Here is a 288358-nt window from a genome sequence, read left to right as displayed (position 1 = left end):
ATAAGGTTTTTTACGTAATCGTCGTATGTTAAAACTTCGTCCAGGGGTGGGAACTCTGAGGGCATACGGGCGTTGCGTCCGTAAACGATTTGAAATGGGGTGTGGTTAGTTCCTTCGTGTTTACTTGTATTGTAAGAAAATGTCGCGTGAGACAGCCATTCATCCCAGTCTTTCTTTGTTAAATAATGTTTTAGGTAATCTACGAGTACTTGATGGCTTCGTTCTAATGATCCGTTGGATTGAGGATGAAATGCTTTTGTTTTGAATTGCGTAATTTTGAATGCTTTTGCGACACGTCTCATTACTTGTCCAATAAAAGCTGCTCCTTGATCTGTCAAAATAGTTTTTGGACATCCGTATTTTCCAAATAAAGTTTTTAACGAATGCATCTGCGATATCTTCGGCGGTTGCATGGACTAATGGTATTGCTAAACTGAATTTAGAAAGGTTGTCTTGCATGGTTAACACGTATTTATAACCATTTTGGGAAGTTTCGAAGGGTCCTACTATATCTAGAGCTATTTTATCGAATGCATCTGCACATGTATCTGTTATGACCATCGGCTGTTTAGTTTTAATACGCGTGAGTTTCTTCTTTTGACAACTGATGCATTTCTTTATAAAATCTTCTGACTGTTTTTTCATATTATCCCAAAAATATTTCTGTCGAATTCTATTGTACGTTTTTGTGATACCTTTGTGTCCTGCGATCGGGGATTCGTGATTTTCTTGTATTATTCTGAGTCTAATATCAGGAGGTGGTGTGATGATTTTGTCTTTACAAATCGTTATTATTATTTGTGTTCCGGAAAATACTTGTCTAATTATATTCTTTATTTTAATCCATCCAAGGTCGTTTATACCACTTTTACCTTGCGATATACTTGCTGTTTTAATATTCAACCATTCCATATTTTGTTTTAAGTTTTTAAATGCATCGTAAAAGTTCTTTTCCAGAAGTAAATCTTGTTCATGTTTTTGAGTGACTAATGCAATTATTCTTTTCTTTGGTGTTCCTAATATTACTATGTGTCCTATCCGATACTCTTTTGCTGGCTCGATATTTTTTAAATATCCGTTTTCAGATAAAAATTTACCTACTGCGCCTAATGCTGTTCCGTTGGCGGAAATAAAGCATAGATAATTGTATTTTCTCATTTCTAAATTATCTCGTGTCTCTATCAAATTGGTAGGCTCTTGTCTTGATAATTTTATTAAGGCTTGTGAGTCATCAGATACCGTGGTATCTGATACACTGTCTAAACTGCTAATTTCTGCTGATTTATCTTGTAAATTCTGTGAATCACTCAGTTCTACTATTGCATCTAGATCTGGTGAGACATTGAAATTGTTTATTAATATTGCATTTTATTGACTCTGAGATTCGGTAGTTAGATTTATTTTTGGAGATTCTTTGTTAATATTATTGAGTTGAATCGGAGTTTTGAGTGTCGGTAATATTTCTATTGCCTGCTTTCTAATTTTCTGACTGCTAACTTTTTCTCTCATGGGTTTCGATTGTGAAGGTTTACTCGTTTTGCTACCTTGATGGCCTCCAATACCTTAGTAACATGCATACTTATGTGTCGGTTTATGTTGTCTCGTCGTTCGTCGGGGTTCTGGCATGTGTTTCACAGTACTGTTAGGTATCATTTTTTCTGTAACTTCGATATTTCGTTTCGACGTTATTGTTCTCGGTTTTACGGTCTCGGTCCATTTTTTCTGTTCGTCTGGCAAATGTCGTGCTGGCAATTGTTCTGTCCCCTGTGTAACTTCAGCGTCACTCTCACTTGAGGGTGAATTTATTGTTCGACTTGTGAGATCTTGGAGCATTTCGTCTATTTCCATTTCTTCTAAAGTCCTAAAGGAATGGGCGTAGATAAAGAGGGTACTTGAGTTGGTATTGGGGATGAGTCAAGGGCTTGCCTGTTACCCACAGTGACTGTGACTGGATTTTGTCTGGGCGTATGTATACTCGATTCTGTATTATTTGCTCTAGCTCGATACCTTACTAGATTTGATTAGCAAGAATCATCACTATCCGGTGATGAGGATTAAGTGTCTATATAATCTGGAAGTATCGTAGTGTTACGTGCCATCTGGTATTCACGGGGGCACCCTCTCTGTATCCTACATTACCGATGTGCAGTTACCATAGGAGAGCTTTCGGAGCTCTTACCCGTAGTTCTTAGACTAATAGCGACATGCACAATTATAATCATAACGTGCAATATTCTTATATCGATAGTTCTCTACGCTATATTAACCGTTATTTCATCAGCTAAACTTATATACATATATGGTACATACATTTTTCTCACATTTGACCGTTATATTTTTCAACATTAGCTTTCAAATAAATCCCTTAATTTACGATCGCAGCTGCAATGCTTCAAAGTAATAAACACTTGCAATAATTCAGGGCAATAAACACTTGCAATAATTCAAAGTAATAAACACCTGCAACAATTCAAGTCAATAATCACTTGCAATTATCACTCAATAAAGATAGTCGAGTAGACTAAACAGAGGAAACGTGGGAAGAGAAATCATGAATAACTCTCAGATGAAGAAGCCTTTATTCTCAGAATTAGGAATAGCGCCCTTATTTAATGATCACGCGGTCAATTAGCGTATCGCCGCTTGCTTTCTAAACCAACCACTTCACGCTAATTCCCCGCCAAGATCCTACGCACTAATCAGAAACCTTACCCCCACATTAATTAATATCCTCATCCAATCATCCTAGACCCGCAAGAAACTGCAACCCTTTCGAACTCCTCCTACCTTTTCCACCTCTTTTCTCAACCTTAATTCAAATTAAAGCAGAACAACTCTGAAACAAAGTTGATCCGGAGATCATAGAAAAGTTTCGACTCAGTGAATAAAATCAAACTCAGAACCTCGAAGATTTGATAACAGTTGTGATAGTGATAAGCAAAACACAGTTTATAAACCATAGTAAATTCGACAACTGATAAGTTGAAGGAGATTGTTCATAATTAATAAATGTGCATTCTAAATTGAAGTGTTGTGTGGAGAGAATTATTTCAATCACGCATAGTGATGGTTGGCACGAGCCTAATTACCTTACGAACTCTGAGAATTAATTGAGCCGAACGAGAAGAGCTGAGGAGCTGATCAGCAGATATCCGAACATCAACTACGTGAGTCACGACATGGACCAAAATCACGCAGTGAATCATAATCGACTCGTGGCGTTCCTCTCAGAAAGTAACAGCTGGGTTAATAAATAAAATGGTGGCAGCGTGTGCGAGAGCCAACTGGAAATAATTCAAAACTCATCGATTTATCAACGTACTGAAATCACACGAAAATTCGAACATTTTTCAACATTGGGAATAAACATCAACGACATAATTAATAAGTGATTGTGACCAAATCATCGTTGAACTGAACTCCTGCAATCCGTCGTCAACGTATATTGTTGATTAAATATACAAAACAATCATCAACAACATATTACCGCAGAGGACATCACAGAATTGTGCATCGGAGAAAATATCATCGTAGAATTTCACATCATTGAAGGTGGCACCGTAGAACATCGCATCGTAGAACGTCTCATCGCAGAACTTCGCATTGGAGATCCTCGCATCACAAAACATCAATTTCAACGGAAGCTTCGCCCTCCCGCCGAACCCTTGAGAATCATCATTCATTGCTAAGTCTCTGTTACGTCAGTCGAATGACTATTTCAAAATGCCTGATAACGATACCCAAATTCCCATGGATGTTAGCACCCAACAAAATTCAAGTACCGCAAATGCCAATGCATCAATTAGAGTGGACAGTTCGGGATATATCCATAAATTCGATGACCAAGGTGTTTTCAAAATAATACCAGAATTCGATGGTACACCCGCTGGTTGTTCAATTTAAACATTTATAGACAAATTTGAAAGTGTAAAACAATTCATACCACAATGCGGAGAAGATTTTGAAGTAAAAATGTTACGTTCGAAATGTAAGGGAGAACCACTGAAACGAGTGACGAACGCTAAGGTAAAGACGATTGACGAACTGGCAAACTTTCTAAGAACGCACTTCAAGCCAGACAAAGACATAGACACTTGGATAAAAGAATTTAGCAACTTCGAACAAGGACCAAACGAACGAATCATGAACTTCAAATACAGAATAGGCACTTATTATCAGTTGACAATGGCAGAAATTGATTTAGCAGGAACCACAAATGCTCAGTTGTTAAAACCATGTGCGACTAAAGCCGCAGTAAAAGCGTTTATAGCTGGAATTTTTCCAAGATATTCTCTTTTCTTGACTAAAACGACGTACAACTCATTGCAAGAAGGAGTCATGAAAGCTTGAGAATTGGAAAAGCTTCAGAAAAATGTCAAAATCATAGAAAATATTTACAAAACAACAGTATCTGACGAAAAACACTGTTATACCATTCAAACAGACAATTCAAACACAACAAATCGAATTAAAAATGCGAAATTTCAAAACAATGGCAATTGAAAAACTAGGGTAGATTAAACATTACAAGCAAATTGAAATCAAAGAACAGATAAATACTGTAATTATTGTAAAAGGAACAATCACACAGTAGACGAATGTCGTGCATTAAAAAACAAAAACAGCGAAACTACAAATCGATACACAAATCAATATGCTAATTTACAATGCAACTATTGCAAAAAATCAGGACACATTATCCGCGATTGTAGAAAACGCGTCTATAATAATAGTAAACGTGAAAATGGTTCAACACAGACAAACAACGTCACTATTACACAAGCGGGAAACGCTCAAGTTTCCCCTCGAACAGGCGCGACGACGGGAAATTCCGAGACCCAGCGTCAGGTAACACAACAATAAAATCCAAGACAGAACGTAAAAATGCACGAGAAATCCGTAGCGCTGGATGTAACATAGGTTCAATATCTCCAAATCATAGATCACCATCAAAAATTCTAGAATCAATAGATCTCAAACGCAAAAGTGGAAAATTTCAAGTAGATACAGGTTCTCAATTAAATTTGATAAAAATAAATGAATTGAAAAATCCGAAATTAATTGACACCTCAATGACTTACAAACTTAATGGAGTTTCAAAACTCGATACACCTATAACATTGGGAAAAATCAAAATCAGAATTAATAATATTCTTGGAGAATTCAATGTCGTACCGCAAGATTTTCCGTTACACTATGCAGGTATCATAGGATCAGAATTCATCGATGACAATGAAGGCAAGATTGATTATCGAACAAGGTTTGTTACCCTAAATAACACCAATATACCGTTCTCAGAAACTGAAAGTTTTTTGCTCCTGGCCAGACAGAAAACCGCCATGTTTTTTAGAGTCAAGAATACGGAAATTTCAGAGGGTTACGTACCGCGTTTGGATACGCAGGATGGTATATACATAGGCGAAACCGTTGTTTCAAATGATAATGGAATAGCTCATTTGTACGCGATTAACACAGTGGATAAAGATGTTGAAGTGGAAGTTCCCGTAATTCCCTTGTACCCTTTCGATACAAGCGTAGACGAGGACACTGACGACGTAAAAAGTGAAACTTTAGAGCACACAATTACTCGGACGCGAGGAAATCGTGCTAATGAAGTACTCAACTTATTGCGCCTAGACCACTTGAACTCAGAAGAGCGTAAAGCAGTCGTTCATTTGATAGATGAATATGCTGACCTTTTCCACATCCCCGGAGAACGCCTGCGAATGACTAACACATGCATGCATCATATAAGCACAACAGACGAGATACCCGTTAACACCAGACAGTACAGACATCCTCCTTTTCAAAAACCAGAAATTGAAAAACAGATTACAGATTTATTAAAAATGAACATCATAGAACCGTCAAATTCACCATATAACTCACCGCTATGGATTGTACCAAAGAAAGCGGATTCACAAGGCAATAAAAGATGGAGATTAGTTATTGATTACAGAAAATTAAACTAAAAAACGATTGGAGATGCATATCCATTACTTTCAATATCAGACATTTTAGATCAATTAGGTGAAGCTCAATATTTTTCAATATTTGACTTAGCCTCAGGATTCCATCAAATTGCTATGCATCCAGACGATAAACATAAAACAGCATTTACAACTCCTCACGGTCATTATGAGTTTAACGGAATGCCTTTTGGACTGAAAAACGCACCAACCACCTTTCAACGGCTTATGGACTTAGTTTTACGAGGTCTACAAGGAATAGATTTATTTGTATACCTAGACGACATCGTAATTTATGCACGATCGCTCGAAGAGCATGCAACTGAATTTATCAAGCTTGCTGAACGTTTAAGAAAAGCTAACTTGACATTACAATCAGACAAGTGCGAATTTCTTAGAACAGAAGTTAAATATTCAGGTCATATTATATCATCTGACGGAGTTAAACTAGATCCACAGAAAATCGAAGCTGTTGAGAAATTTCCTGTTCCGAAAACACCGAAGAATGTTAAGGAATTTTTAGGATTAGCCGGATACTATCCTCGATTCGTTAAAAACTTTGCTAAAATCGCTAAGCCTTTGTCAGAACTAACTAGCAAGAACAAAAAATTTGAATGGGATTCTGAAACACAATTAGCTTTTGAAACGTTACGCGATAGACTTTGTGAAGCACCTATACTACAATACCCTGATTTTTCGTCACGGTTTAGAGTTACAACAGACGCATCTGGTTTCGCGGTAGGCGCCATCTTGTCGCAAGGGAAACCAGGCGAAGATACGCCCATCGCGTATGCTTCTACAGTTTTGAACAAGCATGAGAGAAATTATTCAACAACTGAAAAGGAAATGGTAGCAATCGTTTATGCAATCAAAACTTTTAGACCGTATCTCTATGGTAGACAATTTACATTGTTAACCGATCACAGACCGTTAGTATGTGTAAATTCTACAAATGACCCTACGTCACGTGTAATGCGATGGAGAGAACGTTTAAAAGAATTCGAGTTTAAAATTCTATATAAAGCAGGTAAAATCAATACAAATGCAGACGCGTTGTCTAGAAACCCTGTTGATATAGAAAAGAGAGAAGTTTATCCCATAAAATTCAAGTGGAGACGGTCAACTGACCCTGCACTTAACGTAGCACGGGGTATAGCAAGGCTTCGATCGTCATCTGACTCTGCTCAAAAATCCACACGAAAAAACGCGAAGATTAGGCGACGAAATTTAAGCAGTTTTTCTGAGGAAGGAAAAATTATAGAAATATCCAACAAAACTCATCAAAATCCAATGAGTACGGACGAGGAAGACTTTCTAGGTTTCCCTAATCCGAATGGTAATAAACATGTCGAGAAAGTAAATTCTAAAAACGTGACAAACCCGAGAGGATCACGATTAGGTTCGAACTCCGACTACGACAAAAAACAAGCGATGGATAACATTAAGCCTGATGAACCTATTGCCAGTCGTCATGAATCTCAATTCGTAGACAAAAACACAGACTCTCAAGAAACCGGTAATCAAAGAAAGTTAAAATTCGTTACAAAACGGAAATCAAGCGCTTGACGCTACACTCCGTTCAGACATCGTTCTGAATACGAGGATTCATCATCATCAGATGAATTATCAGACTCTCCAGTAAATCATAGAAATACTACTCGTAATAAATCGAATGGAAAACAACAATCAGTAATCATAGAAATAGAATCAGACTCTCAGACTTCATCTTCAGTAGATGGAAAATCAAAGAAAAATCAATCTACGATACTTCCAGATTATGTAGATACTCAATCCTCATCACCGGATAGTGATGATTCTTACAAATTAAATCCAGTTAGGTATCGAGCTAAAGCAAATAATACAGAATCGAGTACACATACGCCCAGACAAAATCCAGTCACAGTCACTGTGGGAAACAGAAAACCCCTTGACTCACCCCCAACACCAACTCAAGTACCCTCTTTAGCTACGCCTATTCACACTTTCAAGACTGTATCCGTGCCGAGTGTTACTAACACACACTCATCTTCAAATACACCCTCGACTAATAGAGAAAATAATTTTCAAAGAAGCTTAGCTAGAGATTTATTAAATAAGCGTTTATCTAGAGCAGTTGAATTTACACCCTCGCCATTACTCAGGAGAAGACGAAAAAATATTATTGATAAGACAAACGATGTAATCTCTGGACAAATGGGGTCGCATAATGACATAGAGTTAGATAAAGAATGTACGGGAAGACGAATGATAACTGCAGTCTCTGCATCAGCTTCGGAATGCGACACACCCAATACAATTACAGTTCAGGCTGACGTACACCCTTTTCTAGAATCCATGTGTGTAGACAAGTCCTTCAAGACTGTAGAAGACATGGACATAGACGACACGCTCAGAGATCTCACAAGTCGAACAATAAATTTACCCTCAAGTGAGAGTGACGCTCAAGCTACACAAGGGACAGAACCATTGCCAGAACGACATTTGCCAGAGGAACAGAAAAACTGGACCGAGACCATAAAACCGAGAACAATAACGACGAAACGAAATATCGAAGTTACAGAAAAAATTATACCTAACAGTATTGTGAAACACATGCCAGAACCCCGACGAACGACGAGACAGCATAAACCAACACACAAGTACGCATGTTACAAAGGTATTGGAGGCCATCAAGCTAGCCAAACGAGTAAACCTTCAAAATCGAAACTCATGAAAGAAAAAATTTGCAGTCAGAAAATCAGAAAGCAGGCAATAGAAATATTGCCGACACCCAAAACTCCGATTTCACTCGACAATATTGTAAAGGTTGTATGGGTATGCAAGAACAACCATCACGCTTCAGCGTCAGGCAAAGACTGTTTTATTCGTCCCCCTCCTCTAACCTTCTCTATGGCGCACATTACAAACCGTCGTGTGCTGCCATCTCCTTACATCTCCTCTTTTTAATTTTACAATCAGTCTTTATAGATAACTTATTCTAAAGATGCTTACAGGTTTAACTCATAGGTTTAACTTATCTGGTGGTTTGACTATTCTACCAAACATGGTTCTTCTGAGTGCTATTTCTGTCAAGTCAGATTCTGTACTTTCACTTCGCGATTCTGCATCTACAAATGTACTGTCGGAAACAGAAGTGTCTGACTCGTCTGTTACACTTTCCTGATCTGTCTGACCATTCTCATTTTGTTCATGTATTACCTCATTATTTCCATCTTCAACTTCTATGTAAATTGTTAGACCAGGATGGGAGAACGAGTTTGGAGGTGGAAGAATGATTTGGTTTGTGAAATAAACTATTAGATTTATTGAAATAACGTGACAATATAAATGTTTCTTAAAATGAATCTTTTCTTTCACAAGCGTGCTTCTAGACTAACGGACAAAGAATTGAAACAGAGACTGACTGATACATAGACCAGCCACATCACTCGCGACCGCAGCGCTCCGTGCGGTGCGTATCACAAATGCACGCCTGTACAGCCATGAACGGAAACATGCTGAACTTAACTAACTTTAACACTACCGCCGTTCGAATGTTTCTCGTTCGCCATTATCATGTTTAACTTGTAACATAGATTTTTGAAACGGTCTCGCGGCAGCGCTTTTGTAAATATGTCTGCTTTCTGGTTTTCGGATGGAATGTATTCGACTACGATTTCCCTTTCATTCACTTTTTCACGAATGAAATGAAAATGAACGTCTATATGTTTCGTCCTTTTATGAAAGACTGGATTTCTGACTAGTTGTATTGCGCTTTGATTATCAACGTAAAGTGTTGTCTCCTTGTCACAAGGACATCCTATATCTAGCAATAACTTTCTGATCCAGATTACTTCACGAGCAGCTGTTGATGCAGCTATGTATTCGGCCTCCGTTGTGCTTAGTGTTACGAGTCTTTGCCGCTGTGATGACCACGTTATAGCTCCGTTTGCAAGGCAGAAGACGTACCCCGTTGTCGACCGTCGCGTTTCTACGTCCCCGGCGTAGTCGGCGTCTGAAAAACCTGTCAACTTTGCTTCGCTACCGCCGCTTCGATACTCGATGCCATAATCAACCGTGCCTTTTAAGTATGCGAATATTCTTTTTACCGCTTGCCAATGAGATGAATTATGTTCGTTTAGGAATTTGCTAACCGCGTTTACCGCGTACGCGATGTCTGGTCTCGAAACGGTTGCTAAAAAGACTAGAGAGCCTACGGCTTCGCGATATGGCACGTTGCTTATTTTTCCTTCGTTTTCTCCAACTGGAACTAATGCTGCATGCGGATCTGCTGGCACGCTCACTGTTTTTGCGTCTGTCATACCGAATTTCTCGATTATTTTCTTTGTGTACGCGCTTTGATGAATCATCATTTTACCTCTTTCTCTATCACGTTCGATCTGTAACCCGACAAAAATATTTGAATCTCCGATCGTTATTTTAAAGGTTTCGCTTAATCGTCTAATGATTGTCTTAAGGGTCTCTACATTGTCTGAGGCTACTAGCCCGTCATCGACGAACAGTGCCAGATACACTTCGTGGGTTTTAACCTTTCCCGTAAACACACACTTATCTGCTTCGCACTCTTTGAGATTAAATTCACTTAAAAACTTTTTAAATCTTTGATTCCAGCAACGTGGAGCTTGCTTGAGTCCATAGAGGGGCTTCTCCAGCTTGCACACGACGTTCCCAGGGTCTTCTTCCAGCTTCAGTCTTTCCGGAATTTTCATGAATATTGTTTCTTCCAGCTTTCCATACAAGAAGGCAGTTTGCACGTCGAACTGCATTACTTTAATTAAGATTTTTAGCTGCTATTGTAGCTATCAGGATCCCAAGCGAGTCATACCTGACGACCGGAGAGAATGTTTCCTTGGAATCAATTCCTTCTCGTTGTTGGAAACCTCTCGCGCACAATCGAGCTTTGAAGCGGTGTGACTTCCCGTCGACGTCCGTCTTCAGTCGAAACACCCATTTTGAATCAATTAGTTTCATGTCTGGTGTTTTTGTTACGATTTCCCACGTACAATTGTTTTCATGAGCCTTAAACTCTTCTTGAATCGCACTTGCCCACTGCGTGGCTTCAGTGCTCTTCGTCGCTTCTTCGTATGTCAACGGGACCATATATTCGGCCGCGTTTGCATCGTGTCTGTACGTTCTCGGAGTTTGAATCGTATTTCGATCTCGCAGGATTCTTCGATTTTCGCGTTCTTGCTCGTTCTCTCGTGCATTTCCTTCGTTGCGGTCTTCTTCTCGTTCTCTTATGTTGACGTTATTTTCTTCGTCGTTGATCTCGTGCTCTTCTTCGTCGTTTCGTTGTACCTCGTTCATTGGAAGAATTATTTCGTGTTTGTCTTCCTTCTCGCCCGCTTCCACCGTCGGCGGCTCAATGTTCTCATTGAATATGACGTTTCGAACAATGCCGACCTTCTTCTTTTCAGGATCGTATACTCTGTAGTTTGTTGTGTCTTCCGTGTATCCGACAAAAATCTTCTTGGTTGCTCGAGCGTCAAATTTTTGGGTGAATTGTGTTGGAACGTGTACATATGCATCTGTTCCAAACATTCGAAGATGTTTTAAGTTTGGTACCTTCCCAGTCCAAGCTTCGTAGGGCGTAACAGCTTCGCTCGTCCACACGGTTCGATTCAACACATATACCGCACAGTTTATTGCTTCCGCCCATAAAGTCAGTGACAGATTCTTCGCAATAATCATTGTACGGGCACTTTCAACGATCGTTCTGTTATCACGTTCCGCTTTACCGTTTTGTTCCGGATTATACGGTGCCGTTGTTTCGTGTTTAATACCGCACTTTTCAAGGTATTTATTCATCTGCTCGTTACAGAATTCTCGACCATTATCGGTGCGAAGTGTCTTCATTTTTCTTCCGAATTTGTTCTTGATCATTCTTTCGAATATTTTAAACTTTTCGTATACTTCGGATTTGCGTTTCATAAAGTAGATGTGCCTGTAGCCGGTTGCTTCGTCTTTAAAAGTGAGGAAATACCTTGATCCACCGACCGAGTCGGTCGACATCGGTCCACACACGTCGGAATGCATCTTTTCCTCCGGCTTTATTGTCTTGTCGCGCTCCAGTTTCTTGTTAAACGGCAGCCTGTGCGTTTTTCCGAAACGACACGGCTCGCAGAAAACGTCACTTTTGTCTGTGAGTGTCACACCACTCACAAGTCCCTTTTCTGCCATTTCGCAAATTGCGCGCTTTCCGACGTGTCCTAGTCGCTCGTGCCACAAGGTTAGGTTTTCCGCGGCTATATTGGCTTCTTCATTGCTCCCTCGTACCGCGACCTTGAAAAGCATCCGATATATGCCATTGTTTTGCTTTATACCCGTCGCGAGTATTTCGCCGTCGCGGGTTACAAGAGCTTGATTATTTTTGAAACTCACGCCGAATCCTTTTTGAGTGCACACTCCGACCGAGAATAAATTCTTTCGTAGTTTAGGCACGTATAACACGTTTTCGATTCTCGCGTCCTGCCACACTCCGTCGATTAGCTTTTTGATTTCAACCGTGCCTTCACCGGCAACGTTGCAGTTTTGGTTATCGCCGAGCGATACTGTAGAACCCGTGTTATCCGACTTGTAATCAGACAGCCAGTCGCGTCGGTAAGTCAGATGGCGCGATGCGCCACTGTCGATTAGCCAGACTTCACTCTGATCGGCATTCATAATGTTCGTCTTTGTGCACATTCGCCGCATTCGCGTTTCCCGCGCTTTTCGAGCCCGACGTCACCGAACCGCCCGTTTCCCCCACGAACGCACAATCACGTGTTTTACCGGCATCTTCGCGTGGCTTTCGCTTGTTTCGGCAGCGACTTGCGAAGTGTCCCATGCCTTGGCATTTGTAACACTGCACTTCTTTCATATCCAATTTATTTTCAGTCTTTTTATTTTTAGCACTAGTCGATCCTTTTCCAGCACGATTTTTGGCTGTCGCAGCCAACGCTTCCGATGCTTCTTCTTCACCGTTGAGCCTTGTGTCTTCTCTTATGAGCCGTTCCTGGAGGTTGTCCAATGTTTGCCGTGCAGGATCCACGCTGTCCCAAGCTACTTGAAGCGTGCTAAACCGTGCGGTGAGGCTTGCCAGTATCTTGGCCATTATCGTGCCATCCGACACATCTTCACCGATGTCCTTGAGTTGACTGGCCATGTTTGTTACTTTCGCCACATGTTGAACTGCCGTGTCCGATTCACTCATTCGATATGCGTGGAACTTTTGTAGTAGTCCAAGCTTATTGGACGCGGTTTTCTGTTCATGAATTGAGCACAGTTTGTCCCACATTTCTTTCGCAGAAATACATGATAATACACACATTTGTTGCGTCTCGTCGAGATTTGACAGTATTGTTACGTGCCAGCCAGTATCCACGGGGGCACCCTCTCTGTATCCTACATTACCGATGTGCAGTTACCATAGGAGAGCTTTAGGAGCTCTTACCCGTAGTTCTTAAACTAATACCGACATGCACAGTTATAATCATAACGTGCAATATTCTTATATCGGCAGTTCTCTACGCTATATTAACCGTTATTTCATCAGCTAAACTTATATACATATATGGTACTTATATTTTTCTCACATTTGACCGTTATATTTTTCAACATTAGCTTTTAAATAAATCCCTTAATTTACGATCGCAGCTGCAGTGCTTCAAAGTAATAAACACTTGCAATAATTCAGGGCAATAAACACTTGCAATAACTCAGAGTAATAAACACCTGCGATAATTCAAGTCAATAATCACTTGCAATTATCACTCAATAAAGATAGTCGAGTAGACTAAACAGAGGAAACGTGGGAAGAGAAGTCATGAATAGCTCTCAGATAAAGAAGCCTTATTCTCAGAATTAGGAATAGCGCCCTTATTTAATGATCACGCGGCCAATTAGCGTATCGCCGCTTGCTTTCTAAACCAACCACCTCACGCTAATTCCCCGCCAAGATCCTACGCACTAATCAGAAACTCTACCCCCATACTAATTAATATCCTCATCCAATCATCCTAGACCCGCGAGAAACTGTAACCCTTTCGAACTCCTCCTATTTTTTCCACCTCTTTTCTCAACCTTAATTCAAATCTGGGAGAACAGTCTTAGATATCAGAGAGATCAGAGCAGAATAAATCCAGACATCAGAGAGAACAGTTTTAGACGCCATAGAAAACAGAACAACTTTAGAACAGAGTTTAATCCACAAATCATAGAAAAGTTTAGACTCAGTGAATAAAGTCAAACTCAGAACCTCGAAGATTTAATAACAGTTGCGATTGTAATAAGCAAAACAGCAGTTTATAAACCATTGTAAATTCGACAATTGAGAATGTAAAGAACATTGTTGATTATTAATAAATGTTTATTCTAAATTAAAGTGTTGTGTAAAGAGAATTATTTCAATCACGCATAGTGATGGTTAGCACGAGCCTAATTACCTTACAAACTCTCAGAATTAATTGAGCCGAACGAGAAGAGTTGAGGAGCTGATCAGCAGATTTTCGAACATCAACTACGTAAGTCAAGAGATTAACCAAAATCACGCAGTGAATCATAATCAACTCGTGGCGTTCCTCTCAGAACGTAACAGCTCAGTAATAAATAAAATAGTGGCAGCGTGTGCGAGAGCCAACTGGAAGTAATTCAAAAACTCATCGATTAATCATCGTACTGAAATAACACAAAAATTCGAAAAATTTTTTTTCAACATTGAGAATAAACATCAACGACATAATTAATAAGTGATTGTGACCAAATCATCGTTGAAGTGAACTTCTTCAATTCGTCGTCAACGTATATTGTTGATTAAACATATAAAACAATCATCAACAACATATTGCCGCAGAGGACATCGCAGAAAATATCATCGTAGAATTTCACATCATTGAACGTGGCACCGTAGAACATCGCATCGTAGAACGTCTCATCGCAGGACGTCGCATCGCAGAACTTCGCATCGCAGATCCTCACATCACAGAACATCAATTTCAACGGAAGCTTCGCCCTCCCGCCCAACCCTTGAGAATCATCATTCATTGTTAGTAGTCTCCGTTACGTAAGTCAAATTACTATTTCAAAATGCCTAATAACGATACCCAAATTCCCATGGATGTTAGCACCCAACAAAATTCAAGTACCGCAAATCCCAATGCATCGATTAGAGTAGACAGTTCGGGATATATCCATAAATTCGATTACAAAGATGTTTTCAAAATAATACCAGAATTCGATGGTACACCCGCTGGTTGTTCAATTCAAACATTTATAGACGAATTTGAAAGTGTAAAACAATTCATACCACAATGCGGAGAAGATTTTATAGTAAAAATGTTACGTTCGAAATGTAAGGGAGAACCACTGAAACGCGTGACGAACGCTAAGATAAAGACGATTGACGAACTAGCAAACTTTCTAAGAACGCACTTCAAGCCAGACAAAGACATAGACACTTGGATAAAAGAATTTAGTAACTTCGAACAAGGACCAAACGAACGAATCATTGACTTCAATTACAGAATAGGCACCCATTATCAGTTGACAATGGCAGAAATTGATTTAGCAGGAACTACAGATGCTCAGTCGTTAAAACCATGGGCAACTAAAGCCGCAGTAAAAGCATTTATAGCTGGAATCTTTCCAAGATACTCCCTTTTCTTGACTGAAACGACGTACAACTCATTACAAGAAGTAGTCATCGAAGCTTTTGAATTAGAAAAGCGCCAGAAAAATGTCAAAAACATAGAAAATATTTATAAAACAACAGTATCTGACGAAAAACCGTGCTATACCATTCAAACAGACAATTCAAACACAGCAAATCGAATTAGAAATGCGAAATTTCAAAACAATGGCAATCGACAAATTAGGGTAGATCCAACATCACAACCAAATTCAAGTCAAAGAACAGATAAATACTGTAATTATTGTAAAAGGAACAATCACACAGTAGATGAATGTCGTGCATTGAAAAACAAAAACAGCGGAACGACAAATCAATATACAAATCAATATGCGAATAACAGTGGCACAACAAATCGAAACACAAATCAATATGCTAATTTACAATGCAACTATTGCAAAAAATTAGGACACATTATCCGCGATTGCAGAAAACGCGTCTATACTAATAGTAAACGTGAAAATGGTTCAACACAGACAAATAACGTCACTAATACACAAGCGGGAAACGCTCAAGTTTCCCCTCGAACAGACGCGACGACGGGAAATTCCGAGACCCAGCGTCAGGTAACACAGCAATGAAATCCGAGACAGAACGTAAAAATGCACCAGAAATCCGTAGCGCTGAATGTAATATAGGTTCAATATCTCCAAATCATAGATCACCATCAATAATTATAGAATCAATAGATCTCAAACACAAAATTGGAAAATTTTTAGTAGATACAGGTTCTCAATTAAATTTGATAAGAATAAACGAATTGAAGAATCCGAGATTAATTGACACCTCAATTACTTACGAACTTAATGGAGTTTCAAAACTCGATAAACCTATAACATTAGGAAAAATTAAAATCAGAATTAATAATATTCTTGGAGAATTCAATGTCGTACCGCAAGATTTTCCATTACACTATGCAGGTATCATAGGATCAGAATTTATGCATGACAATGAAGGCAAGATCGATTATCGAACAAGGTTTGTTACCCTAAATAACATCAATATTCCGTTCTCAGAAACTGAAAGTTTTTTGCTCCTGGCCAGACAGAAAACTGCCATGTTTATTGGAGTCAAGAATACGGAAATTTCAGAGGGTTACGTACCGCGTTTAGATACGCAGGATGGTATATACATAGGCGAAACCGTTGTTTCAAATAATAATGGAATAGCTTATTTGTACGCGATCAACACACTGGATGAAGATGTTGAAGTGGAAGTTCCCGTAATTCCCTTGTACCCTTTCGATACAAGCGTAGACGAAGATACTAACGACGTAAAAAGTGAAACTTTAGAGCACACAATTACTCGGACGCGAGGAAATCGTGCTAATGAAGTAATTAACTTATTGCGCTTAGACCACTTGAACTCAGAAGAGCGTAAAGCAGTCGTTTACTTGATAGACGAATATGCTGACCTTTTCCACATCCCCGGAGAACCCCTGCGAATGACTAACACATGCATGCACCGTATAATAACAACAGACGAGATACCTGTTAACACCAGACAGTACAGACACCCTCCTTTTCAAAAACCAGAAATTGAAAAACAGATTACAGATTTATTAAAAATGAACATCATAGAACCGTCAAATTCACCATATAACTCACCGCTATGGATTGTACCAAAGAAAGCAGATTCACAAGGTAATAAAAGATGGAGATTAGTTATTGATTATAGAAAATTAAACGAAAAAACGATTGGAGATGCATATCCATTACCTTTAATATCAGACATTTTAGACCAATTAGGTGGAGCTAAATATTTTTTAATATTTGACTTTGCCTCAGGATTCCATCAAATTGCTACGCATCCAGACGATAAACATAAGACAGCATTTACAACCCCTCACGGTCATTATGAGTTTAACCGAATGCCTTTTGGACTGAAAAACGCACCAGCAACCTTTCAGCGGCTTATGGACTTAGTTTGACGAGGTCTACAGGGAATAGATTCATTTGTATACCTAGATGACATCGTAATTTATGCAAGATCGCTTGAAGAGCATGCAACTAAATTTATCAAGCTTGCTGAACGTTTAAGAAAAGCTAACTTGACATTACAATCAGACAAGTGCGAATTTCTTAGAACAGAAGTTAAATATTTAGGTCATATCATATCATCTGACGGAGTTAAACCAGACCCACAGAAAATCGAAGCTGTTAAGAAATTTCCAGTTCCGAAAACATCAAAGAATGTTTAGGAATTTTTAGGATTAGCCGGATACTATCGTCGATTCATTAAAAACTTTGCTAAAATCGCTAAGCCTTTGTCAGAACTAACTAGCAAGAACAAAAAATTTGAATGGGATTTCCAAACACAATCAGCTTTCGGAACGTTACGCGATAGACTTTGTGAAGCACCTTTACTACAATACCCTGATTTTTCGTCACGGTTTATAGTTACAACAGACGCATCTGGTTTCGCGGTAGGAGCCATCTTGTCGCAAGGGAAACCAGGCGAAGATACGCCCATCGCGTATGCTTCTAGAGTTTTGAACAAGCATGAGAGAAATTATTCAACAACTGAAAAGGAAATGGTAGCAATCGTTTACGCAATCAAAACTTTCAGACCGTACCTCTATGGTAGACAATTTACATTGTTAACCGATCACAGACCGTTAGTATGGGTAAACTCTACGAATGACCCTACGTCACGTGTAATGCGATGGAGAGAACGTTTAAAAGAATTCGAGTTTAAAATTCTATATAAAGCAGGTAAAATCAATACAAATGCAGACGCGTTGTCTAGAAACCCTGTTGATATAGAAAAAAGGGAAGTCTATCCCATAAAATTCAAGTGGAGACGGTCAACAGACCCTGCACTTAACGTAGCACCGGGTATAGCCAGGCTACGATCGTCATCTGACTCTGCTCAAAAATCCACACGGAAAAACGCGAAGATTAGGCGACGAAATTTAAGCAGTTCTTCTGAGGAAGGAAAAATTATAGAAATATCCAACAAAACTCATAAAAATCCAATGAGTACGGACGAGGAAGACTTTCTAGGTTTCCCTAATCCGGATGGTAATAAACATGTCGAGAAAGTAAATTCTAAAAACGTGACAAACCCGAGAGGATCACGATTAGGTTCGAACTCCGACTACGACAAAAAACAAGCGATGGATAACGGTAGGCCTGATCAACCTATTGCCAGTCGTCATAAATCTAAATTCGTAGACAAAAACAAAGAATCTCAAGAAACCGGTGATCAAAGAAAATTAAAATTCATTACAAAGCGAAAATCAAGTGCTAAACGCTACACTCCGTTCAGACATCGTTCTGAATACGAGGATTCATCATCATCAGATGAATTATCAGACTCTCCAGTAAATCATAGAAATACTACTCGTAATAAATCAAATGAAAAACAACAATCAGTAATCATAGAAATAGAATCAGACTCTCAGACTTCGTCTTCAGTAAATGGAAAATCAAAGAAAAATCAATCTACGATACTTCCAGATTATGTAGATACTCAATCATCATCACCGGATAGTCATGATTCTTACAAATTAAATCCAGTTAGGTATCGAGCTGAAACAAACAATACAGAATCGAATACACGTACGCCCAGACAAAATCCAGTCACAGTCACTGTGGAAAACAGACAACCCCTTGACTCACCCCCAACACCAACTCAAGTACCCTCTTTAGCTACGCCTATTCACACTTCCAAGACTGTATCCATGCCGAGTGTTACTAACACACCGTCATCTTCGAATACACCTTCGACTAATAGAGAAAATAATTTTCAAAGAAGCTTAGCTAGAGATTTATTAAACAAGCGTTCGTCTAGAGCAGCTGAATTTACACCTTCGCCATTACTCAGGACAAGACGAAAAAATATTACAGATAAGACAAACGATGTAATCTCTGAACAAATGAGATCGCATAATGACATAGAGTTAGATAAAGAATGTACGGAAAGACGAATCATAACTGCAGTCTCTGCATCAGCTTCGGAATGCGACACACCAAATACAATTACAGTTCAGGCTGACGTACACCGTTTTCTAGAATCTATGTGTGTAGACGAGTCCTTCAAGACTGTAGAAGACATGGACATAGACGAAACGCTCAGAGATCTCACAAGTCGAACAATAAATTCACCTTCAAGTGAGAGTGACGCTAAAGCTACACAAGGGACAGAACCATTGCCAGAACGACATTTGCCAGACCAACAGAAAAACTGGACCGAGACCATAAAACCGACAACAATAACGACGAAACGAAATATCGCAGTTACAGAAAAAATTATACCTAACAGTATTGTGAAACATATGCCAGAACCCTGACGAACAACGAGACAACATAAACCAACACATAGATACGCATGTTACAAAGGTATTGGAGACCACCAAGGTAACCAAACGAGTAAACCTTCAAAATCAAAACCCATGAAAGAGAAAATTTGCAGTCAGAAAATTAGAAAACAAGCAATAGAAATATTACCGACACCCAAAACTCCGATTTCACTCGACAATATTAACAAAGAATCTTCGAAATTAAATCTAACTTCAGAATCTCAGAGTCAAGAAAATGCAATATCAATAAACAATTCGAATGTCTTACCAGATCTAGACGCAATAGTAGAACTTGATGATTCACAGAATTTACAAGATAAATCTGTAGAAATTAGCAGTTTAGACAGTGTATCAGACACCACGGTATCTGATGATTCACAAACCTCAATAAAATTATCAAAACAAGAACCTACCAATTTGATAGAAACCCGAGACAATTTAGAAATGAGGAAAGACAATTATCTATGCTTTATTTCCACCAATGGAACAGCATTAGGCGAAGTAGGTAAATTTTTATCTGAAAACGGATATTTAAAAAATATCGAGCCAGCAAAAGAGTATCGGATAGGACACATAGTAATATTAGGAACACCAAAGAAAAGAATCATTGCATTAGTCACTCAAAAACATGAACAAGATTTACTTCTGGAAAAGAACTTTTACGATGCATTTAAAAACTTAAAACAAAATATGAAATGGCTAAAGATTAAAACAGCAAACATATCGCAAGGTAAAAGTTGTATAAACGACCTTGGATGGGTTAAAATGAAGAATATAATCAGACAAGTATTTTCCGGAACGCAAATAATAATAACGATTTGTAAAGACAAAATTATCATTCCACCTCCTGATATTAGACTCAGAATAATACAAAAGAATCACGAATCCCCGATCGCAGGACACAAAGGTTTCACAAAAACATACAATAGAATTCGACAGACATATTTTTGGGATAATATGAAAAAACAAATAGAAGACTTTATAAAGAAATGCATCAGTTGTCTAAAGAAAAAACAGATACATGTGCAGACGTATTCGACAAAATAGCGCTAGATATAGTAGGACCCTTCGAAACTTCCCAAAATAGTGATAAATACGTGTTAACCATGCAAGACAATCTTTCTAAATTCAGTTTAGCAATACCATGAGTCCATGCAACTGCCGAAGATATCGCAGATGCATTCGTTAAAAACTTTATTTGTCAATACAGATGTCCAAAAACAATTTTGACTGATCAAGGAGCAGCATTTATTGGACAAGTAATGAGACGTGTCGCAAAAGCACTAAAATTACGCAATTCAAAACAACAGCATTTTATCCTCAATCCAATGGATCATTAGAACGAAGCCATCAAGTACTCGTAGATTACACAAAGCATTATTCAAGAAAGAAAGACTGGGATCAATGGCTGTCTCATGCGACATTTTCTTACAATACAAGCAAACACGAAGGAACTAACTACATCCCATTTCAGGTAGTTTACGGATGCAACGTCCGTATGCCCTTAGAGTTCCTACCCCTAGACGAAGTTTCAACCTACGGCGATTACGTAAAAAATCTTATGCTTCAAACTATAGAAATTCGCAACACAGCACGCGAGAATTCAGAAAAAGCCAAAGCTAGATCGAAACAATATTACGACAGAAAATTAAATCTAGTCAATTTCAAAGTAGGACAAAACATTCATCTAGTAAAAAAATCAAAAGGCAGGAAAATTAGACGACAATTACAGAGGACCATACAGAATCACAGAAATATTTCCAGAAAAGAATGACATAGAAATAGAATTGAAGAAAAATGAAAGTAAAATTGGTCACTGCGATAGAGCCAAGATAGCTTATTAATCAAGTTCAATATTTCAATCATTCAGATCGCTGATGAAGCATCCACCCACGGCACGACTGAAAACACAGATATTTTAGAACGAAACAAACTATACAAATCTTCAGAAATCCGTATAATAATACTGAATCGATAAATCTTAGAAATGAACAACTTTAGAATATGAAAACATCGAAATTATGGAATATAGTATACATAAGTTCATGATGCTATATAAGGTATATTTTGAAAACTGTAATAACTCATAGAATAAATCATAGAATAACTCATAGAATAACTCATAGAATTACACAAAGAATAACTGATAGAATGACTCATAGAATTACTCGAAGAATAACTAATAGAATGACTCGCAGAATAATTCATAAAATTAAGGAATTATATCGAATAATCTTAAGTATATTCACTAAATATTTCGATCCTGATATATTTCATAGCGTAATCGTAAAACAATAATTGGCATTTATATGAATATTACTGACCTTAATCGTATATACTCATAGAATAATTGTAATGATAGATATCAAGCACTTTTATATTCACTCTAAGCATATTCACTAATACTTCGTTAATCAATATTTTTGTTCATCATACTTTACTATTATTCAAGTAATCACATAATTCATTATTAATTTCATGTAATTCTTAAGTAACTCACAATTTCTATGAAAAACGTTATAACATATATGATTCATCATGTTCACTTTTAGATCTAGTAAATCGAATTATGGAAGCACCACGTCGGTATTATAGCACTTGCTTATTTCGAGCGAAGACGCTCGAGTTTTGACGGGGGAGATGTTACGTGCCAGCCGGTATCCACGGGGGCACCCTTTCTGTATCCTACATTACCGATCTGCAGTTACCATAGCAGAGCTTTAGGAGCTCTTACTCCTAGTTCTTAGACTAATACCGACATGTACAATCATAATCATAACGTGCAATATTCTTGAATCGGTAGTTCTCTACACTATATTAACCGTTATTTCATCAGCTAAACTTATATACATATATGGTACATTGGTACATATAATTTTTCTCACATTTGACCGTTATATCTTTCAACATTAGCTTTCAAATAAATCCCTTAATTTACGATCGCAGCTGCAATGCTTCAAAGTAATTAACACTTGCAATAATTTGGGGCAATAAACACTTGCAATAATTCAAAGTAATAAACACCTGCAATAATTTAAGTCAATCATCACTTGCAATTATCACTCAATAAAGATAGTCGAGTAGACTAAACAGAGGAAACGTGGGAAGAGAAATCACGAATAGCTCTGAGATAAAGAAGCCCTTATTCTCAGAACTAGGGATAGCGCTTTTATTCTAATGACAATAATAGCAATCAGCGCTTTACCGCTTATAGTCCGAGAGCTGAGGGACCAAAAATGCATCAGTTTTATAAAGGCTGATATTTTAATGTTAGGTCATAAATAGATCGAATATCAATAGCCTGCCGTCAGTCAGCTAGTTTTTGGGACAACTGGCGCGGGGGTGGTTCCGAACTTGTTAAAAAAAACACATACGTCGCAACTGTTTTATAAAATCTGAAAATTAGTTTGTGGACAGTAAGACAACTAACAAACTATGCGGACATGGTCAGTCTGCAAAATATTGGAACAGTGCGCGTCAGCAGCCCGCTAAAACCGTCAAAAAATTTGTTCGGTAAAGTGTTTTATAAATTCTAAAAAATTGCGTGCAAGTAGTTCGTAGTACCTAAAACAAGACTAACATAGTCAGCCCAAGGTTTTATGGAACATACGCCGTCAGCAGTCAATAGAACGACGCCCCGCGCGCTTAATTTATATCGCGCGCTCAGCCGCAAAATGGTTTTATATTCAGAAATATTTGCAAATCAATACTCTATTTAAGATATTAAACAGTTTGCTATATTTTTTACACAGAGAGAAAAATCTGTTAAAAATTACCGTGCTGTTACTATAATCGTAATGTACAAAATTCCAAAGTTGAAAAACCAAATTGTAAAATCATACCTATGTTCAAGACATGATTATAAGGAAACTGTTTATCTGACGAATAATCTTAATTCGACCTTTTTTGTAGAGCATACAATTTCCTTTAACAAATGTATTTGGGTCAATTTCGTTTATTTCAATGGTTTGGGAGTCATGAGATAAAAACTCGTCAGTAAAAGAAAAAATAATCAAAAATTGCGCTCGTAGACCTCTCAATATTAATATTAAGGGTTCAGATTCTGACGATACTTTTTTTTGTCATGAAAAACAGTTGATTTTTTGGCCCAGTCAACTACATCTCTTATGGTGGATCACACAAAGTGACCACATGCCTTTCGTTGGAAGCTCTTGATGTTGAGCAAGGAAAATCCATTGTATCCTAACCTTACTATGACGATTAGGTTAGTGGAATGGGAATAAGAAACTGGATCAAATCTTGTAAATGATATTAAGGATCATTTATTAGATGTAGGAAGAAAAGAATAACAAATAATCTATAAATAAGAAAAGGGTCGCGGCGGGGTCCTGTGTTCATGCCACGACGACAGGTGGATCTAGACTACCCAACTTCATTCGGTGTCTCTCATATAAGTCGGATTAGGACACACACACATAAACAGCTATATATACAAAACAAAGCACACACTCATACGAAATATACATATAATACATTATTCTAACACTTACTCATAATATCTATGTGTAAAACAAATGCTGGTGGATCGTACAAATAATCTTGAACTGAAATTAAAAGGTTATTCCCTATGCTTTAGACACTCAGATTTCAACTTCAGTCGCAAACACTTATTCCGAATAAACTGATAACGTTTCTCATAGGTGAATGCAAACTCAAATAAATTCACTCGGAACTTTTTTGGTACAAGCTAGTCGATGAGGTGTAAAAATTAATGCTGTACAATTTAATTTGGTTAAACAAATTGGCCGGTTAATCGGGTTACAAAATGCAATTTGTTTAATCAGCTAATTGTCGATAAATTTCCCCATTCAGATCAAAAAAATGAGCTGTAAATAATTGTTAACTGCTTAATAAAAATTGCCTGGTTTAAATACGCGTGTAACTGTGCATTGATATTCAACCAGGTCATTAGATATCATATACTTGTATCCGACAATTCGAAATTCACGTATACAATACCTATAATGTTATTGGGTTTTAAATAAATTACGATGTTGGTTGAATCTTGATCTAATTCTAACAGAGAGAAAATACAAGCGATTCAGGAGAACTTTCTTCAGCTGACTCGGAATTCTGACATTTACACGAATCACCGAAATTGTTCAACTAAATGATTGATGTAGCACATTGTGTAAAAATGCATGCCAATATTTGAGAGGATATGCGAAGTGAAGAGTGAAAAAATGTTATCTAAGTTGCATACGACGCGAGTTACTCTTTCGGAAAAAACAAAACTGCGATTGTCGAAAAATACTAAATTTCGTGTTAATTGCGTGTCGAAGCAAACTTGAGATAGATACTTTGCTAAATATAAACAAAACGTGCAAGCAAATTAGGTCTGTCCATTTAGAATTCGAGCTCAATAGTTTACTATGAAATCGACTCGTTTTTTCAATCTCTCTCTCTTTCTCTCTTGGCCCTCGTTACCAAACATACAATAAATTTACCTATCTTCGATATTTCGTCATAATGTTACCACTCAATCACCAAAATTAATATCAGAGATTCAGGCTATTGTACCAATGGTTGTACAATAACTCGTCTTTATTGACAGTCATATCATCTGCAAGGTGAGATGTTGTCAACGTATATAAACCGAAGTGAAGTAAATTCATCCCAGATCAGGGAGGATTAAAACTACTTATTGTGGCAATATTCAGGTATGTGTAAAAACGAAAGTAATATCTATCAATTGGACTCTCACTCACCTCTAATTGATGCTCAAATACCTGACAGTGTTGATTCATTGCACGATGAGCACCTTTCTGTCCCTCGCGAAATTTTGTGCAAGCGAAAACGTCATTCATAGAGTCACTGTCATTTTCCGGTTTCGTAAAAATTGTGTTCTTACAGTAATCCCCGGTGAAAATGATTTTTGTACAATTTGTTTTTGTACAAAATTGAAAGTATGCATATTTACTCATAAAAACTTGTAGATTTTCATGAAAATTTATATAATTTCAGTGAAAAATCTACAAGATACTGCAATTTTTAACTATAACTAACGATTCTTCACGAAAAACTGTGCATATTTACAATTTAGTACGAAATAATACAAAATGTTCCAATTTTTGTAAAAAGTTGTAGGAATAGAAATTTTCAGCAGGGATTGCTGTCTGATTTTATTTATAAGTATCTAAATTATTCACTATAAAAAAATCTAAGTTATCACTATTTCACTGTAGTACTGGCGTCACTTATTTGAAATGTAAGAAGTGGAATTCGCGTTCTAATTTACACTCTGAGTCTATCGAGAATATCATCAGGAACAATAATTATTGCACTCAGTTAATTTACAAAGTTTATTTTTTGCGTAAAGCATTCATGGTTGTTGTAAAAAGAATATGTAATACATACGAACTGTGATTGAAGTTAACTTTTTACAATGACATATTCGCATAATTATTCCTGACGTCAAGTTGAACAAGAGAAAACAACTACTCAAACTTAAGATCTTCAATAAATCACAACGTCGAATAAAGAGCGCAATTTTGCTTGTCTCCAAGCGACGAAGAGTGGACAACTGAATTTTCAAACCAGTTCTGAAAGTAAACCAACCGCTGATCGAGACCGAAATTCGCAGGGTGGGAGCAAGGCCACAGTTTGAGTCAGGTAGAGATGTGGGAGGCTCAAAAATAAGCCGCGTCATTGGTGAGGCCCAATGCCGGCTTGACCAATAGGAAGCGGACTAGAAGATCGGTTATGGGCCCCCAACCCAGAATAATTAATAAAAGAAGCAAGTGTTCTTTGATTACACCGGTTTGAAAAAATATTATTTTTCTTGTGCCTGGGTTTTGTTGGTTATTATTATTATTTTTTTTTAATTGTCACGCATTGAAATAACGGTAAAATACCTGAATCTTCGTCAAAGTTTACTTTTTCAGTCTCTGGAGGAATAATAACGGTTTTATAGATTTGATAACAAATCTGCACGGGTTTTGTGACTGCGATTTGTGTACGTGTGACGGGTTGAGTTTGGTTATATATTGATTGTTCATAAAAAAACTAGCTAGCTACGTAATTTATTGTTCGTTTCAAGGCTAAAGTTTTCTACAACACGATTACCTGAAGTGTATCATGCTTTTTGAAATCAGTAAATTTCAGTGGGTTTTAACAGAAACCGAGCTTTTCGGAATGAAAGAAAAGATTATTACTCACCTTTCTTTCATCTCGTTGAACCGTTTAATAATTTTTTTTTTGTTTTGATAGATCTCTTTGGGATGTGGAATTATAATAAAGAAAACTGTTGAACTCAACTGGAAGTTCAGCTTAGACACAATAGCAAGTGGCTTATCCACAAAAACTTGATACAATAAAAAAAGAAAAAATTTAAAATAAGTTTTTATAAAAAGACAAAGTTATGACCGTTGACATTGGTTCGTTTATATTCTTTGAACTTGAATTCACCTTTAATTTTCAAACAAGCATTGCCCCTTTAAGAGGTCCAGATTCAGGAGTTTTAGTACAAAAGATTTTAGAGTTATTTAAGAATTTAAAAGAAAATTTTTCCACACAGATTTGCACACGAACTGTGCTGTTTGAATGCAAGGTTTTAAGTGAACGAAACTAGTCGGGCCAAATACCTCTGAGAGTTCGTTTCAAGTGTTTTTGAATCTAACAAGCTCCCTGATTTGATCTTCCCAATTGAGAAATTTACACCAATGGCATAATAAAAAGGAAATGTTTCGAGCCATATTATTTGTCCGTTTTATTCTTGCCCTCTGGGCCCAGCTTAGCAGGACAGCAATGCCCACTTTAGTTCTTTCAAAGGGCGCAGGGTGCAGGTAAGGTAAGGCAAAGTCGGCACCTTAAAATTATTGATATCTCAAGGCATAAAATTAACCATCTGAACTTTTTATTCAATATGAATGAAACGTTTCAAGTTGTGCTTTACTCTCCACTCGTCAAAGTCAAATAATTTTCTGAACTTGAATTTACGATTACTTTTTCCCGAGAAAGCTAGTCAATAATTTAACATAATTGTTCATATGAAACTCAACATTTTATTCTGATTTTAGGCATTATTTTCTTAAGGGGCAAATTTTACCCCACCCTTCCTTACGTAAACTATTCTATTTATTGTTGCAGCTACCCTAAATGTATACCGTTTATTGTACGATTTCATAGCGTTGAGAGTGCGCGAAATATCCTGCACCCTCGAAAATATCACCAAATATTTTCTGGCATTTGTTTATTTTACAAAAATACTTTTGAAGATTACTCATTGTTAGACTAAGGCTATCACAAAAATTATTCTATTCAGAGCAAAATTTCATTTATTCATTGTTTCTTTAAATAGAATTAGGTTCTTTTAAACATTTGTGTATCATATTTTACACTATTAATTACAAGAGCTTATGTAAATTGGTTTCCAATTCAAAAGCCCTTCTCGTACTCATGTCTGGGCGCCGGCGCCCACTATTGATTCCGTCGTCGGCAAAGTCCTTCCTTCTCTCGTTTCATCCTTATTCCCCTTTCAAAACGTTGTAGCCAGTTGGATGGTGCCAGAGTAGTAAACTGCCTACCGAGCCCTTGGCAGTCCGCGTCCTCGTGCATTGTTTCGTTCATTTTTTAAGGTCAGTGTTAGACAACTAATTATTTTCATTTACTTATACGTGCAATATAATGAAATAGAAAATCTATCCGAATTTTTTGTCATGGGATTGCATTGTCATGTGAAAGAAAATACCATGAAGTATATTTTATTTTATTCAAAATTCATTTCAAAAACTAATTATAGCTTCTCAGGAAGGTACAGTAGATGGTAACAGAAAATATCCATATTGTGAAGTTTTAAATCTTAATTTTAAAACAGTATTCTTTCGATGGATCAGATAGATAGTTTTAAAACGTTTTCAGAAGAAGCTGTTGTATCGGATTATATGTAAATGATATAGTAAGTCATTTTCAGTGTGTTTAAACAGAAACGAGACTTAGAATGGTTGTTTTCTCACATTACTTAGCATTGTGGTGTCGAAGATGAGATTTTCTCGTTTTCAATTCAAGGGAATTGAAAATCTGCACTAAGGAACTGCAAAAAAATTTGCAGTGACATTTTGTTTTTGTATCGATCTTAAGCTTTGACGATGAATTATCAATGTTTCTTTCCACGAGTCACTTGAAAATCCGTTATACTATAACGACAAATAATGGCAAATAATTGGAAAAAAATTACATTATAGTGCTTTGTAAGTCGAATTGTGAATCGTACGAACGTGTATGGATCAAAATTGTAAAAAGAACGATAATGATCTAATTGCTTCGCGTGGGACAAATAGCAGAATCGAATTCACTGAGCTGTACTTTCTACAGAATGGAGGTTTCTCAAAAACAAAAAATTTTATCGAATGTACGACAGCAAAACGAATAAATGAAAATCCAAATGCTCTCATAAAGACAGATACACACATACACTCGAAACCTGAGAGAGATGTGCAAAAAACTTGAAAAAGAAAAGATAACAAGTAAGTAGTTTAGCTGACCTTGATTGTCCAATCTGAGAACTTCTCGCTTAAATACAATTCAAGCCTGGATTCAAAAATATATTATTCTTAGCTGTGCGAGTCATCAGAAGACTTCATAATTCGAAAAGTACTACACTGATAAAATACAAAATCCAATCAGTTCTAATCTAAAATAAGCCGTGTCAAGTGAACCCAAAATCATAAAAAATCTGATGATCCTCCCGCGAAATATTATCATTCTTCCTTCGATTGTGATTTTTTCTCTCGAGTAACTCGAAAACTGTTGGATCAATAAAATACGAAATTAAGATCGTTTCAAGCCAAGAAGAGCTGCGCTGATTGAAAACAAGAATCGTGAAAATCCCTTAATCCGTCCGTTAAAAAGAGATTAATATTTAGACCAATTCTTCAATGAATTCATTCTAATAACTCAGGAACTGCTAGATAGATCAGGCTGAAAATCTAATTCGTTCTATAAGTGACACAGGACCCCATCGATTTAAAGCAAAATCGTTCCATTCTGATTATTCGTTCTTAAGATATCGTTGGACATCTGCACGCGCACGCATACGTACACAGATCAGTGTATAGAGTTCCGATGAGAGTTGATCACCTGCATGGGTGCCTAACTCAAACTAACCTGCAACGTACATCTGATATATTTACATGTGTAGCAATGCCCACGCTTGTAATAATCCAAACTCAAGTGAACTTCTCTTCTAGCCCAGTCGGAATGAACAAAAAAAACACCTAACGGTGTCAAAATTAAATACAACACTTCTTGTTCTATTTCGCGAAGGGAGGGGGCGTAATTAGTAGTTTAAGTCCTGATTCTTTACATTTTTTTGTACTTTAGCCCCCATCTTGAACCCAAGGGAATATTTGCTTTCGTCAAATAACTCACTTTTTCCTTACCTCCAACCGAAAAATAGCAGGGACCACATTTGTGGATAATTGAATTTTCGACAAGTTTACTAATTACTACTATTTTTCGACAGAAGATTTTTTCACGGAAAGGAATTGGAGATTGACATCAGAAATAATCTTGCATGAATTATTCTACACGAGAGCTGTTTGACAGAATATGTTTTACAGAACATTTGTGCACTGTCTACAATTCATCATTTTGAATTATACTTTTATATCAAACTCAATTTAGTGAGTCATCATCGGTAATTTAGCGTAATTTTTTTTTTTCAAATTATAATATAATGATACATTAATCGTCATTCACACTTATAAATCTATTAAAATCTTACATACGATTATTACAAAACGATGTAGTCATGACCGGGAACGATTAGATTTATAACAAGAGAGGAAGCCGCTGAAGGTGTTGATATTTTCTTACATCATTTCTATTACATGTACCTTTAATTTTCTTCAAAACTTGTGGATCAGATAATGCAAAACAAATGTATTCCGTCCAATTAATTTTATTATTTTATATGGTGCTTCATGAATATGGAAAAATTTATGAGTGACCCTATCTAGTACATTAGAAGGTGTTGGAACTTTTGCTAATACCAAATAACTTACCCTTAATTCAATTACTCGTTTGATCTTTTGATTATTTTTACGCTTTTGAAAGCTTCGTTTCGAATTTTTCCTTGCTTGTTGGATTTTGGTTTGATGGTCAATGGGTATTGAATCAGGATAACTTTTTTTTCTTATCTGAACCGTAGACGTTTCACCAAAATGTAACTTGTGTGGAGAATATCCCGTACTGATATGTGTCGTCAGGTTCAAAAGAGTTTCTATTTCAGGTATGAATTTAGCCCATTTGGTATGTTCGTCTACGCAAAATGTTCGAAAAAACCTACCTAATTCCCGCATGACACGCTCTGTCGGGTTCGATTGTGGATGACGAATACTCGAACAACAATGTTTGAAATCTTTTTGTTACCTTGTCATATTCCCCTTTTATATTTACAGATATATATTTAACTTTTTGACAAAAATCACAATTAATTATACATTTTTTAACATCTTTAACCATTCCTTTCCAATAATCATTATTCTTTGAATACTGTAACGTTTTGTATTGTCCTGGATGACCCAGTTTTTAATGCACAACTTGTACTACAGATTCTTTCAAACATATAGGTACTACAACTTGCCTTAGTTGTCGTTATGCCATTGTTGCCGTTGTAGTCTGATTTATTTCTGCTGCTATTAAACATCTGCTCACAATTGAAATTAAGTAATTATCTTCGTGATCATCGGTTTGATAGAGAATTCCACAAATCCCTTTGTTACTTGCATCAGTTCTCAGTTTAAATTGGCAATTTGGTATAATGTGACTCAACGTTACACTTTCATAAAATTTTCTTTCAAGTGACTTATATAATTCACGTTACACGTTCATAAAATTTTCTATCAAGTGATTTGTATAATTCAGAATGTTCTTTGGTCCAATTCCAAAGTGCATCTTTTTATAACAGTTCTCTGAATAAATCTAGGTATTGTAAATGTTGAATACTAAATTGTCCTTGAAAATTACAAATTCCATCAAGTTTTTCTAAATCAGGGATGTTTCCCTGCGGTGTTAATAAAAATCCCCAAAACATAACTGATTTTCTCCAAATTTCACATTTCTCCAACCGTAATGTAAAATTGTATACAAGCACTCTTTTGAATACAAGTTCTCAACTGACAAGGTGTGTCTTGAAATCTGGTGAAGTTATCGACAAATCATCTACGTAAGAAGTTGAAAATGACGAATACTCATTTCCAAATGCCATGTTCAAAGCTCTAACAAAGGCACTACCTGCTGTCTTCAATCTAAAAAGGACTCTATAAAATTCGTACAAACTTGATCCCTGTAAAAATGCTGTTAATGGGCGTAACAGTGATATTTGTCTGTACTCATGAGTCAAGTCAATTATAGACATAAATTTCGTACCGTGAGTTTTTGGAATAAATCCGGAATGTTTGGTGGCCATTCATTGTCACTCTCGACGACGTCATTTGAAAATCTGGCATCTAGGCAAACACATATCTGGTTTATATTTTTCTCTACGATTCTCAAAGGATTACAATATGGATTTATCGATCGTTCAGTTATACCTAAATTTAGCATGTATTCAATTTATTTATAAACTTTTTGTTTTAGTGCAAGTGGTACAGGATAAGATTTTCTGATACATGGATTTTGTTTTGCCAACCTTATTTCATGCTCATATACATCGGCACACCCTGGATTGTCAGATGATATTGCTTTATATTTATCGAGTAACTCTAACAGTATTTGAGCCTGCAAATCATCTAGCGTCGTTAGGTTGGCAGCGACCAATGGAAGTTCCTTCAAAAAATTATGATCCTCCCGTGGATCATTCACTCCCTAATTTTGATTGGATGTTACATTTAGATTATCATTGTAACCATCTTGAGTTTCAGTTATGTTATCTACTTTTGACAAATTAACAAGTAATTCTGAGTTCCAGTACATTCTTCTATATCTACTAACTCCTCTGTTACTAATTCGGAAATTTGTTGTGTATTCAAATTGATTGCATAATCTTTATCATAATCAATATTCTTAACATTTGATACTATTTGATCATAAAGAATTTTTTTATCGATTATGTTTTCACAAATCATATCATTTGTCCTTTCCAAGTAATTTGTTTCGTTATTATCAATTTCGAAATTTTCTTAGAATACTTTCAAATTTTCAAACGCCTCCTTTTCGAAAAATAAATCATGAAAGTTTGATTTAATTATCTGTATAACCTTCACATTATTGTTGGTTGAAGATAACAACTGATTCAAAGTTTGCCATCCGAACGATACTGTTGAACTACAAACTCTCCTGCGATTAACTTCGATCGTACGATTTTCATAATTAATTCTTGCTTTATTGTGTAACAATCAATTGTTACTTAGTATGGTTTGATTTGCCAAACGAAGTGAGACTAAACAAGGATAATCCAACTTCTGATCATCTATGACCATTTCCAAAAGAACTTGCTTTTGACCGTAGCTGCTTTCTTACTTACAGCTAGAATGAGTATCATATTACTAACTAGTAGAACACGTAATTTGTTTTTTTGCTTCTAATTGAATGATTAGTTGTTTGAATGATTAGATAAGTTTCACAGATAGTTCTTCTGAGATTGCTGTAACTTGACTTCCAGTGTCAATTAGTGCCTGAAAATGATTTCGAATAACGCGTACTATAAGATGTAGACATACAGAAGTCATCGACTCTAAATCTGACCTATTTGCAGTTTTGTCTGAATTTAAATCAAAAGCTCTTTTTCTGCAAAATCAGATGATTCGCGATGCGGTGTCAGACCTGTTTTCGTCGCATCAATTTTGAGTTAAAACGACTATTTCGTTAATTGCTTTATTGTTGAGAGCTACTATTTGACGCTTATGCATTCCAATTGCTATTAGTTTGTGGATATTTGTTGCTTCTATTATTGTAATTATACGAAAGCGGTGGAACACTCGTGTTAGGCAGACTAAAATTAGAAAAACTACTTCGAATAGTTTTGTTTCTTTAGTTATCCTGTTTTAGCATTCGAATCATCATCTTTATTATTAGAAAAATTCCTTCTTCTTTAATCGTTGTCTTTTTCCTCTTGTATTGCATCTAATTGTGATAAAGCAGCTTCAGGGTGTAAACACACCGGAAAAACCTCGAATTCCGGCAAAAAACCGGGAATTTTTTTTACCGGGAGAAAACCGGAAAAACACGGGAATTTTTTGGTACTCCGGGATAATAGAACAAATTTTGCAGAATTAATGCCTAATTCAGTTTCTATAAAACATTTATTTCACATTTTGTGTAGTTGACATTGTATAATATTATAGTATAATTTTGCGGCTGGCTAACATTGTATGCAGCCGCTTGCGCCTGTGCGCGCTTATGATGGCAACCTCGGCCGATCCAGGGGGGGGGGGGGGGGTCGCGCTTCCTAGCGAGTGGAACTAGGCTAGTAAAAACAAACGTTATTTTTGGTCGGCTTCGCACTAAATTACCGATCAAATTTTTTTTTCTAAGGCTTAGGATCACTTACTGAGTATAAAATCACAAAATGCTGACAGATATCGATAGAGCTTCACGCGCTATCTTGAAAAAATGTTTTTAATCGATATCTCGGAAGTTATGCACTTCAGGGCAAAAGTTATGTAGACCATTATTGTAGGAAATAAAATTTCGCATCTTTTGTTTTGCATAAACTTTCTTTTAAAACAAACCGTTTACGGTTTATGGCTCATTTATAATATTGTATTAATCAATTAAATGTATCTATCCATTTTTAAAAGTCAATCGGGAGCGGACTGTTTCTACAAGTTAGTCTGAAAGGTTCGCTTCTACAGGTTGCGTTCTTACAATCATGCGGTTCGTTTCTACAAGTTCGTTTTTACTAGTGGCGGTCAAATAATTTAAATTAAATTAAATTAGATTAAATTAAATGAAATCAAAATGCACGAAATCTACAATTAAATATATCAGAAATGGACTTGTAGAAACGAACCTGTCAGTTTTAGGATCGCCACTTGTAGAAACGAACTCTTCGGGAGAAACAAACTTGTAGGATCGCAACTTGTAGAAACGAACTTGTAGACACGATACCCTCTTGGTCAATCTATTCCCCACAACTTTCACTTTAAACTTTTTTTTCTAATGTCCATACTTCTTGAGCTATAGGACGTTTAATGTAAAAATGCCGACGCTGCGCCGCGCCAGCCCATCGGTTTCTTCCATATAAGGGAACCGTTTTCTTTATATCTCTACACAAAAAAAAAGGTGAATATAATTAGATTTTTGCCGCTTCCAAACGCACGAAAATTTGATACAATTTTTAATTTTTTTTTGTACTTTGTTTTTTCAAACAATAAATTTCGAATATATTTTCAATGAATATTCCCCTTTCCTTTTCTTTCATTTTATTATAACATCTGAACATAACATAATTAATAATAATTACTCAATAATCCAGAATCAAATCAAAGCACTAAATATTTTTTAATTGTAAGAAATATAATAAAATGAAAGAAAAAAAAATTCGTTACCATTTCAGGTAAGGAGATGAACTTTTGATTGTTAAGTACATTAACATTCGGGATATTTTTTCGAATTTATCTGTTGAATTTTTATGACTATACTCTATGTATACTTTGAAATTTTAGACCTTGCACCCCGGTAGTCCAACATTAAACATCCTATAGCTCAAAAGTGTGGACATCAAAAGAAAAAGTTTCAAATAAACGTTGTGGAGAATATCTTGACCTTTAAAAATAAACAACTTGTAATATTTAAACTTAAAATTAAAAAATTAAAATTACGCTAACTTACATATTCTCAATTTATCGTTCGCATGTCTCTATTTGTCATACATAGAAATCCATATATTCGTGAAGTTTTTGAGGATTCGAATTAGGTGGTATTTCAACTAATTATTGATACTCCCTGATGAGGTAGCTGGTGTTATGCTGGTGATACGGGATGGATCTCGATTGGATGTTGGATTAAGCTTCGTTACTGCCACATTTTGGGATCGTCTTCCAACATTGTTAACGTTTGTTCCACTGCTGAACTTGAGACTTTACTTTTAGTTAATTGTGATAATTGAATCCTCCACGATACACTTGTTAACTTTTAGATACGACTAGGTATATAATGTTGTTTTATAATGTGCACCTTTTCATGCCAATTTATTTTTTCTTGAATAACAAGCAGAATTTGTTTCTCTGTAATAACGAAGTTATTTTATTGTTTTGTACGAAATACACAAAAATACTTATATGTTACTTATCCTAATTATAGATCGTACCTGTAATAACGAAGAAACAACATTCAAAGTTATTACTCAATGGAGATTGCTTCTGATTACTCGATTACTTTATGATTTTATATTCCGAATGCCACGTGTCACCTCATTGTCGGGTGACCGTTGCTGGTACAATAGGAGGTCTGACTTGTCGACCCGGTTTGTGCGCCAAGTTCAATTATATGAAGGATACTTTCCTTACATTCAATAATAGTTAAATAATCAATGAGACATTAGATGAAAAAAAGTAGAATGCTTGTGCGATGCTTGTGACCGGTCGGTCTCTCGTCTTCTCGCAGAGTCTTTCTTCCTCGATCCTCGATCCTCGATCCTCGATCCGATTCCAGGTGGCTGTGACGCAATCAGTCAACCGTGCGCACCGCGCCACACAATTCAGACACCACTAAGAGCGCGCACTATTTAAATCATGCTATGTCGTCACAAACTGCATTTTATCGATTAATCCAATATTATAAGAGTAATCGGCCGAGATAGAAAAACCTGTTCATTAAATGAGCCATAAGCCGTAAACGGTAAGTTTCACAGAAAAGTTTATAAGAAACAAAAAATGCTAAATTTTATTCTCTACAATAATAGTTTGTATAACTTTTGCCCTAAAGTGCATAGTTTTCGAGATATCGGTCAAACATGTTTTTTCAAGACGGCGTCTGAAGCTCCACCTGAATCTGTTAGCATTTTATGATTTTATACTCAGTGAGTGATCCTAAACCGTATAAAAAAACAAAATCGGATCGGTCATTTAGCGCGAAGTCAAGTTCTATTTTTACTGGCCTAAACCGTCATGGCGAGGCGATGTGACGGACAGAATGAGGGCTAGCCCCGCTCATTGTTAGTCCTGTTTGTTTATACCGTTTCAGCAGCCGTGAGATACTGTCATCCCGATAAAAATACACTATTGCATGGAAAACAGTTCTGTTTTTTTTTAGCTTAATTCTTCGGTAAGGGATATTCTTCTCCGGTAGGTATTCAACTCCCTCGATTCTCATAAAACAAATACAGAGAAAAATGTAAAAATAGGAATAAAAAAGTTATATTCTAGGAATATAAATATTTTTTGGTAATTATAGGATCAAGTGCTCTTCACTTACAGTAGAACTTGTAACGGTTATTATTTACATGAAAATTTTAAATCAATGAAAAGGAATTTTAGCTGATAATATAGAAAATCCAAATTGATAGATAATCATGGACATTCGGGTTAATTAACATTAAAATAATTTAAATGTGTATCTGTAAACGGACAATCCGTTGAATTCGATATTTTATTTTTCAGTGACTTTTCACTCATCGATATCTATTATCATATTTTTTTTTATTGTTTAAATATTTTAATTTAATAATTCGGTTGCAAAATGTGTATAAATAAAATTGTAAATGTAATTTTCAGGTATTCATTCATTCATGCATACATTCATTCATTTAACACGATAAAATACGCCTTTCCGATTTATATATGTATATAGAAATGAATGTATTCATCGATAGAGGCCAATTAGAATTTATTTTAAAAAGGTGTCCGACGTTTCGGTTGGGCTCCCCGCCAACCATCTTCAGGGCTGTTTAAAAAAAAAACAAAACATTTTACAAATTTAATGTATTCCCCAATATATGTATAATTCTATAGTTTATGTTGATATACTAAGACTTTTCCCCTTTGGGTTTAGGTTATGTGTGACAGTGACACATTATATGAAGGTACAAATAATATATGATTTGGTACTTAAAAAATATTAGAATTTAATCTAAGAAGGAAAAGGGGTAAGTTTATGACTAAGGGATTACATTGTAATTGACAGAATACTCACTTAAAATACGACATCCTAACGGAACCGGTGTTTATGATTGCGCCATTTAGAAGGAAGTGATATTTTGAGCAGTGACAATTGACATTTCAGGTAGATACAAACGGACTAATCGATATGTGTACGTGGGAAAGTTACGAATATATGATGCCTTGGTAGAAGTGACTAAGATTTTGAATGTCAGTTCTGTGGTTACAGACCTTATTGTTGTTTTTTGTAATGTGTATCATTTCTTTCATATTCCGTTTGTAGTAATTGTTTTCTGTAACAATAACTGAGGGATTATCAAAATCGAATTTGTGACCTGTTAGTAAGGAATGTGATGCGAGAGCGCAGCTGTCTACGTCATGTCTTTTTATGTTGCATTTGTGCCCTGCTATACGGTTTTTTAAGTGTTGCGAGGTCTGTCCAATGTAGTGTTTGTCACAATCTGCGCATTTTATACAATAAACCGTGTTGACTAAATCTAATGTAGGAGTTATGGATTTTAGTTTTGTGAAGAGATGTTGGGTGTCATTTATAATTTTGTAGGTAATGTTAACATTAACTGTTTTTAGTATTTGTTTGATGTTTTCCGGCAACCCTTCTACATAGGGTATGGCAGTAGTTATTTTTGCTTTTTCTTTGTTTGTGTTGTTCCAGTCAATGGTATTATACAGTTTTTCGATTCTAGATTGTTTAATGTTTGAGATGAGTTTTTTGGGTAACTATTCTTTAACAATGTGTTGTCCGCTAGTTTTAGATTTGTTTTAATGACACCCAACATCTCTTCACAAAACTAAAATCCATAACTCCTGCATTAGATTTAGTCAACACGGTTTATTGTATAAAATGCGCAGATTGTGACAAACACTACATTGGACAGACCTCGCAACACTTAAAAAACCGTATAGCAGGGCACAAATGCAACATAAAAAGACATGACGTAGACAGCTGCGCTCTCGCATCACATTCCTTACTAACAGGTCACAAATTCGATTTTGATAATCGCTCAGTTATTGTTACAGAAAACAATTACTACAAACGGAATATGAAAGAAATGATACACATTACAAAAAACAACAATAAGGTCTGTAACCACAGAACTGACATTCAAAATCTTAGTCACTTCTACCAAGACATCATACATTCGTCACTTTCCCACGTACACATATCGATAGTCCGTTTGTATCTACCTGAAATGTCAATTGTCACTGATCAAAATATCACTTCCTTCTAAATGGCGCAATCATAAACACCGGTTCCGTTAAGATGTCGTATTTTAAGTGAGTATTCTGTCAATTACAATGTAATCCCTTAGTCATAAACTTACCCCTTTTCCTTCTTAGATTAAATTCTAATATTTTTTAAGTACCAAATCATGTATTATTTGTACATTCATATAATGTGTCACTGTCACACATAACCTAAACCCAAAGGGGAAAAATCTTAGCATATCAACATAAACTATAGAATTATACATATATTGGGGAATACATTAAATTTGTAAAATGCTTTTTTTTTTTTTAAACAGCCCTGAAGATGGTTGGCGGGGAGCCCAACCGAAACGTCGGAAACCTTTTTAAAATAAATTCTAATTGGCCTCTATCGACGAATACATTCATTTCTACAAAACAAAGGCCACGAAATCTACAACAATATATGTATACATATATATTTTGAATATATATTATATGTAAATATTCACATGTGAAAATTAATGGATAACTTATTTGTTGTATCAAGTTTCTCTTTTAAACAATAACATTTTATCTTGTGTACTCAGCTTTTGCTATCATTTGTTGTCCCACAGGATCCGTCGTGTCTTGTGAGAAGTAATGTTAGAATTATTCACGGATTTCGTGAAGCCGATGTCTCAGGAATCCCATATAATGAGCCTGTGTCCGTTGATAATTTATCACTTGATTGATCAAACGTTAAGTTTTGAAACGTGAGTTTTAAACGTTGATATATTTTGAATATAGAAAAGAAAAGCAGAATTTATGGAGGTAAAATTGAAACGAAGATAGCAAAAGAAGATAGCAATGTGTAATAAATTGGTGAATCGATTGTAAAGTTCAAACTACGAGGAATTTATCAAGTATTACCGATACGGCGTCTTCTCGCAGAGTGAGAACGAGGTTTAGCGAAGACGGAACTCATCAACGCGACCACAAACGTCAAGCCTTTACCTACGAAATAGTCAAATTCTGTGCTTTGTATTAGGCAGGCTTATTCAAACTATTACAAACCTTGATTATCCGAACCTCACTCATCCGAACCTTCAATTATCGAAACCGTAACTGGATTTATCCAAATCCGCAATTATCCGAACGTTGGTTTAAAAAATGCGTTTTGGCATAAAATATGCATTGCTGCTCCTTGTAGTTTGCGAAACTCGTGCGTGTTTAAGCAAGCTCAAGCATGTTGTCCGTCTTTTCCACACGGAGGAAAGAACGTCGTTAAATCTACCGAATCGATTTAGTTGATTGAAAAATTTTTGCTTCGTTCATTATTTTGTGAAAATGATGAAACCGTAGATAACGTGATAAATTTTATCGGGTCGAATTAACCAAATGAGTTATTCGAACTCTACAAATGATTTGATTGAAAATTTGATGAGTCCAAAAAATATTCAGTTGTGTCAACTGAATGATATCTGGTTGAAGAAGGGGCGCGTTTCTCGTGTTTTCTATATAAGCACGCTTCCAATCAAGATATGACTGGGGGGTTATTCCCAAGCAAATGTGAGTCTCGGTGAAAATATTGAACACATTGCGATGATATAACAATTTGAAAAAATCAACCATAACCAAGTTGAAAAGATGATTAGTTTTGAATATTAATAATGCCGCAATGTTGTTCATAAATTCTTTAAACAAAAATTTGTTTAACGAATATCCAGTGAATTTTTTTTCGTTTCATATAAAATGAATTCACTAGTTTTTTTGAATACCAACCAATTTTTTGTGATTTTTTGCAACTTTGAAAAAACAGATTTCGAGCATTTTTCCAATTGCGAAAAATCTATCAAAAGTTAAAAATTTTCCGAAAGGTTTTTGCTAATGGTTATACATTACACTCAAAAAGATTCGCAGGCATGGGACGAACAGTTTCATAAATCGAGCGTTACGAAATTTTCGAAAACGAAATTTTTCAAAATCTCGCAAAACTCCAAAAAAATCTTTGGTATTCAGCAAAATCAATGACTTCATTTCATATGAATTGAAATAAATTATGCAACACACAAATTTTTGTTTAAACAATTTGTCAACAACTTTTTGGCATTATTGTGATTCAAAATAAACGGTTCTACTATGTTGAAAACTGAGCGATTCCCAAGCGGAAAATATATTCCGAAATTGTTTCAGTTTTTTTTTTTCAAAAACGAAAACGATTGATCGAATTGAGGAGATCTGTATAGTCTTAACATATTACACTGCTATAGAGATCAGAGGTTGACCACATAGCAATATCATAGTTTTTCTCATAATCCAGGTTGTTTTGTGTCTTCTGATGGACCATGTCGATATCATTTCAAGACTAGTGGCTTTCGGAACCACAATTCAAGGATTGGTTATTACGAGTCCCAGGAAAAGACCGTCATCGTGCTAAATGTGCCTTGTGCCCTGGAACTCTCTTAAATGTACGCACAATGGGAAGAACGAGTCTTGTTAGTCACATGACGAAATGCAAAAGGCATATACAGAAAGCTGCTGCTATGAAAAAACAATAGATCTGCAAGCTTTTTTCAATCCCCGCGGGCGAAATACGTACACCGCACCACGATATCTCCATTTACTACACTTAACCGCCAAGATGCAGTTGCAGAAGGACGAAATTGGTTACATTGTGCAATAGGGTCTAGCACCTCACTTCAAACGCGAGTTAGATGATGATCTTGCCAAGGCTTCGCGTATTGTTGTTAGTTTTAATGAATCATTAAATAAAGTGTCTAAGAAAAATCAAATGGACTTCAAATCAAGTTCGGTACTGGGACGTTAATTTGGATCAATTATGCACAAGATACTACGCGTCTACGTTTTTGGGTAGAGCTACGGCTGTTCATTTACTGAATGCTTTCAAGGGTCATCTTCCACCTGTTGATTTGAAAAAGCTGCTTCATGTGTCAATGGATGGTCTGAATGTGAATTATTCATCCGTGAAAGAGTTGAAGGTCTTCCTAAAGGACAATGCAGCTGATTCCGAACTTTTGGATATTAGTTCATGTGATCTTTACGTTGTTCACAGTGCATTCAAAGCTGCCACGGTTGAAACTTCATGGGAGACAGTTCCATTCTTGCGTGCTTTGTACGATCTGCTCAAAGAAGTTCCGACCAGACGGACACTGTACACGTCTATCACCAATTCGAACCAGTTTCCCTTGAAGTTTTGTGCTGTGGAGTGGCTCAAAAATAAAGAAGGTACACAAAGAGCTCTTGACATGCTTCCCTTCCCGAAGAAATTTTTCAGAACTATGGATGAGACAAAAACTAAGCCCACAAGTGCAAGTTACAAGAATGTTGAAGAGCACCTGAAGGATAACTTGTTTAGTCCCAAGATCGCTTTTTCAAGACCATTGCTGCAGACTTGGAACCATTTTTGAGACAATTCCAATCGGATTGGCTACTCGCACCTTTTCTTCATTCAACTCTGACGTCTGCAGTACAAACCGTGTTGAGACGCTTCGTCAAGCCCGAACTTATTTCGTCGTTTGTCGATCTTCAGAAGGATTCCAATCTCCTGAACAGAAGTAATATTAAGATTGGCTTCACCACGGAGAGTGAATTTAAAAAGTGCGACTCGCCTACAGAGCTCCAAACCCAATTCTTCCGTGATAATTGTGAGAAGGCTCTGATCAAGTTCGTGTTGAAGATAATGGAAAGATCTCCTCTTAAGCACAAGTTGACGAAAGCTATCAGCTGGGTTGATCCGACAATCGCGTGTCTAAGGACAGAAATCGAGCGGTTCACTCTTTTGTTGAAAATCCTGGTTGAGCATAATTTGATTAATGGTGAGTGTGCCAACGGAGCAGAAGTTTAATTAAATTCAGTTTGCTCAAGCCTGGCAGCCAAGCATAATTTCTCTCAGTTTAAGATGAACGAAAAACGCCTAGATGATTTCTGGGTAAAGTGTTCATTTCCAACTTCCAGTTGTGATGATTTGAAAAAAGTGATAGCAATCGCCCTTGCATTGTCTCATGGCCAGGTTGCAGTAGAACGAGGATTTTCGGTGAATGGTGAGTGTCTCTTTGAAAACATGAGAGAGGAAATAGTAATCAGTAGGAGGATCGATTTTTGGCGGAGTGGAACTTATTCCCATTTCTAAGTCGTTGATTCACTCAGTATGCAATGCTCATGAACGTTACCATAAGGATCTTAAAAACGCAAGGCAGCTGAATCGCAAGAAAGTGATGCTACGACAGAACGAAAAATTAGATAAAAGTCAAGTTGAACAGTGCAATCCAAGATTCCCAAGGAGAAAAAGATATAATTGAGGGACAGATCATGGCTCTCTCTGAAACGTAGTATTACGTACTAATTTCTCAGTATACTGTGATATACTGAATATCGAATCTGGTCATTTTTTTAGTCCTACAGACTGCAAGTTCTTATCTGTTCATAATATGTACCTGATGCCTAATAACGGTTCTAATATATTTTAGATATTCAAATTACTTATTAATGTATTCTGAAATCCTTAATATGGCGATGAAAAAATCTCGCACACATTGCTGTGATCTCAGATTTCATGGACAGACTTGTTATATTACGCAAGCTATAAATAACATTTATGAAGCCTAAAGTACGGTATTATAAAAATATATGGCAGGTGCATTTACTATTCTTTTGATATGGAAAGTAATCCCCATAACCTATGTCAATTTAAGATACCCGGGAATTTTTTTTTCTGGTTTCCGTATACACCCTGAGCTTAAATCAGGACTATTTTTGAAAAATCTATTGCAATCATTGATTCTTTAACATAATATGACATTTACTGTACAGCACGAATTAATTTCGGTTTAAAGTACTGTGCCTTTTTTACTTGTTTTGAATAATAATTTCGTAAGTTACCATCACTTGGTTTGGATCTGTGCTATGGTCGCCTGTTTTTCTCTCTAATTTTAATTGCAATTGAATGAAACTTTTGAACAAACGCTACTTTGAAACCATCATAATTGTTAATTCTATCTCTTTGACCATCAATTCAAACCTTTGCTCTACCCTCTAACGCATTATACACAACCCATTTTTTTGTTCTTCGGGCATATTCGTTACTGCAAAGTGTTTTTCCAAGTCATTTTAAAATCACGCTGATTTATACTATCTTCTCTACAAAATTTAGGCATTTTAATATTGATATTGAAAACTTGTAAACGATTTGTCAACCCAATAACAATTCCAACCTCTACGTTACCTTGTTGCTGTGCAGTTTGCCCAGCTCGAGTACGATCAACTAAACCTTTTTGTTTGTCATTTTCAATTCGCAATCTATTTACTTCTGCGTTCAGCTCGTCATAATCCTGTACATCGCGTATGATTCGCTCTAGCTCTGCACGCTGCTCGTTTATTTTCTTTTGCTCCTCCTGTAATCGTTTTCGCTCCTACTCCATCTTTTGACCGTTATCACGAACAGGTTTCAAATTTTTAGGGGTCTTTGGAATTGCTTCTTGTGATTTTTGTTACTTTTTACCTTGATCCGCCGTATCTTTGGACCTGGTTCGAATTGGCGAATGAATAGTTTTACCCACCATTTTCAATTCGCGAATTTTATCCCAGAAAATATCAGCATCAGCAGTATGGTTTATATTGCTAGGTAAGGCATGGAATGGTAGCTGCTGCCATTCGTCGTCAATGATTTGATACGAATCTCCAGTCACTACTCGTGGTAATGCTAGCATTACTGGAAGTAAGGACGGCATATGCTTACGATAATCTTGACTCAAGGCTTTGATTGGACTGACAGCTTCCAGGAGTGGGAGAACCGGGTCTGCAAAATTGAACCGCTTTTCAATTTCAGTACTGCCAATGGTGAAAAATTTGCGACATCCTTCAAAGAAATGATTTTTGAGGTCAGCTTTGTCTCCTAATTTTGGTGAATTTAAGTACGTCATCACTTTTACTCCTAGGTACATTAACTGCGCGTTTAAAAACTTATCTTCTTTCGTTGGATCAATGTCATCTAGACTCGTTTGCAGAACGTAATCTCGGTTCATATAACAGCACAAAAGATCAGTGTATTCTACTTTCATCAAGTTGTATAGATTGACTATTACAACTTTATCCCACTGAAAGTATTTATTTAATACTGCAAATTTCGGCAATACCCATTCAAGGAACAAGTAGAATAAATAAATCAAGGGGTCGTTTAAGGGGTTACACCTAGTCATCGACCGAAAAAAAGACGTATTTTTGTGATTTTTTTGGGGGAAAATGGTTGCAGCTTTCGATTTTTTTTTCACAGCAAGGGGAATATCTTTGCGCATGTTTCAGAATTTTTTTATTGGAAAAAATTAATAAATGTAAATTATACAGTGTATCCGCCAGGACGCTGTTCAAAAAATGCCTTCAGCGGTGACCACTTCAACTGCCGAACCAATCATTTGAAATCAAAAAACTAAACAAATTTAGTTTTTATATAGTATTATCCAGTCTTTGATCTAAGGATTTGAGAAAATATTAATTTTTGAAAAAATGGTCGCCGATCGAAAGTGATGCTCCAAATTTCGGTCGAAAAATCACTCCATTTTCCTCGATATTAAAAAAAATATGCATCGAAAAAAAAAATCCTTCGATTAAAGACTGCCTTTAGATACAGCAAAAATGTATGCAAAATTCCAAACAAATCGGTTCACTCGTTTTTGAGATATTGTCGTGACCGATTCTTAAAAAGTCGTTTCGAGAAAAATGCGTTTAAAGTTTGAAGTCAGGTATACACTGCCGGCCAAAAGTTTGAGTACACAAAGTTAGATAGCGAACTCAAAAATTGAGATAATCGAATTTACCAAGCGCCATTTCAAAAAGGACAAATCAGGCTTCATTTTGCTTTTTGAAAAAAAAATTTGCATTTTTTTTTTAGCCCGGCGCACCTGTTTGAAAATGGTCGTTTTTTGACTTTTTATTTGCTGTTTTCAATCGGTTGCATAGCTTGTAAAAATTTTTTCGTCAATTTTCTTTGCAACATCATTGAAACAGCAACGATTTCGTCCTTTTCAAAACCGCAGTGTACATAGGTAAAGTGTAATTTATTACCTCTAAATTGAATCATCGATGCCCGGCCCGTACAACAACACTCACACACAACAATCCTTCTGCAGACGTAGCAGCCTCTAAAAGTCCAATCTGGTGTTGTCTTCGTGATAACCTTGCTTCGCGAGTATTAGATTGAGTTAACTACCACCACCCTAAATTTGGGTTCTCTATATATACGTATATACATAGTCTCAACAGAACAGCCGCATGCTGTAGAATAATGGTCCTCTTTTTATTCCGCTGTTCGAGGCGCGACCTGCGTCGTGCGGCTCGCGGAACCTAATTGTAAACACGGCCGTAACTTGCTCAATTTTGGACGGATCGATTTGAAATTTTGAGATAATATTCTCGAAATGTTACAGTATGAGAATCCGTTGAAAACGAAAAATCGAATTTTTTAAAAATTATGACTAGATGTAACCCCTTAATGGATAATGGATTTGCTCGACAGATAATAACTTTTCAGTGAGAAGTTTGCTACTGAAATACAATTTCAAAGCTTTCCACTGTTCCACATCTCTGGCTACAACTGCATAAAGAGACAGCCATCGCGTTTGTGAGGGATGAAGAAGTCGATGAATTTTTAAATCCATAAAGCTCGGAAATTCTGTGAATTTACTCTGACACTTCGACTTGCCTTAAAATAGTTATAAATATTACGAGCTAAGTCCTCACACGTACGCGGCAAAGCATTACATGCTTCAGAAGCGCACAAATGCAGAGAATGGCATATGCATTGGTAAATCATGATGCCTGGACATAGCTGCCGAAGTCGACTGGCGACAGAATTATAGCGTCCCATCATTGTATTGCACCCATCTGATCCAAACCCAACAATGTTTGCGAAGGGTACCTGTCGTTTTTCAAAAGAGGATATTATAGCCGTGAACAAACGTTCAGCCGTTGCTCCAGTAACTGCCGATTGATTGTCTTTGAATACAGATGCCAATTCCCAGAATCGGCTTACAATCTAACCAGACTCTTCGTCATAAAATCTAGAAACCAGTAGGATATATTACAATAAAATTCTATTGCGATTGACAGTTCTGCTAAGATAACAACCAAACTGCAAGATTATATTACCTTACAACAATGCATGCAGTCTTCGTTGACGATATATCTGTACTTTCATCGGTAAGTATACTGAATCGTGCAGCCTTCAATTTTTCTGTAAAAATTTCCTTCTCAGTAGCTCCAATTACATACTTAATTATATTAGTTGCTTTCGTCCGTTTCAGTTGCATTTCTTTAGCGATAGTAGAGTCGGGAAAACATTCTTTAAATAAATCTGTGAGGTATGGATATATTGTGTTCGGCTAGAAATCCAGAAAACTTTATTTCGGCAATTTGTGTTTGTTGTGATATTCGTTGAACTTTTGCAGCACGTTCCACGAAGGCTTGCATCGTTTTCTGACATTTCGGCAATTTTTTTTTCATCTCAATGTGAGATTTCCGTTTTTCGTGATTTCGAATAACACTTGGTTCTGCTGTAAATTGCATATTATTGCAAATCGTGCATCGGGCTTTAAACGAATTCGTGGGAACTGGAGCCAGCCAATTATTGTAATCAGCACGCAGCAGCCACTCCTTCCTGAATTTTTGTGCCCTGTGCTGTGATTTACGTTTGATTGTTCCGGTACTTTTGGGATTCGTTATCTTACGACCCCGGGAGTCTCTTGGTGGAGTGTTCTCACAGTCAGATTCTCATATCAATTCTTTGACAATAGATTCCCTCAATACAGAAGGTGTGCTTCACATTGATGATGCTAGAAAATTTGTGACAATGATTATCGGTGTAAAATTCGAAGGAGCCGGATAGGTTAGATCGAATAATACAATATACGCAAAAAATAATACATGTGAGATGATTCGGGCTAGCGGACTTACCTCACGGCCTGAGATTATCATGTATCGATATCATCACACTCAAGGCGACAAGCACTTAGGGGGGAATCACAGACCAGAGTTCACCTGATTCACCGAATACCGATTTACGGATATTAACGGATATGGGGTGTGTTCCGCCAGGCAACTGTGGCAGTCAAGTAACAGTATATTTTGAATTTTGTAACTAGCGGTTGGTAGTAAAAGACCAATCACCGATGCCAAACGCTAGATAGAATTTCAAATATACTATTACTGGACTGCCACAGTTCCCTGGGGGGCTATACCGGTTTTTTACTTTTCACATTTCCAACCATGAAAGCATTCTGATTGGTTTGCAAAGTTCAATTAACAAATCAAAATGTTTGGATGACGGGAAATGTGAAAAAGTGAGAAACCGTAATAGGCCCTCTGGCGGAACACATTCATTACCAACACCATTACCGAAAACAAGAATCAAGATTCGAGATTCTCCGCCAGATGGACCTTCAACCATGATGCGATCTTTGCCGTTCGGCCAATGCGAAAAGAATAAAATACAATAAAAAAAAAAAAAAAAAAAAAACATTATCGTACCATTTCTATTTTATCGTAAAATTATCGTATATCGTACACACGTTATCGTAAATCGTATCCAACTTCAAATTATCGTATTTGTACGATAATTATCGTACGGTTGGCCACACTGACTGTCGACAACTGAGGTTTACAGAGACGAGAGAATACGTACATGATACACAGACATGATTTTGAAATAGTAGACAGTAGATGAAATACACAGCAGATCTGTATTGAGTCGTGACACGGACAAGCGGCGAGATTTGAGGGAGAGTATAGTATATAGTATATGGTCTAAGCTTGAATGCGTAGGCACAGATTATTTAGGCGCGTATCTCAAGTTGCTGCATTCTCCCTTTTTTATTTAATTGGTCAGTATGACTATAACTAATTATAGTACGTGGCCGAAATTTACATTTCAATAGTTTTGATATACTCAATCTATACCCCCTATTGTTAGTACTTTACGTAAGTATAGTCTATTACTTTACGTAGATTAGATACGTCATCATTACATCAATAATTTGTTTTTAAGTCTTTCCGACGGTCGCAATACAATTTGGTTGTTGCCAGTCATCACAGTCTTTCTAACATTATTGTTTGAAACTGATGGATCAACTACAATCCCATTAAACTCACGCATTTGATCACTATGTTTCTTCTATACCGTGTTCGAGTCAATTTCAACTAAGTACGTTGCCCGCTCCATTACTATTTTAATAATTTTTGGTTGAATACATGTCATCTAACCACCCACATAACATGACTCTTTCTAAGAAACTTTCAGTAAAATATTTTATAGAAAGAATATGAGAACCTTTTTCACACTTTTATGAAGTCTTATAAAAATATTTTACAGTAATATTGAATGAAATAATTTAAAAAAATTTCAAACACATTATATTTAAATGTTATTTTGAATGGTAAAAACTAATTTAATAAAACACGACAGAATGTTCACAGATATATTTCACAAAATATTTCGAAAAAGCTTTTAAAAATCTTTCAAGCATTATTTACGGCAAGATATCAGAAAGTCTGATGAAATAATTTACGAAACACTTCATTAAAATGTTTAAAACGTATTTGTTTTACTTATCAACAAATATTTTCATGAAACTTTTTTTAAAACACATCTTAATATATTTCATCGAAATGTTTCAAAATTCTGATCGCAAAATTGGAAGAAAAAATTCCTTTGAAAAATTCTAGAGAAAATACGGCAACAAGTTTGCAAATACCTTTTTAAAAAGCTTTCGTGAAAGTTTTTAAAAAGTTTTTATAACATATATTTCAAAAGAATTCCGAAACACTTTTGAAACAATTTACGATTTATTTAATTAAAACGTTACGAGGATAGGTAAATAAACTTTAAAATATTATTTTTATGAATGTTTTTTAAAACGTATCGTAATATATTTCACTGAAATGTTCCAGAATTCTTGTCGCAATATTTTAGAGAAAGGATTACTTTGACAATTTCACCTCTAAAGCGAGTACAGCGAAAAAAGTTTACGAATACATTCTAAGAATTTTTTATGAATGTTTTCAAACAGCTTTCGAACCTTATTGTTAAAAAGATTTTCAAAACACTCTTTTGAAATAATTTACAATGTTATTACATTAGAATGTTCCAAATATATTTAATTAAACTTTCGAAAATATTTCATGTAAATTTTTAAAAATATGTATCTCAATTATTTCATTGATATGTTTTACATATTTTATTTAAATATTTTAATCGTCGAATGATTTTCAAAATTTTGATAGGAGATTTTTTTCATTTTTTATTCCTCTGGCCCAAAATTCTTTTTGCTCCAGTTTATGTCCAAGGAAATAACAACGTAATTCCAATAGGATTTTCCCGCTGATTACGTAAAAATAATATCGATATTCGTAATCAGTGGGAAAAATCCTATTGTAATTACATACTTTGTTCTTTCCTTGGACAAAAACTCGGAGCAAAAAGGGTTGCGGGCCAGGACTATTCAACGTGATTTATGTATAAAGAAAATACGGCAAAGAGTTTACAAAAATATTTCAAAAATTTTAACATAGTTTTTGTAAGATTCTATATCAAGATTTGAAATAATATTTTAATAACATTTCAAGGAATCTTTTGCAAGTTTCTCGCGTGGACATTTTCAACAGGCAGCAATTTTGCTTTAAAATATATCTAAAATGTTTCATAAACTATTTAATAAAAATATTTCTGAAGTATTTCAAACAGAGTAAACTACATTTCAAAAGTCACTCTATAACTCTTGTGACAATATTTTTAGAACATTTCTTGAAAGTATTTGTGAAACGTTATATTAAGTTTAAGAAACATATTTTATTAACATTTCAAGAAATTTGGTGCAAGTTTCTGGCGCGGACATTTTCAACGTGCAGCAATATTTTTTTTTAAATATTTTTGAAAGGTTTCTTTCCTTTCATGAAAGATTTCAGAAAGTTTTCTGAAATACTCTTTGTTATGTGGGCACTTCTGTGATCGGTATCACCTACTTTGAATCCTACTTGTCTAGCCCCTTTATTTATTTGTCTCTTTTGATTATTAAATACAAATTCTCTGGTCTCTCTCGGTCTTAATGATGAAAAACTTGTATGTAATTTACATCCAGGCATAAGTTTGGCTGGTGATTGATTTGTAGAATTGTGGGGTGTGCATAGATAATCAAATAAAAATTGCTTTACAGCGTGAATTACCCTTTACCCCAGTTTTCATCATGCATGGCTACGCGCGATATCATCAATGAATACAGCGACTGCTGGGATTCCCTGTAATAAAGCAGTCAATTTTCGTTGAAATGAATCTGACTGTGAGCCTGTCGATACGCCATAAAATAAACGAGTGTTTTTATACAACCCTAAATCAGTGCTGCTTACTACCAACTTTTGCGATTCTTGGTCTAGCACGTAAAAAAATGAAAACATGTAGAACTTTAAAAAAGATTTACTTTTGAGGGCTTTATTATTCATAGTTTCAAACACATTTCAGAATTTTTCTATTGTAATCAATAACAACATGGTGGTATGGCACATGTACGTAGCGAACGCTCACGTTTTCAATCCGGTGGCGCAGATTCTTCGGTCAATTTTCATCCGATCGACTTGAAATTTTGACACAATCTTTGAAACTAGTTTATCGATTCAACCTCGTAGCTGGATTTTTGAATTCCAATCCCAACATTTTTTTTCATGAAATTTTTTTTAGCAATTTTATGGTCGAAAAATAACATTTTTCGTTTTATACGGGGTGGATCGTGTAAACTTTGATGAGCGGCTACCAAAACTTACTCTACGCCCACTCAAGGTTTTATTTGATTATTTTACGGTTCGTACAGGTCGATTATGGACTTAGGTGTCCAATGCGGGAAATGATAGAAAAAGAAAGGGATTATTTTCAAGGAAACAATTTTAAGGAAGTAATTGTATTATAACAGTAGTCAGTGTAAGGGAGTCGACTGGGGGGAGGGTTTATATTGACGCAAAGAGGTATAGTTATGTGACTAGGATGGAAATGAAGCGTTTAGCGAAGGTAGAACACTAGCTAGTTGTAGTTAAGCGATGTACCTGCTGACTCGGCGAAGATAAGAAAAGGATTCAGGGTGTAAAGTGACTATGAGATTGTGGGAAAGGAATATGAGGTCTGGAGAACCTCATGGAGGACATGTTCATAATTGTAGATATATAAAAAAAAATTTCTAACATTTGGGCTACGAAGTCGAATCCGAAAAGGTGTTTTTAAGTTCAAAAAATTCTTCTATTATATTACAATTTGGACAGTGCTATCAGGAGATGCGCCACTGCAATAGAGTGTTTCGGTTGATTTACTTCGCGAGAGCGGCACATTAGGTACTTATGGTTTGTTCTGATGAATTCATGATGTCATTATTCTAGTCGATTACGGTTGTGACAAAAACAACCTGTCCGTGGTTGTGAAAACTATACACGATCTGCGTCCAGGGGCACAAGCGGGTCGGTTAATACGTGCCGGGAAACTCGGTTCGCTGACACAAGACCTAACTTTTCTCTGCCATCGAATTCATTGGGTGCTAGGTCGAATATAATTTGACTTACCTAGCCTCGAACCAAACTAGATGATTTTCCCATCTAGCTAGCTCCGAGTGGTCGAGCAACCCCCCGTCATCAAACTGGATTCTCATATAGCAGGTTGTCCTTATATCGTCCCCCGCCACTACATGGCGCTGGTAGTCACCTGCTTGCAACGCCGGGTTCCTATTGGTTATGTGAAGATTAGAAACAAAGCAGAGAGCAATTTTACGGGGGCTGGTGGGCAAAGGGGGTTAAGCAGGCAACTATCAGCGCCACGTATTCACGTAGTGGCGGGCGACGTTAAGGCGGACACGATATACCAGCACTGTCAGCCCCTTGGGCCCGAGGGTCGTGTGTCCCACCACAACGAGGTGTTGGCGATAGTTTCAAGGGATGTGTGGAGGAAGAGCATGTAAAGAACAATTTAGACTTGACGCAAGATGACATATGCGTGATTATTAGGTACTTTATTACCTATTAAGTTGTCGGTAAATTCACAGTAAAGATCACAGTTATGTCAAAAAATTATTTTTTAGCCGACAAACTGGCACACGAACACAGATCACAACAGCACTTGATTCAGGTGTTCATTATTTTGAACACGTCGCCTATACGACTCAGTGTTGCCAGATTGAAATGAGCTATCACTTATACGGAGGAGCGGGAATTGTCGTGCAAGGACAGAAAACTATCGTACCAAGTATCGGCACATTAATTGATACAGCAGGATACATTTTCGGCACTTAAAAATAAGATGGAGAAACAATAAATAAAGAACGTTTTGTCAACTCATTAGTAATACTTTTATTTATCACAGTATAACTTTGTACTTTTCCATTAAAATTGAATAGCACTTATGGTACTGTGATAGGTATACCTAATAATTATATGCTCGGATACGAGTCCAACTGTTACTTATCAAATCCCAATGAAAAGCTATCACACATCATTCTAGAAATGTCGCAGTTTAACAAAATACATTTCTAGAATTTTACTGTTGATAACTTAGAATATATGTACGTAAAAAACTTTTTAGCTGAGACCTCACTAAATCTTACGCAATTCTCTTCTGAATACACAGTGCTTTCATTATTTTTAGGATCCAGCGCCGCATGAGTCATCCTTGTCATCATCGTAATTGTAGGCTTGAATTTCTTGCAATCTTTTTGTAGATGTAGAGTAGCAGAGTAGAGTGACCCTTCAACGGTTTCACTCATTAATTTATTTTGGATTTCGGTTTCACATAAATTCGAGAAAAAGTTCACCTCACCGTTTTTCAATTTACGAATTTTATCCCAGAAATCATCGGCATCAGCAGTATGGCTTATATTGTTAGGTAAGGCATGGAATGGCAGCTGCCGCCATTCGTCGTCAATTATTTGATACGAATTTTCAGTCACTACTCGTGGTATTGTTTACATTACTGGAAGTAAGATAAGTTCTTAAACGCGCAGTCCATGTACCTAGGAGTGAAAGTGATGACGTACTTAAATTCCACAAAATTAGGAGACAGACCTGACCTCAAAAATCATTTCTTTGAAGGATGTTGCAAATTTTTCATCATTAGCAGTACTGGAATTAAAAAGCATTTCAATTTTGCAGACCCAGTTCTCCCACTCTTGGAAGCTTTCAGTCCAATCAAAGTCTTGAGTCAAGATTATCGTAAGCATATACCGTCCTTACTTCCAGTAATGATAGCATTACCACGAGTAGTGACTGAAGATTCGTATCAAATCATTGACGACGAATGTCGGCAGCTACCATTCCATGCCTTACCTAGCAATATAAACCATACTGCTGATGCTGATATTTTCTGGGATAAAATTCGCGAATTGAAAATGGTGGGTAAAACTATTCATTCGCCAATTCAAACCAGGTCCAAAGATACGGCGGATCAAGGCAAAAAGTAACAAAAATGACTCCTAGGTACGTGGACTGCGCGTTTAAAAACTTATCTCAGTTCGTTGGATCAATCTCATCTAGACTCGCTTGTAGAACGTAATCTTTGTTCATAGAAAAGCACAAAAGATCAGTGTTTCCTACTGTAACGTCCCGTTTCAGCGTTAACTGCCGTTTAGTCGGACGTACGTATAGTCTCCATTTTGCAGAGCGATTTATCTAATTTCGATGCTGGGATGTTCACTCGTAGTGACGTGGTTGTCTGTCGTGTGCTTATATGTTTCGGCAACCCGGGTGCACTGTATTAGTACGCAGTCGTCGCTGGTTCTCGTACGTGAATCAGTAGGCTGCCCCTGCACTGCAATAGCGCGCGTTCGTCACTGGTGCTTATGTGTGTGTCAGTAAGCTGGCTGTGCACTGCAATCACGCGCAGTCGTCACCGGCGTGTGCTTGTGTGACTCAGTGAGTCGCCTGTGCACTGCAATAGCGCGCAGTCGTCCCTGGTGTGTGTACGCGGTAGGCCTCGTGTGCACGGCAATAGTGCGCAGTCGTCGCCGTTGGATGCGTCATGGTAAACCGCCTGTGCACTGCAATAGCGCGCAGTCGTCACTAGTGTATGTGTGTTTCCGTCGATGTGAAAAATGTGTTGGGTGCTTCGATAGCCTGCAAACACAGCCGGGTGTATATGTAAGTGTGTGTATGTGTGCGTTTGAAATGACTGCTCGCGTAGATTTAGAAACTATGTCGAATGGCTTTTATTGCCCGCTATGTGGCAGTGGACAACAATAAATGTAAATGCAGATTAAAGTAATAACAAAATAGTACAGAAATAATCATTAAGAAAACAGTAAAGTAATAAAGTGTAATTAAAAATAAAGGTGGCCTAATATCGGCGCCAACTACCAAGATCAATAATTTTATAAATTAATACAAATGAATTACAAATGCGTATGGCCTAATATCGGCGCTGACTACTGAAATAATTAGTCACTGGGATTATGAAAATAAATATTTACTTAATAAGCTTAATCAGGTACCTGGTAAGCAATAAATTATAGATTGATATTTGCAAGAGAAGCAGTCGAAATATATGTCAGTCTTTGACGAGAAGAATTTAATATGTGACCGAATCAGTTGCGTAGCCTCAGCTGATTGTTTGGCACAGAGGATTAACGCTTCCGAAGAAGAGCGTAGATAAAACTGTCGGCGAATCTGCACTTCCAAAGGAGAGTGCCAGAACAAAGCCTGCTACCGTGCTGCCAGCGTTTGTTTATATGTATACTCTCTCCAGACGTTCCCCCTCTTTGCCGGCAGTCTAAATTTAGCTCGAGATGTGCTATAGCTACTATTTTTTCGACTTTGTTTGCTCCGATTTGACTGAATCTACATTGTCGCGATTGCAGTCGTATTCTCGGCTTCACATGCTTACCTCATTTTAATATTTGGCCTATGCGCTTATGCGGGAGGTGTCTTATTGCACTCGAATGCACTTAAAGCCTTGTATCTGTTGGTTTTGACTAGAGTGTATCATTAGGGCGATTTTTTTTTGAACAACTATTTTTTTTTTTCAGTCCCCATCGAAAATTTTATTCTACATGTCGGACGAAAAATGCCCTTAAAGTTATAACCCTTAATATTAATATTAAGTACTCGCCCAGGGCGTGAAAAGATTTCCCATGTAAAATACACGTGAATCGAAGCGTTTTTTTTTCAAATCTCTATAACTCAGCGGAATTTTATGATATCACATTGGTCTTGGTCGCAATTTACGCAGAATTGAACGATCTTCGAAAGTGTCGATATCTCAAGAAATATCAATCTGAGCATTTTGGTCTATAGGACCTGTGTTGTAGGAAACCAAATTTCCAACAAAGTTATCCTCTACATTTTTTTGGTAAAGTTGATCATTTCGGAGATAACAGCGAAAAATGGAGAATTTTGGGTAAAAATCAACTATAGTGATCTGTACCATCTCACCAGTGTAAGTTGGACTCACGACGTTTTAGACACTTTCGAAGATCGTTCAATTCTGCGTAAATTGCGACCAAGACCAATGTGATATCATAAAATTCTGCTGAGTTGTAGAGATTTGAAAAAAAACGCTTCGATTCACGTGTATTTTATATGGGAAATCTTTTCACGCCCTGGGCGAGTACTTAATATTAATATGAAGGGCTATAACTTTAAGGGCATTTTTCGTTCGACACATAGAACAAAATTTTCGATGGGGACTGAAAAAAAAAATAGTCGTTCAAAAAAAAATCGCCCTAGTGTATCATATATGTACAGAGAAGAATATGCAGGTGTAGTAACGCCTGATGCGGTTTGGGCGTTACACTACTTTCATCAAGTTGTATAGATTGACGATCACAACTTTATCCAACTGAAGTTAGTTATTTAATGTTACGAATTTTGGCAACACGCATTCAAATAACAAGTAGAACAAACGAATCAAAGGGTCGTTTACTGCATGTTGGGTTTGTTCAACAGATAATAACTTTTCAGTGAGAAGGTTGGTACTGAAATACAGTTTCAAAACTTCCCACTGTTTGAAAACTCTAGCTACAACTGCATGGAGAGACAGGCATCGCGCTTGTGAGGGATAAACAAGTCGATGAATTTTCGAATCCATAAAGCTCTGGAATTCAGTGAATTCACTCTGACGCTTTGAACTTGCCTTAAAATAGTTATGAATATTGTATTGCACCCATCTGATCCAAACCCGACGATGGGCTGCTTTCGTCCATTTCAGTTGCATCTCTTTAGCGATAGTAGAGTCTGCAAAACATTCTTTCCATAAATCTGTGAGGTGATCAATAGCCCGGATGAATATACTGTGTTCAGCTACAAATACAGACGATTTGATTTCAGCAATTTGTATTTCTTGTGATATTCGTTGAAATTTTTCAGTGCATTTCACAGAGGCTTGCATTTTTTGTCGACACTTTGGCAATTTTTTTTTCATTTCAATGTCAGATTTACGTTTGTCATGATTTCGAATAACACTTAGTTCTGCTGTGAATTCCATATTATTGCAAATCGTGCATTGCGCTTTAAACGAATTCGTGGGAACTGGAGCCAGCCGATTCTTGTAATCGGCATGCAGTAGCCACGCATTCCTGAAATTTTGTGCCTCGTGCTGTGATCTACGTTTGATAGTTCCAGTACTTTTGGGATTCGTTATCTTACGACCACAAAAGTCTCTTGGTGGACTATTTTCACAATCAGACTCGATATCTATTCCTTCGTTGTCATCCATTTTGTGTCAGATACTCAGATCACCAATGGATTTCGTCGATATAGAAGGTTATGTTTTGCATTGATACTGCTAGAAAATTTGTGACAATCATTATCAGTGAGATTTTCTGAAGTGCTGGAGAGGTGAGAATAATACCATATACGCAAAAAATAATATGCGTGAGATGGTTCAGGTTAAGGGGACATATACGCCTTAAACTAATAAATTCGATGTCATATTCAAAGGAACACAGTTGATAGAAGAATGTTGCGACGTATACATTTTACAGTAAAATATGTAGAGTCATTAGATTATAAGTACGGACATGCTGAACCCGGTATATAGCCTTAGCCAGGTCAGTCCGTGCAGCGCCGTCCGGCAGCTGTAACCATCACACATCTGGCAAAACAATATACTTATTCGGGACCTTCAAATCAAGCAATAAATACCTTTTTTCGAGTCAAATCACAGCACAAATTTCACCCACACGGGTTTTTCCCATTTTACGACACTCAGTCGGTCAACAGATGTGTACGGGAACCAGCCTGGACAACGCGGCCGCGACACGGTCGCCTATTGTTTAACTTTTACACATATACCTGGTCCTCTTCCCACTTTCTACGCCATTTCTTTTCATTTTTTCAACCAATCTAAAAATTTGTTACATTCCCACCAATCAAGAATCAGAACCACGAATTTTTCTAACTTCCGTCTCCTACCCTTAAGGTGCTTATAAAGACCCGTTGTACATCTCGAAAACACGGGGATGCAAAACTCCTATACCGCTCAAGCGATCAGAGTGAAACTTGGGCAGTTAATGCCTTATTTTGGCAGAAGGTGGAGCGTCTTTTCACTTTTTCAAAATTTTGAAAAAAAATTTACAGTTTGGTTGCCACCCACAGAAATTGGCCAAATTTTTGCAGTTGCACTGAATGGATCGAACTATCCGGTATGATGCCACTCAGCGGTGATAAAACACACATTTTGAGCCCAGTCCCATGAGATTTGATGCTGAAATGACGAAATGGCAGCTGATCTGGTTTTCGGATACAAAGTACACCGAAATCTCATTTTGGCGACATTTGTTACCGACATTACGCGCATGCCGGTAGTGAATGCGTGTAATGTCGGTAAGAAATTACCGACAAATGGCGCCAAAATAAGATTTCGGTGTACTTCGTAATCGAAAACCAGATCAGCTGCCATTTCGTCACTTTACTATCAAATCTCATGGGACTGGGCTCAAAATGTGTGTTTTATTACCGCCGAGTGGCATCATACCGGACAGTTTGATACATTCAGTACAACTGTGAAAATTTGGCCAATTTCTGTGGGTGGTAACCAGTCTGTAAAATTTTTTTCCAAATCTTAAAAAAGTAAAAAGTCGCTCCACTTTTTGCCAAAATAAGGCATTAATTGACCAAGTTTCACTCTGATCGCTGGAGCGGTATAGGAGTTTTGTATCCCCGCGTTTTCGAGGTGTATGCACTACAACGGGTCTTTATAAGCACCTTAAAACAAAACTCCCGCTCCTATTATCATCTACCTCCGAAATATTTCGAAACTCAAACTTCAGTCTAAAAAACGATCTTCTCCGTGGTACATACTAGTACCATCGTCCTGAAACTGAACTAAAGATCTTCAGCTCCGGGAATATCCAACTTATATTCTCGTCATCAAACTATCGAAACCAAGCCTCAACTCATTCAACAACTAACTTCTAACCAATTTGTAACTGCAACTGTAAACTTCTAACTATATTGATTCACTTTTGAATATATTTAAATATAAATAATATACTCCGAGTGAATCAATATCTTATCCGTAAGTACCTATAATCCTTTAATTAGAATTGTAGGAGTTCACGTCGTGCGAGACGCAATTTCAATAATTGTGCCGCGAACGCGTGAACAAAGAACAAATTTTATTTATTGTAGTTTCACCCTAGTTTAGGTTCATATTTGGAGATTATTTACCTGGCTAAACAAAGAGCGGCTTAGCCCTGGAGAGGTGCTGTCGCGTTTTTGTTTCTACATCACATTGTGCATGACTGTGAAGCCATCTTTCATCTGGAATGATTGAGGTTTTGCATGAATATAGTAAACAGCTATGCGCATAAATTCTACATATTTAAAATAGATAAATACAAGTAATGGAGTGACTGACGAGCGTCACTGGTCAGAGGTGGCTCGGGGGCCGTTCCTCCCTTCAGTCCTCTCTTTCGGGAGTACGCGGTCTTGCATATTTTCAAATTTCGCGCTTTCGTGTTACACAGCATTCTGAATTCTGTGGAACCAGCAAATATTTGAACAGCTGAGTGCCGGAAGATGTGGTATATCATTATTCTAACGATTTCTCAGTCTAAGCTGTCTAGTACACAGCCCCATTTTGGAATTGAGAGCGTCTAGTTGTTTTCTAAGTTTGATTTTAGTAATGAAGTTTATAGAGTTCTATACATGTCGGGGTACGTAGGTCTTTGAAAACATCGCTGTTTGATATCATATTGAATATCTTGACATCGTTGTACTGTTTTACTATGACGTCACCGATGTTAGGAGAATATGACTCGATTGTATCACGATTTATGATGTTGCGCCGTATCATTTCTTGAGCAATTCAGCGTCCTATCAAGCAGTCAGCTGATATGCAATGCGCCATTTTGTCATTCCGTACAAGTATCTCTTCTTTTGTTTCGGTAATATTTTTCGGTTTGAGTATAACAGTAGTGTCACGGTCGATTACAAATTGCTTGAATGACGGGATACCTTTTGATAGGGGGTGGTGTGGTTATGGTCGGTTCTCTGAGTTGAGATTTTTTCTTTTGAGCGTTGCTGAGGTTAAATTGTCGTTGAAATTATGTGTTGGAGATTTGTTTTGTTGGGGGTAACTTTTGGAGCCTCCAGGTAGTAAATTTGCCGGATGGCCGGATCCCAGATATCCGGTTCTGGATCATTTCCGGATACCAGACACCCCACCGGATATTCGGGCATCGAGCATCGAGCTATTCGGCAGCAAAAATTTCATCACAGCCATCTTAAGAGCCATCAAGTGAGAGCATACGAAGTGCTCAGTGGCCAATGAACGAACTAACAGATTCAACCCACGGTGCTTTGGCAACGTAGCAATAATGTAACAGTTCAAATGAAAGTCTTGTATCGCTTTCATTTCAGTCTCATTTTACTCGCTATTTAAAATCGTCCTCACACATGCAATCACACTCGCGGGCAATGTGTATCTGTCCGTCTCTACCTCAAATCTCGCCGCTTGCTCGTGTCGCGACTCGAAATAGATCAGCTCTGTATTTCATTTACTGTCTACTTTTGCAAAATCATATATGGGTATCATCTATGTGTTCTCTCGTCTCTGTAAACCTCAGTTGTCTAACCGTTCTCTTGCGTCACCGTTCGTATCGTGCATCATTTCAACAAGGTATCTCGTTTATTTTTCAATCAACATCCTCTGTCGATAATCCTCATCCCACTTCCTCACTATAGTCAATTACCACTAATTTGCGGATTATATGTTGATGATCTAGTCTCTTCCGCTATCTCTCCAGACACACGGATTTTGCCGAAAATACAATAGTCTTGTACAATTAAGAATAATATATTATTAATCAAATTCGTTCGACTTGTAAGAATTACTGATTAGTACTCTACTCCGTGGATTTTTTTTTTCATTCATAATCAATTATAGAAAATTCGAGGCGGCAGTCATTCTCCACGTCACGTTTCTCGTCAACCAACAAAATTTTATTATAAATTTCACATCCATCTGCTACTCTTTACTGGACTACTCAGCAGGGTTTAAAACTTCACGGCACGTTTTAAAAATAATTCACTCTCGTTTAGTTGAAAAATAAATCAATACTCCACCAAAAAAAATCGTAGACGTTAAACCTGTATTCGCGGCCTTATTGCACACTATACTGTTTAGATCTTAGTTCCAGCTTCTGACGTTAGGTTCGCTAGTCGCGATTATCGGTAAGAGCGGATAAGCGGCAGTGACGGCGTAAGCGTAAAACGTCACGTGAGATTCGACTGTCGATCGGGAGTATTCATATGAAAAATATTAAAATTATGAATTTTGTGTATTGAACGACTGAGTCAATCATACCAAAAAGTAAAAACAAGGGTTTTTATTTCCTATTGGAATACTTGTTCAATTTTATTTTATTTCTTTAACCTCGACTAGGAGTCTAATTGTTCTACCGTAATTTGGTAGTAGCCAGCAATCCGGCTGGATATTGGTGGAATCCGATAGACCTGCCGGATAGTGAAAAACAGGCTGGATATGCCATATACCGGATAGTAACCGGATATTTGGCATATCACTGATGGAGATATGTGTAATTGAGTCGGGGCTGAGGTCAGGATTTATGGTACAGACTGATATTTTTGAGTTCAAAGCAGGGTTTCTGGCGTTTGGTAGGTTCGGGGTTTGATGATTCGTCAGTTGTCTGTCATTGACGTTGGTGGAATTCGTGGGTTTCTTTCTTTCGTTTCGAAAATTGTTAGTCCCTTGTACCTCAGCCGAGGACTTGGCGTCCTAGACTACCTTTCGCCTCTGTAAGCCCTCTGCCTAAGTTGCTAAACTAATCTGGTGATTCGCACCGACCCGAGAACCACCCACTTCAAAGTCACTCGCATTCGCTCCACTGTTAAAGAAAATAGTATGTGAACCTTGAGATAAAACGGGCGTTTGCACTGCGTATAAAGTTGAATACCCCCGGGCTTCGCATCGGGGATCTTGGGTTTATACGCAGCGTATAATCGCCCGTTTTTGCTCTGAATGTACAACATACTATTGTTAAATATGTGTACTACCATAATCTTAGAATGTATATACCTTACCTAATTCAACCTAAACTATGGGAATTTTCAATTTCATATTGAAATGCAATATTGTAAGGCGTAAAGGTAGGGACTAGGGATACTCATAGGCTACGGCCGAGTCTTCTGAGCGCCACGCTCCGCAACCTCCGGCTGCGTGCCGTTTTGTCCAGAGGCTTGCATCTCTCTAGAAAACAGTGGAAAAACCGAACGATGGACGCACGTGTGTAGGGCGCCCGATAAGTGTATATTATATAATAAGTACTTTCGAATCCTCAAATGTAAATGTGATCGCTCTTTAAAAAAAAAAAACTATCCTCTACAGTCTCAGAAATGGGATCGGGTCAAAAAACGTGGATGTCGTTCGGAAAAGACAGGAAAATTTCAAGTTATAATTTTTCGGTAGCGTAGCATGGGTACGCCATCTTGGACCATAGCAGACCGCTGCGCGAAAAAAAAAATTTCGCTGTGCATAAATACTCGTCACTTTGAGCGTTGCGTAAGAAACAAAATTCCAGTTGATGATTAAGAACTGGTAGATTATCTAATCGACGACATTACAAATACTGCCGTCCAGAATCAGGTAAGGATGAAGTGTTTCTCGATAACAGTCTCGTTGTTAGAAGCTTTCCAAAAGGTCAGCCTACGGCCCGAAACCAGAGTCCAACCCAGATACGAGACACGCCCTAACACCAAGGTAAAAGAGAGGACGAGTGTGACGAAGCCAACCAAGTCAAGGGCCAATGCGACGAAGCCTTCAGGAACAAAAATAACGACACCTACAGAAAATCAAAAAGATTTTAGCTGAGATAAACTACACTGCTACAATTGCAACAGGAACGGGCAGCCGGATGCTCAAAGTCGACCAGGGTCAGTTTAGCAGGGAATAGAGTAATTCAAATAATCGGACACTTGATTATGATAATAAATATAGTTTATTTACTGCGTCTTGTGGATCGCTATGAGAAACAGAAATACCAGAGCGTATGCTGCAATGAACTTGGTTTTCGAATATACCTTGTAACGCTAACTTTCTGTTACCCTGAGCTGGGGACTTACCGTTAACACTTTTGCGTGATTCTTTAATTAACCGGAATTCTAATAAACGACTGTAAAAGATTTTCGTTGGGCACTAGACGCTTTAGCGTCAATTTTTAGATAAAGAAAAAAGATAAGATACGATAATAATAATTAGGAAACCCGTTGTATGGCTGGCTAGGCTCAGTTTCCCACACGAACTGGTAGAGTGGCGGTATCCAAGGTGGTTGACGAGAATTGAAGAAATAAAAAAATAAAGAAACAAGCTCGAGTTAAAGAAATTAACAGGTCAATCAGTCAAATATTGTCGATTAAATTGACAAGCGTTAGATCATTCAAGGTGGTTAATAAATAATTAGTCAACAAGAATAGTTCACAAGATTTTCGACAGAATAAAGTTAAACGGTAGCTTGAATGAATGTGATAGTTAACAGAGAGAATTAGACGTAGGTCAGAATAAGCGATACAATGCAAAGTCTACTTAAAACTATAGTTCACTGGGCGACGTGATTTTACCCAAGTTTTCGAAAAACGACGCTACGAGAATTATTAGTTAGCTCATTTGAAGCGTGAGTGAAACTTTAGTGAAAAACGGTAGTTGACAAAATTAACGATAGCTCGGAACAGCAGTGACAAAAGAATAATATAGAAGTTACGACAGACGATAACTAATAAGAGAGATTGACGTCGATTAATAATTTACAAAGATCGGTAGCTTAAGAGAGAGAATATCATTTACAGTAATCGAATTGATAATGTACGACAGTCAAAAATACGAGGTGAAACTAACAAAGAAATTCTGATTACATAATTAACGAGAGAATGTAAAAATGTGAGAGTGAGAGATTTAAATGTAAGAGAGAGAAGGGTTGCGAAATCAAGAAATACACTAAATACTACGGATTATAATAATCAAACATGAGAAATATAATAGTTGATAAGCACTAGGTACAGAATTAGCAGTAAGTGATGGAAAAGTACAGTAGTAGTATTTAGTGGCCTAATCTATGCTCGGCTATATTCCAAAGAACTCGATTTACGATACAAAATCATGATCAAAAGCAAATAAAATAGAATAGGCAATATGATACAAAAAAGCAGGAAAATACAATAAGTAATACTTGCACAAAAAATTAAGAGAAAAGAAAAGATAGCAATAGCAAAAGACGATAGAAATTACAGAAGCAATTCTAGCATAAAATTACAAGGTAATCAGAGAAAATCAGAAATACGAAAATATTTATTCGGTAGCTATGAGGTCACACAACAATAATTTTTACGGGATTAATTATTCAACGAAATCGTGCAGTCATATGACGGCTTACAGCAACGCAGAGCCGTGGACCATGACTCACAAAGCAACTGGCATCACACGATGCAACCAAGAAAGAGATAAATAATATACGAGAGAAAATTGAAATTATGAGCAACTTCGTAACAATACGATACAAAAGCAGAAGCCTTACCTTGGCTGGCCACTGTAGGCCACCAAGCACTGATTTTAAATTACAGAGATTAAACTTAACGAGATTATGCAGTCACACGACGCCTTACAGCAACTCAATGTTCGTGGACCATGACTCACAATGATTATAGTCCTTACTAATAGGAAGGCTGCGTTGATACTCGGAACGAGGGCTTTATCAAACTGAACGTAGAATTCTAGAGGTCGGTTCGGCACCTGACCAGTACGTCGGAGGACGGCAGGCTGCGGTAGCTATGTCGTCTTTACGGCATCCGAGAAAGCTGGCAATTGAAGTAGAACGAGAGATTAGTCATTCAGACCGTTGATAGATGAATTCGTCGGGAACTGGAAACGGTAGTTGTCGGTAGCTGTGAATCCCTCGGTAATCAAGATTGCAGTTGTCCTGATGCATTGTTAGCTTGCGCTGAGACGTGAAATCACAAAATTCAAAAAGAAAAGCATTGTTCACTAGTTATTGCTTATTTGTATCGAGTTCTCTTAGAGTACCCCGCCAGGTTTGCGTTTTACCAGAGTTTCCTTTTGCATTCTGCCCTTGTGACGGGACATTCTAAAATGCCATGCTACAATCTGCAAGGAATGAAGTTCAAAATATTAACAGACTGTAATTCTCTTCTTTAAACACTCACCAAAAAAGATTTTGATCCGAGAATAGCCAGGTGGGCGCTTGAATTACGAAATTATGATCAGTGCCTTGAGTACAGGGCAGGTGAAAAGATGAGACACGTTGAAGCTTTTAGTCGCGCAACAAACGCGATAGTCATAGAGAGCAGTTCGTTAGGGTTGAACTTATCGCTAAGTCAAAACCGTGATCCCGAAGTCAAAAAAATCAGTGACAAACTTCAAGTGTCAGAGGATAAGTTTTATGAGATGCGTAACAGTCTAGTTTATCGAAAAAAGGGTGTAAGTCGACTGTTTTGTGTGACAGAAGCTATGGAAAACAATGTAATTTGAAAATACCATGACGAAATGGGCTACTTACGTGTTGAAAAGACGAGTAAAACGACATCGAGAAACTGTACGGAGCAAGGTCAAAACACATATATATAGCGAATTGTCTCAACTGTATCCCGTTCTCGCCATCGTCCGGTAAAGGGGAAGGTAGCGAACCTATATCCCAAGAGGTAAACCGTAAAGAGGCCGTTTTTAACATATTACATAGATCATTACTGACCTATAGATAAGCAGCATGCTTGTAAACAGTACATACTACTAGTAATTGATGGATTCACAAAATTTACCAGACTCTACGCTACAAAAACTAGAAAAACAGTCTCTTAACGAGCATTTTCGAAACTATAGCAGGCCAGCTGTTATCGCCTCGGTATAAAGTGTTACCGGAAGCTGAACTAGCACTACAGGCCAAACATCAAGTCGAATACTGTTTGGTACGCGTCAACAAGGAGTTGTCGTTGATGCATTAAGATAATATTTAGAACAGGAACGCCATGAAGAAAATACAAACCTAGACGACCTCAAAGCCAAAGCTGAGAAAAGAATTATTCATTTACGCGAAAACTTACACGAGGTTACAATGTTCTCCGTAACATTATGCAAATGCGCGAAAGTGTGTGCGCTACGACATTATTCCCGCACGAGATCTTCATACCCATGACGGTAGATAATTTTTACTTTAATGTATTGCAAGAGATAAGATGACAGCTATTCCTGTACAGTCTGTGGGAAATATTTGCATTTACATGAATATCGAAAATCAAATACATAACGGAGCGCCTGTAAATAAAAGAGAACTCAAATAAAATACGTTCTATTCTATTATTTTGTGGACAGCGTATAATGTTGTGACGAGGGGTGAACCTCGCACCTAGTTGGGGAGAGCGGAGGGAGACGAGAGACGAGGGAGAAAGAGTGTACGCGTCTGAGTCGTGTAGAACAATTATCGGGCGTATATTTGCTTGTCCCCGAGGGGCCTTAAAAACTAAATTACAGAGGACGGTCCCACGTGGCGGCCGGTCACGCCCCGGCCGATTAGCGTATACTTAAGTCCAATTCCTTAAAACTAATGATTAGGTATAAATGATGGTGTGAGTGAGAGGGTGTGTGTGAGTGAGTGGGTATGTGTGGGTGTGTGTGGCGGAGGGGGAGAAGATCGGATGAGGATGCAGTGGTGTGAGGTGGCGGCGGGAGGAGAAAGCGATTGGCGTGGTAGATGCACTGAGGAGGCAAATGTGGGTCAGCTAACCTTTTCTGCCGCGTGAACGTGGTGTCGAGGGGGCTTCCTTCCAATTCAGAAGTTGGCACAAGAGTGACTTCTCCGGTCGACCCGGCGCGTCTTTGGGTGCGCCCGGGCCGGTTCGGCTTTGTTTGGCCCCGCTCCGCGGGTTTGGGGCTTATTGTGACGTGCACGCGGGGTGCAACGTCACAATGTAATTACGAGAAAATGTTTACCAAGCTTCCCAATCATTATCTTAGGCGTAGTATTAATCACCTCATATGAGGGAGTTAGTGCAAGAATAGAATGAGTGACTTTGGAAAAAAAATTCTCTCGTGATTGTTCAAACGGGTTAAAGTGTACAGAAAGATATTTTGTGGAAAATTTGAACCCTTAAACACTTACGCTCATTGTACCGTGTACTTTTAAAAGATCTCAAGGCCCTAAATATGCTGTCACGTAGGAGGATTCGAACATGTACAGCCAAAATAGGTTATAGTGAGACATCGAGGTTCATGTTACCCGAGTCGAAACTTGGCGCTCACATTTGACCCTGCTAAGGTTCATATAAACATACTTTAAAGGAAACTAAACCGAGGAATCCTACATTGAACCTCCAACTCCTAAAAATTAAAGTACCAAACCCTACTCTGACGCTCTCAGTAGATGACTGAACCTATTTTCACGCTATTCAATCTTTATCTCCTCCATTGGACCGGACTCCACCTGTATGTATTCTTACAGCTCCTGTCAAGTGATCATAATGAATAATCCAAGAGATATTTCGACACAATTTTGATGAGTTTCAATAACATTTCAAAATTAAGTATTTATTTTTAACCGTACTCATGCAACGTTCCTACGAATACTAAAACCCTTTTAACTAATGGAATATGCAGGAAACACGATTAAATAGATGTGTAAACCAATTCTTATTTATTGGAATTTTGATTTGATTTCATACATTTAAATCATATCTTTTGTATTCTAATCATAATCCATCAGAATCAGTGGACATTTATCAACGGGATAGGATTTCGAGCAATAGAGGGGGATTTCGAACAAACAAGATCAGTCCTACAGCTGGAGGGTTAAAGAAGGTTCTAAGCAAACCTTATTTTGAACCTCAACTTGGTAAATCGCGAAATATTTGACATTTTCAGCGTCAAAGTAGGGTCTGATATTGTATTGAAATAGAACCCACTTTACTATTTTTGAAGCTTACGTAGGAGCTGCGACGTAGGTTTTAAAGTACGCGCTAAATTCCGAATCGGGTAGATACAACTATCGAACAAGTACGTCTCTTACGGTTCTAAATAGGACGTGAGGCTCAAAAAGAATATAGTAAGGTCGGTAATAATTTTGTAAAGGGGAATTCTGAATTCACATCAACGGAATCAATACAGCAGGTCGAAATTTCGTTAAATTATCGAATTTTTGTTAGAATGTTTCTCTGTGAATCGCTGAGGTTACCGAAACCAAATATAATATGTGAGTTCGCAAATTCGTACTTGTGCTCAGCGACATCTAAAAACTGTGAATTATAAATTTTCATACATACCCGATATTTTTTCTTAACTTCCACTGCGAAAATTTAGATCCACCGTGTCAAATTTTGAAATTCTGCTGCCATAGTTAGACTCAGTGACATCGAAAACCTCAATCGCGGAAGCAGCCAATTAATCAAATAACTTGTTTTCATGCACTGGTTGCATAAAAATCTCATATTCACCACACAGGAAATAGGTTAAAACGTAAAGCGTTGGAGTCAAAAAAATTTGGATTCTTGTTTCAGAGCAAGAGGAATAATATTAGATTTTATACGGTTTCGTATAAGAATGTGCTAAAATTGTGGTCGGTAATTCTTGTTAAGCTAAATCCAGCTGAAAAATGTTTACCGATTCAATGAAAATCGAGAAAGAAGATCCAACTTTCTCTTGGACGATAATCTCTTAAGTTCTTGTATTCTCTAGGGTCTGCAAGCACTTGGTGTTCCATGATCTGATATCGTGAGGAGCCTCACTCACTCGGTGGAGACGAACCATAAACGTAATTGGACCGCGTCAAACGAGGTACAACTACGAGATGGCAAACACGGCTCACCTCGTATGTCGACAGAGTTCACGTGATCTGAAGCCACAAAAGAGCTTTGACAGGTTGGAGATGAAGGAGATGCGGGGCCGACTTGTCGTCGAGAATCACAAAAGCAGCTCTACCGTGAGTTACGGAGCTACAAACGCGGGATTTGACGACTCCAGCCCAAACACGAAGGTAAGACAAACTGCCACTAGGTTTAAAACACTATTTCTAGTCTTTGTGTTTATCTCATAACGTTTCCAGATTAAGTTGAGTGACGAAGGTGGGGGCAGTAAACTGGGCAGCACTGAAGGTAAAGCCATCTTCCGACCGGAAGCTGGGGAAGATGAGCGAGAAAATTGGGACAGCAAACTCACGTTTTTACTTGCAACTGTCGGCTACGCTGTGGGGCTTGGAAATGTTTGGCGGTTTCCATATCTTGCCCAAAAAAATGGAGGAGGTACGTATTTGAAGTGACGAGATCAAGTAATTTGTGTGATTGGAAGCGAGACCTATGTGGTGGAAAATTTTCTCGGAAAGCTTAGTTTTCTTTAGAATTCTGATGTCAAGCATTAAATAACTTTAGAATTTGAAGAAGCTGAAAGACATTCCACAGAATTTAAGGGAGTTTTTTGTAGTTCAAAGATATCAGAAATCTCCCTTACGGATGTTGAAAACGTTGGAAAAACGGTTCTCATCGACCAGCAACATATTTCAGCAAAATAGTCATTTGTTTAATTCTTTCAAGCATACATTTTTTGGATATTCGGATGCTTGTGAACATTCTTACCCGTGGGTCTTTGGTGTCGCTGATTATGATTCCGATGTCGGATTCACGTAATTCAATACAGTGGATCCAATAGCGCCGACACCAACACGTAAATTTTTGAAAATAAAATAATAGTGTAAAAAAAAAACAAAAAATGGAGTTAGAACTCTATACGTCCTCGTTGTTAGCTCTAAGTCGTGCCAAGAAAAAGTGCATTTTCAAAACCTCATTGATATTTTCAAAGATTTACGTGTTGGTGTCGGCGCTATTGGATCTACTGTCTTGAATTAGGTGTCAGATGCACATCGGATTCGTAATCAGTGACACCAGAAACCCATCCACATCAAATTTCAAGTTATTATCTTAAACGGATCCTTCAAAAATGAATTTTTACGAAAATAACATGATTTTTTCACGTTTGTTTATTTATTTATCTAATATTATAAACAATTGTGTCATTCATACTGTTTTTTTTATGTTCTCTCATGACAAAAGTGATTGAGAAGTGCGGAAAACCGGATCTGAATACGTCAACAACTAATTAAATATCCGAAATCCAAATAAATCGAGGTGGTAACGCGGGTTACCACCATGCTTCAAAGGGTTAAAAGAAACAAATAGAAATCAGAAAAAATATACTAGTTGCGGAAATTTTTTCGTAGAATATATTTATTTTCAAATAAGATCCACTTTTTTCATAACACTTTCTAAATGGACTCTAGTACATAGTTCTTAGCTAGAGTTCTCAATAGTGATTTTGTCCATTTTCGAGAAATTCCTTGACGGTCTTTCTCTCGTCAGGATTTTTTTGAGAGTTATATATGGTCATTAGAAGAAAAATTTCCACTTCAAAATTTTTTGCACTATTTCGGATTGTTGTGCTGATGCCGCATTTAAAATATTGTCAAACGGATGTTTCTGATACAGGGGCCTTTCTAATCCCCTACTTTGTGATGCTTGCGATTGAGGGCATTCCGATATTCTATCTAGAGCTGGCGATTGGGCAGCGTCTGCGGAAAGGAGCCATCGGAGTGTGGAATCAGGTTGATCGACTTTTCCCTATCACATATCCTGCACGATTTGCTTTTTGTGTATTTTAATTGTGAAGACTAATGCGTGATCATTGAACGTGAAAACAGTAAATAGTTATCATATTAAAAAATATTATTAGTGAATTGACGGCTCATAACCTACGTGAAGTGGTATTAGCCGATAGTGAGTTCTGGATTTCATAACACTTCTTCAATCATAATTTGACAGTCTGGAAAAGGTTAATTCACATACACAAGATTGTGCTAATTTATTGGTAATAAGTTGATGCAATTCAAGGTGGATATATGCTTGAGAAATAAAATTCGATTGCACAAGAAAGCCAAACTAATTCGTGGATAATCATACAAGATACTTGAAATACATAATTTATGCTGCAATTCTTCGGGTTGCCAATTTCCTTAGCAGTATACAATTGCAAATTTTAATGCCATTACAATATATTTTTTGACTCTTTGAACAATTCTAAGTGACAACTGGATGTTTTAGGTATCTCCATACTTGGCTGGTATCGGCTTAAGCAGTGCGGTGGTTTCGTTCCACGTTGCGCTTTACTACAATACTATAATTGCCTGGTGCCTGTTCTACTTAGCACAGGTAATGCCAAGATTCTTAATTCTACACATAAAAAATTTACATGAAATGTTAATGTTTATCATTGATTTACATCGACTAATATGTACTTATATTCTCGAATCTGAATTTTGTTGCCCATTGTGATGTAAGTCTAGGTAGTTTCTTGAAATAAGGTCGGATATTGAATTTTTGTAACGTGTTGGTTCAGGTAAGGGATGACTTTGGGCTTAATCACTTATGAATTGAATTATATAACATTGTAGGAAAAGACAAATAAAAATAAAACCATGTGATATGAGCCACTCAAAGTAGGATGGAATTCTATTCAAACATTTATAACAAAAGTTTGATGTGTTGATTAAAAGGGAGCTGGAAAAACTAAAATAGTTACATCGAAATTATATAAGTAATTGAAAAATTCAGATCCACCGTAAGGTTGAGAATGAAATTTGAGCGATGTGAAAAACTGCGTGTTGACCTTGACAGTATAGCCATGTTGTCGATCTGAAATGAAGTAAAGCATTCCACAGTACAATTTTTAACATAAATTTTGAGTTGATAGAATACGATAAATAAAACTCACATGAAAACCTGAGGATATGTTATTCGTGATGTTTCTCAGATCAAATCGTAGGAATGTTGTAATTTGGCAAAATGAAGCAGAGAGTAATAGGTGTCGTGCAAGTGTCAATTAGGACTTGCATGAAATTACAGATATTCAACATAAGTGAATAAAAAGGAAAATTTCTGATCAAAAGAGAACGAGGTGCTTATCGTACAACTAATAGTCAGGGAATGGAAGAGAAATCATTCAAGCCTGCTTGATTATCGTAAAGGTTGATGGCGCAATATTTGGAAGGAATCCGAATTGAACAAACGCGATACATCTACTATCAGAAGCGAGCATAGTGCCAAAATCCCTTCTACTCGATTCATCTCGTTCGTAAGCAGCGCCTGTTGACCTTACTGTGACGTCAAAATTGAGAAATGGTGAGCTTGCGCATCAAATATTAATTTTTGTAGGCGGCTGACAAAGTTCCGACCCAAGTTGAATTAGTTCAGAGCCGTAGGAGAGGACCGATAAATGGCTCGATAGTGGTATATTAATGAATGAGTTGAGCGACAAAAGAAGTATGTGATCGTTCCTGCATCCGGGGCTTCGTATTATGCGCCAATTAAACACCTCTTTTATTTTGAACAGAATCCGTGATCTGGAAATATTATACTCTCCTTGTCAGTATCATACCTATAATGTCCGAAATTGGTGTCGAGCACCAAAGGACCACGCTCTGTAAGAGGACTATTAAGTGAAATAATATGAAAATTGCGGTCTCGTTGTATCTCGAATAAATTCATTCCTCCTTCATATTTTCTGCTGTCGTTTGTATTAATCAAACAGAATAACAAAACCACAATTTAAATTTTATAAGTCCGAACTCACTGGTAACCTTGCAGCGACTGACGCTCTTATTTTGGATCCAACAAATTTGCAATCAAAATACCGCATAGTTCAAATAACTGGTTTGGTTGATTTGACCTTTCAGAATTTTCATATGTTAACTACGGTATATTGACTATCACAAAATAATGATTGAAGCAAAAATTTTTCATCCAACTAAATCGATTCGGTTGATTTAACGACTTTTTTTCTCTCCGTGTAATTATTCACAAGATTAACTTATTATTTTTCAAATGAAGCACCTAATATAAAAATTACATTGATTCATTTTTCTTAAACATTCACAAAATAATTTCTGCACACGAGCAAACTAATTGGTTGTACTTGTCTTTCCGTTTAACAAAATACCATCAGCCATCAAATTCTACGCAAGCTATTCCTGAATTCAAATTCTACGCACATTTTTCTCGAGTGCTAACACAATACAGCTAGCATAAGGAGGGTATGGATGAACGCAATCTTACTAGACCACGCGAGTTCTGGGTTGGTATCCTTAGCGTTTACCATCCACGAAGAGTCACGGTATGAATATACTTTGGCATCAGTACAGTTGGGAGCTAAACATGTTTTATAATATGGAATGTTATATTTTGTGACTCTTGGTATGTTTGATTTTCATTTACTTGGATTTATTATTATTTATTTGAAACGTATCACTCTACCACGACCGCGTTGTAGGTTTGCCATTGTTACTCCAATGCTAAACATTTGCAATTTTTCAGTTAATTTCAATAGATTTCTTAAAAAAACAACACCCGTACATTTACCTTTTTTTGCCAGTCTGTGATGTCCAGTTACCATATCTACTCTTTTCCTATATACAATTGCTGTCATAGCGGTTAACTTCATATTCACGGAATCAATCACTCTTATAGAAGACCTTCTACAATTGCATAGTAACGTTAACGACTACTATAATTGAAACATTTTTCGCAGAAGAATATTTTTTATACATTATGACGCAAAATACTCACTAAACGTAGCAATTAGGTAGCATAATACTGCAATATTAAATACATCATTATGTGATACTAGTGTTTCGAAAAACTTAGCATTTTCGAATATCTGTCAACGATTCCATAGGTATGAGGTCAAGGCAGTCATATTCTGTGAGTCAGTAAACTTTGTTCTATAAATTATAGTTTAGCTAAAAGATCAAATACTCAGCCAAACCTATACTGCGAGGAAACTCCTGGATTGATCACACTAAAGTCTAGGCAATTGGATATCATATCAGTGAATGCAATTTAAACGCGTTGTCAACGCTAGGTTAAATATTACAGAAACGTTTTTTTAATTAGATTTGAAAGATAAATTCTACTGCAGATACTTTTTCTCGTGGCTTTCACATCAATAAGTGAGTTTGCATCGTTTTCGTTTCAGGTGTTGGCATGAGAACAATTTGTCTATCAAAAGACACTCAAGTATCTCGCGCCAACTAACATAAAGCGTTGAACACGTGAAATCAGCAATCAGAATTTAATAACAAAGGCTATTGCCGGTGAAAAATGGTGATTTGGCCCACTCAACCTTCTGTGCTGATTATGGTTTTATTTTGTTCTACAGTCAAAAAAAAGTGCTCGACACGAATTGGGGCCCACTCTCTCCTTTTGTTAGCCTTACCACCCCAAAAAACCCGGTTTTCAACTTTTTTTCTTAACTTATCGCCAAATCAACCAATACTTACGAACAAAATACAGTGTGTATAAGAGGTCAACCTGATTTTATTCATTTTTTTTCACCCCTTTTCCCTTTCATAAAAATTCCTAAATTGTTTAGAAATTTTTTTCTCGACAAATAAGGTAGATGTGGATGTCAAACTTCTACTCTGAGTGTATTTTGACTCTGAAAACACACTCTATTTTTTTTATTCTTCACAAATTGATGAAACACACTGAAAATTACGAAAAACCGTTATTTTGGTCATTTTCGGCTGTTTCTACACTTCGTTTCATTTTGAATGATGAAAAATGATTTTTTTAACTGAAAAAAACGTTGAACCAAATATTTTTTACCTAATACAATACTCACGCGATGAATCGCACACATATGTATATTTTTAATTACATGACAAGGAATTATTGCACACAGGAATTTTTTCATGCGAATTCACAATGTTTTCCCCGATATCACATACGCATACGTGCGGACACTTGAATTCACTCAATAATCCTCGACACACACGCATACACACTACATAAATATGCGCACACACACTAATGACACACTACAAAAAGAGAGGGAAAACTAGAAAATGAAGAAAAATACGTAATGACATTCAATTTCAAGAGACGTACTTGTGTATGGGGCAGTTCAGCTCATTTCGACCTACGTACACTCCTTGACCTCTCGGGTTTGACCAGTCATTTTTTAAATGATTGTTCTCACTTTGAAAAGCACTTTTTTCAAATTTTTTTGAACGGTCTGAAGCTTCTACAATCTTTTAAAACCATCTTATCGATCGAGTCGATTAAAAAATCTGAAAGAATTCTCAACAATCTGATGTGAAATCTTAAAATGTTTCAATCATCCATACTAAAACGACTCCCACTTCTATTTTTTTTTAATTTTCTCTTGGGAACACTTGAAAACAGCAAGAAGGAAAACTCCCCCCACTTCAGCTCTAAATTGAAAATTTTGATATCTGACACATGATTTCTCAGATTTTTAAATTGTGTCGATAAATAAAATGGTTTTGCAAAGTTGCATAAAATTCGAACAGTGTCGGAAAAATCTAAAAAAAAAAACCAGTGCTTGACAAAGTAAGAACAATTATAACAAAAATTTCGGACCAAATCCGAAAAGTCAAGGAGTGTACGTAGGTCGAAATGAGCCGGACTGCCCCATTTTTGAAGACATATTTTGTACAATAGCAGTATTTTAAAATACTCAAAATGATACGTATATTACAAACATCAATCAGCAGAATAAAACTGTTCTTAGACCTGATCTTCTTCCGAGTTAAGGCCTCACAGAGGTGTGGACAGGTGCCGGGAAAGAAGTTTCACTTGAAAAAAAAAAATTAATATGCAATAATCCTTTGTCAGGTATTTCAACATATACTTGTGTGTGCGATTCATTGCAAAAGTATTATATTGAGTAGAAAATATTTGATTCGATGTTTTTTCAGTTAAAAAAATCGTTTCTCATCATTCAAAGCAAAATGAATTGTAGAAACAGCTGAAAATGACGAAAGTAACGGTTTTCTGCGATTTTCAGTGTGTTCCACCAATTTGTAAAAATTCCAAAAAATAGAGTGTGTTTTTCGAGTCAAAATACACTCAGAGTAGAAATTTGACATCCGCGTCTACCTAAGTTGTCGAGAAAAAAATGTCTCAGCCATTTAGGATATTTCATGAAAGGAGAGGGGTGTGAAAGAAAATTAAAAATATTAAGTTGAAAAAACTACCTCTTATATACACTGTATTTTGTTCGTAAGGATTCGGTGACTTGGCGATGAGTTAAGAAATAAAATCGAAAACCAGGGTTTTTGGGGTAATAAGGCCAACAAAAGGGGAGAGTGGGCCACAAGTTGTGTCCAGCACTTTTTTTTTTACTGTAGAACATAATGAAACCATAATCAGCCAAAAATCTTGAGTGGGCCAAATCGCTATTTTATCCGGAATTTGCGTTTCATGAAACGAACTGTCTTTATAATACAAAACACTGCCCACTTTACCCACTCCAGTTACCGAACGGGCCTCGCAGCTGGCCAGACCCGGTCACAGCCGACAATGGTATCTAGCTACTCGAACCGAACGGTTAATTTCAAACCTAACCGTTGACTTTGAACTGCCGAACTTCAGTCGTCACCAAGTAGGAAATGAGTTCGGATTTGTGAAATGTCAAGTAACTTATAATGAGACCGTGATGTTCATATTATTTCACCCATTAGTCCTGTTACAAAGTGTGGACTTTTGGAACAGGACAAAAATATATTGTAACGTGTCCAAATTTCGGTCGGAGCTGTTATAGCTCGTGCGAAGATTTGGAAGTTATTATGGGATTTTTACCGCTATTGAATATTATTTTTTTAAAAACTGGTTTTAAGATGGATTTTCGGCTTTTCTTTATTTTAGGGAAGAGTGTGGACCGAACTTGCCGACCCTGAGTCTTGACTGTGCCTATTCCCTGCTCAAACTCGGGTTTTTGACGCCAGATATGCGATCGTGGAGACTCGGACGTCTGATCTAGAGGCGGTTAACGTAGAGCTGTGGTTGTTATCCCAAAGCCTCGCGTACGACTCAGTTTGTCTGACAGAGCTACTAGAGGGAGATGCGGGTGTTTTACGCCAGCACTTCCTTCTAACCTATTCCGTGCACTAGAGGTTTTTAAGCTAACGGCACGTCCCTCACTTGATTTACCAATCAAGTTCCTAATCTTGCCGAGTACGAAATTCTAACGGACCAGGGTTTTTGAAGCCGTGGCTGTTTACCAGATTTGGGATCCCCAGATCAAATAGCAGACTTGCAATTTTAGTTCAGAGCTGATACTACTGCTCGTGGTTCACCGAAACTGTATCTATCCTGATCGCATAAGCTATAATGCTGGATAGAGAAACAGAATACTTTCTCTGATAACTGATATTTTAAAACAAGATAGGTTGATCGGTAAATTATAAACAAAACAATACAATGATAAACATAGCTTTACAAGCAAAAAGGTAAGCTAATGCTAATGCTAGGATTCACGGATCCTGCTCCTATTTCTGTTTAATCTAGGCTCTTTGCCTAGACGGTTACGTTTGATTCTACAATCGTCTCACGTTTTATGAAATTCCGATTCTTATAGATCGTTGAGTTGTTTGGTTGACTCAGCGAGTACTGTACCCATGAATGGTCGCTTTGAAGCTGTACTGCACAGATTTGCTCTATCGCCTACTGATTATTAGTTAATTCGCCGTAGTGGAGTTCTTTAGTTCCGACCCGGACTTCTAAACTGTATTTAACAGAAATGTTCTATCATCTCCTGACTGTACTCTTTAATGCTGCTGCAGTGGAGTGCTATACTTCCTACTCGGACTTCCTAACCCCATGCGTGACGCAGACAAGGCTCTATGCTTCTACTGGGTCGTGCTCGCATGTGACGCATTGGACTTCTGTTCTCCGACTGGGTACCGGTGCTCTGCGAGGCACCCCTATCTATACCATAGACTTATAAGATCTATGATCTATACCGAACTGAGCTGGTCAGGCGTCGGCCATATTGCTTGTCAGTCCTTAAGTTGGGTTGGGTGTTCGTCGTCGTTCATATCGCGTCGTCCGTCTTTGTTTCGTCGAGCGTCCAGTCTCCTTCACCCATCGTCCGTCTTCGGGTTGTGCCGGTCGTGTTCGTCGATGTGAGGTATCAGCAGTCTCGCTGATCAGCTGGTCCTTACAATATATACGAAATTATAGGTACGATACTGAAGTGAGTGGCGAGCTTCGCTATCCCCACTCGACTCCCACTGCGCCTAAATCTGCGCGACGCTGTGTCGATCAGAGTATAAGTAGTGCTGCGAAGCCTAAGTTTATGCTTAACGCGACTTAGCAATCCTATCTTCACCGACCGAGCAAACTCATCCGTTTTCGTCCTATATTGAATAAAAAGATGAACGAAATGGGTTGAAATGTCGACGGTGTGTAGCGCTTTTGTAGAGGAATCGAGGAAGACTACTCATATCCCGAAAATCGACAAAAAGTGTGTGGTTTTTTGACACCTGCCACCATTCCCACATTTCCCGCAATTCAGAGGTAAAAAAGTGCATATACGAGTGCATCTTTTATTCACGAAATTATTGTTATCACTAGTTTTTATCTAGCAACCTCAATATTGCATGAAAACAGTCTTATGATGGCTCATTTTACTGCTCATTCTTTTTGCTCTAGGGGAAAGTCCCTCTAATATGCACTTTTTTGCCCCTGAAATGCAGGTCATGTGAAAAGAGTGACACGTGTCAAAAAACCACACATTTTTTGGACGATTTTCAGAATATAAGTAACTTTCCTCAATTCCGCTACAAAAGAGCTATGTATGGTTAAAATTTCAACCCATTCCGTTCGTTTGTTTATTCAATATAGGAAGAAAATGGATGAGTTCGCTCGGTTGGTAAGAGTGAGACTGATACTTCGCGGTGATCGGTTGAACTTGGTTTGAAAATCTATAGGACCTTCGAACAAACTGAATGCTGAAAATGCTGATGATAAAATTACAAAAATAACCATGATTTTGTTCGAAAGTAATTTTTTGCATATCGGAGTTATCCATGTCTACAAAGAGTAGTAAAATCCCTCGTCCCTCTGGTGCGAAAACCTTATACTAAGTACATCAAAGTGGAAACTACCAACAAAAATTCACTCTGCCACTTAGAAACCACCAAAGTGACAATGTACTGTGACGTAGCGGGTCTACCAGCCCGTTACCGACCCGCACCTCCACTTCCAGGCGGCCGCGTGAAGTTCTCCTCGGGAGCAGGGGAGAGTCCTGCCGTGCCGCACCAATAAACAACCAAAGTTAGCTTTAAGGCGCCGCTGAACTGACATGAAAATATCAAATCGTGACGTCATAAGTACGTGCAGCGCGTCTGAATATTAAACGGTGAAATAACACCGCTGATTTCATTGGCTTGTTCTGTTAGATCCAACCAATGATATCAGTTACAGATAGAGACATACTTCTTGTGGGCCGTGAACGGGCTGCTGTCACATGAAAATCGCCGTTACGAATCGTGCCATATTTACAAAAAAAATAACTGAAAGTATAAGTTTTCCCGAGTAAAGTGAGTGCTTTTGTACGTGGGTAACTGTCTGGCAAGAGTGAAAGAAATTGTGAAACAGTGCAATCAGTGAATATTCAACATGCGGTAGCTCCGATCGGCCACGTTTGTTGTGGTGTGATTTTATTCACTTCATTATTCTTTATTATAAACATTATCAACGATTTGCATGACCAGTGACTCAGTTAGCCACGTACACTTTTATTCAAGCTTCAATTTAAAAATTTTCCGAGTAAGATTCGTGCTTCCGTTCTCGCAGAATTTGTAATGGCGGTTCACCCAATTACCTCGCTTCTGATGGCTAGAAATATATATATGACATGCCAGGTCAGCGGGGCCTTAAGATTTCTGTATTATTGCTAATGCCTTTTGTTGTCCCCCGCAATATTCTCTGAGGTGACCGCCACTGCCGCCGCCGCTGCCGACGCCGTTCACCAACCACCCTGCGCTGCCGTTGCGGGAAACCGAAGGGACGACTGGACGACCGGCGCGGAGTTCGAAGCCCCGGACCCAGTAGTCGCGCTGTTGCTTGCGTGATCATCGATGGCGCCAAAGACATCTCGCTGCTGCCGCCCAGGGGCCGAGTTGCCTCCACCTGAGTCCACAATAAGCCCGGCCTTGCCACCCGGCACCAAAAACCACCGGACTCAGCCTCCCCCTGGGTACTCCGATGCCAAGTAGACGTCTCCGCCTTCGAGCCGGCCGCCCTCGCAACCCGCAGCACAGCGCGGCGAACAGACCGGCTGCCTAGGCTCCGGCCGCGCCGGTCTCACTCCAAAACTTGGAGCGGACCGCGTTCATCACGAGCGGGCGGCCACCTCACTCTCCCTTGCGTTGTCAGACATATCATTACGATTGTTAACCCGGAAAGTTTTTGTACTTGTGCTTTGCTGTGCGTTGTTCCTTTCGACTTGTTTGTTCCTTCAGAATTGTTGCCGTATATTTCGGAGGAATACCGCTGCAGTTTTCAAAGAAAGGCGTGCTTCTGTCTAAAGGTAGGCTGACGTTATCCCGAATCTCGCTGGCCATAGGTTGTCGGTCGGCTTCGGCTGGCCATTTTGTGAGTGTGAGAGCCCGCGAGCTTCGTGGTAGCTAAGCTTTTCTATTGATTGCAATCTTGATCTTATTTGCTATTTTGTTTTATTATTAATGTAAGATACTCTGGTTGTTCATTCGGTGATTTTCTGCCGCTTAATTATAACGAATAATTTGTAATGACTGAGTGTGTGCGCCCGTGCTGTTGTTGCCGAGCGTAACTACCACCGCTAAGCAGCGACAGGCGACCCTTCTGATACCTTGTAGTCGAGCGAAAGAGGATTATCTAGTATTTGTGTGAAACGTAGAACCGTTAACGAATTTGTTTCTGAATTATTTTGTAATGATATGAGACCCTGAACTGCTAACGAATTTGCTTTGCTAATAATTTGCAATGGTATGAGATGCTGAGCTGTAAATAAATTTATCCTGCTTACTATTCGCTTAACTTGGTCGCTTGCCGCTCACTGATACTTGCTTATATTGCCTGATTTTGCGGTGTTATATTTAATTGTTCAATTTTGTTGCGATGTTAGGTTTTATTTTTATTTGAGTTGTATCGAAGAGTACCGCCCCCGATAAGACCGCTTGCCGTGTGAATCTTTTATTTTGTGCCTTCTGCCTTGCCGTAACGGCTTTTGTTGTTAGTAAATGATGGTAATTACATCTAAAATCATTTGATTGTCATCTATACTATCTCACCTCCGCGCCTACGTTCGCCTCACCGCTAGCTAGTCGGCTGTTTTTGCTTGCGTACCCTGGTTATAGATTTTGCTTTTGGATTTGGCTGTTGTGTGGATTTGGTTTGCCGTTCGAGTCAGCGAACGATTACTATAGTCGAGGTATTGGATACTGGTAAGAGTATAGTCTCTTACGGCTCTCTCGAGCCTGGCGCCCAACACCCGTTCTTGCAGTGCCGTTAAACCATATTCCACCTTTTTACTGCCGAGTTGGAGACCGCCACTTTTGTAAACCTGCCCCTGTGTCGATCCCGCTTTCCCCCGGGTGAAGAAAAAAGCACGTTACAAATTTGGCGCCCAACGTGGGGCCCACGAGGTGAAATAGGTGAATTTGGGGAAAAACCAGCTTGCCGATTGAATTGTCCTCGGTAGTATAGTGGTAAGTATCCCCGCCTGTCACGCGGGAGACCGGGGTTCGATTTCCCGGGATTCCCCGTTCGATTCCCCGCGAAGCGCATGGGTAATCTAACCTCAATTCAAGACAAAGTGCCGCATACTAGCAAAATACAGTTAAATCTATATAAACACCGGAGAATTCAGTGCTAAAGTGACATTGGACACATACATATCATTTATTTGATTTATTTTCAACGAAAAGTGACAAGAAATTCTATAACGGCTGAGAGCAAAGCTAGAGCCGAGGACTAAGGCCCCGGCATGGCCGAGAGCGCCAACGGAAAATCGGATGCCCCGAGCATCTCAGACTCGACGAGGAAAATGTCGAAATCGAATACTGGTAGAAAAACGCCAAACACAGCAATAACTACAGAAAATAACTTACTAATAACTACTAAAAGACTACGGAGGGTCGCAAGCCAAGGCAAAAGTGGCGAGAAGCAGCGCGAAACCTAACCTCGCACCCGTCAGAAAATATCAGGGCGCTTCAACGAGCACGCAACCCTCTCAAACACCCGGTGACAACGAGGAAACAGAACAATGGCAAATGCCGAAAAACCCTGTAAGATGAAGAGAGCGCGCGGAAGCATTAGGAGGCATCACCCACGCGAACAGTTACGACTCGCTGGCCGATGCGACAAACGAGATGGAATTCGACAACGACGACACGGGCCCCAGAGCGAACAACAACAACGACAACGAACACAATAACCAGTCAAAAAACGTAAAATCTCCACCGATACACGTCACAAGTACAACAATTTCAGGTATAATATCTCAATTCACGAAACATAACCTCAAAAAAGGATAATTCAAACTAAAGCAAGTAAGTGACACAGACAAAACCTCGATCACAGTGTACACAAACACTCTAGACACTCACGGAAGGATAGTCGAAATACTTACTAACTAACGAGAACTGTCCATTCTACACGTATACACTGTAACGTGTCCAAATTTTGACCAGAGCTGCTGTAGCTCGTGCGAATATTTGGCCAGCTAGTGTGGGATTTTTACCGCTCTCAGAGTGTTAGCAAAAATCTAGAATGAATATAAAATTGCGGCTTTCCTTTATGTTAGGGAAGAGTATGGACCGAACTTGCCGACCTTTGTGCCCTAGTCTTGACTGTTCTCTAATCCCTACGCAAACTCGGGTTTTTGAAGTCAGAGTTGCGCCTGCAGAGACTCGGACGTCTGATCTAGAGGCGGTTAGCGCAGAGCTGTGGTTGTTCCTCCAAAGCCTCGCATACGACTCAGTTCGTCTGTCAGAGCTCTTAAGAAAGATGCGGGTGTTTTAAGCAGTCACTTTCTTCCAATCTATCACGTGCACTTGAGGTTTTTAATCTGAAGGCACGTCAACCATTTACCAATCGAGTCCTAATCTGGCCTAACACACTTTTCTACAGACCAGGTTTTAAAATGAACGTTACAAAATAAAACAAAAAGTGAAAAAGATAAACAATACATCGATTTAGAATTTGTTATGCAAGGAATCTCAGGTCCTGCTCCTGACTTGAATTTAGTGCTAGGTTACTTCCTAGTCTTCTATGTTTTCTATAACCGAGTCCCGTGGCTCGCCAAATTTTATATTCTCCCCTTTCTATTACTATTCTCTCTCTAATTTCTTGCCGCAGCTGAGTGCTGTACTCTAGCTCGGATTTAATACTTGAGTATATAAATTTAATTGAGTAATATTCTGCCCAACTCTATTCTACCTAATTTTGCCGCAGTACAGCCACTCGGTCTTATCTAACGAACCTCGCGTGACGCAGAGGAGACGCTGTGCTCCTAAACTGGGTCGTCCTTACGAGTGACGCAGCGGATTGTTGGTTTCCGACTGAGTGCCGATGCCCTGTGAGGCACCTCTATTTATACTCGGCTGAGCCAATCAGGCGTCGTCGATTTTGCTCGTCCATTGTCCGTCTCGTTTCGTTGCACGTCCCGTCTCACTCGCCGGTCGTTCGTCTTCGGTTTGAGTCGGTCGCGCTCGCCGATGTAACGGATCAGCCGTCTAGCTGACCGGCTGGTCGTTACAACACCAAAATGTAAAAAACCAAAGTCAATCATTTTGAAAGGCGTAAGCGGAGGATTTACCGCGAAGAACGTTAAGGGCGAAATAAACTCTCTCAACCTTCATGTATGGACTAGAACAGCAGGGAAGACTACTGGCACGCAGTGTTGCCACCCTATCTTCCTCCTAACTAGTCCCTCTTCCGCTTGCGGCGTCAAGGTACGATTCGCAGACGGTTCCACCTCAGCTTCGGCGCCTGTCCGGCAGGCGTCGCAAGTACCGCAGCGCTTGAGAAGCAGATGAAGCCGGAGCTGAGAGTTCAGTTTAGCTTCGACTTTCTTAGGAGTCGCTTGGAGAGAGCAGTTTTCGCTTCTTCCCGGTAACCGTCGAAGAGAATCTGATCGCCCTTCAGGCATTGATTATATCACTATTTCTTGTATTTGCGCATATTAAAAGTTGAATTCACCCCTTCGCTCATAGGTTCGTCATTGGATGTCACGACTTTCCCTGTTCCCAACCAGCGTCTCTTTTTTATCTTGATATAACACTTCAAGATGTGAAAATCGAGAAAGTAACAGAGATTAGCTTCAGTAGGGCAAATCCAGAAAAAAAAGAAGCATATTTTCTTGTACAAGTCTGTCACGACAGCGTTATAGCAGAACTAACGAAAATTAAGCTTTTACTACACAAAATAGTCAAATGGGAGCAACTACGGAAAGGAAAAGTCTTCCATTGTAAGAGATGCCAAAGATTAGGGAACGCCGGCTCAAACTACTAGCTAGCTTACAGGTGCGTAAAATGCGGAGGGGACCACGGGCCGCAAAAATGCACCCTGACCATCGAGCAGCCCAGAAGCAGCCTGAAATGCTGCAACTACGGTGAGGACGGACATCCGGCGAACTACAGAGGCTGTCGATATTACAAACACGCCTTGAGTCTTTTCAAAGAGAACAACACAAGGAAAAATCAGGAGTGACGAGCGAAATCCCATCTCATCAGCAGAACGTATATCTCGGGCATCTCTTACGCGACAATGGCAAACCAGCAGCCAACCCAAGACAGACACACAACACTCACCCGCACAGTCCAGACAGCACACAGATAACCACGCGACGTCCGCGCAAAATAACGGTGCGAACTCCACCCCAGCCTGGGTAAGCGAGCTAAAAAATTAATTAAAACGCTATCGAACAGACTGCTAATACTAGAAACCGCCATAACCAATAACTTGAGTAGAATTGACCAGTTATTCGAAATAATTGGTAGCCAATTCAAATATGAATAATGTACACACAAAACCAGCAAACAAGAAACAACAGAAACATAGCTGGTCAGACGCCAATTATGCTAAATAGCCTCAAAATAGCAGCAATAAATGTAAATTCAATTGTAACTCACCAACGCAGACTAGACTTAGAGCAGTTAATCAGCAATAGCTCTAGTGTCAGAAACTAAATTGAACGAGATACACAAAATCATAATCGAGAATTATGACATAATGCGCACAGATAGACCTAACACCAAAAAAGGAGGAGGCACGGCAGTAATTATAAGAGATAATTTACCATATAAAAAAATTATCTACCCAAGCTCGGGAAGCAATAAGATAATTGAATACTCTATAGTACAGCTCACAGTTCATCAAAACCAAAAACTCACAATAGTCAGCCTATATGCTACAAATAAGATAGAAACAAAAATAGAGTTTATTGACGAAATAAATGAATTATTTAGAAAACTCAAGCTAGAAAATAACGAAACATCCTACATAATAGCAGGAGACTTTAACGCAAGACACAAAGAATTTGGCGACAGGGCAAGTAACAAGCGAGGGCGCTATCTCGTTAAATGGGAGAGAGTCAACACGCAGAGATACAAAACAAAACTTTACACCCCCACCGAACCAACATACATCCCAGCCCAAACCACACTAGACATAGCAATCACAGACGCCAGACTGAATCTTATTAACCTCATAGACGGAAAACTAGACACTATCTCTTACGACAGTGACCACAAGACCATTCTTCTAGAAATTCAAATGCAAATCACCCCGGCGCTTAGGACGTCAATCCCGTGGCCATAATATAAACTAACAAAATGGAAAGTTTTCACAAAATACCTTACCGAAAAATATCAATTAGAAATTCCTGACGATAGAAACCTATCACCAACAGAAGTTAACAATTATATTGAGCAAATCAATGTGCAAATAAGGGAGGCAATTGATGCAAAAGTTCCAAAAGCAGAACAAAAACCATACACAAACCCATACATAACCAACAGAATCAGAAACATGCACAGAGAAAAATCACAGCTCTTAACCCTTCTACACGCCCTACAAAAACCCAGACTGGTGAGGAACAGACCAGCGATTAATCTTATTAAACGAAGCATCTCAGCGATAAAAGAAAGAATACGTTACGAAATAAAAATAAATATAGAATCTCATTGTACAAAAATCCTCAATAACATAGACTTCAGAAACCCGGAGAAATTTTTTCCCATTCTGAATAAAGTCTTCAGACGAAAACCCAGACAGGACACACCGAGCATGATCATAAAAAAACAGACAGAAATATTATACGTAGAAGTCAGTGCAATCTAGGCTTAGCAATAGATAATGGAGACGAATATATTATCGAAGACCAAATTGACAAGCTAAACGCAATAGGAGCCTATTTCGAGTCTATAAACTCACCGCGATACCTAAACACGAATACCAGAATTAAAGAAATTGTAGACCAAACAGCTGGAAATTTCATCGCTCAATATAACAATGGAAGAATTAGTAACACAACAAAAATCACTTTCTCCGAAAACAACAGAGCCTACTCGCCGATCATCGAACCAGGAAGCACCAAATACTTCTGTTCGGTAGCTGAAATACAGACAATAGCGAGCAACTTGCCAAACAAGACCTCGTCAGGCACGGACGAAATACCATCTATAGTCCTGAAACATCTACCGCCCAGAATAATGAAAGACTACACTGTACTTTTTAACAACGCGCTAAATATGCAATATTTCCCCACCGCGTGGAAACGTGCAAAAGTAATACCCATACATAAGAAGGGGAAACCACTACACGATCCATCCAGTTACAGGCCGATCAGCTTGACGCCGAATATCGGCAAAATTTACGAAGTTGTCATTAACAATGCAATAGAAGACCACTACAAAAAATAAAAAATAATGCCGAGAAACCAATTTGGATTTCGACAGAAGCACTCGACAGTACATGCGATACACAAGCTGCTCTCGGATGTTAACAGACACCTGCTGAATAATGAGATGGTCGGAGCAACACTCGTCGACCTAAAAAAAGCGTTCGACTCCGTATGGTTGTATGGCCTTATATACGTCTTAATAAAAAAAATTTCCGAAGGAGCTCACAGGAATCATATGGCATATGATGAGCAACAGATCATTCTTCACCTGGAATGGAATAAATTCGACAACCATCACTTTCAATATACTGGAAGGATTAGCCCAAGGCCTGATCAACCAACCGAAATTATTTAACATTTACACATGCATCGTACTAAACCTATTCATGATGAATACACAGAACGGAACCTACTCCATAGCGTACGCTGACGATACAATATTTTACGTCGCAGGCGACACCCCGAACGAAATCAAACCGAAACTTGAAGAGATAATAAATAAAATCAATAACTATTAGTCGACCTGGCACCTACGAATCAACCCGTCTAAATGTGAAACCATACTATTCAGGAAACCTTCAAATCAAATTGCTCCAAAAAAAGAACAGAAGCGAAAGAATTCAACGTTACAACTTTCAAACCAGACTCCAGAGAACCAGCCATCATCCCAACCAAAAAAATAGTCAAGTACCTCGGCATGCAGATAGACTACCTCGTAAGATGCGCCAAACATGCAGACATGCAGCTAGGGAAAGTAAGAAACAGTTATAGAGCACTCGCCAGACTTTTCCACGTCAAAAGAATCAGCAGCAGAGCCAGAGTAATTTGCTATCTCCTACTCATCCGTCCAATCATCACATATGCCATACCTGTGTGGTGATACCTAGCAGCAGCACAGGTTAAGGAAATGAGACGATTCGAGAGAGCGTGCTTGAGAACAGCCTTGGGCCTATACAGGAAAGCAGTAGACGACTTAGAAAGGCAAAGCAACAAATTGTTAAACGACACAGCCAGGATACCGAGAATTGACAATTTCATGCTCAAGCTCACCCGAGATTATTACAGCGAACTGCCAAACATCGATAATGAGACGTTACAAACTTTAAAAAAGGCTGACACCGATCTCCGGACGGCCACAGAAAAGGGTATATGAGGGATTCTCCACAAAACCGGCCACTTTTTTTTCGACCATCTCAGATCTTTCCCATAATTAGGTATATGAAAGTACTACTAAAAGGCACTCTGCGTGATTTTTTTCAGATTTTTAAATTCATTATTTTGGAAAATGCCATTTTTTTCAAATTAATATATCTCGGAAACTTGAAGTAACTGAAAAAAAATGTCTCTACATAAAAGTTGTATTTTTGTGTAAGTTTTCGAGCAGATGACTTGAAATAATTTTCACGTTCCGGTAACGCTGATTTTTTACCAAAAAAAAATGGAAATTATTTTTTTATTCAAAAAAGGCTACTTTTTTTTGCTGAAAAAATTACAGTAACTTTCAGTATGTCTGACAATATCATAAAAAAATCGCCAGAGTGGCACCGCTAGAGGTTCCGGTATAAAAAAATTAATTTGTGTGGTTTCATTTTTTTTACCCTAGAACCTCGATCCGAAAACCACACAAATTGATTTTTTTATACCAGAACCTCTGGTGGTGCCACTCTGGCGATTTTTTGTGATATCGTCAGACATACTGATGGACCCTGTAATTTTTTCAGCAAAAAAAAGTGGCCTTTTTTGAATAAGAAAATAATTTCCAATTTTTTTGGTAAAAAATCAGCATTACCGGAGCGTGAAAATTATTTAAAGTCGCCTGCTCGAAAGCTTACACAAAAATACAACTTTTGTGATGAGACATTTTTTTTCAGTTACTTCAAGTTTCCGAGATATATTAATTTGAAAAAAAGATGGCATTTTCCAAAATAATGAATTTAAAAATCTGAAAAAAATCACGCATAGTGCCTTTTAGTAGTACTTTCATATACCCAATTATGGGGAAGATCTGAGATGGTCGGAAAAAAAGTGGCCGGTTTCGTGGAGAATCCCTCATATCCAGTCAGAAATGTTCACCCAACTCGACAAAATGGGCATCATCCAAAACGGAAGAAACGTGCCAACAATCTACCATCGCAGCAGACACAAAGCGAATGAAAAAATACCAATCGACGAGTACCTCAGACACGAGCGCAATTTGGTATACTCGACAGCGATACCGAATAGAGACTTGGAAGCTCTTCACCGCCTCCGCCCCATATATTGGTGGCTGCAGGAGAACGAAAACGTAGCAGTTATAGCCGAGCTCAGAAACAGCTGAGCGAAGAAAAACGCCGCCGAGCGCTAAGAAACTGGCGCTGATATACGCTCATGATAAGAATATAAAAAAAAGAGAGAACCGCAACTCTCGAACGTACAGTGTACACCTGTAAATATATGTTAATTATATGTATATACACCCTAGTCCTAAGTTAGGTTTAAGTTCGCCTCAAGAGACAGATGTAGTGGTTTTTTGTTTAAAAATTTTTTCTTTTTCCACGCGCAAAGTTTAGAGACAGCCAGGACAAAACTAATATTGCAGTCCTCACCAACTAGACGGTAATTAATAAGAAGTAAAACGATCATACAATTTTTTTACAGAAAAACAAGAAATGCGAGCTGCTGCTAACAACAGCCATACATTTCCTCAAAAATAGCCTTATATCTATTATTATTTGAAGGATTTATGTTATTTTTCGTGTATTTATACATATGTGTACAAGACGGACAAAAGCAAATGAATAAACATTAAACTAAATAAATAAAACAAAAAAAAAAGGTTCGATTCCCCGTCGGGGAGCCACAAATTTGTAACGTGCGTTTTGCTTCACCCGGGGGAAAGCGGGGTCGGCATAGAGGCAGGTTTACAAAGATGGCGGTCTCCAACACGGCGGTAAAAAGATGGAATATTGTTCAACGGCACTGCAAGAACGGGTGTTGGGCGCCAGGCTCGAGAGAGCCGTAAGAGACTACACTCTTACCAGTTTCAAATACCTCGACTATAGTAATTGTTCGCCGACTCGAACGGCGAACCAAATCGACAACAGCTAAATTCAAAAGCAAAATCTGTAACCAGGCAAGCAAAAACAGCCGACTAGCTAGCGGTGAGGGGAACGTGGGCGAGGAGGTGAGATAGTACGTGTGACAATCGATTGATTGTAGATGTAATTACCAGCATTTATTAACAAAGAAAGCCGTTACGGCAAGGCAGAAGGCACAAAATACAAGATTTACAAGGCAAGCGGTCTTATCAGTGGCGGTACGCTTCGATACAATGCAATGAAATAAAACCTAACATCGCAACAAAATTAAACAATTAAATCTAACACGGCAAAATCAGGCAATATAATCCAGTATCGGTGAGTCAACACCGTTTCTACAGAGCACCGTTTTTACTGAGTTCTTTTCTACAGAGTTCGTTTCTACACAAGATATTATCTAGAAGGTTTGATTCTACAGAATCATTTTAGGTCTGTATCTACGGAGATCCTTTTAAAAAGTCGTTTCTGCAGACGAAATCTTGTAGATTGTTTGATTCTACAAAATAAATGAAAAGAGCTCGCTTCTACAGAATTGCGACCTGCAGTTCGTTTCTACAGAATTTAGATGTGGAAGTTCGATTCTATAGAATTCGGTCGTGGAAGTTCGTTTCTCATACATTTAATTGTAAATTTCTTACATTTCGATTTGATTTAGTTTAATCTAATTTAATTTAATTTAAAGTATTTGACCGCCACTTTTAGAAACGAAACGGACTTGCAGACCTGAATTCTGTAGAATCGACCTTCCGGACCTAAATTCTGTAGAAACAAACTTCCGGACCGCAATTCTGTAGAAACGAACCATTGAAAATAATATCTATGCAAAAACGGACCAGTAGTAATTGAAGGCCAAAAATGATTATGTAGAAACGAAATTTGTATCAAAATTTCCTCTGTAGAAGCGAACTCTGTAGAAAAGAACTCTGTAGAAACGATATCTGTAAAAACAAATTCTGTAGAAACGACCCTGCCCCGTATCGGTGAGCGGCAAGCGACCAAGCTAAGCGAATAATACGCAGAATAAATTCATTTACAGCTCAGCATCTTATACAATTGAAAATTAATAGCAAAGCAAATTCGCTAGCAGTTCAGGGTCTCATATCATTACAAAATAATTCAGAAACAAATTCGTTAAGGGTTGTCCGTTTCACACAAATACTAGATAATCGGCAACAACGGCACAGGCGCACACACTCACTCACATATTCGCTCTCTCTCTCTCGCACTCACGTACTCGGTACGCGGCCGGGAGGCGGCACGGTACTTAGTTCGATTACAAATTATTCGTTGAATTAAGACAGCAGCAAATCACCGAAAGAACAACCAGAGTATCTTACATTAATAATAAAACAAAATAGCAAATAAGATCAAGATTACGATTAATAGAAAAGCTTAGCTACCACGAGGCTCGCGGGCTTTCACACTCAAAAAATGGCCGACCGAAGCCGGCCGGCAACCTGTTGCGAAGGAAAAATGGCCTGAGGCCAGTGATAAGCTATAGACAGCGAGGTTCGGGATAACGTCAGTCTAACTTTAGACAGGAGCACGCCTTTCTTTGGAAATGGCAGCGGTATTCCTCCGAAATATACGGCAACAATTCTGAAGGAGCAAACAAGTCGAAAGGAACAAAGCACAGCGAAGCACAAGTACAAAAACTTTCCGAATAAACAATCGTGACGATATATCTGACAGCGCAAGGGAGAGTGAGGTGGCCGCGGTCCCGCGGTGGCGTTACGGGGGGGGGAGGGGGGGGGGGGGGCTGATAAGCAAAGTTTGTGGTGAGACCGGCGGGGGCCTAGGCAGCCGGTCTGTTCGCCGCGCTGTGCTGCGGGTTGCAAGGGCGGTCTGCTCGAAGGCGGAGACGTCTTCTCGGCATCGGAGTACCCAGGGGGAGGCTGATTCCGGTGGTTTTTGGTGCCGGGTGGCAAGGCCGGGCTTATTGGGGACTCAGGTGAAGGCAACTCGACTCCTGGGTGGCAGCAGCGAGATGTCTTTGGCGGCATCGATGATCACGCAAGCAACAGCGCGACTACTGGGTCCGGGGCTTCGAACTCCGCGCTGGTCGTCCAGTCGTCCCTTCAGTTTCCCGCTACGGCAGCGCAGGGTGGTTGGTGAACGGCGTCTGCAGCGGCGGCGGCAGTGGCGGTCGCCTCAGAGAATATTGCGGCGGACAACAAAAGGCATTAACAATAATACAGAAATCTTGAAGCTAACTTTGGTCGTTTGTTGGTGTGGCACGGCAGGACTCTCCCCTGCTCCTGAGGAGCACTTCGCGCGGCCGCCTCGAAGTGGAGGTGCGGGTCGGTGACGGGCTGGTAGACCTGCCAATTCACAACAATTACACATTATACAGTAACATTAAAATAAGTATCAGCAACCATACCTATGCCATAAAGAAAAATAGTGAGATTAGCGTACTTACTGCGAAGTACATAACTTCTTTGTAAAAATAAAAAATGATCACTGAAAATATAGAATTAGGTAAGAAATTGAGAATTCGTGGTCAGAAAAATCACTATATCAAGGAGAAGTTATTTTTGCCTTTAATGTTTAAATGCCATTTACATAGGACAGACATACTTTTTTCAAGCCTTAAGAGGTACTGTGGACAAGTTTATTTTAATGTGGTTAGGAATTGAAATGAAAATTCTGAAATCACAACACATGTACAATTACCTGCCATTCTGAAGTCGCAAAATGTGTACAATTCACCTGCCAATATTTTGTCCTTACTTGCTAGCTCAGAAAATATTTTAATTTTCACCATCCATATTCGAAATTGTTTATAATAACGTAGTGTATGAAGGGCAATCTAAAAATTACATCAAAAGGAATTAATGGGTCCTCTGTGCGCAATGAGCACACGTCCAGTCGATGAAATATCACAGCAAAGAATATGTGTGAATAAACGGATATATTTGGAATCGAAGAGCTTCTACTGGGGTCTAGTGGTTAACTATTAGTATAGTAATATTCGCTGACGCCATCACGCAGCAACCTCATGCATTTGTAGACAAATGATTACGCATTAGATGACTGAATATTATAGACAACAGCCGTGTCAGGGTGTATAAGGAGTGTCAAGATGACTTCGTTACGATAAGTATACATTTTATCAAAATCGTTGCGGTGAGTGTACATGAGGTCTGGGGTGCGGGTGCCTTCAGACATCGGCACCTGCGCGTCAGCACTCCCGTACACTTGCAAGCAAAGATTTGTGGACTGCAATCAGCAACAAATGATTTCAAATTAAAGAATGAAACGCACATGTGCACCCCAAAATTGAAAATATACGATAATATTACTGTTTGAAGGTAACTGATCAATAGACTGAATCCCGAGAAGTCCCATTCAATAAAATATACAATCAAACTGCAAGTGGCAAAAAAAGTAACAAATCCTATACGTTCGTAATACTGAACAATCTACCATCAACCAGTCATGCTTCATTTGAAAAAAAAATTCAGTCATGTCAGTCATTCAAAATGTCATCAAAATGTACGAAGTTTCTACAAATTACCAATAATGATATAATCTGCTATTCCGTCGTTCACGACAAAAATTGAAAGTTTACTAAATTTTGTAGTGTTGAGAAGGTGAAATTTATAACCAATTGTTAAGAATGAAATTAGAATTGTACACTCAAGAGTTCAGCAGGAGGAAGAGGGGGTGATTAAAACAATTAAAAAAAATTAACGCTAGAGTGCCGACAAAATTAGTGATAGATATACTAAGAAAATATCAATATTTGAATTATAACATTAACAAATGTTGCCAAAATAAACAAGGAAACACACTAACCCTGTTACGATTCAAGATTATAACATTAATCGCACTCGCTAATAAATATTCGCTTTTATGAATTATAGACGTCTTACTCGGTCTGCGTTTATGTACGTACTACTTCTTCGCTTTACTCTCATAACTTTTGTTTTCCTTCACACTTTTCTTAATCCCATTTTCTATCGTTCGGTCATCCGCACCTCCCGCATATTAACACGCACGCTATGCATAGAAACATAATACCTACATACTACAAACGCACTTAAACTCGTAGTATAGATATAGTGATCTTCAACAATCGGCCATCCTCTCGGAGTGTTCGACCTCGCGCACGTCACTACTCATATAGTCCGCGAATCTTCGGGGAGGTTGACACTTTCTACGGGGTCACTGGGTGGCGGCTGTATACGGATTAGGAGTTGCGGTATCTCGAAGCGTCATGTTATGATTTCCGAGATTTTTCGATCCAGACTCATACTCGTTCGGTTTCCCATTCTCTTCAATGTTCTCAAATGGATCTAGATCGTCTGTTGGTGGCAGGAACGCTATATCTTCAACTGAGTGGCGTGTGTTGTCGCAGTATAAGAGCCTCCGAGTCGCTCATTGTGTAGGTCAGCGATCGCGTAAGTGTGGCTAGTAAACATTTCGTAATTACCAAGGGACCTCGGCATATAGATTGCAGCTTCGTAGATTCACCAGTTGCCGCAGGTGCTACTTTTATGAATACATATCTCCGGTATTGAAAATAGCATCCTCCGTCTGATGGCAGTCGTAACGAAGTTTATATTTTGCTCGTTCCGTCGCGGTTCTCTCTCTTGCATCGTTTTGGAGCATCGTAGGTGGAGTTTACCGAGGGTGTTAATAAGTTATAGTCAATAATCGTAGGTCTCCTTCATCGAGACGAGGTGTATATCCGTAAAGTGGCTCAAACGATCTTTTACCTGTCGTGGCTTGCGCGTTCCGTTGAGTTCACGTTGGATGACCTTCAACTTTAAATCCCAATCGCGTCCTTCATCATCTTATAGGCTCGTTTGAATGGCGCTTAGGTGGGTACTATTCATTCATTTCACCATTCTCTTAGCTTGGAGTTATCGGGGCAAGTTAAGCGTATGTCTAAGCCAATGTTTTTGGCAGAACGTATCGAACTGTTTAGACTTCAGACTGGTTCTGCGATCGGAAATAACGTGTACTGGAGCTCCATGATTCAGTAAAAATTCTCCTAGCATTCTTACCCGGTTCGATTCCTTAGTATCTCGCACAGCCTTTATTTAGTATGATGAATCACGTTAGATTGTCGATTACGTCGAAGACGTATTTTTTCGTTGACGGGTTGTAACCAAAGGTCCTAGACGATCGACATGAATCACTGCAACCGGTTGATTACCGGGAGGTATTGGGTGCAATTGCCCTGTTTGTCTCCCAGTTTTGGCTTTTGATAAGATACACTGAACGCAGGAGCGTATATGAAACTTGATGTAGCGCATTGCGGGGAAAAAATAATAGCCTGATGGCTTGGTTATCGTTCTTTTGAGTCCTGGGTGACCGCGTAAATCGTGAACGCGAATAGTTACATTCGCGCATCACTTTCGGCGCAACGTACTTTTTTAGCTGACCGTTTTCGCACTTGTATAAAATTCCGTCACGACACTTATACTCTCGCACTTCATTCTTTTCATGGATTGATCGCGTACTTACAGGTTTAGCTAGAATTTCACGTTTTCGTTTGAGATCCTTGTCGTCATACTGGTACATACATTAGTACTTCATCACTTTCATTCATTATTACAGAGATTCTATTCATTATTTCCGGACTGCTCTCACACGTAGTTGTTTCTACAGGGGCTCTACTTAAAGCATCCACATGAGCCAGTTTAGTTCCTGGTCGGTGGATAACATCGCTCGTCTGTTAATCGCGTACACAAGATGCATGTTCTTGTCTTGGCCGCGCTGCAATAACATTGCGCCTAATCCTTTAGAAGTTGCATCCGTATGTGATTCCGTAGGATTCTTCGAATTGAAAGGCTACAAACTCGGTTTGTTTGCCAACGCGATTTTTAAATTCTGTACCGCATTAGTTTCTACCTATCCCCATTTGAAGGGCTAAAATCTTTTCAGAGGACAGCATGGAGTGGTTCTGCCAATCCCGCGAATTTAAGCAGAAATCGACGAAAGATACTCGTTAGCGCTAAGAATATTCTTTTGTGAACATCGGTCGAAGTCGGGAAATCGGTTATCGCTAGTACTTCACGCGCGCCTACTTCGATTCCATCTTTCGAAATCTCGAACCCCAGGTAACTCACTCTTTCTTTCAAAAATTGGCATTTTAACAGTTTTACAGTCAGGCCAGCTTTCTGTATCGCTCCCAACACAGCCAAGTCTTTCTTTCAAGTCCGACCAATTTTTCCCTGGAATAAATATACCGTCTATAAAGAATAGTACCACTTAATCGCGCAGCGCTCCTAAAGCTTTATGCATCGCCTTTGAAAAATAAAAAGGACTATTCATCAAGCCAAACATCATTTGCGTAAGCTCGCCGGTTTCATCCGGTGAAAAAAATGTTGTTTTTGCCTTCGCTTCTTCTCAAAGCGGTATTTGTAAATACCCGTATGCGAGATGTATTTTTATGGCCGGATCCATACAGGAAAGGGCTTTTGTTAAAGGACATTTAGGAGTAGAGCGAACCATGATTTTTTCGACAATGATTTGTAGACATTTGCGCGCTTGATCTTCGAATAATAATATTTCGAGATTCCACAGGCCTCTTACGTGCTACATAGACCGGAAGATGGTGCCCGTAGGGAGCATCTCATTTTTTACAAGTATGGCACCCCTTGAGGGGTCGAATTACATAATTAATGGAAGGAAAATGATGGTCATAGCGCTGGTCGTCGGGGCGTTATCGCATGACGATTAATCAAACATGTCGGATGAATTGGGGATTTTGAATGATTTTTTACACAAAAAATCTTGCATTTTCCGGTAGTTTATAAAAAAAAATCCGGCGGAAGCAATATGCCATATTCATGCGGCGGGGCTTAAAGTCCGCCATACTGATCGAAACAGGTAAGTTTTTTTTTTTTTTTTAAACAATTTTTTACAGGTTCGTTATTTTTCAACTTGTTATTTTCAAACTGACATTCACGAAAATCGCCACGCCATACCGTTTTGACGGCTCTGAATAGTCGCCATACTGCCGTAAAAGAGAAGGTTTTTTTAAAGTTGTTAAACGATTTTTTTCAGTATAGCACTTGGATTGTTGAATGTTCATGATACAATATTACCGTAAATATACAAACCATACTTCACGTCGAGTGCAAAAGTAGTGCCATACTTAAAAAACTGTTTTTTCGAAACATTATTTAAAAAACGATTGGGTAAGACGTAAAATTATTTATTACAGTATGGCATCATTGTTTTCAGTTGATTTCGATATGACACTATCGAACAAAAAATACCCCATACTTGTGACAATGGGACTGAAGACTACCGCATTGTCGTTAAGATGTGGGAAAAAAAAAATTCGAAACGTATTTTTACAGTATGGCATTTTGATTGTTCGAAAATTGAGATAAAAGTACACCTCAGAAAAATTGTGCCAAACTTATGGCGAAGTGCAAAAGTGGTGCCATACTCGATAAACTGATTTTCCGAAATGTCTGAAATGTACAAGCGGTTAAAAAAACGTACAATTACTCATTGCTGAACAAATATTTTATTATTAGTTTTGCTTCCTTATAGAGGAATCTTGAGCATGCAGGTGAAGCAGTACGACGCCTTTATTTACTGTAACCCGTAGAATATTAACTGGGACCTGCTATAAATCACGATTGCCCCTACATATCAGTTTGCACATTTATATTTAAGGTTTTTACACGTTAAACTTCCAGAAAAAATTTGTGCCATACTGTAAAAAATCATTTAAATTCCGCATAAAATGTTACAATTTTATAATAATATTATACGCATTGGCCCTTCCCACGGGTATGGCGGTATCGGATTTCTGTTTCTAGTCATTAAAATAACTGGTAAAAAAATTTTTAGGCTGTAAAAAATCGTTTAACAACTTTAAAAAAACCTTCTCCTTTACGGCAGTATGGCGACTATTTAGACCCGTCAAAACGGTATGGCGTGGCGATTTTCGTGAATGTCAGTTTGAAAATAACAATTTGAAAAAAAGAACCTGTAAAAAATCGTTAAAAAAAAAAACTTACCTGTTCCGATCAGTATGACGGACTGTAAGCCCCGCCGCATGAGTATGGCATATTGCTTCCGCCGGATTTTTTTTTTTACATAAACTACCGGAAAATGCAAGATTTTTTGTGTAAAAAATCATTCAAAAACCCCAATTTATCCGACATGTTCGATTAATCGTCATGCGATAACGCCCCGACGACCAGCGCTATGACAATCATTTTCCTTTCATTAATTATGTAATTCGACCCCTCAAGGGGTGCCATACTTGTAAAAAATGAAATGCTCCCTACGTGCACCATCTCCCGGTCTAACAGGGCAGCTTCAGTTGCATATTCAACTTTGGTGAATTTCGTAGTTATCAAACTATCTTTTTCAATAACGTCAATGTTGGAAATATTGGTTTCTTTAAGAACATCTTCTTTCACAAATCTCCTCATAACTGACCCTATGAGTGCATAAATTGCGTGGTAAAGAAACGGCGTCAATGGATAATCTGGTTTAAATTTGGTTAAAAATGGCTGTGCATCACTTGCGAGGGACTGAAAAGAAGTCAACTTCGGAACAAGCAATTTGTCATCTAATGCTTTCAAAACCTTCGCGAAACTAACACACTTCGTAATTTTTTTTCTTCCGGAATTTCGCTACGTATTTACAGACATTTGGTAGAACAGCACGAGCTCGTTCCATAACAGCAATGTTTTCCAACCATCGAATTCCACAAAATTTCAAAGGGTGGTCTGTGCAACCGCATGCGCTAACGTAATCTGCTTTCCGAGCTGGTACTTTTTCGAACAGGTTGTAAAGAGCTTAAAGAAATTCTGTTACGTTCCATTTTATTGCATTTATGCCTGCTAACGAACAGTGCATAGTGTAGCACGTGTAGTCCACAACTGCCCAAATCGAGTTTCAGATCTCTTAAAAACTTGAAATTAATGTTTGGCCAATCCATTGACATTTGTATCATCTTCTTGAGCATGTCTGCTGGCACACAGCCTTTAAATGCGTCGAGCATATCAATCGCTGACGTGTGTCCGAGAAACGTCGAGGATAAATATCCCGTCACAGTTTCATTTTCCTCGCTATCCCGAATCCAAACCACAGTGTCCATCTGTTCCTTTTGTCATGTTTTATTGAAGCTTTCATCGAACGATATGACTAGATCATTACAGTATTGGAGTAATAGATGAAGTTCTTTTTCAAAATGTTTCTTTATCCCATACGTAATTGTATACGATGCTTCATCTGTACTCAACTTCATTTTCCGATTTCACTATCGGTGAAAACAATTTTCATTAGCGAGACACTACTTTGGATGTCTCGTAAGAGTGAACCATGCGCAAATAGGTTAATTGCAACATTTTTGTTGGTTAAGCTCTACATATTGAGAATTTAGTGCGCGAATTTCAAGAACGTCGATAAGCTAGACTGCTTGGATCGGTTTGAAAGTGGCAGAATGCTATGTTTTTTTTCTTTTAAGGATTGTAAGAATTCTAGAAAAGTTACAAAATCTTAGAACTATTCCATGACTTTTTCAGAGATCGAAAATTCCCTGACATTTCCAGGTTTTCCAGGCTTCCATGACCACTAGACACCCTGGAAGTCATGGTTGTCGAAGCATACATGGGGCTCGTCAAGCTAATGGATGATGCGTACAATTTGCGGTGCGGGCTGTCTGCTGAAGAAGAGGATGATGCCATCGTCAAAGATTGCATAAGCATGGAATGGCCAATATGCAATTTCTCAGCTATATTCCCCAGCATCGGAAAACCAGTATGGGAGAGAAATGGCGAATTCAGCATAACATCGCGCTCCCACAATCATGGATGGCCAAGATCCAAAAGATGCAACAGCAGCATGCCTCGACGACAGGCGGAAATATCGGCGCTCCTATTGAAGTACCGTGGGACGATGCAGATAGTGCTTTTGCCAATCGATTTCGCACTGGCATTGTTACAAATCTTGGGCATGGGAATTTGAAGGCCTTTCTGAGCGATCCGCAGCGGGTCAGCATTGAGATATCGAAGAAGATATTGAGGCTGGTACTGCGCAAGGAGGGAAATCTAAAAGTTAACCTCACATTATCGCGCAAATTTAAAAAGACAAAGCACGATGGAATTGCGGAAGAAGTTAAAAGCTTCAATACCCGCAACATAGCGATCCTCCTCCCCTCGATTGATATGGACAGCTGATTCACGAACGCAAGGAACGATCTGCATGTGAAGGTAGAAGATTTCAAACAATGCGATTCCGGTTGGAGCATGATTGAGATCCACAGTATGATTGTGAACATCAACCGGTACCAGTCTTTCGTCCGGTGGGCTTCAACAATCGTAATGCTACCCGTGAACATTCAGAGTAAGAAGGTAGCGGTTAACGTAAGAAACGACGACGAAAGATGCCTTTTCTGGGCCACTGCTGTAGCTCTTCACCCAGTCAGAACCAATATCGACAGGATGCATAGTTATTGCCAGTATATTTTCGAGTTGAACTGTAGAGGTACCAAATTTACCGCTACTCTACATGACGTGAAAAAGTTTGAGACATTAAATAATTTGCGAATCAATGTATATGGATTTGAATCTGAAACTTTTTCACACTATGCTAAATCAGAAAAAAATGTCATCGTGCCAATATAGTTGAGTCAACACTTGAATACTGCAAACATGGACACGATTCATCTTCTAATACTTCAGAGTAATAATTATCCCAAAAATGATATGACTCGTGAGTTCACACTAAGATTCCACTTTGCTTAGATCAGAGATCTTTCGCGATAATTGAGTAACCGATTGTCAAACTATGATGGCAAACTGTTCTTATGCGATAGATGCCTATGCCACTTCACCGCGAAACAAGCCTACGACCGTCATCGGCAAGACTATATTCTGATGGATAAAACGTGCATGGATTTTCCAAAATCCGAAAATTGACAATTAGTTTTCCCAATTTCAAAAACAAAGGCACTGTGTCATTTGTTGTTTACGCTGATCTCGAATGTATATTAAAGCCCGAACCTCTAGATGAATTTTGAAACCGTAAAACATGTGGAATTCAAATACATGTCCCACATAGTGTGGCATATCGGAATTATGTTTTTCATACGCGACTCTACTGGAACTGTCTCATCTCATCATACGAGCACTGTACCAAGTATGCGGCATACTACGTGCATTACTCGTATGATGAGACTTCATCGGAGTTGCACGGTAAAAGCGGTGCCAATTGCATAGATTAGTTTGTACAACGGCTTGAAGATCTAACAGTTCAAGTAGAGTCGCGTATGAAAAATATAATTCCGATGGAGTCTCTCACCCAAGCGCAATACGATCGTCATATATGTGCACAAAATTACTATGTTTATGAAATTATACTGCTGCGCGTAATCAGGAGCAATATACATTGCTTACAAAGCGAGTTGATGGAATGATGATGAGCTTGAGATTTATTGATTCGTTTCGATTTATGGCCAGCAGTATCGATAAACTTTTATCGTATGTGGATGGTAATAAATACGTAACACGCAAATTTTACAATATCCCTACACAGGTGATGACCCACAAAGGCCTTTTTCCCTGTGAATGCGTCGATTGTTGGGAAAAACTTGAAGAAACATAAATACCTGCAAAGAATAATTTCTAGTCACACCTCAGCAATTCAAATATACCACCCTGAAATGGCATTATTCATTGGAAGAGAGATTTCAGGTGGCAAGGCGCGATGCCATAATCAACATGCTCGGGCTAACAACAGATTTATGGGCAAAGATTTTGATCCGAATCAAGTGGAATCATATCTTATGTGTTTTGATGTAAATAACCTGTACGGGGTGACTATGAGCGCGCATTTACCGATCGGCTTGTTCCAGTGGGAGAATGAACCCTGTTATGGGCTGGGTTGGCTGATGACCAAACCACTCCCAAAAATATAACGCTTGGCTCGGACTAGTTCTCCCGGATGGTGAATTATTTGAATTTTGATGTCGTTTTCCCTCTTGGTTGAACCGACTTTGATAATAAAATGGTCACTTACCTTTTGCTGGTGACCGTTGGTTCGGGCTATGTGGGCGGCTCTGCGTGTTCGGCCGGTGGCGAGATTGGTTAAAGTTACTGATCGCTTAATTTATATTAGGCGTTAAAGGTGATTAATTGTTCAACTCGCGATGTAAGTTTAACACACGAATATTTGTTTATTCAATTAAGGTTTAAAGAAAATTCTTATAATGATTTTAATTATAAAAGATGGAAGGTTTAAATGTAAAGTCACGGAATTCCCTTTTAGCGTTTTAGTTTGTTAAATTAAATAAAATAAAAGACCTTTTGAATTCCTAACAGATTCTCTGGTCTGATTGATCTGCCTAAAACTGAAAGAACGATTTCTGGTCGAAAACTGTCAATAACTGAGAAGATAAATTAGAAAATGAAGCCTGAGAATGAGACTTGAGAAAATGAGAATTGCGAATAAACAATGAGCAATGAATGTCTTGAAAAAACTGAGAGCTGCTTCTTCTTGATGAAGACTGGCTGACAACTATGTAACGACTGTTTGACGAAACATGTAACAACTACTTGACGAAACGGTAAGAACTGCTTGACGACTATCCCACAACTATGTCACGACTGCTTGAAGACTATCCCACAACTGACTGATTGTCCAGAAAAAACTGAGAATTGAGAATTGAGAGAAACTACTTCTTGATTGGTTGCCAGCATCTTTGAGAGAGCTGCCCAATAAGGAAGTATTGATAAGATTTTGAGTTTCCCATTCGCCATTAACTACCCCCGCCCTTTGGGTACGGTGTAACATGCAAAACTATCTTAACTAATCCCGCCTCTTCCATGAGTGCGGGTGGGAATTGCCGTGCTTGTTTTGGTACATGATAAAAAATATTCTACTGTATGTTCGGGATGACCCTGTCCAAACAGACACTCCAAAGACGGCTGTATGGATTTTAATCCGTTGCACGTGCGTGCCAGATTCTGCATACCTGGAAATACCGAGAAGCGATTTTCGGTCATCTGGTTACTTTTAGAGAGTTTGTATATTCTAGTCTGTTTAGGTAAGGATTATCCCGTAACATTATTTAATGAGTAAGATTATTATAAGCTGGGGGTGGTTATTTCCCAGAGCCGTAAAAAGTGATAAAGAAAGCCGTATGCATACAATGCATACGGAGACTCAAAAATATAAGATGTAAATAAATTTAATCAAAAACTGAAATAAAACTAATGAGTAGGGGCAGAGGGCATCGAGGATGTGACAACCCATCGATATACCAACTCACCCAGACGATTCGCCAATCGGTTACTTCCTGGAGGTTGATCTTGTAACGGTGTTACCGGTCCTGGTCGGTCGGATTACCCTTCGGTGGTGGTTGCACCCCCCTCCAGCCGGATGCTCGGAGTCGACCAGGGTCAGTTTTTAGGAGGGAGTAGGATAAGTTAAATAATTGGACACGTTATTAAAGTAATATTTGTAGTTTTATTTAAGCGTCACTTCGGATCGCTAGGAGAAACAGAAATACAAAAGCGTATGCTGCAATCAACTTGGTTTTTAACAAATAATTATAACTAACATATATATATGTACAACAGGTCAAGAAATATCCTTATGTACTAGACAGGGTATGACAGGTAATAGATCGGCGGTGCCGGTACAATGGATATATATGTTTATTTATATATTTTCAATCTTTATAGATATATATACCGGGTGTCCCATTTTAAAGTACCACCTGATTTATCTCGAAAAAGACTGCTCTGATCGAAAATTAACTCGAGTGAAACTTCTAGGGTTTGAAGGGGGACGTTTGAAAAAAAAATTGTTTTCAGTCTCAAATTCAAAATGGCGGCGCTACGATGGCAGACATGTTTTTTTTAAACGGAAACATGACTTTTTTCTTCTACTAAAAAATTCATTACATCAAAACTAACAACTTTTGTATGACCGTTTTTCGGATTAAGTCCGTAATTTTTGAGTTACAACGCAATTTTTGACTACTTCAGCTCTATCCAGGATGCACGAGGAGGTAAAGCCTTAACATCCCATGTGTAACATCCCAAACTGAGAGACTTTCGGTGTAGCTGCTACTCCTCAAGTTTACGTGGCGCCCTGAATCGTGGTAGTAGGCGCTGCACTTGCAATCGGAGTAGCAGCTACTAAAGGATTGCGCGTCAGCTTGGCGCAGCCCGTGTACCGAAAATGAGCTAACCCTACTCATATTGCACGCGCTGTCGTCCCGATTTTACAGACAGCTGGTATACCGACGGGGTAGCGCTGCTGGAACACCGTTTTGGCGCACGGGCTACGCTGATCGGAGTAGCTGCTACTCCGATTGCAAGTGCAGCGCCTACTACAGAAGCTGTGAACATTTACCACCATGGATGAAGATAAGAAAAAATATGTCAATGGCACTAAAGTGGGCCAACGCACCAAGGATCTCAAAAGTTCAACATCGAAAACCATCACGTATAACGATTATATGCGCTGTCTGTTGGCTTACAAAGGGTTGACCCTACCACAATGTCTGATACGTAGCAAGAAACACCAAGTTAGCACAATCGTACAGAAAAAATTGGCTTCAAGTTGGCAAGATGACAAGCGGCAATTGATATCTGGCCAGACCAATACAGTACCTTGGGGGTTTACTACTGATCTCCATAAAGCAGTTACAGGATTATAAGTATAGAGAACCATTGTAAATATTCACGTTTGGCACCTTGGATGATCATTCTTCAGGCTGAGGCGTTTCTTTATCAATATGCTATTGAACGGTGTTTGGAGAGATATAACGAAAGATTCTGAATTATTGACGTGGGATCCGCGAATTAGTGATACAAGACAGAAGTGAGTAACTCGGGATGATGATTAACGATAGAGATTTTGATTAATGATAACGAGAAATTTTATTGAGAATAATACGCGAGTCGATCTGTATCGCAAAAGAACGGTCAGACAACTGAAGTTTACGGAGACCAGCGAATACATACATTATACACAGATATGATTTTGAGACAGTAGACAGTACATAAAATACACAGCTGATCTATACCGAATCGCTATACGGGCAAGTGGCGAGATTCGAAGTAGAGAAGGTCAGGTAGACATTGCATGCAAGTGTGAGTGCATGTTTGAGGACGATTTAAAATAGCGAGTGAAATGAGACAGAAATGATCACAATACAATACTTCATTTGAACTGTTACATCGCTACTTTGCCGAAACAAACGGATCAAAATTTTGATTATGAATATTATATATAGAAAAAAAATGTACATTTACCAATTATTTACTAATTTATATCATTTATTAATGTATTCGAAAATTATGCATTTAATATTGTCAATTCTCTTACAAATCAATACATTTGACAAATATTTATTCATGGTTTGTTGGAAAAAAGTTTACCGAAAATGAAATAAAGATTTACAATTTTTCTTTTTTCATTTGAAAATACTAAAACAGTTTACCAACAATGAAAAAAAGTCCACCAAAAATGAACCAAAGTAGCCTGAAAATGAAAAACAACTTACTGAAAATGAAATGAGTATGAACCGCATGAAAAACAATCATATTATTGTTATTATTATTATTTATTCATTTATTTATTTATTTGTTGTTCCGAGGAGTAGCCGAATCCAAGTGACGGATTTACGCCAGTCACACGGGCTAGCGCATATGTGGGACTCCCGACCGGCTTACCCGCTAAACCACCTCCTCCTATGCAACCACCCCCAGCCAGGAACTATGATGATATTACTTCTAGCTGGGGGCTCTGGATGTGTGCGTCTTGTCGTTCTGTCAGTCCATTCTGTTTAAACTGTCCTTCAGTTACGTTACGTCAGGCAACCGTCCGCGTTATTTCGTCGTAAGATGATCTCTGTGTAGATGCCACCAATCTGTTTCGTGGAGCATCACTTGGACAATGTTGTCGGGGTTGATCCCTCCCACAGCCGTCACCAGTCTCTTTCTGAGTTCTGTCGAGCGTTCACATTCAAGGAAAGTGTGTCCCGCGTCGTCTCGTTCGTGGGCACAGTACTTACAGTTGGGCGTCCGGACTCGGTTCATGTGGTAAAGGTATCGTCTAAAGTAGCCGTGACCCATCAGATGCTGAGTGACGTCAAAGTTCAAGTCCCCAAGCCTCCTCTGGACTCACGGTCTCCGGTCATTTATCAGTCGTCGCGTCTAGTTTCTTATCGTTTCTTCCGTCCAGCGTTGTTGCCACGTCTGTATCGTCCTGTCTCTTTCCGTTGTTGCCGCGTCCCGTCGTGTCACGTCCGCGTCTCCTCCATACATTCTTTTGCGTTCGAAAGCAAGGAGATCTATGGGAATCACGCCCGCCACGATCAGGACGGCTTGCGCTGAGACAGTCCGGTAGGAACAGGCGATCAACAACGTGCTCCATCTCTGTACCATCGTCACTGCGTGACAGTATTCCATGGTCTTCAGGGAATCTGCCCAGATCGCCGCACCGTGCAGGAGGATCGAGTTCGTCGTTGATATTAAGAGGCTCCATTTCCCTGGTTTTGGTCCGTTCGTGTTTGCCATCAGGCGGCTTAGGGATGCGGACCTTTCGGCCGCTTTCGCTTTCTCGATCTCGTCTGTTCCGACCGTCATAAGTAGTCTTTTCGGTATGCGTCTCCTAGTGATAAAAACTATTTCTGTCTTCTCTGTAGCGAGTTGCAATCCGTGGCCAGTCATCTATTATTATTATTCTTATTGTTATTTTTATTATTATTATTGTTGACGTCGTCGTCGTCGTCATCGTTGTTGTTGCTGTTGTTAATAATAATTTTACTATCATTATTATTACTATCATCATCATCATCATCATCATCATTATTGTCATGGTTTTTTTTTTTTTTTTTCTCGAGGAGTTGCGGAATCCAAGCTACGGATTCACGCCAGTCATACGGGCTAGCGCGGATGTGGGACTCCAGGGTAGCCTACCCACTAAACCGCGACCTCCTGTCCAATGCCCCCAGCCAGTAACTATGGTGATATTACTTCCACCTGGGGGCTCTGTCTGTGTACGTCTTGTCGGTCTGTTCGTCCGTTCAGTGCAGGCCGCCCGTCAGTCACGTTACGTCAGGCAGCCGTCCGCGTTCTTACGTCGTAAGATTGTCTCTGTGTAGGTGGCAACGAGTTGCCACCTTTCTGTACTATGGAGCATCACCCCGACACTGTTGTCGGGAGACATGCCTCCCACGACCGTCTCCAGTCCATAGAGATATAAGAATAGAGTACGTGAGCCATAGGAGCGCACGTAAGTGAAAACCAGCACGCGATAGAAAGAGAGAGAGCAACTAGTGAGCCTGATTGTCTTTGTCTAATCACGCATGCGCTGACGTGCCCAAAGTTGTTGAACGTTGTTGACACAAACATAACCTGCTTCGTGTTGCCTTCCCCCAAAAAATCGCACTATGGTAAAAAATCGTCACCTTTACATATCCTTGAAAAATTTGAGATTCATTAGTTCATTTAAATTATATTAGTACTACTATTCATAGTCTTACTACTGATTACATAATTTTTTTATATATATTTTCGTATTGAGTGCGGCCGAGACTCGCCTGCTGCGCATGCATGCTTAGATAAAGACTACCAAACTCCCTAGTTGCTCTCTCTCTTTCTATTGCGTGCTGGTCGTATCGGCTGACTCACGTACTCTATTCATATATCTCTATGCTCCAGTCTCTGTCGCTGTTCTGTCCAGCGGTCACATTCAAAGAACGTGTGTTCCGCGTCGTCTCGTCCGTGTCCGCAGTACGTACAGTTGGGCGTCCGTACTCAGTTCACGTTATGTAAGTACCGTCTGAAGTAACCGTGGCCCGTCAGAAGCTGGGTGACTTAAAAATTTACATCCCCGAACCCCCTCTGGATCCACGGTCTAGGGTCCTTGATAAGTCGTCTCGTCCAGTTTCCCGTCGTTTTTTCCGTCCAACGTTCTTGCCACGTCTGTATCGACGCGTCTCTTTTCGTCGTTGCCGCGTCCCGTCGGGTCACGTCCGCGTCTCTTTCGTAGACCCTCCTACGATCGAACGCAAGAAGGTCTATGGGAATCACGCCTGCCACCACCAGAACAGCCTGTGCTGAGACCATCCGATAGAAGCAAGTGATCCTCAACGTGTTCCGTCTCGTACCGTCGTCATCGCGTGACAGTATTTCTCAGTCTTCAGGGAATCTGCCCAGATCTCCGCCCCGTAAAGCAGAATCGAGTGTGTGGTGTACATTAAAAGTCTCCGTTTTCCCGGTCTCGGTCCGTTCGTGTTTGCCATCAGGCGGCTTAGGGTTGCTATCATTTCGGCCGCCTTCTGAGCTGTCCGTTGTATGTGAGGCCAGAAGGTCATCTTCGTATCCAGGGTCACCCCCAGGTACTTGACTTCCCCTCTGTTCTCGATCTCGTCCGTCCCGACGGTCATGCGTGGTGTGGTCGGTATACGTCTTCTGGTGAGAAGTACCAGTTCTGTCTGTTCCGTCGCGAGTTGCAGTCCGTGGTCCGTCATCCACCGTCCGACTCGTCTCATCGTCTGGTTTAGTACGTACTGTACCGAGTCTGGAGTGCGCTAGACTATCACCGCCGCCACGTCGTCAGCGTAAGCAACTAGGCGAACGCCGAGCGGAAGCTACAGTCTCAGCAGGCTGTCGTAGATCTGGTTCCAAAAGTCAGGTCCCAGTATGGATCCTTGGGCGACCCCCGCGGTAATCTGTCGCGTCACTTGACCTTCGGTCGTTTCATACATCAGTCGTCTGTTCTGAAGGTAGTCTTCCACAACCCAGAACAGGTAAGGCGGGGCCTCGAAGTCGCCTCTAAGCGACTCCAGGATGTCCACCCACCTGGCCGAGTTGAAGGCGTTCCTGACGTCCAGTGTCGCCAGCAGCACGATAGGTCGTGCTGCATGGCAGTGTCTGTCTGTCTCCCGGAAGGAGTCCACCACCTCCTGGATCGCTCCGATCGTCGATCGACCCCTCCGGAAGCCAAACTGTCGGCCTGACAGTCCTCCTCCCTTCTGTATTGCGTCCGTCAGTTGTGGTCGCAGTAACTGTTCGGAAAGTTTCCCCGTCGTGTCTCGTAAGCTCAACGGCCGGTAGGCCGACGGTGCGCTGGGGTAGCCCTTACCCTTAGGGATAAGGACCAGCTTTGCCGTCTTCCACCGGTCGCTGAAAGTCCCTGTCGTGAGGCACGTGTTGTAAAGGTCGAGAAGTATCTCCGGCCTCAGGCTTGCCATCAGTCGAAGAACCTCCGCCGGTACCCCATCCGGTCCTGGTGCCTTCCCCATCTTCATTGCCTTGGCCGCTCCAACGAGCTCCTCAGCAGTAAAGACGGGGGACGGCGCCGTCTCGTCGTCGTTCGTCGCGTCTGTACGCATCGGGTGCGTTGGAAACAGTCCGTCTACCATCCGTCGTGCGGTTTCATCGTCCTTGAGTTCTGGCGGGATCCGGACCCCCAGCCTACCAGTCACAATCTTGTAACCGGCACCCCAGGGGTCACGGTCCACCTCCTCGCAGAGCTTCTTCCAGCACCGCGTCTTACTGTCCCTGATGGCGTCCGTCAGTTGTTTCCGTGCCGCCTTGTACTTGGCCTGGCAGGTTTCCCTTTCAGGCCTTCCGCCAGCCCTCGTCACCCGTCTTCGTTTCGCCAAGCAGCTCTTTCACAGCTTGGCTATTTCGTCGATCCACCAGTACTGTGGCTGTCTGTTACGTCCGTACCGTCGTTTCGGCATTGCGCTATTGCACAGCCGTGTCGTCAGTTTGGCCGTCTCGTCTGCCAGTCTTTCCGCCCTTTGCCGGCCAGTTCGCTTTGGGGGAACGTCGGTAATCGGGACCGGCGCTTCCGCCGGTTCCACCGAGAACTTGTGTGCGTCGAGTTTGTCTACGTTCCACCGCAGGGGTGCTGGATCCTCGTCCGTGTCGTCCGCGTCTCTCCTGCCACTTCGAAGACGAAGTACTGATGATCGCTAGCCGTGTAGCCCTCGAACACCCGCCACCGCCCTACCCGTGGCAGGATTCTGTCCGCCGTCATCGTTACGTCCGGCATGGAGTCTCCGAATCCCGGCCGTCTGTACGTCGGTAGGTTTTCCGTGTTTGCCACTACTAGGTCCAGCCTTGCGGCCATCTCTAGCAGCAGCCGTCCGCGTCTGTTCGTCTCAGTCATGCCCCACTCGATCGCCCTCGCGTTGAAATCCCCGCGACCACGAGGTCCCAGGGCAGGTCCCTGAGTCCGTCCTCGAGGAGCGCAACCTTCGCCACGAACTCCGCCGCAGCGCAATTTGGTGTCAGGTAGACGCTGACGTAAGTGACAGCGCCCACCCTAGCCCAGACGTAGTCGTCTCCTACACCACGAGCGACTGTCCGGGCTCGGGCAGCCCCCCTCACCCAGATAGCTGCTGTCTCAGTCTCGTTCGTAATCCAATCCTGTGTTCGTCACACCCTGTACGGCTTGCACAGGATTAGAATGTCGGCGTCATGTTCGTCGGCTGTCTGTGGTAGTAACATGTCTGCTGTCCTACTGCGGTTCAGGTTGCCCTGAACTATCCTGTCCGTCTTTCAGCCTGCCTCCTGCACTCCTCCAGCGCACCCCGGTACACCGCGCACCTCCCGGAGCCCGCGAGATGCGCCGCATCGCCGTGACCCGCCTCAGCGCACAGTGGACAGGCTGGTCTGTTCTTACAGTCCGTGGCGTAGTGTCCCGCTCGCCGCATTTCCTGCAGCATGTAGTCTGGTCCTTGTTCGTGCACTTTGCCTGCGTGTGCCCGTATCCCAGGCACTTGTGGCATTTTGACACAGTCAGTCGCGGTCGGACGCAGCAACCCACCCATCCAATCCCGATCCGTCCCCGGACGAGCAGCGCCCTGGCTTCCTGCGACTCTAGATCGCATACGGCCATGAACTGCTCAGCCCGGTTCGGGCCGAAGATGTGGACCCCGAAGTCCGCGTCTCGTCCCGGCTCTCGTCGCAGTGCCTGTATCACGTCGTCTCTGGTCGTGACACAGTCAAGGTTCATGATCTCCAGTTGTACTCTGGAGATCCCGGCCCTGACGTTGCCTGCGTCGCCGACCGCGTCCTGCAGGGCGCGTCGGAAATCGTCTCGTCCGTTGGCGTCTGTCTTTATCTTCAGAAGACACAGACCAGAGTCGTCACTTTAACGTGGCTCTTCGCAGGATCGACCGTGGCCCGTATCTTCCTCACGATGTCGGAGTACGTCCTGTCTTTTCCAGGTTTGACGAGCACAGCCGTCCCTCATTGTTGGGGAGCCGCTCTGCGCTCTTCAGCCCCGGTCGTCGTGTCCGTCATCGCGTTCGTCTCGTCCGTCCGCGTCTTCCGTTTCATTTTTGTCTTTTTTGTCACCGTTTGCCAGTCGGCGGCCAGTTCCACGGCCGTTGGCCTCTTTTGGGAGATCTCCGGAGTGGTTCCAGTCGCTTCCCGTTTTCGTTTCGTCCGTGGAGTGTTTCGCGTCCGCTGTTCCGTCTGAGCGTCCGTTTCCGTCGTTCCGTTGTCCGTCTTGTGTTCCGTCGAGGCTGCTCTGCTGCGCCTGTTCAGCGCAACACCGGCAGCCTCGAGGATCGTCTTTATGCCGCGTTTTACGGACATATTCATGTTTTTTTGGATGGCTGCTGCCTCGGCCATCCCTGTCGCTGTCCTGTGAATCAAAAACAGTATGTCCGTTAGGTCCATATCATCCGTGATTCGTGTTTCCGTGCCGACTGTGGATGCAGCGGAAGCGCAACTCGTTCCGCTGCCTGTGCTCGACACGCTGTCCGTCCTGTCTCGTCGTGATTGTCCCAGTGTCGTCCTGTCCGCTTTTCGTGTTTTCGTGTCAGTCGTCGTCGTTGCAGTGTTTGTCGCCAGGTCTTTGCACAATTTGCGGCCCTCAGCATCCATGCCGCTGCCGTGGGCCACCAGGGTTTTTACCCGATCGGAACCCAGGGTGGATTTCCCCTGTGCAGGGGCTGCCACCTGAGGTCTAGCGTTGTTACCCTTGTGCATCTCCGTAAACGTTCCTGGGTGCTAAGGGTCTCTCGGGAGCGCGACTCCCCGTACCGTGCCGGAACACAAGCACGGCCCCTGAGGTCGCCTCGGGGGCCTTCCATCGGACTCGTGCCGACTTCCGTCCCCTCCGACTTACTAGAAGACCCCGGGGTCGTCACTACCCGAGCGGATTGGGTTTTGACGCCCAATCCGTCTCCTGAGGCCGCCTCGAGGGCCATCCGTCGGGCCTGTGCCGACTTCAGTCCCCCTTGACTTACTCGATGTACCCGGGATTGTCACGTCCCGAACGGGGGGTTTGACCCCCCCCCCCGCCACCTGCGTGTATTGTTATTGTTATTATCACCATTATTATTATTATTGTAATTGTTATTATTTTTATTATTGTAATTGTTATTATTTTTATTATTGTAATTGTTGTTATTTTTATTATTGTAATTGTTGTTATTTTTATTATTGTAATTGTTATTATTATTATTGCTGACTATTGAGCGTGCCGGAGTAGTGAGTGCGTTGTCTTAGCTGCTAGCTGGCTGTTTGATAAGACGCTTGTGGAGTCAGTGCAATTATCTTCTTTTTATTTTTATTTATCATATATATATTTTTTATTTTATTTTTATTTTCATGTTTATTTTATCATATATTTTATTGTTCTCTTGCTCTCTCGTAGCAAAAATGACGTTGTGAGACCAATCAATATCAATATTAATATCAACGCTATTTTCAATGATAACATTATGCTAGTTTTAAGTTTAAAACATGTACACTCTGTATACCTTTTTCTTTTTTTCTTTTTTTTTTTGGCTTTTGGCCGTTAGAGGACTTTGTCCTACGGCCTCGATAATACGTTACATTACATTACATTACATTATGATGGTAATGTATATGATACATATGTGTGTACAAGGGGCAAAATGTGGAAATATTTTGTATAAATCTTATTTTATTATTATTCTGAAGTTGCTAATAAAAGTCATGAATTGTAATAGAAACATTCAAGTGTTTACTTGCACATTCGGTTGCTAAATGTGGATTCAAGTTCACAGCGACGAAAATTTTTTAAATGAAGGCCCTTTAAAGACGAGAAAAGGAATCATAAATAACGGTAAAAAATATTAGAGGCTCAGGTTATGAGCTGCGCATGATGATAATAGCCAAATTGTAACGCAAACAGAACAATGCAAAAAGATTTACCGATCTCTGTTGGATGTCTACAAGTTGGACAAGGCAGATAAAGTAAGAATTATGAACTATTAGTAAGCTCAACATTAACAAGCAGGCATAATTATTACGATTCAATGGAGCGAGGAAAACTGTGCAATAGGCTCGAGAAAAGTAATGAATCACCTATTTTTAGATTTCATCTTAAATTTCGCTCTCCCCTACTCTGCAGACTGAAAGTTTTGAAAAATTGTACTGAGGGATACTTTACTCCATTTCAGGTTAACAATATGGCTTTACCGGAAGTAAACGCGTAGTTTCTCATGTTTGGGTGATCACGCCGTGTGATAATTACTCTCAACTTCATGGTTAAGCTGATGTTTTTTATAATTTACACAACTTCAGTGTTAATATTTTTCTTCGCTTGCTTCCAACTAAAAACATACGTTTATACTATTGAAATTGACATCCCTGCCTGGTAATCAAAAAATTCACACCCACCTTGATTGGTATCTTTTTCAGTTCAGTTTTTTTGTTAATTCAATATTCTCTAGTACGTTCTGTGATAAATTTTTCACATAATACGGTCTTAGGTGGGCTGAAACGTGACATAAATTGAACACTCATTCCGACAAACTTTCTCCGCATACCTTAATTCTCACATGTAGTCTCTAATCTTTCCGTACAGAGCTTCCAATCAGAACTTCCTTGGTCCGAGTGCCCGAACAAATATTACCAGAACGGATCCTACGGTTCAGAACCTGAATGCTTGGTAAGTTAGATAACTAATTTATTTCCATATTTAAGTACTTAATCAATTATACGTCGAGACATTACCCCGATTAGCTTCTATGACTCCGAAATGCTTCTACGAGTGATTTGGTTCTTATGATACAAAAGCGATATTTCAAAGGATAATGGTTCGAAAATTGAAATGGTAAGGAAGGTTACCTCTCTGATGCAAGGGAACATGGGGTATTCTCTTATTTGTTGTTGACTGTTCAATTGCTCAAAATGTATGATTATCTTATAATGGGTTCACATATCTTCCAAGCGTCAGGGAGTTTCCAATTTTTTTTCATGTCTCGTGTGAGTTATGCAAGATGGTAAAAAACTTCAAATGTACAATTGGTTCAATTTTGAGTGACCTGTCGCAGACAATTGGTAGTTTATTGCTACTCACTAGCCTTCACCCTCTTGATAGTACATATTTTAGAAATGATTTCTCGTTTTTTGTACGACATTTAATTCGGATAGTACTACTAGCTATCGTTTCAAACATGAAATGGATGAGATGACCATCGTAATTTGTTAAGAAATAGATTGTTCGTATTATGCTATTCCTAGAGTAAGCTATTAGTGTTGATGCAAATGTTCTTTTCGTTGAAAAAGCTCATCATCGATGTGGAATCTTTTATTTCGCAGAACCATATACCGATACGGTTATGCTTACAATATATATATATATATATATATTATATAAATTAGGGTGGTCCTCATTTGGGGGTCGGACGAATTTTAATCGAAACGCCCTCTAAAACGGGTCCAAATAATGAATAAAAAAATATGTTAAATTTAGAATTTTTTATATTAATGGGAACACGTGTCGCAACGAACTTTTTTTTTACCAAATTTATTGCTGGGGGATAGAAATTCATGGAAAAAATGACATTTGGGGTTTTAAAATACAAATCAGTCATGTGAAAATATAAACGAATGGTAGTTGAAATTTTTTTTAATTTTTTTTTATGGAATGCAGCATTAAACTAACTAAAAAATCACCTTTGGTACTTGAATTCATAAACTGTAGTGATGGCATTTTTCGATATAGATATATCTATTGAAATGAAAAGAAAAATGATCATAAAGTTGTACAGTTATACAAACGAAAGCGATGATTCGACTGATGATTGCGTGAAAAAAATAGTATGCATGGATTCCCAGAATTTTTGTGACAAAGAGATCGATTATTTTATATCACGGCAGTCTAATAATTTTTTTGATATATTAGAAATCAAAAAAGGTTTTCTGCAAACCGATCGGTAAGACTGGACTCTGAATCCGGAGTATAACGAAGGCCTTGACATAGTTCAAAGGTTGAAAATTGTCAACGACACTGCTGAGAGAGCCGTTAAATTAGTGGAAGACTATAATGATTATTTAACAAAGAATGAACCAAAAAAATAGTTCATTATGCAAATTGTTTTCGAACATAGGCAAAACTATCCAGATTTCCGCAAGCAAACCCTTCGCAAAAACCTGTAATCGCGTACGTATAATGTCCTGTAATTCAACTTATCTTATTAATTTGATGATTTTATCAATGAAAAGGGATTTTTGTGCCAGAAAATATTTTGCCAAAAATTTATTGTTCTCTATGACTTTTGATCAATTCTGTTGTAGAATGCGATAAAAATGTTTTACCTACCAATTGTTTATATTTTCATATAACCGATTTGTATTTCTTGACGCCAACTATAATTTTTTTCATGAATTTCTATCCCCCAGCAATAAATTTGGTGAAAAAAAAAAACAAAAGTTCGTTGCGACACGTGTTCCCATTAAAATAAAAAATTGTAAATTGACCAAATTTCTTTTTTCATTATTTGGAACCGTTTTAGGGGGCGTTTCGATCAAAATTCGGCCGACCCTCAAATAAAAACCACCCTAATTATATATATATATTCGAATATAAATATATATATATAATTTTTTTTTTTTGCTTGGAAGTCTCACTATGCGTAAGTACACGAATGTTTCATTTTCCCTATCCGAAAAAGAATGTCTCAATGTTTCATATTAAAAAGATCGAAAATTAAATCTTCTTTTACTTTTAGTAAATATAGTTTAACCATGAAACAAACTTAACTTGAGTGAAGTTTCATTGCAATTATAATAATTGTCCAATCCGGATAAATCGTAATTGTAGAAGTGCAGTAAAATAATTCGAAAATTAGCTGATATCTACAAAACGGATTAAATTGTACATTTTTTCAGGACAAATAGAATGTCAGAAGAAATGCCCAAATCCACCGGAATCCAACAAGCTTGTCTTGTGTTTTGTTCGCCATCTTAAAAAACAGGTAATCCTCGATATCTCAGCTCCTACTAGATGGGATTTCGTTTTTTTTTTCAATTTTGCAGAGGAAACTTTTGCCTATAACTTTTATTTGAGGCATTTTCTGATAGCTGTAAGGGGAAGAAGGTTGCGATAAAAAAATAAATGCCAATAATTCATGCTTACAAATGTTTACTGTCAATTGTATTACCCCATTTTACTTTTATCAATAAATTGTTTCAATCGTCATACGGATCGCCAAGATTCGCCACAGCTACGACTTAAATCCGCGATCCAACCAAATAGTGCCGTTTATATCAGTGTATTTAATCGAATCATTTACTGAGTAATAATCATTTATTGGGCGCCAGGAAGGTAATTTTATTATTGCCGCCTTATCTTGATCATGAGACCGACCTAGCTCGTGGATTTGTTGCGGCACCCGGTTGTGTCGTTCGGTATCGAAGTCCTCCGGCAATCGAGTGGAGCAAAATTATGAGTGGAAGTTGGGGAGGTTTCAAAAAATAAGTGTGGTGTTTATAAAGAACAATACGTTTATTATCTGAATCACTTATGTCTGTTAAACTCTCTCACTCTCACTTATCCACGTTCATTATGCTCAACAAAATTCACTTCATGGTGGTGCTTACGCGCAACACATAAATGGAGAACTTCTCGGCACTGTCAATGTGGCAATATCAATAGTTCGAGCACATGTGCTTCTACCTGCGATGGCACTCGGGGCGAAAATTTGAACTTTGACCAAGCTCGGCTGTATTAATTTAGCTCTTCAAAGAGATGAATAAATTCAACCTTGCCACACAATAGAACTTGTAAAGGACGCCATTATTAGCAATTTTGCATGTACGATTTTGCGATGATTCAAATTTATATAAGATGCAAAACGTTGTCTTTGTTCACTATAACTGTCAAGAATCCGAACACAGTGGCCGACAAAGCAGTTGTAATTATATAGAAGCATTCCCGTGGAAACTAAGAAATTGAGAAGTTTGAAATGTGGTCATGTTAAATTTTTCAGCGGTTGGTACGAAGCCACACCCATAGAACTGTAAAGGGAAAGGCTACGAGAACTTGCGAGTTATAATTGTACTTAGATGCGACTGTATTTATATAAAAAAGAGTGGCAATAAACATTATTTTTTTTACTCGCAGTTTGTAACGTTTTTTCAAACAGCAAAATAAAACAAAACATCAAATTATGAAGCGAAAATGTGTCAGCAATTATACAAAAATATTAAAGCGATGATTCATTTACTCCAGTTACGAAAAGATGTACCGATGATCATAAATATAGCATAAAATTAGGCTTCCTATTCGGCGCAGGGCAACAAAGCAGACCTGATAGTCTAAATTAAAATCAATAAATTATACAACTTAAAAAAAGAAATATAAAATTCAATTAAAAATTCTCAAAAAATAATAGGAACGAATAAAAGGGAGGATATCAAACAGTGATCCTTAAAATGAATGTGAAAATTTCATGCGGTTTCGTTCAAGTGATATACTCGTATACATGTGTTGAAGGAAGCTTGATATGTCTATACTTTAGTGTGTTTTGCTTTATTTAATCACGTGATTTTATATTTACTACTTGGATTTTCGTCGAGTGTTGGTTTTTTGGTTTTATTACCTGATCAGGATTTCTTTCATTTACACCACACCAAGTTTTAGTCACACACCTTTCAAATCGAACGCTCACCTTCGAGTATTGTAGGCCTACTGACAGCGGCGACGTACATCGACTTTTGCATTTTATGTTGTGAACGTAGAATAGTGAAGCACGTCCCCGGTAAAAATAGTTCATACACGATTATATATGAAAACATATTATATACGACGATACATAATAATATGTAATCATGTGAAGTTATATATGATCATACATAGTTTTATGTATAATTATATAGTTGTATATGATTGTATATTTTTGTAAATATAATCATATGTACACCATTTTTATTCGGTGTGGGCGTTAATTGAGAATATTATATAACAATAATATAAAATAATACGCTTGTCCCAACAATGTCCTATACTGCTGGTTCAACATAATCTAATAATCTGACTATAGTAATATCCAACAAATTACGTCACAAATAAAATACATAACATGCATAAGGCAGCTAGGCTATAACTCATTATTGAGAAAAATTCCTACTCGAGAAAAGAATCAGTGAGAAAAAAGAGGAAATTGATTTATAAATAAATACTCATCACTATGGATTTACACCCTTTACCCGTAATTTTAAACATTGAACTGAACCTGTTGGGTTTTAAAACAGTAACACGACATCTACTAGTTTTTCTTGATACTATGTAGCCAAACCCAACAGAGTTCTTGGAGCTTTGAAAAACATCGAGCTGTGATTTTTCTCGTTTGTGACAATAGATGAGCTTTACTTTCTTCATTTTGAATTACGGTCGGCCTTGACTTTCCTCACTCGGGACAGCGTGCACTCGTGACATTCCTTGCTTGGGACAACGCGTGGTTGAGACTGCGGATTCGAGATGATGAACCAGTTGCGGTAATACGTGATCGGGACTTTGAGCCCCCGTTCCTCCACTATACTAGAATCAGTATAGTGTAAATTACAAAGTGAATATGGAACAGCCCGTGCTTGTCGCAAAGCTGGGCTTAAGTGCACCGTAATATGTGAACATTCCAGTGGGGAACTATACACAAACATCGTGCAGTTCCAAAAAATTATTGCAGAGAAAGATGACTGCAAAAACTCGGAATCGCTTTCGATCGAGTGCAATGGAGGTTCAATCGACGATTTAGAAACAGAGGAAGACGTTGATTCAGAAAGCCAAGATGTTAATGACGACGAGATAGACGGCATCACTAAGCGTGGCCCATCGACAAGAAAGCAAAACTGGTATGAATTATCATCAGTTCATGGAATAAGCTTTCTATCTCAGGTAATATTTATAGAATTAGGCCCTCTATAAGTCTTATTTGTACAATTTATTGATTAAATCAAAAACGCGTCATACAATGGACAATAAACATATGAAATTAACTAGAAGAGAAAATTTTTTATGAGAAAAATTAACGGACGACCACGGGAATCGAACCCGGGACCATTGGAAGCCTATCCGTGGTGGTCCAGTGGGTATAAGTCTACGGATAGGTTTCCACTGGTCCCGGGTTCGATTTCCGTGGTCATCCGATAATTTTTCTTATCGAAAATTTTCTCTTTTATTTAATTTCATATATATATACAACACACCCTAGTCGTTATTAAATAAAAATAAAAATTCGTGTTAGCCTCCCATACCTGCCAAGCAATATACGGGCATACAACTTTGCCCCATAAGAATGCGTGTGATTTAATCAAGACAATCACATATACAAAAAAATTGGCAATAACATTCGTAAGCATGAAATGTTGGCACTTTTTTATCGTCACCTTTTCATCTTTACCGCTATCAAAAAATCAAAATTATAGGTAATATTATTTCCTATAGAACTAAGGGAAAGAAAAGAAAACCCAACAAGTAGGAACCAAGGTGTCCAGGGTTACCTGTTTTTCGAGATGGCGGATGAAGCATGAAATTCCCATGCATGTACTTGCACGAATAAAGTTGTAAATTTTGGAATGAAACGAGCAGTTTGTTAAAATAATCGAAATGGTGTAATGGGCCGAGCTGAAGACAAGAGATTGCCTCTTGGAATACCCAAAAGGATAGGTATTATTATACTATTCCCAGCTAGGCGCGAATTCTACCTCAAGGTGCTCTAAGAATAATGTGTTTTGGGTTTGATGGTGACAAGAAAAGCCCGTCTACCTACCGTCACCTTATGTTCAAAGTGCACAATTTCATGAAATGGTGAGAACAATGATTTACAAAACATTGAAGAAAAGACTGGAATCACCTTAGCTTGCGATGGGCGGATCGTCGAAACTGAGAGCCGTCGAATGTAATCGATCAGTGGCCAGTTACATCGGGATTAGAACCTCACTTCAATATCCAGAGGGTTGTTGATTCCGGGATGATGATAATGAGCCGCTTATACCCAACTTGGCATTTCTTAGCTCAATTCTTATTGTTAGTACCGGCTAATGTAGTCGTTTATGAAACCTAATACTTGCTAAGAGGAGTGAAAATGGTCGTTGTATGAATATGAGAATGAAATAATGTGTTATACGATGAATGTTGCTCAAGCGACTAAAGTTAAATTTTGCTTGTTTGTTTTAAATAAAACAGAATTTCAAAAAACGGATGTCTGTACGTAACATCACGAAAATGTTTCGCTAAATTCAAGTTCACCCAGACAATTAGGATTAGCAACGCATTCTGTGGACTAATGACGATCTCGACACTCAGGCTTATCATCTTACTATAGGCACTTACAACACGCGTCCAGCTTCATATCTAGCTGGTCTTGCTCTGAAGCAATTGCTCATCGACGAAAGCTACAGATTTCCACTGGCCGTGAAACCGTTCCAAAAAGGTAGCTACATCAACGACATCAGCGGTGGTGCTGATGAAATTAATCTTTCAAATGAAATACCAACTCGAATAGAGGCAATGTGCTTATCAAATTGCTTTCCAGTAGCAAAATGGAAAAGCAATCATCCTTAGCTTCCCAAATCCTCAAAACCTCTGAACTCAGAAGAGTCTCACTCATTCAACGAACCAACCTTAAAAATTCTGAGATTCTCATGGTATTGCCAAGCTGACATTGTCAAATTCACAAGCAAGACCACTCAAAATTTTACCATCATCAAACGCTTAATCAGAAGCTGCTCAATTATTTGACCATCTGGGTCTCATCTCCCCGATGATTATCAAAGCAAAAATACTTATTCGAGATCTCTAGCTTGGAAAGGTTTATTGGGATCACTCACTCATACCAGAATCACCTCATCGTTGGAAGACGTTCCGTAGCCAATTACCTCAGCTCTCTAATTGTAAGCTCAACGTTCCTCGATGGATCAATCTCAACTTAAATACTTCACCGGAATTCACGACTTCTCTAACGCTTCTCAAACTGCAATGACTGCTGCAGTATGTCCGAAGGTACATCAGTCTCTTTCATCATCACAAATCACTCGTATTTCTTAAAAAAATCAGAGTCGCACCACGTCAATGGTTTACAATTCCAAGGTTGGAATTGTCTGCAAGTTTACTTCTCACGGAACTCGTGAACCACGTCCAGAAGATACTTGACTTGACGGACGTACCTGTCTATCTCTGGAGTGATTCTTTCGTGACGCTAGCTTAGATCAAAAGAAAACGGACCTATGCGCTGAACGGAATTTGTCAAAAATCGAGTTCAATCCATTTAGCCAAACCTCTCAGGAGCCACTTAGAAATTCATCTCAGGGAAGCATCATTCCGTAGATTGCGTACCTTGTGGTCTAAGCACAACTCAACTTGGTCATCACAGATTGTGGTGGTCAGGACCTGACTGGTTATCAGAAGCTTCACACCAATGGCCTATCTTCGCATCTCTAGGCATATCTTACTTCGAAATTGAGATTTGCTAGCCAACGACGGCACTCAATGGATGTTCAAGCTACCTGGAGAACCTTACATAGGCGGAAAGTATGAAGCAGTCCTGACATTGGTAAAACACGACTCACACAGCACCATCTCAGACACTCTACTCACATACGAAGATTTCTTCACGTTCCTCACTCAAGTGGAATCTATCCTCAATTCAGGTCCTTTGAATTCACTCTCGGACGCTCTAGAGCACCTCATAGGTCTAATCACCTCAGTACCAATCTCACATCTGTCTCATTCTCAACGCATTCAATAAAGATTTCAGCATTTCTGGGCAAGATGGTGAGCTGAATGTCTTTACCCATGTCAAAGTGGCAGACATCTCACAACGACATCAAGATTAGCTCTTTTGTACTGCTCACCGACAAGCGTTACCCACCGTCCAAATGGACGTTCGCCAAAATAACTCATATTACATGCACCCGCACCGTGACGGACTTAATCGAGTCATCACTATCAGAACTGCCAATCCACCTCAAGATCTACCTCAACATTCACCAGACCAATCTCAAAAGTGGTATTGCTTTTAGTCTCACTGTATACCGAGGATGTTACTCAAATCATCAAATCAGCATCAAACTTTCTCATAATTTCTCCAATCTGTCGGAGAAGGTGGAAAGAACGTTCGAAACTCTCTCGCCTCTTCTCACATGAAATGGTGCTGACCTGTTCTAGGAAAATTGGTAACCAAATGTCAACTATTACTTACCAGTAATCGGTTATTGATTGCGCCCAGATGTCTAATTGTTTTTGTCTGTCCAGTCACAGACGACGACGAAGGAGACGATATGTTGATTTTGATTCCCACGTTATTGATTCAAGTAACACTTCGAGTAATTTTGTTAGCTATCTTTACCCACGATCATTATTATAATAAGTTATCTGATTTATTGCTACTCTCTAAATAATTAATTCAAATTAGTTAAATGCAGTTCAAGAATGTTCATCTTTTCACCATTTCATATCGATCCACTTGGAATCTCAAATCACCGCGTGTATTAATGGCCTTCGATTTTATGACTACATGGCAGCTCACCGACTCTCAGTAATTCTTCTTATAACTAATATTCTTAATCAAGTGTAAATAGTGTGAATAATGCTCAGAATTATTTATGCAAGAAATAATTCAATACTTCATAATTTGAGGCAAAAAATCTCTCTTTTCAAAGATCCCAGCAGTTTATTCTGCTTAACCTTCCAAACAGTCAATGCTTGGTGAATGGTGTCACGGTTGATGACACGGTGCACTGAATCAAGCTATTTGAAAGTGCGCGTGCACTAAAGAACGCCTCGGTGCGTGTAATGAAGCATTCCAATCTTGTGCATGCTCGAGCATTGTTTCACTGCGCTGTTCGGAAATGAAGCATCTCATGCGCGCTCCATATTCTGCAAAATTCAACTTTTCAAGCACCATTGGAAAATGAATTGTTGTGCGTAGAATGCCATTGGGAAACAGTATATTGTATAACAAGGAGGCAGATTCGGTCTTTTCGGGCCGAATGTAAGTTTGAAATATGAATTGTAGGTGAGCACATTTACGAGCCAAAGGCGAGTATGCTTGTATGAACCGAAAACGAATATTTTAAATCCACAAGGCGAAAAGACCAGTTAAAAGAATATTATAGGGACCAATAACGGATTAGGGGGAATGACGCGCGGCGCACGGTGCGTGGCAGGCTATGCGTGAGGAGCGAGATGGGCAGACCGACAGCAGAGAGAGGCCAGTAGCCAAGAGAGCGCCTGAAGAGAGCGGTGCGGGGCTGTGGTAGCTGCAATAGCGGATATACATACAACATACGACAAACCTTGTGAAATACTTATGTACTGGAGATACAGTGGTGGGACTAAATTCCACAAGAGCTGAAAAAAAGCTCAGAGTAAAAAAAAAGCTTAGACCACAGCTCGTTAACATGACAGATCCAGCAATCAGACCATTCATGTGCGAAAATATCAAGAAATCCTTACTGATGGGAGCTTGGGAGAAAAGCTTCGGTCGTTTAAAATTCACACAGAGGCAGAAGAGCTCATAGATTAAGGTGCTTATAAAAACGCATCTGCACCTCGAAAACGCGGGTATGTAAAACTTTTATACCGCTCAGGCGATCAGGGTTAAACTTGGGCAGTCAATGCCTTAGTTTAGCAAAAAGTGGGGCGTCTTTTTACTCTATCAAAATTTAGAAAAAAATTCTACAGATTGCTTACCACCCACAGAAATTAGCCAAATTTTCACAGTTGCACTGAATGGATCGAAATCTCCCGTATGATGCCACTTATATGATGATGAAACACACATTTTGAGGCCAGTCCCATGCGATTTGATGGTGAAATGACGAAATGGCGGCTGAAACAATTGAATTATGCCAAATACACGAACAAATTGAGAATCAGTTAAAAAATTATGAACACAGAGAAGACAAGTTCAGCACTAAGCCAAATATTGGGGGGGGGTAACAGTTACTATTCCGATGCGGCAAGGACTGGGATGTATTAAGTCACAACGGAGTTGGAATGTGGAACGTTCATTCGGATGTCACAGCATCTTGAAGCCCTATGATTGGGTTTCTCCATTGGCAATAGAACACAGTTTCTAAGCGGTTATTAGCTTACGAAAAAAATTCACATTTCTACAAAAATACGGCACACGAAAACAAACATTTTCGAATACACAGGTTAATGAGAGAAATTGATGACACTGGGGTCAGGGCGGCTAGGTGGTCTAGTGGAGTAAGTCTCCGGTAAAGCATCTCTAGATACCAGGTTCGATCCCTGGCTCCGTCGTTAATTTTTCAAGTCAACCAATTAATATTCGAAATTATATTTTTATTAGCTTACAAAGACCAGGCTGCTTTACTGGGCAAAGATACGGCAAAATGGTTATGAGTCTTAAAATTGGGCGAGGCACTAAATAAAGTACAAATGATGCCTGTCTTTGCGAAGATTAAGGACAGCAAGGTAAAACTGACAATAGATCCTTCGGCGAGACCGGTCCAGCAACCACTGCAGCGTATACCCATCTCAGCAGAGAAACCAATAATTCAGAAGATCTCAACGAAGCATTGTGTAACGAGATTAACAAAAAAATAAATGAAGCCAGTAACTGGGTCTCCCCAATAGTAGTCATTTTTCTTGCTTTACCTTTTGAAGCCCGCGCTAAGCGAATTAAGTATGAGATGCTGACGGGCATGCGCGTGCATGTGGAGGGGAGTCATGATGGCGCCGTCTGCAAGGGCACGGGCAACGGAGCTTCCTACGAAACTCATGCAGATCATGCATTCTTTTTACTTTCCGGAATCCTACTAAAACGATTTTCAAAGGCAATGGAGATATTAGGATTTGTGTAGATGTTAGAAGAGCAAATACGTCAAAGCGTCCATGCCAAAATTACCTCAATTATCTGGACGACATAATTATATGTTGGAGCACAGAGGAGAAACACGATCAATGTCTATATGAAGTGTTACAAATACTCTAAGAAAACAGGGTAGAGTTTAACAAGGAAAACCGTGTAACAAAAGTCCAGCACTTACAGTTTCTGGGGCACAAGTTATCACACAACGAGATTGAAGCAGACCACAAGAAAGTTCACATAATAAGGACTGCTCGAGTGCCTGCTACCAAAGAGGATGTACGGAGTTTCCTAGGACTGGTAACATACTTGAAGAAATTCATTCATGACTTAGCGGATACAACAGACCGACTGAAGCACTCAATAAAAACGGACGTAAAATTCACCTGGAACACAGAATACCAGAAGAATTTCTACAAACTAAAAGAAGCACTAGCCAAATTACCAACACTATCATATTTGCATGTGAGAAAACGGACGAGATCGATGGCGAACACGAAACCCGTGGCGCTAGGGGCTGTCCTTTTCTAGTTCGATAGGGATTCGAGACCGAGAGTCATCTGTTTCGCAAACAAAAGCTTATCCGACGTGGAAGGGAGATATTTAAAGACAGAAAAAGAAAGCTTAGCATCGGTATGGAGGGTCGAACGATTTCATTTTGACCTGGCAGGATTAGAGTTCGAACTAGAAACAAACCATAAGCCATTAGAGCCTATCTTCAAACCTACATCCAGGTCACCCGTAAGAATTAAGCGGTTGGTCCTCAGGCTCCAGTCGTACAAATTCAAGGTTATCCACCAGCCGGAAACAATAACATTGCTGATTCACTTTCAAGACTATGCAGACTAGACAAAATCAAATCATTCGACAGGGATAGCGAACTACACGTAATTGCAATGATAGAACGAGCACGACCAAGAGGAATACGTATCTCGGAAATTTTCACGGAAAGTAGGCTAGATCAGGAGCTATCAGCTGCGGTGATCAAAATTAATAACGACAAATGGGACCACGACGACAAAAGTAAATATTTTCCTTTTCGAGGGAAACTAACCACACTGGGGCCGCTACTCCTACGCAACAGGAGAATCGTAATACCGGAACAGTTAAGAGTGCAAGCTTTGCAACTAGCGCACGAACGTCACCTGGGAGAGACAGTAACGAAACGTAGACTAAGAGCTAAAGTTTGGTGGCCCTAAATCGATAGCGATGCGGAAATTTTCGTAAAAAATTGTCGAGATTGTCTGCTAGTTTCACAACCAAACAAAACGACACCAATCATGCGACATAAATTTCCGGAAGGATCGTGGTGGTGCCTAGCTATGGATTTAATGGGACCATTACCGAATCAAGAAGAAGTACTGGTCTTAATTAATTATTGCTTCACATATCAAGAAATTAAATAAAGTCCACAAATTTTATGGTCTTATCCAGCACCTAAGGGAAATGTTCTGTCGATCGGGCATCCCCAAATCCATCCAGACTGATAACGGTCGACGATTCATAAGTGGCGAATTCGAACGGTTTTGCAAGGAATATAATATTGTACTCATCCAAACGCCGCACTACTGGTCGCAGGCAAATGGTAAAGTGGAAAACATGAACAAATCCATTTTAAAACTGTTGTAGCAGGATTGTGGACGGGATAGAGTAACACATGTAGTCAGTTAGATCTGGTAAAAACGTATTTATTTTATAACATTAGCGACTGTGTAGCAGAGCGTGGTTCTTATTTGAGATAACTGTATACGACTGAGGGACGCTTCCCTAAGCGAACATACTTCGGTGGCTCACGAGAACAGCCGAAGGTACCCGAACCAAGCTTGGCTCTATTGAACAGACATAGACTCTGCATTTACAGATAGAAATGCGACTAACAGTTATTTTCCTTAACAAAAACAACTACAAATTAGTCATGTCAATAGTAAAGACTACAAACGCGAGGTACAAAATTTCACATTAATATATAATGTGACTCCTCGCGGCACTACGGGAACTGTTATTTAGTCCGAACATACGAAACAAAACTTCACCAGCCGATATAGTAAACAAACAGAACAATGAGAAAGTGCACGATTGAGACCTTATCAATAAACAAAAAGGGACCGAAACAGAGGGTGAAGCAAGAAACGCGAAGCAAATTGGAATTGAAATGGGAGATAAAGGCTTAGTCCAAAATGTGATTTTCCATCACAAAGTAACATCCAGATTAAGTAGCGTATACAAAAATAGTTGAGGAGGAAGGAAGAACATTCAGACACAATATCGGTCTGGTCAAGAGTAACTCCGAAACGAACTTCTTCGCTATGCTCACTAGCCCAACGGGTTCCTCGTCGGAGCAAGTCGAGAACCCGTCATCAACACCGATGATGCCCAACAACTCACGTGTCAGGTTACCCAAAAATCAGCTGCGTTGTCATTTAAGTCCCCGGCGAAGATCAAGCCACTGAAGCTACAGAAAAATGGAGGGATGTGGGGCCCAGTGACGGTGTAGGGGGGATGACGCGCGGTGGACGATCCGCGAAGAGCGAGAGGGACAGACCGGCAGAAAAGATAGGCCAGTAGCTATCAAGCACCTGAAAAGAGCGTTGCGGGGCTGTGGCCACTGCGATAGCAGATATACATACAATATACTGTACACCCTATAGAATACTTATGTACTGGCGATATAGAATCAATTTTATACGGACCTATTCTAATACGTTTATGCTACGAAGTTATTAGGTACCACAAATATATTACGTGCTTTTTTAAGAAGCACAAAATTGAAGCTAGGGTCGCATGATGTCAGATTTGTCCCTGAGTAAAGGAGTAAAATCGTAAAATAGTTCCTACTGGAGTAAAATCGGCAGGTGGTCAGCAGCATGACGCATTCGTATTTCTATAGGTGAGCAATAGGCAGCACTGATAAATGAAGTACAATATAGCTAGTCATCCAATTTTTCAGCAAACAAATGCACACTCATGTTTCTTGGCCTTTTTACGCTTTTGATAGATGTGGCGGCCTAGGAACACAACAAATATCTGGTAACAACAAAGTCTGAGGCAATGTCACCTATTTTCGCTCCATACAGAATATGATTCACTAAGAGTGCCAAAATCTCCAGCATGCTAATATCACCCTAACCTACCCTACACCTATGCGCTGGGTTGGCTTATGTCTTATAGTTGTGGTAGTTCTACGACTTGAAAGTTAAAATTCATAACATGTATTTTAAAAGCTTGCAATATCATGTTCTAAAGAATAAAATCAATTTTCGTAATCCAGAAACATCAATTCCTCCCTCTTAAACAAGTGTTTCTACAATACAATAACATTTTGCAAGCCTTTGTCAGACCAAACGTCTTTCTAAACTGTTTTAGAGGTCTCAGTATTTGAATCAAGTAACCTTGCTAAAGTATGAGCAAATAGTCAAGAGGAGAGTCTTAAAACATCAGTATGAACATATCACTAGCTTATTGTCATCACATTAAAAACTATGTACGCCTATGCGATATGAATTCCTATGTTGTTCAGGTGAGTGGGCCAACGCAGTATTTTTGGTACCGTACAACGCTGATGATATCGGAAGATATAAATTCGCCAGAAGTTTTCAACTGGAAAATAGCCCTGGCACTTGTAGTTGCCTGGATTCTTGTCTACATGTGTATGATCAAGGGAATCGCTTCGTCTGGCAAGGTCAGTTGGTAGCAATATTGATTGATGTTCGTGGATTTGGGTTGTATCTGGTTTTAACGGTTCCCATGATTCATTTTTTTGCGAAAAATAAATGAGATTATTCAAATTTGTTGTAATACAACAGCGAGAAACAAAAGTTCGATACTTCAGTTAACATTCATATATTAAGTTGCGGTGAAACTACCATATACAATTGTAACAATGAAAAGTAATTCAAGTAAAAATTTTCAATTTTTTTACTAGAACTCCGGAGCAGTTGGTATGTTTCCTGCGTAGGGTAACAAATTACCTGTATTGACCGTCAATTTTTACGATGGGAAGTTCGATTATGAGATATTTTGCTTTCTGACACGTAGAATTTTCATCCATTGTTCATATTCACCATCAGTTTTCACCGATGAGGAGTCTAACTATGAGATTTTTTGTTGTTGGATACGATTAATGATAAAACTTATTGCTGTCGAACGAATAGACATTATACCGACGGAAGTGTGACCATAGGTGGTGCCACCTTTATGAATTAGTCGTTGTCCTATTTTATCAGCGTCAATTATTCAGGTCTTTTTTTCCAATGTCTACCGCATGATAGTTACATTTTTATTGGGTGGTGGTGGTATAATGGAAATAAATCAGTTGGTGTATAATAGTCGGTTTGTAAAAATGGAAAATTTCCGGTAAAATCCACAGCCTTTGAGATGGTACCGACAAACGGTGGCATCAGTCTGAAATGTAGGAATGTCATAAAAAAAGGGAATGTTGGCATAGAGGTGAGACCGAGAATAAACTCGATAGGAGTCTTTGTAAGTGAATCAATTTATAGTGTGGGGGTTAGAAAAAAAATTCCCACGAAATGCATGTTGAGACTTGCTTCGTGAAAAATTTTGGTGGGGATGCATAGGACGAAATGTTAGCTTATTCAATAGACAGTCTGTTCTCTTCATCTTCTTGCCGCGATCTGTTTCAACTTTGTGGAAAAGAAACGCACCGAGCGCAATGAATCTTGGAAAATCAACGTCAGCAGTTTGGAAAGCCAGCCGATGAAGAAGATGTTCGAACTGGATATTGATGGAATATACAACATTACAAACCTCAAACTTATCCAAGTGGAATTCGCAATACGTATTCCAGCTACGATTGATGATAAATACAACCTCTTTTTATCATCCACAGTGGATCCAAATCCCAAAAAGCTGGCCAAAAGTAAAAAAAATGTTGTCCGTTTTGGATTTTTTACCATTGAGTTGGCCACAGGGACCTCTGAAATATATGTTCCGTCTCTTCTTAGAGTACCATAGCTCGTATACGCTCCGCAGTACCGGCCGGAAAGTCTGCTTCGCTAGGGCAGCACACACTGCTCTACAATAACAACAATACGTTCGATTTGAGTGTAACAGCATGGGTTCTACTTCTAAAGGCGACTAGATGATAAGAAAATTTGTTTAAATATTTTTCATGGAGCCACTGTATTATAAGAGAGCAGTCATTGCATTTAATTTTTGGACTTCAAAAATCATGAAAATCCAACTTCTTTGTTCGAAAAGTGAAAAGTTCCACAGAGTTCCATGCACCAACCTTCTGAAGATTATAGATGAAAGTGTCTGGTATGAAATGAAACAAATTCCAGCTGCAAAAAGTTGCAATAACTGAAATTTCAAGCTTTTTTTCAAGATTACCACAAAAAAGTGTGTTTTGCTATGTAATGAAAGTTGAAGAAAATTTTTTATAAACTTGAGAAAAGGCCTGAAATTTGATACGCAGAGGTTTTTGAAGGCGCTGAATAAAAATCCGTCATTAGAAGTGGAATTTTTCGAAATGGCAGATCCAAAATGGCGACTATAAGTATGAAAATACTCGCATAGTGAGTCGAAATTAGTGGTACAGGAGGCAATAACGTAGATAAAGAATAAAAGAAAGTATCAAAGAGAGGGGAAGGGGAAAATAGGAAGAAGCAGCAAGAGATCTGTAATAATGATAGGCTTGTGGCCTGATGGCCAGCGATGCTAGGCGTGTGTAAGAATTCAGAGCTGTATTTTATATTTACGAGCGCGTTTGATTCCTATAGTCTACATGTAACGAGTCTACCTACACCATGCATGCGACGCGTACATACGATTGTACAGTCATTAGTAGATTCGCGGTAACTATGACGCTACGTACATGGATGAAAGGTTGAAGGAGAATAACGCTCTTCTTTCTCTTTAATGTATAGCCGAGCTACACTTGTAGGTATACAAAGTGCACACTCTAGGAAAGAGTAAAACAACGCTATTTTTCTGTTTCTCTCAATCACGGATGAAAGTAGAATGTAAAAAGAAAGTAACGCTCTTTTTCAGTTTCATTTCATAGGTGTTTTCGAGATTGAGTGAGTGAAATATTTCGCAACTAGAACGAAAAAAAAATATACGTCAGTGCTCTTCTATTCATACTCTGACGAAATTTAAATTGTCGAGGCGTGCATGAGGTGTACGAATAGAAGAGCACCGAAGTATATTCTTTTTCTTCCTAGCTGCGAAATATTTCAACTTACTCAATTTCGAAAACACCTGATATTTACTAAGTTAGAGTATGATTTTTTTGCGCGCATGCGCGGTATTGCCCCGCTATCTTGGAATTTTGTGAATCTGATACAGATTCGTAATCAGCGACCCCAAGAACCCACGGTTAATGATTTTCAGGTTGATTCATACACTTTTTGAGATTTGGCCAGCTTTTTAGGATTCGGCCCAGTGTGTGCCGGTGCGGTCAGCTGTGTTGTTGATTGCTCGACTAGCCGGCTGGGCGGTCGACACGTAATATGGTAAAGCATTGAATCTGTATGGATATTCATCTCTGCCTGGTCGCGGCTCGAGAGTAATCAAGAGTTCTCATCAATATAGAACAGCACAATACATACTGTTGATTTTCAGACTGAATAATTATATCATGATTATTACTGTTGAAGCTTCTAAAAACTGATGTATCTCTTTTGAAAAAATCTCCTCTTGACACTGCAAGTATGTTGAGATCCTGATTTTCTCATCTTTAGGTAGTCTATGTAACAGCGACTTTCCCCTACATCGTCCTGATAATATTCTTCTTTCGTGGAGTAACGCTACCAGGAATGTCAGATGGGTTGCGTCATCTTTTCACGCCCAAGGTAAGCAAAATAGATGAAACTGTATTTCGAATCACTTTTGCTCAACTTACTTACCTTCAGTGGTGGACGCTCACTGACCCGGTTGTCTGGCTGGAGGCGGGGACCCAAATATTTTTTTCCTTGGGTTTGGCGTTCGGTGGACTCATCGCTTTTTCGTCATACAACCCAGTGAACAACAACTGTTATCGTGATGCCATAACGGTCAGCCTCACGAACTGCTTTACCTCCATGTTTGCTGGCATCGTAGTCTTCTCAATTATAGGTAAATTTGGAAACGTTGAACGGAGTCCTCTGTCTTCAGAATCAATAACTTCCAAATAGTTTGATGAAGACCGGAATAAATTTTTTTTATGGATTTTCCATTTTGAAGATGGTAATAGTACTACGATTTGCACAGAAGTTTAGAGTTTGTAATCTTGTTATCATTCAATTTGAATACCATTAATTGATTCTTGTCGTCGCTTGTTAATATATCGTATTAAACTTGCACTGACAATATTCAGAAGATTATATGTTGATCAGAAGATATACCCATTTTGTTTTATTGAATAATGAACGGAATGTGATTTCTTAGGTTTCAAAGCCACCATGGTCTACGAACAATGCTTAGTTGACAGAAACGCAACTCTGGTCGGTATGTTTGGAAACCAAGTTGACGTCAACAATATCCCACCATCGGGAGCATTTATTAACGTTCCGAGCGGACACGGATCTCTTGACAACATAAGAATGCCCGAATTACCTGTGTGTGATTTAGAGAAGGAGTTAGACAATGTGCGTATACACTAACAATAACGCATTTAAACAAAAATAGGTTGATAAATTCAACTCATAGAGATCAGTAGATAGCTTTTGTCATAATTGTTGTTTGGATCTCGCTAACAGTCTGCATCAGGAACCGGATTGGCGTTCATCATTTTTACCGAAGCAATAAACCAGTTTCCTGGAGCTCAGTTTTGGTCCGTGTTGTTCTTCCTGATGCTCTTTACCCTAGGTATTGATTCCCAGTTTGGAACCCTAGAAGGTGTTGTCACCAGCATAGTGGATCTGAAGATATTCCCAAACTTGCGAAAAGAAATTCTGACCGGTGAGTACTAGTGCAACAATTGTAAAACAATCAAATAATAATAATATTCATTATTGACATAATAAGCAAATTATAGTTGATTTCTCCGATTTTGGAATGAGATAAGCAAACTCTACATGCTTTAACTATCTATCTGAAATATCCGCACATGAGCGACTTTGGAAAATTAAAAGAATAATTGAACCTTGATTGGCATTACACTAGAGTATCATAGTGTACGAAGTTTTCACTACGAAAACGACAATAATGTCATTTCTGTCAGAATCAAGAGGCACTCATATAATATAAAATTCATAGAAAAGTTGTTAAAGGAAGATATCAAAATTGTACTAAGTTGTTAACTTTCAAAGGATTTTGGCTTTGAAGTTTGGTGTACATCAGTGTTTCCATTTTTTTGAATCGTACAAGATACTGCAGAATTCTAAGAGTTTTTTCGAGTCTGATGAATTCCCAGAGATCCCATGGAATTTTATTTTGTACTCTTCATAGACCACGGAGTTCTCGATAAGTATTGTTACACTTTATGTGTAACGAGTGAAAACGAGGGTAAGAAGCTTAGTCAGGCGAGCAATTAAAAAGCGCTAAATGAAAAATATGCTTGGAGAAAAATGTATTTGGAGTAACGAACGTGTTATCAGCTCAAAGTCTGAAACAGATCTGTTTTTACAATAATACCGGTTGGCACAGCAACCGTCTTCACTTTTTGACATACGAGGGCTTAGTTTTATTGCGTCATATGCCGGCTACTAGATCATTGGAAAGGGGGGTAAAACGGGTGATTTTACCCTTTGTAACAGTATCATAAATTTCCATCAAATGTAATTATGCATTTTTAATATACCTTCTTGGATGGAATACCAGAGTCCTGAATTTTCTCGGTAATTTTTCACCGACAGGACGGTCTTAAATCTCAGTTACGTCAGATCTCAGAAGTAATGACATAGTAATACAAACATAACAATTAATGCAATACTAGTAATATTTTGATGTAGACCCAGTCTCTGAGGTATCTTTATGATACGACCCTAAGCAGTCTTTATTGGTCTATCGATAGCATTTTCATCAGTTTCTGTTATCTCTATTTCTTCTCTCGCATCGTCATCATTCGTCTCTGTTATTCCTGTTTCTTCTCTCACATCGTCATCTACATGCTTTACATCAATGAACATTTCAACACTATGTTCTATCTCTTCATCATTTTCCTGTTTTTTAATTTGTTTGGAAGATAGATTTACTTTTGTCACGGGCTTAATGAATCTTTTATTACGAACTAAGACTGACCCATTATCTAGTTGAACTTTGTTCTAGCTCTTGCCATTTCTAATGTTTTCCCCAGCAACCAGTTCGCTTGTGGTTTCACTTCTGCATACCTATATTCTGGCGTTGCTTGGTATCAGTGCTAGTTCTTTTACTCCCTTCTTATTATAGTATGTTGGTTTCATTTTTTGTCTTTCATCTATTACATTTTTTATCTAAGCATATTCTTAACTGGCAATAAGTTTTTTTAACTACTACTAGCAGGCTGACCCAATCTGAGCTACCTTTCACTTTTTCAATAATTTTCAATTTAACTAGCTCGTTGATGCTCTTTTTCATCGAATTAAGCATCGGCAAAGGAATTCTTCTCGTTGGATGTATCACTGGTAGTGGGTCTTTTTTAAACTCTATGTAATGCGGTTTTTCAATGCAACCTATTTCTGAGATCAATTCTCTGTTATCGTTTATCAATTTTGTCCAATCCTTTTTTTCCACTTCGACATGCGTTTTTGAGTTTACTACATAAAATTCTATCTGGTGATGTCCATTGTTTTTATCACAACGTAGTTTGCATTTCCCAACAACGTCAAGGTTACGACCTGTATATGACTTCAGTTTCACAAAGGTTTGTTCTAACTCCTCATTTGAATTTATTTTTTGGTATGTCTCAAGGGGCATTACGTTTACCATCGCACCGATATCAATTTCAAATTAAACTTTTCCCCCGTTTATTACGAAGCTTGATAGCCATTCAGCTTTGTTTACCTACAAATAGGTACTCTGAATTATCGACACTCTTTGTTGTTGAATCTATTGTGTTTCCTTCGGCTTCTTCGACGATTGCATAGACTTTATCTTTATTTTTATTTCTATTCTTGTTTTTGTAACAGACTATCTCGGAATGATTTGAACCTTCACAACAACTATATACCTTGCCATACGCTGGACATTTATTTAATCGGTGGCTTCTGCCACATCTTGAACAGGAGATTATCGTCTTAAAGTCTTGACTCGTTGTTTGTGATGAGTGACTGCTGGCTTTTTTGTTGTTTCCACAGGATGTATTTCCCTGTCTACGGATTATGTTTCTCTGTGCTCTCCAGCGGATCGCTTCGACTTGCGCTATCGCGTTTGGTTCCATAGCTTCGCTGTGTTCCTTGACGTCTCGATGATTGAACACGGTACAATCGCCTCGTCTAGAGTTAGTTTGTCATCTGGTTTCAGTTTTTCTCATTTATTTATTTACAGTTTATTCAGCAAACTCCTACGGATTTCGACAGCCTATCTTGTAACGTCCCCAGCTTGCACTTACTAGCTCTTTTTTTTAAATTTCTGTCACAAATTGGTCAATGGTTTGTCCTATTTGTTGTTTGTATAAGAATAATTTGTACCTCTCATAGCACTTGAAGCACCTCAAGACGTTTTTCTCATCTTTTTCGAAGGTGAATGTTTTAATTATTCATGTATTGACACATATAAGATATCAGACATAAATGTAGGTAAATGCAGAGACTGAATTAATGAATGTTGAGTCTGGGATAGAAATTAAATAAGCGGCAATATACACACAAAAATATGAATGAAAGTTTATTCATTGTGACGAAAAATAAAATGACCCTACCCGGCACCGGAAGGCAATTAAACGAAATCGTGCAGGAGCACAAACGGGCCAATTTCTCGTGCGCCGGCGATCCAAGGCTCGCCGGCACGAATATTTCCTCGCCTTACCTCTTCAATCTTGAGCGCCGCAAGCTAGCCGCAGTCGGTGGCCCCGAGGGTCGTGCAGTCGAGACTAGAGCACGGCTACCGAGCAAGGATGCCGAGGCAATCTCAAGGAAGTGTGAAGGAGACACAATTTAGGATAATTAAACCTTGCACAAGATGATAAACGTATTTCGAAGTTTATTACCTTTAATTTGTAATATCCTTTCGGGGTACAATCCCGGATTCAATCCCTGTAGCCGGCACACTGTCTTACACTCACTAAACCGGACTCGTGACTCTTTGCTTTACACGCGTGATCTACGAGAGGTGTTCTTGTTGCTGACTGACTTGCCGGTGGCTTGTGGGCCGACTCCCTCCCGGTCGCCTCCTCCGAAGGGTACGCGGAGTTAAACCCCACTGACATTTAACAATTTTTCTTCACAATATTAACCTCAAGAATTGGTTTGATGAATAAAAAAATCGGCATAATAAATCTGACGATCAATTCATACAATAGGCAAAATGTATCACAAGTATGCAGTCAAAAATTATATCGTTTTTATACATTAACGTTTCGATATTTGGTCATTGAGCTTCGGTACAGTCAAAATTCTATAATGAAACATTCATTCATCACATAATCATAACCACGTTAAAATACGCCGGGAATTTACAGAAGTCTATCACGTCTATTCAAGTTCAGTGTTTATGAAAAAACGTGGCGAGGGACAAATTATATTTTTTGACATTATTAGGCTTTGCAGAAGTTAAGATATATTAGAATGAACTCATCTTTCGGTTTCAAATTTACTAGCAGCTCCGTAGATTAGTTATCCTGATGTTATCGGCAATATGATGGTTCCGATGAATATTGATTCAGTTGTCGATGGTTCCAAATCTCGACATCCACGTCATGAGATTTCATGCACATGGTGATTCTACCAGTTACATTTTACAATATCAGTCGACTGCGTGAATTTATTGGTATTTCTCGACTACACGTCTTTTATTTACATGTATTTTGTCACGATAAAATAATGTTTGAGTTCGAAAAATTTAAGTAAAACGGGTTAAAGAAAAAAAGTTGTAATCAAATTTCGATAATTTTGCTTTTTTTACAACCCGTTTAAAACTATTGGTGAAAGCCTTTCGTATACCTTGGTACAACCCTTTCTTAACTATTTGAAAAAGCTCCATGTGCCTTGGTACAACCCTTTCTAAATCATCGGTAAAACCTTTCGTATGCCTTGTGTTGCGACGTATACATTTCATAGCAAAAATGCTGTAGAGTCATTAGATTAAGTACGGACATGCCGAACCCGGTATATGGCCTCAGCCAGGTCAGTCCGTGCCGCGCTGTCCGGCAGCTGTAACTATCCCACATCTGGCAAACAATATACTTATTCGGGACCTTCAAATCAAGTAATAAATACCTTTTTGGCGAGTCAAATCATAGCACGAATTTCACCCACATGGGTTTTTCCCATTTTTTACGACACTCAGTTGGTCAACAGATGTGTACGGGAACCAGCCTGGACAACGCGGCTGCGACACGGTCGCCTATTGTTTAACTTTTACACTCTTACCTGGTCCTCTCCCCACTTTCTACGCCATTCCTTTTCATTTTCTCAACCAATCCGAAAATTTGTTATATTCCTACCAATCAGAAATCAGGACCAAGAATTTTTCTGACTTCCGTCTCCTACCCTTAAACCAAAACTCCCACTCCTATTATCATCTACCTCAGAAATATTTCGAAACTAAAACCTCAGTCTAAAACGATCCTCACGGTGGTACACACTAGTACCATCGCCCCGAAACTGAACTCAAGATCATTGGCTCCGGGAATATCTAACTTATATTCTCGTTATTAAACTATCGAAAACAAACGAAACTCATTCAACCAACTAACTTCTAACCAATTTTCTAACTACAACTGTAAACTTCTCACCATATTGATTCGTACTTAAATATATTTAAATATAAATATTATACTCCGAGTCAATCAATATCTTATCCAGAAGTACCTACAATCCTTTAATTAGAATTGTAGGAGTTCACGTCGTGCGAGACGCGATTCCAATAATTGTGCCGCGGACGCGTGAACACCTTGGCACAACCCTTTCTTAACAATTGGAAAAAACCTTTCATATACTTTGGTATGACACTTTCTAAACCATTGATAATACACTTTCTTTACACTTGGTATCTGCCTTGGAAAACTCTTGACAGTTGTGTTTTAATTTACAAGCGTTTCGAAGCATAGCTTTCCCAAGCGTTATTACAAGATAATTGCAAAGCAAAATTTTTTGCTAGGCTCGACTCGTTCTTCACTTCCACCTCACACCTGATTCTAGGTGGTCATGACGTAATAAGTCAATTCTATACATTGCGTCACAAGAGTCAAGTTCAGATTATGGCGCGCACTATTCAAATTGGGTAATATCGTCACAACGTCGTATAAATTTTGAACCGAAATCGCATCCTTCTCTGTCAACCTTATATTTCCAAGAGAAAAATAGTCAGTTCAAACACATATCCGGGTTAACTGGGAGCTTCCAACTGGACTGCTATTTTAACAAAATTTTCCCAATTTTTCAGAGGCTATCGAATCTACATTTTTGAAAATCGAAAGATGGTTGACGGCTTGTATTTTTCGTTAAGGTATATTCTGTTGATATCTGCCCTATTTTTGCTTGATCGCTTCCATTTCATTGAGATGTTGCCACACAAAGTAGGTCGATTTTTGAAAAAAACGTTGTTTTTGAATAGCCATAATTTTTTTCCATCAACTCGGAGTGCTCTGAAATTTTTACGGATTATACTTCACTATATCCTCAAGCAACCCTGAAAATTTCAAGTTTGGTTAGAAATCTTACATAAATGATTATTTTACGAACTAGAATACTCTTCAGCCAGAAATATATAACACAAAGGAGTGTTTTATCGGCAAATTGAAGGTGTAGCAATGGGTGCTGCTATTAGCCCAGCAATAGCCAATTTAGTGATGGAAAAATTAGAAAAACACCATTATTCCTAATTTAAACTATACACTGCCGTTCTATAATAGATACGTCGATGATATTATCACTGGTGTACATAGTAACAATGTCAACGATATTTTATTACGCTTCAATCAATTTCATCCAAACTTACAATTTACCTATGAATTAGAAAACAATAACTTGATCAGTTTCCTAGATGTCAAAATTATAAACGTAATAAAAACGATCAACATCAATTGGTATAAAAAACAAACCTGGTCTAATAGATACCTACACTATAATTCACACCATCCTATGACACATGAAAAATGTGTTGTAACAGGTCTAATAGATAGGGGTTTAAAACAAAAATTTAAATCTCATTAAGGTGCATATAAAGACCCATTGTACACCTCGAAAACGCGGGGATGCGAAACTCCTTTACCGCTCAAGCGATCAGAGTGAAACTTGGGCAGTTAATGCCTTATTTTGGCAAAAAGTGGAGCGTCTTTTTACTTTTTCGAAATTTTGAAAAAAATTTTACAGATTGGTTACCACTTACAAAAATTGGCCAAATTTTCACAGTTGCACTGAATGGATCGACCTATCCGGTATGATGCCACTCGGCGGTGATGATACAAACATTTTGAGCCCAGTCCCATGAGATTTGATGGTGAAATGACGAAATGGCAGCTGATCTGGTTTTCGATTACGAAGTACACCGAAATCTCATTTTGGCGACATTTGTTAGCGATATTACGGGCATGCCGGTAATGTATGCGTGTAATTTCGGTGAGAAATTACCGGCATGCATGAAAGTTCGGTAACAAATGTCGCCAAAAGGAGATTTCGGTGTTCTTTGCAATCGAAAACCAGATTAGCTGCCATTTCGTCAACTCACCATCAAATCTCATGGGACTGGGCTCAAAATGTGTGTTTTATCACCGCCGAGTGACATCATACCGGATAGTTCGATCAATTCAGTGTAACTGTGAAAATTTGGCCAATTTCTGTGGGTGGTAACTAATCTGTAAATTTTTTTTCAAAATTTTGAAAAAGTAAAAAGACGCTCCACTTTTTGCCAAAATAAGGCATTAACTGCCTAAGTTTCATTCTGATCGCTTAAGCGGTATAGGAGTTTTGCATCCCCGCGTTTTCGAGGTGTACAACGGGTCTTTATATGCACCTTAAGGACACATTATTGGAAAATGGTTATCCTGAAGCATTGATTAATGACATCAAATCACAAAGAATAAATAAATTGTATAACAATGAAAACTGGATAGAGAAACAACATCAGACTCCAGATAACTATAAAAACCTAACAGTGATTCCGTACATACAAGGTCTATCTGAACAGAATCAAAATTTTCTTCATAAATATCAAATAAAAGTAGTCTTTAGAATCACCAACACATGTTCAAAAGTTTTCACGAATTGAAAAGACAGGGATTCTTTTCTATACCAATCAGACGTGATCTATAAGATCGATTGCAAGGATTGTTTTAATGCATGTATATTGGTCAAACATCACAACACCTAATCAATCGCATAAAAGAACATAAATATAGCATTATATATAAGGATTTTAACAAATCGGCTCTCGCAGATCACAGCCTTACGCTAGGTCATAGTTTTGACTTTGATAATCCAAAAATCCTAGCCCATGAATCTAATTACCACCATAGACTTATTAAAGAAATGATCGATATAGCAGAAAACACAACTTGCAATAAACGCACAGACATCGAACACCTAAGTAACCTTTATGCACCCTTGCTATAATGTATATTGTTCAAAATGGGAAAATAACTCTAATTTGCAAAATAGCCATTTGAATTTGCGGCCTTCTCGATCTCTGATCTGGAGTCAGATAATTGATCTAGACCGGATTTTATCGATGTTCACTTCTCCGCCTTTGTGCCTTCACCTAACATCCCGAAGCGCAAATAGAAGTCCAATTTTGTAAGTAAAATGACTATTATGCAATTGATTGATATTAATCTTATTCAGAAATGTTACTTGGTATTTTCAACTTCTTTTGTGATATAATTTATTGTTAGATTCTGATTGTTAAAATTTATAAAGTTTAATTGGTTAATGTGGGTATCTAACCTCTCTAACCTAAAATGTAACCGCCGCCGCGTGGAAAATTTCCCACAACCGGCGGTTGGTAATAGTTATTGAGTAGTAGACATTATTGGTCTTTGAATTTTTGTTTTTTGTTTTTGTTCTAATCTCTATAGTACTGATGATGGCCGGCCATGCACAACCGAAATGTCTAAAAATAAAATTAATGAAAATTTTCGTACGGAAAATGACCGAAACACCCAAGATTTCATAACCTTCATATTTCCTACATCGGTCAAGAAAAATTCAACATAATATATTTCCGTTGCTTCTTGGAATAATTGAATGGAAATTCATAAAGATACTATTATTTAAATTCAAAAAAGTACTTTGCAACAAAAAATAGCATTGATAGTATAATTTCTTAACAATTTTGAAAAAAACACGAAAATAAATGATAACGTTAGTTATAATTGTTTTCAAATAGACTATACGTTTACTTATTGATTTTAAAGACCTATTAACAATTAAAAAGTATTAAAATTAATTCAAAGCGAGTAAAAAAGGAGTTCGTAGTGAAAAAAATTGCCATTTATAATGATTTATAGTTAAGAAAAAAATATCAAATTTTCCAAAAATCGAAAAAAAATAGTAATGATAGTGGACCCACCATCGGATCGGTCTTAAGTGTTGTGAAAAGAATAGTATTTTACAATAAAAATTCAGTAGTTCACATTCATGTAATCGCTACACAGTATATAATGTAACGATCAGCTGTCGGCATCAGCAACACCGACAGCTGAGCCAATATTGATCGACCAGCGACCGCGACGGTCAATAGCGAGAACAACGATGGGCGACGGCGCGAACGGCGACGGTGACCGAAGATAACCGAGTATTGCCGGACAACGGAGACCGAGACATCCGAGGAATAAGAAGGATGGATAAGACGGTCAGCGGGCAGGCACATACGTAAGGCTCTCGAAGAAGGATTCACGCTACAGCAAGCAGCAGCACATAAAACCCGTTGCATTTTTGAGTATAAATAGAAGGTCGTCAGCAAGAATCTTCAGCAGAACCGTGGCACAGCGTCCGACTGACTGACGTAGGAAGGAGCGGAGCTCGCCTAGAGTCCGTAACCTAAATTAGAGTCTTGGAAAAATCACAACACAGCAATTGGAATTTCAGAAGATGGAAATTTGAAGATCATATCAAATTCGTTTCAGCAGGGATGAAATAAAATTAAAATTCTGGGAGGAAACTAGAAATTATATTCGCGATAGCAGGGATATAATAAAATTGAGATGTTAGGAGGAAACTAAAGACACTATTTTGAACGGTTTAAACTTATAAAAAAAAAACGGGAATAGAACCTATAAATTTTGATATGATTCACTTTATAAGTTCTTGACTTGTGTTTATTTTTGTAAAATTTGCACGATTTTTCTTGTGTTTCGATTAATTAAATCTATTCGTAACCTTATCTATTTGCCTGATTGCCATAGTTTATCATTATCATAATCGGCAAGATAGAAAAGGGCAGCTCTAGTTTGATAAACTTGAAGAATTTATCACTAATACATACGGTTAAAGAAATGTGAATTTCGTCGGTTAAAATGATATTATTTACATAGCTCAAAAGCACAGAAACAAACTGGTCCTTTCACTCATAATGCCGAACGATTTATATAACAGAATTACTCATTGCAACCTGATAAGGAAAGTCACGCGTATAAGGAAACTCTTGAATTCAAATGAGAAATATGGACCCAAGCAACAGCTCGATAAACAATATAATGCAAACCCTTTGAACAATTATCGCTGATTTTCCAAGAAAATGGCTACCAACGTTAATTCGTTTAGAATTATGTATTGTGACATGCGCAGTATCAAAAAAAGAAAAAGATTATATAGATTTACTCGTGTGTATAGAATCTTGTTTCAATCCTGAAGATAAATTTAACATACCTGTTTTTGTCACAGTGCGCAAAGATAGACTACATGCTCACGGTGGAGGTATCCTATATGTAGTTCGAAAAATTTTAATTTTAGCTAATTGAATCAAGTATCATCTTAAATATGAAATGACGAACTAGTCAGCATACACCTTACGAATATTACACCTTTGATCGATATCATTACTCGCTATGCAGCCTCAAAAGTAATTCATATACAAGACGAATGAAACAAAATAGCCGACGCTACGGATCATAACACCGGCACATAAAAAATGTGATCTGTACGGAAGAATATACCTATGAATCTTTATGTATTCTGACGTGCTGAATCCGAATCCAAAGTTAAAAATGATTTTACACACACCATTTTAAAAAAAAATCAAAAAACCACTCTTAACAGCGGAAAATTCACTATTAAGGGGATCGGCATTAGGAAACCGACTGAATCAATTTTTTGTTCCTGAGGGTGGTTTTTCAATATAAAAAAATGGTGTGTTCGAACATTTGTTCAAACAAAATACATACAAACCACTTTTCTGTGTGCCAGTGTAATCAGAACACAATATTACTAAGAGACTTTAACGCACATAATAGAGAATGGAATTGCAAAAACACTGGCACGAATCGAAAAAGACTGACGCAAACTTATTTTCACACATTACAAACTCAATCATATTGTGACGCCCCGACGTATCGCTTCGGCGTATCATTTTCAAAATTACATTGCAACTAAATAATGTGTCTTTTACTCACTCAACAGTGCTTGAGAATTTCTTTTGATGTTAGACAACGTAATGAATAACGCTGAATCTCGTATTCACATGACAACCATTTCCAACTATCCTAGAAAAATTCACGTACAGTCCGCAGTATTGGGTTTTAAGAAGTATCGGATTAGTTGGTACCAAGAACTAAACGAAGAAACGCTGAGCTAGTACCAGTCAGCTCAACCTAAAAATCTCTTTTTTGTCAAGATATATTTTTTATCAATAATTAGGACAAACTCGGTTTCATCAGAAGCACCAAATTAAAATAGAGTAATCAGTATGTAGTATGGATGTATGTGTGAAAATTATGTTGATATATTTTTCAAATATTTTAACCACGTAAATTACAAGACTGAGAACCATGGGATTACCTCGATCGCGCTCCAGCAGAAAGAGATGACCCAGAGATCCAGCTTCAGGTCGATGTTACACCTCATTGGCTAATCACTTTACAACTTAGTTGCAACTGCAGGCTCTTAGAGCCTCAGACCCAAGAACCCGCGTCTTTCGTCTATCAAGTTGCGAGGTCCGTGGACGTCAACCCGAGTTAGCCCGTTCGAGCAATAGTAGTTCTGGAACATCTTTGTTATGTCCGGCGTAAGGTCTCATGCTATCTCCCCAAAATTGAGCATTTCAGTTTATTCTGTTAACTGCAAGACTCATTATCGCCTATATTTCAATCTATTCTGTTAATAACTTTTTGGGAACAGCTATACAAATTATAAATTTAACAAGACTCGGTGCCTGAGAACCATCATCAACGAATTGTATCTAGATATTCGACTGACTCCGGGGTGAGGCTCAGGTCCAGAAACATCATCAATACTGACCTACACCACCCGACGGCTTTCAATCTCGTCGATCTTCGTATCTAAAGATAAGTCGATCCTAGTAGTCATCTTCAACGTCCGAATCTTGTTTTCACGGTTTGTAAAGTTTTTTAGATGGCCAATTAGAATATAAGAATAGGTGGCAGGTTTTTCTAGCCACCTTCAACTTCAACTTATTATTTTCTGAGAATCTGAATATTAAACTCAAGAGAAATAGAAACGATGCCTAGCTGTGGATAATATCTTTGGGTATTCAGAAAGAAACTCTTCGATTTTCGGCTCGGCCCCCAAATCATAATTTTGCAAATCTAAAAAGAATCATAGTTTCAACTGAACAATCACGATAAGGCTGCTCGTGTAACCAAATGCATGAGATTTTAAGTGATTCAGTTCCGACGAGGTCCGACAAGGTCCGACGCATCCTGCATTCAGAAAGTAACCCTCCTGGCCCAGCAATTTATGTACATCTTTTAATCATAATTATTCACAAAGTGAAATCTAGCTTGTGCGTGTGATTCCACAGACCAACCTCTCCAAACAACACTTGCTAAAGAGCGTAAACGTTTGAATTCAACTAGTTCCGCAGCTTCTTTGCATTTGAATATAAATTCATCCGTCGGCGTAACCTTTATATAAATTCACACAATTCCCCTATTATAATTTGTCATCTGATTTTTACATCATTTATTTGTTGTCGTTCATTTTGATCATCATAACTGAATCGTTTTAGAATATATTTTATCTTTTACCAGATTAAACCATATTTATTAGTTTATTTTGAACGATCACCTGTCCATATTATTATTATAAAATAGCCTTAATCATGTAAACAACTCTCACAGCCCTGTGTGGGACTATAGCAGCACGTAGCCACATTGCTGGCTTTCGAAAGGTAGGTCTTTTATAGTTTTTAATTTTATTCATTGTCGTTACGTTGGAGCAATCTTAATTATTTATTATCATCGACTACCACCGGTCAACACACATCTCACTCCCACACAACCATACACATTAATACTCGCAGTGGTGAAATGTCCGATATAGACTGACAATTAGAGGAGGACCCGCTCACTGTAACCCACGGATTTGTACGAGACTTCACAGAATGACAGAGTAATAAAAATAAACGAACAGGTATTTTGGTATATCCGTAGACACTCCACCATTTGCGAGAATATGACGGTTAAAGTTTCGCAGCCGCTTCGTCAGTCCGCTCGTGCATTCCGTGCTCAAGCGGATCGTTGGCGCATCACGTGGATAGCGTTACGGCTTCGCGATTTCACGCCTCGTGTTTAACTTCCGACCAATTCTTCTTTCATGTTTTTGTGAAAGTATGCTCCACCAATTTTCTTTATTTTATTGATGGATAAAAACGCTATATTTGAATTACAATTCATCATTCGAAAGCAGTTGTCCGTTATTCTGAAATATGCTACGTGGTATTAGGTTTAAAAATATTCGGCAGTAACAAATGTATATAAGCGAGTAGCCTTTAATTTGATACTATTACAATTCAAGAGGATGCGGTGCATTCCTCGGGATGATACCTATCATAAAAATATTCGTAACAAAACTTCTGTACACCACGAGCAACGCACGACGCCACTTTTGCCGCAGTCACATTTCTCGATGTCGATATTTTCTGAAAAAGCAGTATCGTTGACGCTGCTAAAAATTTTGCAACATGTGATAATTTTATGGCAAACCATGCATACCAAATCATTTCCTCAAAAACTGGTGCTTGCAATTGATTATGAATCGAGGTGTGTATTTCAATCATGTCACGTCTATTTTTAATATGAGACAAAATTCACACCAGGAAAGTGGTACGTGCATTGCTTGTGGTGTGCAGAATTTTTATGTTTCAAATGTTTCTATCATAGGTATGACCCCAAGGGATGCACCTAATCCTCTTAAATCGTAACAGTCTGATAATAAACACAAGAATTAGGCTACTTACTTTTATACTTGTTAATTGACCGACCCGTGTGTGGGCGGAATCGAGGTAGAAGGGGAGAGAAGGATGTAAGGCCCAGGCGTATACAGTTTTCGCTTTGGAATTTTTTTCTGAGGTTTGCGGTGCAATACACTCTTATTATGACTGGACTCGTGTTATGACTGGACTCTGAGCGCATATCACTCTCGCCGCGAGCCTCGGGAATCTTCTCCCCTCTCCTCTCTCCAGAAGCGTTCGGCTGTCATCGGCACATACACTCAGCTATCTTCGGTGCATGTGCTCAACCATCTGCTCTTCTGATCACTTTTAGCCATCTTATGTAACAGATCAAACTTGCCGCCGCCCTACGTAGTTATCGACCTTTTAGTCAACCTATGTGACAAGTCTATCTTTGATGTTTGATAACTTGTGTTTTCTTATTATTTATTCATTTCACATATACAGATTTTTATGCCCCAATTGCGCACTTACGCGCTGAGCATACGGCAATAGCGACGATGCAAGTAAATAAAAAAAATCACTGCGCACAAGTGATTAATGCGAAAATAATCGGTTCTCTGACCATTAATTAGTAATTACATCAACTGACTCCACTAGGGACATGAATGATTATAAGAATAATAGATTACCCAGATTTGGGTTTGTCACAATACTGTAACGACGGTTCTACAAGATCGGTTCTGCAAGTGCTAACCTAACAGTTCGTTTCTACAAGTTGCGATCCTACGAGTTCGTCCGAAAGATTCGTTTCTACAAGTCTGATACCTAACAGTACGCACACATACGTACAAACATACTAGTCGAGTGTCTATGGATAAACCGAAATACGTGATCATTTACTTTTATCACTCTATCATTCTGCGAAGTTTCGTTTTACCGTACAGTTTACAGATTGTCCTCGTTATTTTTTTTTTAATATGGCTACAGCCGAGAGCATTGATGTACAATTCAGTGATGAAACATACGTCTCCGATCACTTTCCCATATTATATTCGATCAATGTCAACAAACACACTTAACCAAAAAAACATTCAAATTCACCTGATTGAAGACAGACTAGGATAAATTTGCGAAATACTCAGAAGATAAATTTGATGAGTTCTTCACTCTAAAGTACGACACACTGTCCCCATCTAAAAATACGACCTTATTGTAAATGTTATTAGTGAATCTGCTAAGCATGCTACTTCGCAAAAAAACGGCCAAAGAACATATAACTACACAAATCCTGTTCCTTGATGGGATCAAAAATGCAATAAAATTGAAAGACTCAAGTATGCTGCTTTTTGAAAAATTTGGAGTATTCAAGAAATATTAAGGACCCAATCACAGACATAAATATTGTGCTGTAGCCAAACGTACGTTCAAGAATTGAAAAATCGACTGTGCCCAAAAATTTACACTGATCATGACTTGTCGTAGAAATCCGAAACATGTTTGGAATAACTGCAAAATTTTTTGAACTGAATGGGTTGAAATTGATTCTACTAATATGAACAACAATAACCAAGATTTTCGAGATGAAATAAGTCCACCTTGGGCTGCCAAGGACCCCAGTTGGATTCCGATACGTCAAAATAATGATTATTTTGTCAAATATTATAGGTTCCCTGAGTTTGATATACAGTCGAGTCACCGATTAGTGCCACTCGCAATAGTACCCTTTCCCCCAATTCTCAAAATATTATCGCGAACTATGATTTCTCATATGGTTCTCCTAATACTGCCGTTAACTAAGACTTCTTTTCGTCCATATATATGTAGTTTGGAGTAGGATATTGTATTCAATACGTAAAATTCTCATTTCTTTTTGTGATGATTATTAAAGTAAAATATAGACTATAACGACCAGCCGGTGAGCGAGACGGCTGATACCTTACATCGACGAGCAAGACCGACAAAACCCGAAGACGGACGACGGGTGAGGGAGACAGGACGCTCGATGGAACAAAGACAGACGACGCGACACGAACGACGACGAACACCCAACTCAACCTAAGGACGACAAGCAACATCGACGACGCCTGACTAGCTGAGATCGGTATAAATAGGAGTACCTCTCTGAGCACCGGCACCCAGTCGGAAAACAGAAGTCCGCTGCGTCACTTGCGAGCACGACCCAGTAGAAGCTTAGAGCCTTGTCTGCGTCACTCAAGGGGTTAGGAAGTCCGAGTAGGAAGTATAACACTCCACTGCGGCAGTGTTAAAGAGTAGAGTCGGGAGATGATAGAATATTTCTGTTAAATACAGTTTAGAAGTCCAAGTCCGAGTCGAAATAAAGAACCCCACTACGGCGAATTAAATGATAGAGTCGGTAGGAGATAGAGCAATTCTTTACAGTACAATTTCAAAGCGACCAGTCATGAGTAAAGTACTTACTGAGTCAACCAAGTAGCTTAACAATTTATAAAAATCGAAATTTCACAAACCGTGAGACGATGTAGAGTCAAACGTAACCGTCTAGGCAAAGAGCCAAGACTAATAGAAATAGGAGCAGGACCCGTGAATCCTCACATCAGCATTAGCTTACCTTTTTGTTTGTCAAACTATGTTCATCATTGTATTATTTTGTTTATAATTTACCGATCAACCTATCTTATTTTAAAATATCAGCTATCAAAGAAAGTCTTCTGTTTCTTTATCCAGCATCATAGCTTATTCGATCAGGATAGATACAGTTTCGGTGAACCACGAGCAGTAGTATCGGCTCTGAACTGAAATTCCAAGTCTGCTATTTGATCTGGGGACCTTAAATCTGGTAAACAGTTACGGCTTCAAAAACCCTGGTCTGTTAGAATTTCGTACTAGGCAAGATTGGGAACTTGATTGGTAAATCAAGTGAGGGACGTGCCTTTAGCTGAAAAACCTCAAGTGCACAGGATAGGTTAGAAGGAAGTGCTGGCGTAAAACACCCGCATCTTCCTCTAGGAGCTCTGTCAGACAAACTGAGTCGTACGCGAGGCTTTGGGATAACAACTACAGCTCTACGCTAACTGCCTCTAGATCAGACGTCCGAGTCTCCGTCAACGCATCTCTGGCGTCAAAAAACCCGAGCTCGCGTAGGGAATAGACACAGTCAAGACTCAGGGCCCAAGGGGCGGCAAGTTCGGTCCATACTCTTCCCTAAAATAAAGGAAAGCCGCAAATCTATATTAAAACCAGATTTTTACTAATATTAAATAGCGGTAAAAATCCCACAAGAACTGCTAAATCTTCGCACGAGCTGTAGCAGCTCCGGCCAAAATTTGGACACGTTACAATACATGATGTGAAAAATTCAAAAAGAAACACTTTCTATTATGAATTATGTAGGTGGTATGAATTAGTAATTTTGGGATAAAATATCAAACGATTCACTTATGATACTAAAATTGTTAATCTTGTAACGACTTACGGTCGGTTATTCTGAGCGGTAAGGAATAGCCGTTTGGTTCTACTCCGCTTTTACACTATTGTAGTAACCGGGAATGTAGTGAGTATTTGACGATTCTGGTTATAGCTTTTTATTCGATGGGTACAGTTTAAGAGGTGGATCAGAAGTGAAGTAGCGAGTCGAGAGCGAAGCGAGAGTCAGTGCAGAAAAGCAGGGTGCATAGTCAGGGTTCTGGGAACGAGAGGAGATAGTCAGGTGTGGACATGATGTACGGGAGATAGTGTAGTCGGATGAAATGGAGAGTATCATTGATAAGTGGGACGAAGGATGAGTGGTGAGTGTGAAGAGGGGCTGAGCACGTAACAGATTGTATTTCATTTCCATTTTCCACTGTAGGACATCCGAACAGGTTTCCATCCACTACATCTGGAAATTAAAATGGTATATTGTTAGAATATTTTAGCTATCAAGATAGTTGTTTGCAAAATCTAAAAATTCAATTACATTTTACCTTCTTTTTCTTCCTTCGACCATTTTAGCAAAGAGGAGGAATTAATTAATCCATAACCTTCGATCTTATTTATGACACGAAGTAAATAATTCTAATTTGAATCTATTTCTTTTGCTGAATCATTGTGAACTTCTCTACCCCCTGAACCGTCCAAATTATCTAATGTCTAGGAAAATTCTTCTGTCTGAGTTGCTAGTTCACGCGTTTGTACAGGCAATAGATTTTTCCAGCCTTTGTGAATCGTTGCAGATTTTACTTGATTCCACGATTCAGCGATTCAGAATATCACTTTTCTTAACAGCGTGCGCAAAGTTCGTTTTTGCGTACTAGTTTGCGTGCGCGAAGTAGTACTTTCCCGCACGCTTGTACTTTTCCGCACGCTAGTACTTTCCCGCCTCCAAGTAATCACGTTCGTCAAAATCGAACCATTTTTCCAATTCGCGTCCGCCATATTGGATCCGCCATTTCGAATTTTTGCAACCCGGTTACAGATTTGGATTCAACGATTTCAAAAACCGTGATTTCCCAAATTACAGTTGAATCAATGAAGTTTAAACACCTTCTTTTTAAATGCTCACATATGTGTCATGAGACAACACTGACACCACTTTTCTCTGCCCTTATGTGTGTCACTGACACTAAAGGGGTTAATATTATTCATATTTCGTTATAGTACATTTCTCAATCCGCTATTGGCGCTGTCGACATGTGGCATTCTAAAGTTTTACGTGTTGAACCACTCATTTACGTACGAACGTGCAGGCGGTGCAGGTCCGAACAGGTGTCAGACAACTATTTTTATTGTCTTTACGAGTTTTGTTTTTCAATTTCATTTTAATTTTATCTTCAATCATGGAATGTTTTCAAGTGGGGGGCTCCGGCCCCCCAACCCCCCAGTGGGGGCTTCGCCCCCTACACCCCTACCAGGGCTTGCAGCCCTGGACCCACTCCCTCACCCCACATTCCACCGGCCCCTGCCTAGTCACCAACCTGGGGTCGAGTTGACCCCAACACAGACTTTTATGTACAATTTCAAAGTCAGCACGCTTGAATCAGGTTTGTTCGTGCAAGTCAGATGAAAATGATAAAATAACTTAATATCTGGATAGTGCTAGAACTTTGCGCAACTTGTTAGGAAAAATAGTATGCGCAACACGTGCGCAATGTACTATTGTATAAGTCCACAGTCTTCAGGTACTTAATCAAATCAAACTCATCATTGGTAGCTACGATAATTGAATTGCTCAATCGATTTTGGTAGTAAAGTTTGAGAGTTTCCAGTATCCCTTGGTTCATTGGCTGGATTAATGATGTCACGTTTGGTGGAAAAAATACGATCTCGATTTATCTTTTTTTCAAATATTTGTGAGCTCTACAATTATAGACCATTAGAACCCTTGTGTCTTCTGGAACACAAGTTCGCGTTGGAGTTAACTGGAACTGCAATCCAGTTTCGTCCATGTTGAATATATGTTTTATTGTCAAATTCTTACTCTTTATTGTAAGGGCGAAATCATTCTAGAATTTTTCCGCTGGTTGCTCATCTGCTAATAATTTTTCCCTTTGAAAATATAAAAAATATTCATGAATATACTAGCATCCGTCATCTCAAAAACGTACATCTTTAACACGATAATAAACATGATCGCACCAACTACCTAAAGTACCTATTTGACATTTTTTTTATTCATGTAGATATACGTAGCGTGCGTATATTTATCGCATTCTCAAGTGAAATCAGTTATAATCATTCATATTACTATGCATTTTGTAACTCATTAAGCCGCAGTAAAACGCAATTATTCGCAGGTAAAAATATGTACGTATGTAGCATGTATACCTGTAATCTTGATGTTTTTTTAAATTTGCAAGAGTTTTCCACTTTCCGAGTCACCCTGCAGATGCTTTAAAATCAGTAGGACCGCCAATTGCGTGATTGATAACTAGAGCCTGCGGTTTCAAAACTGGACCACATATGGGAATTTCTTTGCTCACATTTTTAGAATACCAATTGAGCAATTCAAGTTCACGATCAGACGTTGATTTTTTCTTTTGATCTTTGATTTTACCTTAATTCACTGCTTCTTCTGTTTTTAGAGTCTCTTTCTTTCATTTACGAAGAGCGCGTTCGCTTACGTCATATTTTTCACAAATCAATTTCGCAGGCAACAATTTAGCTTCATCAATGATAGCAAGTTTTTGGCTGAACGTATATCCTGCACGTTTAGAAACCTCTTTTTCATTCGTCTTCTGAGTATTGACGATAGGCTCTGACTTACATTCTTTATCTGCTGATGTCTGAATATTACTGTTAGTAAGTTTTCTCTTTTTCATTAAAGTTGCCATTTCGATTATACACAATAAATGTACTTAATCTATCTGGTCTTTGAATCAATAATTTATGCATAAAGAGATAGCGCTTTATGATTTCTAATGAAACAAAGTTACTATATATATAGCTGAATAGATTTGAAGAGCTTTTGTTTAATGTTAAATCAATAATCTTTTGATGTTCAGTTGTTTGTATCATCCTCATAAGAAAACTGTGTTTTATAAATCTTATTTAATTCATTTATAACTGTGAATTTTATTCTGATTTAAATTAACTTCAATTGGTTATGGGCCCAGGACGTTAAGATCTGTGCTGACCTGTGTAGTGAATTTATTTTTTTATATCAGTTAATTTGAAAAGTTTAAATAATGGATTTCAAAACACAAATTGAAAAACTGCGCGGCGCTGAAAATTGGACGAGATGGAAACGGCAGATTATGCTGCTGTTGGAACATGATGAAGTCAAGGAGATAGTGTTAGGCACTAGTTGCAAACCTGAATCTCCAGCAGCAGATGCTGCAGAAACAGTAAAGTCAAAATATGAGATTGTTCTAAGGTGTTTAAAAAGGGAAATGCTCTTGCTCAACTAATTTTAATTAGTAGTCTGAATGATGCTAACATAGAAGTAACTGCAACGTGTAATACGGCAAAAGAAACATAGGAGAAATTGACTTAAATCTACGAACAAAGTTCAGGTCAGAGAGTAGATAGATTGTTAGAACAATTCTTTAAACTTGAAAAGACAGTGACTGAAGACATAGCTACTCATGTTGGCCGTCTTGAGCGAAATTTTCGTGAGTTGAATGACGAAATGAAGTAATTAATAAAAACTGAGTTACCAGATTTGTTATTAATGAGTTGCGTAATATCAACACTACCTGCAGAATATTTTGAGTTTAAAAGCGTTTGGGAATCTGTTTCAGTAGAAGAGCGTACTTTGAATAAATTAACTGAACGTCTTCGGTTAATTGAAATGAGACTTCCCAATAAACACAGTGAATCAGTAGCACTCGTGGCGAAATCCACAAAGAAAACGACTCAAAAGAAAGCATTGAAGTGCTTTAAATGTCATAAATTAGGTCATTATGCAAGTAAATGTCCAGAAAAATTGACTAGTAAAGCTTTAAATGCAGAAAGCTCGGAGAACACATTACTAGAAGGTGATGCACTCGTTCGCACAATGGAAAGTGTAAAAGAAAGAGAGCTTGGTGCATACGTTCGTACAATGGAAGGTATAAGCGAAGAAGAGCTGTGGCTAGCAGATTCAGGAGCATCAGCACATATGACCGGACATAAGGAATATTTCTTGAAGTATGAAGTTTTTCTTACGCCAAGAAGGATTCAAGTAGGAAATAAAGAAATTATTTTAGCCTACGGTAAAGGAATCGTAAATGTAGATGTACTGACAGATAGGAAATGGCAGAGGAATCATCTCATGGATGTATGGTATGTTCCAAAAATAGGCAGAAACTTGTTTTCGATAAGTCAAAATATCAAAAGAGGGTTCGCATTTCAAGCAGATCAGAATAAATGTACATTTATGAAAGGAGGAGTAGTGAAATTGACAGGAAAGGAGACAGAAAAGGGTCTCTATACGTTGGAAATGCGTGTGAAGATGCCAGAGGTAGTTGCAGAAGTATTTGTTGCAACAGCAGAAGATATACAGCTATGGCATGAGAGACTCTGTCATCAGAATGAGAGACATGTCAACAAGGTTCTTAAGCAGCAAGGAATTGAAGTTGTTAACAGTAGTGAAGGATTCTGTGAGGGTTGTATTTTTGGAAAGCAGCACAGAAAAAGTTTTCACACTAGAACAAAGAGACCTGACAAAGCTGGTGGACTAATACATGCTGATGTTTGTGGACCAATGCAAAAAGAATCTCTAGGGAGTGCGAAATATTTTGTATGTTTCAAAGATGATTTCACTAAATTTCGTTGAGTTTTCTTCTTATGAAGCAAAGTCTGAGGTTGTAACGTGTTTGAACACTTTTTTAAATGAATGTCATACTGCAGGACATAAATAAAGGAATTTCTGTGCGATGGTGGTAAAGAATTTGACAATCAAGAAGTACATAAAGTTCTTGAAGCAAAGGGTATATGTTTTAGAAAATCTATGCCATACACACCTGAACAAAATGGAGCTGCAGAACGAGAAAATCGTACATTAGTAGAAAGTGCACGCTCTATGATTCATTCTAAAAGTTTACCATTAAAACTTTGGGCAGAAGCGGTCAATACAGCTACTTACGTACTTAATCGTACGGGTCCAACATGTATTAAAGACAAGACACCTTTTGACTTGTGGTTTGGACGAGAAGTTGTGAATATTGACCATCTGCAAATTTTTGGTACAGAATGTTTTGTACATGTGCCAAAACAGTTACGAAGAAAGTGGGATTCAAAAGGTATCAAAGGCATCTTCGTTGGTTATTGTGGTGAAAAAGATGGTTTTCGTGTGTGGGTTCCTGATAAAAGAAATATTGTTCTAAGTTGTAATGTATTATATTGGTACGATTGGAACTCATGAATAGCTACGAATTTACTCGTTCTCTCATCCTAGGTATAAGTGACCTCAGTCTTAGTTCGACCTGTAAACTATGAGCATCAATAAACCCTGACTGAATGTGATTCGTATTATATTAATTATTATTTCACCTGAGTACATCACATAAGTCGTGACGTTGTTTTCAAACCAGAAATCTTGTTCATGAAGAAATTGCAATTGTCTGTAAATAAACCTAAACCCGAGAAGCGTGATATAGTAATCAGCAAAAATTGTAACAAGGAAAGCAAGATTTCAGAGGAAGAAATTGAAGAAAACAGAGAGTTAGAAAACAGAGAGTTAGACGGAAATGACGAAGAACAAGAGGAAGAAAACTATAGAAACCATGAAAATTACCAAGAAATAAACAGAGTAGATGAAAATTTTGAAGAAATGAGTCAGATCTTAAATAATGAGGCTAACGCGAATTCTGTAAATGAAGCTGAGGCACATTCTTCGCAGAAGAGCAAGAGAACATCTCGTAGACCTGAATATGTAAATGATTACATGATGTTTGCTGAGTATGTAGTTCCTGATTCTTTTGATTTAGCGATGGCATCTTCCGAAGCGCATCTGTGGAAACAAGCAATGGAAGACGAAATGGCCTCGCTAGCAGAAAATGAAGTATGGAAATTAGTCGATCTACCTAAAGGAAAAAGAATAGTTGAAAATCGTTGGGTTTTGCGGGTTAAAGAAAAATCAGATGGAACACTTGATAGATTTAAGGCAAGACTAGTAGCGAAAGGTTATTCTCAGAGATATGGAATTGATTACGACGAAACTTTTAGTCCAGTAGCAAGATTTGACACAATTCGTACAGTTCTCAGTGTTGCAGCATCTGAAGATCTCGAACTTCAACAATTTGATGTTAAAACGGCTTTCTTATATGAAAAACTTGAAGAAGAAGTTTATATGTGGCAACCAGAAGGTTTTGATGATGGAACAAGAAAAGTATACAGACTGTATAAAAGTTTATATGGGTTGAAACAAGCTCCACGATCCTAGAATAAACGTTTTGTTGATTTCATGAAGAAAGAAAACATGATCTGTAGTACTGCTGATTCTTGTTTATTCATAAGAAAGAAACTTGGTAAGAAATTATTAATCGCGATCTATGTTGATGATGGATTGGTCGCAGGAACAAGTTTAGATGAAATAACATCTTTTGTTGAAAATCTGAAACAAGTTTTTCAAATTAAAATCTGAGTTTTAGACTATTATCTGGGAGTGCAAATAACACGTTTAGATAATGGGTCTATATTTTAAAATCAAAATACTTATACTAAAAGGGTCCTTGAGAAGTTTGGAATGGAAGACTGTAACACAGTTACCATACCTTGTGAAAAGAATAATGATCGACATGATATTAGAGGTTTAGATATCGAAAAAGATTTTCCTTATAGACAAGCTGTAGGTAGTTTAATGTACCTTGTAACTTCAACTCGTCCTGATATTGCTTATGCAGTAAGTGTAGCTGCTGAGAATTTAGAGAAACCATCTTTTTCTAATTGGCTTGCAGTTAAAAGAATCTTTAGATATCTGAAGGGAACTTTAGATTTTGGTTTATTGTATAAGGCTAATGATAAACAAAAACGATTAGAAACTTTCAGTGATGCAGATTTTGCAGGAGATAAAAAAACTAATCGTTCAAGAACAGGTGTTGTCTGCAAATATTCCGGAGGCGTGATTTCTTGGTTAAGTCAAAAGCAGCGAAGTGTTGTCGTATCTACGACTGAGGCGGAATATGTAGCTGCAAGTGAAGGAACGAAACAATTAATCTGGATGAAACGTTCACTGACAGAAATTACTAATGTTGATTATGTTCCTAAAATTTTTGTTGATAATGCTAGTGCAATTAAATTAGATAAAAATCCAGAATTTCATAAACGTTCTCAACATATTGAAGTAAGACATCATTTTATTAGAGAAAAATATAATGAAGGAATTATAGATATAGAACATGTAGAAGGTGAGAATCAGATAGCTGATATAATGACAAAACCGTTAGGCCGTAATCGTTTTCAAAAACTATGCAATATGTTGGGTATTGTATCACAAAAAGATTGTCGTATACTGAATGTTTAAACAAAACATTTAGATTAAAAGAGTTACTTTGAGAGGAAGTAATGAAACAAAGTTACTATATATGTAGCTGAATGGATTTGAAGAGCTTTTGTTTAATGTTAAATCAATAATCTTTTGATGTTCAGTTGTTTGTATCATCCTCGTAAGAAAACTGTGTTTTATAAATCTTATTTAATTCATTTATAACTGTGAGTTTTATTCTATTTAAAATTAACTTCAATTATTTCGAATACAAGCAGTCAAGGTTACTTATGCATAACGAAAGCAGAATCATGTACTGCTTCAGCTCCACAAGTAGGTATACAAACGAATGTGTTTCACGCGAGTACTCGGCACTAAATAGAGAACCGAACAAAAATACTGCTGGTGAGTACAGAGCTCGAAGGTGGGGGACCGCTGATTCTCCGAAAAAATCTTTCCCTTTAATCCCTGCCCGGCACTGATGGAAGACCCGACTGTAATTCTCACCTCACGTAACAAAAACAAAAATCATCTTCCGGGTTGGATCGTACTGATTACGAAATTATCTATCGAATGCAAATCAAATGAAGGCCCATCCTACTAAAGATTTTCAATGAAATGTTTTCTAAAAGTGACTTTCCTTTTAGCTGCAAAAAAATTTTCGTATATTTGACACTTCTATCGGCAACAAAGTTCGGTCGTTATCATTAATATGATGCTTGTGTAAAATTTTTGCAACCATGATCAAAAATCACTTACAATGGTGGGTGCGAAAGTAAAAACATATTAGCTCTCAGTCAAATCGGCTTTCAAAAAGGCAGATCGTGCATTGATATCTAACTAATCTTACTTCTCAAGTAGACAAAGTTGTGAAATGTAATCAAGGTGCGTTTATCGTCTTTCTAGATGTGCCACGTACCTTCAATCATGTGAATAATGACATTACACTAGACACGCTTGCCATAATCATTTGCTCTGCGCTAATAATCAAATTCGTTAAATATTTGATACACGAAAGATTCATCAATATTAATGTTGCAGGATACGAATGCGTAAAGCACATAAAGGCGTTCCACAAGGAAGTGTTCTAACCCTCTTGCTCCGTATAATATATATTTCTAAAATTGCAAATAATTTCTCAAAAACGCAACTGTTAAGCAATCACCCGATCACACCGCAATCTATTCTAAAATCGTACCATTTTCTGCTTGTAAAAAAGTCATCCAAAAATCTATATAAATTAGCAAAAATAACTGACTTTACTTAAGCTTAGACTTAGCTACTGAAAAAACGCTACTATTACATTTTAACAACAGAAATAATTTACCAGAAAATACAACAATAAAAGCAAACAATACCATTATAAAACAACGCGGAACAGTTCATGTCTTGGAAATAATATTTGACTACGAACTAACCTTTAATCACCACATTGACAAAGTATTAACAAAATGTAATTCAGGTCTGAACTTTCTAAAATTTGTTCGAGGAACGTGGTGGGGATGCGATCCGCAACACTTACAATGTTGTATAAAAGCTATGTTCGCTCAATAATTGAATATGGTATTTTAGTAAACTTTCCCATCCGTAAAGTACAGCATCAGTAAACTAGGAAAGATACAATTTTCGGCCATAAGACCAGCATCGGATTATAAGAGATCGATACCCACTAACATTCTCCTGGTAGAGTCAAGATTAACCCTCTTAATTGAATAAGCAAAGCTTTTTCGAACAAAGAAAATTATTACGTAACAAATGTGGTTACTAATAGAAACTCATCGATATATTATAACATAATGTATCAAATATGTCCTACAAAGCCTATACTATAAAGGATAACGAATTTTATTAGAATGTATTGCAAATGTTAATGATCCCACAGAAGGTGCCATCAAAACACAAAATAATTGATAATAACCTCTCTACCTGTGGAAACAGAATTCGGAAGAAAATTTAAAAAACAGTAAAAATCTGAACTCGATGTTTGACCAATTCTTACAAAACAATAATGCATCAGCAATATACACTGGTGGCACTAAAATTTACGAAAATAAATACGTCGGATCTGTGTATTCACTCCTAACTCTTAACGTATGTGTAACTAGAAGTACCAATCCTAAAAAGACTGAGTGGGATTCTATTTAGACACGCGTATTTTTTTTTTGAAGGTCCCCTTTATTAGGTAAAGCTTTTTAATTACAAGAGCCGTCTGTAGAAGTTGTTGTTTTCTGAACTTGGTTACAGAAAACAACAAGTATACAGTGGCGCCACCACACACATCAACACTACATTACCGATACGCTATATTACCAACAGGCTATTCTTTGAACAAATTCGAATGCATCTGTGTATTTTGCTGAATGTATCGCTTTGAATAATGCCAATGATATTGCTCTGCAACTAAACAATTGTGGCATACTCGTTTTCTTTAATTTTTTCCCAAAGTAAGGCATTGACTGCTCAAGTTTCACTCTGATTGCTTGAGCGGTATAGGAGTTTTGCATCCCCGCGATTTCGAGGTATACAACGCGGCTTTAGAAGCACCGTAACGTTTCACTTATCATCTTGGTCTCGTATTATTTTTTATCATCGTGGTACGTTGTGTGTGGTATCCAACGGCCATCTTTAATTTCAGTATTGTCTAGTATTGAGCAACGTTACCTGTTTTTTCGTCTACCTAGTCTCGCGTTGGAATTTATTTTGTTCACCTCCGATGCCTGCATGATCGCCGGAAAGTGACAGGTGGGTTGCGGGTCACAGTGCATTATTAGGAAATCATAAGATTCTGTGAAGTTCGTAGATAATCTGTCAAAAGACTCGGTGTTCTGAGTTCAGTTGATGCCATTTTTGGAAGTGATCAATTACTTTATATGCAAACAGAAAAGGTTGGCAGGATCAAAAATGTCAACGTAAAACGCAATCCACACTCCAATTGGTTAGTCCGTTTAAGAACGATGCACGTATAATGGAGCATTTTTTCTGTTTTCAGGAGTGATCTGTCTGGTCTGTTGCATTATTTCGATGGCCTTTGCTCACGGTGCAGGAAGTTACGTATTCGTCCTCTTCGACAACTTTAGCGGAAATTTTCCTCTCCTGATTATTGCATTTTTCGAGTGTGTTGGCGTTTCATATGTCTACGGCTTGAAAAGGTAAGAAATGAGGGCATCTCCAAAACTTACGATACCACCATACAAAGACTTTGCCTCTAAGCAGTACCTGAGGATCCAAACTGTATGAGTAATCAACTATACATACATTTTGGTGTGTCATGACCGTCATATTTTTATCTGTAGATTTGCTGACGACATTGAACTCATGACGGGCAATCGTCCAGGCCTATACTGGCTTATCTGCTGGAAGTATCTCAGCCCGTTAGCAATGCTGAGCATTTTGGTAGCATCGTTCGTAGAGATTGCCGTCGAAGGAAGCGGTTATCCGGCTTGGATAGCAGGCAAGGGTATTACCGAAATACACGAGTGGCCATTATGGGCGCTGTTTCTAATCGTATTCCTCATCTCATCTTCAGTATTGTGGATACCTGGTGTTGCCTTGTGCAGGTAAGTTGCAAACAACACGAGCCACAAGTGACTTCTTTTCATCAATTTACCCATTATACGTACACCGCGGCATATCGTGGATACACACTACAATGACTACTAATTGTAGGCAACTGGGAGTGCATGTTTAGTCTGAGCAGTTCCGAGTTCCGCCAGGGTGACATCAGCCACGCTCTAGCGACTTCAATACAAACATCTGAAATGCGGGGTGTTGCTTAAATAGTAGATGTACCCGGAATTGCCTATAATTAGGAGACCTTATAGTGCGCCTCTACGTAATTTCACAGTATATCAGATGCACAATCTATATGTATAATTGTCGGTTGAAGAACCGAAATTCAAACGCTCATTCCACATGTTTTAAAGTCTCACGCTACTTCATCATTTCAACTGGGATTTGGGCCGGTGGTGCGTGTACAATTTCTAGTAAAACACGCATAGGCTTGTCGTCTATAATGTTTGTTTCACTTTCATTATCATTATTTTTACTGTTTTCGTTGGATGGTTGAACGTTACTTATATGCAGTGTAGATTTTCCCAGAGTACTTCTGCGTTGATGAATTTTTCGAAACAACGGTAGACTCGAAATGTATAATTTTGACAATTTGGAGTATCTATGTCGTAATGCAAAGCCATACTTTGAGCACCTGGAGTGTGCAACTTATCGGTTTCACCATATTTTTCTGCAGGTTTAAAGTCTACTTTACTCTCAGATACTTTTGCAATCACATTCAGTGGTAAATTTTTTCCAGCATTTTAATATAAATGGCAGGATCGGTTTTTAGAGCTTGGTATTTCTTCCTAACTGCATCGCTTGCTTCATCTATATTACGTTCCAAATAATTTTCTGGTTTTGAGGTGTTCACCATATTGATGATGTTGTAGAGTTACAGATTCAGATAAAACACTGTTACTGACTGTTTCAAGAAGTTCTCATGAGCTTTCATAACGCGATGAACTCGTCGAAACCTTACGATAGCGACCATGGTTTATAGGAGTGACTTTGTCAATGGCTAGAAAACCATACTAAAAACACTAAGAGACTAAGCGCATCTGTTGGAATTGTGAGAACGTCATATCAGTATTAACTTGATCATCGAATACATGTCACAAGTTTTTAGCGTATTGCTTGAATAAAATTATGAAATTCGAATTGTCGTGAATTAGATGTTTCAGAATTCTCGTATATGTTTGGTATTTGTAGAAACAATCAAGAAATTTATGTTGCCCTGTACTGACATATTGATGAATAGCATTCTGCTTATCACACGCAATGTCATCAAAAATTAAAATTAAGTTTGGTTCGGCCAGATCCACCTGAATCACACCACTATAATTTGAGTATGAAAAATAGGGCACACCTGAAACATGATTTGATACTTCACACAAGTACTCACACTTTAACTGCAATAGGGACTGTAAATACATTGCAACTTTGTAGGAAGTTATGGAATAAAACACAGGTTAGTGAGCGATAAAGAACAGCAAAATAAAGCTAGGAAAATGGCTTTTATTCAGTGCTACGTGTTTCTAGTTGGAAGACAGAAACAAGATTGTTTTTACAACAATGTCGGTTCATGCAGCAACTTTATTCGATTTATGACGTAAGAAGTCTTACATGTCTATGATGACTACTAGATCATTCGAAACTGAGGTAAAACGGGTGATTTCACTCTTTGTAAGAATATGTATACATTTTGAAAATGCGATTCATTAGGATTGTTTACAAGACTGCTAAGCACGTTAGTTTTTTCACAGTTAGATGGTCCGCAAAATATACATGTGACCGATCGTGAGAAAAATTTACCATGTCGGTTGAATTTTCGCTCTTGTTGAACGTCGTGGTTTAAGTTTTTCATCTAGGCAAATACATCTCAAATTCAAAAAAATCCGCGAAATTACCGAAACCAAATGACAATAAAAATTCAGGCACAACTTAAATATTGACAGTCTCCATCGTAAAATCAGGACAGAACCCCAAGCCATACAATGCTTCAGTAAGTAGGTGTACGTCGTGAAGTCGGACTTCGCTTTTTCGTGTAGTGATATCCAAACATCATTCCAGGCGCTACGTACTTGGCGGGCACATTCGGTTTGTATTTTTTATCGAAACGGTCCTACTTGTTCCTGACGTGTGTGATCTCGTGTAATAATTCCGTCTCCAAAACCATCTGTTATCACTAATCATCGGACTGAATTTTTTTTAACAAACGTAATTGAGCATCGGAATGACTAGTTGATGACAGATTGTTTACTATTACTTATTTACCGGATTTATAACTTTTTTTGCCACTTGCAGTTTATTTGCATATTTTATTGATATGAGGACTTGATGGGATTCAGTCTATTGATCAGTTAGCTTTAAATAGTACCTAATATTATCGTATATATTTAAAATGTTTGACTGCACATATGCAATGCATTGCATTACTTTTTTTTTTTTATTATTTGTTGTTGACTGCAGTCCGAAAATACATACTTGTTGTAACGAAGTTGGGTTCACACCCTGGCATGGCTGATGCCAATGTAATATTCAACAGGCAACAGAACCGCCTCGGAAATAACTAAATTTAACTTAGATCATTACGGAGCAGAGAAATTGTTTGAATTAGTAAAATATAAAAACATAAACAAACTTTGAGCACTGGAACTTGAACAGTATCCAGAAAAACTTGTACCTTATCAATGGCTAGTAAATTTAACTGACATAGCAATACCTCAAAATATCAAACGCACATTGGCACTAGGTTCATAACATAGCATTCGGTGCAGCAAAGCAAATATTCTAGTCGACGAAATAATTTTCTCGGTTGAAACAGCACTTTGTGGGAAACCTACTGACACTAAAGACAAAATCAGAGCAAACGTGTCTTGATTGATTAAGAACAAACAAACTGATATTGCAATTAATCAAAAGAATCTTGTGGATATGTCTAATTTTAATGAAATAAATAAATTTCTCAAGAATCACAAGGATTTACTAGTTCTAAACGCTGATAAAGGTAACGTCACCGTTCTCACGGACAAAGCCGAGTATGATAATAAAGCTTCTACTGTGTGAAACGATGAAACATCTGATCACCTAGCAAACAAAGATCTGTCCAAAAAACTGAGAAGGCGGTTAACGCTCATCAACATTTGGCATAATAACAATCATGTGTACTTCATTAATATGAAGGTGTTTAAAACTCAAAATCCGCTACCGTCTATTTTTTGTCTAAACTTCATAAACTTAATACACCTCTACAATCAATTGTATCCAATGTTAATGCTCCAACATATAATCCAAACAAGTACTGTTCGTCTATCCTCTCGAACATAGTGGGTAACACACTCTCCTGATCACACATTAATTTCATTAGCTTTAACGATACTAAGCAAGAAGTGGCCAGAAATAAAATCCTCACACAAAGGTTTGCAAACAAGAATTTATCAGTGCAATCAAAATAATGGTAGACTTATGTGTTTTCAAATATAATGATAAGCGCCACCGCCATATTAATAGTCTATCGATGGGATCACCGATTAGCCCCGCATTGGTTAAACGTAGTACTAGCATCCGTAGAACATAAACTTATAAATGGATTTCCGTTTCCTTTTCCATTTTACTTTTGTTGTGTTGATGACATCATTACCTGTATTCACAAAGATAATATTCAAATTTTACTCGATAGCTTCAACAAATCCCATCCACGTATGAAATTCACTTGCGAACTTGAAGGTCAAGGTAAAATCAGTTTTCTAGACAATGTAGTCATCAATGTAAACAACATTATTAAACTAGACTGGTATAGAAAAAACATGGTTTGGACGTTATCTCATTTTCAACTTGAAGCATCCCATGATACATAAAAAAGCACTGGCTATTCTTTTATACGATTGCTGCATCAAGATATCGAATCCTGTTGTCAAAAAAAAGAATTTAAATGTAGTGGACCATACTTCAATTACCAACGGTATCCGCAACCCTTAATGCACCAAATTAAAGAAGATAGAATTAATAAACTTCAAAATAGGAGCAGCAATAAACCTGATAACACTGACCAGCCCCAAGAAAAGATGATAACTATTATTTTATATGTTGAAAATTTATCTCATAAAATTAAAAAACTTTTGGCGCAAAAGAGTATAGACATTTCATATGAATTCATAAGTAATTTAAAAATCCTTGTTTCAATATTGAGATCTTCAACTCCAACTCTTGAACAAATTAATTCTGTACATAAAATTGACTGTACCAATTTTCCGAAATCTTACATTGGACCAACATATCAACACATCAAATATCGTATCCCAAAACAAAAATCCAACATTAAATCTCTACTTCCAGATAAATGCGCATTAGCGTACCATAGTTTAACCCATGGACATATTTTTGATTTTAATAATACCGCTATACTTACTTGCAGAAAAAAAATTGAACAAATGTATTTTAAAAGAAATGATACACATATCACAGGACCTTAATGATACTTGCAATAAGCGTACGAATGTGCAAAATCTGAGTAATCTGTATTCTGAAATCTTACACATTTGAATTATCGTGCATACACTAACTTCACCCGAGCTACAACACGCCATCTTGGTATCGATCTGTGATTTTACGAATCACAGCTCAATATTAGTTTCGGATATTCGACTGATATCGATTTGTACGTCTCATAATTTCTCACTTCCTCACATCATGGTGAATATATAACATCTAGTCCAAGGTTTTTACCCTTTTTTGTGAGTATATACATCCACATCTCCATTTGCCCAGATATAGGGGTACAAATGGGGACCCCCCGTTGACTCCGCTCACATATTACCTGAATCTAGAGCCCTATCAACTAAATGCTCAATGTACATCTCTGGCCTTTTCGCCACTTCCTTTTACTCCTTTGTTCATGGTCTTAAGCAGGAAAAAAAGGTTTACCTGCCAAAAAAAACACCACCTTAACATTTATCTTCCGCCATGCATCCATTGAACCACTCATTCCAGGTCCTCCGTTTCCGTTGCACCCCCCCCCCCCCCTCCGGCCCGGGCATCTCTCCTCAGCTTTTCCAACTCTATCAGCCACCTCTCCCCTTGTCCCTTCGCTAGCACCTGGCCGCTCAACTCCTGCCACCCTCTATCCACCCCTAACCCCGAGCACTCCTCCCAAACATGTTTCCACGTCTCCTCCTGCACTGGTTACCCTACCCAGCACAAGCCTACTTTGTCTCAAGTTATCCGGCGGGATCCCCGCCTTAACAATCGGCATGCTCGCTTATACGCGTACGCCTATCTTACCCACCACTCATTACTGCTTTGTCACCACTACCTATCTCTACCACTACGCGCCGCCGTCACCTTCTCCTCCTTCCTGTGCGCACACTACCTTAACCTCACGTATCCCCTTTGAGCAAAGGCTGCATTTTTTCACGGAACCCCGACTACTCCCTAGTCACCTTGTGAATCCCTGCAATCCCCACTTCTTTCTCTTCACCCTGACGCCTATGGTTCCCCAGCCATGCACTGCTTACCGGCGAGAAAATGCACGAACACCTTACCCTCTTGTTCGCACCTAGAACGTATCGTCACCGAAAACTGAAGTCCCTTTTTTGACAGTCATGTCAAAATTCTTCATATTGAAACTTAACGATTTTCATGGTGAATTTGGTGATTTACTTTTGCACTGTTTTGTCTATTCTTATCCTTCTGCTTCGTCATAGTAGTTTAATTTCTTTTTAATGTGAACTTTCGTAACATGTAACCTTGACTGCAATAATTTTGGCGGTAAATTTATCGAGTTTTAGCAACTCTTCTCCATATTAAGGAGCTTAATGACCAGCTCAACATTAATGTTTCTGGTAAATCATCCCTAGTATAAGGGTATATAGTGTGACGCGCATTTTCGCTAGTTGTAGCTCACCCCCAGAAGTTCACCAGGAACTTAACGTGCGCACAATAAGTTGGCAGCCCGTGATGCAATACAAAAGAATAGTTTTGATCTTACTAAAGATACCGCATTGATTGTTGGGCGCCTGGCATCGTCAACACGCCTCTCAATCGTCAGCTGCGCTAATCCTCTGCTATATCCTTCTGCACCTGATAGCTCAGTACCGCGGAGAGGGAAGGGGTAATTTTGTGGAGGAAAAAGGGCAGTGGTGTGACACGCTACAAAATGAAATAATATATTCAACAATAGAAGCGATAAAAAAAAGAAACAAAGTACGTACAGCGCTTGTCGCGACTCAAAACACAGAATGCAAAAAAAAGGAAACAACAAAAGCTCAAATAAATTTTAGGTTTTGTAACATTGCGCTTGCGGCGCAAGTTATGGACCGCCACCTCCACCCCAAATTCTATTATCAAACGGTAGCGACGAGAAGTCATGGCGTACAATATGAGCGGAATTAGAATTATGTAGAATATTTTCTTCCTCCTGTTTGTTTTAAATATCTTAGACCGGGAGATAGTGACACAGAATATTAGGTCATTTGTACCAGTATGGCGGTTCGTCAGGGGTCTAATTACGTAAAGGCAAAAAGGAAAATGATGGTCATAGCGCTCGCACCGGCGGCCCAATCGCGTGGGCGTTAAGCGAACGCTTTGGATAAATATCGAGTGTCGAACGATTTGTTCCACAAAAATGTTTTTATTTTCAGATAGTCGAAAAAAAAGAAGTAGGCGGTAGCGTAATGCCATACTTCTCGGATGTGACTTACAGCCCGCCATACCGACGCGAATACATTAATTTAAATAAAACAATTCAACCGTTTGTACCAGGCTAATTTTTGCAAAGCTAATCATCGTCGAGTAGCCATTCACGAAAATCACCTTGCCATACTTTTCCGACAGTTCCCAATGGCCGCCATACCACTGCAAAGGAGTAATTTTTTTTTTTTCGCCAAACGATTTGTAAAAAATTACTCCTTTGCAGTGGTATGGCGGCCATTGGGAACTGTCGGAAAAGTGTGGCAAGGTGGTTTTCGTGAATGGCTACTCGACGATGATTAGCTTTGCAAAAATTAGCCTGGTACAAATGGTTGAATTGTTTTATTTAAATTAATGTATTCGCGTCGGTATAGCGGGCTGTAAGTCACATCCGAGAAGTATGGCATTACGCTACCGCCTACTTCTTTTTTTTTCGACTATCTGAAAATAAAAACACTTTTGTGGAACAAATCGTTCGACACTCGATATTTATCCAAAGCGTTCGCTTAACGCCCACGCGATTGGGCCGCCGGTGCGAGCGCTATGACCATCATTTTCCTTTTTGCCTTTACGTAATTAGACCCCTGACGAACCGCCATACTGGTACAAATGACCTAATATTTTGTGTCACTATCTCCCGGTCTATCTCTCCCTACGTCCCGACTACCTCCAATCCCTTCCCATGAGCAGGCAACCCGAGAGCACGTCAACAAGGAGAACGCATGCAGCACTTAACCTCCCGAACGCTTCTAACAACCTGGGCATGCGATCGTCTCCCTGACTTTACCCCGGGCAGGTTCCTCAACGCTGCAGCCAAAGTACCTGGGTCTCTACTACCGAACTCTCGAGATATCTCCAAGGCTTCCGTCTATCTACGGGACTGTGTCCATCAGCTGAGGAACAAGAGGGCATCTCCGAAACAATACCGCCGAGACCGGACAACGTCAAGCAGATTCCGCTGATTCCGATACCGCTAATATAATCTGGCGTCACATCGGTGAATTGCAAATCCTTGCGGCCCAGCATTGCAGTTCCATCTGTGTCAAAAAGATGCAAACTCCTCCTCGGCGGGCCGACAATGGCCCTAACCACCGGCGGTGAACGAAAATACCTTCGCTCGATCCCGCTCAACCTGACGGTTAGCCGCCTATCGTACGACGAGCGAGAGAGACCCGGAGAAACAGCTGAGAGCCGCGAGCCCTGCCGGGACACCTACCGGCCGCCTTCTCCAGAGACGACGTACCAATGCCATCTCCCGACTGTCTCCTGTTCCTGTTTTGACAACGCTGACGAAACTAGGGGAAGACCGCCATGATAGCGTCACTTCTCGTCTTGCTAGCGTAGCGACCTGACGTGCCTCCTCTGTCTTTCTTTGAAAATCAACTTTGCGTACTGTGCTTCGTTTGTGAATTGTTTCTTTACGGATTACTAACTCCTGTAATTGTGTGAGTAAGCTCCCGTTCCCGCACGACTCCCCGAGTTATTACCTTGAACCTATCTTGAATATACCTCTTTCCGATTTAGACGCAACCGATCGAAGCCGCCATTACCGGTACTTCCATCCGTTGCTTTCCTCTCGGGTTTTCATGTGCTTATTACCTTGAGATTAACTACTTTTTAATTTATTTACCTGGTGTGTGCTAATATTTTGTTAATATTCTCATCCCCATTTCATTTCTATTGTACTATCACGTGTATCACCCTCTATGTGAGTGTGTGTGTGCATGTGATTGTGATTCTTTGTTAGTATTAGTAGCGTCTCTTGATTATTCCGCCTATATCTAGTCTGTATACCCCATGTCCGAGTATAGCTCATTAACGAAACCGCGTCTAGTCGACCGACATCACTAAGATAAAATAACAGGGCCCGGGAATAAAGGCCTGGTATACGACAAATATTAGCGTCGACTGTCGAGTGTTGTCTCTTTTGTATAGTATCTTCGGACCTGTTTGTGTTACTCATATCGTTTTAACTATTTTTATCTTATAATATTACATTGAATAAGCCCTAGAGTATTTAATATTCAATTTCCGCATTTGTAATTAACGATAAATAATTTGTTGAAATATTATATGAGGGATTCTCCACGAAACCGGCCACTTTTTTTTCGACCATCTCAGATCTTTCCCATAATTGGGTATATGAAAGTACTACTAAAAGGCACTCTGCGTGATTTTTTTCAGATTTTTAAATTCATTATTTTGGAAAATGCCATTTTTTTCAAATTAATATATCTCGGAAACTTAAAGTAACTGAAAAAAAATGTCTCCACATAAAAGTTGTATTTTTGTATAAGCTTTCGAGCAGACGACTTGAAATAATTTTCACGTTCCGGTACCGCTGATTTTTTACCAAAAAAATTGGAAATTAATTTTTTTTTTTCAAAAAAGGCCACTTTTTTTTGCTGAAAAAATTACAGGGTCTATCAGTATGTCTGACGATATCACAAAAAAATCGCCAGAGTGGCACCGCCAGAGGTTCTGGTATAAAAAAATCAATTTGTGTGGTTTTCGGATCGAGGTTCTAGGGTAAAAAAATGAAACCACACAAATTGTTTTTTTTATACCGGAACCTCTGGCGGTGCTGCTCTGGCGATTTTTTTGTGATATCGACAGACATACGGAAAGACCCTGTAATTTTTTCAGCAAAAAAAAGTGGCCTTTTTTGAAAAAAAAAAAATAATTTCCAATTTTTTTGGTAAAAAATCAGCGGTACCGGAACGTGAAAATTATTTCAAGTCGTCTGCTCGAAAGCTTATACAAAAATACAACTTTTATGTGGAGACATTTTTTTTCAGTTACTTTAATAACAGAACGGATGCTACTAAAAATCGTAACTCTACTTTTAATTTTCCAAAAACCAAGCCAATCTACATGTAATCGAAGAACTTAAGCTACGGCCCCCAAACAAGAAAATCGGAAAACGAATACCGAACACCTCGATAACGCAAGTTCAAAATGACCAACCGTCAGTCGATGTGCTGGTCTTAACTACTCTCGAAATTTGTTCTCGAGAAGAAAATTAGCGCTTACCGCTTCGTAGCTACACCGAGAAATCTTTAAATCCAATCTCGGACTTCAGTCCCGCTGATCGCTAACAGCAAAATACAACCAACTTCATTTTCCAAACTATTCTCTAAGCTGAAATCTGAAGTTTTTTTTATCTTTCCTCAACCAATACCAGAATTCAAGTCTTGCGCTCCGCCTAGCGCCGGATTTAACTTGGAGCTGCCTGTAGTCACGAACTTATTTGCCCCCCCCCCTCCCCCCCTACCTAGTAATCTGTTCACTAATGGGATTTTTTCAATCAGGATCGATCAACATTTAATAATTTGTATCACACATGCTCATAAGCAGTTATTTTATTCGATATTTTTCGATATAGCTGCATACATATAATAATAATAATTATATTAATAATAATAATTCTATTATGTAATAATCATAGTACAGTACAGGACATTTGGTGAGTGACTAGCAATGTCTAAAAGTATTCTCACTTCTTTGATGCAAATATTTTTTCAATGCACAAAAGTGCAAGAGCAGTAAGTCGCTGTTGCGAAAGGGATGCACGTGAATAAGATTTTACTCTTTTTAAAGTTGAGAAGGAACGTTCGCCTGAACAATTGGTTGCTGGAGAGCAAACAAATATTCGCATAGCTATTTCCACATTCGGATAAATGTCTTGGAAACCCGCTTTCCGAAGACGGCTATTTGATGTGATCATGGAAACGCGATCTTCTCCTGGAATTGGGTGCTCTAGGTGAGAGCGAAGGTGTAAGCATTCTTCCACGATAGCATCCTCTAAATCCTCGTTGTAGAGTGCCAGTAATTTTTCTGCAGATTCTCGCACTTGCTTCACTTCTAATACCTCCAGCCGTTCCAGAAAACTGAATTTTTCGTGAAGCTCTGCATATATCTGACCACACCGTTATAATTCTGCGTCTTAAATGACGATTTTATTAACGAATAACCTTAGGTGTCCTATGGCGCTCCACCATGAGGAATCGAAATTTGAACATAGGCGCTATTAGTCACAAAAACCCTCCCTTCTTCTTTTTCCATTTTATTGGCTCTTAAATTGATAAGTCCGAAATGATAATATATGATGTGACTAGAGATGAGGCAAAGGAATCTATTGAGGAAATCATATACCGACAAAATACAGAGGGAATGGACAGGGAGAAGTTCAACGCGGGGTTTCAGCTGCTGTTTCAGACGGGTAGTAGGAACAATACTTGTACGAACTGGGTAGCACAGACAAGTCCGGAAATAAGGAAGTATCTGAGGGCCAGAGGTAAAGTCTATGTGGGATGGCAGGCATGCGGGGTGAAAGACTACATTGCGGCTACAAGGTGCTATAAGTGTCAGAAGTTTGGCCATATAGCAGCCCACTGCAAAAGCTCAGTAACAACATGCGGCCACTTTGCAGAGAATGGTCACAAGTCCGAGACCTGCCCGAATAAAGACAAAACACCGGTATGCGCAAACTGCAAGAAAAGCAAGCTGGAGCACAACCATTCAGCCATATCGAAGGAATGCAGTAGCTACAAGAAGGCCCTCAAACTACAAATAGACCAAACCGACTATGGCAGTACATAACCCCCAGATGATCAGGCTGGCACAACTCAACATGCAGAGGGCAAAGCACGTAACGGATGAGATAAGGCAAGCCATGATCGAGGAAAAGATCGATATTCTTATGGCGCAGGAACCGTATATTCAAGAAATCATGCCGTCACAGGCTTCGGCCTGACAGCGGGTGTGATAACTGGGGAAAAAAATACTAAAGCCCCAATGGCGTCTATCATAATTGCAAATAGAGATATAGACGTTATGAAATGTGAGCAGTACTGCACAAGCCACTGCGTGACGGCACAGATCCAGGCCAGTGGGGCCAATTCTATGTGATCTCCCTCTACTGTCAGTTTAAGGACGACATAGACCCATACCTTATCCAACTTGAGCGAGTGCTAGCTGGGCTGAGTGGAGGTAGACTTATCATAGGAATGGATGCCAATGCTAGCTCGCCAAGGTGGGGAAGTGAACACCTAGACCAGAGAGGAAAAAAGGTTGAAGATTTCATCGCTTCTCACGGACTTGCTGTACTTAACAAGAAAGGGCACCTTAGCACCTATAGCTCAAGCAGTGGTGATAGCAACATCGACGTGACGCTCATAACAGCAAACATGATCGGGTCTATTCGGTCCTGGGAAGTCAAAGAGGACTGGACAACGAGTGACCACCGATGCATCGAGATCACTATAACACAAGGCACTACCCATAGCATGAAACATATAAAGGATGAAGTAATCCGAGGTAATCGATTCGCGGTGAAAAAGGCCAAGTGGGATATCTTTACAGCCTTCCTGGACAGGAATAAGCGATACAGCTTAAGGGAAGACCCTACTCAAAGTAAAAACTTTGGCATTTTTCTTATAATTGAAATTTCTTTTAGATCATGTGAAAGTGTGCTCAAAAACTAAAAAAATGCCCTCTTGAGCTCAAGGATTGGTTAAGAAATACAGAAGTTACGCACCGTTAAGTAGTAAAAACATAGCAAACTTCAAAATGCTCCTTGCGCATTAGAAAAAATCCTTCGATCCTCATCTTCGCAGAGAGTGTTCAGGGCATCCAGGCAAAGAAATTGACCGATCGGATTTCAAATTGATTCACTCATCCCTACATAATAACAAGAAACATGATTTCTCCACAAAACTTTAGCATTTTTCATGTTATCCAGGTGTAAAAAACTATGTTCCTTATACAGTATAATGAAATCGATCCTTCATTTTGTGCATCACATATGTGTGAATTTTCACTGCGAAGGACAAGTTGATCGGAGCAGAACTCATGCGCAAGGAGCAATTTGAGTAACTAAAGATACAGTTTTGAGTAAATCGCATTTTAGTGAAATCCAACACAAACAATTATATTTTCTTTAATAAATAGTCCAAGATGATTCAGTAACGCATGTAATCGATTGTTTTGATTAAATCATCTGCCATTTTGTATTTGCTCGTCTCCTGCATCTCGTAGCACCGTGAAGCATCTCATCATGTCTCTTTGCCCTTCGCAGCATTAAATATGACCTCGTGAAGTCGATCTTCTTCGCCTCTCATGTCCAGATTTACCGTCACATGAAATAAAATCGTATGAAAATAAGTGCTCGAATATTGTTATATATAAGGCCACTGAATACCAAATTTGAATTTTTTTACGAGATAGCTACAAGTACTCACAATAACCAAACGACTGCTAATTTTTTGGTTGAATGTTGACTCCGAGGCACCTTACTAGAACTCTCCAGCTCCGTAAGTCTGCCCTACCTTCTTTTTCTGCGCGGATTGAAGTGAAGCCTTTGTCAGTTTGACTGTACGTCGTGGTTTTTTGCTTCGTGCTGCATCTTGCCACTCGCTTTTTCTTTTCCGCCTGTTGTCCTGCTGCTTCAAAATTTCCTTACTGGCCTCCGGTATTGGTTCGGCCCTGACTTTAGCCCTAGCACGATGGCTCTTCACACGACCCATGTTGTATTCTGCAATGGCGTGCATTGCTGCGGCATCTACTTTTTTTTTGGCCACAAACACATTTTTCGGGCATCTTCGCCAGATGCTTACGTGAAGGCTTTCATTTACATTTTGAGTTTTCCCACGTGCGCATCGGTTTAACAGCTCCTCGCTTGCTAATCTTTCATAAAGTGGCATCAGCTTGTCGACTATGTGTGGTGCCAACTGAACTGGCATATCTTTATGGCCATCGAGGGGTTCTCCTCGTGCTACTTTTTTGTTGTAGAAACACCAACTATCAGGCCCAGGCGGGCAGTCTTCGTGTTGCGGCTTTTGATCCGTTGACTGGCAATGTTTCAGTGTGGCAAAGACAGCTTTCTTCATTTCCGAAACGTTAGGGACATTTCTCGTTGAAGCTGTTCGGTAGAAGTTGGTGAGCGCAACGATTGTTGTTTCTTTCAACATACCTTTTCCACGTCCCCTAAGTCTTATTCCTTGGGCGCTCGAGCTTTTCATTAAATTTCGGAGTCCAGTCCCCATACGTTTGGCCACGTGATTGACACATTCCTCTTTGGTGACATCTACATTTGGGCCATAAACAGGTGCTTTCTGTAGATGAGTAGGGGAGAGTGTTGTACCTCGGTCCGACGTGTACCTCGGTCCACATAGGCTACAGCTACCATCTGTAGGAATTCACGTCAACTTCGACAGTTACTAGTTTCGGGGAACCCCCAAACTGTGTTTTATCCTAAAATGTGCAGTGTTTGTTAAGAGATATCCAGATTATACGCAGAAGTTTGATTTTGAAGGTAAGAAGTAACTTTTTCGTATCGTAGATCGGAGGTGTGAAATGTATGTTCTGATAGGCTTTACGAATCGCAATTGAGGATTATATGTTGTTGAAATGCCTATTTTAAAATGGAGATAGTGGCGTTCAACTCAACATAACCTATAAATAATTAGGCTACCAATTATTTCGAATGCTCGTGCGTTGTACCTTGGACCACTATAGTGTGTTGTACCTTGGACCGGTCCAAGGTAAAACATACCATAATCCTGTAACTTAGCTGTGTCTCGCGATTGATTATCTACTGTGTCAAAGTCTCATTATATATTTATTTGTATAATATCTGATTCTAGAGCCTAAAAATGCCACGCAGTGCAACAGGAAAAAAGCGACCACCAATAAACGTAAATAACCTAAAACGTGCTATGAAAAGCGTCTTAGAGCATGGGGTTTCGGTGTCCAGTTCAGCCAAACAATATGAGATTTCGAAAACGACACTACTCCGCCACTTAGCAGTACATCGTACTAAACAAACTGGCATGTTCGAATACGAATCTACCAATAAGTTGGCTGTTAAGAAGATATTTACAAACGAAGAAGAAGGAACCTTGGTCGATTATCTGAAAAAAGCTGCGACTATGCATTATGGCCTATCAAAGAACGAAACCAAAATTTTGGCCTATCAATTTGCAAAAGCAAATGGAAAACAGGTTCCTGACAACTGGGATAAAAACAAAAAAGCAGGGATAGAGTGGATGCGTGGTTTTATGAAGCGGCATCCAACTCTATCACTCAGAAAGTCAGAGGCAACAAGTCTGGCCAGGGCGACCAGTTTCAACAAAGATAATGTCGGAAAATTTTTCGATAACTTAGAGAGTTGCATATCTCGCGGGAATTTCAGTCCGGATCGTATTTTCAATCTTGACGAAACTGCCAACACAACTGTACACGTGCCACCCAAGATCGTAGCAATTAAAGGACTGAAACAAGTTGGTAGTGTTACTTCTGGGGAACGTGGTGTTAACGTCACTATGATCGCTGCCATTAACGCTATTGGAAATCAAGTTCCGCCAATGCTAATTTTTCCCAGGAAAAATTTTAAGGATCACATGTTAAGAAGAGCTCCACCAGGATGTATAGGAGCTGCGAATTCATCCGGCTGGTCGACTGAAGAAATATTTGTACAATATTTAAAACATTTTATTGCACATGTAAGCCCGTCTAAGGATAATCCAACTATCCTGATTTTGGATAATCACGAGACGCACGTCTCTATTCCAGCGATTAATATAGCAAGAGCGACTGGTGTGATATTATTGACATTACCACCTCATACCTCACACAAAACACAACCGCTAGACAGGACGGTGTTTGGTCCATATAAAACATTTTACAATCAAGCTGCCAGCGAGTGGATGACATGTAATCCAGGAAAACCGATAACAATTTATGATATTGCGGCAATAATTGGAAAGTCTTATCCAAGAGCCTTCACGCCGCATAACATCGTTAAGGGATTCGAAGTCACGGGAATTTGGCCACTTAACAGGAATATTTTTCGTCAGGATGACTATTTGTCTGCTTTTGTGACGGACCGACCTGGCCCTGAATCCACTGAGGAACTGGCGCCTGTTTCTCCTAAGAATGTGTCAACTGATGAAGCAATACCGTCAACCAGCACAACTATTGGCGTATGCGTAACGCCAGAACAAATACGACCATTTCCAAAAGCAGCTCCAAGAAAGACAACCGGCCGGAGAGGAAGACAAAAAGGCAAGTCCAGAATTTTGACGGATACTCCGGAAAAAACACAAGTTGAACAACAAAAATCAAAAAAAATAATACCATTAAAGTTAACAAGTCGAGTACAGAAAAAAATTGTCGATCCAACAGATAGATGCACGAGGAAAAACAAAAGCAAGAAACAAGATGCACTTGGATGGAATAAATTAAGTCAGTGAAAAAGTATAATAAAAGAATGTAAAACGATATTATGAAAATACTTTGTGAAACAACAGTTTTGTCCAAATTTTGTTAAGTTTAAATAACTAATAATTTTACGTTCGTTTATGGCAGATTAAAAGCTTTCAAGTTTATTTTTTGTCAAGCCTACCATTTCAGAGTAGTACAGTTAGCGTCATTCATTTTTTATTTTTTTGTTATAGCAGTTGTATTGTCAAACTACGAAAATTACGAGTTTTATACGTTACTATGAAAACCTTTGTGCTTTGTACTCTGTAAATACCATTTTCTTTTTCGTTATCTAGCCGACGGTTGTCGTCTGACAGGCGAAACATAACCGGTCCAAGGTACAATATGCCGTGGTCTAAGGTACAGTCCCATGTTGTACCTCGGACCATTCATTGTTTTTTCAACTATTGAGCGCAGTACAAAATTCATTATTTATAACGCATACATGTTTGAAACTCAAGACTCTAGGCCATATTCTGGCACAAATTTGATGAGGTTTTGTTCAAAGAATAAAAAGTTATGGCGATTTGATAAATACTGGTCCAAGGTACAACACTCTCCCCTATACGTCTTCGCATCCCCATCGGATAATACAGTAGTATACCTCAGTTTGGCGTCGTCAACCGATCTCACCCACATTCTTTCAGCAGCAAAAACTTCCATAGCTCCAGATGATCCTTCATAGTTTATACTACATTCTCCGCTACTCGTGTGTCCTTCTTTTCATATGGCATACTCAGGTGAACTTGTATCAAGGCTCGCCGCTGTAAGGCTGCACGTGTGGCAGAATTTAGACAGAACTTCAAAATCGATCACCAATCCGGTAAGAACATCTACAACTGCCCCAATCCCATACAAGGAAGTGTGGCCACGCTTATGCCATGTGCCATTGTATGATACTGCTATTTCAGTAGCAATTGTATGTTGGTTCTGGCTCACCGCGCGCGCGCGTGTGTGTGTGTGTGTGTGTGTGTGTGACCGTGGTTCTCAACCCGTGGTTCTCAACCCGCGGTTCTCAACCCCCCTGAGTGTTATCATCAGTGGGTGATTACCATCAGTGAGTGCAATGGTAAGTAGAACCCTGGCCAGCTGCCCAATTAATACACCCCGGGTGTCTCTCCGCATAATCCTGTCGTTTTTTTCGCGATTTAGCACATTCAAAAATAACACGATCCCTCAGATTTTTTCGCCCCACCGCTACATTAACACCATGTAAAAGCAGTTTTCCAGCAAAAATACGCAGTTGCAAAATCTTTTATCATGTCAGACTTCCATCTGAACACCAACGTCCGGGTAGTTGCGACCCAACTCGACTGGACCGATCGGCTAACCCGCGAGCCCCTGCGACAACACTTTGCCCAACAGTGGGCTCGAGTTCGTTGCGGCACTGTTAGCGTTGTTAGCATATGTACCGGGCTACATTTGCCTGCGCTGTTTCATCACCCAGTGAGTGAAAACAACACCTTTGAATCATCTGTCATAAAAATTGTTAACTCATATAATTTTTTCAGTTCCGACATATCCCAATTTCACAACAATGTACTATTCCACATCTCATATGTTAAACCCGACTCGTTTACGTGTCGAGTTTGTGGAGACAGCTTATTCGAAACAACCCGATCAACAGAGGGTTGTACCAAGTGCGACGAAGTGATGACGAAATTAAAACATATTGTCGAAAGTATCAACTTTCTGTTTTAATGCAGCGTAGGAACACGCCGTCACACATTCCCCTGAAAATATAATTTCTGCAGTATCATTTCCGGCCTCAAGCTCAAAGGTCAGCAACTTCCGCCTCCTAATAGTCGATTACCCTGCCATTAATTTTCGCAAAATGCAGGTTTATAATCAGCCATTTATATGCTCTGCTTCCATATGCAACAGAATTGCATTACGTATTCACGTGAGTTATTGCTCACAGCCCATCATTGTTTCATACTCCCACCACCATTTTCCCTTGTATATAAAAACTTCATCATACACCGCCTGAAGTCACAATCACTCCGCAAGCTGAACGATCTCCACGCAAGCTGAACAATCTACACGCAATGGCTGAACTGCAAGAATTGGTAAATATACACCGCGCCGTCGGCGTTGATCGCATTTTAACCAATGAATTATATTTTGTCACAGACAAACTTACTCGATGAGCCACCAACCGCGTCGAACAACTCATTTTTCGGAGACTTTGGTTTGAGTCAACTGCTACCCGAATGGGATGTATTACCGGAGAACGAGCCGAAGACTGGTATTCCCGAATCCATCAAACTACTCACCGACACACATTCCTGTTCTCTCAACAACGACGTCGGTAACGGAGAGGTAACCGTCCAAATTAAAATCTACAATACCAAGGATATTCTACGAACTGACAAGACTGACTGGTGGCGAACCAGTCTGTCCAACATGCAGTTCACAACCAACCGAAGCTCTCCCGAATATCAGCTTTTGGGTGACCTGACTGTGAAAGTCATCTCCCGAATCCGCAAACTCCCCGGCAGCAAACCTGAACGCAAACGCCAAACCACTCAAAAAAACAAATTCAAACCTTATTGATAAAAAAATGTATTGATTGAATAAACAACTTTATTAAAAATATGATCAATTTTTTATTTTTCAGTGTACATTTATTTCATTCATCGAAATTACTCTTGTCCTGATATTCATTGTACCACAGTCTCATGAGTTGCACGTTTTCAAACGCATAAATCCCTGCATGAAAGCCGCAATCAACAATCTTCTTGTCGTAGGATTTCCTCAACATTTCAATCGCTGGACAGCCCAGTTCCATCATATCCACCGCATTCAAGTTTTCTGCATATTCCTCCAACCAACGAATTTTTTCCAATCCCTTGACAAGCACTAACGGCGTTCTGCCCAGGTGATCGCGCATAATCCTCCTCAAGTTGCCGTAAGTTGTAAAACCATCAGTCCACTGGAATCCATGATGATTATGCGTAAGATACTTCACTTGATGGCGCAGTTCATTCGGCAACAGGTTCCAGGCGTATGGATCTCGAAATATGTAATGGCTCATAGTCTTTGCTACGTTCTCATAAAATGCGACTTCTTTCACCACGAATTTATTCCCAACGCCGATAAATCCCTGCACATCCACGAAAATACAATCCATTACAGCAATTTTCGAACAACGTTCGTTAGAGGTGTGTACTCGACGATTCGATCGTGCAGTATGAGACAATATGCAGCCGTACCATCCTCTATATCCGTTTCGCTCTCAAATTCTATTCGTATGTCAACTGTAGCACTTTTTATAGATTCATTTTGTCGCGAACAATCTATCACTATTATTGGTGCATCCTTGATGTAAGTTTGCATATCCAGAATGGGTCTATTCACAGTTCCATAATACGAATTCTGGCACTTAGCATACATATCGTACAGTAGAGCAAATTGTTCATTTTTCCAGTTTACGTTTAGATTTTCATATGGCTATGAATCACTGTTCAGAAATAGCTTAACGTTGCGTGAATCGCAATGGTCGAAATAACTCGCATGTTTCTTCACGTTTCCCTTCCGATTTCTTTGCAATGCAAATATCACATATCTTGGTTTTTCCAGTTGCGTTGCTATTTTGATGGGCCAAACTTGCATTTTAGATTTCGGTAAATTGGGATATTCGTGCAACGACCAAGATCTGAAGCACATCTGTATCGGTTGATTTTTCTCCAATATTCTCAATAGCGACAGCTTTTCAACATCCGATGGCATCACATGCAGTATTCTCCATTGTAATTTTGTTATTTCCAAACGCATGTCTTCCGCAGCCGCACCAGTTTTGTAGCAATTTTTATCGGTTCTGCTTCGTATGAGAATGAGTTCGTGTCGAGCGTTGGCAACAATTTTCTTATAATCTTCTGCGGAACCCAGCACGGTATTGAATGGAATACACAGGCTGAAATCACCCGTGTGGTGGTTGCTTTTATATTCACCATCCTTCCATCCAAATATTTCCATGGCATTTTTCTTACTCTGATCCAGCGAAATATAATTTTTCAACGTTGATGTTATTCCTATATTCTTACAACGATCAATTTCCACACCATTCAATTCGTAGCGTATTTCATCGAAGAAAAGACATGGAAAGTTTTTTTCCAGCTCAGAATCAATTTGATAATTTCTCGCACCCGCAACAATTTTTGAAGCTTTTCCCTGAATGTAGATGAAACTCTCACTCGGCAGCACACACAAATCCTGCTGTTGTATCAAAATGCGTATCTCGTCGTTATTGTTGTAGGAGGAATTTGCATACGGATTATGTGCGTGCACGATCGCCTGGTTGATGCTGTTGTCGTAGACCGGCGATGCATCGATTCTCAGGATGTTGGACATCATTTTCAAAGTTGAAACCCCAGCGAAATCAAAATCTTCTTGCTTTTTGAAGTAAGCAAACGTTCGGAATTTAGTGACCCTTTTGTATCCCTCGGCGATTCAGTACTGACCGAAACAGTGTTGGATGCTTGATTATATGCGTTGTTGTATGTTAGCATTTTCAATCTTCTTTCAAGTGAAGTCGTATAGTGATTTCTTCCCCTCTCAAATTGACCGGTGCTCCGCTCTGGTCAACTATACTCAGCGTTATGTTGTCAATCACGCGAACACTCACCGGCATGTAGATGATGCTCCGGGGCGATTCCGAAATTTTATAACCTGGTGGAACGTCTGTCGAAAATTCGTGTATCGTGTGTGACGCTAAATTCTGTTACCCTCTGACGAGGACTTACCGTTAACACTTTGGCGCGATTCTCCAATTATTCGATATGATATTTAAGATACAAAAAGATACTCGTTGGGCGCCAGACGCTTCAGCGTCAATTTTTAGAGAAAAGGGAAAGATACGATACGATAATAATAATTAGAGAACCCGTTGTATGGCTGACTAGGCTCAGGTACTCACACGAACTGGTAGAGTGGCGGTATCCGAAGGCAGTTACAACAGTTACGGAAATAAGTCAAATAAAGAAATCAAGAAATAAGCTCGAATCAAGTAAATTAACAAGTCAATCAGTCGTATATTATTGATCAGTTCACAAGCGGTAGATTAGTCGCATTTGTTACAGAAATGTAGCAAAAGGTAATTAGTCAACGAGAGTAGTTTACAAGATTTTCGTTAAAAGAAGCTAAGCGATAATTCGCACAAAAGTGATAGGTAACAAAAGAAATTAATCGTAGGTCGAGAGAAGCGATATAATGCAAAAAGTCTACTTAAACTAGACGTCACTGGGCGACGTAATCTTACCCAAATTTCGAAAGCGGCACTACGAGAATTGTTAATTTGTTAAATTAAAGCAAGAGTGAAACTTTAGCGAAAATCGGTAGTTGACGGAATTGAAGGTAGCTTAGAACGATAGTGACAAGAAAATAATATTTAAATTACGACAAACGGTAATTAGCGAGAAAGATTGACAGTGATATACGATTTACAAATGTCGCTAGCTTATACGTAAGAATTATTCACGGCAAGCGAATCGATAATTACAACAGTCAAGATTACGATATTAAATTAACAAGGAAATTCGAAATTACGATAACGAGAGAAAATACAAAAGTTATACGAGATTGAGAGGTTTAGAGAAGGGATTGCAGAGTAAAAATAATACACTAAATACACCTGGTTTCAATAAGCAACTTAAGATAACACAGAAATACGATATTCGAGAAACAAGAAAATATTACAAGGTAATAAGAAATGTAAATCAATATAAGCGATAGAAAACAAAGGTGCGGTAGTATTTAGCGGCTTAATCTACGCTCAGCTGTACTCCAAGCAGCTCAATATACGATACGAAATTTCATGCACAAAGCAAATAATACAAAACAAGCGATACGATACAAAGCGATAGGCAATACTAGTAAGAAAAGTAAAGATAGCGATAGCGATAGACAGTAGAAATTACACAAGCGTTTCTAGCATAAAATTACGAGAACCCAAGAAAATCAGAGATACAAAAGATAAGCATTAAGCAAAGAAATTTAGAAATACAAAAGATATTCGGTAGTTACGAGGTCGCTCACGATAGTTTTCGGAAATTAATTACAAAACGAAATCATGCAGTCGCACGGCGGCTTACAGCACCTCAATGTCCGTGGACCATGATTCACAAAGAAACTGGCATCATTCGATGCAACCAAAACGATAATTAAGATACGATAAGAGAAACAGAAATTAGAGCAACTTCGTAACGGTACGATACATAGGCGAAAGCCTTACCTTAGTCGGCGGCGATAATAGGTAACACTGATTTAAAATTAAATTAAACTTAAAGAAAGCGAAAGAAGGAAGGAGCTGAAGTTACAGGAAGGAGTGAAGCTAAAATTCAAACGGTAGTGGATGCGAAAAGGTGAACGATAGCGGTAGCGATGAAAGGAATAGAAGTAGAGAAAGAATATAAAAGGAAGGTTGAGGATTTCTGACTAAACGAGACCGAAGTAATACGGCAACGTGTTCCCTGGCGGGTTGAGCGTAGAATAGGCAGAGTTCGGAGTCCGGATCAGCGATCTCGCCGGTGTCGTCAGGTGATTCTTCTTCCCCTTCGGTGGTCATTCAATCCCCACCATAATTGGGTCATCCCTCTGGCAAATATCGGCTACGCGTTATCGACGATTACCGCTAGATCAGCGTAGTTGGCATCACACGTACTTTTCTTCGTCTGCTGCGTTGTACGGTCCAGGTTGCCTGTCATTGGGGGTTCCCTCCACGAAGGCAGGTGCGTGGGCTACCTCCGGAAGGTTACCGGATGGAGTGCAACTCCACATTGTTTGCCTCCACCGGCTTCGTCGTCTAGGCAGTGGCCAACTGCCCACGATATATCACAAAGACCATGCAGTCACACGGCGGCTTACAGCACCTCATCGTCCGTGGACCATGACTCACAATGATTGTAGCCCTTACTGACAGGGAGGCTGCGTCGATCCTCAGGACGAGGGCTTTATCAACTTTGGACGTAGTGTTTTGGGTTCGGTCCGGCTCCTGGCCGGTAAGTCGGTGAACGACAGGCTGCGGTCAGCCCTTGATGTCGAACTTACGGCATCCGAAAAAGTAGGCATTCAAAGTTGTACGGGAGATTCATGATTACGAAACGGTAGTTGAATTCGTCGGTAGCTGGAACTGTAGTTTTCGGTAGTTGTCGATCCCTCGGTGAATCAAAGAAACGTGTTGATCCCTCGATGATCGTGGTCGCGGTACCTGTTTAGCTTGCGCCGAAGCGCGGGATTGCGAAATTGGTACAGAAAATATTAGTAACTAGTATTTTTCGCCTATATCGTATCGAGCTTGCTTGGAGTACCTCGCCAGGGACGCGTTTTCGGTAGTTTCCTTTAGTTTTTTAGCCTTGTAACGAGCCATTCTGAAATGCCACGTTACACGTGTGAGCCTGCGAACTATTGCTGAATGCGCCATATGTTACGCTACACTCCACTTTAATGGAATTAACTTAAGATATTTTTATCGGGTTTGTCGACTCGTGCCGTTCCCCTGCTTTGGGTATCTCACCATCATCAAACCCTAACAATGGCGCTATCGAGTTATCATCCAAGAAATCAATGTCCCATCTACACCAAATTTCCGATTTAAGTGTATTATTGTTGGCTCGAATTATTATGTTTGGTCCTTCGACCACCTTTTTACCAGCGCTAACATTTTGTGAAACATCAATCACATATTCCATATGTTTTTGCAGATATTTGTTTACATCCTCAATGGTATACGACCCCGTCGGTACAGTAATTCGATTATTGTAATTATAACCCAAGCTGTTGCATGTTTCATCAATGTTGGGTATTGAATTGTATGATTGAAACGTGACCAGTGCCATTGAATACGATTTGCGGTGATTTAGAATTATCGGTGGAAAGTAATTCGCACTCAGGGTCGATGTATTACCCGTTAACGTAAAGGTTATAGACATTATTCCTTCGCTGCGAGAAATTTCAAACACAACTCTCTGCAATTGGATGCGTTGTCAGACTGATGCCTGTCGTGATTGTACCAGATAACATTCCTTCCACCGAAGTATCGCACAACTTCGTTCAGCGGTGGTAAATTGCCAAAACTGTCGTAATAATACACGTTGTGTCCAATTTTTTTATAAGCCACCCAATGTGTCCCCACTCCCACATCACTATCTAAATTTATAATTCCGCTCTTGCGAACTCTGATTCGTTTCGGTAAATTGTTCCGCATGAAAATACCACGGAAATTTGATATTTTCATCATTTTGGAAAATTTCCACAGTTCACGGTCTGTAGTAACCCCTTGCGGAAGTTTCACGTTTTGGAGTTTTTTTTTAGCTTGTTGGTTGATTTCAAGAATAGCCCCCATCCTTTCTTGTAAGGTGCTAAATGAAGACCCTTCCACGTCCACCCAATGCGATAGCTTCCATTGTCTTATTCTGACGTTCGTTTTCTTCCAATTTTTTAGCCGCGCTCGACGCATCATTCACTGCTTTAGCGATGCCGGCCACCCCACCTGCCAACGATCCCGCGGCTGATAGCCCCACGAATATGGGTATTAATAGCGGTAGAAAACCACCATGCTTTGCAACCTTCAACACTCTGGGCAATTTAACATTCTTCTTATCCCCTCCAATTGCCTGTTTCGCTGCTTTAAGCGCTATGCGTATCGCGCTCCCTTTGTCCGCCGGTTTAAACTTTTTCACCACCTGACGTACGGATGTTATAGCAGCACGTACCGAGGGTTTTCTAATACCCATACCAAGTTTGACTTTAGCACGCATGGTTTTGTTAACTGCCCAACCTGCTGCACGTTCTGTCCACTTTGCTTCCTTGTCACGACTGCGTTGCAACGCTGCCTGAGCCAACCTTTTATCAGCCTCGTGTCTAAATTTTTGATCTTTACTTTTCGCATAGGCAATATCATGTTCTCGACAGGCTTTGTCCAACAAATTCACTCCCGTTTGACCGCTGGCAAGACGCTGCTGCAAACGTGTTCCAGGACCGCAGAACTGATAACCCGTAGATGTAGCTCAATGGGCAAATTATTGATTGCGGTATTTCACATTCCTCGTCCTCTGGGCATGTGTGCTATCAAGCGTCCGAAAAACAATTGATCAGTATGTATTCGCCCACTGAGACTCATGCAACAACATAAAATTTATAAAACAGTCCGTCACTTTACCAATCAAAAATTTGGACAACGACGTGCAACATGTGTCAAAAATTAATCGCCACGGTTAACTATTACCGACATCCGTGAGAAGTATTATTTGCGGACCGTCGAATTGCGGAAAAACCGACGTAGTTATCAGCCTTCTCATTAATCCCAACGGATTACGTTTCCAGAATGTATACATATATTCCAAGTCTTTGGCACAGCCAAAATATGAATATTTACGCAAGGTCTTTAATCGTGTACCTGGTGTGTCCTATCTTACCTATTCCAACAATTGTGACATAATTCCGGTGGAGCAATCCAATCCGAACACGATCTTTATTTTCGACGATATTGCCTGTAATAAGCAGGACATGGTTAGGGAATATTTCTGCATGGGTCGACATAAATCAGTTGATTGTTTTTATCTGTGTCAAACATACACAAGAATCCCAAAACATCTGATTCGTGACAATGCAAACTTCATATTTCTCTTCAAACAAGACGCTAAGAACTTGCGGCATGTATTCGATGATCATGTGAATACAGATATGAAGTATGCTGAATTTGAAAAATTATGCTCTATCTGCTGGCGTTCGAAGTATGGATTTCTCACGATTGATAAAGATAGTCCTATGAATTCCGGTCGATATCGCATAGGGTTCGATGAATTTATCATAAAAACGTGATGTAACCCGCCTGAGGTTACAGTGTTACGTCTGAATGTGTGCCTATAACATCTTTAAGTATGCTGAAGACAACGAAATCTGAGACCGATTTGAAGCGCAAGATAGTGGAAGCAAGCGATGCGGTGAGGAAGAAATATCAAGCATTGAAAACTGATCGCATAGCCGACAGCGAAGCGATGGAAAGAACTTTTAAACCGATTGTTGAGCGGCTGACTGCTATAGCAAAGGCATCTGAGTTCAAAGCGGATGCTATAAAGCCTGAAGTGTTTGCTGAAAATGATGATGATGAATTGGATAATAGTATGGCTTGGGACCATTACAAACAGACTCCAAACTCAGAATATCGCATACGAAAACCGAGTCAATCGCTTATCAGGAAAGTGTTTCAACGTAGAGGGGGTCTGGAGAAGTCTACACCCAATACGCGTGAAAGCAGTGATATTGAAGATGACGCGAACGTTACGATTGAGCGAACTATTCCCGTCTTGCGTGAAACGGTTTACACGACGCCAGTCACCGAATCTCATATGGAATCGCCGCGGTCGGCGTTGATGGAGCAGATGGCTGACCCTGATACTTCAATGCATATGGAACGCGCGTTCAAGGAAAACTTTGGCACTTTGGCCAAGAATTATATAATGAATTCAATTCGCGATACGGCAAATACAATGGATTCGGTTTACGGAATTAGATTTGTGAACAATGATGGGGCCCCTGGTTTCATGATTGGTGACTCACCGATTGAATTTGAGCTAGATCATTTTTACGTTAAAAACATGCGATTCAAAACAACTCCGGGTATATTGGAACTCATGTTTAAGAAAATCCCCGACGAAGATATTTACACGGATGATGATCTTCGTAAATATCGCGACATCATAGATTCTACAAATGCCCACAAAAGAGGCTATCTAAAAACTGGTCAAGTATGCGGTAATAAATCCTACAAATATTGGAATATTATACGCAAGTTATTTCCAAGTCGCTCGGCACTCTGTGAAGGTCTCAACACCAGTAAACATATCGTGCGAAAAAATTCTCGATTAGAGTATACATATTGGGATGATCCAAACGAGTTGGTGGACAGGTTGTGGTTATTGAGTCGTTCCGAGGCTGCCGGTAACACGGCTCACACGAATGAGATTATCTCAATAGTGGAGGAATTACGCGAAGCTAATATTATTGTTTGAAGAATGAGTGGAGAGAAAATACAGCCGGTCAGAGAGCTACATGCACCGGCTCGTCGTAACTTTAAGCGCCGACGAGTGATCGTGAAAGGCTTTGATGACTTGTGGCAAGCGGATTTGGTCGAAATGCGGCAGTATGCCAAAATAAATCGAAATTTCAATTACATTCTAACGGTCATCGACGTGTTATCCAAATTCGCGTGGGCTGTGGCCCTGAAGAATAAGAGTGCTCAATCGGTTGTCGACGGATTTAAAGAAGTTATTCAAAGCGGCCGTTCACCTAAGAATCTTCAATCGGACGATGGTAAAGAATTTTTCAATGCCGAATTTAAAAAGTTAATGAAAAAGCACAACATCAACCATTACTCAGCCTAGAGCGCTATGAAGGCATCGGTCATAGAACGTTGAAATCGCACACTCAAGGATAAAATGTGGCGATCATTCAGCCTGAATGGATCATACAAATGGATTGATAATATACAAAAGTTGGTGGTGGAATACAATAAGAGCAAACATAGTACCACGGGTATGGCACCGATAAAAGTGAATCGTAAAAATGCAAACCAGTTACTCGTAACAGTCTACAGCAACGTTAAACAAGTTAAGCCAGCAAAATATAAAGTAGGAGATTTCGTGAGAGTTAGCAAGTACAAGACGATATTCGCGAAAGGTTACACACCAAATTGGTCGACCGAAATTTTCAAGATTCAAAAAGTACAAAACACAAATCCGCGAACTTATCTTCTGATAGATCAGCAGTCAAACCCAATCCAGGGGGGTTTCTATGAACAAGAACTGCATTCCGTGAAATATCCCGACATATATTTAGTGGAGAGAGTTTTGAAGAGAAAAGGTGATAAGGTGTTTGTGAAGTGGTTGGGTCTGGATAAATCACATAATTCTTGGATAAATAAAGACAATGCATTGTAGTCGTTTTATTCACATTGTGTTTATATTTTTTGTTAAATAAATATTATTTCAATACAGATGGTGTAATTTTTACATGTCCCCAGGGTAGCGTGTCTGTATTATCGGGTAGTAAATACCGCTTATCATTGTGATGGCTTAAAGCAAGTTTCAATTGTCGAATTGAATACACTTTATGCAGATTCGAACGAATGGTTCGCTGCGTTTTTTAAATACTCTCGTGCTGGTTAAGGCAGTCGAGATAATTTTCGAAAGTTATTTGATTGTTTAATACATTATTTTTTACACCTTTTGCTATCTTCACGATCTTATTATCATCCATTCGCGTCGCATACATTTTGGATCGCAATCCGACAAATTCAGTCATTATTTCGCCATTTCTCTCATCCTTCATTAGTCCTACAACTTTTTTGTTAACCTGAGGGATATTATAAATATTATCCGCAGGATAATCGCTGGTGTCGAATCTGTCAATATTGTCGCGAATGAATTCAAAAACGTCGCAAGATTTTATTTCATAAATAAGACTATCCGTATCGGTATACATTAACTTACAATTTGATTTCAACTTTGGTAACATAAAAGAATAATGAAAGTCGCAGACGCAAATTTTGGATAGATCTAGAATGGCCATTCCGGCGTAAATTGGCTTGTTAAATATCACTTCGAGCCTGTTTAACTGTATCGCAACAAAATTTTTACCGAATGTACTTCGACTGTGGAAATTCGGTCGCGATATCAGTGCTTTGGCACCGCAACGTCCATGCCATTTTTGCGCTAACTTGACGTCGGAATATTTACGAAAATTTTCCATCGTTTTACCAAATACCGCGTTGTTCATCAGTTTGTATAGATTCTGTTCGAATTTGTTGGCACTTTTGGCTCTCAACGCCGTGTTCAAATCAATATAACTCTTCAACCATGCTGATTGTTTGAATTTCAATATTCTATGAATTTTAAGCAATATCAAACCGTTTTTCACACACTGTTGCAAATTACGATAATGTATAACATAACGTGTCTTGTTCTGCAACATAGCTAAAAGTTCCGGAGTTTTCTCACCGGGGGGTTTTTGACGATTTGGACAAAAGGGTAAGTCTTGATGTAATACGTGAACATTGGTGGGGTATTCTAAATCTACCTCCAATATGTATCCATCATCAGACTCTTCGCCAACGTGCATGAAATCAAAATCATGTACTCGATGCACCCATTCAAAATTTCTACAAGGCAGGTACTGAGACATCGCCCAACCATATAAATTATTTACGTCTAAGTAGAGCAATGATTTAGTTTCCAACTGCGGATTGTAATCTGTCATATATTTATTATTCGCTAAACTGTATCGATTCGAGCATTGACTCAATCCTCCACGCAAGCCTCCTTCAATGAACAACAGCATATCAACGTCCGTGAGCAATTCCAGCTGAATTTTGGTGTTGAAAAGCATGCAATCCCAAATAAAACCGGGTAAGGTACAGTAGTGTGCTGGATCTAGCTTATATATTCGGAGGCAATTATCGCAGAAATTTTAAAAGACGTCTGCGAGGAGCATTACGTCAATTTTCAGACACAAATCACTATACTCGCCCAATGTTGTGATATTAAAACTGCGCCAAACGTTCTGTGCATGAGCATAGTCTTCGTCTTCAATATTTTGGTCGTTCAATACGTTATAAAATGATTCTTTCGAGGGTAATGAGCGTTCGTTCAGTCCTTCAGCTTCGGTTACGTAATCATACGGAAATATCCCTTTGCGGGTTAGAAGATTGAATTGCGAATCTGTGGCGTTGGGGAATTGACATTCTAAATTCGTTAAATCATTGTGCCGCAGGTAAAAACTTAGTTCGGCTAAACTCAAACTCATATGTCGATAAGAATCGATGAATTGAAGTCTTACAGCGAGGCTGTAAAACGTCTGAATGAATGATATGTACTTTTCTTTGGTAATTGGTAGAACACTGAGCGAGAATGATTTAATATTAGCCAATTCACCGATTATGAAGGGCGCATCGTAACCACTCAAGTTGTGGAATACAACGGGTACGGTGCGATTGAGTTTGTAATTCAGATTACAATTTGAATGTGCAGGCCCGCGATATAGTCCTGTAACATGACAATGATCCTTCACGCGATCATTTGGATGCACAAATTTTAGCTCGCAAATGTGACATACTTCAGCGTTTTCGAATTCAATCTGTTGTTGACCAGACAATTGATACATAGATTTCTTTTGATTGAAGTATTCAGCTACCCTGACTGCGATTCCGTGTAATTGATGAGCTAACCATTTCTGACACTCGACACCTCGATAGGAATTGTAGTATGATAGCGACTCATCATGACTACATTTAAAATAATAACCTACGCTATATGGTACATGTTTCTGATATATCTTCGTATGCGATGATTCAGAAGACTGTGAGGAATTCTTCAACAAACACTCAAAATCTGCGTAAACTATGTATGGTACTTGCATTTTGTTCGAGTAATTCTCAAACTTTAACCACTTGTTGGACTGATCTGGAAGCGTGAGTTTACAAGGTGTATCTGGACTGCAATCAAGCCTGTGCGCGAGCAATTTTGCTTCGGAGTAGAATAAATGTAAACATCGATTACAAACATGGATTGCATTCGTACGTGCATTCAATTGACGATTGACTAGTCGCGATAAATTTTTAATCCAACAGAAGTGTGTTCTTTCATAGGAGAATTCATCGTCAAGGTTTTCATCGTGTAGCATGAGCAAGTTGATGTGTGCGATATTTGGATTTTCATGCCGACTGATGAGTAGTGGTAAGACTTGATGCCGCTTGCCCCGTTTCTCCAGAATATATACATTCACGGAAATATTATTAGGTTTTCAAATTTCGGAATGTCATTTAATTTTGTAGGGAATTTGATACCAGTGAAATTGAATACTTGATTGTAATGGGGGTATGAAGTTACTCGATTGGCGTTTTTTGCAGCAGGATGTCGAGCGGATACGCAAGCCCAAGCAAAACAAGCGTTATCGGCATTCTGAACATTAACCACGGCTTTTTTAACCTTAATATCGCTCGGCAAATCCATCCACATCGAAACTACCAGCGGCTCATACTTGTTAATGTTAACTAATAAATTATCTATACTAATCAAGGCCCAGCCACTATCGCGCTCCTGAAATTCTTCGATTTGAGCCAGTAGAGGTGATGCAACATACTCCCCGTACCATTCCACCAGATTCGAGGTTGTTTTTGAAGAGTAGTGTTCTTCGTATGAAAGAATTTTGTTTCGGATTTTACATCCAGGACGAAAGTTGCAGATAGCGTGGTGTTGACTTTCAGATGGTGATGCTGACGAAGCAATGTGTTGAGTTTCTCGAAAATAATGGTGTATGCAGCTGTGAGGAATAGTTTTAGATCGCTGATTCGAAAGTTGGTGATTACCCCGATGATCAAACGCTTCTCGAACGCAGATTCCAAATCATCCCATTGAATGACCGGAGCGTCGTGTGAGCCACCTCGAATTGAAGGGTTTAACACAGCACGTTAAGAGGTCAATTTAACAATGAGAGTCTGAATCTTTCGTTCATCGGCAAAACTGGTAGTTCGATCTCTGTAAAAGTCGTTGAGGGTTTTTAGAAGTTTGAGACTAATAGTGTTTCACTGCGAAGCGAGATCTTCATTGGAGTCCGTAGTGAGTCGCTGGTATGCAATGTCTAATTTATCAATTACGGTATGAAACTCGTCGAACCGGTTTGTCATTGTGCATCCAATAAAGTTTGAAAACTTATATGAACAGCACTCGTGATACAATGTATGATTCAACTCGCAGCTACTCTTCGCGCAAAGCATTAGCAATTATGCTATAGTTCTCATTAGCAGCTCTAACGTAAATATCTTCATCGACTACGGAGAGATCCTGGTGAAAAAAGTATATTGGTTCCCACTCGATGTTTTCGAATCTGTATATCACTGATGACTGTAATGGGATGTGTGGTTCGCAGCGAGCCGGCTCGTCAGATTGCGTGAGCAGGGAAATGTGACACTTGTTGCAGTATTGAGGAAAATCAAGTTGTTGCACGTTGATTTGAAATATGCGGTTCCTAGAGATCGCGGTCTGATTGATTGGTCACGTATGACTTGTTTATAGCACTGATGGCACACGTTCGGAAAAATTGGTGGATGAAAGAATCGATTATCACCTTGATATATGTCGCAAGCGTAGAACTGATATGCGACGAACTTGTAGTAATACATTGTGAGGATGCGAGATAGCAGTGCAGCATTTTATATTTCGGGGAGGAGTGGTGGGGGAAGCCTTTCGGGCGGTGACGAAGCGTTGTATAATTGCTGACTGTAAGACAATGTATTGACATTGAGTGACCTTTGAGCTTGAGGCTGGAAATGATACTGCAGAAATTATATTTTCAGGGGAATGTGTGACGGCGCGTTCCTACGCTGCATTAAAACAGAAAGTTGATACTTTCGAAAATATGTTTTAATTTCGTCATCACTCCGTCGCACTTGGTACAACCCTCTGTTGACCGGGTTGTTTCGAATAAGCTGTCTCCACAAACTCGACACGTAAACGAGTCGGGTTTAACATATGAGATGTGGAATAGTACATTGTTGTGAAATTGGGATATGTCGGAACTGAAAAAATTATATGAGTTAACAATTTTTATGACAGATGATTCAAAGGTGTTGTTTTTACTCACTGGGTGATGAAACAGCGCAGGCAAATGTAGCCCGGTACATATGCTAACAACGCTAACAGTGCCGCAACGAACTCGAGCCCACTGTTGGGCAAAGTGTTGTCGCAGGGGCTCGCGGGTTAGCCGATCGGTCCAGTCGAGTTGGGTCGCAACTACCCGGACGTTGGTGTTCAGATGGAAGTCTGACATGATAAAAGATTTTGCAACTGCGTATTTTTGCTGGAAAACTGCTTTTACATGGTGTTAATGTTGCGGTGGGGCGAAAAAATCTGAGGGATCGTGTTATTTTTGAATGTGCTAAATCGCGAAAAAACGACAGGATTATGCGAAGAGACCCCCGGGGTGTATTAATTGGGCAGCTGGCCAGGGTTCTACTTACCATTGCACTCACTGATGGTAATCACCCACTGATGATAACACTCAGGGGGGTTGAGAACCACGGGTTGAGAACCACACACACACACACACACAAACACACACACACACACACACACACACACGCGCGCGCGCGCGGTGAGCCAGAACCAAAATATCCATGTTAAGTCAGCTTAGGCCGGTCACACGGACGCACGCACACCTCACACGGACACACCCACACGCGGTGAGCCAGAACCAACATACTATTGCTACTTATGTCTAATACTTCTGTATCTCTGAGATCAGGATTTACTGCCACATGAGGCTGCCGCACAGCGTTACGAACTTTGGAAAGTATCTTTTCTCTGAGAGGGTCACCTTCGTCAGCCAAGTGCTTCAGATGTGTATAGTAGGTCTTGGACGCTATCCCACTCATGCCCATCGTCACTCCGAATACTTCCATTTGGGCATGTCTGCCTCCGGTTTCTGAAAAAGCTTGTACTATTTTTCGATTTACATCGAATGGTCCTTGCTTAGAGCTGTTAGTCGTTATTGGGCTGGAAAAACTTTGTGCAGGAAGGTAACCGCAGTCTGCACATTTCACACACAGCTGTGTTGCGAACCCCCTTCGCTCTCTCATTTGCACACGCAGGCTTTTATTTCCACAGCGCAACCTAGATTTTTGAAAAGCTCCTGCCAGGTACTAGAATGCACGAACAGGTAATTTTCTTGAGCATCACCTGGGCTAGATGACTGCGATGCAGTAAAGGCTTCTAGGTTTTTTGTCGACGTAGAAGTACCGGGTCTAGGGAGTCAAACTTTTTCCGTCTTAGAGTTTTGCGTTTCCCACCGCTTAACGTTCATTTTTTTAGCTACTATATCTCTCGCATTTTTGCGTTTTCTCGATTTTCTCCACCGTGAACTCGTTGAATCCATCTCTCCTTCGTTGTTGCCTTTTCGTTCGTTCTGCATTTCCGTTTGTGAAGCAATGCACAAAGATAAAATTCGATAATTGCAAAGTTTACACTTGCTGTCAGTTGTAGCCAAGATGACAGTTCGTAGTAAACTAACCATAGACACCGAAAATAGGCGGGAAAGTGCGAGACAATCGTTCCGTTGAGACCTCCCTAGCATCGCTCTAAGAGGCTAAAATAATAACGATAAACGCCTTTTCGGGGTATAATTGTGTCGGTATGTCGCTTTGTCGATATCCATATACGCTAATACTCGAAAAAGCGCGACAGCCGCGTACGAAACTGTAACGCAGTACAGTTGTAAGGTTTTTCAATGTATATTTTCTGAAAAGCAAGTGGCGTGTTATATATTTTATGAAACTCACTTCGGTTGGTATTTTCAACTCTTTTCGGTCATTTTCAAATCCTCTGATGTATGAAAATAGAAGTAACATTTTTCAATTCAGCCTTTATGTACAAAATAATTCGGCAAACCGGCTAAAAAAAATCGAATTATCAAAAATGGTTGTCTGACAGGTGGGGGCAGTCTTCTGGAGCATTTTTCCGCAAAACACGAAAAATCGATTTTTGGTGAAAATTCGGGCGGGTCTTCCCTTAAGTACAGAAGGCATCAGGGATGCCGGGAAATTAGAGCACCAAGTTAGGCAAATTACAAATATGATTAGTCAAGCGTGCACCGCATCAATGCCAAAAACGCGTAAGAGGGCCAAAGCAGTCCCGTGGTGGAACGATTAACTAACAATAAAGAAAAAGACCGTCTACAGAATGAGAAAAAGGGCGCAGCGTCGGGAAGTCAGTGTTGAGGAAAGAGCTGCTCTACGGACACAATATATACTCGTGAAGAAGGAGTACCACCAAGAAATCCGTAGTGCCAGGGCTGATAGCTGCGAGAGTTATGTCACTCGAAACGGAAATAAAAACGCCTGGGGTGTTCCATACAAAATCGAGATGAAGCGAATAAGAGCAGTAGAAATCCCGCGCTCCATACAGGGTGAAGCAAGAGAGGCGCTAACCTGGAAGAACTCTGCGGAAAACCTCCCGAATACCCTCTTCCCAGATGATCGATTTGGCCTCTGAAATTTGCAGACACAGCAGCAGGGAGGCAACTACCAAGATATGGGAAGAAGCAGTAGAAGAACCAAACAGACCACTGGCAGCAAGCGAAGTGGAGAAGGCTGTAATGAGTATGAAGAACGGCAAGGCACTAGGCGTGGATCTAGTGGATGTCGAGGTGCTTAAGGTTGCCCGGAGGTCCCTTCACAAAGAGCTTACAAACATCTACAACTCCTGCATGACGCTCGGAGTCTTCCCTGCGGACTGGAAGGTAGGCCTGGTCAGAGCCCTCCTCAAAGGGGATGATAAGGACCCCACTGAGGCAAAGTCATATCGACCTATATGCCTTCTGCCGGTTGTGAGTAAAGTCCTGGAGAAGCTTACGGCAAGTAGACTGGAATCTGTATTTGTAAATAGCATTTCAGAACAGCAGTACGGCTTTATGCCGGGGCTTTGAACTGAAGATGCAATTGTGGAATTCGGCAACGTGGTGAGGACAGCGGAAACTAAGTACGTGTTATCAATCTTCATTGATATCGAAGGGGCCTTTGATAATGTCTGGTGGCCAGTCATCCTTAAATGTCTAGCAGATAGAGGCTGCAGAAGAAAAATGTTCTTCCTAATCAAGGACTACTTGCGAAACAGAAGAGTAAGACTCAGCGGAAACTTCGAAAGAGTTGAGAAGGCCATCACAAAGGGATACCCCCAAGGCTCATGCCTAGGCCCAAGACTGTGGAACGTCCAGTTTGACGAGTTACTTAGAGCCATAACAGAATCAGGGATTAAGGCTATAGCATATGAGCGGATCCACGTCACTTCACTCAAAAAAAAAACCGTCAAGTCACGGATCTTTGCGCCATTTGAAATATCCGTAGTATTATGTGAAAAAAAAATACAATTTCAAGGATTTTGAAATTTTTTCAAAAATGGCCGAGTTCGAGCTATGTGAAGTTTTGTATATCACTGTTGCACTGCTACGTTTGAAAATTCATATCTCCGAAAGTATACATCGGAGCGGACTGATCCTGCAATCGTTTTGTTCGTAAAAGAATGCGCTTCGATAAAAAAAAAGTTGTTTGGGAAAAAAAAATTTCTTTCAATATTTTTTTACCCTTTCTTTTTTTGATTTCGCTGCCATTTCCGCGGGACTAACAACAATTCATGGAGATAATTTTTTTCGGATACCTGTATCTTTCCTCTTTGATCCTAAAAAAAAAATTGATGGAGAAGTCACCAGGGCCCGAGAAAAAAAATGAAACGTCTCGTTGCGCGTCACCGCGCGCGCCGATCTACGTCAGCGCTACTCCCGCGAACTCGGTGTGTTGCGTATATTATATACGATGAAGTGGAGTTCAATTTGATTTGATGCTCTTCCACTTACCCGGGCTATCCATTCTACGGAAATAGATATTAACCACCTTAGCCCTTAAGTATCCGTCCACTGGTCATCCTTTCTTGGAGTTAAACTGTATACCTGTTCTGAGAATTCCAGTACGGTTATGGTTCGTTGAGCACTCCTGTGCTGAAATTGGGTTTAATTCTATTTCACTCAGTTTGTGTTACATGACTGATAGATAATCTTGCAATATGTTGGTGGCTCTGAAAAGGGCCGATATTTTCAGCGATGATTCGCAGGATAACGCTTAGTAGCCAACCTCTGTTTGAAATTAATTCGTAATTGTCGTCGAATAAAATTTTTCTGATGCGGAAAATAATTTTGTTTTGATGAGTTTATGAGATACTGGAATAACTGCATGTAATTTTAGAGTGCCACGAACTGTCAAGGCTTTATCGAATCGATTTTGTAAAATAGATTCTTCCGCTTGATATTCTGCAGACGTACAGTACGCAAAAGATATGCTCCGAAAATAAGAACCTGCCCAATTATACAGATCCAGCGGTGTTTGGATAGAATCGGAATTGCCAATCAGTTGTAAACTCGTACGCGAAGCTAATCTCTTAACAGTTGCACCAACACCATCACACGGCCATTTTCCATGTGATGTAGCAAAAAAATATCATTCGGCTTCGCATTGAAAGTCTTCGAAGTGATGTGTTATGTTTATAAAATTTCTTTTTGTTTTAATATTGGGAAGCTGCTCCATCGGAGAAATAAATTATTTTTTCTATAGGAATCGAATTTTGAAACTTCTCTCGTATAAAGTTGATCAACTTTTTTTGAAATAAATGAACCGCGACTGTATTATGTTTCAGATGCTCTGAAATTATCACAAAACTAAAATGTCTCAACTGGTCGTCGGCGTAAATTTTATGGTAAACCACGATTGGATGAATAGTCGCCTGATTATTGGTCTAGTGAAACCCTTGCGTGGAATCTTGTACAACAAATGCATAATTCTCAGCGAAATCGCATACTACTAAAAATTCACCAACTCTGCAAATTTAGAAACACCGATTTTTTTACCCGGATAACGATCACGGAATAATCGATACAATTCTCTCAGATTATTCAACATCAGATGCTTCTGAACCGATATTTTTTCACCATTTCTTTCAACGGTTATGCAGCTTCTTCGACCTGGAATTATGTGACTGACCTCCTCACTTCGATACATATACATATACACAACACACCGAGTTCGCGGGAGTAGCGCTGACGTGGATCGGCGCGCGCGGTGACGCGCGACGAGACGTTTCATTTTTTTCTCCGGCCCTGGTGACTTCTCCATCAATTTTTTTTCTTAGGATCAAAGAGGATGGATACAGGTATCCGAAAAAAATTATCTCCATGAATTGTTGTTAGTCCCGCGGAAATGGCAGCGAAATCAAAAAAAGAAAGGGTAAAAAAATATTGAAAGAAATTTTTTTTTCCCAAATAACTTTTTTTTTATCGAAGCGCATTCTTTTACGAACAGAACGATTGCAGGATCAGTCCGCTCCAATGTATACTTTCGGAGATATGAATTTTCAAACATAGCAGTGCAACAGTGATATACAAAACTTTACATAGCTCGAACTCGGCCATTTTTGAAAAAATTTCAAAATCCTTGAAATTGTATTTTTTTTTCACATAATACTACGGATATTTCAAATGGCGCAAAGATCCGTGACTTGACGGTTTTTTTTTTGAGTGAAGTGACGTGGATCCGCTCTTATCGACTATAAATACATATTTACCGATTTAGTACTCACAAAACGAATTGTTTCTCAATATCACAAAATAGAACACAAGTTTTGATCCTTTTAGTTACTGCATGAATATCAATTAAAAGCTAAATGGTTTCACAAAGTATGGACTCGCAGTCTCGGACCTCCATTTCATCCATATGTGTAGTGTGGTTAAAGTTTAGCAGTGCCAAGTTGTTTTAAAACTGCATCTGGTAAAACGTAATCTTTGCAAAATTAACCAACTCGTTTCAATCCAAAACGAATATGCAAAATGTTAGTCAACAATGGTAGTTTCATGCGATTACGAAGTTTTCTTTTTATCAAATTCATTTGACTGAAAATTCGCTCGATATTAGCGTTTGAGTGTGGAAGATAAAGTACCTGAAGTGCAAGATCTACTAAGTTTTGAAACGGATTTTCCCCACTGACATCTTGATAATTACTAACTTCGGCCCGAAACTTTTCAGTATCCTTCGTTTCTTTCCATTTGATTTGATGGATGGTATTCAAGTGCAGTTCTATTTTGAAAATAGTAGTAGCATCTTTCTGGAATTGCATAGCCGCAATTTCAGTAATAGGCATTTTATTTGGCTTTAGACATTGGCTTACAGATAGTTCACTCACTTTTTCCATTACTTTTATATTTTCTGGGAGGCGATTCTTTTCTTCTCTTGCTAATGCTACTAAAAAAGATATGCATCTCGATTATAGATTATTCTTGTCTTGCCCACTTATTTCAAAATCTGTACATGTAGATTCAAAGGTGAAGCCCATAAATGGGTTCGGATCTAAATACCTTTCAATGTTATCTTCATAAATATCGATTCTTGCAGTTGTAAGAAGAATTTTGCTTACAATAGTGAGGTAAAGAAGTTTCAAATCTGCAAGCAATTTAACAGGATCAGCTGTAGCCGATTCAAAGCTTTTGTTGGTTTTTTGAACTAAATTCAGTATGGGATACAAAAAGCTCAAAAAGACTTTGTTTTTGCTATCCTGATACATTGAATATAGTAACTCTGCCGTATAACAGTTTTCTTTGATCGGAGTTATTTGAAAATGAGTTTTCAGTTCTGTCCAATCGTCTAATATTCTTTTGACTGCTTGCTCAATTGACAACCATGTAGTGTCAGCCACTTTCAAAATTTTTAGGGGTAATTTCCCATCATTCATCGTGCTGTAAACTTGTGCATAACATAACTGTTTTATTGAGGATTGAGCAAACTAGTTGTATGTTTCCTTAGTAATAAATTCAACGTTTCGTGGTATAGTATTTTCGGTTGCTTTAGAGACTGCCAATTGCAAGAAATGGCACACACATCTTACTAATACTAAGCAGGGTAATTGCCTCTGAAGTATTGCATGAACACCAGCATTGACACCTACCATGGCCGAAGCATTATCAGTGCCGATACCTTGTAACCTTATTAATTGTAATTTGACACTGCTCAATAATTTTTTAATTTCTTCAACATGCACTCAGCTGTACCATTCTCTATGTGAATCAGGGCTAAAAAGGCAATCCCTAACATCTGATTGACAGTTATATCGGCGGACTCATCAATGAGTAAACTATAGTATCCATCACTAATGTCTGTCAAGAGTGAAATGAGAAAGTGAGGTCCAATTGCATTTTTAATTGCATTAGTGCACTTAGTTCTATGCAAGCTAACTTGGACCGCAGTATTTTCATGAAGATCACTGAGATGGTCTATGCTGACGATTGACGTGTGCATAGCAGCATATAGACAAAGTTGACCTTCCTTTCGTTGTACGCCAGTGACAACATCAACGGATTTGAAAGGTATAACTTGCTGCCTCTTTTGTGAAAATGGCCTCGATGCTGCGACGTGCTTTCCAGTTTCACTATGTTTATGAAGATCACATAATCTGGCGTTCAAAACCACTTTACCATATCTGCAATAGGCCTTCGTCGTATCAGTCTTACACGGTTCCAGCCACCCCTTCATTTCTGATAAGCTTTCCCACTCTTTTCGATATTTCTGTGAGTATTGCGGTGGCACTATAAAATTAATCATTAGAATGTTGCCGTGAAAATATTTACTTTCATAAAGTAGAATGCTTACTTACTTTTTGTGAGAATAAGAAATCCTCACAACTAACCAAAAATAATAAAGTTCCCGCAGGCACATCAGCGATCTCACTCACACTGCCTCGAAAAATGGGTGGGTTTCCCCGGTTTCCAAAGTCTACTCAGTTTACCCAATCATTTTGCACAATTATAAAAAATAAACCAATTTCGACGGAGTTTGCAACAAGAGCGCACCGATAGGTTGAAATTTGAATTTCGCCCAAAATCACCAAGTTGGCCAAATATCGTTAGATCGTGAGAACAAAATCACCAGGATTCAGACGTGTCGCAAAACCGAAAAATAAGTCGCTGAAGGGCTTCGGAAACCTTCAGATCTGGTGACAAAATCACCAAGATGGCAACACTGCACCCGAGCAAGACCGACGGATGACGAACACACCAGCGAGAGAGAGCATCGAGCGGGACCGAGACGGACGACTCGACCGCAACGACGACGGACGGCTACCTTATCCGTGGACCGACAGCGGTGACGCCATTCTTTAGCGGTCCAATTCCGTATATAAATAGAGGTGCCTTGCTGATACCAGTAGGCAGTACAGTAATCCTCTGAGTCACAACTGATTTTTGTGGACCAGAAGGAAGCAAAGCGCTCCTCTGAGTCTCAGCTATAGTCATATATACCTAGCAGGCGGTGTAGCACCCCTCTGCGTCACTGACCAGTAGAAGTATAGCACTCACTGTGTCACAGTTAGATGGGATCTACGCAAAAACAACTGAAATTTTTAAAAATCCGCCAAGTTACCAGAACCAAATCACAATAAAATTTCACGAATGACTTAGATGTGGCCAGTCTCTGTCGTGAAATCATTTAATATTTCTAACGTATCGGAATTGTTACTTTTTTTGCCACTTGCAGTTTAATTGCATATGTTATAGAATATAGGACTTCATCAAATTTAGTCTATTAATTAGGTAGCTTCAAACATAAATATTGTCGTACATTTTCAATTTTCACTGCACATGTGCGTTTTATTCGATTATTCAAAATAATTTTTTGTTAATTGCAGTCCGAAAATCGTTTTGTGCGAATGTACGTACGCAACTATTTTCGAAAAACTTATACTTATTGTGACGAAGTTATGTTCTCACTCCTTATACACCCTGGGACGGCTGATGCCGATATAATGTTCAATCATCAAATGTTGAATCATTTGTCTACAAATGAATAAGGTCGCCGCGTCATGGCGTCAGCGAATATAATTATAGTAATAGTCAATCTCTAGACTCTAACGAATGATCTTTGATTCCAAATGTATCCACTTTTTTCACACATATTTTTTGCTGTGAGATTTCTTCGACTCGACGTGTACTCATCACGCACAAAGAACCAATTAATTCCTTTCGATGCAATCCTCAGATTGCTGTTTATTATGTTATTATAAGCATCTTCGAACATGGTTGGTGGGAATTAAAATATTTTTTTAGCTAGCAAGCAGGGATAAGATATTGGTAGGTAAATTGTACATATCAAAGCTTTGTTCGCTTAATTGAGTAAATATTATTGCACGCTGTAAGAACATGTACAATTTATATTATCAAGTAATTATTCTGCGAATTGATGCGATGAATTAAATTCCATAATGACTCTGTCACTATAGGATTCGTAATTGATTTCTACAAAAATGTGCCCGCCAAGTACGTAACGCTTGGAATGAGGTGTCGATATCACTACACGAAACAGTGAAGTCCGACTTCACGATGTATACCTACTTGCTGAGAGATCCTAGGGCCTGGGGTTCGTTCTGGATTTCGTAACAAAGACTAGCCATGTTCAAGTTGTTGTTGAAATTTTATTTTGATTTGGTTTCCGTAACTTGGCGAATTTTTTAACATTTTAGTTGTTTTTGTCTTGATTTCATGACTTTTTGTAAGTATGCGGTAATAATACTGCTGTACCGTAGTAACCTACGTGCTGAACTAATGTTAAACGAACCACAACTCTCATATCTGTTGTGATGTGTAGCATTCGTAGTTGTGATACCGCGCACAGGCTGTGTATCGGTAGAGTGAGGGGAAAGGGTGAAAGAATAGAAAAAGAAAGAAAGAGTAGGAGAAAAGAAAAGGAGAAAAAGTGGGTTAAGTGAGTCGGGATGGAAGGGGTTACATGCGGTGATGTCGATCGGGAATGGGGATGGTGATTATCCGGGGTCTGGAGGAGGGAGTAGGAGGAGGAGGACGGGGATTTGGGTGAGGGGGACGGGGTGTGATCGGTGCGGGGAGGTAAGTCGGCCGGCGGGGCACGACCTGGTGGGTGACCGGTCGCTGGTCCTCTACGTACAGGTCCCGGAGAATAGGCCGGGTGGCTATCCGGGTGACGGCAGCGGTCTCGGGGGATAGGTTTTCCTTCCCGACGTCCTCCGTGTTCCGGGGCCCCCCTTTTCCCGGGGGGTGCAATGGGTTCCGGGGAGGACCAATCAGGTGGGGTTGGAACCGTATACCGTAACCGGATGCAGATGCAAGGTTCCCGACATGGTCTAGCTGGGGGCTCGGTCGGGAGTTCGAGGCGGTGGAGCCTCGCTTGTCAGATCACCCTGGCGGCGTAATCCCTCGCCCAGCATAGGGCCACCCTCTGCTCCGGCATGAGAGCGAGGACGTCGGGGGCCTCGCACCCCGGAGATGGCTGTGCCGGCGTGATAGCGAGGTAAGGATCGGATATGAGAGAGAGAGAAAGAGAGAAAGAGAGAGAGAGAGAGAGAGAGAGAGAGAGAGAGAGAGAGAGAGAGAGATAGATAGATGGATCATATAATTACGTCCATAGCGATATTGGACGCGTACAATGTACATGATACAGAAAATTGTAAAAGATAGCAAGACAGAGAAACATAAAAACAAAATAGGTACTTGGACCGAAAGTAAAATAAAAGTAGGTAACAAAAAAAATAGAAAATATAAAGGAAAAAAGGAAAAATACACATAACGAAAATAACTTAAAGTAGCTTACAGTAGAGAATACAAGGTAGTTTGAGACGAGTGAGATTAAACTTAACGATAGCCGGTGGAATAAGAATAAGATTAGGAGACATGTGAGAGGCGAGAGAGAAAATAAACAAATAAAAAGAGTAATAACATCAGTCAGTCCCGCGAGAATTCGGACGCGAAAAGGTGCGCCCGAAGAGCTGCTTTAAAGGTAGGGTAGCGACGCAGCTCTCTCATAGATCGAGGAAGCGAGTCCCAAAGATATAGCCGCGACGGAAAAAGATTTTCTGAAGGTCTCGGTGGTAAAACGAGGACAAACGGAATCGCTCCTCACAAGACGGGTCGAGCCAACGGCTGGCGCATCACGAGATACGAACAGGTCCCTAAGATACGAGGGGGTGCCAGTGCGCAAAACTGAGAACAACAGGCATCCAACAAAGAAAAGCCTACGATCCCGAGCTGAAAGCCAGCCCAACGCGCGACGATGAGGGGTGATGTGCTCATCTTTACGAACACCGGTGACAAAACGGACACTGGAGTTTAACAGGCGCTGGAGCCTTGTGTTTTGCCCACCAGAAACATCGTTATAAGCTACGCAACAATAGTCAAAGACTGGAAAAACTAGCGTCGTGATGAGGAGTTTGCGCAGCGGAAACGAGAGCATACGTCGAGAAGTAGACAGTTGTCGCAGAATGCAGTATATCCGGTTCGAGATGGCGTCGATCTGAGGTGTCCAAGTGAGCTTTGAATCGAGCAAGAGAGAGAGAGGCTTTTATTGCGCGCTCTGGGTTGAAAACCCCTCAAGCGCGAGACATGATTATACAAAATATTAACGTATTGTACCAAAGTAAAAGACTATATCACAGGTAGGGTTGACCGAATTAAACTTTCTGGTGACATGACGTAGAGTAGAAATTATAAATAATAATAGTAATAATAATAATAAATAAATAAGATAAGAAGATATAGCTAGAGCGTGAATAGATCAGTAGATAAAGGCAAATAAATACGATATAAACAAGGAAGTAACGGTACTGATATTTCTAATGCTAGGTAAAGCTAATAATATTAGTGTGACTTGAGAAATCATCAGTGAGATGATTAGACATTTGCCCTTCCCAAACAGCCCACCGACGAGCTACTCGATCCACCCATCGGTGAGTTATCGGAAAGAAGAGATCATTAAATTGATACAGGTGTGAAACTCGAAATTGGACAATTAGATTCCTAACCAGCTGCCAAAAGGTGTTTAAGGAGATGGCTCTTGAAGGAAGCAAGATACGGTTCCAGGCGAAGTTGTGTGGGCAGACTATTCCACAGATCAGGTGCAGCTCTAGCAAAGGAGTGTTTGAAAAGTTCAGTGCGACAGGCAGGCGGTCGAAGCCAGTCCGCTGGTGTCCTAGTTCTGTGCTGCGGGTTGTGATTTTGTGTAGTTAGGCTATTTCGGAGGTGACTCGGGGTCCCACTGCATAACACGCTATAAATCAGAGAGCCAAGGAAGTATACCTCCTGCTCTTAGTCTTAAGCCAACCTGATTGGCGATAAAATTCCGTAATATGGATATCTCGCGGTAGATCCAACGCAAATCGAATACAGGCGTTCAGGGATCTGCTGAGAGTAAGATTAGTGATATCCAAGTATGTAACACAGCAGTAATCAAGGTGTGGGAATACCAGAGAGAGAGCGAGAGATTGATTGATTGTGTTTATTAATGCCCTAGTTTAACTATGGGGCAAATATTTAACAAGATGGAAATAGGAAATAAAATAAAATAACATAGCAAATTACAAATAACATAACAAAAATTTTGACAAAAAATTTTTACAATATAGATCAAACTTATGCATAAATAACTAAAAACTGAAACTAAAACTAAAAATACTGAAAAAAAGAAAACAAGAAGGCTCAAAGAAACTCAAAGAAGAGAAACAAAGAAACTGTGTAGATGAAAACGCAGATGGTGATGAGATGATCCATAATACTGTCGAGAAATAACGGGAAATACACAACTAAAGCTATTCGCAGTACGCAATAGTAATTTTGTTTTATTTTTATTTTATCGATTTATCAATTTGTCGATTAACACATTTGGCGCCAATTGACTTACGATACAACACGTTAGACTCGACCTTCATCAGCGGTAACGAGAAAATATGAATTAGGGAAAAGGAGGAAATTCCTTTGTAAATAGATAGGAGAATAGAAGGGATTTGAAAATCGGCAGCGAACTTGCCGTAGTCAGTGATAATGGAAGTGAGTTCCAAAGATAGGCACCCGATAGCTGAAAAGAATTTGCAAAAGCAGTAGTGCGGTGAAGGGGAATGTGGAAAACGGAAGCTGAAGCTGGGTGTCGAGACGAACGCCGCAGGGAAGAATCTTCGATGACCAAGAGTTCCCTTAAATAAGACGCTACGTTGCCGTAGCGAATATTGTACATAAATACACCTAATAAATACAATCTCCGATTTTGCACCGACAACCAACCTAAGCGACGTCGATAAGGAGTAATATGTTCATCTCGTCTCACTCCGAAGATGAATCTGATCGCACAATTCACCAGGCGCTGCAGCTTGATGTTTAGCTCATCGGATGGATCTAAATAGACGAGGCAACAGTAGTCGATGGAAGAAAAAATCAGTGTTGTAACCAGTTTGCACTTGAGCTGCTGAGACAAAGAGTTTTTATGAAATTTTAGTTTGTACAGTCTGTAATGCACTTTTTGTGAAACTGAAGCAATTTGACTATTCCATGTAAGATTTGAACTCATCAAGACACCAAGGCTTTTAGTCTCACAATCAGATACATACGGTAAAGCTATCCCATCGACTACAATTGGCCTCAAACTGTTTACATCAATTGACCTAACATATGCATCACTACCCAGAATCATAACCTCAGATTTTGACGGGGGGCTGATGTCAGTCGCATACACAGATGATTTTCTATTATTAGGCAACAGTTATCAGTCTTGTCAGGATAATGTGTCACAGACTGTAGATTTGCTACTCAAACTTGGTTTTCTAATTTACGAACAAAAAAGTCAGCTGATTCCTTCGTAACTTGAGTCTATTGGAAATTGCATAGTTAGAAATAGCGGTCGCATCTTGCGCAATCATCTCAAGTCCTTGTACAAGGTTAGACGGGGGGATGGTCAAGTAAATTTGCGTGTCGTCTGCAAAAATCATATGATCTGAATAGTTTAATGAGTGGCTTATGTCGTTAACAAAAAGCGAGAACAAGAGGGGCCCGAGGACGGAGCCTTGCGGTACTCCCGACGACGTTGGTAACGATTGGGATGCCTCCTTATCCTCGCCAACAACTGCCTGTGTGTGACCAGTAAGGTAATAAGAGAACCACGACAGAGTGCTCATCGAAAATCCAAATGATTTCAGTTTAGCGAAAAGAAGAAAGTGCGGTACAGTGTCAAAAGCTTTGCTAAAATCAAACAGAATTAAGATGGTTACCCGACGTGAGTCTATACCCCTACGAACATCATCGCCTACTCTAAGTCACGCCAATGCAGTACTATACCCAGATCGGTAACCAGATTGTCTTAGATCAAGTGGCTTGTTTTCATTGATGAAGGCCGTAATCTGTTGGTGTACCACTCTCTCAAATACTTTAGACATCTCAGGGAGATTGGCGATCGGCCGAGTGTCGGATGGAGATACTGGGGATCTGATTTTAGACAGAGGTCTAACGAAAGCACGTCGCCATGCAGCAGGAAAATACCCGAGCCGAATGGACTCATTAAAGAGGGCAGTGAGGAGAGGGGAAATTACAGGAAGAGCAGAGTTCACACAGAAGAGCGGTATGCCGTCTGGACCCGAAGCATATGAACGGAGCGGAGAAGCATTAATTATTGCGAGGATTTTTTCCGAGATAGTAGGAGAAAGAGAGAATTGAAGGGGGGTGTCAGGTAGAGGTTGAATGGCCGCAATAAACTCGTTGTATGAGCAAGGGTTAGCTGAATTAGAGATCGATGAGTAGAAATGATTAAGTTGGTCTTTGGTAAAAAATTGTAAAGGGGAGGATAGGGAGGATTTGACAAGACCTAGTCGCGTGAGTTCTCGCCACATTTTTGTTGGGTCATCGATCTGCGCAAGTAGATTGTATTCATACGCACTCTTGGCGCACTTTATATCCTCAGCCAGTTTATTTCGAGTATGGCGATAAATTTCGGAGCCTAGTAAGCTGTTTGAGCGCTTGGCTTGTTTAAAGAGTACATTACGATTACGAATACAAGTCTTGAGCCCACATGTTAACCAAGGAACAGGAGGTTTTGTTACCGTGAAAGTGCTAATAGGGGCATGGATGTTAAGTGCGTTCAAGAGAGACGAAGAGAGAGCATCAGTGAGATTGTCAATATCGTCAGATGAATCACATTGTAAATGATCGAAAATATCACTCACTATTAATGTACGACGTAGAGTATTGAGAAAATCCGTTATCACAAATCTTTTGTAATTACGCCGCACGAGTTGACGTGATTGGACTTGCGGAGCATCAAACGCGTACGCCAACTCCAATAATTCATATCCTGCTATAAAAGGATCATCTGATTTCGTGAATTTTTAAATTTTTTCGGGATTATCTACCACAATGACATAAAGCCACGAGTCAGAGGTGGCAGTGTGAAAAGTTGCATCAGATTGCACGAAGTGTAGCGCTCGAAAATTAACGATGTCACGTAGGTGATTTGACTCAAACGAATTACACAAAAGGTTGCAGTTAAAATCACCGGCAATAACAATATTTCGGTAAGCATGTGAAAATCGATTCAATGATGACATGAAATCCTAAAACAGTTGACCTTCAGGTCTTCTATACACCGATGCAAATAAAATTGACTGCGATTGAGAAAAATTAACATCAATGATCAAGAATTCAAAAGAATTTGAGAATTGACTGGGGGACGATGCGAGTAGGCTGACTTTGAGTGATTTGTGAATGTAGCGAAGAGAGAGAGAGAGGAAAAGAGGGAGAGATAGATAGATAGATATGTTCAATTTATCTATGGCAATGTTGGATAAGGATACCGTGTTTGCTTCACAAAACAAAAAATAAAATAAAATAATTAAAAACAAAATCAAAAATAATATAAAAGAGAAAGAAGACATAAGCAAAATAAAATTAAAACATAAAAAATAATGATAAAAAAAAATTAGCAAACAAGGTTAACAGATAGGCTTACAAAGTAGGGTGAGTAACTTAAAAGATTAGATACGACTAAAATTAGAGTTGCCGAGAAAGAGGTACGCAGAGAGCGGGCAAACCGAGAGCACTACTACAGAGAAAACATCCCGGCAGCCTACAGACTTCTGTCTAGAAAAGGTACTGCCTTAATCGAGTCCTGAGAACCGGGAGAGAGGGGGATTCTCGCACCTCAACAGGGAAAAATTGCCAAATATATACACCTGAAACGGCCATGGATCTGCGAAAGGCTTCTGTGATGAAGCGAGGAACGAGGAAATCCCCTCTCAGACGCCTAGAGGGAGCGGAGGTGCCTGCGGGACGAGCAACGAAGAGATCTCTGAGATAGTCTGGACAGCCAGAGTGGAAGATTGAGAAAAGCAGAGTACCAAGAAAGTAGAGCCTACGATTTCGCGCAGAGAGCCACCCCAGGTCTCGACGGAAACCGGTTACATGCTCAGCCCTTGCGGCACCACACACGAAATGGACACAACAATTTAAAAGCCGTTGAAGTCGAGTGATAAGAACGCCTGGAATGTCATTGTTAACGACACAGCAATAATCCATCAGAGGGAAAACGAGAGCCGTTACAAGGTAAGCGCGTAGAGCAGGTGAGAGCAGCCGACGAGAGGCATAAAAATGCCGGAGGGTACAGCGAACCCGATTTGAGACGGCGTCGATTTGGGGAACCCAAGAGAGAGCGCTGTCCACAAGAAGTCCAAGATTGCAGACAGTATCAAGAGGTGAAATAGAGGTACGGTTGAGAACGACAGGCGGAAGAGCAGTGCTATTGAGTCTCGTTACGAATGGGGAGCTATCAAAAATTATGACCTGAGTTTTAGATGGGTTCAGGCTGAGAGAATTGACACAAGACCATTCGTGGATCGCTGTAATGTCTAAATTTAGCCAAGAGATAGCACAAGAGACCTCGGTGACAGGACACTGCAGATATATTTGGAGGTCGTCCGCATACAGCAAATGCTCCGTGTACCGGAGAACCCTAGAGATGTCGTTGAGAGATAGATGGATAGATAGATAGATAGAATATTTATTTATGCCTATAACAATATTAGGCAATTGGTTTGCCCCAGCAAAAACACGGAGTATTACAAAATGGATTACTCCGCGGTTGAACAGGGGTACAGACAGTTACTACATGATTATCTACAATTGCTACATGATTACCTTACAAAAAATAGGAGAAAGTAGGAGAAAGTGCTGGAGATTAAAACTGAAGCTAAAGCAACCTATACTACGTTAGCTAGCCTACCGTAACTTATACCCAAAGAAATGAGACGACGACCGGAGGAAAGAAAACAGGCGGGAGATAGCGAGGACATTTAGGCAGGGCCATCTTCGGTGTTTAGCAGGTGCAGGAACAGGCCATGTTTAAATGAGGCAAGCGAGGGTGCGACTTTCAGCTCCGGGGGGAGAGAGTTCCAGTGGCGAACGCCAGCCACCGCGAATGAATTACGGTAGGTGTCAGTGCGAGTGTGAGGAGTAACAAAATCGCTCTTAGGAACTCGTGATGGCCGAGCGGTACCAGAATTGGACTCTCGATTAACAAAAAGTTCACGTAGATAGGCGGGTCGACCAGAGCGCAGGATAGCAAATACTTGGCTGAGAAGAAAGTAAAGCCTTCGGTCCTTGACTCGAAGCCAGCCAAGCTCCCTACGATAAGGCGTAATGTGCGCGTCTTGTGGAACTCCGCAGACAAAACGGACACAGGTATTGAGAAGCCGCTGAAGTTCGGTATCAAGACCAGATGGAAGCGAAGGCTGTGCAACAATAGTCGAACAGAGGGAAGATCAACGTGGTAACTAGCATTTTGCGCAGATTTTTGGAGAGTAACCTGCGAGACGCAGACAGCTGCCTGAGGGTGCCGTGTACTCGGTTACATATACAATTAACCTGGGCTACCAAGGACAGCTTAGAGTCGAGGATAATGCCGAGATCATGTACACTGTCAACGTACGGAATCGGGAGACCATCAAGACGCACGGTAGGAAGCAGGTCAACCTGAGGCCTGGTGATATAGGAGCCGCTACCCATAATCATCGCATGCGTTTTCGCGACATTAAGGTGGAGAGACGAGGATTTAGACCAGTCCAGGACAGCCTGGACATCTTCATTGACGAGAGCAATGGCATCCTGAAACTTCTCTGGCGGAAACTGGTAATATATTGTAGATCATCTGCGTACACCAGGTGGCTGCAATGATGGAGGACTGCAGAGATGTCATGGATAAATAGGGAGAACAACAGCGGTCCCAGAACCGAGCCCTGCGGTACGCCAAGATCAAAATTCGTCCAGGAAGAGAGTAGGCCATCTGGAGACGCGACTGCTTGTTTCCTACCCTGAAGATACGAGGCAATCCACTGGATGACATGCTGTGAGAAATTGAAGCTGATAAGTTTCTTGAGCAGAACAGCATGCGGGATCGTGTCGAAGGCCTTAGAGAAGTCGAAGCGGACGAGAACGGTAAGACTACGTACATCAATACCGCTTCGAACATCCTCAGTGAGTCTGAGAAGAGCAGTTTGAGTGCTAAAGCCAAGACGGAAGCCGGATTGCCGAGAATCAAGAAGGTGATGACGTTCAATGAAGGTGGAAATTTCCTCGTGGACTACTCGCTCGAGGGAGAGAGGGAGATAAATAGATAGATAGATAGAGAGTTTATTTATCCATGGCAATATTGGACAAGCCTATGATGCATTTACAAATAGTATGCATCACAGGCAAAGCAGAGTACAAGCGCCAAAATAGGCAGAGAATTATACAATAAAGACTTAACATTACTTTAAACTAACTACTGACTAGAGAGAGAAGGTCGCAACATTCGCGAAAAACTCCGAGTCAAACAGGAACTGTCTAAGTCTACGTCGGAAACCAAGGAGAGAAGTGCAACCGCGCAGCTCAGCGGGAAGAGAATTTCAGAAGTAAGCGCCAGAGACGCAAAAGGAACGTCTATAGGCCTCGGTGGCGAAGCGAGGAATGATAAGGTCACCCCGAACACGCTTACAAGGCGACGAGGTAGAGGCCGCTGGGCGGTCAACGAAGAAGACCCGAAGGTAATCCGGAGAGTTAGAGCGGAGGACGGTAAAGAGCACCCCCGAAGAAGTAGAGCCTGCGATCCCTCGCAGACAATCAGCCCAGGTCTCGACGGTTGGAGGTGATATGCTCGTCTCTTGCAGCTCCACTGACGAAACGAACGCAACAGTTCAGTAAGCGCTGCAGCCGAGTGTTCAGCACCCCAGAGATATCACTGTATACGACACAACAATAATCCAGGAGAGGAAAAATTAGAGTAGTAACGAGATAGCTTCGCAGGGCGGGTGAAAACAACCGGCGAGACGCAGAAACCTGAAGGATGGCGCAGTTCACCCTACTAGACACAGCATCGATTTGCGGGGCCCACGATAGAGTGCTGTCACAAAAGAGCCCAAGATTACGCACTGGCTGAGAGTAAGGTATCTCAACGTCGTTTAAAACAACTCAGGGGCAGAGAGCGAGATCTAACCTAGACAGGAATACGGAGCTACCGAAAATAATGGCCTGTGTCTTGGAGGGGTTTAGCTTCAGCGAATTTGTGCAAGACCATTCAAAAACAGCCGCTACGTCACGGTTTAGCCGCGCAATTGCGCCAGAGACCTCGGAGACAGGGCACTGGAGATATATCTGGAGGTTGTCCGCATAAAGCAAGTGCTCTGAGTGCCGGAAAACCCGACAAATGTCAATAATAAAAATAACAAAAAGCAGGGGGCCCAGAACAGAGCTCTGGGGACTCCCTGATCAAGAGGCAACCATGCTGACAGCTCACCGGAAGAGCCAACTACGGACTGCGAGCGACCCTGGAGATAGCTCGAAATCCAGGTCAAGGCATGCTGCGAAAAGCCGAGCGCGAGAAGCTTAGCAAGAAGGATCGAAAGCGGAATAGAATCAAAGGCCTTCCTAAAGTCGAACAGGACTAAAACAGTGACCAGGCGGTTGTCAATGCCACGACGGATGTCATCAGCCAGCCTGAGCAGAGCAGTCCGCGTAATGCGTCTCCAGCGGAATCCAGATTGGCGTGAGTTCAGAAGAGAACGGCTTTCAAGGAAGGTCATAATCTGGACAGAAACAATACGTTCAAGGACCGTGGACAGAAGGCAGAGATTTGCGATAGGACGCATTTGCTGTAGCGAGGTTGGAGCCTTGGCTTTAGCCAGCGAAAAGATACGAGCTAGCTTCCAAGAGGCAGGAAAAACACCAGATGATAAGGACCGGTTAAACAGAAGCAGAACACAACGAAAAATAGCCGGAAGAGCATCTTTGATATTGCGCAGAGAAATATCATCAACGCCACGAGACTGCGATGTGAAATGTGAGATAGCAGCAAATAGAGAAGAAGGAGAGATGTCATTGAAATAGAATAGAGCGTCATCGTAATGTGGCGGAGGCAAAGTGACGAAAAAGTCAGCGACCGCAAGGGAAGGACCTTCACAGCGAGAGACAGCAGCAAAGTGCGTGTTAAGTTCATCGATTGAAAACCCAGCACAGTCAAACCTCTTGGAGGAGAGCAGCCCAAGAGACCTAAGCTCATTCCAGAGGGCACGGGGCCCATCAGCACCAGCAAGCCGATCAGCGTAAAACGCGGAGCGAGCCGCAGAAATTAGTTTGCAGAGAGAGTCACGGGAGCGGCTATGAGAGAGGAGATCCGTACGGGTACGAGAACGCCGAAACCGACGAGAGAGGGCATCCCTAGCTCTTGTCTGGGCCTGGAGGTCTGGAGTGATCCAGGGTGAAGCACGCTTCTTGGAAACGAAAGAGCGTACCGGAGTCAGCTGATCCAGCGCAGAGATCACATTGTTCTGGAGACAGGAAACCAAATCATCGATTGAAGCAGGAGAAGAGAAACAATCCCAACTCAGGGCATCGAGAGAGAGAACAAAGGCATTCGCAGAAAAATCACGGTAAGAGCGTGCTGTAATAAGCCGAGTCCCAGAAGGAGAAGGCAGAGCAACCGTCACGAAAATTAAGTCGTGACCAGCGATGAACGGAACTTCCGATTGCCCATGACTGACGACAGTGTCACGGTAACTGACCAGACAGAGGTCGAGAAGGGAGTCAGCAGAAGAAGAATGATATGTAGGAGAATAAGGCAACATGTAGAGTGCACGCGTGAGGCAGAAGGACCGCTTATTCACCGCCTCATAGGTATCAGACAGCTGATTGGCATTAAAGTCCCCAAACACAATAGAGAAGGGGTAATCGCAGGAAAAGAGGTCGAAATAAATTCCAAAAGAAGCCAAGTTTGGTGCCTTGGGCGCGCGATACACTACTGCAACGAGAAACGGAGGAACATTGGCAGACTTGACTTCAGCTATTAGATACTCAGGGTTGGCTGAATAGACAGACGGAGAAACTGCAAGGATTCTCCACGCAGAGGGCTACGCCACCACCAATTTTCCCAACACGATCATTCCGGAGAATAGAATAACCGGGCAAAGCGACGGACGAATCCAGGATCTCAAGATGAAGCCAGGATTCACTGACGGCAATGAGGTGATAGTGGGGAACAGCGAAGAAAAATCGCATGTAATCCAGATGGCCACGTATAGAGTTGGCGTTTAAGTGGCAGAAATTCATAGAGTCACGTGAAGGACAAGAGGTGGGCGACGAGGCCAGTCATTGCGACTGTGATGAAGACGACGGAGGACCGGAGCCCACAGTGGGAGGACCAGCATCTCTCGAGAAACCGCGAGAGGAGCCACGTGAACCTTGCCGGAGATGCACAGAGGAGCCACCACGGCCGCGGTTTGAGGCGGACATGTGTTGAGAGCCGGAATCAGAAACAGTGTCAGATGGGGACGCAGCTGGAGACTCGGCCTCAAACGCCTCAAGATCCTCGAGCGAACCAATACGGCGTGTGCGCTCACCGTCACGGAGCTTGATGAGCACGACGCCACCCCTATGCCAGATATATTTGTATCCCCTAGCCTTGGCGGCGATTCGCGTTACGGCTAAAAGCTTGTAGAGATCCGCCGCGAGAGCTTCCTTGACATAGATAGTCGATGCAGGACAGGCAGGCTGGGAGTTAAGATCGGTGGTACGTAGCACACCATGAGACTTCCTAGCACCAAGCAATCCAAGGCGGATTTTGCGAGAGTGGAACCTAGCCACGAAAGAGAGCGGAGAATCCTTCGTATTGCGACGAGCCCGAGAACGCGAGACAAGGAAACGCGTCGCCAGAATATCATCATCGGCCAGGGCCACGCCAAGAGCAGAAGCCACTTGGGAAACAAGCGCGGGAATGCGATCAAAAGACGGGCATGGCTTCACAAAGACGGGCAGAAGTACGACGCAGCACGTGCTGACCAGCGGCACTATGCTGTTGTAAATCAGCAATGGAAGTCCGCAGCTCCCTTAAATCTACGGCGTACGCGGCATTTTGACGCTCTAGATCTGCAATGCGGGCAGAATTTGCGTCAATTTGTGCTTGCATAACAGGTAAGCAGCTAAGGCGGGCATCAACATTATCGAAACGCGCATCCAAACGACCCTGAACATCATCAAATCTGCGATTAATACGTCGCATTAAATCGTCAAAAAGACGTTCCACGGAAGGTGCAGCAGTCGGCAAAAGCTAAGAAGTAGATACTCCAAGCAACAGGCAGCATAGACGACGGATGGGGAGTCAGAAAGGGGACGACAGCAGACAGGAGAGATAGTGATAGTGATAGTGATATACTTTATTATGCCCTAGCACGCTATGGGGCAAATTTTAAAACAAAAAATATCACAAGCTTATCTTAAAACTAAACAGATTCAGATTAGAATTAGTGAGATACAGGTTTTCTGTGAGTAACCTCGCAGTCCCGAGAAGTGAGATGTAGTGCATAAGTATGATTCTATAATTTTACGCATGGATTACAGATACAGCATCATACATAGCATTTAACGTGATGGCAATTTTTCCCGAGCACTTCACAGTCCCAATTAACAAAGTAACGACTTCAACTACACAATTAAACACTGGCTTCAGACTGAAGAAGGTACAAAAAAAGTCTATTTTTGAAGATGGGAAGCGAAGATGAGGAGGAAATTTCGGTGGGAAAGGAATGCCAAAAGTAAGAAGCAGTGAGGCGAAAAGAGCGATGATATGTAGCCGTACGATGAATAAGGATATGAAAAAATGAGGCAGATTGAGGAAGACGAGAGGGACGCCGTTCATCATGATTAACACGGGGAAACAGTTCGGCCAAGTATGTCGGGGAGTCCATGTAAACAATACGATAAACAGTGATACCGAGGAAATAGAGCCTACGGTTTTTAACTGACAACCAACCGAGCTGATAGTGATACGGAGTTATGTGCACATCACGTCGAAGGTTGAAAATAAATCTGATGCATATGTTTATCAATTTTTGGAACCTCACATTTCGTTCCTCCGTGACGTCATGATAGACAAGACAGCAGTAGTCTAGGTGAGGGAAAACCAGAGTAACGATTAATTTAGCCCTTAGTTGCATCGAAAGTGCGTTTTATGGTACGTCAGCTTGTGGAGAGTAGCATGCACCTTCTGTGACAAAAGCGTTACATTATTTATTCCAAGAGAGGTCAGCAGAGAGCCAAACACCTAGACTGACAACATTAGATAAGTATGGCAGAGAGCTTCCATTAATGACAATCTGCGGTAAGGCTGATAGGTTAATACTCCGAACATAGGCTTTGCTACCGAGGATGAGAGCTTTAGTTTTGGCAACATTGAGAGAAAGCCCGTTCGTGCAAGCAGTCAGCTATAACATTGGCATTGTGAGAGACTGTCCACTAAAAAAAGGTCTGAACCCCATGTTTTCGACAACCAGGCTGCGTTTCTGCTGAAAAATCAAGTTTTAAATGCTTATTAATATTTGAGGACAATCAGGGTACTCACCCCCCGGGTTGGGGTGGAAAAAATTGAAAATTACCCTCGAAAACGGGTTTTTCCAAAATAACTCGAAAAATACTCGAGATACGATGTAGAGCATGGAAAACAAAATTGTAGAGCGTAAAATCTTCTACAAAAAAGGTCCTAACCACTTTACCCCTATTTCGAACCGTTCATCCCCTAGACGCGTTCGAAAACTCGAGGTAGAAAAAAAATGTAAAAAAAAATTGAAATCAATTTTTTTTTCAATTGTTCGGTCTTGTTGAATGTCTATAATTGCTCTTGCTTAGACTATAAATTTTTTACCCCTCTGGTAAGCAATTTTCATGAATTTACGGCTTAAAAATTATCCCTACTTTTTTCCTAATTCATGAATATTTTTTTTTTTTTATATAATTTTTATTAGAATATTTCCAACAATTGTCGTGGGAAAAATTTTCACGTATCAATAACCTTATGCGTTCTGCTTATGGCTTCTGGAGTTCTATGTGCTTTGCGGCCTGTAGAGCGTAGAGCATCAATACGCGAAAAGTGAAAATGTTTTGGACATAATTTTAGTGCGTACATAAATAATTTATTTAAGTGGAACACAAAAGTGACACAGTTGTCGGGAGAAATCATCTTGGACAAAAGGTAATTAATGTATATAATAAATTTTATAACGTCGTGCTATCATTAGGAGGATGAAACTCATGTCAAATTTGAGGTTAAACATTATTGAGAGGCATTAGAGAAATAAAGTTTTTCTCTACAGAATTCTTTTTCATTTTCTTCTAAAAACACTCGCCAACTAGATTCAATCGGGCATTAGTTTTTTCAGGCTACAAGCTCTGTATCGGGTAGTTATTCTTATTTTGAAAAAAAAGTTTTCCAGGCTACGAGATCTCTCTCGGGTAGTTATTTTGGTGAAAAAGGTTTCAGGCTAAGAGATCTCTCTCAGGTAGTTATTTTGCGAATACAATTTTTTTCACCGAATAACTGCTAAATACAGAGCTCGTAGCGTGAGAAACTTTTTTTCAACAGAATAACTGCCCGATGGAGGGTTCGTAGCTTGAAAAACTTTTTTTCACCAGAATAACTGCCCGATTGAGAAACATTTTTTTAAAACAGAATCTCTGCCTGATAGAGAGCTTGTAACTTGAAAAAAAAATTTCCAACAGAATGACTGCCCGATAGAGACTTCGCAGCTTGAAAAACTTTTTTTCGCCTCGCGCACGTAACGAATTATATTTGTTTTTGTTAGCGTATGCTGTCAAGTAGACTGACCGTACTACGACTGAAGTTATCGCACCAGCTACAGATTCATATTTATCCGACGACTAATCATATCGATAAATAACTTTCTGCAAAAAAGGATAAAATATTTGTCATAGGTTTATTCCTTTCAAAAAGCCTTTACGCAAGAATGAGAAATATAATTTTCCACAGAAAATGATGTAGATTATTTAAGTTGATACGACATTTCTTTATTTCTCACTTCAATTTTCAATATATTTTTTTTTCTCGGAAGTTAAATTGATAAGTGTCTTTGTGCAAGAGAGAAAATAAATATTAAGCGTTTTCAATTCTTGCGAAAAGTCTTTAAGCAAAGAAAAAAATTATTTTCCGAGTATTTTGGTTCTTTGCAAACAAACACTTATCGATGTAAATTTTTTTCATATCACCTTGCATTGTCGAAATGAATTATTTTCCCCACAAGTCATTACGATAAATATCTTCATGCAACAAAGGAAAATATAATTGAGGGATTTTTATTCCTTGCAGAAGAGTCTACGCAGGGAAAAATTTCTATTCTTTGTGAGAAGTCTTTACGCAAAGAAAAAATGATTTTTAGAATATTTTGGTTCCTTGCGAACAAATACTTATCGATGTGACAAATATAATTTAAATAGCCGATATATATATTTAAATTATGTACAAATATAATTTAAATAGTCGATATAATTTAAAAAGCCGAATATCTTTTTTGTAGAAAATGTTCAGCTTTACAAAAGAGGTTTGTTATTTTCTCCCCGCATCACTCGATAACAAACTAAAGTATAAATAAAAAATATCTCGTCAGAAGGACTGAATTTCAGTTGCCGCTTCAACTGTTCAATTTATGAATGTTTTTCTGTTTCATACAACGTCATTGTATCGTAGGCAATATAAACCACTAATTCCGAGATGTCTCATTTTCATATTTAGTAATTGAATTTATCACTGTTAATCAATGAGATGATTTTGATTCGAACTTTTTTCTTGTAATTTACTCTCTATCCCAGCTCGAAGATGGATGTTGACGCGGTTTGCAATATTTGTCAGAAGGTGATAAAGGAATCCGAAAATATTGTTGCCCTCGGTTCACTCCAGCTCCAAAAATTCATCCGGAAGAGTCATATCAGAGAGGATGATTTTTGGCAGACATGGGAAAAGGGAGAGAGTTTACATGTGCACGAAGTTTGTAGAAACCGATATGTAGCAAAAGTCGAAAAACCAACAGAAAAAAAAACGACGCATAGACATTCCTATGTCACCACTGTCGTCAACTCCACGGCCCGAGTCATCTAGAACAGAAACTCCTGAGCCATCAACCCCTTACACCTCACAGTCAGAATCGACCATTGTACAACCATCAATACCAAACCCAATAAATAACAGTGAGTTCGATTTTAAAAATCTTTGTTTCCTTTGTGGCAATAACTTAGACCCTTATCACAAAGATATAAGGCGAGTGAAGTAACACTTGTTGAAGGATAGGTTGTTATCCATTGCCCAAAGCAGGAATGATGATTTCGGCGTAGAAGTAATCAGTCGATTACAAGGGACTTGTTCACTTCTGGACACTAAAGCGGCCTATCATAAGATTTGCTATACCAAACTAACTCAAAAAGTTTATGCCCAGTCGCACGTTGATAATACACAGAATGAAGAGGCATTTCGCAACGTGATGACTCATATTGAAAATGCCAATACTTTCAAATTCGATTGAAGTGATTTGTACGATGTTATGGGAGGAAACACGATTAGTGATACCATATTATTTAGAAAAACTAAAGGAGACTTACGGAGATGAAATTGTTATTAACCGTCATTCCGGGAGACAACCAAAGATTTTATATAAACAGTTTGATATTATAAAAACATGCAGCGACTGGTTCTGCTCTGACGGAAATATTAGTGATCACCAACGTGGTATCATTTATCATGTGGCGGCAGATATGCTTCGCACGGAAATTATGGATATGACTTTCAACACAACATCATATTGTCCACCTGCTGAGTTTTCACAGACAGTCTCAACAGATATCCCTTCAAGTTTGCAGACTTTTTTAGGACAGCTGTTGTATAAAAATGACCCTCAGCAAGAATCCGAAAATCGAGGTATAAGGGATTCAATCGCTCATGCTATCGTATCAACGCTTCGCCCAAGAGGGTTCATATCAAATTTGCAGTTAGCAATCGGTACTTACATCCACAGAAAACTGGTTCAAAGTTAGTAATCGATCTATTGTCTAAATTAGGATTGTGTGCTAGCTTTCACAATATAAAACTATTCGAGTTAAGCACTATCATGGATCCTCCAAGGATGAATGTAGAAGAAAATTCATTCGTGCAGTTCGTATTTGATAATACAGGTCATAACGTTGCAACACTGGACGGACGTGAAACATTTCATTGTTTAGGGGGAATAGCTGTCTATACCCCAGAAGAAAACATTTCATACGAAGGAGGTTCGAAGAAATTGAAAAATATGCCTTCAGCTGGAATCATAGCATCTCAAAAAAGAATTCCGATTATTCCATATGAAACTCCGAATCGGAATATGATGGAAGACTTCACTTTTTCCCCCGTTACTTCCCTTCGTCTCGGAGAAGCAGCATTAATCCCATTTACCTATTCAACGTATATTTGGGGAAAATATTTTAATAATATTCAGCTACCACCGTGGCGGGGATTTATGGAAGTTCTATCACATGATGAAACTTTCAGTAAAAGAGTATCGTCTATAATCTGTTTGCCTTTTATAAATGCACCTCCATCGAACTTGACAACTCTTCACACGGCAATAACATATGCGAAGACTGAGACTAAAAATATTCATCAAAGGACCACTTTCCTTACTTTCGATCAACCATTGTACTGGAAATCAAAATTGATTGTTGCAAATCTGGAAAATTCATCCTTGAAAAATGTAGTTATTCTGCTCGGTATTTTTCATTTGCTCATTTCACTCGTGGGAGCGATATCATACTCAATGGAAGGAAGTGGCCTTGAAGACTTATGGTGCGTTATTTATACCCCAGAATCTGTAAAAAAAATGATGACTGGACATGCATTTTCACGAACCTTACGGGCGCACATCCTCACATTCACAGCTTTGGGAAAGAAAATCTGCAGCTTTATCGATGTCCTTGAGAGATGGAAAGATTCAATGAGTGAATTTTTACTGGATTGGCAATCGAAAACAAGAGGCGACTGTAACGCTGAGACAGAAATTAGAGAACTGACGAAAGCTTTCGAGAAACAACTTAGAATCCTAGAAAACAATGGTCTTACCAGTAAATTGTGGATACAATACTTCAAATCTATAGTCATTCTATTACAAATGATCGAGGCCGAAAGATTAGGAGATTGGAAGCTTCATTTACAATCTGTCAGGAATTCACTACCTCTTTTTCACGCTGCTGGCCACCATGCTTATGCTAAATCTGCTCAGGTGTATCTACAGGATATGGCTGACTTGGAGTCACATATGGATCCTCAGGAATACGATGCTTTCCCAAAGGAAGGGTATTTTACTATCCGTCGAACGGACAAAGCGTGGGCGGGAGTATCCAGGGACATGATCATTGAACAAACTCTGAACCGATTCTTTGGCACAGACCTGAAGCACGGGAGAGGGGTCACGCCTAGTGTGGTGACACGTTATTTACTTGCCATGCCAGCTGAATTCACGATAATGGAACAATTAGAAGATTATTGTGAAATAAGAGGTGCCAATAGCGAACAACACGTGGAACTCGAACGAAGTAGGATCGCACGAGATGAGCAAGATATTGAGCAACTGGTGTTCTGGCTACATTCTCACAATCCTTTCGATAGTCGCGGCTCATTGGTATCATTGTCATCTGGTGTCATTGGTGGGCTTTTCATTAACTGCCGCATGGCATTTGAGAAAGGTGAGCAATCGATGGCAACTATGATTGGAAAAACTCCTGAGAAAGCTACGATTTCTAAACGTTTCAAAGTGAAGAATCTGACATCAGCCGCAGAGGGGATTCATTTGAGTTCAGAAAATGTAGCCGTCAACATTAACACTCAACTATTATTTCAGAAAATTTCAGCTCTACTGAGTGAAAATCCTGAAATTACAAAAAAAGCTTTGAACTACGAACTTTCGCCCGTTCCGTTGAGTCTATTTGACCAAAAAGGATGCATGAGAGAAAGCGCGAAGTCAGAACTGTAAACTGTTTTTAGCTCCGCCGTTGAGGATCAAGTATTGGTGGTTGATTATCAGTTCGTCATCGATGGCGGTTGGTTGCTCAGACAGATAACCTGGCCACATGGAAAAACATTTTTAGAAATTTTTCATCTGTATCGATTATATATCGTGAAATATTTCCGAGGTGATGCTGCGGTCATTTTCGATGGCTATGAGAATGACGTGATAGGAGTCAAATCGTATGAGAGGTTACGTCGAAAGGAAAAGTTTGTTGCAGCTGATGTTGACATTGGACTGGAAAAAATGATCACCTGAACAAGGGACAAGTTTCTTTCCAATGTGGTGAATAAGTTCAAATTCGTCAAACTACTCTCGAAATATTTGATGACTGAGAATATATCCACTAAAGTTGCCGAAGAAGACGCCGATGCGTTGATCGTCCACACTGCAATCGAGATGCACAGTCGTTGACAATCTACAGATAATCCAATTGTAGTCGTTGGTAATGACGTCGATCTCTTCGTTCTGCTTATTGGACTAACTCCAATAGACCAAAGCATATATTTTTACAAAATTACCAGCACTGGAAAGAAGCAAAAAACCCTGTATTCGACGAGGGATCATGAACATCAGAAGCCTTTTATTTTGTTCGCTCATGCAATTGTTGGCTGTGATTCGACAAGTGCGCTGTTTGTAAAAGGGAAGAAAACTGTCATCACGTTATTCTTGAAGGATGAAAGTATTCGTCAATCGATATCGATTTTTCATGATAAATACCGTACAGTTGATAAACTTTACCCAGTTGCAGAGAACATAATAAAACGTCTGTATGTCAAGGATGAACAAGCAATACTGCCTATCAATGAATTGAGACACAAAATATTTAGCTCCTCGATAGCCGGTACGAAGAAAGTAGTCCTCACTACTCTCCCACCCACACAAGCCACCCTGATGGAGCATGTGAAGAGGGTATATTTCCAAATACAACAATGGCTGTGTCACAAACTCGATCCACTCCAATGGGGTTGGGAACGACCACAAATGTTGAGCACGGTTTTATTACCAAGAAAAACAAGTCAGAAAGCTGCTCGAGATGATTTACTTGCTATGGTGAGTCGAGTTTTGAACAATTCAGATGAAGTTCGCTTTTTCATTCACTCAAATCCTTATTATAATCCACTCCCTTTACTCGGTCGTCTTCTAGGACTTAAGCCTTCAGAATGTATACTTATGCCCACCACTTATTCGTAATAGTTTCAAAGTACCCAGTATTCTGATATAGCCTAGTCGAATTGGGATTGGGCGCGGAAAAAATTGTAAATAGCGATTTTCCTTCGGGAACAGTTGGGGGGGGGGGGGGGGGGCACTGGGAGTCAAAATTTCGGTTTTCGGGATTTGCACCACATTGCTTCAGCCGCCATCTTGAATTTGAGGCTGAATTTTTGTTTACTGAATAAATCGTTTATTTTCAATTTTACATGAAAAATGGTAATCACCGAAGTTGTTTGGAATTAAATTTCCTACAATTGTGATGTTCTCCAATTTTTCCTTAGGATTGATATTTTTCGATTGAGGCCCGAAAAGAGGTTCAGAGTGAACCTACATATTGTATTATCTCGTTTATTTTCCATTTTACATGAAAAATTGTAATTACAGAAGTTGTTTGGAATTCAATTTCTTACAATTTTGGTCCTTATTAATTTTTTACTACGATCGATATTTTTCAATAAAGGCCCGAAGAGAGGTTGGGGGTGAACCTAAATATTGTATTATCTCGTTAATTTTCCATTTTACATGAAAAATTCCCTTCTATAAACTGCTAGAGATAGTCCGGTTAGGTTTGCCAGAGGCGTAGCCATCGAAAAAATACAATGGGCATTCCATATTGAAGTAATTAGCCAAGTAATCATTGATTGATGAGAACCAAAATTGTAGAAATTTTAATTCTAAACCACTTCGGTACTAACCATTTTTTATGTAAAACGGAAAATAAACGTGATAATGCAATAATACAATTTCACCCCCCCCCCCCCCCCCCCCCCCTTTTCGGGTCTTAATCGAAAAATATCGATCGTAAGGAAAAACTGATGAGGACCAAAGTTGTAGAAAATGTTATTCTAAACAACTTCGGTAATTAAAATGTTTCGTATAAAATGAAAAATAAACGAGATAATACAATATTTAGGTTCACCCTCACCTCTTTTCGGGCCTCAATGGAAAAATATCGATCCTAGGGTAAAATTGATAGGAAAAAAATTTGTAGGAAATTTAATTCCAAACAACTTTGGCAATTTCCAATTTTCGTGTAAAATTTAAAATAAACAAGTTATTCAGTAAACAAAAATTCATCCTCAAATTTAAGATGGCGGCCGAAGCAATGGGGTGCGAATCCCGAAAACCGACATGTAGACTGCCGAAATGTAGACTGCCAGCCCCCCCCCTCACCGATTTTCGAAAAAAATTGGTTACAATTTTTTTTCGTGTCAGCCCCTTTTTTGGTCTAATTCGACTGAGCTAATATTCGTGGAAATTGTGTTGCTAGACCATCCCTCATCCAGTAATCGAATTCCTTGTCTACAATTTCTCGATCTTTTTGCATTTTCATGGGCACATATATGATATTCCAAATTATTTCAGGTATGTTGTAAATGTGCAAGGAGTAAATGCATTACAGCTGTCTGTGTATGTAAGAAAGCTGGGCTACACTGCAGTCAACTCTGCAAATACTACACTGACGAGGATGACTGTTTGAATCAACCAGTCGCAGCCACAGATGAGCACGCAGAGGAAGAGACGAATGTTGAAATGGACTCGGATGAAGAAATTCTGCCTGTTCGGCAAGAAAATATCTATCCATATGATCCAAATCAAGAAGAGGACGACGAAGTCGAAGAAATGAACGAAGATAATTATGAAATTCAAGAGATTAATTTCAACTATTATTAATCTGATAATCCAGGTGTTTATCGAAAACATGGGATTCAGACCTTCTTTTACTGGACTAAACGGGTGGTCGTCGATGTGGATCGTCGCTCCAGCGTCTTTTTCCCGGCACGCATGGCGAAGGTACTCTGCGAGGACGACGGTCTGATGCAGAACATGGTGCAGGCTGTCGAGGAGGATCGCTTGCTGCTGAAGTAACTGGGCGGCCAATATAACCCGGTGGAATTCACCGATGCGTCGACTCTCGAATAAGTTTGCACTTAATTTAAGTTGTAGACTTTTAAGAAAAATTATGTGCATTATTGTTTTAAAGAATATATTTTCCATACATTATAATGTATTCTAATTTATATAATATATGAATGAATATGAAATTATAAATGATGAAATTCTTACATGTCTCTGAAACACACAAACAAACAAATCTTGTAATTTTAGAGCAATACACCTAGTTTATCCTGTAAAATTTCTACCGAAATCGAGAGTGTGTTATTAGGTTTAAAGAAATGTTATTCTCATTTTTTTGCCAAATTTCAATTATCTCAATGCAAAAAAATTATATTGTTGATTTTTTTCGATGAAGCGGAGAAAATAAAAAAGTTTTTATTCCTATGTTTTTTTTGTTCGATGAATATTTTTTGTGATATAGTGTTCGTAATGAAAAATTGAAAATCCTGAACGGACCCTTTGAAAAATCTAAAAAAAAATCACAAACGCTTCTTTTGGCTAATGTTTCAAACTGGCAGATTTTGAAAAAAATTGGAGAGGTTGAAAAAAAAAAGTGGCCCGGTTCATAAAGAATCCCTCATATAGTTGCTAATCATCTAAATAATTGTATTCCTGTTGGGATAGCAATAATTATAGCAGCTGAAGTGAAGTGTGCTCGTGTATGTACATCTATTTCAATACTAAATATATAATGGGCTCATACAATAATCAATGGCTCAATGACATAATCAGAAATCAATTTTGAAATAAGTTTTTACGTACATCAAGTCCTTTGACAATTTGTTTACCTTTACGTGCTGACGCTCTAACCATCTACACGTGGAAGTCACGCGCAAGCGCATTGAGTCGGCTAAAGGCGGGTATGCGTGCGAGCGGCACCGACGTAGGCATATTGTTCTTTCTCTCACCAGGGGTTCTCCGATACAGCCTTCTCGGAGGGGTAGAAAATATAAAATTGCGTTTAACTTCGAACTTGTCGGAGATACGTGAAAATTTTTCCCACGAAAATTGTTGGAAATATTCTAATAAAAATTACATAAAAAAAAAAAAAATATTCATCAATTAGGAAAAAAGTAGGGATAATTTTTAAGCCGTAAATTCATGAAAATTGCTTACCAGAGGGGTAAAAAATTTATAGTCTAAGCAAGAGCAATTATAGACATTCAACAAGACCGAACAATTGAAAAAAAAATTGATTTCAATTTTTTTTTACATTTTTTTTCTACCTCGAGTTTTCGAACGCGTCTAGGGGATGAACGGTTCGAAATAGGGGTAAAGTGGTTAGGACCTTTTTTGTAGAAGATTTTACGCTCTACAATTTTGTTTTCTATGCTCTACATCGTATCTCGAGTATTTTTCGAGTTATTTTGGAACAAGCCGTTTTCGAGGGTAATTTTCAATTTTTTCCCCCCGACCCGGGGGGTGAGTACCCTGATTGTCCTCAAATAGTAATCAGCATTTAAAACTTGATTTTTCAGCAAAAACGTAGCCTGGCTGTCGAAAACATGGGGTTCAGACCTTCTTTTACTGAACATAGAAAAGAACCAAGCAAGAGTTTTATCCGAAAAGCCTAATGTTTTCAGCTTCACTAAAAGATTCAAATGCGGGACCCTGTCGAAAGCATTGCTAAAATCAAATAGCACCAATATCGTCAACTTTCCGTCGTCCACACCCTGCCTAATGTCATCTGAAACCCGTAGTAAGGTTGTTTGTGTGCTGTAGCAAGAACGAAACCCTGACTAGCGGGGATCCATCAAATTATGACTAGTGATAAACAATGTCACTTAGTTGTGCACAACGCGTTCAAATAGCTTCGATAGTTCCGGCAGGTTGGCAATAGGCCTAGTATCAGATGGTACGCAAGGGGTTTTCACTATTGATAGTGGACGGATGAGTGCTCTTTTCCACTGTGTTGGAAAGAGAGAGTGCTCAAACGAATGGTTGAAAATAGATGATAGGTGCCCTGCAATCGATATTCGTGCTTTAGCTGAACAGAAGGGAGAAATCCTGTCTGCTCTGGCTCTAACAAGGAAGGTCACGTTACTGTACCCCCACAACCTGGGTCAAAAAACTTATATTTGGTAGTTCATACCAAAGTATAAACCCTCACAAAAAATTAGCGGCCCACTCGCATATTTAAGGGGTGAAATTAATTCTCAAAAATCGGTGGTTTTTTCGTTTTTCGCTGATATCTTCGAAACAAAAATAGATACGACAAAAGTTTAAATAGCAAAGTTGTTCACTTTTCAGTGCTCTGCAATAATATGTAGTGGAAAATTGGAAAATTTTTTTTATTTTTTTTATTTAAAAAAAAACGTGTTTATTAATACATTTTTCGTCATTTGATCACTGAAAAAGTTCTTATTTTGCCTGAAAATTAAACAAGGTTGACAAATCCGTCAAACGGAATATGTTTATATTCATATATAGGTTTAGTAAATCCAGATATGCTGTTCCACCCTTATCGTAAAATACTCATAAATCTTTTACATCTAGTTTAGTTTTGTGCATCCATTTTAGTACAAGCGAATAAGTATCACATGATTTTCTTTCATTTTATATAAATCTTTATTTAATATGCATGTCGGTTTTTTATTTTCTAGAATCCTTTAATTCATATATTATATAGCTATTAAAATGTCTAGTACTCATGACAGGAAAAAAGCGGGCAATGCACTTATCAGTTTCTTCATTTCGTATTATGGAATGTATTCATTGCAATAATGATACTCCTCAAAGAAGTGTTTGAGACACAAAGGTTTTTTGCACCACGAACATGTTATAACAGCTAAATCACCACAAATGTGACATCGTGGTTCCGAATTATCTCCAAAACCAAACGTCACCGGATTGATGAACTCAGGGGGTGTTTTTTCTATGTACCCACTTTTGTACCATGCATATTTAAGCATATTAATATAACGTGGGGAAGACAGTTGATTGTGAACAAGTGACTGCAGTTTGATTATGTTATTCCTCAAATGCAGATTTATATCGCTACCGGAAAGAATTACTATATCTGAAAAATGCCGAACAAAATTTTTCCATATTCGAAAACCAAACACATCTAATGGTTGTATTTGTCCTGTTGTTCCTTTTGGAATAATTTTTAGTACAATTTTTTTGTTAGGAGGAGTTACTGCATCAACTACTTCTGAACAGTGTCCACTCCAGGAGTCGATTAAAAGCGCACTGTTGTCGCCAACATTCGGAAAATAGATTTCGGTCAGCCACTGTTTGAAATGATCTGTCGAAAAAACGAAAGAAATATTTCATTTGATTTGGTTTGCAATATTTAATATGCCACAAGAATGTATAATTTGAATAGTTCTTACCTGATGTTAACTTTCCAGATTTCGATGCCGAAACAAAAACGTTTGTGGGTTTGAATAACGTTTTTTCTACGCGTGGGCCAAAGTCACCACCGATTTCTTTTAATACAAGATATAACGGTGAAAGTAATTTTCCATCGGCGGATATCGTTGGTTGAATCGTATAAGAATGAGTTGTTGAAGATATTGATTGAACAACGCATTCAATTTCTTTTGATCCTTGGTTTGCAAGAGTGCGACCAGAATGCATTTCAAATTGAAATCCACTTTGATCCGAATTGTAAACATTTTCCAGACCAAGGTCGTTGATAACAGATTTAACGTTATTTGTAAACTCTTCAGCCGTTTTTTTAAGATTTTTTGAGTCTTCTAAAGTTTTCCGGGTAATAAATTTTGTAGTTTTCCGAGACGTAATGCGATGTGCTCTTTTGAACTTATTCACCCATTCTTTTGACGCTTTGAATCGTGCATCGGAATTCATGAAATTTTTATGTGCGGTCAAAGCCCATCGTCGCAAATCAATATCGTGTACGATCTTGCCACATTCAGTTGCTTCAATGAAGCGATTTAAAGTGTATTGTGATATCTCATTTAATTTTTCTTCATAAGTCCCACCTTTATTGATTTGATGAGCCCAACGCTTCAATTGTGTTTTAGAAATCACTTTTTTAAAACGGTGTGCAACTGTACGAATATTTAAATTTTTTGTTTTTCCACTTCTCCAAAACTCCACAGCTTTCTTTTTGTAATCGAATGAAATCTCATCTTCATTTTTTGTACATTGAGAGTCATCTGCTGCCTCATCAGATGAAATTGAATCCCATTCCAATTCACTGTCTTCTACACTTTCAGGCTCATGGTGTTTGAATTGTTCTTGAAAATCCAAGGTTTCGTCTTCTTCAATTTCGATTCTCGCGTATGTGTTTATGCTTTCAATTAAAAACTCTTTAATTGTATCTGCTAGTTTCATTTCATTCTCATTCACTGGTGTTTCGGGCAAATTCATCATCATAAAATAAGTCGACAAAATATTTATGACATTCACTGGATTGATATACATTTTTGACAAAGTTCACAGTATTCAATACGTTCTTAATAATGTACTCCTATAACCAGAGAACTTTAATGAACGGAAACCGTCAATACTAACTTAAATGTGGCAAGAGTCAGTTTATATAGAGCCTCATTTTTTACTGATAAGACGGTATTGAACATCTCAGATAGGATATCATGAAAAAATAAAACGTATTTCAAACAGTCGACCTCACAGTTTGATTATGATAAGAACATGTAATCAGTTCAAATCTATAAAATTTTTTGCGTTTGAAAAAAATAACTCTCCGGTTCCATGACCTCTTGAGACGTAAAAAACAAATGTAGATCAATATAATTAAATGTGGAGTCGAAACAATTACGTTTATTACGAAAAGATAGAAAAAAATGTGTAATAAAACCCGTTTTTTATTAAAATAAAAAATAAAAAAAATTCTATATAATTTTCGACTGCGTATTATTGCAGAGCACTGAAAAATGAATAACTTTGCTATTTAAACTTTTGCCGTATCTATTTTTGTTTCGAAGATATCAGCGAAAAACGAAAAAACCACCGATTTTTGAGAATTAATTTCACCCCTTAAATATGCGAGTGGGCTGCTAATTTTTTGTGAGGGTTTATACTTTGGTGTGAACTACAAAATATGATTTTTTTGACCCAGGTTGTGGGGGTACAGTAACGTGACCTTCCTTGTAAGAGAAGAGGAAGCAAGAACTTAAAGAACTTTGAAAACAGATTCAGTAGTGGTTGGCAAGAGAGAGAAGACAGTTTCCGCAGGCGGTACTCGAGAGATAGCTGCCATAAACGTTTCCAAAGCGAGAGGAGGATTAACACCAGATATAGATGCATAATACGTGTTCAGCTGATTAGAAGAGAAGAAGTGCAGAGGTGAGGAGAGATTAGTTTTAACTAACCCAAGATTTGCAAGTTCCCTCCACATCCGAGACGGATCATGAATAGTGTTCAAATTGGTGTAGAGATATCTCTCTTTCGAGAGATTTGATTTGATTTGATTTATTTTTTATGCCTTGGCAAGCCATTGGCAACAATATAACTACAACCAAATATAAGGTAGCGTTGTATAGAGTAGTACGAACTAATTTGACTAATTCTAAGAGAAGATAGAAAAGAGAATAAAGAGAAACAGTGCTTTGCGCGGTATGAAATATGGTAGGTGTGGATACAGCTGACGAATATTTTAGGTAGGGTAACCAAGGAATACAAAAATAAAATAAAATAAATAAAATAAAATAAAATAAAATAAAATGAATAAAGTAAACTAAAATAAAATAAAATAATATAAAATAAAGTAAGATGAGATAAAGTAAAAATAAAATAAAATGAATTAATATTGTAATACTTAAAAGTAGGAATTACTTCTACACTTCAATGAGAGAATAGATGAGTATAGAGACGGGATTTAAAAATCGCTAAGCTTGGAGCCAATTTGACATCATTAGGGAGTGAGTCCCATAGATAAATAGCGGACAATGAGAAGGAATTATGGAAAATACTGGTCCGATGGATGGGGATGGTGAAAATGGGAAGCGGCCTCCTCCGAGAGCGATCGAGGTTATCAGGAGTCCTCGTAAATAGTTCCATTAGGTATGGCGGTAATTTTTGACGATTTAGGTTGAACATAGCTATTCCGAGAAAGTATAGGCGTCTAGATTTTACAGTAAGCCAACCCAGCTGACGTCTGAACGATGCAATATGCGCATCTCGCCGCAAGTCGAAGACAAATCTTATACAACAGTTTATAAGGCGCTCGATCTTCAAATTAAGCTCGTCAGTGAGATCATTAAAAACGAAACAACGATAGTCAATAATAGGAAAAACTAAGGAGGTAATTAGGGACGCCCGAAGATCCTGGGATAGGACATTGCGATGGAATTTCAATTTATGGAGAGTAAAGTGGACTCTCTGCGAGATGCTCTTGACTTGAGATTTCCAAGAAAGATTATTCTCAATCGTCACCCCGAGATTCCGAGCCTCATTAACGTAAGAAATGCCTACACCACTCGCAGACACTGCTGGAAGCAGAGCGTGGTCGATTTGGCGTATATAAGCATTACTACCCAGTAAAAGAACCTTGGATTTAGACAGGTTTAGCTTAAGCCCATTCAATTGTGCAAAGTTAGCTATAGCAGTGATGTCATGGTTAATTACTTCGATTGTATGATGTCATTCGGATAGGGGGCAACTAAGATAAATTTGAATATCGTCAGCATATATCATGTGCTGCGAGTCGCGCAACACTGTCCCTATGTCGTTGATGAATAGCGAGAACAAAAGAGGCCCAAGGACGGAACCCTGGGGAACTCCAGATGTTGTAGGGAGCCAACTAGAGCAATTGCCCTTCTCATCCAGTATCGCCTGCGTTCTTCCTGTAAGGTAAGAGAAAAACCAATCTAGTACTGGTTCACTAAAGCCTAGGCCCTTTAATTTGGAGAGAAGTTGTAAGTGCGGTACTGTGTCGAAGGCCTTGCTAAAGTCAAACAGGATGAAAACGGTAATGCGTCGTTGGTCCACATTAAGCCTGAGAGAGAGAGAAAGAGAGCGAGAGAGAGACTGATTGATTGATTTATAAGTTTATTATGCCCTAGAGAACTATGGAGCAAAGGATTACAAGAAATGAAATAACATGTTTTTGATAAGGATATACAAAAAAGAAGAAAAAATATATAATAGAATTTTAGAGAAACTGCAATATTAATAGAAAGTGAGATTAATAATTAATAATAATAATAATAATAATAATTAATAATATAAGAAAAAATATTCGAACAATATCACAAAGGTGGGATTTCGCTGGTGAAAAGATAGGAGTAAAGACGTGATTTAAAGATTGACAAGGAACTAGCTGTGGTAATGTCATGAGGAAGAGAATGCCAAAGAGATGCACCGGACAGCTGGAAGGAATTTGTGAAAGCGGCAGGGCGATGAAGGGGGATGTGGAAATAGGAGGAGGCAGAGGGATTACGAATCGAACGACGCAGTGTAGGGTTCTCGGCTACTAGGAGATAACTGATATAGGTTGGGGTGCGGAGGAAGCGAATTTTATACATATAGATACCTAGAAAATATTTTCGGCGATTTCGGACTGATAGCCAGCCTAGGCGGTGTCTATATGGCGTGATATGCTCGTCACGCCGAACTCCGAAAATAAATCTAATTGCACAGTTGACTAATCTTTGGAGTTTTGTGTTGAATTCTTCGGATAGATCGATGTAGACAAGGCAGCAGTAGTCTACGTGCGGAAGATGAGAGTCGTGACAAGCTTGCATCTTAGCTGTTGAGTTAAGGAATTCTTGTGAAATTTGAGCTTGTGTAATGTGAAGTGAATTTTTCGTGAAATTGACGTTACGTGATTATTCCATGATAGATTCGAACTCATTACAACCCCGAGATTTCTGGTTTCCGAGACATACGGTAAGGAAGTGCCGTTGATGGTAATCGGGCCTAGGCTGTTCAAGTCAATTGACGTCACGTAGGCATCACTACCAAGAACCATAACTTTAGATTTTGAAAGGTTAAGCTGAAGGCTATTACGGCTGGCGTAGTTAGCGATGGCAGAGGCATCTTGGGCGATAAGCTCTAATCCGCGGACGATGTTCGATGGAGGAACAGACAAATAAATTTGAGTGTCATCAGCAAAAATCATATGATTAGAGTGTACTAATGAAAGGCTAATATCGTTTATGAAGAGAGAGAATAGTAATGGACCGAGCACTGAACCCTGGGGAACTCCAGATGTGGTAGATTTCCATTGAGAGACATTATGATTTTCGTCGACGACAGCTTGAGTGCGTTCAGTGAGATAATGGAAAAATCACGATAAAGTCAATGTAGAAAACCCGAATGATTTTAGCTTGGCGAGGAGTAAACTGTGCGAAACTGTATCGAAAGCTTTACTAAAATCAAACAGGATCAGAATAGTGACTTCACGATTGTCAATTCCTCTTCGAACATCGTCGCCCACTCTGATTAGAGCAGATTCGGTACCGTAGTTTGACCGGTAACCAGATTGTCTTGGATCAAGGAGGTTTTTCGCATCAATGAAAGTCTTAACTTGTAGATAAATAATTTTTTCGAAAACCTTGGACAACTCCGTGAGATTTGCAATAGGTCTCGTGTCAGAAGGGGAGAGAGGGGTGCGGATTCTAGATAGTGGTCTGATGAAAGCACGACGCCACTTGATCGGGAAATAGCCAAGCCGAATTGACGCATTGAATAGGATAGTGAGAGTCGAGGAAATGGAAGGAAAGGCTGAGTTGATACAGAAGAGAGAAATCCCATCTGGTCCTGCAGCGTGAGTATGAGGTGACATGTCATTTATTGTTTTACAGATATCCTCGCCAGTAATAGGAGTGAATGAGAAAATATGTTGAAGAGGTGGTGGATGTGATGCAATGGCGATGTACTCTTGATATGAACAGGGAGGGGATGAGTTTGAGATCAATGCGTGATGATTATTTAATTCGTTAGATGCAAAGAAATGTAGAGGCGAGGACAGGGACGATTTGATGAGGCCTAAACAGTTGAGCTCTTTCCACATTTTTTTTGGTTCGTGAATATTAGCCAGGAGATTAAATTGGTAATTACTTTTGGCTAGGTTGATATCGGCGGTCAGAATGTCTCGAGTGTGCCTATAAAGTGCGTAGCCGAGTAGGCTATTGGATCGCTTCGCTTGTTTGTAGATCACTTTGCGATTTCGTATGCGAACCTTGAGGTCATCGGTGAGCCACGGCGCCGGTGGTTTTGTTACAGTGAAAGACGTTATAGGAGCATGCGTATTTAGAGAATCGAGAATAGAAGATGAAAAGATTTCAACTAAGTTGTCAATGTCTTCCGGCGTCGAGCATAATTCACGAGAGGCGATATCGTGCTCTACAAACGAGTTGCGGAGAGAAACGAGAAAATCGGTGGCAACAAAGTTTTTGTAATTCCTACGAACTAGTACGCGAGGACGGACAGTAGGGATGTCAAACGCGTATGTTAATGTTAAAAGGTCGTGACATGCGATGAAAGGGCCGTCGGATTTCGAAAAAGTGACAATTTTATCAGTATCATCTGTTAAGTTAAAACGGTATAATGCGGAATCGGAGGGGTTCAAATAAGCGGTAAAGTTATCAGGATTTCGAATTATGCCGGCAATTGATTTAATTATTGAACTATTTAATTGACATACAGAACAGCACAACAGAAATCGTAAACGGCGTGTCGAGGTTCACCTCGGCACGAAAAACCAATTACAAAATACAATTAACGAATTTGAAGCTTAAATTAATTATCTATTATTTATCGCGCGCGCTCTACTTTTCGACTCCTCACGTTCGCGATCTTACACGCACTAATCCTGCTTTTGCTCGCTCGCCTTTTCCTAAGCTGTCTCTTGTGTTTCGGACTTCGCTCTGTTCGGGCCTATTACCTATATCCGTACCTTCGCACATACATAGTCACATACACATTTCGCATACATACATACATACACATTTCGCATCGCGCAAATCGTTAACACATCTATGACAAAAACATCAAGCCAAGAGTCACAAGAAGCAGTGTGGTACGTGGCATCCGATTCAACTATGTGGAGCGCATGAGAAGTGACAATTTTGCGTAAACAGATTGACTCGAAGTTGTCTCGCATAAGGTTGCAGTTTAGATCACCTGCGATAATTATGTTTTTATACAGGTGCGAGTACCTGTTAAATGCTTCTATGAAATCGTGAAGGAGAAGGCCTTGCGGCCTCCTGTACATTGATGAGAATAAAAAAGATTGAGAAGGTGATTGTTGAATGTCGATTATCAAGAATTCAGGCGAGTTTGAGAATTGGTTTGGTGATGCAGCAAGCACTTTGGCTTTAAGTGAGTTGTGAATGAAGCAGGCGACGCCACCTCCCTCCTTGCCCTCTCGATCGTTTCTTATAAGGAAATAGTTATTAATGTTAACAAGATCATCAGCTATGTGGCCATGGAGCCATGTTTCGGAAATAGAAATAATATGGAACATTTCATTTTCAAAATAGAGCCTTATAAAATCGATGTGACCAAGAAGGGAATTGGCATTGAACTGTGCAATTTTTATACGATTGTTAGATGTACGATTTGGCGAGGTGTTGATGACGGTGGCTCTGGTGCTGTAAGTGGTTTGTTTGCCTAGTCAATTTAGCTTGATGAGGTCGGCTTGTGAGGAGATATTGATGACGGGTGTTCCATCATCCTTCCGGACAAAAATCAAACCAGAATTGGTCCACACGTATTTGTGTGACAAGGCATTGGCTCTTGTTTTAGTCAGTAGAAACAATTTATACGTCTCGGCTGGGAGAAGTTCGTTGACAAAAATTTGACGGCCTTTCCTTTTATCACCGACGAAGTTTGGGAAGACCTCTCCGACAGTTAAATTTTTCTTTACAATTTTTTTTTCAATTATGAAATCACGAACTCGCTGTGACTTCAGAGAAATGACGAAGGACTGAAATCGCCCAAGGTTGTGGTCTGGAAGATTACTTGTGCTGGTGGTCGACGGTTTCTTGATCATTTTGCATGCTGTAAGAATGTCGTTGGTGAGTGCACCTATTCCCAGAGCGGATAGTACGTTAGATGCAATATCAAGAGGAGTATCCGATATGTCAGATGGAACGCCTGCTATGATGATGTCTGTCATGGATGATTTGGACACTGTCCTGTGAGAAGGATGAAAAGAAGACTCTACTTTGTTCAGGCGATCGGACACCACTGCAAGGTGTTCCTTCATGGCTGTGAAATCGTCGAGGATATTAAGATCAGTCGCTGAGCTAGACTGGATGTGATTTTCAATTTCAGAGATACGATTTTCCATGGTTCGTTGAGAGGCTGCAAGCGAGGAGACTTCAGCTTGAAGATCTGCGAAATTTCCAACAAAGACCTTGAGAGTGGACTGGATAGACTGGAGCTGGTTATCGGTGCTGGATTTGGAGTCTTGCAATTGACGCATGAGATCGTCAAGTGTTGAGCCACGTGGAGTCGACGACGCACTTGCAAGACCAGAGAAAGAATCCTGAGTGTTGCGAGGTGATGAGCGCGGAGTAATGACAGAGCGGTGCATTGTGCAGATGTCACACCGAAAATTCCCTTTCGAATAGGAGTTTTTGAGATCGAATGCGAATTTTATAGCGGCACATTCGCTATGAAAAGATCTGCCACAATTACCAGTGCACCTAACGGAGCAATCTCCGTAGGAGGCAAGACGATTGCAAACTGAGCAGCGAGACATCGATGAGTTCACAATAACGAAAGATGAACAGAGCCGAAAAGATAGTCAATACACACAGCTGATCACGCGAGAAAGCCGTTAAGCAGTAACACAGGTATATGGATGGGCGGTTATGACGGTGTGTAAACACTAACACAGGTTACGAGAGCAAGAGAATAATAAGGCGAGGTGCGTACATACACAAAGCTAATGGTCTTTGAAACAACAACAACAAGGCGATAGCGGTAATCGCTTTATCACACGCACATGTACGCAATGAGGTGAGAGAGTACAGTATGTAATACACAAATTATACACACTAATGACAACTGTGCGAAGAAACGACTCGATGATCGATTTACGCCAGGCTCTTCTTTTTGAAACACTGATAACTTTAGAGAAATTCACTAAACAACCGAGAATTTTGAGTCACTGACAGACGAGACTGTGATGATACTTATGACACATAGTAGTGAAAAAACTGAGCGTTTGAACAGTAGATAATACTTGGGAACAAGGAGCGAAGAAAAACACGTCTACTCGTTACCAGAGACTCTCTACTCTCTCTAGAGAGAGAGAGAGAGAGGGAGAGAGGGAGATTGATTGATTGATTGATTTATTTTTTTATGCCTTGGCAAGCCATTGGCAACAATATAATTACAATCGAATATAGAAAAGCGTTGTTTACAGTAGTTCTAAGATAATTTATGCTAATTCTAAGAAAAATTAGCACAGAGAATACAGAGATAGGGTGTTTTACAGAGTGTAAAATATGGTAAGTGTGAATACAGCTACCAAATGTTTTAGGTAGAGTAACCAAAGAATACCAAAATAAAATAAATTTGATATTGTAGTACTTAAAATTAGGAATTACTTCTAGATCGCACGATCGTGAGAGAATAGGTGAGTATAGAGACGGGTTTTAAAAAATCTATTGTCTATTGCACACTGGGCAACGAGCCGACATTTATGATGCGCAAAGAGACAAATTGACGTCTCGAGCGGTAATAGTTCACAAATGGTAATCAAAGGATACCAGGAGCGATAATGCCGGAGCACAGTAGAAAATCTCGGAGCAGTTGAGAGGTGATGAGATAGAGCGCAGCACCCTTACGTACAGAGCAAAGAGAGATAAGCGGTCGATGGATCGATGGTAGATCGATAATTGTAGCACGCCCAGCAGTGATATAGCGACCACGATATTAACGATACGATGGCAGCACTGTTGTAATGCGAAGCGACGATCGAGCAGAGTGAGATAGAGATCGTTGGGGCCACTACAAGCGACGTAGTGGAGCAGCAAGCGGAGCCAAGACGCATGCGTGGTCTAAAGTGAAGAGTCCAGCCACGGGGAAGTGGAGAGAGACGCAAGCTTTCTCAAGAAGTGAGGTTAGGTGCAACAAGCAGAATAATGCATTTTCTTCATGCAGTTCGGCCAGTAATATGAGAATAATCCAATTGAGGAAAAAGCGATAGAGAGCATGCTTAAATCTGCAAGAAAAACGCCCGGAGGCACTTTGCGGCAGAAAATATGTCGAAAACAAGGCAGAACGAAAAGCAGTATGACAGGCAATACTTACAGAGAGAGAGAGAGAGAGAGGGAGCGAGGGAGAGAGGGAGAGATTGATTGATTGATTGTTTTTATTTAGGCTCTGGGGGTCAACCCATGAGAGCTCGACACAGTGTTTAGTGCAAGTGAGAATAGCGCCTTACAAACTAGTTATATGGGTTATAGATAAAGAATAAAATAAAATGAAATAAGATAATAAACATAATTATAATATATGATATTAATGCTAATTTAGCAGAGAAATTCGTGAGTACACCAGCCTTATACAATAATGGATTACGGTTATGGTGTGAGAGCGGTGCGGGAGTATTATCGACGCAGTAGGTGCGCATAGAGACAGGCCTTGAATACCTGCACCGATGGAGCAGTGCGTATAGCTTCCGGGAGGCTGTTCCAGATAGCCGCGGCAGAGTATTTGAAAGATGCCTGGCCTAGTGAGGTTCGGCAATAGGGAATGTCGAGATCGAGGACAGAGCTACGAGAAGGGCGAGTTGTAGTTTCGCTACGATAGGCGAGAAGCTCTCGCAGGTACGAGGGCATACATTTCTCAACATCGAGGGGCAGGGAGGGAGAGAGATTGATTGATTGATTGATTGATTGCTATTTATTAATTCCCTAGTTTAAGTATGGGGCAAACAGTTAACAAGATGGAAAGAGAAAATAAAATACCATAACAAATTACAAAAATTTGACAATATAGATCGCATTCATGCATAAATTACTAGAACTAAAACTAAAATTAAAAATACTGAAAAATAATTGTGTACAAAGCGCTCGGAAACTGTGAAGATGAAAACGCAGATAGTGATGAGATGATCAATAATACTGTCAAGAAATAACAGGAAATACACTACTCTAGCTATTCGCTGGTCTCAATAGTAATTTTTATTTTATTTACTTTATTTTTTTTGATTTATCGATTTATTGATTTAACACATTTGACGCCAATTAACGTAGGATATAACCCGTCGACTGGACATTCATCAGCGGTAACGAGAAAATATAGATTAAGGAAAAGGGGGAAATTCTCTCGTAAATAGATAGGAGAGTACATTACGATTACGAATACGAGTCTTGAGCTCATCTCTTAACCAAGGAACAGGAGGTTTTGTTACCGTGAAAGTGCTAATTGGGGCATTGATATTAAGTGCGTCCAAGAGAGACGAAGAAAGAACATCAGTAAGATTATCAATATCGTCAGACGAATTACATTGTAAATGATCGAAAATATCACTCACTATTCATGTACGACGTAGAGTATTGAGAAAATCCGTTGTCACAAATCTTTTGTAATTACGCCGCACGCGTAGACGCGACTGGACTTGCGGAACATCGAACGCGTACGCCAACTCCAATAAGTCGTGTCCTGCTATAAAAGGACCGTCTGATTTCGAGAATTTAAAATTTTTTTCAGGATTATCTACCACGATGACATCGAGCCACTAGTCTGAGGTGGCAGTGTGAAAAGTCGCATCGGATTGTACCAAGTGTAGCGCTCGAGAATTAACGATGTCACGTAGGTGATTTGACTCAAACGAATTACACAATAGGTTACAGTTCAAATCACCGGCAATAACAATATTTCGGTAAGCGTGTGAAAATCGATTCAATGTTGACATGAAATCCAATAACAGTTGACCCTTAGGTCTTCTATACACCGATGCAAATAAAATTGATTGCGATTGAGAAAACTTAACGTCAATAATCAAGAATTCAGGAGAATTAGAGAATTGACTGGGGGACGATGCGAGTAGGTTGACTTTAAGTGATTTGTGTATGTAGCAGGCAACGCCTCCTCCTTCTTTACCTACGCGGTTGTACCGAATTATAAAGTAATCTTTGATTCTGACAAGATCATCTGCAATATGAGCATGAAGCCATGTTTCAGCGATGGAGATAATATGAAACGCACGTGACTCAAAATAAAGGCGAATAAAGTCTATATGACCAAGAAGAGAATTTGCGTTAAATTGGGCAATTTTTAGTTGCTTGGGAGTGGAACGCCGAAGATGAGTTGAAACCTGTGACCCTGCTGGTCGTAATGCTGCTGGTGAGTCAATCGAGCTTGGACAGATCAGCCTCTGAGACGATTTGGGTGATCGGCTCTCCATCGTCGCGTCGAACCAAGATGGATTCCGCATCAGTCCAAACATATTTAAACGAACGAGCTTTGGCAGTAGCTTTGGTCCGCAACAGTAGGTTATATTTGTCGACTGGAAGTAATACGTTGACAAAAACGTTACCCGCCAAATCAGTTGAAAAAACTTCACTGACTGGTAAATTACGTTTAATTCTTTTCTTTTCGATAATAAAATCTCGTAGTCGAGCTGCCTTAAGCGCAACGACAAATGATTGTTTCTTGGTGGAGTTCGGGTCCAGCTGAGTATCACGTGAAGCAACAGACACTTTTTTGGGCATTCTGCGCGAACTAAGAATGTCACCTTTTAGCTCGCTCACTCCTAACGCATCAAACACCTTTGCTGCAACCTCGAGAGGGCTCTCCGTAATACCAGGAGAGACACCGGAGATAACGATGTTAGTCATGCATGACGATGACTGAAACGATTTTGTGAAATCGGTCGAAGAATATGCAGAACACACCTCGGATAAGCGTTTCAAAATATCGTTGATTTGGGCTTTGAGTACTTCATTCTCTTTTCTAATAGCCTCTGTATCGATACGAGTATCTGCTGTATAAGCCTCCAGAACAGAAACGCGGTTGGTCAGTGCATTTTGTGTGGCGGCGACATCAGATACATCATTGCGGAGTTGAACGATGTTGTGCTCAACCCCAGCAAGAGAGCTCTGGACCAATCCAAGTTTATTGTCAGTTGATGCGCTCGATAATTGCAATTGACGCATAACGTCATTGAGAGTGATAGATTTTGATATCGAAGGTGTGCGCTGTACAATTGAGGAGTTGCATCGCGCAAGTATCACATCGAAAAACCTCTGAATCGTTTAAACCATAGAACTCGTGTGCAAATTTGTCTATTGCACATGGAATATGGAAAGATTGGCCGCAGTCTCCTGTACATTCAATTATTTCTCCCCCTCGAGTTGTGCGACCGCAAAGACCACAGCGAGACATCTTATCGAAGTACTTGTTGTGTTGACAGTTTAGTATAGAGTGAGAGAGAGAGAGAGGTCCTAGCAGCGCGGAACACACACGTTGAAAGAGAGAGAGAGAGAGAGAGAAGATCCGTCTAGTCGGTTTAACAGTAGCACGCACACAATAGCGTCGTCTAGTACGGTACAGCTGGTATACATTGTAAGTGTGTGTACTAGACACAGGCTAGGAGGCCTAGGTAGACGGGTCACCTAGTCAGTCGGTCCATAGACGTCATACAGAGCACGACTATCTATTTAAGCTTGATCAAGCAACCTCACGGTTATAATTTGAGTGCACTCAATATTTATTAATTCATCTACGAAAAAACATTATATACCTCGCCAATCCTGTTGGATTTCACATTTTTAATTAATAAAAATAATACGGACCGACTCGACGACACAAGGCTTGACAGGAACGAAAGATAAGTCATAACTAGACCAGGATTATTTCAATGAATCTGTGTCATTCTTTTAAAATTATTTATGTTTCATTAAGTGTTGTTTTACATTGTTTTTATGTGTGTGTGTGAATGACTTTTTTATTTATACATATATTTTTTTTTAATCCTTTTTACAATATATATAATTGAGTGGCTATTGCCCTTTTTACATCACGTATCTATTTTTTTTTATTTCTACTTATTTATTCTTTTATTCATACATCTATTTTATTGATTATCGTTGATTTGACTTAACATATTTATGGTTCTAATGCATAAAACACAATAACATTATATATCGTTACAATATATTTTATAATTGAAATTCGTCACCCCAAATTCCTTACAACATGCAAGCAATCAGTTTGTATAGCACACATATATACAAGCAAGCAATCAGTTTACAGATAAAGTACACGAAGAGAGCACAACACTTCGCAAGCTTCGTATAGATATCCAAGCATTAAGAGCAACGGCTACAGCTGTTGAGCGCTGTACTAGAATAAGTGCGAACGAGAGATAGATGAAGAGTCACAAGTAGCAGAATGTAAACACGCACACACTGTCGTATCAGCTTAACATACGAGCATTTGGTGCTTAGATAGACACACACGTAACTAACTGTTAATTTCGAAAATTTCGAGCCGTGGGTAAACAATAAGATGCGAGTAGTATATGAATTCGTGATATTGGATATACTTATACTTATACAGCCGCACTTGTATATGAATTCATAGCATACTTATACAGTCACACCTGTCAACCATGCGCAATCGATTCGCGCGGCGATCTCTATATGGCTTGTTGAACTGCCGTAAATAAAATCATTAAAACAAAAATCCGAACGGTTTAACGCACAGATCACTTAGAACTGCAAAACTACGGTTACTGCACAACGGAACTTTTCCCTTTCCACTGATATAATCACGATTCCTATTTAGTACATTATTTCCGCACAAAATTATATAAAAACCGTGAGCACATTTACAACACGTTGACGTGGAAGAGGAAGCGTGGAGAAAGAGAGATTGATTGATTGATAGTTTATTATGCCCTAGCACGCTATTAGGCAAAAGAAGAAAGATAAGTATAAATGTGTTATAAAATAAGGAAATTATAAGAATGATGACAGTAATTCGCTTAATCTTAAACTAACCTTAATAACCAAACTACAACTAAGTTTGGGATATAGTTGAAGGTTACGTGAAATAATATAACGAACTTGATTAATATAATTACTTTGAGCTTGAACATAGTTGATATAATTACTTGAAATGAAAAATGTGAGGAGAATTGCAGTTAAAAACGAAATGATAGTTTAACTTTGTGCAAGTTCAGATTGCAAAAGATAGGTGAAGAGCCGGGCCTTGAAAATTTCTAGAGATGTAGAGGATGAAATGTCAGGAGGGGGAGAGTGCCGAAGGTAGGATGCTGATAGCCGAAAAGAACGGTGATAAGTGGTAGTGCGATGGATAGGGATGTGAAAAGTTAAAACCGATTGCGGCAAACGTAAAGGGCGTCGATCACCGTGATTTACTCGCGGTAGCACTTCGGCAAGACAGGTCGGTGAATTCATAAACAGTATGCGATAAGTAATGATAGCTTGGAAGTAGTTCCGCCGATTTTTTACAGACAGCCAACCCAAACGATGGCTGTATGGCGTGATGTGTTCATCATGACGTAGATTGAAGATAAATCTGATGCAACAGTTTATTAGCTTTTGGAGCTTCGCAATAAGTTCCTCCGTAACGTCTTGGTATCCGAGGCAACAAGAGTCAAGGAGGGGGAAGACAAGGTGACAATCAGTTTAGTTCTGAGCTCAATCGAGAGCACATTTTTGTGACATTTTAGTTTGTGGATCGTAGCATGCACCTTTTGAGACAAAAAGGATACATGCTTGTTCCACGATGGATTAGCGGAAAATTGAACTCCAAAGTTACGAGCATCAGATGAGTAAGACAATGGATTATCCTTGATCATAACTTGAGACAATTCAGGTAAGCTTAGAGTACGAACATAAGCTTTGCTGCCAAGGATGAGGGCCTTCGATTTAGCCACATTGAGAGAGAGACCATTGGTATTGGCGAAGTCAGATATAACGTTGGCATTATGAGAGACTTTTGCTGTCGCTTCATTGAGCTCAGAGGGAAAGCAATGTAAATAAATCTGCGTATCATCCGCGAAAATCATCCTACTGGTGTACAGTAAATTTTTCCCTATGTCGTTGATAAATAACATGAAGAGTAGTGGCCCGAGAACTGAACCTTGTGGTACTCCCATCGTTGTGCCAATCCAGTCCGAAAGATGACCTTAATCATCGATTACCGCTTGAGATCTGCCCGTCAGATACGAGTAGAACCAAGCGAGAGATTTGTCTGAGAATCCTAGTTTTTCTAGTTTGACTAGTAGGTTTAAGTGGGGGACCTTATCGAAAGCTTTGCTAAAATCAAAAATCACTAGTATTGTGAGCTTTCCTTTATCTATGCCCTGTCGAATGTCGTTTGAAACTCGCAACAAAGCTGTTTGAGTGCCAAAAAATGGACGAAAACCTGATTGCCTGGGGTCCAACAAGTTGTGATTTGTGACAAACGATGTGACTTGATTGTGTACTACTCTTTCAAAGAGCTTCGACAATTCTGGCAGGTTGATAATTGGCCTAGTTTCTGCAGGTGCATGAGGGGTTTTCACCTTGGACAGTGGACGAATAAGCGCCTTTTTCCACTAAGACGGAAAGAATGAGTGTTTAATCGAGTGATTGAAGATGGCAGACAGGTGCTTTGAGATCTATCTGCGAGCTTTGGCTATGCAGAACAGGGATATCTCATCGGTACCAGCACTGAGTGATGAGGAAGTAAGAGCAGCAAGGTCGTTGGCCAGCCCCCTGACACTGGCCTCTTTTCCTATACGATAAATGCAAACATGTTTTGTCTCGGAATCTGAAGTTCTTGAAAGCGCCACCAGCAGCGCTGGCTGTTCTGTGAGAATCTTCGATATAAATAAGCATATAAAGCGAGTCATCAGGTCAACATAACCTCGGCCTCCCCCGTTCTTACAAAATAGCCAGCGCCACAGTGAGGCAAGCACACTTCGCGTTATCTACCAGTTTCAGGGGGCTGGTCGTTGGCTACAGGTTCGACGGTGGTTGGTATGAAAGAGAAGACAGGCTCGGATACTGGCACTTGTGCAATGGTTGCAGCGAAATTTTCCGGTAAAAAAGGAGGATCGACACCCGAGATAGAGGCATTGTAGGAGTTTAGCTAATTTGGAGTGAGAAAATGTAGGGGGGAGGAGAGTTTAGATTTAACTAATCTCAGACTCGCGAGCTCCTTCTACATACGACGTGGATCAGTTATAGAATTAAGTTTTGTTGATGAATATTGGTCTTTTGCTCGTCGCCAATCGATCATAACTCGGTCACGATATTCACGATAGATCGCAAAGTTTAGCACATTGTTCGTTCTCGTGGCAAGCTTATAAAGACTGTTTTTTTTTACGGATCCTTGTTTTTAGCTCGTCCGTAAGCTATGATGTCGGGGGTTTACGAACGGGAAAAGTACGTAACGGTACATGAGTGTTAAATGCCGATGTTAACGATTGAGACAATGAATCAACAAGGGCGTCAACCTGATTATGCAAGGATGCAGGAAAAAAGCTTGGATTTGAAGGAACCGAAAGTAATGCATCTAAGGTGTCGCAGAATTCACTGTCATTGAATCGGTTTATGCAACGTCTCGTGATCACTTGTATGATGTTAGATGGTATGTTGAAGGCATTGGAGAGTTCGAGTAAATCGTGCCCAGCTATAAACGGAGTCGAGGATTTATTGGAGATTCGCCGTTTGGGACCGAAATCTCGACGGTGATAAATTCCGGCGTGTTCGAAAAACGACTGGGCGAGGCATCAAGTAATTTTGCTTTAAGAGAACAGTGAATGTTACAAGCCAAGCCACTTTCAACTTTGCCCTCGCGATCGTTTCGTATTATAAAATAGTCCTTAATATCAATTAGATCATATAGAATACCTAAATGTAGCCAAGTTTCGGATACGGAAATACCATGAAAAAAGTTCGAATAAAAATAGAGCCTGATTAAATCAATATGCGCGAGCAAAGAGTTAGCGTTAAACTGGGCTACCTTCAGGTGCTTACAAAGACCCGTTGTAAGACTTGAAAACGCGGAGATGCAAAACTCCTATACCGCTTAAGCGATTAGAGTGAAACTTGAGCAGTTAATGCGTTATTTTGGCAAAAAGTGGAGCGTCGTTTTGATTTTGCAAAATTCTGAAAAAAAATTTACAGATTGGTTACCATTCACAGAAATTGGCCAAAAACAAAAATGTCGCAAAAATGAGATTTCGGTGTACTTCGTAATCAAAAATCAGATCAGCTACTGTTTCGTTATTTCACTATCAAATCTCATGGGACTGGGCTCAAAATGTGTGTTTCATCACCGCCGAGTGGCATCATACCTCACACTCTACCGCCGTGGAAACCCTTCATCCCAGAAGTCATCCTTGACCTAGCAGATACAAAAAATACCAATACATCCTCATCTGTCTACAAAGCACTGTTCAATGAACTATCTGCATCCCTAGCGGAGTATTCTTTTATCTACCGGGACCATCTCTAGAAACTAAACAGGAACTGCGCATGCGCCAAATGATTCAAATTTATTGGTCAGCGAAATTGCCCCGCGGAGTAATTTTCGTCAGCTAACCAAGGCGACCAACGTACACGAAATGTGACAAGGCTCTGAATATCTCGCGCGTAAAGTAGCGTATTGAGGTTATGTTGATATTTATTCCTACTTATCGTGAATTTTCTACGAAAAGTGTCATTCAGCAATATCGTAGTTGATATTAGAAGATATTTAATCGACACAATAAAGGCGTCAATGGAGAAACAAATATCAAAAGCTACAGAAATTGGATCAGTTATTTATTGAAAGAAGAAATCTGAAATTAAATGTGGAACGTCATCAACGAGTGGGAGTCTAGACAAACTGAGGCAGGTAAGTAAAAATATTGTTTATTTCAAACAGATTCTTTATTTACATAAAATTACAAATAAATAGATTGTTGAAACCCAGATGAAGGTTGCTCCAGAGTAGATTTGTTACAGTGCAGTGCTCCGGAAGCCAGTAATCAGTGCCAATGAACATGAAATATTAAAATAAAATCAGTAACAAGGAATAAAAGAAATAGTGTATCTTGAACCACAAAGCTTAGGAGTGCAAAAAGTAGCAATTCGTTTTTCTGTCGCAATTTATTGAAAATTAGTGGTATTCAAAACAATTAGAAGCTCTTGTCTGATGATAATATCTTTTAATATTTTCAGGTGGGAAACAAACATCATCGAAGCGAGACTAAAGTTGTCAGGCGTTGAAGCGTGTAAGTAAATTTCTAATACTATGATATTTGCATATTACAATATTTTCACATGTATTCAATGATAAAATTCGTTCGTTCTGACAGACTTGAAGTTTCAAGTTTGGATAATAGGATGAAAATCATACCTTACCTGATGGTCAAAACGTTTTGGCGGCTAGGACCCTAGTTTCTCGATTGGTGCCACCGTTCCAACCATCGAACCTGGTTGTTCCGTTGTTCCATTAGACAACAGGTATCGGAAAGAATTTCTTCTGGTCATCGCCATCTTCTGAACATCAGTCGTGGCAAAATTGAAGAGCACGACACGCTACAGATCATGGTGTTTGAATATTCCATTATTTCAAATCTATCGAGCCAATAGTAATAAGTTTGTTATTCAACAATTGCTGCTAACTAATTTTACAGAGCAATCATTCCGTGCACCATTGTAATCCAAGCAGTATTATTGGCCCGCATTATTTTTCAAACTTTATTTTCGGCAGTTTTGATATTTTATTTTTCACTCTCTTGGTATTCAATTCAGATGAATAGTGTTTCAAGTGTTAAATCAGATTCCAAGGATGAATTTTGATGTGTAAACTGAACCAATCTCAATCTAAAAATGTTGGATAACTTCAGTTGAAAATGTCTCTAAAGTCAATATTAATCGACAGTATCATCTGACTAGCTAGTTGCAGCTATCATCCGTGCTTGAGCCTCGTTCAACCCCGGCAAGGTCTAAGGAATGCATTCACTTACTAGTACACGTTACAAATGATCACTTTGTCTACAATAGGACTTACTTGCTGGCTAACTTTTTTATGATGAATCTTTATCAGGGAGTCATCCGGTAACTTATTGAAAGCTTGAAACCAGATTCAATTTTATACTCTTACAATGGTCCTTCATTGAAACTGAGAGTTTGTGAATCTCCATTTATTACAATTAATTCTGCATCCCATGTTAACACTGTTCGAAACAAAAAATCTCATCCTAAGATTGGAAATGGAATCTGCAATGCAAAAGTTATCTAGTGGCACAAGTTAAAAACAAAGAACCTTATAACGGTTTCTGCGACAGAGGGATTCTTTCCGGATATTCATGTTACTGGATGATGTTCGGAGCACTATGAACAAGATATTGTATTGGATTTAGGTTTAAGTAAATATTTTCATGAACTTCAGTGAAAATTAGATATTCATTTGTTTCAAAGGAACAAGGGGTACAATGTTGAACCCGATAAGTCAATATTTTCATATGAATGTTCTGAACATTACTCTAAAACATGATTATCCTTAAAGTGAATTGTGACACTGAGGCACATTTTGAAAATGTTGATTTTTAACTTGTGTCACAGAATGTTTCTGAGTTTTACTCTTCGGATTAGATTTCTTTAGATTAGATTTGAAATTGAAAGAAACCGTAAGATCTACAACTTCCTTTTCCAACCAATAAAAGTGGCCGATGATCTCTGCATGTGTCATGAATTGAATGGGAAGAGAAGACATCAGCGAACAGCAGAGATGCTATTATTTTGGCTGTATTTTCTGTTGAAAGAAAAAAATTTCATTGTTATTCCTAATGTATGAAGTAATGAAAATGATTGAATAAATTGTCCCCACCTACCTGCTTCGTTTCTTCCAAGCACCCAACATTTGAACAGATTTCTTGTTTCAATCGAATAGGACGAATTTTCAAAGAGCATCAGCATTAAATTCCGACCGTTCTTTGCACAATCAATTTTCAATAACAAATGCTTCCCATGCCTTTCCGAGTGACTATCTCAATAACTTGAGATTCTAACCTCAAAAATGCATGTGAACTACATCGCCGACAGAAACAGAGTTTGACAGCAGGGTCTCGGGGTGGCCAGACTGCACGGACGACGGATTTAAATTCGCGCATGCGCAGTTCCTGTTTAGTTTCTAGAGATGGTCCCGGTATACTGACGGGTCTATCTTGGACGATAAAGTACCTGTAGGGTGTGCAATCTTCACGGAAAACTCAGAACGGTTATTTAAACTTCCCAATCAATTCTCGATTTTCTCCTGCGAAGCATACGCGATCCTCCAAGGGCTAAAAATGATCCAAGACCTGAAAAGAAAAAAATACGCTATCGTCACGGACTCTATGTCGACGCTTCTAGCGACCGCAAAAATTGGTGCGTCTGTTTACTTTTTCAAAATTTGAAAAAAATTTTACAGATTAGTTACCACTCACAAAAATTGGCCAAATTTTCACAGTTGCACTGAATGGATTGTCCTATTCGGTATGATGCCACTCGGCGGTGATAATACACACATTTTGAGCCCAGTCCCATGAGATTTGATGGTGAAATGACGAAATGGCAGCTGATCTGGTTTTCGATTACGAAGTACACCGAAATCTCATTTTGGCGACATTTGTGAGCGATATTACGGGCATGCCGGTAATGTATGCGTGTAATGTCGGTGAGAAATTACCGGCATGCATGAAAGGTCGGTAACAAATGTCGCCAAAAGGAGATTTCGGTGTTCTTCGCAATCGAAAACCAGATTAGTTGCCATTTCGTCAATTCACCATCAAATCTCATGGGACTGGGCTCAAAATGTGTGTTTTATCACCGCCGAGTTGCATCATACCGGATAGTTCGATTAATTCAGTGTAAATGTGAAAATTTGGCCAATTTCTGTGGGTGGTAACAAATCTGTAATTTTTTTTCTAAATTTTGAAAAAGTAAAAAGACGCTCCACTTTTCGCCAAAATAAGGCATTAACTGCCCAAGTTTCATTCTGATCGCTTGAGCGGTATAGGAGTTTTGCATCCCCGCGTTTTCGAGGTGTACAAACTTCCAGAGAAATAGCTTTTCGCTTCAATCCTGAAACATTCTCCTCGAGCTTTTTTTTTACGGTTGAACTCCAATTCCTCGATATATTTTCGGTGCGAATTTCTCGCTGCGTGAACAAGTGATTTTGTGATCTCAAATCCATCTAGACCTCCTTCAGATGAAATGAAGTCATAAACAACCCTTCTGGCGACCAGTGTTTCTTCCTTCGCAATTTCTAGTCCACAATCCGTATTAATGGAAAAGCCCCGCTCTACATTCGCATTATCATGCGACAATATTGAAGCCATTTGAATTACTTGAAACGCTTGTTCTGACTTGCCATTGTCATTAAGAACCTCCGTCCAAAAATGATCAGCTCGTTTTTCGACGCTTTTTTAGCTTGCTAGTGAACTCTTCACATGATCCCGCGAACAGATATCGATTAGCTGTCGTATCGCTAAATCTGCGCTCGTTCCATCCAACCAATTCTTTTTGACTAAAATTTCAAGTAACCGATTAAGTAGAATCTTAAATAGTTTATGATTCAAGGTAACTTTCGGATCGAAACAAGAAACAGCCTTTGTCAGCGGGTACAAGAGAGGTGAACGTGATCTTAATTTTTCCACACATTTTAGCACACATTCTCTGCAGTTTTTCCGGAAGATCAAAATATCTTTGTCACTTAGATTCTTGGATTTCTTAAAAATGTTTCTAGTAGCGAATCCCAGCTTGAAATGAGCTGCAGTCAAAAGGTTGTCTTTTTTTCGAGATCTATGTCCATTAACGTCGGGGTATTGCTAAGTACATCAGTCTTGACTATCCGTTCCATCAAATTCCGCAACACCATCGTTAGCTCAGTGCATAAAAATGGTGAAAGAGGGCTGTCAGACTGAAATTCGCATAAAAATCCTTGAAATTCCAAAGCAAATGATGTAAAAAAACTAAGCTTTGCAGGTAATAGCTCATCTTGCACAGCATTTTTTACCATCTTGTAGCTGTTGCCGGAGGGTTCTTGTTTATCTTTTTTTACACCTTCCACAAAAGCCTTGACATGAGGGAGAATATTGGGTCCCATATAATATGAGGGCCCCATCAGCTACATTTGCATTTTCGAGCCACATTACCGAACAAAATTTGAGAGGGGAACAATTTCAGCCAGAGTAGGTGGTATACATACTTCTTCGAGCACGTGAATTTTTAAATAGGTAGTATAAAGCTGTTAAGAAGCCCATGAAATCCCAGCCAGTAGCAGTCATACCAGTCTTGAAAGCGCCGTGCATCGCGTGAAGTCCACAACTTCCAATATCCAAAAAGGATCTATCAGATTCCTTTTCCTTCAAGTTTACTTGGAAGTCTTTAACAAATTTCTGATTAACGTTCGGGCCATCCATAGAGAGCTGCAGAATATTTTTCGGGTCTAATGGTGAGATAGCACTTGAAAACGAGGTCAACATATCGCTAGCTCGAGTACGGCCAGGAAAAATAAATAGAATACGGCCATCGCATAAATTTTTTCACCGAACTCCACTCCACTGCTATGTCGCAATGACGTCTATGACTATGGCCGCAAAAAAATTGAGGCTTCAGAGGTTATGTCCAATATACTAGTAAAACAATAGCAACAACAATTCTGAGGTTATGTTCGCAGTTTTGGAAGGTTATGGTTATGAAGATTAAACTTTGGTGAAGTGAAGCGTTGAAACTTAAAAATAGATTCGGAAAACGAAACTGATACTTTGATTATAATATTACCAATTGTTTTGTGGCATCGCACCGGACCGCGCCAATGGGGTGTTCGTCCGATTTACAGGTCAAGTGCAATATTTTAATATCCCTTTCGAACGAACGTCTCTTTGCGCAATATGTCATCTGTGTGACAACATCTCTTATATATATATATATATTAGGGTGGTCCTTATTTAGGGTATGTTCGAATTTTTTTCCACGATAGTTCTGAATAGGTTCCAAATATATAAAAAAAAATTCGTTCCAAACCGCAGCTCTTAATTTTGAAATTAACCCGGCCCCCACGACAGCCAAAGTTTTATGTGGAATTAACATGGAAAAAATTCTATTGTTACTTTGAAATTTTCCAAGTTATGCACAAATAAACGTATCATATCGACACACAATAATTTTTTCCTTACAGCGTGCGCAAAGTTCGTTTTTGCACACTAGTTTGCGTGCGCAAAGTAGTACTTTCCCGCACGCTTGTACTTTCCCGCACGCTAGTACTTTTCCGCCTCCAAGTAATCACGTTCGTCAAAATCAAACCATTTTTCCAATTCGCGTCCGCCATATTGGATCCGCCATTTCGAATTTTCGCAACCCGGTTACAGATTTCGATTGAACGATTTCAAAAACCGTGATTTCCTAAATTACAGTTGCATCAATAAAGTTTAAACACCTTCTTTTTAAATGCTCACATATGTGTCATGAGACAACAATGACACGACTTTTCTCTGCCCTTATGTGTGTCACTGACACTCAAGGGGTTAATATTATTCATAATTCATTACAGTAAATTTCTCAATCCGCTATTGGCGCTGTCGACATGTGGCATTCTAAAGTTTTACGTGTTGAACCACTCATTTACGTACAAACGTGGAGGCGGTGCAGGTCCGAACATGTGTTTGTTTGTTTGTTCTCTTCAAGGGCACACGTCCACTGCTTGCATCCAGCTTTCAACCCTTCCTTCTACAAGTGTCAGACAACTATTTTTATTGTATTTACGAGTTTTGTTTTTCAATTTAGTTTTAATTTTATCTTCAATCATGGAATGTTTTCCCCAACCCCCCCGTGGGGGCTTCGCCCCCTACACCCCTACCAGGGCTTGCAGCCCTGGACCCGCTCCCTCACCCCAGATTTCACCGGCCCCTGCCTAGTCACTAACCTGGGGTCCAGTTGACCCCAACACCATTTTTTATGCACAATTTCAAAGTCAGCACGCTTGAATCAGGTTTGTTTGTGCAAGTGAAATGAAAATGATAAAATAACTTAATTTCTGGATAGTGCTTGAACTTTGCGCAACTTGTTAGGAAAAATAGTATGCGCAACACGTGCGCAGAGGTGTATGTCTCACTCGTCTTTTTGCCATTCATTTCTGATTGTATAATTCCAATCAATTCTGATTGTATAATTCCTCTTGATTCAATATTTTTCTCACCACTTGTCGAATGAAACATTTATACAATATAGTTTTTCTGCATAAATTTTAGTATGTAAGTTGAGTCGCACACGTGCATAACCTGAAAAGCACATGGCTCAGATAGTTTCTTAGATTAATTATCATTATTTGTAATTGTGAAGATTATCAAAAGAAATTTTCTTTTCTGTTATAATAAACAGCATCTGAAGATGACAGGCAGGGCTCTGTCGAAACGTCATGATTAAAGCAAACCCTTGTTCAATAATTGACCTTCCTCGACGAAATTGGAATTAATAAGATCTGGGGAATTGCGAAATCCATAACGCCTATGCTTGAATTTCGGCTCCGCGTGACGGAGGCAAGGCACTTGAGTCCTGGTGCTGATTATTGAAAGATCTAAAGCCATTTTTTTTTTGGAGAGATAAATCTATCGAATATTACGAGAATTGAGCAAGTGGTATTTTTTTGGGGGTTCGCGAGAGACGGGACTGTTGTCAAATTACGATAGCGAGGAATTTCTGGTCTGGCTTCATCGCGGTAAGCGATATTGATTCTTTGCGGACAAATTTCGAGCACGATTGAGATCGGCGCACCGAGTGACGGTTGGCCATTTTCGAATTGCATTTAGACAATACTCGAAATTCGTTTGCCGAATTCCTCGTTTAGTGGCCGTAGCTTGAGTTTTTCGCGATAGCGTATCGAGTCAATTTTGTTTATTGGCGATTTTGAGTAGAGTCATTGATTTCGTAAATTGCGTGCAGCCAAATTCCGCTGCACGGGGTCTAACCGCGTTAGCGTATTTTGAAAGTGTCACCTCTCGTGTAGGTCGCGTATCGCTACGTGTAAGCGCTCAGTTAGACTATTGAATTATTTTTGGTTTCTTTTTTTTTTCTTTTTTTTTGAGGCTCAAGTTTCGGATGCGTCGCGAGTAATCGCTTCGATTTAAGACTGCTAAGAATAAGTATTGAGTTAACGTTACAGACTTCTTGCGATTAACGCAATAACATTTTTGTTAGTCTGGCGAATAGCGCTGTAATTAGAATTAAGTTGTGGACGATCGCGAGTAGCGTGTTCGTATAGTTGTCGATTCTCTTTTCTTTAATTTTTTGTTTTTGTTGACCTCGTCCGAAACGGGGAAGCGATTAGCGCACTTAGATTTAAGGTTTATTTGAGGTACGGTTTCGTTCTATTTTGTTTGCGAAATCGCGGAAGGCGAATTGAGTATTCGTTTCTTTTCTTTTTTTTTTGTTTTGTATCGCCTCGATTTTTTAATATATTATGAGGAAACGTTCAATAGGGAGAAATAAAATCGTCTGTTCGTTATATCCGTAAGTATTTATTTCAATGGTCGAGGCGATTTATTACCGCTCGGTGCTTTCGCTATACACAAGCCTCGAGGGCCAAAATTCGACTGACTACATTTCACCTCGCACATCACACATCGACTCACTCATACATGCGACTTTGACGTGTCGCTCACGTGACGCCTTACGGCTGTCACATATTATTTTATTTTATTTTTTTCAATTCTGGAAAGTGTAAAGTGTCCGTTCTTTCTTTCCGCAAAATTATCCCTCCCCTCTCCGCGGTACTGAGCTACCTGGTGCAGAAGAGGATAGCCGAGGATTAGGGAAGCTGACGATTGAGAGGCGTGTTTATCACGCCAAGCGCCCAACCAAATTTCGCGATATCTTTTGTAAGATTTCAACTTGCATCGCGGGTGCCAGATTATTGTGCACGTGGTAAACTCCTGGAAACTTCTCCGGGTGAACAGGAGCGACGAAAAACCTCGTCACAATACATTAATGATTATTCTTATTTCATAATACTTTGGTAGCAATTTTTGATCTTAGCTTATGATTAGAACAACACTTTTAACATATGAATAATAAAATCAGAATGAGCAACGGTCTGTAGTGTAACTACTTGAAAGTCACAGCGCGGTTCCTGCAATTGCTTAATACAATAGACAATGGTAGCTTGTTGTTTGTCTTCAATGTGTCTTCAAGGATTTGCTCATTTCCTTTGTTATCGATGACTTCTGACGTGGATGCTTCCACTATTCCGTTTTTCTCTGCTTCTCTGGATTGGCCTGAGTTGTCATCTCTCTTCCTAGATTTTAAGTTTATCGACGAGGTTATCATATGTCCAATTTTCCTCTTGTTTCCGACTGAGTCCTCAATATTCCCTTCTGCTACCGCATCTGAAAGCCAACCACCGTGCCTTTTTATCATGGTTTTGTTAGCACTGGAGTCAGCTAGAAGGGTTGCCGAGGTTCTTCGGAAACTGTAACCGGTGTAGGAATCAGCATCGTCCAATTTCAAATAACTGTAATAATAACCCTTTAATAATTCATTTTCCAAATTGAATAACACATCATCAGGCTCAAATTGTTATCACCCACTTTTGTCCTGCAAAATTGCCATGCAACGTCCATTTTCTTATGCATGTGGTATAAAAAATACAAACTTGGCAATTTGTTTAGGCATCGAAGCAAACTTACCTTTACCAATAGGTTATTTCGTGCAGTTCCCATGCTGGTAGTTTAGGAAGAAGCATTTGGTATCCACTTCTTGAAGTCGCAGGGCAATGAATTTTTTTGCAATGTTATAAAAATCTCCTTCGACCGTAAATGACCGGGGTTTTTTGTTTTTGGTGTCGTTTAATTTGATCAGAAGAATTTCACCGTGGTCCTTGACTTCATCTGTAGTAACATTAGTGAGTTCACATCTTCGGCATGCCCCATACACCAAAGATCAGAGCAGTCTATATTTAATATAGTTACTTGAGTCTGTTTATTGTCTGTATTTTTCGTATTTTGGTATCGCATATATTTCTTTTATGTTACATACCTTCGCGGCCAAATATTCCACATTGGCAGCCTTTGTTAGAAATCGCTCGACATCTTGGGATGATAATGTATTTGATTTTTTGCTTTGAAATCCGTCCAATTTGCGCTTGACGAGCGCTATGAGACAGTTGTACTTGCCAATATGAATGTTATTTTTCAAACATAAACTAGCTTTCAGCATAGAGAAAAGCGACCATAAGGTTGAAGCTTGAGAATTCTGGGAAAACTCTTAAAAATGTGCCAACATTACGGACTCTGACATCGACAAAACTTTTTTTGATGTTTAACATTCGCAAAATTTCTCATAAGTGAGGTTATATTGCTCTTTCGATTTCTGCGGTGATAAGTACTGTATAATGCTTGCCACGTTTGAAATTATGATACTGCAGTCTGATTGCATACCAATATTATAATAATATTAGCACACATTCGCAAGTAGTTGAGTATGGCACGCAAAATCTTATAATATTCTATTGCAGCTCTGTTCCGTCGTATGTGGTTATAGGCTGCATCAATTCCCCCTTTATGAAAGTTCTTTTTCGAGCTGGAAATCGCTGTAATTCTGCCACAAGAGAATGAGCGAATAATTGGTCAGCTTGTGGAGGTTCACGTTCTTTGAGTCTCTTAGCTAAGGATAATTATCCGAGAGCGTTAATCATAGCCGCATTTACCTCATCATTTCGTGATCACTTTAGCCTGCGTTCTTTGGGCTCAGAGCTTGAATTTCTATGCACTGGATCGGCATCATCAATTTGGATTGAAAGTACTTCTTCTAGAGAAGGGTCCGAATAGTTAATTGAGCTAGATGAATCTTACGATCACTACTCGATATCGTGCGAAACCTACCAACTGGAGTCGATGCTTTGGATATATGCGTAGGCAGCGGAGATGGATTTGCAACTGGAGATGATAATGGAAGAGCGATACCTACGAACGATCGAGAGGAAACAGTACTTTCATCGTGCGATGGCATTTCAATTTTTTTCATGGGTGAACTTGAAATTATTCTTCTTGAGCAAGAAGAGGGCGCGTATATGCTAGATGTTGATGGATGTGAAGAAGCGGGGGTCCCATCAATGGGTACGGTTTCTGATTCGCTACACCTTATATTTGTCTTACTGAAGGATTGTGTTACATAATTTCGACTGGTCCTGGAATGTGATGTATAAATTAAAAAAATAAGAAGAACATTTCATACACTAATTTCAAGAGATTAGTGATTATATGCCATATCTAGTTGTATTTGAAATTTTCAGCTGCTATACGTACTTTCTGTGATGTGCAATTGTATCGAAGAAACGCGTGCTCCTGACCAGTTGCTGAGAACTTTCAGACTTGCAAATCGCACCACTTCCACTTGGGGCATCAGCTTTCTTCTTACGACAATACCTGTTGCGCAATGATTTCCACCTTGTCTGGCAGTCGTTCACGTGAAACATGCAATATCCACCATGATTAGTTTCAATCATGAAGTATAGTACAAAGTAGTACCGTTTTGATCATAGTAAAATCAATTTCTCGATATGAACATACCAGTTATTCCTGTGAGTACAGCGATGGTTTTCCACGAATTTTTGCGTTTTATCAAATCTTTATAAGAAGGATCTTTTTGATTATACAAATGAGGGAATCCCTGAATGTTTGTAATCATAACATCATTTATTTCGTCAATCATTTTAAATTCAGATTCGTTCACTGCATAATAAAGTTACCAGCAACACTTCCTCCCTGCGCAAACGCAAAATTAGACCAGATTCTACAATGGCTTGCGCTTACGTTCTCACATATTTATCCAAAATCATATGCAACTTTATTGGACAATCAAGTTTCACTGATCTAAAGTAGGACAACTTGGCCTCAACAACCAATGGCGATCGACCTCCGCTTGCGATTGCGCTAGCGTTCGAGCACGCGTCTGCGTTCGATCGTGGCATGGCCTTTACTGTACATCTGCTTTACGTCGACAACACGTATAATGCGAGGTACGGTAGGCGTCACCAACATAAAGCCTACATCAAACCTAACACTGGGGCTTGAAGCAAACAAAGTTATTAAACGTTTATAGTAAATCAGTATAGGTCTGTAGTGATTCTGAAATGGTTTACTTAATCGACAAGTCGGTTATATTGGCTATGCAGACTCAGTGCGTAGCGGTCGGTTGGTGTTGGCACTGCAGACTGATTTTGAAATTTCCAACGTAATCCACTTGTCGAAAAAAATTTGTCGTCTGGCTATCACCGCGGGCATGTATAATTTGTGATTATTATGTTTCAAGACTCACCTCGACAAGCACTTATGTTTTACGTTCCAACTACCTAATTCCGAGTCGTCAAACTGCAATACCTTACAGCACGCTGTCTTACAAGGAAAGGTATCGAGCCCCCCCCCCCCCCCCCCCCCATCCCCGCGCCAAGATTCTGTTCATTTCAGGATATGTTATTCTTTATCGAAATCTAACCTACACACTATTTCTATTTCGCAGAAAAAAAGTTTGACGGGGGGGAATAAACCCCCAGGGTTGGGAATTTCCAGTGGTAGTTTCGCAGTTTGACATGCTTTTAGTTGACATATTTAAATAAAAGCAATTAGAGCATGATTCTCATGGCGAATGATGAAAAATACATTGTTTCCGATTACGATGGAGTTAATGGTAAAAAATTATACGGGTTGCATTTGAAATATCAGAAGAAAGTAGGGGATAAGTGTTTTTGCATTTTCCGAAATAACATCATATGGGGGGTGAACTACCCTTATACACGAGCAACCAAGTTCCCATTAAATTTGTAAAATATTGCTTCAGTTCGTCTTATTTGATACAACAAAGCTCTTTTTAAGCAACAATTGAGGAGCGTATTCGTTTAGATAATATTCGAATACATTGAATAAAAAACCACCCTCCAAAATTTCCGACGCAGCTTCTCGCAGAGTTGGTTTTCAATGTCTAATCCAGTCAGTTGTGTCACTACGTACCGTTATAAAATTCAGCCAACTGTATCAGCCGAAGGAAAACTTTTTTCCCTACTTTTTTTGTTTTTCAAAGAACCAATTGATATGTTTGGGCAAATTGTGCAAGTGAGAGATTTATAATGCACAATTTAAATCGGAAGCTTCAACGTCTATCATTCGTATTCGATTAACGTAATTATACTGAGATAATTTATATTAAGTCCAGATTTATACATGTAACCCCATACGTACTTGACATGCCACACAATCGGTATGTGTTTCTTATGTTGAAGTATTTCGTGTGGGCAGTTACCTAGCTGCAGGTGAAGCGTCGTCCGTATCGTTAACTCACAAGGAATCCTAGGATACCCAAATTTTTTCTTTTCAATAAATTTTACTTTTACTTTTTACACCTTGATTTTACATACATTACATCCTAATTTACATTGACCTTTCAACTAATGAACTGCAGTCAATGTCTGAAACTAAGAACCGTACTAATTTGGAAAAATCTTCACTCTCCGCAGATACTTTGGTATCCTGATAGTAGACGACAATGAGAAGGCCTGGTTTCCTGCAGCGGATTTGAAAGAATTTCACGGAATCGTACCCCACGAGGTCACTGCATCGGAAACGCTACTTTTCTGCATTCGGAGTGACGGAAGTGAAGGTCTTTGCTGCCCGACAGGAGGCGCACACGATGATGACGATGATCTCACATAGGTTCTGGGGTTACTGCTCTCGCACAGATTACTCGTGCCTACCAAGTGACTTAGATTATTATCTTGAGAGAAGAAGACGGAGATGATACAAGGAGATGGTAGAGAAAGAGAGAGAGAGAGAAAGAGTCGATGGATAATGGAGCGATGGGCAATATACACGATCTGGAAAGTACGGGTGGTGCAGATATACGAGTTAGAAATTTTTTTGTTACGTTTGAATTGCCAGTATCATATGTGGAAAAATTCATTGATAAGACATATAGAAAAAATTTTAATATTGTCCGGTTTTGTCAAAGAATATAAATACTTCTCCTGATGCTTAGAGAAGTTTCGGAGGATTCTGGTCAAAAAGATGTTCTGAATTACTCAATTAGTTATGACAAAATTGTTCGGAATCGAATTTGGAATTTTTTTCAAGTCCCCTTAAGTTCGTGTGACAAGTTATTCTACATAGATTTAGTGTAATTTTGTTGACGTCTTTGACAAATCTTTGTATTGAATGTTTGAAATCAGATAGAAACAAACAAAAACAAAAGTTTCGCGAATTCGTCAGCAGACGTGTGTGTGTGACGTGATTGTGCTTGAGTTTTAACAGCAGCCGTCTCCATATGGAGATACCATTTCAATTATCAGGATTACGTTTACTGATTCGGTACGGTCTTTTAAAGACTTCATGATAAAATAGATCACATGATATACATGCATACGTACAATAATTTTCATGCCATTGCCCTATTAAGGTTATTACCACACTGGGCATTAGTAGAATATCTATATAGTGCATGAACCGGAATAAATTTTTTACCGATGAAATTGCGATAAAATATGAAGTGCATGATTATCAGTTGTCAACTTATTGCATGTACTGTATCTATCATATTAACTCGTGATTGCAATTATCAGTCATTCTACTCGATCCATCACCTCAATCCGGTTCAGCGGGGCATGATCTGTTCTAATAGTTAATGGAATATTCGAATTAAGATTCACACACCTGCAGAAAGATTGGTTAATATTATCTGTCAAGTGAAGCAAAGAACGTTGATCATATGATATCCCCACATATTTTCCGTGATTATCGCTACTCTAGCAATGGAAACCATGTCTGCTGCTGAAAACAACAATATCAAACCAGCTGATTTGAATTCTAAACGAGCTCTTTATAAAACCCTCGCAATCAATAAAGGACGACTATCGTAAAATTAGATATTTACGTATTATTTTAATGAAGTCACACAATGATTAAAGTAGTCGAACAGTTTTTATGAGTATAAGAGCAATTATTATATCGTTATAACTACAAATAACGTTTGAAAAAAAATTCTTTTCTGTCACCAAGTTACTAATCCTTTGTTGAGCATCGTCTTTATCGCGTCTTTACCATGATCACTTTGTGAGGTGGTCTCGGCATGTAAATTCTAAACATAGTTTACAACAAATTAGTTGTGGTTTGAATAAATCAGACAAAATGGGCGTAGTCGTTGAGGGATACCCGGTGAAAAGAAATCCTTAAACGATCGCATATTGCATTCATTTGGAGTGGAATGTAGCTTTCAGAAAAATACATTTATGGTGGATGCTAGTGGTGAATATAGTCGCGTCTTACGCGGGATGCACGTTGACTTCGCTTGCTGGGCCAGCCATTATGCACATTTGAAAATGTAAGTGAATCGAACCGGCTGATTTTTACATATTATCCAGGAGGAACTTAGAAAGGCTTATCCTCAAATCTTTGATGAAGATTTTCGATATGTTGTACACGTGGGGGTGGGACGTGAAAGATCGGTGGTAGTTAATGATTATCGGTAATAAACATGGCTCCCACGTAACGACAATGAATAAAATTTAAAAACTAATCAGACCTACCTTTCGATAACCGGTACTGTGAGTACCTACGGTTTTGCTTAGTCCTATACAGGGCTGTCAGAGTTGTTTAAACGGTGAAAGCTGATTTATATTATTAATAAAGGATGGGCGTTCGTTCAAAAGAAATGGTTGAATATGAATTTATCTGGTGAAAGATAAAATATATTCTTCAAATGATTTGTTTATGACAAATGAACGATAACAAAGGAAATCAAATCAACGAAAGAATTATAACGATTGAGTGTAAGAACGCAAGAGGGCATTCTGTGTTTAATGGCTATATTTTAAAGATTATTTTTTAGTAGTAAAATTCATCAAAACATTCTCATATTCAAGTATGTGGTATCATAATATTAAACAGTGAATCTAAAACATTTTGTATTTTTTTTTTTTTCGCAAGTAAGGCGGTGATATGGCAGCCTGACGTGAGCTCTATTTGGAATTGGCGTGCACGATATCTCGACTCTGGAATATCTGAAACAGAAAATTCAAAAAGCCTATCAAAATATAAGTAAATTGCTATCGCATGAGCTACAATCAAGCATTTTGGGTGAAAAAAAATGGCGGACTCGAATTTTTCGATTCATTTTTGCAAGTTAAATCTTTCAAAAAAACGATTAACTATAAATGAAAATTCATGATTCTGGTTCATGCTGAAACTATATACGTGTAGGATAATCCCTCAAATTTGGGCTCAATCGGTCAAGTAGTTTTTCCAAAATCGTGTATGCCAGGTCAAGAAACGTTATTTCGAGAAAAACGTGATTACATTATTTTTCGTCGAAATAATGTCTGAAATCATATAGAAAGTATCATACTCTGAACTAGTGTTGCTTGCCCCATACATTATTCTTTCCTGCTCTTCAAAATAATCATTTTCGAACGACTTTACCTTTCTGAGCTCTGTTCTGCGTTTCTTGGAAGCATAGACGCTGCAACGATCGACTGTCGCAACATGGGCTTTGTCTTGTCCCTGCGCGAAATCAACTGTTGCTCTGCCAATTGAAACACCCATCACTTCCATAACTTATAGTAATGGTTGGCAGCCTTCATTGAAAGTTCATACAGCACAGTATGCTACAGTTTCAATAATTTTTTTTTCCTGCTAGCTTTACTACTTTTTGCTCTCCATCGTGCAATCGTTTACGCAACCTTATATATTGTACGACACACAATCTCTCCAAACGAAGTTCGTTTTTTAACTGCTTCTCAAACTAAGAATAAGACGTTTAAGAATCAGCGTACCTCATCGCGACTTTCTATTTCCTATTTAAGTAACATGGGAAATTTTTTTTCTTTTATACTCTGAAATTTTACTCGTATTACTCGTCAACGCATTAGTGTGCTGAGAAGACCCTCTAAACGCTCTACAAGGAAGGCTTATGATCATTTTACGATAAATCTACTCTTTCAAAAGTTATTTAAGGTTGAAAGTCAACAAAGAACCTTAAATAACTTTTGAATGCATCAAGGTCAAGACAAAACATTCACTGGTGCAGCCGTGAGCCTGATTCAAACGATTTCTATGATCTTCTACGAATTTTTAGAGAAATTGAACATTGCGTAAAATTCTGTGGAAAAAATGATTTTTGTACATAATATTAAATATGTGTTACGAGACAGAGCAATCTGTATTGACGAGCGGTATCAATAGTCCTCTGTACCCACCCAAGATGTTGTTTGGGCTTCTTCGGCTCTGTTCTCGTCCATGTCATTTGCTCAAGGAAAGGTGCAACTACCAATAAATGCAGTGGCGAGGTCTCTTTTAACTGCGTAAATGATTTATTACACTACTGGAGAGTATGAACGTGTAATCGTGCAACGTGTAGTTGAAGGTGTTGAATTTGTTTAAAGCGGATAAATCTGAGACTTGATATCAAAAATTGGCTGAATGATTATTTTTGATTTCGTAAATTCTTTGTTTCGATATTCTACGTAGATGGTACCTTAAAGGCTCAGAGGAAGTTCATACCGGGAAACAAAAAGAGAATATAAGTCACCGAAACGTTGGAGGTTATTATATATAGTGAAATTAGATTTATTGGCTTCGGAGCGCTGTGGCTTAGCAAAAATTAATGCAAAATCCAAAAGAAAGGTTTTCATACCTTATACACTATAAAGTTCGTCACTTGTGCATACAAAATTACAATGATTATTCAAAGGTTTACACGAGTTACTTGTTTACGATTGGCCTCTTGATTACTGGTGGAAGAGATAAAGAGTGGGAGAGAGAGAGAGAGAGAGAGAGAGAGCTTTCTCTCCATGCTTCCTGAAACTCATTCCTTCCTCTCTCTCTCTTTACTTCTTCGAATAATCTCAAAGAGTATTGGAATAGAAATGAATCTGAAACCTGAGTACGAGTGGACGAAAGGTCTGAAAATCAATAATAGTGGGGAATAGAATTAGCAGAGTAAGGGCGATAGCAAGTAGCCCGAGCCCGAATGGAAATAGGAGGGTAGGAAAGAGGGAATAAGATTACCATGAGGAATGCTTAATAGGTAAGAGGTGGTCGAAGAAGATGGGGACGTGTGACGAAACGCATCATATGCATCATTTCTTATAAAAACTTATAAATTTTCATAATAATTTGTACCTTTTTAGTGAAAAAAATAGAAAACACTATGATTTTGAAAGAAAATTAATAATTCTTCATGAAAACTACATACATTTACTTTGTCCGACATAATACGAAGTGTTCCAATTTTTGTGAAAATTCGCAGTAGTAGCAATTTTCATCAGAAAACGGGCTGCTAGTACCTATATATTATATCAGCACGTGGTATTGCTATAGTTCTCTTATAGCGGACTGAACGTGCAATCCGCCTATATAGCTGCTGCGGTAGCGTAATACACGACTATATTTAGCAATAACATCCATAAATACATTTCACCTAATTATACATTCCAATCAAAACAAATTCAATATAAAAACGCCTGACAGGTTCCTTCTGCAGGACGCTTCATGACGGCCTGACCCGTTTTTTATTACGAAAATACCTTCACACTTTTACACTTCTTCATACTATTTGGAGTCTTTTTTTACAGTCGCATAAATGAGTACTTTAAGTGCAAAACGCAGATAAAGAAAAACGCATAGTATATACATACGTTACCTGAATCATTCAACTAATTGTGATTCAAGCTGCGTGATCGCAATCGAATCGACTAATAATCAATACATGCTATCTCCCGTAATAGGTCACACTGGCGACTAACTACGCTCTCCATGTCTACTTACTAGGGGTAGTCTAAATTCAACCGGTGAATGGCAGAGCAAGACCCATTCGTACCGTTTCAGTTACAGATGTTCATCTCCAAAGTCAGATCATGAGTCTATTCAACCCGGTGCCGCGGTGTGACAACGAAGCAATATCGACGAAGCCATTTGTAATTAAACTTGCTGTAAAACATTCATGACGAAACTCATGAGATTCAATGCTGTACTGCTATCACGATTTCTCGCCCATTTCCGGAATCACGGCATTTTAGAATGCACTTAACAAAACTTAATTTTTAATAACATCACTCGTTATCTTTTATTTACATAGTCCACATCAGATGTTGTCCTACGGACATATTACTGCAGCAGAAAGTATAACTAGAATTAAGGCAGAGCTCTGTAGTACAGGTAGGTCGCATTTAAGGGACCTATATTATAGTCCCAGAATGGCCACCAAAAGTGCCAGGGTTCTATGAGAGGACCAGGAATTGTAAACGATTCCACTCTCCAGTCGCGCGACTAGTCACTACGGGTATAAAACAAGCGCTGATAGCGCATTAGCGTAATATTAATTACCCATATATCCTGAACCCCTTGTCGAACATCGTCGCGGCAAGTAGCGTTTTTGGTATTAGGTACTAGTTTAGCGATATCGCGAAAATCGCGTTCAATCTTTTGTCGTCGGAATAGGTCAAGTTTCGGTCCTTTTCCTATACTGCATACAGAGTTATTTATGTAGCACTGGTCTTAGGCGATATGTTGATGTGAAATTTCGTGGTAGAGTAAGCTGTGCGCTCACAACGGGATTGGTTGACGTGTCTGACACGTAAGCGGTATACAGCCATTTGTCAAACATCAAGTTCCCTAGTAAAACGGGGTTCGGTACCAGGGCTAAATGCAATCTGAAGTAGTGAGACGTTCAATACCTTATTGCGCAAATTATCGTTTGACATCAGACGATAAGCTAATTGATTACAAGTTTGGTTGATTAGCCAGGGTAACGGAAAATGAGTCGAGTAGATAATTTTTCAAACTGACAGTGAGAGAAAAGCATTCAGCAACAAATCAATCAGTTAGCGCGTGGAAGCGCTAGCGTATGGACTTGCTAATTGAAATATTTGTCGATGTATGCGTTTCATTCAGTTTGAAAAGTGATCAACTCTGTTCATCTTCCGTCACCTCAGCCAGTTAACTAAGCTTGTGATTAATTAGATCATTAGCATGTAACGCTGTACGATAATTCACACAATAATGCATTGAACGTCTCACCGCTCCGGACTGGGCTCAGCCGTAGTAACGAGCGCCAAAGTTCTAGCTAACTTGATGTTTGACACTGGGTCTATGCCGATGGCATTTCATATATGTCAACCAATACTGGCACGCGCTTACAGCCTACTCTACCTTGAATCACAGCAGCATATCGTCTAAGGCCGTGATTGAATAAATAACCTTGTATAATGGTGTGAATGCACATTGTGTACCTACAAATGCAACTTCTTTCTCGAAAAAAGTTTCTCTTTCGCGCCGGACCGGACTTCACTAAATTCGATACCAACGGTGCCAAATTACCCTATATCGATAGTGACGACTTGTCGTAACGTTGAACCTGCATGGGAAAAAGATGAGCGGGTCCTTTAAGTACCTCCTGAGTTTCACTGATAATGTTATGGGATTCGTGTACTGGAAAATACACTTATTCTTTGCAACGTTGAATAATTTGAATATCAGTGTGAAATACAAAAATTATATTACGAAAATCAAGTGATTTGCAATGTGCACGTTGGCATTACTGTTATGTATTAATAAGTGAATAATACTCGATTTTCGCATGGCTAACCAGAGTGTAAGCTCAGTTCAGTCTATATCCAAGGTATAAAAAAAGAGCCCCGTTCAAGAATTAATATTTGAAATAACCTATTTTAGATTCACACCACAAATAACCTGTACGTTGCACAATACATAACCGTCAAACTGTAATGACCGTTGTGTGTTGTGTAGCGTTCACAGCAAAAATAATTTCCTGACAATATAGGAATTTTTTTAGACAATTGGTACAAAATTACTCAAAAGATTTGATCTCGATGAAACGGGCGTGTCGTAAGCGTTCTAGATACACGATGTATAAATACATTACATCCTATATACTTCTTTCAGTGCAAAAACGGCAGATACCGTGCAGAGCAAGGTTGTCACAAGACAGAAATTAAACATTTTCAAATGTGACTTTGGTTTTCTATATGCAGCGCATTATGGTTCGCATCATTTCCCTTCGAGAAATTTCCTTGGCATACAAATCAAAAACAATTATGCAAAAAAGAACATATCGTTGGATACTAAATATTTTACCAAGCGGCATACTACATATCAATACGTAAACAAATTTTAGTCGGAAGTAAACTTTGAAACCAAAATAAATTCTTCATTAATGGAGTTAAAAAGATTGATATAAAGAAATTTTTTAATCAGTTCCTGAATAATTTCAAGTCAGATAGTATATCTCAAATCAAATAAGCAATAAAAATATAAGTTATCACTGTGATATTGACGGTACACGTCACAAATGTGCTTTTGAATTCTTGTGGACAATCTGCACAAGATTTTGATAGGTTATACTCAAGTGTCACCAAAGATCAATGGACATGAATGAAAGAAGTCGGGCTGACAGCTGCGTAAAAAGGTTTTAAAAAGTTATAATAAATCATGTAAAATCGGCCACATGAGGTCAACGAGACAATAATATTGATGTTGCACTGCACTTCTCGCACATTCACAAGTGGCTTACAAAATGCCGTAACTGATAATTTATCGACATAGTATGCTAGTGTAGTGAAAAATAAACAAGACATTAATTTGATAAGTAAGATAAATACGTATGGGCTAGTCCAAAAAATGTTGACTAGTCTCCCAACCTCACCCAATCTAATTTTACAATCGAAAATTGTCTTGAAGTTCCTGTGCTTGGGAATACTGATGAATTTTCTGGAGTTTTTTCAAGGTTTGGTTTGGCGAGTTGTGATGACTGTGTTAAGTTCTATCATCTTGAAAGGCGTTTGTTTTTCAAATTGTTACAATTCGTGGTCAAAACGCACTCTGGTGAAAAGTATAATGTAAAATCTGTCCAATTGTAAACGACCTTTCAGAAAATAATTATATTCTGTTTTTCGAAAGAACGCAAACCTCGATTTCCCCGCAACGTGGACTGTTCGATATAAAGACAATACAAGTATTTGATATACATTTACATCATTCGTTAAAATTGTTTCCTTTGTGATAATTATTCGTGACGCTGATTGGATGTCCCGTTTAAGGGGAAGGTTCGGTACACTTTCTAGCTATAAGAAATACCAGTCCTAGAGGGTTGACGTTTTTTATTGGCTGTCATTTGCGACCGCGAAGGACCCTCTACGATGGTCAAATATTTGAAAGAATCTTCAACTGTTTAACAAATTCTATCTTTCGAGTGAATGGAGATATGGAGATACCATCGAACGCATGATTTATTTTTCGAATATCTAGTTTTCATATACGTGAAAAAAACGGGAGCCCTGGGGAAACAACACCAGCTACTAAAAGGTCGGAAAGTGGTTGAAATTTTAAGAAGTTCCGCATATGTACACCTAATACATATAAAGGTGGTACAAAATGAGCTTCTTTGTTTTGAAATCACTCCGCACAAAAATATTATTTATTTTGCAAGGAATATCCTCTCAATCAAATTTCAAGTATTTACATAATAATAGACATTCACAATGAAACAAACATGTTGCTTAGATTTTGACAACATTAATTAGTCGAATTTTTTGTGTTATCCATACAACTGTTGAAGTTTCGATGGTATCTAATTAATAAATTTTATTCAATGTGAATGGGTATCATCACCTTTACAGTAGTATTCATGCAACTGGAATGCCAGAGAATTGCTCGCATGTTATTCAAGTGTATATAATATACGTCCACGTAATATAAATATGCGTTCTGTACTTGAGTGCCGGGCCATGATCCTGGTTCCTCTATGAATATTACACACGTCCTTGAGGAGATAAGTATTGCCGATTTCACCCTTGGTATAAGTCCATGCATGGAGTATTCACAGTTATTTGCAAATATGATGAAGGCTTATAAAAACATTTTTCTGTCCACTGAGCAGAAAGTGGCAACTTTCTGCCGCCTGCGCGAAACGAAGTTACCACTTTCCGGCTCTGTCGGTCAGAAAAATGGTATACCAACCTTGGGCAGTAAAAAAGAAAGCCTCAGATCACATGTTTGTTAGCCTCGGCTTCGCCTCGGCCAACAATTGCATGTGATCTGAGACTTTTCTTATTTTACTGCCCTAGGTATGTAATATACTATAGTTAGTGAATGGGTAGGTTTATTATGTGCTGACTAGAAGTAGGAGAGGGTAGGGCACGACGGCCCCTCTCAAAAATTTGGTTTACCATTTTTTAGAGAGGGGCTGTCATTCCCCGGAAACAAGGTTCAGAGTTTTGGTAAAATTTCAGTAAATTCGTTCAAAGTCGGACAAAATAAATTAATTTAATGGTAAAATATTACAGAAAGTAATAACGGGATTAGGGGGGCCGTCGTGCTCCACCCTTCCCTACCTACAGCACTCGCATATCTTTTGTCCAAGAAAACCTGATAATAGATTTGTTTATTTATTATATAACTGAATCAACTAGTACGTGATACATGTTTGTGATATATGTTCTTACTTAATACACATCTAATAAGATGTTTCAATCCAGATGTGTTCTTCAATCAAGATATGTTCTCACTTGATACACATGTAATCAGATGTTTCAATCCAGATATTTTGCAGCTGAAACAAAATACTTTTATCTGCACTGAAGTGATTGTAAACTGTAGATTCACTATATGTATGCGCGAAATTCGAGACCTATAGAAGAGAACGTGAGCCACCATGGCTCACTGCAACTCCTATATATTTTTCAAGCATAATTCAGCAGAGCTTGAGTGACATATTTTCAATGTGTCAGATGTACAGCAATGTTCATCGATGCATGCACTGTGGCTAACTTTATTTTTTCAACTTTTGTTTCTTTTCTACTCGTATTTTATGTGCCTATGGCCGGTGAAACAGTGCACAGGAGAAATGGGAGAAACCACCATGACAGCCTTTCGGCGCTGTCATCCATATAACCTCTAAGATCGCGAGGGCACGAATAACCTCTTTCACAAAGTGCATAAGCCGTCAATTTCAGTATGAATATTCAATTTTATCATATTTATATATTCGTCGAGTCTTAAATTGATGGCTTATGCACTTTGTGAAGGAGGTTATTCGTGCCCTCGCGATCTTAGAGGTTATATGGATGCCAACGCCGAGAGGCTGTCATCATGGTTTCTCCATAAAGATATAAGAATAGAGTACGTGAGTCAGCCGATACGACCAGCACGCAATAGAAAGAGAGAGAGCAACTAGGGAGTCTGGTAGTCTTTATCTAAGCACGCATGCGCAGCAGGCGAGTCTCGGCCGCATTCAATACGAAAATATATATAAAAAAATTATGTAATCAGTAGTAAGACTATGAATAGTAGTACTAATATAATTTAAATGAACTAATGAATCTCAAATTTTTCAAGAATATCTAAAGGTGACGATTTTTGACCATAGTGCGATTTTTTGGGGGAAGTCAACACGAAGCAGGTTATGTTTGTGTCAACAACGTTCAACAACTTTGGGCACGCCAGCGCATGCGTGATTAGACAAAGACAATCAGGCTCACTAGTTGCTCTCTCTCTTTCTATCGCGTGCTGGTTTTCACTTACGTGCGCTCCTATGGCTCACGTACTCTATTCTTATATCTCTATGGGTTTCTCCCATTTCTCCTGTGCACTGTTTCACCGGCCATAGGCACATAAAATACGAGTAGAAAAGAAACAAAAGTTAAAAAATAAAGTTAGCCACAGTGCATGCATCGATGAACATTACTGTACATTCTAAGACGAAGTGTGATGTATTACCTTAAAATTTCTCTATTTTGTAAGCAAACCTCTGTTTTGGTGCCTCAAAAGTTAAATTCTTAACAGCTTAGTTTTCTTCTCACTGAATACTTTCATACAAACCCTTTGATTTATTTTGCCAAATTCCAGGACACCGACGTCGTTTGTTTCGCACGTTACCCACTGGCCTTGAATGTGTCAGAATCAATCCAAGGGTCCACACGTAAGATACAGAATCATATGTTACAAAAAGTTTCACAAAAGAATTTCTCTTCGAGAAGAATCAGTTTGTTCCAAAATATGCAAGTAGTCTACGGTGGGTCAAATTTTTTAAGTTATAATTAAATTTTAAATTTATGAGGTTTGAGATGATATTCAAACATATTGATGTAATGGTCAAGCGAGTGTTGAATTTGTTTTGGACCAAATCTGAATCTGTTACGCGCGGAATTTCAGAATGGTCTAAATGATACCAGTATATAAGTGACTAAGATGTCGAATATTCGTTCCGTTCTTGACAGTGTCGTTCTCCTTAATATGGAACATGTCTTTTATGTATGTATATTAACATCTCAAACTGGCAGAATCCATAAATCAACCTATTTGAACATCATCTTTCCTTCTTGAAACCCTCCATTTTTGTATGAAACTTTTTTTGATATCTTGTTCCGTTTCTGATATATTCGCGTGGGTCTGACAAAATTGACCACCGCCCTTTGCATTCCCTCAAAGGATGATAGAGTTACGGGGTTAATGATATTCAAATTATAACGTCTCATGGCGTAAAGTAACATATCAGAAGAGCAGATAAATACATTTTTTAGTGCAGGATTTCTGGGCTAAAATCAAGGTCATAGCCCATCTAAACTTCATTACCACTCATGGCGTGACTTACATCAATAATACACACATATATAGGTTAAGTATACATATGTATTTCGAGAAAAATAATCATAGCATTTATGCATTCAAAGATTGTTGAATATGTATTAGAGAGTTGTTATAAGAAATATATTAGATTTAATTTACATACTCGACGAAAAGGCTGCGCTGTGCTATCGAATATATTTCAAACCGATTTTGAAGACAGGGTGGTCGGTTTGAATCAATGTTGGCGAACATAAAGAGATACAAGAAATTTTGTTATACAAAACCTGCAGGGTGTGCGAGGCAAAGATGATGTTAAAATAGATCGACTGGTGGGTTTTGTTCTTTTTGATTCTTAACCCTGAAATCTGGGTCCATTTGTTTGAGCCGATTCGAATTGTTCAATGCGCATTGCGCATCCAGCACAATATATTTACAATAAAAAAATATTCCAAATAATTATTTCAAATTTTCTTTCTTCATGGAATTGTAGTGGAAGGTTCGAAGCTAGTATATGAATTTTGTACATTTTTTTAAATCAATTAAGTTAGTGAAAAAAGAGCCGGACAAGAATGATCCAGGTTTCCAGGATGAGGGTAGCGAAAAAACCTTTCAGGGTTGAGGGTTACTATTTTGTGAGCTTGATTTTAGATTGGAAACACCTATTTTAGATCTAAGCGGCTGATAGCGAGATAGAGGATAAATTCAGAGACGTGAGAAAGCAAAACATTTTCAATTGTTCTCTTAAGATTCATTCTTACTTCACCATAACTGCCACACGTTTTGATTTTCACTTACCCTGACGGAAAAGTTTGCTTACAGATACAAAATTAGTGAGTATGAACTGATATGATAGTCTTTATAATTTTGGTTTGGATCATGAATTCAAATCACAAACTTTTGAGCCAGGATGCGTGATAATAAATCAATGTGGAAGTTAAGGTAAGAAAAAACAATGAAATAAAGTACGGAGCAAAAAAATCGAAAAAAATGTCCACACCACTTTGAACTTTTTTTTTAATCCAATATCAGCTTTCGCGTGTCCGGAGTACAGGTTTTCCATTTTATGTCCGACGTTACTTAAAACTCTCAAAAATAGAACGCTCCACAAGTAGATCAGTACTAGCATCATCTTTCTCCCTGAAAATTCTCTAAGTTTTGTATGGAACTTTTTCTTGTATCTCTTCTGTTTCTCGAGATTAACTTTGAATTACATGGTTTTCAGTCAGGCCAAACAATAAAATAGGATAAAGTTCCGAAAATCACATACCGCTGATTAATTTGAAATGTCGTATACCTATGTATTTTGACTCGCTCATCACAAATATGATAATAAAAATACCATCAATTTGATTTTCAACGTCAAAACTAAGAAAGCTAATTTTTTGAAAGTCTTTCTATTTTATTTTGATAAGTGGGGAAAAATATTTTTCACAAAAGTTATAGCCTATTCAAATATATATCTTCTACGTTTTATAAGATTTTGTATAAAATAATTTATTTTTTCGTGAAGAATGGGATAATGCTCTAATGCTAATGAGTACGATTTGCCAAAATTCCATTAGTTTCGGTGTTGTCTACTCTTGTAGTTTACCTCGGAAAGGTTGAAGTTTGGTATTTAAAAGGGCATATCCGAGTAGATGGGTCGAAAAGTACGCGGATTTCGAAAATTTTCATATAAAAAACTATTTATTCGATTCAATCCATTTTTTCTGTTATTTCAAAGTTTATACGTTAAGGTATATTCAGTAATTTTTTCATAAAAATTCATCCACTCGTAGCGTTGTTACAGTAGTCGGTGTAAAACATATTCAGACAGTCAGTTGATCTAAAATAAAAAATTCCAACAGGATCTTGATGTACAGTAATGTTCATCGATGCATGCACTGTGGCTAACTTTATTTTTTCAACTTCTGTTTCTTTTCTACTCGTATTTTATGTACCTATGGCCGGTGAAACAGTGCACAGGAGAAATGGGAGAAACCATGACGACAGCCTCTCGGCGCTGTCATCCATATAACCTCTAAGATTGCGAGGGTACGAATAACCTCTTTCACAAAGTGCATAAGCCGTCAATTTCAGTATAAATATTTAATTTTATCATATTTATATATTCGTCGAGTCTTAAATTGACGGCTTATGCACTTTGTGAAAGAGGTTATTCGTGCCCTCGCGATCTTAGAGGTTATATGGATGACAGCGCCGAAAGGCTGTCATGGTGGTTTCTCCCGTTTCTCCTGTGCACTGTTTCACCGGCCATAGGCACATAAAATACGAGTAGAAAAGAAACAAAAGTTGAAAAAATAAAGTTAGCCACAGTGCATGCATCCATGAACATTACACAATACATCGAGCCGTTCGCTGCGTAGGAGCTTCTTTTTTATCAACGAAACGGTGAACGTTATAACTTTAACGTTCATTTTCTGGCCTAAATTTGACACCTTTTTGGATCATAAAAAAACTAAATAATTGAATTAAAAAAAACGCATACGCAGCGAACGAGACAAAATGTACCAAAACATTGTGTCCAAATTTAGTAAAAATTGGTTGAATCATTTTCGACATATCCTAGGCACGGACTTGGAAACGTAGTTTCGAGATAATCGAGTTTAAAGTTTGGCTAATTGGCCGCAACATCTACAATTCTTCGGATTTTATCATATAATTTACACGCAACATGCTTCATACTTTAAACTTTCAGAAACGCGAATGAAAAGAAAGTCGATTCATGAAATATTTTACTCGGATGTGCCCCCTTAAGGTGCATGGCTTTTTTTTTATATTGTGTATTGTGGTTCTGGTTATGCACCTATCATACGAAGGCCGAACTTATTCTAACCTTTGTGCCGCGACAATCACCCTCCGCGTTTGTTGTACGGAGTGGTATGCTGTGAATTCGGCGATGCCCCTGTCATAGGTAGGCCCGAGTTATTCCAGCTTTGGGCTGCAATAGTCACTATCAGCATATTGGATATTGGTGGTAAAACAAACTTACATAACTTTTTGTTGCGTGGGTTATTATTAATCTCGGAATGACTAAGGTGTATATCTTCCAGGGAGTGTGATAAACGTTGTTAACGGTTGACTTTCTTTAGCAAGTTTGATTTGATGAAACCCTGCTTTTGCATCTAATCTTGTGAAGAATTTCGCATTCTTCATTCTGGTTAATGTGACATCTACTTTAGAAATTGGAAATACAGTTCTGTGTAGATTTTCATTTAACTTTCTATAACCATTCTGTATTTTCTTCCACTGGTACTATCACCTCTCGCTTCACCAGCTTATTTAGTTTCTTCTTTAGTTTATGTGACAATGGTACTGCCAGTACCCTAGGAACCGTTTGAGCTGACGGAATTACGTCCAACTTCTATTGTGATTTCAATTCCTTTTTAAAGTTCCCGGGTTCTTCGAATATTTTCGGAGATAATTTTCTTACGTCGCTCGTTGAATCCATTTCTTCCATTGGAATCGTTTGTTTTTTTTTTCTTTGTATTTGACTACTTTCTTTAGATAGTTAAAACGCCCTCAAAAATGTATTCATGAACTCTTCTATCATGTAAGTTTACTGATTTCAATTTCCCTCTGGCCTTTAAGATTTAAGTTCAGGCTATCCGATATACATTCTTTGTTTTGCACGCCTACTCCCAGTGTCCTATCCACCCACATCTTCTGTACTCCGCTTTCTCTGCTCGACATTTCTTGCCCCCGGTATGCTGCAGACCACGTCTGTAGCACTTAGGATCCTAGCGCTGTTTGTTATCGAGTGTTGTTGTTTTACCTGCTTTACACTTTGATTCTTCTAGGTATATTGACCCTGTTGGATTGAGAGGAATCATTAGAATGTGTTTCAATTATCTTTACTTGTTTTGCATGTCTGTCAACCTGTCGTGCCATCGCTATAGCTTTCTCGAGTGTGAAGTCTGTTGTTAGCGGAAATCGTTTGGATGTTTTGCTCTAGAATATCTCTATGGCAATTCGAACTCGAATAAGTTCTTCCCTTTTCGTGTCATAATCGCTCGTCTCAGTGAGTGTGTACAACGCTGTTATATAATCGTCTACGCTTTCGCTCTTCGCCTGTACTTTAGAGTTGAATTTGAATCTTTCAGAAATGACATTTATTTTTAATGAAAAGTATTTCTCGAATTTCTGTAGCGCCGTTTCTCATGTACTAGATCCAATTGAGGTTAGAATTTGGGAAGTCAAAGGTATCTAGTAATTTCAGATGCGCTCTTCCTGGTGTTGTCTGTGTCATATCTTCTCTGCAATCGGGCATTCTGCTTCTACCCACCACCGCGTTTTTCCCGTGAGCCTACATCACCCAAGTAATTCCTCTCTATGTGTATTTAAGCTACCTCCATAGTTAAACAAATTTTGACACCATGTTGTGTGGGTTATTATCTAATCCCGGGATAATCAAGGTGGCTCCTGATTTTGTAGTATATGATTTTTATCTGGCGTTATGTGGACGCATCTTTGTTTGGTCCGTCGTCATGCTTTTAACGCTCCTTCTATATTAGGATGCGTCTTTATGTGCTCTTGCTTATTCAGGCGCTTTTCTATTACCGTTGAGGCGCGTTCACATAACACTTTTCACTTGTAGGACTGATTCACGTAGAACCAATCTTCCGACTGCCCTGAAAAATATACCGTAGGAAACCGTCACATGAAAATGTATTCGGTAGAAAAATATTCTGTCGGTTCCGCGCTGCATCATCCCCGGGCCAAAACGCCCTCGTGCGGAATCGGCTCCGCGCTAAGACGACCTTGCCGAAAAATTCTGCTCCTCAGTTGGTGACTATGAAATGCCTGAGTTGAAAAATTCCGAAATAGAGGGATTCCGAAACTTTTATATTTCAACTAATAACGTAGCGTTCCTAAGTATACAATATCGAAACTAATAGAGTTTTGGTGAAATGTACGCATTAGAGCATTATCCCATTTTTTTCGAAAGAGAATGGCTTTGGACAAAAACTGCACAGAACATAAAAAAATAAATCTTTTTATAGGCTACAATTTTTGTAAGACAAGTCTTTCTCCAAGACAAACACTTAGCAAAATAAAATGGACAAACTTTTAAAAAATCAGATTTCGTGAGTTCTGACGGTGAAAATCAAATTCAGGGCATTTTCATCATCATATTCGTGATCAGCGACTCAATATTCATGGGTATACGAAATTTCAAATTAAACTGCGGTAAGGACTTTTCGAAACTGCACCAAAAAAAATCAAATTAACTGTTTGAAAATTGAGCAAAAATAAACGTTATGTAATAGAATACAATAAATTCTGGTAAAATTCAATTAATCGAGTCAGTATCGCCAGGGGCTATCGGGTAATACATATATGTACAATATTATCATATCATTTTCATATACATATTCCAGCAACAAGCTAATCGATTCATACAAATGGTACCTACACATTTACGTGTAAACACACATGAGATACTAATACTAATGACAATAAATTCATCTGTAATAATAAATACAATTTAATCGTGGTGTTTCCTATTCACGGAACAGTATAACATTCATTTCTATTATTAAGTCAATTTCTATGCACACATATCACATGTACGCATCATATATATTATTATACATAGATACAAACCAATTTGGTGCTAGTCACTGTTGATATTAAGCTATCGTACAGTTAATGAGAAATTATATTAATAATTGTACGTTACGAAAAATTGGATAATTATCACCGACAATACAATATGAATTATAATAATATAATGAAATGTTTATTGTTAATAATAATATAATGGAATTACGTTGCCTAAGCGTGAAATTGTGACTATACATTGTAGTGAGTTGAATGTTGAAATAAATACAATGCGTAAAGCCTTGAGCTTACATCTGTGTATAAAAATTTCGCATGCGACATATTGTATGCATATTATCATTCCGTGATAAATGACCCACCTGCTATGAGCCAGACCGTTTCAGTTAATTTTTATATGCGAATATCACATCCCGCCCCTTTCCGTAAAAATTCTGTACTGTGATAATTTTAGAAGAAAAGGTGATAAGGAACCAAACAAAAATACGTTATGCATTCTAGCTAAGAAAGCATGGGCGCTGTTCGCTACGGAGCAAGAGGTGAATTTCTCGGTGGAATAATCACATAAAGACTTTAACAAACATCCAAACTACTTACACACTCGAACTACACCTTTAATTCGAAGGGGTGCTAACACAAGGTGACGTTGAAATTTTTTTTACTAAACAAAACAGATAACTGTTTTGACTGTGAATTCGATGGCTTCAAGTGATTTACTAATTCCAGAAACACGCATCAGTTAAAACAACAGTATTCATGCATCAATTTCAATGTTGAATGTTTTTGAATTGTACATATCTCGAGAGAAGAAATATTTCTATTCCCGAATCAACCATACAGTTAACTTTTTTGACCTGAAGAGCGGGACGAAAGTGGCATATTTTTTCCGCTTAACTTTTTTCCCTTATTTGAGAAAAAGGAGACTTTCTTCCCGGAAATCTAATTTTTCCCGCAAAATGGAAATATGATAGAATAATTACACAATTGAATGTGACAACGATGACAATAACGATGACGATGACGATAACGATAATGATGACGAAAAAAGAATATGTTAGCTGAGAAAGCTTGGTAGCGGGTTACTGCGAAATTGGTTGATAAGGCAACAGCGTGGGTTGTAACTAAAACGATAAAGGTAAAAAAAAAGTTAGGTAGGGGGTGACGGAAATCGAAGAAGAATGTTTCCTTGAATAAAATCGTACGCGCGGTGAATAAGTCTATGATTCCGAGTGACAATGTGAAAACAATCCTCAGATCCGCACCCGAAAGTGCTCGTGAAGCTGTGAGAAAAGAAGGTGGTAAACGTAACGTTCGATCACCACGCATCCTACCGGTACCCTCAAAAGTTGGTGGATTTTTACCTCTTCTCGTGCCTAATTTTGCCGGACTGCGCTACAGCGGGTATAACGAAGGATGTGAATGATGCGAAGGCCGCTTAACAAGAATTGGAGAAAAGCAAACAGCATAACCAAACGACGGAAGCGATTGCGTTACGCAAAGGTCTCCATTTTAAACCATACAAGACGGGCTTAGGTCTCCATCATCCAAAAAACTAAATTTCAAGCTACCAAGCCGACTGTTAACCAATTGGGATTTGTTGAAGTACGCTAAAATGATGAAAATCACATATTTTGGACGATTTTTTATGCCCAACGAATTCGATCGAAAATAAGCGAGCTGTTCAGAGTGGTTTTCACCTCCTGAGATAGTACATTCCTGTGAAATTTCAATTTGTGTAAAGTGAAATGTACGTCCCTAGAAATTGACGCAATGTGACCTTTCAATGAGAGATTAGAGGTCATAATGACACCTAGATTACACACCTCGTTGACAAACGGTAGAGTGTTGCCATTCGCCGTGATGGGATTCAAGCTACTCACATTGATCTGACTTATAAACGTATTGCTACCCTGAATGAGTACTTTGGATTTGCTCAGATTTAATTTCAAACCATTGTCATCTGCATGTTGGGCTGTAACCTTGACATCGTGTGCAATATTTGTAACGCGAACTTCGAATTCAGAGGATAAACAGCTCAGATAAATTTGCGTGTCGTCCTCAAATACCACATGATCAGAGTATTTTAAGTTTGCACCAATGTCGTTTATGAAAAGAGAGAATAGTAGCAGAGAGTACAAGTGGATTGCAGGAAAAAATTACAGGTATGTCAGGGAGTAGTAAAGAAACGTCGCATTTCAAAATGCACAACGATGTTTTCTTCCAACATAATCACAAAGAAGGTCAATAGAGAGTAGTGGTTCGGTAAAAAGAGCAACAACTCAAATCAGCATGGAGAAAATTGTAGAAGCATATATACCCAAGATGGGAAAAGCTGAACAAATTTTAGCAAATAATGGTACGCAACTGACAGCTCATATGTGTATACTTATTTTAGAAATAACAGGAATCAAGATATGTTATTCTAGGATAGTATATCCCCAATCATACCCAAACTAGCGGATAATGAACAAGTTTGGAAGATTTTTTAGAGCGATGTGTTCACGACAGACTACTAAATGAGCCAAATTCATTCGAGCCATACAGGAATTATTGAACGTAAGCCACTTATTTTAGTACAGGATATGCCCCGGTAGAATTACATTTTAATATTAAACCAATAGAAAAAATCTATAAAATTATTGCAATTCCACCAAATACCGAAGTAGATCATGAAACCAAGATTTTAATAGCGCGAGAAAAATTGTTGAAAAATTTTCTCATGTGCAAAAACCAACAGAAGATGAAGACAAAGATCGAACTTTATCTGAACGATCTAGTTTTGCTTAAGGTACCACTTCCGTTGAATACTGTTGATCGTGTTACTCATAAGTCTTTTCAGATTCACAAGGGATCATGCTGAATAACCAAAGTCCTTGGAAAAACTGCATTTGTGTTATTCAACTCAGAAAATTTGCAAGTGATCAAAGGTATCTATAACAGAGTGAATCTGCGGCAATATTACACGTCTTGATATAAAAAAAAGTCAACTAAATTGCTATCCCCAGTTTTAATCAAATCTCTTCTGAAGCCGAAATTCAGGGTGACTAGCTGTCAGGGAAATCCGGAAAACCGGGAATTTTCAGGGAATTTGAAAGCGCCTGGAGAATCGGGAAAGTTCAGGGAATTCGGGGATATATCCTGGAATTTTTGTATTTTCTTCCTTGCTATAGCTGTATGATTTTCCGAAATGAAGGAAATTATTGTGAGATAATTATCGGCAGAAAGTATGAATTTCATCGCGCGCGTGCAGCGCCAGGTAGCGCTAGCTGTTAAGGCCGCGCGTTATGGCGGTTAATTGTTGGTGTTACAATGTCATGACAAACAAATATCTCGTGATTGGAGAATTGATTCTCAAGCCAAGTTATTACGCGAAAGGCTCAAAATTTTCAAACAGTGCATTTTCCCTTCAGTGAGATTGATAATGTGAATTATGGTACGTATACTCGTATATGCATATTTTATGTTTCCGAGTTACCGTGTCGATGTTACGAGATAATTATATGGTTCTACTGAGCTACCGGTGCAGAAGACTGTAACCGAGGATTAGAGTAGCTGACAATTGAGGGGCGTGTTGATCACGTCAGGCGCCCAACAAAATTTCGCTATATCTTCCGTAAGAATTTTCCAGCTTTCATCGCAGGTTGCCAAATTATTGTGCTCCAGGTAAGTTCTCGGTCACTTCTTCGAGTAGCCGAGCTACGGTGAAAATCCGCGTCACAGTGGATATTATAACACTGCAGCTTTTCTTTTCAATCAATTCGGAAAAACATGAAACTCAGATATTGAAATCTCATCCGAAATTGTACAACAAATGATTTCAACGGTCAAGAGTCACCGAAAACACTCCGGCCTATTTAGTTGAAAAGCAGGAGTTGTTATGGAAAAAAGATGTTTCCAGAATATATTATCAACTGATTTGCTTGAGTTTCTAGAATTGACAGCTAGAAAAAGAACTGAAAATCTTGTTCAGCGAAACTTACCAATATTCAGAAGCAATATCGTACTTGAGTGAAACGATGGCATATCTCTCGGAAAATCTCGCCTAATAACATGGGTCAATTTGAAATTTCAAGATATTTCTGTGAATGCGCTAATCACCGAAAAACCGTAGGTTATGTTGTTCGTATGCAGCTGCTATTATTTCTTATTTATCTTGCGGTCAGTATCTACTCAAAATTCTTCGACCAGCTGAACACTCATCATGACTTTTTGAATTTACTGGAATGACGATTATTGCTGATGAGAGTAATGAACATTTATATATTCATATATATTGCTATGGGTAAAAATTACCCGTATATTAAAATAATTAAAAAGTGAATGTGCATATTAAATTTGGAATTGTACCAACGTTTTTCGTCGAGGAATTCGAAATCTAGGGGATTTATTGGGTATACATGAACGGAAAAATTCGAAAAAAATCGTGAGAGTTCCTCTTATTATGTGTAATCAGTCATAAAAATTTTGAGGGAATCAAATTCCGAATATTATTTGCGTACGTTCAGACAGAGAATTTATTTTGCAAAACAAATGTATCGATTATAATTATCTCTAAATCTAAAACTATGTAAACACACTCCATGTATCGGCCATCTTTACTGTCAACTGAGAGGTTTCGAGTAGTCTGGCAATGTATGGAAAAAATTGCATCAACTATTCAACTCGTATAATGCACACTGTGCCACTTTTTAACGAGCTTGTTAAATATAAATATATTTTTCTCATACATTAAATGAATACCTTTTAATTATAATAGTATACTAGGGGCTTCGCCCCTCCGCGCTTCGCGCCTCACTATTTCCTTATACATAGTCTATTAGACAGGTGAATTCACCATTTTTTTCTTCTTGCCTTTCTTGACTTTCTCCATTGCCAACGTAAATCCTGACTGTCCTTTTGACTGTTTGGTGATATATTTAGATTTACTATCATTTGCTTGTTACTTTTGATACTTTGTTACGTTCTGAGAGGAACGCCACGAGTTGATTATGATTCACTGCGTGATTTTGGTTAATCTCTCGACTTACGTAGTTGATGTTCGGAAATCTGCTGATCAGCTCCTCAGCTCTTCTCGTTTGGCTCAATTAATTCTGAGAGTTTGTAAGGTAATTAGGCTCGTGCCAACCATCACTATGCGTGATTGAAATAATTCTCTTTACACAACACTTTAATTTAGAATAAATATTCATTAATAATCAACAATCTCCTTCAACTTCTCAGTTGTCGAATTTACAATGGTTTATAAACTGGTGTTTTGCTTATCACAATCACAACTGTTATTAAATCTTTGAGGTGCTGAGTTTGATTTTATTCACTGTGTCTAAACTTTTCTATGATTTCTGGATTAACTCTGTTCTGTTCTGTTCTCTATGATGTCTAAAACTGTTCTCTATGATGTCTGGATTTATTCTCTCTGATCTCTATGATATCTAAAACTGTTCTGATCTAATTTGAATTAAGGTTGAGAAAAGAGGTGGAAAAAGTAGGAGGAGTTCGAAAGGGTTACAATTTCTCGCGGGTCTAGGATGTTTGGAGGAGGATATTAATTAATATGGGGGTAAGGTTTCTGATTAGTGCGTAGGATCTTGGCGGGGAATTAGCGTGAGGTGGTTGGTTTAGAAAGCAAGCGGCGATACGCTAATTGGCCGCGTGATCATTAAATAAGGGCGCTATTCCTAATTCTGAGAATAAGGCTTCTTTATCTGAGAGCTATTCATGACTTCTCTTCCCACGTTTCCTCTGTTTAGTCTACTCGACTATCTTTATTGAGTGATAATTGCAAGTGATTATTGACTTGAATTATTGCAGGTGTTTATGACTTTGAATTATTGCAAGTGTTTATTGCTTTGAAGCATTGCAGGTGTTTATTACTTTGAAGCATTGCAGCTGCGATCGTACATTAAGGGATTTATTTGAAAGCTAATGTTGAAAAATATATGTACCAGCACATGTACTTTTAGACAGAATAGAGGTTAGGTAATGAATAAACGTAATTAATAATTACATGGATTTTAATATCGCTAAATTTATACTTACTTAGCTCTTTTTGAATTATGTTGTTATCTTCTTTACATTGCATAGCTTCGTCGATATCTTGATTATCAAAAATGCCGGATTCGCTTGATAACTCATTAGCTAATTGAAAACAATTAACCGATTCTCTACTTTTTATAAGAAATTCTTTGCAGCTATCTGGCAAGTACTGATATTTGCTATTGTCAGTAATATCAAACAATTGGTCCAGCTTTAGATTGAATGTATCTGTTTTTTCTTGTTGTCTCTTGGATTTTTTTGCCAATTTTCGATTTTTTTTTTAGGTTAATATAGTCTTTATGGAAAGTTTCAAGTTTTTTAATACTTTGTTGTCGTTGGCAAGTAGGAATTAAAAAGTTACTCCAAAGATCATTCAATTCACTTATAACCTCATTAGAACTTCGTCGAATGATCATTTTAAGTCCACGATGTTTATGCATGAAGAGATTCATAACCTCACGATGTGTAGGTAATTTTTTAATATTGAACTTATTTAATTCAAAACCAAGTAAATAATTGTAGGCTTTTTTTCAATATCTTCCCTCATTTTCGAAGTTATTAACGTAAATGATTAAAGATTAAAAATTACTATAACACGATTAAAAAGTGTAGATATAACCGAAGAAACGATGTGTCAAGTCACGACGAGTAGAGTAAACTGAAAACAATAATCTTTGTGTTGAGACAGAGAACATATTTCGAGATTTCTTCTTCTTCTTCTTCTCACTTAGGCTGGGCTCCCGGAGTAGAGGGATTCCAGCCTGGCCAATGGGAAGGTTCCCGCGCCGGCCAATGGTGGAAACATATATGTATATGGAAGAATTAAAAGTTTTGAGTTCGATTCCCCGATGCCTCACTTTTTTTTTTTTTTTTTTTAAATTGATTAATCACAATAAATAGCTAGATTGGAAAAATCTTATCGAGAATATTAAAATCATTAAATGTTAATGTAAATAATATAAAAAAGTGGTCAATGAAACAGTTGGAGGACAAACGTATGTTCTCTGGTTGAGAGTATCAGTAATTGGCGAAGACTTCAGAATGGTCGGGCGAAGACATTTGAAGATTAAGATACATTACAATCACGTCTATTTTATTACATTTATACCAATTTGGGTATAAAAATTGTCAAATATGCGGATAAAATAGTGATATTTATAGTTTTCTTATGATTATTTAATTTTATATTGGAAACTATCAGTTCTACAGTTTCAGCTGCGGAACTTTTTTGTAGGAAATTGAATTTTCTACAAAAAAGGTCCTTCACAATTTTGCTGTAAAGTTAGTAGTGTAGGAGAAAAATGAAAAAAACCATAATTTTTTAGAAAAATTCAACTTTACAATTTTTTACTGGCGAGATACTTCATACATTCTAAATTAGCTGTAGGAACTTTTGAAGAGGAACGACCCCTCTAAAACTTCTGGCCATGGTCAATTAAATAGTATGAAAACTCGCGATGCTATAGATAATTGACAAAAAAAAAAAATTATTTCTACGTGTTAATTAAATGGAAAAATTCCAAATTCATTCAGCGAGTACTTAAAATTAAAATTAAGAGCTAGGCTTTGGTGGGAATTTTTTTTTATATGTTTAGAGTGATATTTCGTCTATAGAGTGAAAAAAAAAAATAGTCGTCTCAAACGAAGCACCCTCATGTACCATATATGTTGTGACGAGGTTTTTCGCCGCTCTTGTTCACCCGGAGAAGTTCCCAAGAGTTAACCTAGTGCACAATGATTCGGCAACCCGCGATGCAGTCTGAAACTTACAAAAGCTATCGCGAAATTTTGTTGGGCGCCTGGCGTGAGAAACACGCCTCGAATCTTTACCATCGCAATTCCTCGGCTGTCCTTCTCTATGCCAGATAGCTCAATACCGCGGAGAGGGGATGGGTAGTTTTGCGGAGAGAAAGAACGGACACTCGACGCGATACAGAATTTAACAAAATAAAATAAAATAATATATTCAAAAATCGAAGCGATACAAAACAAAAAGAAACAGATACTCAATTCGCCTTCCGCGATTCCACAAACAAAATATAAAGAAAATCAAATCTTAATTAGACCTTAAATCTACGTGCGCTAGTCGCGTTCCTCGTCTCAACGAGATCAACAAAACAAAAATCAAAATATAGTAAATCAACAGCGATACGAATACGCTACTCGTGATAGTCCTTCCCTTAATTAAAAATATCGGCGCTATTCGCCAAACCCAAACAGAATTATAGCGCTAATCGCAAAACATACTCTACAAGTAACTCGACAGTAATTCTTACTTAACAACTTAAATCGAAGCGATTAATGGCGACGCATCCAAAACTTCACTATCTTCCGAAATAACTCAACCCAGGAAACTAGAAATAATAACCCAGCCAAACGGAGCGCTCACACTTAGCGATCCGCGACCTACACGAGAGGTGACACTTTCTAAACACGCGAACGCGACTTGACCCTGTGCAGCGGAATTTGGGCTGCTCGCAAATAACGAAACGAATGACTCTACTCAACATATACAATAGCCAAAATTGACTCAATACGCTATCGCGAAAAACTCAAGCTACGGCCACCAAATGAGGAAATCGGCAAACGAATTTCGAGTAATTTCGCAATCAATCCTCAAAATGCCAACCGTTACTCGGAGCGCCGTTCTAGTCCGTTCTCGAAATTTGTCCGCAGAAATTTAAGAGCGCTTATCGCTTTTCATCCGCATCAAGAATCCCCCAACTTGGTAGTCGGACATCCTTCGTTTTTCTTTTTTTCTTTTTTTTTTTCTCCACCCAAACTCGCGACTCCCAAAAACTGAACACCGCTTCCCCGTAACCCTTCTTATTCTCTTGATGTACCAAACGCAACTTTTCTCTCTTGAATGCCAGGTCTCAAGTGTCTGGGCCCCGCCACGCGGAGCCGAAATTCCAGCCTAGCCTTCTTGTTTTCGAAATTCCTCGCATTCCATTGGGTGTTCGGTTACGTAATTCTTAAATCTAGCTTATCGCTAACGTAGGTTTCCGCTGTCGCGGATCGCTGATTGGCCGTCGGTCTCCCAAGTTCTCCGCCGTCGCCAATGACGTGTAGACCGTGCGGTTGTCGACGGGATGGTGTGTCGCGAGGAAGGTAGGCTACGGTTCGCTGGCCAACAGCAGGAATCTCGTCCGCCTCGGTTTCCCTCGTGGCAGAGCTCTACGTTGGCGCTCCCTCTGTAGCCTCGTGTGAGACCCTCCGCTCGCGATGTACCCTTCGTCGAGGTCCTCCTTCGTGACAGTCTCGATGTGGTCGGATTCGTCGTCCATTCCCCTGTTTGGTGTCGTATATGCTCGAAAAAAAACCAACAAAAAGAACCTGTAATGCTTAACTCGCTAGCCTGTAAAGTGTCCCCTCTCAGAGTTTCGGATGCGTGACCCTTGTCCTGGCGCTCTTTACGAACTTGTTAACGACATCTATCGCGAATTCCCTATTTGGATTCCGCCTAAGATTCGGGAGCCACTTGTAACGAGCATAAAAAAAAAATGCCACGTTACAATGTATATAAGTTTAGCTGATGAAATAACGGTTAATATAGCGTAGAGAACTATCGATATAAGAATATTGCACGTTATATGGTCGATGATATTGGACGTGATTCAATAGTATAAAGACCGCGTGATTGCCTGTTCGTGTAGTAAATCATTATTGTTTTTTCAGTGGATTGTGAACAGTGAATGCTGTGATCGGTGTATTTTATATTGTAGATGAAGTAGGTGATAAAATTATTACCTACGAGAGTGTCGAGAGTGTCGAGAGTTTATTTGTGGTTTAAAATACGATATTGACATTGTAATAAAACTATAAAATTGGTGGATATGTATATTGAATTGTATTTTCCCCCTTTTTTTTCAATTTCATGAGGCAACCAAAAATTTTGTTCCAAATTGGGTGAAAAAAAATGTGCGTGAAATGTGATTCCGTTCAGAAAATATGTAGATAATATTTAGATGCAGCTGTAGTACTTACTTTAGTTTTGCATTTCTGTGATTGAAAATACATTTTGAAAAGACTGTATGACGTCTAAAAATATT

The 288358-nt window shown here is 39.2% G+C and overlaps 2 protein-coding genes and 1 pseudogene across 3 annotated transcripts; 1 reads left to right on the top strand and 2 right to left on the bottom strand.

Moving 5' to 3' along the window:
- Positions 1-46673: 46673 nt before the first annotated feature.
- On the bottom strand, positions 46674-48643 carry LOC124405596 (annotated as a pseudogene).
- Positions 48644-69404: 20761 nt separating this feature from the next.
- Positions 69405-260872, top strand: LOC124405597 (sodium-dependent neutral amino acid transporter B(0)AT3). Its single transcript, XM_046880625.1, has 13 exons — positions 69405-69698; positions 69768-69963; positions 71200-71315; positions 71812-71919; positions 114349-114432; positions 129120-129281; positions 132307-132417; positions 132478-132679; positions 132992-133191; positions 133303-133504; positions 160825-160984; positions 161129-161392; positions 260597-260872. The coding sequence occupies exons 1-13, from the start codon at positions 69513-69515 to the stop codon at positions 260790-260792; spliced, it is 2187 nt and encodes a 728-aa protein (XP_046736581.1). The 5' UTR covers positions 69405-69512; the 3' UTR covers positions 260793-260872.
- On the bottom strand, positions 228883-231261 carry LOC124405598. 2 transcript variants are annotated; one of them, XM_046880627.1, is made up of 3 exons: positions 230698-231259; positions 229543-230523; positions 228883-229454 (listed from the first exon to the last, which is right to left on the bottom strand). In XM_046880627.1, exons 2-3 carry the CDS (start codon positions 230507-230509, stop codon positions 228907-228909), a joined length of 1515 nt encoding a protein of 504 aa, XP_046736583.1. In that variant the 5' UTR covers positions 230510-230523; positions 230698-231259; the 3' UTR covers positions 228883-228906. The 2 variants fall into 2 exon arrangements, with proteins under 2 accessions (XP_046736583.1, XP_046736582.1); XM_046880626.1 differs by having other exon boundaries at positions 229543-231261.
- Positions 260873-288358: the final 27486 nt, after the last annotated feature.

The sequence above is a fragment of the Diprion similis genome, chromosome 4 (genome assembly GCF_021155765.1).
Source record: "Diprion similis isolate iyDipSimi1 chromosome 4, iyDipSimi1.1, whole genome shotgun sequence".
In the NCBI taxonomy this organism is placed as follows: Eukaryota; Metazoa; Arthropoda; class Insecta; order Hymenoptera; family Diprionidae; genus Diprion; species Diprion similis.
Note: the sequence above shows the minus strand (reverse complement) of the source record. Positions and strands in the feature narration are given on the sequence as shown.

What these genes read in the sequence shown, in the direction of transcription:
- LOC124405597 (XM_046880625.1), top strand. Translation starts at nt 69,513, where the DNA reads ATGGCAAACACGGCTCACCTCGTATGTCGACAGAGTTCACGTGATCTG. An exon ending in ACTCCAGCCCAAACACGAAG is followed by an intron (nt 69,699 to 69,767) that starts GTAAGACAAACT and finishes TAACGTTTCCAG; the next exon opens with ATTAAGTTGAGTGACGAAGG. An exon ending in GTTCAGAACCTGAATGCTTG is followed by an intron (nt 114,433 to 129,119) that starts GTAAGTTAGATA and finishes TATGTTGTTCAG; the next exon opens with GTGAGTGGGCCAACGCAGTA.
- LOC124405598 (XM_046880626.1), bottom strand. Translation starts at nt 230,599, where the DNA reads ATGTATATCAATCCAGTGAATGTCATAAATATTTTGTCGACTTATTTT. An exon ending in ATCTGGAAAGTTAACATCAG is followed by an intron (nt 229,455 to 229,542) that starts GTAAGAACTATT and finishes TTTTTTCGACAG; the next exon opens with ATCATTTCAAACAGTGGCTG.